Below are 288,358 nucleotides of genomic sequence, written 5' to 3' on the forward strand. Positions count from 1 at the left end.
TGTTAAAATTCCGATGAAAGATTAAATGAGAAACCGGCAGACTAGTATGATCTGTGTATCAAGTAAACACGTAAGGGATGGTGGCTTTCAGGATTTTAAAATAAACACATGGTGGAGGGAGAAAGCATTAAGGACAGAAAAGAACAATGGGAAACTGAGGACTGGAGGTGGGGAGGGGGTGGGATGGTGGGAAGGGAACTTCAAAGAACACCAGAAGCCAGAGCAAACGCCACTCTGAAGAGCAAAGCCGGAATCCTATGGATGGGGGCGGGGAGGAGCCAAGCGCTCTGCGCACGCGCAATGAGGCCAAGGTGCCGGCCGCCGCGGAAGAGAAGCCACCTAGAGACGCCGCGCGGCTTGGGTGCTGCTGCGCGTGCGCGGGCGGCCCTGAGCCTGGCTCTTCGTGGTGGTGGCTTCCTCCGCCGAGGCCGGCCTTAGATTTGGGGCTCGCGCTCTCTTCGTTCGCTTGCCGGCGGGTTCGCTCCCCTTCTCGCGCCCCGGGACGGCGAGGCTGGGGAAGGGGTTGAAAGGGGCTGTTGATCGCCTCCTTTAACTTGTGCGTGGGGCGGCCATGTCGGCCGGCGAGGTGGAGCGCCTGGTGGAGCTGAGCAGCGGGACCGGAGGGGATGAGGAGGAAGAGTGGCTGTATGGCGGTACGGAACTTCCTGTCTGTCTCCCGGGTTCTCTCTGGCCTTCCTCCCGGCGTCGCCGGTCCGGGCGTCCGGGGCCTCTCGTCCTAGCTCTAGCCGGCCTGAGTTAGGCCGAGCGCGGCCTGGTCCCCCTGGCCCTCGCCCGGACCCGCAGCCGCTCACCGCGCGGTGGACGCGGGCCAAGGAGGCCGGGCAGCCCCGCTTCGCCCTCCTCCCCACCGTCCCGGCCTCCTCGCTTCTGCGCTCTTTATTCATGCCCTTTCTGTCGATCCTGAGCTGCTTCGGGGTGTCTCTTGCTCGGTGGTTGTTGGGTGCCCTTTCTCGTCCCTTTCTTTCAGAAACAGTCATTCTGTAATTACAGCTAAATAAAGTTAATGCTATAAAACTAACGTCTTGTTTCTTGATGGTCAGTTTGTATGGAATGCACCTGCAAGGGTACCTCCTTGTCTGAAAGTCGTGCTTTAAAAATATTAATTGAGAGGCAGATGGAATACACTATGTCCATAAAGAGAACCCTGAATTGTCTCCTGTATTAAGGTGAAGCTTTTTTTTTTGTTAAAAACAGAGATTGTTCTATAGTCCACGCCATAGTTGTACCCCGTGACTCTTCCCGTAGGCTTGTTTTCAGTCATGCATTTCTGTTTGCCTAACTTGAATGCATCATGTACTTTGCTTTTGTAGGGGACATGTTCTATGTCTGGCTTTAAGTCGTAATCCCCCTTGTTTGTTAGACCAGATTTGAAAGTATTTTGTTCTTGCCTAGACCATAAGTTCTTGACTGTGTTAGAATATTATATAAAGGTGCACGTTGGAATCTAGGCAACCTTTTAGTGATGTAACTTTGATAAACTTGTGAAATTGTTTCTTTAATGCAAAGAGTCAGCATCAGTATTACCCTTGACATGTGACATGTATGGGGTTTCTCCTACCAAATGTGTAAATCCTCATTACCTCTTTAATTAAGCTTATATAGTAGTGAAGTCTTGATTTTTTTTTTTTCGTAATGGGTGTATCTTGTCTATAAAGTGATCTAACTTTGGCTATGCTTGTAGGCCCCTGGGACGTGCATGTGCACAGTGATTTGACAAAGGATCTAGGTTAGTGCTTGTTCCCTTCAGATTTTTATAATACTGTTGCTTTTAGCCTGATTTCTTCATTTACTTTATTTTATTATTTTATTTGGTAGATGAAAATGAAGTTGAAAGGCCAGAAGAAGAAAATGCCAGGTTGGTGAACTTTCCTGTTGATGTTTTATGTAGATTATGATTCTAGCAAGTTGTCAACTGTTTCGTTATAGTTTTTTGCTTAATTACATTTTGACCAAAATTTGGAGGACTCTTTCTATTTCAGGACCAATTAATTTTGTGTTGGTGTCTAGTAGCTTATAAGACAGTTTTTGGAGTTAGGTGTTTGTCACCTTTCCACCATTGAGTAACTACTGAGCTTAGTAGTGGAGTATATAATATAGTTGGTCTTTGGGTATTTGATTGTTTTGGTTCCCCCCCCCCCCCAGACAAGGTTTATCTGTGTAGTCTGTGTAGCCCTGACTTTGGAACTCATTTGTAGACCAGGCTGGCCTTGAACTCGGAGATCTGTCTGCCTCTGTCTCTTGAGTGCTGGTATTAAAAGCGTGCGCCACCACACCTGACTGAATGCTGCCGAATTACTGAGAAAAAAATAGTAGCTGAAAATTATTGCTTTGATAATTTATTACTTGTTTTATCTTTTGCTTTTGTTGTAATTTCTTTTTTATGAGATGGCCCTTACTGTGTGGCCCAGAAATCCCTTTGTAAACAAAGCTGTTTGCAGACAAGGCTGGCCTTGAACCCATAGACATAGTATGCCTAATTGCCTCCTGAGTGTTAGGATTAAAGTCACTATGCCTGGCTTGGCTGTAATTTTAGTTCTTTTTATTTTTTTAAATTCATAATGGAACTAATTTTGGAAGGGAATCATGCTTTCTTCTATATCATGGACACAATAGATGCTTTTTTAAATATAAGTTGATTTCTTTTGTTATATAAAACTTTGTATTTTATGGAGTGTGTCTAGGGAACCAAACATTCACACAAAAATTCAGTATAACTCATGCATATAAGTACATGTCTAAATTGGCTTTACTTTCTGGTCAGAGGACCGTCTGGAATAATGAGGGGAGGATTTTTTGTTTGTTTTTAATTAATGTGCATTTGGTGTTTTGCCTGCATGAGTGCGTCAGGTACCCTGGAACTGGAGTTAGAGACAGTTATGAGCTGCCATGCGTGGGTGCTGGGAATTGAACCTAGGTCCTCTGGGAAGAACAGCCAGTTCTCTTAAGGGCTGAGCCATCTCTCCAGGCTGGGAAGGAGTGTTTTAAACAGAGCAATCAAGGGCTGGAGAAGTGTCTCGGTGCAATGCATGCGTCATAAGCTTGTGAACACGAATGAGTCTGTCCTAGGAGAGATTTAGATAGCAGAATCTCCCATACTCACTGTCCATCCTCTCTATATGGTGAGCACCAGGTTCAATGAGAGACTGTCTCAAAAAAGAAGAGAAACAAATTGATGATTTTGGGCCGCCACATGGCATGTACAGGTGCAATCACAAACTCATACACACATGGGTCACACACACAAAGAATATTTTTGTTTTCGAAGTGGAGGGAATAATACTTCCTACCTAGCAGGATAATCCAAAAGGTAGAACAGGGACAGTAAGGGTGTGGAGAAACCAGACCATTTAAATATTGCTGATGCTACTGTACAGTGGTGTGCCCTGTAGCCTCCACATGGTTAAACCGTTATCACAAGTTCAGCAGTTCTGCTCACTTTAACTTAGAGAAGTGAAAACATATGTGAACGTGAGAACTGGAACATCAGTGTTCTTAGCATTAATCATAGCTAGTCAGAAAAATGGAAGTAACACACCTATCCACCAACATACAAATTAGAAATTCTATGCAATGTACTCTTATGAGGATATTTCATGGTGGAAGGAAATAAAGTGCTGACTTGCTACAACATGAGTGAACACATTAAGAATATGTTATAGGAAAGAAACAGCTTCAAAGGACATGTATGATTCAGTATATAGAGTATCCAGAACAAGCAAATCCATAGAGACAGAAAGATCGACATTGTGGGATAGGAGAAAATGGGGTGACTGGTGACACAGATTTCTTTTAGGAGTCTATAACACATTCTAGGATTTGATAACGTAAAGGTTACACTGGACAAAATACACCCCTGTAAGTGTAGTCTTTAAGTGAGCGGATGTGAGTTATGTCTTAACGAAGTCTCCAAAATGAACATTGTCAGAAATCCATTCTTTTGCATCCAAAAAATAAAAAGAGCTAAAGCCCACAAGGCGGCTGCACGGAAACGAGGAGCGGAAAGTAGAAATGGCACCGGCAGAGCCGGGATAAGCAGTGTCTTCCATATACGCCCTTCTCCTCCACGCTTTGCTGTGTTATCTGAGACTGAATCATACATGTTTGGAGTTTTGTATTAAATTTACTTTCTTAAAACATTGGTAGGGATGTATAGTTTTTAAAAATGATTAAATGGTCTGGTGGTAGTGGCTTAGACCTTTAATCCCAGCACTCAGGTGGCGGTGACAGGTGGATATCTGTGAGTTAGAGGCCAGCCTGTACAGAATGAGTTGCAGGACAGCCAGAGCTACACAGCAAACTCCTGTCTGGAACCCCCCTCCAAAATTTTTTTTTTTGCATATGCATTTCATTAAGTGTCAGGAAGCTGATTACAGGGTAGAATTATAATCAAATACACATTTTTATGGGCTAATCTTTCTATCAGTTTTATTATTTAACTACAATTCTAAGTTCACTTTAATCGGTGTTTGTTTGTTTTTAATTTTATGTGTATTGGTGTTTTCCATGCATTTATGTCCATGTACCATGTTTATGTCTGGTGCAAGATAAAAGATGTTGGTTCCCCTGGGGCTGCCGTTCAGATGGTTGTGAGCTGCCACGTGGGTGTTAAAACTCAAACCTAGGCCCTGGGAAGGCAATACATCTCTGAACCACTGAGCCATCTCTCCTTCCTCGAAGTTCACTTTCTCGTTGAACTTTCTTGAATTCTCTGGGACACAGCGTGAAAGTTCATTGGCGTTTATCCCGTTCTGCCTTCTTTGAGTACTATTGTCTTTATGTGTTGTTAATTTCATTTGAAGAGCTTTGTGTGTCTCATCCCATGGAAGGGCATTTGTCTTTAAATTTTTACTTTTTCAGAAAAATATTATAATTTTAGCATTATTTAGAATTATGTTTTAATTGTGATAAGGAGTTGAAAGTTCTAAAGAATTATGTCTAGCGGAGAAAGGGGTTCAGGCAAAGCTGGGAGGCAGCTCGGTACATCCTGGCACTAACCTCCTAGGTCCCTGCTGTTGAATTTGCCCATTTTTCTTATGCCTGGTTCATTGCTGATGCCCCTGTCCTTGAGCATTGCATTACACTGATTCCAGCGCTGTCGTGCATGTGGCCAGGTCTTAGCTGAGCACAGTGTACTGCCCCATGAAATGGAAAGCACGCTGAGGGTCCGGTCCCCCATGCTCGTGCAAACAAGTGAACAAAACTTGTTTCTGGCTCTCTAGAGTTTATTTATGCAAATCACTAGATTAAGAATTATAGTAGAATATTTATCCTGAGCCCTGTGTTAGGACAGGAAACGCTGACATTTTCAGTTTCTTTCCTAATTTGCTTAATTTAGGTATTGTTGTTTTAAATTGTCTCTAAGGAGTATTAGAGGAGTGAAGTTTAGGGGCGATAGGCATGACAATGAAAAAAACATTGAATTTGTCAAAATCTAAGCATTTTACTTTGTAAAATAGTTAAAGCCTACTGTTAAGAAACAGTTGTGGAAGTATTATTTTTAGTTAGTTGAGTCTCATGGCAATGTGAATCTTCTTGTTAAATGACACAATTTTTGTTGTAAAACGACAGGTCAAATTCGCCTTCTAAAAGTGATTAGTTTTAGAGTTCATCAAAATTGGCCCTAGAGCAAACTAGAGGGTAGTCTTCCATGAAGATAATTTTTTTACTCTTGAAATTTTGTTTTCAATAGAATAAAAGGAGGTGGAAATTTCTTTCAACAACAAAAAAAAGAAATAAAAAAAAGAAATGGGGATGTGATGTGGGATTTCCCTCTATATGCTGTGAATATAATTTATTATAATTTGTTAATAAAGAAGCTGCTTTTGCCTGTGGAAGAACAAAATAAAAAAAAAAAGACCTATTTGATAAGGTGTGGAACAGCAAAACAGGAGGAAGCATGTGTGCTAACTGAGCACTGAAAGAATTATGATCCTATCATATAGGATTTCATGGGCACCAGGGAGAAGTGAAACTGTATTGTGTAGTCTTTGACTATTTTATAGTCCTTGCGCACAGCAGATACTTAATAAAGGTCCACAAGGTAAAAGTGATAAATGCGCAGTGTTAACTTAAACTGTGTCCAACCATCAAATTGTATGTCATTAAGAAATTGTTGGGTAGAGAGTAGTGGTGGGGACCTTTAATCCCAGCATTTAGGAGGCAGAGGTAAGCTGATCTCTTGTGTTTGAGACCAGCTTGGTGGTCTACATGGTGAGTTCAAGGAGTCTCTCCAAAAATCAAGAAAGCCCCACTCTTGCTTCCATCTGAATACTTGTTCTATGCACACTAACAGGAAAACCAGACAGATTTACAGGTCTTGTGTTCATCGTCCAGTTGGAGATAATAGCTTTAGCAAATCTTCTCAGAGAAACTGTAGTGTGAGCTGTGCTTGAAGCAGCAGCATCCAACCTGTCCGCTGCTTCTTTTTGTTGCAGTGCTAATCCTCCAGCTGGAATTGAAGAGGAAGCTGCTGAAAATGGCGTGTCAAAACCGGTAACATACATATCAGGCTTTGAAATCCAGTTACTCTGATGTTTAAAATCTTTGAAAGAACTTTATTTACAAATAAAACCAACATTTAGCATAACCTTCAGCACCCTGATTGACTTGACCCCATCTTTTGTCAACTACTCCATCTGATATCAAAAGAATATGTAGAGTTAGTGAGGAGAAAAACTACGTGGAGGACACTTCAGGGGACACAGCAGGAGGAAAGGCTTGCTGTTCATTGTTTTCAAATTACTAAAGAGGTGTAGATCACAGATGTGTAAGCCTGACTTGCAAAGCAAATGATGAGTCCGCAATCTGAACAGTCTCTTAGAGTTTCTTAGGAATGTTCTCTAGGCTATACTCCTGCCTCTGTGGCTATTGAAATGGTACTTGCTGCCCTCTGAGGGTTGTACATTTTAATTCTGAATGCAGAAGGAAACTTGTAGGTTTTTTTTTTTTTTTTCCAAACTTAAACTTATAACCAGGAAAGCGTTTGCCTAGGTGATAAGATTGTCTACTACTTTGTAATTAAAATATAACAACCTTTTAGAGCCATACTAACACCATGGTAAGCAGATCCATTTTATTTGAAAAGATACATAATGCTGCATACAATCATTTGCATATAGTCTCTTCCTGTTGTAGTTGATGACCTTACAAAATGAATCTAAGGAAATGTAGTTTCTATAAGATAGAATTATTTAAAAATAAGTGCTTGAGAAATTCTTATGAGTAAAACATTTATGAGATTCAATGTCAGTATTAAAAATTACCAAATAGTTAACAGCATTGAAAATATGAAGCTTGTATTCTCTGAAAGAGGGCAATAAAAGTTCTATTTATCTTTTTTTGGGGGGTGGGGGAAGTGGGGGGAGTTTTGAGACAGGGTTTCTCTGTAGCTTTGAAGCCTGTTCTGGAACTTGCTCTGTAGACCAGGCTGGCCTCGAACTCAGAGATCTGTCTGCCTCTGCCTCCCAAGTGCTGGAGTTAAAGGTGTGTGCCACCACCGCCTGGCCTATTTATCTTTCATAAAGTCAATTATTGTAGACCATCAGAGTTGGGATAACAATTTTATAAGCTTATAATTTTTATTCTAAAACAATTTCAAAAAATACAGAATAATAATTTTTTATTCGTTAATATTAAATGCTGAGTTGGATTATTGAATGGATTTTGTAATTGTTTTGTTGGTCTAGAAAGTGACTGAGACAGAAGATGATAGTGACAGTGACAGTGACGATGATGAGGATGATGTTCATGTCACTATAGGAGACATTAAAACTGGAGCACCACAGTATGGGTAAGTTATTTTTACCTTATTTGGCAGGGGGTCATTTGTGCCATGGTTTGCATGTGTAGGGCTTAGGACTCCCTGTAAGTCACTTCTGTGTTTCCCACTCAGGTGGTTGGGGCTTGGCTACAAGTGCCTTTACTCTTCTGAACCACCTTGGCAGCCCTAAATTATACTTGAGTGAATGCTGCCTTGTGAAGATATCATGCTTAGCTCGCCAGTGGTTGATTCTATTGATACTATGTTTTCCGTCTTATCTTGATACAAAAGAACTTGTTACAGTTTACAGGTGGTTAATTACTTTCTGCCTACTGTTAATTCTATCCGTGGAAACAGCCATATCTGATTGCTGCATTTAAAACATTTTTGCTAGAGAATTGGCTAGAATTAGTTCTTTGTTAAAAATGGAACACCTAAATTGTCATTTGCATTTTTGTCATTCTTTCATTTTATTATACAAAACCTTAGTTTAGGTCTTTAATTTTTTATCTAATACAAACTAATGTATTTTTCTTGACCTTTTAGACCAGTGTGTTGGTAGCAAGATTTATGTTCCATGAGCTGGAACAAGTTAATGGATTATTGCCAACTCAGTGAACATGAAGGGATCTTAAGGGATTGAAAGAAAGCACATTAAAATGGATTGTGGTTTTGTTATCATGGTAGAATTAAGTGTTTGGGGTTTTTTTTTTTTAATTAGCTGTATGGCTACTGAAACTTAGTTTTTCCTTATCTTTAGGAGTTTGTTTTTAAGGTGATCATTCATCATTTTGAATGGGATGAAGTGGAATCTCAGTGCTGTCCCTGATGGCCAGCATGTTTGTTGGCTATAAGGACTGTTGATTGTTCACTGTTTCATTGTTCCGTGTATGGGTTAGGTTGTATGGGTTTTTGGTATTTGTTTGCTTTGAGTTCTTTATATATTCTGTACATTAATTCTCTGCCAGATGTGTTGTAGACTGTCTCCACTGAGCTGTGTTTAAAAGAGTTTGAATTTCATGTAATTCCAATTGAGAACTTGGTAGTGCCTCTTAGTGCCACTTGTTTTCCATAGCATAGCTGTTTGAGAATTTTAAGTTTTATAGTAAGGTCTTTGACCAGATTGATAGACTTTTATTCAGGGTGAGGTATAAAGATTTAGTTTACTCTTCTATAGGTATACATTCAGTTTCTTTAACATTGTTTGTTGTAGTGTTGAAGTCTTTGTTGAAGCTCAGGTGACTATAGTTGTGTGAGATTATTCCTGAATCCTCTGCTCCATTGATTTAATGCCTGTTTTTGTTATGACTCTGTAGTATTACTGTCGGGTATGGTGATTTTCCTGGCTGTGTAGTATTGCCATTGGGTATGGTGATGCTCCTGGCTCTGTAACATTACCATCGGTTATGGTGATGTTCTTGGCACTGTAGTATTTCCGTCAGGTATGGTGATGTCTTTGGCATTGTTCTTGTTTGGAATTGCAGTGAGATCCTTCATGCTTCCCTATGAATTTTAGAGTTTTTCTTCTTTGGTGAAGAATGTCACTTATTTGGAAGGGATTGTATTAATTCAAATCTATAGGTTGCTGTCGGAAATATTGCCATTTCACGATGAAATTTTTATTGAAAAGGTCTTTCACGTCTTTCTTAGTTTTTCTTTTTTCTTTATTTGTTATTTGATTTGGATTGATTTCCTGATTTCTTTAGGGGTGATACTTATTTTTAAAAAATTAATATTCATTTTGTTCCCTGACATCTTCACATATATATAGTATTTTCTGGCTACTGAATTTTCTGGTACATCATGGAAGGTTGTCCACAAGTATAATCATATTATTTGCTAATGGAGATAGTTTGGCTTCCTCCTTCCACTTTCTATCCCTTTTTTGAAGCAAAACTTTAAGTCCTATAATGTGTAAGCACAAGTATGTTTGATTCCTGACTTTAGTGGAATAATCCCATACGATGTCGGCTGTGTGTTTTATGTCATGCTGCTTTGCTGTGTTAAGATACTTTCTTCATATTTCTAAAATCTTAAGGTTTTTTTGGACTTCATCAAAGATAAAACATATAAACAATACCTATTTAATTTGGCTGTGGTAGATCTTGAACTCAACCTTTTTTGTACATGCTAGGCAAGTACTCCTTCACCACAGCCGACAGAGTTATTGGGCAGAATAAAAGTAGGATTCATCATAGGTCTGGTTAGCTTAAATTCTAAGGAAAACGAGCCAAATTAAGTAGCATGAATATGATATGAAACATAAATCTTTGAAAGTCTTGAGTATGATCTGAAAGCTTACTAATGTCTTTCTGTTCAATACAAATCATTCTTCCCTGGTCCCCAGAATCCCTTTTTCTTTAGCCTTCAACAGTGTTGAAAACCATTTCAGTTAGCACTAATTCTTGATTTTTATTTTTCTAATCATTAAAAAATGGTATTCTTTTGTTGTTGTTTTTGGTTTCTGTTTTTTTTTTTTTTTTTTTTGAGACAAGGGACTCCCTGTGTAGTTCTGGCTGTCCTGGAACTCTTTGTAGACCATGCTCAAACTCACAGAGATCCCCTGAGTGGATGGATACCTTTACCCCAGTGCTGGTGCTAAAGGTGTGCACCACTGTGCCCAGCACTAAACTCATTTTTAAAGAAAATTATATAAAGTTCATAGCAGCTAAGGTGACTTGCCCAAATTTACACAACTAGTTGTGTGTGACCTAGTTTGGTTTAACCAGTTATTTGCCACATAAATATATGTATTCCTGTAGTCACAGCCCAGACAAAGATGTGGAGTACTGCAGGTGTCCTGGAGGTTGTTCCTCCTCCCCTTTAATTACTAACCTCCCATTAACACTGTTCACCTCTCCCTTCTTACAGTCACCTTTCTTCTAAGTAAATTCATTTTTATGAATGAAATACTCCATGTGTATTTTAAAGAGGTTTGATTGGTGATATAAAATTTGAGAAAGCCTAAAGTGGGGTCGTGGGATTTGGCAATGTGTCAAGGAAGGAGCTTTCAGGGCTGCAGGATTTTGAGATGTTAAGGAACTGGGAGATAACAGCAAAGGGGTTTCTTATGATTTTTGCTACAGTGGCATATTGAGAGTAGCTGGGAGGCTTTTGGGATGGAAAGATGACATTTAAAAAGACATTTGAGATGGTAAAAATGGCAGGCCTTATTTAAATTAGTTCTTGGGACTGGAGAGGTGGCTTAGCATTTGTTGCAGAGGATGTGGGTTCAATTCCCAGCACTGAGAACAATCCATAACTTCAGTTCAGGGAATCCAGTGCTCTCTTCTGACTTCTTTGGGCATCAAGCACTCTTGTGATGTACATACATGTAGGTAAAATAGTCATACACATAAAATAATCTAAAAAAATTCTTTATCCTGTATTAACTAAATAAACTTTATTTGTGAGTGCCAATTCATTCACTCACTATGTGGGTTTATAACACATTGATATCTTCCTATTTTGTTATTGTGTGTTTTTGAGGTTATTTTTTATTCTACTTTTAGGAGTTATGGAACAGCGCCAGTAAATCTTAATATCAAGGCAGGGGGAAGAGTGTATGGAAATACAGGTAAACTTTGTCTTTGCAGCTGCATCAGTGTGAAGATATGGCATACTATCTCAAATAGATTCTGAATAGAATGTCTCAGTTCTTTTCATGAGTAATATTTGACTGCCATCTGACACACATAAGCAGACTCTTTCTGAAAGACAACTCGGACAGCAGGCATTCGGCCTGTTGTGGCTGTGCTACTTTGCTTGTTTTAGAACCCTTTAAGAGAAACTTTTCTTTGCTCACAAATTATATAAACAGCATTTTAACACATGGCCCATAGCAGCTCCATTCATGTAGTAGTCTTTTGTTTTTGTTTCTTGAGACAGAATCTCATGTAGCCCAGGCTATCCTTAACCTATCTGTGTACCCACAGTTTGCCTTGAACTCCTAGTCCTCCTGTCTTCATTTCCCAAGTGCAGAGATGTTCGGCATGTGCTGCCGTGCTAGGCCGTGACCTTGTCATCCTGTTCATTCTGAGTTTCATCACAAAGTCTGACTTTATGCAGTTTTATCAGTGGTCAGGATGGATGGTAAAGGGACATTTTTGTTTCTTTGTTTTCTAGCTTTTTGATAATGTAGCTTCTTTGCCATTTTTTATTTCTGTAAACTAGGAACCAAAGTCAAAGGGGTAGACCTTGATGCACCTGGCAGCATTAATGGAGTGCCACTCTTAGAAGTAGATTTGGATTCTTTTGAAGATAAACCATGGCGGAAACCTGGTAAGATTATTTGGGATTACATTAATTAATTAATTATTTTTTTAGTTGTAAAATGATCAAAAAATATTTTTGAACAGTAATAGAAAATACTGCCTTTTACAGTGTCTTTTTATTGTCCTAAGCAAATAATGAATACTAAGTACTTGAATTATTAAATCTCATTAGTCACTGGAATTAACATAGATGTGGACTCATACATTATTTATTATAATGCCATTTCTAAATGAAATCGTTTTGATCAAAATGTTTTTCAGTCTTTGCTTCATTGTGGTAATTTTGAGAGCTAGTGAAAGTTCAAAGGGTGCTAAGACTAGTGTCATAAAGACATACATGTATGTTATATGAGTAATTCTCTTAACATTATTAATAATGATGGATTTCATTGTGACCATTTTCACATTGGTCTTTCAAGCATGTCCACTACTTCCCTTGACTCCCTCCAGTTCCCACTAATACCTTTCCTCTTCAAAGTTTGTTACCCTCTATTTTCCGTATCTTTAGATTTACATTTTTGTACCACACTGTAGTTTTGATGCTGCCATAGTTTTAAATTTACAATTTTGTATCACACTATAGTTTTGTGCCCTAAAAGTATATTTTATCTTTAGGTGCTGATCTTTCTGATTATTTTAATTACGGCTTTAATGAAGATACTTGGAAAGCTTACTGTGAGAAACAAAAGAGGATCCGAATGGGACTTGAAGTTATACCAGTTACTTCAGCAGCAAATAAGATCACGGTAATGGTAGATCTTCCAGAGTTACCCTGCCTCTTTTACTGTCCCAATATGACTCCGTAAATATTTGAGTCACTTTCCCCCTAAAAAGGCAATTAAATGCTGTATGACAGTTTAACTTTTTTGTTGTGTTGACCATGTTTGTTTATTTCCCCTTGCTTCCCTTTCAGTTCCATGTTAATGATTATTATATGTTCTTAGTTCAAATCGCAGACGAGCCACTGCTAGTTTGTCTTTTATGTGGCCTATCAATTAAAGATTGTGTGGTATCTTAATGGGGAATATGTCATTTAACATAGGCCGAAGACTGTACTGTGGAAGTCACACCAGGTGCAGAGAGCCAAGATGACAGAGTCAATCTTTTTAAGGTGAATTTTAGTAAATTATCCTTGGTTGCTCTCATTTTTGTTCTCCAGTCTGCTCCATACCACTGTTCAAGGGAGAAAATTAAAGTGGAAATGGCTACCTTTTTTCCAAACCTTCAGCTTCCTGGTGACTTACACATGTGTTGATTGTTGTTTACTTTTGCAAGCATGTGAATTTATAGCCTTTTATACTAACAATGCCAAGCAAAACTTCTTTACTGTATGTTGTGACCTAAGGATAGTACATATTTGTAGAATATGAAGGTCATGGCCGCAGGTTCAGCGCTTATTGTGCATCTTACTCTTATCCTTAGCAAAATTGAAAATTTTTGTTTTCCTAGTTCTTAAAGAAGTTTATTCTCTGACACGGAAGTCATTGATGATTAATAGCTCATAGTTAAGTTGTTTTCAAGAATTTCCAATGTTCTCTGACATCCTCTTAAAATTCGAACAGAGCTTCTGAGTTTTAAAATACTGAGAAGGCATAGGTTCACGTGAGTGACAAGGCTGATAGGATCGTGTGACATCAGATCTGACTTCTGGTTTCTCCAAATGGGTCCAAAGAATACTACATTTCCGTTGCTGCTCTTCCTGAGATTTGGCTGGCAGTCTCCTCCTCTTAGCTTTAATTCCTATGTCTGATGGCACTGGGATTCGTTTGGGTTATATACCTCAGGGACCTTTTGTGGTCTGGATATAGAACGCTGTGCCCTTTTGGGGGACACCAAAATGCTGCCTTATGCAATGCATGTGCTGTATCTGCAGATATAGCTGCTGTCTGGACACAGTTCTGTATAGAGACTTTAATTTGCATCCTAACAGGTAAGAATTTGGTTCTTGTTCTGTTGTTAATATTTTGAAAGTGCTTGGTAATATTTATTTTAAATGGTCATCAACTTTTTAGATGTCTGCTCTGTCACTGAATATTTTATTGGTAGATAATTAGAGCAAATGCATAGATAAGTTTATTAATGAGCTGGTTCATTTCATTGTTTTCTTTTCCCCATAAGAGGAATGAGAACTATCATTATAAACCATCAACTTGTACATAGTTTTTTTTTTAATCTCAGATTTGTAAATAGTGAACTTAATAAGAAACTACTAGGGCAGTTGTAGATATATTTTACATATAGGCTGTCAAATTTTTAGTTCCTTTTGATTGTTTGAGAGGAAGTCATTTTTTTTTTCTGTTTCTGATTGATTCAATCATTCTAAATGAATTTTATGCTTATTGTCCAGTGGTTTTCTTGTCTTAATCACGTGTTTAAATGCTAGTAAATCTATTAGAAATCCTGATTTAGGGATGATTAGTTTCAGTGATTTTAATTAGTCAGACACCCCTCTCTCTTTGGTCATATTGTGGTCTGTAGGAAATGGTGGAAATAAAGCCATGTAAAAAGACCTTTATTTAAGCCATTGTGCACATTCTGGTGAGTAGTCGGCAGCCATTAGAAAGCTCTAGAGCAGTAGATATTTTGCAGATCAGTATTTAGGAAAGAAATGACAGCTGAGTGAACTGTAAGAGAGGTAAAAGGTCAGATGGGGGTTGATGTATTAAGTAGTATAGGTGTGAAATGAGCATGGTTGCCCTCAGTGGTGATTGGGCCAAGGGATAGACTGCTGGAGAGTCACAGTTTAAGTTCTCTTCCTGTCTACCACAAAGGAAGTCAAAGTCAAGTGAGGAACATCCCAGCAGCCTTTTGAAGGCATCATTCCCTTTTATGTTACAGAAGTTTTGCCAACAACTGTGGCAGAAAGCAACCTCTAGATACCTTTATCATCAGTGGTTATCAACATTTTCTGTTTGGGAAGTAATAACCTTTTATGCTGGGCGGTGGTGGCGCACGCCTTTAATCCCAGCACTCGGGAGGTAGAGGCAGGCGGATCTCTGGGAGTTCGAGGCCAGCCTGGTCTACCAGAGCTAGTTCTGGGACAGGCACCAAAGCTACAGAGAAACCCTATCTCGAAAAAACCAAAAAATAAAAAATAAAAATAACCTTTTATATATCTTGATGTGAATAGGTTTTATTGGCTCTCTTGTTTTATTTTGTGTTGAAAATGAGTCTAGGTGTGTAATGTAGGATGTCCTTGAATTTCTTGCTAGGTAGAGCACTCTGGCTTTAAGTATATAAACCTTGTGTTCTGCCCCAAAGTGCTATAGGATTACAGGCATGTGCGACTATATCTGTCTGGCTTTGTTGTTTTGCTTTATTTTTTTCCCTGTGACAACTAAAAGATGAATCTTTAGGTATAAAAACCACTTAGTTAAGTGCAAAAATCTGGTAATTATATAATCTGGTACAAGGAGTAGGAGAAAGTGACCATTAGGAAAAAAAATCAACCACAATCTCTCCTTTCCTTTTCTCTTACTTTTCTTTCATTTTATGATTGATTTTATTTTCTGTTGAGATCGGGTTTCCCTGAATAGCTCAAGCTAACCTCACACTGGCCGTCTTCTTGCTTCAGGCTTCAAAATGCCCGGAGTACTGATGCGTGTCACCATGTGTAGTTTGTAACATTTTCTTAAAAATAGTTTTCTAACCATGTCATACAACGTGAACTTACGTATATATGGGAACTTGGCCTGCTTCCTTTTAGTTTTCAAACACCTGGGCTTCATATCTGAAAACCTTTTTTTGTATTATTTTTTTCTGCTTTTCTTTTTATCTCTTACTGATGCACTTCACTGTAGGCGGAGGCTGCTTGTTTGTTTCCTGCCTGCCCAGACCCAAAATGATCACACAGAAACTATATTAGTTAAAACACTGCTTGGCCTATTAGCTTATGCATATTCCTAGCTAACTCTTACATCTTAAATCAACCCATCTCTATTCATCTGTACATCACCATGAGATTGTGGCCTACTGGCAAGGTTCCAACAGGTTCTGGTGAGCGTTTTTCTCCTTTGGCAACTACATGTTGTCTTTTTGACTTTGCTTACTCTCTTTTTACATCTCTGTAAAAAGATTTTCTGCCTGGATTTACTCTGTTAAGCCATTGGCTGAAAGCAGCTTCTTTATTAACCAGTGGCAATAAAACATATTAATAGCATACCAAGGGGAATCCTACATCACTGCAGTAATCCTGTATTCTCGGGTTTTGCCCTAATTTTCCATCTCATCTTTTTAGGAGGTTTCTTTTTGATAGTTATTTTTCTACTTAGATTTATGTTTTTGCTGTTAAATTTTTAAATTCCAAGAAGGTTTTCATCTTACTTTGTTTTTCAGTCTTTTTTCCAACCCCATCTTTCAGAGGATTTGAATAGTAGACTTACTTATAATGTTTTTTTTTCCTGCTGTTTTCTTTTTCTACATAGTCTCTTTCCTTTCTGTTAATTTTTTAGCTTTGTTGTTTTCAGCTTCTGACTTAGACTTTTCTCAGATGTTATTTGATTGTTTTATTCTTTTTAGTCATTCAGTAAAAGTTGACCCTACAGTCTTTTGGAAGCTCTGTCAATGTAGATGGAGCAGCGGCCCACTTCCCGCCGCCCGGGAGCCCTCCCGGCCACCGGCTAGCTTTACCCAAAATAATTACATGGAAACTGTATTCTTTTAAACACTGCTTGACCCATTAGCTCTAGCCTCTTACTGGCTAATTCTCACATCTTGATTAACCCATTTCTAATAATCTGTGTAGCACCACGAGGTGGTGGCTTACTAGGAAGGATCTTAACCTGTGTCCATCTTGGAGAGGAGAGCTATAGCGTCTGCCTCACTTCCCTTCTTCCCAGCATTCTGTTCTGTCTACTCCACCCACATATGTTCTGACCTATCAGGCCAAGCAGTTTCTTTATTAACTAACCAATGAAAGCAACACAAATTTCATTTGATGATAGAAGGCACTCCCACATCACTTCAATGTGATGAAAACTTAGCAACTGTAGGCTTTTCCATAGGATTGCAGATTTGTTTATGTGCTGTTATCTTTACGATGTTTTTCTATATTATTGTTGTTGTTTTTTCTTTTTGTGGGAATCTGATTTTTAAAAACACTTCAGTGTGACAAGAGGAATTTGCAGCTCCTCCAGATGTCCAGGAGTTCCTCTGCCTCTGCCGTGATTTCAGTGTATTTTGCTTTCTCTTCACTGAGAATTCAGCTTAGTCTACTCAGTTAATTTTCTCATCTGCTTCTAAAGTACCAGGCTTTGTAACATTTACAATTTTCAGTTGTTGTGGGATGAGATGTGATTGTTTACAGTTTTCAGCTGCTCCTTTTTCACCCTAGTATTATTTGGAAATTGATAATTTGTATTTTTTTGTTAATTAGAATTTTAAATATTTACTAATTTGTGTTATTAAGTATTGCTTATAATATTAAACTTTTATAAATAATGCTATTTTCCAAAAAACTCCAGGATTTTTGTTATAGTGACAGCATAATAATTTGAATATTTAGCTACTTAAAAAAACCTTGTATTTGTGTGTATGTGTGTGTGTGAGAAAGAGAGTAAATATACCCGCACACATGTGGGAGATCAAAGGACAAAATGCTTCTCTCTTTCCATCATGTGGGACCAGAGAAGTAAACTCGCCTCATAAGGCTTGGCAACAGGAGCTTTTTTCACATCTTGCCAACCCTTAGCTTCTCAAGTTTATAAATTGTGGTTAAGATGTGTAAGATCTGTTGTGAACTTGGTTTCAATAATTCAAGTGTATATCGTGCACTTATTTCTTAAAATGCTAGGTTATGTGAAGCAATAATTTTATGTTCTGGTAGGATAGATTTTTGAGTTTGTCATCCTGAGTACATCTGAAGACACAGTGGGCAGTTAGAATTCAAGGGGAGAAGGAAGCCTGCTAAGGTAGTGAAGGTTTTCAGGATTGTTTAATAAGTGTGTTTTGAAGAAATTAAGTGTTATAATTAGGAACATAACTAGTTTTTAATGTGTTTACTCTCTGTCTTCTGTCTTTACTCTTCCTGTTGTAGAGATGCACACATGCATATGCATGTAGTTTAAATCCTACCATCCAGTTTTATCAAACTGTTTTAGGCTGGTTGGAGAAAGAAAGTGAATAGACATGGACTCTAACCTTCTGTAATGGAAAGCTTGTTATTCAGTGAATAATGATGCCAACAATTAAATATGGTACATTCTATGTTATTTGAAAGTGTGAAGAACTGAAATTAAAGCAGAGTCTCAAAACCAATTAAATAAATTTAATAAAATGTTTTTGGCTCATCCACATCCTGTTTTCCAGACACTTTGGATACAGAGTTTATATGTAGTCAGTGTCTTCAAAAGGTCTTGTTACAGTGACGATTGGCAGATAGTATCTATTCATACAGCAATATATTCAGATAATGATGCTATTAAGAAATTTTAGGAGGAAAATAGAAAATCACAGGAGAGGACTGGAAGTGGGGAAGGAAGGCTACTCCTACTATAGGGATAGTTTGGTTACTTATGGTTACTGGAATGAATACACACTAAGATCCCTTGTACATGCCTGAAACTGGGTAGTACTATACCCTATATACTCTGTCTGCTTCTCCACATGCATATACATATGAAATTTGACTTCCAAATTAGTCACAGTAAGTGCTTAATAATAATAATACAGAGCAATACACTAATAGAAATTATTTCAGTGTGCCCAAAATAATTATTATACTATAGGTCACAGCAACCTTGGCATATGATGACTTTTCTGTTGAGAGGAAGTACTTGAATCTCTTTGTTGGCATTACTATTTTATGCTTTAGGATCATTTGTTGTTGTTGTTTTGTTTTGTTTTTGTTTTCTGAGACAGGTTTCTCTGTGTAGTTCTTTTTGGTGCCTGTCCTGGTACTAGCTCTTCTAGATCAGGCTAACCTCGAACTCACAGAGATCTGCCTGACTCTATCTCCGGAGTGCTGAGTTTAAAAGCATGCACCACCACTGCCCAGCAAATGTGTAATCCCTGGCCTCAAACTCAGATCCTCCTGCCTCTGCCACTTTAGCATATTCTACCAGCACCACCAGAACCTGCAGGAACAGTTTTCAAGTTAAGTAAGGGTTAGCCAAACATCAACACTTTGCTACCATCTCAGTTTTAGTATCCTAAGTGGCTGACTGATTGAATAATAGCATGCTGATGTATGGATGTGGATGCATTGACAAAGGGATGAATTCATGACCCAGGTGAGATGGAATTGGGAAGGTACAGGCTCTGTGTGGCTTAACATATCAGCTGCCAGTTTGGGGAATTTTCCACTTGAGTTATTTTAGTCTGTTTTTGACCCATAATTGAAAGTACAGAGAAATGACATAGGTGGTGATTGTAAGTACTGCTCTACTTGAATTAGAGGAATTCATGAGACAATATGGGGAAAGGCTATTCCAAACACAGTAGTTAATTCAGAAACCCTGACAAGAGGTGAGGAGATTACATATCTAAAAGGACAAGACAAAGGCTATCTTGACTAGGAGTGGTAAAATGAGTGGAGGAAGAATAGGAAAGCAAGTTCAGAGGGATGTAGTGCCCGTACTGGACAGGCCGTGTTAAGATGTTTGTTTTATTCTGGTTGCACCGGGAAGCAATTGGCGAATCTTGAGCAGAGGAGAGACATGAGTTTGGTGTACATATGTGGTAAGATTGCTTTGCCTCTATGCAGAGGTCAGAGCAGATGTGGAGAGCGTATTTATCACAGTAGCTGATGTGCACTGATGGACTTGGCTGGGGAGCTGTCCTGTCAGCTGATGGGTTTTGGTGACATTAAAATGGTAAAGCTGACATCTTGTATGTTAACATGAGTTAGAGAGTACCTGTAGTGATCCCATTTTATTAATATGAGGAAAATATGGAGAGTGTCAGATTAGGGGAAGTTGATAGTTTATGCCACAATAATTGTGAGGTGTCAGTTTGACATGCCAAGAAATTGAATACAAATTGCTGGTATTTATGGAGACATTGGGACCTTAACCAGTCCTTTAGGCAGAATAATGTGTCTCTTTTGCATCTTTTACTGCATTTTTTATTTCTTTAAAATGTGTGAGTGTGTGTGTGTGTGTGTGTGTGTGGCTTGTTTGGCTGTGTGTCCACACGCATGCCGTGGTGCATTTGTGCGGGCAGAGGACAGCTTTCAGGAATTGGTTTTTCCTTTCATGTGGGTTCTAGGCTTGGAAATCAGCACCTTGTGCTCTGAACCACCTCACTTTCCTTAGACCCTGTTTTTTTCCATAGCATTTGCTGTATTGGGCTCACAGTTTTTGTTTTCTCTGGGGTTAAGAGTTTTTCTTCCAGTAGTCTGAGCTTTGGGTACAGAATAATAGATAGTTACTGAATGTTTGGTAATTGAGTTACTTCCCCTGTCACCACATTCTGGCATTGTTTTTCCCAGGTGTGTATTAAGTCTATTTCAGTCCTTATTGTCTTTCTTGCATTAGTGATAGTCTTGATATCCCATTAGGGTCTGTACGTTTTAAATGAGTTTGCTTTTAGTCAGCTGTAGAGCTCATTTTCAAGTGAACTTGGTGTCAAGGCCTAATTATAGGTCTGTACCAACTGGGTAAAACTGATCACTACTTAATAGAGATCTGACTTTTTAAGTTAATATTTAGCTTTATTTCATTAAAAATTTATTTAGTAATAATTTTTAATATCTTGACTTACATTAGTTCACCCTTTTCATTACTTTCTTCAACCCTTCCACATATCCCTCTTGCTCTCAAATTCATGGGCTCTGTTTTTTTTTAAACAATACTTTAAAAATATATTACATATAAACATATATTCCTAAATATAACTCACTTAGTCCATATTGTTCCTTGTTTGTATATGATTTCAGGACTGATCATTTGATATTAGATAACCAATTAGGGGCTCTTCTTTAGAGAAGATCATTTCTCCACTCTCAGCTTTACAGCCCTTTTGTGTTAGGAAGCCCATTGATGTGGTCATTGTCTAGGCAGGGATTTCTAGGAGACATGGTCTCACAGCAAACTTCCTGTTCCTCTAATTCTTAAAGATCTTTCTGCCCCTCTCTTGCCTTCAAAGATTCTTGTGCCCTAGGTACAGAAGGGGAAAGTTTAAGGCTTTCCTTGAACTTGGAAACATGGAGTTATAACCAAGTATGTCCTGGACTCATTTACTTTTGTTCATGAGCAATTTGTGAATCTCCATGAGTTACAGTTTATTGGGGTTTCTCAGTGACAAACTGTAAGTTTTTGTGATAGGAACATTTTGATCCTTAAATCCATCTTCGATGCATTTCACCTAATGCTGATAGATAGGTCCCTTTTAGTAAATATCCAGGCATGATTCATTCTTCATGTTTAACATCCTCAGGGCAGATGTTATAGACTTAAAAAGTGTCTCGTGCTTGAGTGTCTGTTAAATTAAGCAAAATCGTAAGCCCATTTTTCTTTTTGAAGGTACAGCAAGGGAGAACTGGAAATTCAGAGAAAGAAGCAGCACTTCCATCTACAAAAGCTGAGTTTACTTCTCCGCCATCATTGTTCAAGACGGGCCTGCCACCAAGCAGGTTAGTAGACACTTATGGTCCCAGCATTAGGATCTTGTTGTTGGGTTTGTGCTGTAAAACTCTGTTAAATATGAAGTCTCCCAGTTTCCTTCCAGTACAAACTGGAACACTCTACTTTTAGTTTGAATTATTATAAAATTTTTCAGGGTGCTATTCCATCTTAAAAAACAAAACACCTGAGTCTGCAAGAAATAAAGCATGGTATAGTTACATTAATCTTCCATGCAGAAGTGGTGACTGCTCATGCTCTTTACTGTGTATATTATTATTAAATAAGGATTTATTGGACTTCCTAGGTAAGATCTATGACTTAAAGGGATTTTTGTAAAAGAAATCATAGAAATTTCATCCATAAAAGTCTCTTGGCATTCTTTGCTTTCATATAACACCCAATTTTGTGTTTATAAAATACTAGATAGAAGTAGTAATTATGCAGAAAAAAATGTCCTTTTTATTCAAATGTGACATGCGAAATGAGTCTTTTTGACTTCACTATAAGGAAAATAACAAAGAATTAATGAAGACCAGTGAAAGTTGAGGATGCCAGCAATTTAGTTTTGGATTAGATTGTGATATCAGCTCTGGCCCTGAAATCAACTCAGCCATTACAGATTCTCTGCCTGACTATTTACCTTTTTATTTTTGCTTGTTTAAATTTTTGTTCTTATTATCTCCTTTTATCTGTTCTGCAGTTTATTACTATTCTGAGAAATTAGAATTTATAGTGCACTGTCGGGGAAAAGACCATAGAGAAGCTTAAGGCTCGTCTCAAACTGAAATGGTCTTTTATTTGTTTTGATTTTGTTTGTTTAAGGCAGAGTCTTATTATGTAACCCTGGCTGGCCCTGAATTTGCTGTGTAGATCAGACTGGAATCAGAATCACAGAGGTCTGCCTGTCTCTGCCTCCCAGATGCTGGTATTAACAGCATGTGCTACCATGACCAGCTAAAGTAAAGATTCTTGAAGCTTTAATGCAAAATGAAGCATTTAAAAGTAAGCCAAGATTTTCATGGATTGTTCTAGAAATATCTCAAATGTCATAATTTGAACTAAATGAAATTTCATAAACATTTGATTCAGTAATTAATTATAGAAGCTAACAAGAATTGATCCTTTAATAGGTAGTATTTTGGATTTGGTATTTTTATAAAAAGTCAGCTATGTTTTGTTGAGTTTCTGTGTGCTCTGCTTTGAGTTTTCTTAAGAGATTGGGATCTTGCCTTAGATTTCTGGGGTTTAAATTCTGACTCAGCAGTTTACTAGTTGAGCGTCCTTGGGCGGACTCTCTAATTTTGTTAGGCCTGGATTTCCTAACTGATAAAATGTAGTAATGGTATTTCCATTGCAGTCTAGCTGCATGTGTCAAATGATTAAGTTCTGTCGGTGTTGTGGAACAGTGTTTGTCACATGAAAACATTCTCTAAATACTTTACTGTCACAATGAACTCTTTCAGAGTCATGAGGTCTTTGTCTCCTTTTGCTTCCCCTCCTTTGTGGGGAGCATGTTGAATTGTATCACATCTTGTGGTGATATAAGAACTTTGCTGTGTGTTTTCCTCTGTTGAAATGAATGGAGAGCCACAGTCAGATTTTTAACAGGCCAATCTGATTGAGGTTTTCAAGTCTCAATTTAGCTGCTTTAGTAAGAGCAGCTTACAGTGTGAACAGTGATATAAAAGGGGATAAGGTGTAAGAGATCGCAACTAATATCTAGGCAAGAGATAATGATATCCTGGACTAAGATAATGATGAGTAGTCGGAATACTAAGCTACTGTGTCGACCCCAAAAACCTGCAATGGTATGTCTGGTTGATCAGTTGTAGACTATAGAGAAAAGTTATTCTGAGTGAATTTTTGTCTTGCTCAACACAAATGTCATGATGGGGTTGTCATTTAAGAGATGGGATGGATTACAAGAGGAATTGCTTTTGGAGAGAGAAGTCATCCAATTGCAGGAATAGAAGTTGAGGTGCCACCTCAGTATGAAATTTAAAATTAAAATTGGGAAGTTGAATATGTTACTATGGAATGAGGAAGAGTATTGACTGGAGAAAGAAACTTGAGACTGTTGAAATGGTATCTAAAGATAAGCTGTGAAATTTAATTAGACCATCAAAAAGTATTGATCAAGAAGCGATAAGAGCCCAGAGCCTTGAGATACTAAAAGAAATGAATGGAAATCAATAATAAAAAGGAACCAATAAAGAGGCCTCAGATGGAAGTTAGTGTATGGAGTCATCAACTGTCAAACATTAATGATAAATTTGGTCAAGAAGATGAAGACCAGATTTCTATTAGATTTTCAGGTGTGATAGTCATTGGTGATCCTGACCAAGATCATGTACAAGGTGAATTGAAAAGACTTTTAAATGACTTCTATAGACACGAGAGATCTTCCTTTAATCCCAGTATTTGGGAGGCAGAGGCAGGTGGATTTCTGTGAGTTCAAGGCCAGCCTGGTCTATATAAGTGAGCTCCAGAACAACCAGAACTATATAGAAAGATGCTGTCTCAAAAACAAAACAGAGAAATAAGACGAATTGAAAAGTAAAATACGAACAGTTTTAAAGACTATTTTTTCTTGTCTGTGGGGCCAGAACCAGGGAAAGGGAGAAGTGTGAGGCCAGAGTTTTTCAAGGCAAAAGAAATTGCAGCATTTATATACTTGAGAGTTAGTCAACTAAATATTAATGATCAATAAGTAAGGAAGAGGACATTTGTGGGGCAGTGTTCTTAGTTAAGCCAATGGACCAGGGTATGCCATACATGGGCAGTAACAACTCCGTAACTGGAGAGAGTATAGGGTACAAATGGTTTTCAATCTCACTTCAGTTTCTTTGCTAAGAGTATCATGTAGGTTAGTAAAAGTAGAAACGGGGACCCTTGTAGGAGATTGCAGCAATAAATAAATAAATAAACAAATAAAAATAATGATAGGCAGGCAGGTGGATAATGAGAACAGTGGGACATTCTCTTCAGATTGCTAAGGAGTGGGGTGTTAATGGTTGAAAAGAGAAACCTAAAGTAGTCTCTTTTTGGAGTAAGTGAGTAAACTTTTGTGGGAAAAAAGACTAGGCTCACTTGGCGGTAGCTGGAGGAAACAGAGTACGAAGGCTTTCTTCAAAATTGGAGAAGCAATGTTTTATATGTTGACGCAAATGAGTTAGTAAAATGAAAAGTTGATGGCATAAAGAGAGAAGCTCTATCTTTCCTGTTTGTTAGGTTAATGCCGTGGTCTAAAATGTGCCAAGTCAAGTATGCTTTAGATGTGTTCAAGAAGAGCAGTTAAAGTTGTATTTCACAGGAGCAGAGATTATGCCAGGTAACTAAGGGATACAGGAGCCCAAGGGTTATAATAGTAACGACTGTGGATCTAAGTAGAGATGAAGACATTGGAAGATATACATAAAGAGAGATGGATTGAAATAGATGGTAAGGGACATAAAAAATGCATGAAGGAAGGATAGGAAAATTAGCAGACCTATCACTACTTAAGAAAGTATGAGTAATTGCCCTTGCAACTGATAGAAACATACTTAGTATGCTTTTATCATCAGTTTTGAATATAAAGGACAGTGCTCATTCCTCAGTAGGAACATTTGTTTTCTGAATTTATCTTCAGATAATCAAAACAGACTTTATAATCATTGTAAATTATTTCCCTAAAAATAATTTATGTGTGTATGTGTGTGTGTGTGTGTGGGGGGGTTATTTTATATGTATGGAAATTGGATAAAATCTTTGGAAATAAATTTTTTTTTGTCAGCTCTGAGACATAAAACAGATATTTAAGAGTAGATGTTGACAGAGGATTCTGTCCTACCCGGTCCCACAGTGCAGTCACAAAGAAACACACAGAGGTCTACATTAATCATAAACTGGTTGACCTATTAGCTTAGGCTTCTTATTAATTAATTTTTGCATCCTAAATTAGCCCTTAATTCTTGTCTGTGTTAGCCATGTGGCTTGGTACCTTTTATCAGTACGGCATTCTCATCTTGCTTCTTCTGTGTCTGGGTTATGACTGCAGACTGACTTTTCCCTCTTCCCAGAATTCCCCTTTTCTCGTGGCCCTGCCTCTTTCCTGCTTGGTCACCCCACCTATATTTCCTGCCTGGCTATTGGCCAATCAGCGTTTTATTAAAATACAAGTGGCAAATCTTTACAAAGTACAAGACCATTGTCCCTCAGCAAGTAGTGATCTGTGATACTGCCCTAAGCACTAGATCTCTTTTAGATTGTCTTATTAATGTGTAAGTAGATGTTAGCAAAGAACTTCTTAAATTTGATATTAGTAGAAAAGGTGAGTTTGTAACTTCTGTACTGTCCAGCAAGTTTGCATACTTAAGGAAAGTTCTACATTTACAATATCTGAATGCTTGTTTGATATTTTTGTTTTCATATTATTTTCTTTTGAAGTACATATCTACAGGAAAGTGATATGAATGTACATCTTGATAAGATTTTCTAAATGCAATATATTGTTGTAAACAAGCAAGGAGATTGGAAAACAGATCTTTGCTATTTCTTCCTTTGTTGTTTTCATTTTGTACTGTTTTGACGATTATTTAAACTTACAGGTTGCAAGTAAATCAGGGAGAACTTCACCTACACAGTTCACTAGGTCCTAACATGTTGTTTTTCTTGTTAAAAATACTTTTCTCTCTCAATCATTTGGGTACTAATTGGGATGGTAACCAATGGATGCATTGTTTTCTTAATCTCTAAACACTTCACCTTGTATTTCTTAGGAACATGGATGGGCATTTTATTCTATAAGTATGAATAGGGCAGTTATCAAAGTCAGGAAAATTAATGCTAAATCAATCCTTTATCTTATACCCAGATCATCAATTTTACTAGTTATTGCTAGTTGTTAGTTATCTCAGTGTTGCCCTTTACGGAATTCCTTTTCTTCTTGACCTTGGACTCAATCCAGGGTCATTCATTTGAGCTCTCTCTTTAGGTGTTTATCATCTAGAGCAGCTTCTCAGCCTTCTGTTGTATTCTAGATGAGTGCAATCCAGTTGTTTTAGAGTTGATTCCTCAATCTGGCTTTGCCAATTCTTCCTCATTAGATGGGCCTGGGCTTGAGACTCTTGTGTAAGTGACACTGTGTTCTCTTCTTCAGTACGCCAGCCTCCAGATAAAGAATCCCAGTTTGCCCCACTTGTTTTTTTTTTTTTTTATTAATGATGGCAAATCTGGTTAGTTACTTATGGCTTTACCTTTCTGGTTTTGCATCAAGTTCCTGTTTCCCCTTTTGCATTTAAGAATTAATTTTTGCATTGGGGATGTAGCTCAGTTTTCTTTCTTTTTTTTAATATTTCAATGTATTTATTATTTATTTATTTTTATTATTAAATTTTTTTAAATTAAAATTTCCGCCTCCTCCCCGCCTCCCTTTTTCCTCCCCCTCCCCCCACTCCCCAAGCCACACTCCTCTCCCCCCTCCCTCTCCAGTCCAAAGAGCAGTCAGGGTTCCCTGCCCTGTGGGCAGTCCAAGGTCCTCCCTGTTCCATCCAGGTCTAGGAAGGTGAGCATTCAAACCGGCTAGGCTCCCACAAAGCCAGTACATGCAGTAGGGTCAAAACTCAGTGCCATTGTCCTTGGCTTCTCAGTAGCCCTCATTGTCCACCATATTCAGTGAGTCCGGTTTTATCCCATGCATTTTCAGTCCCAGTCCAGCTGGCCTTGGTGATCTCCTAATAGATCAGCCCCACCGTCTCAGTGGGTGGGTGCCTCCCTTACGGTCTTGACTTCCTTGCTCATGTTCTCCCTCCTGTTCCTCATTTGGACCTAGGGAGCTCAGTCCATTGCTCCAATGTGGGTCTCTGTCTCTGTCTCCATCCATCGCCAGATGAAGGTTCTATGGTGATATGCAAGATATTCGTTAGTATGGCTATAGGATCGGGCCATTTCAGGCTCTCTCTCTTCAGCTGCCCAAGGACCTAGTTGGGTACATCTCTCTGAACCCCTGGGAGCCCCTCTAGAGTCAAGGCTCTTGCCAACCCTAAAATGGCTCCCTTAATTAAGATATATACTTCCCTGCTCCCATATCCATCCTTCCATTATCCCAACCACCCCATTCCCCCAAGTTCTCCCCATCCTCCCCTTCTCACTTTTCTCTCCCCATCTCCCCTTTCCCCCATCCCATCCCATCCCCCAGGTCCCAAATTTTTGCCCAGCACTCTTGACTACTTCCAATATCCAATGGGATAACTATATGTTTTTCTTTGGGTTCACCTTCTTATTTAGCTTCTCTAGGATCGCTAATTACAGGCTCACTGTCCTATATTTATGGTTAAAAACCAATTATGAGTGAGTACATCCCATGTTCATCTTTTTGGGTCTGGGTTACCTCACTCAGGATAATATTTTCTATTTTCATCCATTTGCATGCAAAATTCAATAAGTCATTGTTTTTCACCGCTGAGTAGTACTATAATGTGTATATATTCCACACTTTCTTCATTCATTCTTCATTGGAAGGGCATCTAGGTTGTTTCTAGGTTCTGGCTATTACAAATATGCCGCTATGAACATAGTTGAACAAATACTTTTGTAGTATGATAGGGCATCTCTTGGGTATATTCCCAAGAGTGGTATTGCTGGGTCCTGGGGTAGGTTGATCCTGAATTGCCTGAGAAACCGCCACACTGCTTTCCATAGTGGTTGCACAAGTTTGCATTCCCACCAGCAATGGATGAGGGTACCCCTTACTCCACATCCTCTCCAGCAAAGGCTATCATTGGTGGTTTTGATTTTAGCCATTCTGACAGGTGTAAGATGGTATCTCAAAGTTGTTTTGATTTGCATTTCCCTGATTGCTAAGGAGGTTGAGCATGACCTTAAGTGTCTTTTGTCCATTTGAACTTCCTCTGTTGAGAATTCTCTGTTCAGTTCTGTTCAGTGAGTTACTTGTGGCTATACCTTTCTGGTTTTGCATCAATTCCTGTTTCCCCTTTTGCATTTAAGAATTAATTTTTGCATTGGGGATGTTGCTCAGTTTTAGAAAAATGTTTTGCCCTTAGCGTGTACAGTCCCAAAGTCTGACGTAACATGTACAAGGCCCTCTGTCTGATTCCTAGCATCATTTAAATAATAATAATAATTTTGCGGAGAAACTGATTATAAGTGTTCTAACTTCCCAAGAACTTTAGCATCTGCTGGTTTCTTAAATAACTGAGTTGCTACTATAATGTCTATAAAACAGTGATTAACATCTAAAATTTTGTTTAAATTATCTTTTTAATGTGTATGGGTGTTCTGCATGCATTTAAGTCTGTGCACCAAATGTGTGCATGGTACCCACAGAAGTGGGTTGGATCATTTGAAACAGACAAGGTTGTGGGCTGCTTTGTGGGTGCGAAGACTCAAACCTAGGTCCTCTAGAAGAGCTCTCAGTGCTCTTAACCACTAAGCCATCTATTCATTCTTATTTGCTTTTATGAGTGTTTTGTCTGCGTGTGCCACATGTATATCTAGTTCCTGAGGAGGCAAGAAGAGGGTGCTGGATCCCCTGGAGTGGAGTTAAAGGTGTTAGTGAGCCACCATATGTGGGTGCTAAGAACCAAACTTGGGTTATCTGAAAGGAGCAATAAGTACTCTTAACGTTGAGGTATCTCCAACTCCTGCTTTTCAATTTTTTGAAACAAGATTTTACTATGTAGCTTAGGCTAGCTCTAAACTCACAGTCCTTCCACCTCACCCTCTCTAGTACAGGCATTACCAACATTGCCTCACTAAATACATTAATCTTAGGTATAAAAGAACGTGAGGGGTGCTTATAAGTTTGATTTATTTGTATTTATGGTGTGTGAATTTTATGTGTGATTTATATATTTATATATTTGATGTGATAAATTTTCCAAATTTGGTTTGGTAGAGTCTCTTCAAAATTGTTTTTGACTATGTATGTGTGTGTGTGTGTGTGTGTGTGTGTGTGTATGTGTGTATGTATGAGCTCTACTTTTTGGTGTTAGCAGAGTATTTCAAGCTCATCTTGTACTTCTGATCTCTTCTCAAGACATCCCCTCTTAGGAGGAAATACTAGTTTAAAAGCAAGATCAGGCTGATAGCTGTGCTCATTGTACTGGGGTGTCATTTCTTTTCAGGGCCTTTTTAGCACTTAACAGCTAGGAGGAAAGATAGCAATTTTAATATGAAAGTGTCACTTGCATGCTTTTAAATAAAGTTTTAGTCATGAAATCATGTTTCTTTGACATCCAGTTTGACACCACAGAGTGCGTTCTTTCTCCGTACTAGTCCATATTATGTCTCTCTTTCTCGTGGTGATAATCTGGCTCCCAACAGCTTCAGTATATTACTCATTTGATTCATAATCAAATACAGTCCTAATAGATTTGGAATTTCTGCTTAGCCATTAAGACACACACAATTAGAATAGAGTTCAGGATTTGTTAGCAGTTCTTTCTGTTCTGTTCTAGACTGAGGATGAGTGGTGAAAACATCTATTCACGTGCTATAGTCTTATTGGTTCTTTTAACCTGCTCACTGTTAGCATTTCTTTTCCTTTCTGACTACGAAAGAATTTCTTTTCATACATGTAGGATATGGAACAAAAAGCCATGGTCAGGGAGGGCTTTCCAGTGGTGTCTGTGGAGTTGTCGCTCTAGGTTCACTTCAATTCGTTTGTAGTTCATTTTTCCTGGGTACTTGTTTCCAGAAGTAGACTTAGAAACGTGTATTTTTAGTAGCTTTGAAAGAACATTGATCTTTCACGGGATTGGCAAGAATAGAAATAGCTGTCCTTATTTTTGTGACAGGTTCTTTTCTGTGGTGATCTTCCTGTCTCAGCCTTCCGAGCGTCATTGTGCCTAGTTAAACTTCGTGTGGAGCATGTCACTGGGGATTAAACAGCTGGAAATTTAAATGGAAAGAGTTAATCTTTGAAATGAAATTCTAGTTTATCATAGGTTTTAAGAAACAAATCAGAGCTCTACTGTTACCTGGTTGTCCTGACAGCTATGTGTTATTGAAGAGCAAAGAGGAAACATTCTGAGTTTTGATTGAGAGTTTGTGAAATGGCAGAGATTGTTATTCATTCATAAAGGCACAGGAATTTGTTTCTTGATAATTATTTGGGCATAGCCTTGATTCTTTTTTCGTTTCTCCATCTTGACACCAGACTATGTTGAAAAGTTTTTGTAACAGTGTTCTAGAGTTGATCAGATAACATCTAAATTAAATAACATCTAGATTAAAATGCCTCCAGGCATTGGTTCTACAGCAAGCACTTTATGACGTAAAAGAATGGTACTGTAGGAACATATCAGAGCACCTGAGAAAAAGCATGCCAGGAAAAAGATAAACAGAACGAGGGGGGCTAGAGACAACAGTATGTAAGAAAAAACACAGAAAATTTATCTCACCAGAAACAGCACCTCTTCTCAGTCTCAGACAAGTACTGCCTCCAGAAAAGCCAGTTCAAGCGTTGGGAAGTGGCAGGATCGATATGGGAGGGCCGAGTCACCTGATCTAAGGTAAGGCTGATTTAAACATTGGCTACTTCCTCATCTTTAGATCATTGGTATTATTTTGTCTCAGTATATAATAAGGTAACTAGTTTTGAGACTATACCATATTTTCCCCCAATGATGCTTTTTCAGATTGCAATTGAGGCATTTACTGAGAGCCAGCATGTGTCTTCCTCATCCTTTTGGCCTTTTATATTATGTAATTGTTACATTGAACCACACTAATGGGTGTTCTCAATTTATTTTTCTCTCCCCCTTGTTGCATGTTAATTCTTTGCTCTTTTACATCTTTTTATGATATTCTCAGCTATTTTTCACTGCTTATACATGAAGTGTAACTTTCTGAACTCGCTTTGGGACTTGCAAAATTTGACTCCACAGAATCTTTCTAATTCTGTCCAGCTACAGTGTAAAGGCCTGCTCTTCTTGTAAGGTGGTCTACCAACTGCCCTTGTTAACAGGTTGACTCATGATCCCACCATCCATAGAATTTTGATTCATGTTCTAAATTTTGTATTTACAATGTGTACAGCCATAGACACATACTACAATTTCTCTAAGTCTGTGAAATGGGAATAACTTCATTCCTGAAGGATACAGTGAGCTGAGCACTGCTGTCCATAGAATGTATTGCCTATGATAGTACGAGAAATGATTATTTTAGTGTATGACTCAGATGTATTGGCCTGAATAATTTTAACATACCCTTTGAGATTTAAATAATTACAACCAAACAAGGACTAATTTTGTTGTTTGGCTTTGTTTTGTGTTGTTGAAGAATTTTATGCTTCCTATATGAATTTTATGTTTCCTATGTGTAAATCATGTACTAATGATCTTGTGGTGGTTTGATTTTAATCACTTTTGTTTAAAAGCTTTTAGATATGCAAATTAGGGCAGATGCTTTTGTAGCATTTTGCAAAAAGCAAGGGGGGCAACACTATCAAAGGAAAGTTTGATTTTCATAGTTTTTTTCCCCTGTAGAAGCTTAATTATATATTCTTAGTGAATTGTAAAAATCTCTAGTCAGTTTGAGGTTTGCCTTTAGAAAAGAATAAGTATTCATGTCAAAAAAGTAGGCATTCATGTCAAAGACAGTATTTTGACTTTTTATAAAAATACCCTAATTATTGGTATAGTTATAACCAATAAGGTAAAAATTTTCAGAACAATTTTATGTGTGTGATTTTTGGTGGGTTAAGAATAAAAACAGGGTGGGGTGCTGAAGAGATGGCTCAGAGATAAAAAGCACTTACTGCTCTTGCAGGCTTAATTTCCAGCACACACTGTGGTGATTCACAATCACTGTCACTTCAGTTCTAGGCAATTGATGCCTTCTTCTGAACTCTATGGGCACCAGGCGTGCATGTACTGCATAGACATGTGTGCACACAAACACATTAAATAAATAAAGCCCATGCCCATCAAAATACATAGTAGATTAAAAGAAGAGTGATAAAATAACTTATTTCAATAGTCTTCAGTGACAAATTTTAATTATACTTAAATGACAGGAAAGTTTTACCTGTGGAATTAAGAGAAATTTGAAATTATTTTAAGTAAAGTTAGTTCTGATATGTGGAGTCAAATAGAATGTTTTTCATATTGTTAGCAATGAAATGTAATTCAGAATTTTAATACTTGTATTAGTGATACTTATATAATAATTTGATGTAGTGCATAATAATTGAATTTATATTTATCCTGGTCAGCAAAATTACCTCCCAAATTGATTTAGAGGCTTGATTCTGGGTTGGCTGGAAGATTCAAATCAAATGCTAGTTTACAGTGGAGTTTTGTGATAGAATGATAGATGTAGTTGTACTGAGAGCTGACATCGGGTAACATTTATAGCCTCACTTAGTCTTTTATGTAATGTTCATTTAATTTATAATTTATGGCTTTGAGTGCCAGCCACTTTCAGAAGGGTATTGTGTGTCTTCATTTGCAAGCTGTATGGTAGATATTTTACATTAGACATCCTACACAATACTTTCTCTACATTCTTCCATTGTTTGTGCTCTTCACACCGTCTAAAATATCCTCATTCCCATTCGTGCATTTAAGTTGTCTTGTTTGTCGGTTCATTCTTTCCTACAGCAGCTCAAGAGAGGTTACAGCTATGTGTTTAGATATATGACTTGATTGAGACAACTGGCTACATTTGCCTTTTATTCGGTCATATGGAAATTCAAACATTGGGGTTGGAGAGATGGTTCAGTGGTTAAGCTCACTTGTTGGTCTTGGACAGGATGTGGGTTCAGTTCACAGCTCCCATTGGAGGCTCACAACTGTCTAACTCTGGTTTCAGGGCATCATACCCCATCTTCTGCCTTTACGGGCACCACACACATGGTGAACAGATAAGCATGCAGGAAAAGCATCTGTACATATAAAATAAATAAATCTATTGTTTTAATATAAGAAAAGCTTAGATGCTATTTTTTTCTGAGAGAACAAATCTTTGAAATGTCTGCTGCTTAGTTTTTATTAGGAACTCTTATGAAAAAAACCCTCAGACTATAAATATAAAGCTAGATGGTGTTCTGGATTTTCTTTGTAGAGATGACTCATTTGTAAACTTGATTTCACACAGTGGTGTCATCTGCATTTTACTCACATGTATTATCTCCTTGGGTTTGGATCCTTAGAAAGAGAGATGTGCTAGTTAAGAACGTTTGCTCTTCCTTAGATGAAACTTTACCATTGTTGGGCTCGCCTGATTTTATTAAGCCTCACACTGTTGTGTTTTACACAGCATTTAAGAGTGGATCTGTGAAATATACTTTTTTTTTTTTTTTTTTTTTTTTTGGTTTTTCGAGGCAGGGTTTCTCTGTAGCTTTGGTGCCTGTCCCGGAACTAGCTCTTGTAGACCAGGCTGGCCTCGAACTCAGAGATCCGCCTGCCTCTGCCTCCCAAGTGCTGGGATTAAAGGCGTGCGCCACCACCGCCCGGCTGTGAAATATACTTTTGCTTTTGTCATACAGATAAGCACATTTTGTCTGGTTTTGGTACTTTTTAAAGCATATGGTTGTAATTCATTTCTGAGTGCCAGTCAGTTTGGGGGATCTAAGTGGTATTTGTTGGGTTTTGTCATTATACTTTTTATAAGGAAATTATGTTTGCTTTTAATATTGTATTTTTTTTTTTGTAAGCATCATTTTACAAAACTCTGTTTTTTTCTAACGTAATATATATGTTCTGGATTTTTTAGGCAAAACACATTTCTTGTGTGTTTTATTACCAATAAAATTTAAAAATTACTGCAATCTATCATACTTTCTTCCAAAAAGAATTCATTGAGTATAGGTTTGCTCTGTATTCTCATATATAAAAATGCAAATAATGGTTGTTGTATCATAAGTTATAAGTTATAAATATAATTAAAGTACTCAGTTAATACAAGTTCTAGAATTACCAACAAGCCATCTGCAGACTAATGCTTTTTATCATACACACTAGATAGCTGTGCACTAGGATTCCTTTGCGCTTCCTGTTAAGTGGTTAGCTTAGACATAAAATGATGACAGAGATTGCAAATTGCTTCTGTCTGTATCTTAGTTTGACCTCTAATTGTCATTGAGAAATTCCAGTTTTATCTTTATTAGCTGCCCTTTATTCTTTCTGGTACATCATAATCATCAAAATAAGACATTTTAATTTGATTTCAGAGATGATTTCATAGTTGTAGGATATCTGCAAGATGGAAACTCTTATGAACAAGAGTCTACTTAAGCTGTGGATAAACTCAGATATCCAGAGTGGTTAGTTTCTGTCTCTGCTTTTCACCATATAGTTGAGTCTAATATGAAGTGTTGTGGTAATAGCAGTAGCTGACTCGGCATTGCTGAGCAGGTTTGGAGCTAGGTGAGCCTAGACGCACTATGCTGACATCTGCGTTCCGGCAGCTCTGTTGTAGTGCAGCACTGCTGAGGATTTTCATGGAGAGTTGGTAGAGAACTAGCATAACTTGAGGTCCTGGGTTTAATCCTTAAGATGGTGGAGTGGGAAAGTTGATGGGGACACAGTCAGGGATTAATGTGATTCACCCATAATGTGGCTCAGAACTAATGGAATTTTTAATTATTCCATTGTGTTACATGTTACTTATGTTTACTTTGCTACATCTATGAATATGTCATAATCCACTTGTGAACAAAATGTCAAATTCATTATAATAAAAGTGAATTAGTTGGTGTATGTGGGTTTTTTTGTTTTGTTTTTTACAAAAACCTGGGCCAAGAGGTCTTAGGGAACGGAGGCAACTGCAGTGTTTTGTACCTCTGTTGGGGTGTGTTCTGAAAATTGACTTCTCAACTGCAGTGTTTGTACCTCCGTTGGGGTGTTCTGAAAACTGACTTTCTCCCGCTGTTTTGCTTTTATAAACATGGTGTTTACTATCTTGAATTTGATTATTCCACTTAAAGCTGAGAAAACTATTTTGCTCTTCATTTAGGTAAAGTTGAAGAGCTGCATGCTTCCTTCCTAATATTCCTGGAGTTCTTAAAACTGAAAATTCTGGTGATCCATGCTAAGAGACAGTTTGTTAGCAGTCATCCCACAACAAAGTTAATCTTGTATTGAGGCTTGCTTTCCAGTGGACGCCTTTATTGAGTCAGGAAACTCGCAGTCCAAACAAACAGAGTGCTTTGGATGGAAATACTCTTCAGAACTGGGAGAGGGACCAATTCTGTGGTGGGGAATAGTAAGAAAGGAAGTAGATTTTGATATTGTAATTTTGGTGGTTGTAAACGGTGAGGAAATAAGCACCACATCTTACAGTATGTAGGAGTCCAAGGGCAGAGGGCACATACTTTAATAGGAAGCGGTGATCTGCATAGTTTTGTATTATTTTAAGGTACAAATTGGGGTACAAATTGGAGGACTTTTTGCTTCTCTTGTGTTTGGATTTTTCTCCTATATGTAAAAGTCTGGGTATTTCCCCAATTATAGTGGAGGATATTAAGTTCTATGAATCTCAGGGGCTCAGTGGTTATAAGAACTTGCTGCTCTTGCAAATGATTGGTGTTTGATTCCCAGCACCTCACATCCTGTGGCTGTGAGCTGCCTGTAACTACAGAACTCCAACTCCCCGGAATCTAACACTTTTATTCTGGCCTGTGTGGGTACCTGCACAGAACTGAATAAAAATGAAAATAAATGTTGAAACAGAATGTCTCTACGATTTTTGCACTGCTCTTGCTCATTGCTTTTATGGGGATGCTAGGAAGTCAGTGATTCACATACAGTTAGAAAGGCTTGAATGTTGTTTTGTTGTCTTAGAAGTGCAGGAGTAAGTCAGCACAACGTGGTCATTACTGACACTGATTTGTATCTGAGCTTTTTACTAGAGGGCCGAGGCTGGTGTAGAAGACAGTGAAGGATCCTGACTTATATGTGGATGACATCCCTGATATCCTTGTGTACTTCAATGATGGGCTCTCCTTATTCTCAGGGCTGTAAAATAATAGTTACTGGAAACAAATTTGCTAATGCATTATTTCCAGAAAAGCCCTCATGTTTTCAAAGGTGAATTCCTTACCTTGTTGGAAAGAAGCACATGTAGTTCATGAGGTTAGAAGGTTTCAGATATGAAAATTAGTTTTACCATCCAGTTATTATGTCAATTAATTGTAGTCTGCACTTTGTTGTTTTGTATTTGTTTCTTTCACCTTTGATAGATTTCTTTTAAGGATTTTTTCTTCTGTGAAGTTTAGAGTGTGAATTGTTAGTACTGAAAAGCAAAACATTTCTTTCATCCACTTTTCATAGCCTGTTTCTGCAAGTGATTTCCTCTTTCTTGTTCAGCATATACGCTCTTAAAAGTCCTTCCTCAACTACATAATAGCTTTTATTAAAAAAGAAAAATTAGCCTACTGAGTGTCTCTTTTAGGTTTGTAATATGATTTCTGGTAAATAATTTATCCTTACCTCTCAAATTTGAGAAGGATCATACATAGCAATGACAGGTAAGCCAGGCTTCTGAGTGCTTAGAGTGTTAGCCTAAAGGAGAGTCACCAGAAGGGAAAACATGGTTTCATTTTTTTTCTTTTAAGGTCTCAAAGCCTGGACTATAGCACTATGGAGAATGATGTATGTGATGTGTTTGTGTGTGAAAATGACCATGATCTCTTTTCTAGCCCTTCTGGAGAACCCCAAGGGTTTGAGGAATAGAATTACTTGTGGAATTGCAGTGCTTCACACATTTTATTTCAGCTGGTCTAGCATTTACTATCTGATTCTATTCCACAAAGATAAATTTGTTTGCAAACTACTTTAGTAAAATGATATTTTTTTTAAATATCAAATTGCAAAGTAGTGAGAAGAATCTACTACAGAGAAATTCTTTCAATAAATTTTAAAAGTACATCATAAAGGCTGTTTATTTGTTAATATTTCTATTATTCTTCATTCATCTAACTAGATGAAACTAAATTGCTTCAACTCTTGTGTTTCAGGAGATTGCCTGGTGCAATTGATGTCATTGGTCAAACAATAACCATCAGCCGAGTAGAAGGAAGACGGCGGGCAAACGAAAACAGCAATATACAGGTTTTGTATTTAAAATCATCAATGCAATGTATGTATGTAGACCCCTGAAGTGCTAGTCAGTGTTAGTTGCTTTCATTGTTATGAAGGGATTTTATATGCAAAACCTTCAGCGTTATTTGTACTTATTAGAAAAGCTTTTCATTTAGAATTTATAACCTCTCAGTTCCTGTGAGTGAAATTTTCCTTTGCTTGTTATGAACAATACCATATAATCTCATTGAAAAGAAAATGAAGGGGAAAGAATCTAGAGCTCTACCACCTAGCTGTTTATTAACAAAGTATATTAAATACGCTTCTTTTTTTTTTTTAAGCATTTTTAAAGGTAATTTTTGTAAACATAGAAGACAGTTCTTCTTACCATTAAAATGTTACGATTTCTTGAGATGGTTTCCAATTTTACTAGATTATGAGTAGAATACTCAGAAAATTATTGTGCTTAAATGTAGAAAAAAATTAACAAAAATTAACATATTTAAATGGTATGTTTTAGTAAGAATTCAGGAGTGTAAATATATATTGCATTAGCTTGTTTTGCTATTAACCTCATTGCGTATCAGAATTTGTGGAGGTCACCTTCCTGCATTGCTTTAGTAAGTTTGGATTTTCTTGTTCTTAGCTATTCACACAGTCAACACTGCATTCTTTTTCAGTGGGAACTTTTGCTCTTAACAGATGCTCACATGAAAAGTTATTTACATTCATAGCTGCTTATTTTCCACCTGTTAATAAATGCTTAACACTTTCAATATGGAGAGATTAGGTCCTCATATGCCTGCCTACTTGCATGTGAATTTCTTAGGGCATAATCTATACTGACTGTAACTAACTCCAGCACTTGAACTTTGCCTGAGATTAAAGTGTGGTATTTGCTGTATTGTGTTTATGAAGTGTTTGTTTATAACCTGAAATGCTTTGTTAATTCTTACTGAAAACATTTTTGGTAGTCTAGTTTTTAATCCTAGGCTTTGAGTATGAACATTTTAAAAAGTAGGTGTATGAGCTTGTACTCAGATATGTACATATAACACACATGGTTTAGAAATATTATCCCCCCCATGTGCCTTTTATTTCCCTTTTTAGAATGAATGGAGTGAACTGACCAAACTCTGCTCAACATTTACTTAGTGTGCTGATGAATTATGCTTTACTTTTAGGTCCTTTCTGACAGATCTGCTACTGAAGTGGACAACAATTTCAGCAAACCACCTCCATTTTTCCCGCCAGGGGCTCCTCCTACTCACCTTCCACCGCCTCCATTTCTTCCACCTCCTCCAACTGTCAGCACGGCTCCTCCTCTGATCCCACCTCCAGGTAGGAAGCGGGGAGAGGCCTTTCATTAGGACCTAGTGTTCCTTTACTTTGATCTGGGAAGTGGAAATCTGCATCCGGAAACACTACTTTGATTGATTGTTCTACATTCAAAGTAACATTTTATCTTTAGTAGATTCACACTGAATCTTGTTATTTATTCTTATATTTATTATTTACTATATCTTGTTATTTTAGCATAGCAGAGATAATACTTTAAAGTAGAAAAGGATAAACAGATTTTTATAGTATTTTTATAGTATTGACCTTGACTATAAAAATAGCCACAAACTGAAGATGCTATTAGTGTGATTTGTATTGAAAAAGGTTTTAAACTTTCTCTTAGAATTAAATAGGTCCAAAAAATGATATATTGTGAGATTGGAATTAGTCTAGTGATCAGAATCTGTGTGATGGGTTCCATTTAGGAGATAACCACTGAGTCTTGGGTGTTTAATGTTTATTTCTTGACACAACACAGAAATTCAATGTTACGTTTTTAACTACTTTGAAGTTAGAGATTCAGAGCACTAGTAATACAAGAAAAAGTCTCCAAAGCTCACCCAGTGGACTTCTTACCTTCCTTCAGCAAGTTTTCAGTGCTTCTCGCCTTAACCAGCTTTTCGGGACACCAGCAGCTTGATTGACTTTTAAATTACAGTCTTCCCTAGGAGAATGCCAGTAGTAAAGTAGAAACTGTTTTCAGGTCCCTTGGATTACAAGGAAGCATGCCTTAGGATTTGCCTTCTCTTTTTACTCAGTACGTGTGGCTCCTACTTACTCTTGTACCGTGACTGAGCCGCCTGCTATAAGGTGTCTGTTGTGCTTAGTCCAGAGCCAGCCTGCTTCTTCCCCGGTGCTTATCCCTACCTGCAGATGTCAGCTCTCCATCTGCCCTGTGTTCTTAACACCTTACAGTCCTTTACTCTCACTTCAACTTTGAAATAAGATGAGGAAATATTACGAGAAATGGTCTGAGACAAATCTGTTATTTTGGACTAGAGGCCAATGCAGTAGGACAGATGTTCTCTCCAAGGTAGTGTTTCTAAGCAGACGGAGCACAGTCCAGCTTAGACTAGGCCTGTGACTCTTGAGTCTTGGTTGAGAATTAACCAGATGAAAGGGACTTAGGTGATTCATAATGATAATGTGCTTCTTAAATGAAACCCTATTCTCGAGAAGAATAAAAGGGGATAAGATGCAAAATAATGAAGTTTTGAATATGCTCAACTTTACTAGTACTAAAGTTCGTTATTAATACTAAAATTCTTTACAAGTATTGAAGTTTGCTTTTGAAAATTTAAAAATCTTTAAAAATTTTTATTTTAATCAATAAATTTTTTTATTGTTTTTATTGAGTTATATGTATTTTTCTGCTCCCTCCCTTCCTCTTTTCTTCTAACCTCTTCCATGATCCCCACACTCCCAATTTATGTAGATCTTGTCTTTTTCTACTTCCCATATAGATTAGATCCATGTATGTCTCTCTTAGGGTCTTCTTTGTTGTAATCAACAAATACTGTATTTGTTTATGATGCTCAGTGGTTTTTTTTTTTTTAATTCATTTATTTTAATGTGTGTTGGTATTTTGCTTGCAAGTATGTCCGTGTGAGGGTGTTGGATCCCCGGGAACTGGAATTACAGACAGTTGTGAGTTGCCATGTGGGTGCTGGGAATTGAACCCAGGTCCTGTGGAAGAACAGTCAGTGCTTGAACTATCTCCCCAGCTCCACAATGTGTTTTGATTTATGTATTTTCATTATGGAATAATTTTAAGCTTATTAACATGCCTTCATTTTACGTAGTCACCATATTTTATGGTAAAACTACTTAAAATCTATCCTTTAAAGGTTTTGAATTTACTTATATATATGTTCACGTGTGTCTGTGTGTGGGTACATGTACATATGTTCATGTGTTTGTAGAGGCCAGAGGTACAGATCCCTCTGCAGCTGTACATGCTGCTGTGAACTGCCTGATATGGGTCCTGGGAACTGACTTCAGGTCCTCTTAACAGCTGAACCACCACTCTAGCCTCAGAATCTTTTCTTTAAGCTATTTTGAAATAAACAGTTGTAACTAACGGTGGACTTTGCTGTAGAGTAAATGTATAAGACTGAAACTCTGCACCCTAGCAAACAGCATTTCCCATTTCTAACTCTCATCCCAGCTTCTGTTCATTTCTGTTCTGCTCTGCAGTTTTCTGAGTTTGTGTTAGATTTCACATGTGAGTTCATCCATTCAGTGTTAGACTCCTTGTATCTGTTTTGATTCACTTAGCATAATGTTTTCCAGATGCATGTATGTTTTTGCATGTGACTGAGAAAAATTTAAAACAATGTTACTTACTAATAGTGCAGTATCCTCATATGGCTAACATTTTTATATGTATGTTTAAAACACATTGACCAAGACAGCAGAAGGGAAGGTATGAAGTAGTGAAGAGGACTTAGGGTTACAGAATACTAGGAGACTGTAGGATATTGGTGATAGGTAATGGAAGTTTTTCATTTTAGCAGATGGTAAAATTACACTAATTTCTTTGCCATTTTACGCTTATTTATATTAACAGTAGTATGAAACAATGGCTCGCTGGGTTAGGCACTTGTTACCAAGCCTGAGGATCTGAATTTGATTCTAGGATCCACATGTAAAAGGAGAGGATTGACTTCTTGACATCTAGTTGACTCCCTACTTCTACCACCCCTCCTTCATACAAAATAAATCAAATGAAAGCAAAATAGATAATTTTTAAAAAATATTTATTTATTTTGTATGCAGTGTTTTACCTGCATGCATGCCTACATGACAGATCTCATTCTAGCTGGCTGTGAGCTACTATGTGGTTGCTGGGAATTGAACTCAGGACCTCTGGAAGAACGGCCAGCTCTTAACCTCTGAGCCATCTCTCCAACCCCAAAATATGTAATTTTTATGAAGGTAACAAGTCTTTGAATAATGTTCAGGTTATCTGTGACATTGTACTATATAGTACGATTTTCCTATAGATTAGTCGAATTATAAACTTAATGCTCAGTTTCCTGCTTTCCCTCCTTACTTAAGTAGTATGCCACCACGGCATGTTTGCTACCTGGAGTTCCAGTCCGTCCCATCTGAATTGGTCCTGTTTTTACTCTTGTGTGTGCTTTTCCCACATATATAAGTCTGTGTCTCCCACAGTGTGAGTCTTGTGTATACACTTGGCATTCCCTGAGTATGTTAGCTGATAGAACTAGCCAGTCACATGTTATGTTTCCCATGCACCACATGTGACTTTCAGGTTGCCAGGTAGTGCATTCACTCAGTTTTGCACAGCTGAACTGTGTGGATTTGTAGGCACTCACCAGCTAAGTGAGAGCAGGATGTTCAGGTGCCGTTTGCTGTAGAACTACCTACCCTGTGGTTCTACAGTCACTGGGATTGAAGCCACTGTAGAATCTCATGAGCCTTGTAAAAGAAAGCTGGGTCGGAATCTCATGAGCCTTGTAAAAGAAAGCTGGGTCGGCTAGAGTCTCTTCAGGTACTGCCTCTTGAAAGGTACTTTATTTTTCTTAAACACCCATTTTTAAAAAAATTTATTTTTGGAAACATAAAGGAGGAAAATACTTTTGAGACTTTCTTTAAATTTATTTTAATGGTAACTTTTCATAAAACTAATTCTCTCTAAATATTATACAGATATAGTAATATCCATATTTTTGGATGTTAATAGCTTTTTCTTATTAAGAAAATAAAATGATGGGGATGAAGAGATGGTTCAGAGGTTAAAAGCATTGACCGCTCTTCCAGAATTCTGAATTCAATTCCCAGCAACCACATGGTGGCTTACAACCATCTATAATGAAATCTGATGCCCTCTTCTGGTGTACAGGCAAACATGCAGACAGAACACAGTATACATAATAAGTAAGTAAATAAATAGATAAATGATCTTTAAAAAAACAGAAAGAAAATGATACTACATGTTTAGATTTGCTTGGAATAGACCTAACTTATAAGACCAATCTGGCCTTGAACTCACAGAGATCTGCCAGCCTCTGCTTTCCAAGTGCTGGTATTAAAAGGCGTGCACCACTACCATTTGACCTACCTTACACCTTTTATCACAGCCTAAGTAAATTCATAGATATCTCCTGGTTTGGAAGTTGAAATTTGTGGTCAACTCTGAAGGTTTATAAGAATACTCACGTAATGAGTGTTCTTAAATAGTTCTTAAAATTATGACCTGATAGGTATGGAGAGATGGTTCAGCCTCTAAATGCTTGCTGCTTTTGCAAAAGACCTGGGTTCAGTTCCCAGCACCCTCATGGTAGCACACATCCATCCGTGGCTCCAGCTCCAAAGGATCTGATGCTCTCTTCAGACATCCAAGAGTACTGGGCGTGCATGTGTCACATTTATTTAGATGAAACACCCACATACATAAATAACATCTAAAAAAATTTTTTAAATGTAAGTTAACCAGAAACAGCTCTTTCCCAAGACACTGTCAGCTAGTTGATAGGAGATATATTGTCTTCTCTTTCCCTCAAACATCCATCTGCAGACATGTGTGAACCAAATCTCCTCAGGGATACAGAGGGACAGAATATTTTTGGCTATCATAGAATGAAGAAGAGGCTACTTCAGACATAGATGGAGAGACTTCTGGAAATGCTAAAATACTTAATATAACCACAGTAGTAGTGGTAATTTGACAACAAACAGTAATTAGTCATGATTTCTGTAATTTACAATCTTCTCACTGTCTAATGAATCAGAAAATTCTATAATATGCTTCAGGAAAACTTTAGTAGGGGGTCTGTGCTTTTCAGAGTAATAATCGAACCACTAAACCAGTTATCTAGTACATTGAATGCTTCCTTTCTAAGGTACTGCTTTGAGTATAGTCCATCTGTAAACTCATTTGTTTTAGAATGACACCTGAAATGGATACTAGTGAGTTTTTAAAATTTAAGTGATTAACTTGAAAATAATAGAACTGCACAATGCCATACAGGTTTCTGGTCTGTTCTCTTTACTAAGCAAGTTTCAGTGGATCTGTACCTGCTAAGAAGGCTCCGTCACAGGACTGTGCACATGCACTATTGAATATAGCATCTTAGAATTTTTCCTCCCCTTTAGGGTGATGGGCATAGATACTTCTGAGTACAGAGGTCAGGGAACCTGTAAAGAGCAGAATTAGATATTCTTTAATCCTTTCAGTTACTGGGTTTGCATTATCTTACGTTTAGCTGGATGCATTAGTTTTGAAATAATTGAAAATTAGAGTAAAATACTGTAAAATTAGTAGGATTGGTGTTTTAGGCTAGCTTATTTTGTATGTCAATGATTGTTGTCAAATGTTTGTATTCATTATTTTAACCATTTGTGACTGTTATTTATTTTGTTGCATCACATCTCTAAACCTTTTCGTCATCCATCCCCACCGTGTTTTGCCTAGTCAAGACTCACTACATCAATTCCCAGGTGTTGGTCTCTGTTCTTCTTGTCTCTGCATTTTATTTTTCTAGGTTGCTTATAGAGGAGTGATCATATTTGTCCATTGGTGTTTGGCTTATTTTGTGTCTAAAAAAGAATTTGATGATATTGAACTAATTTTAGGGAAAGCTTATAATTTAGACTTTTGAATGTTAATTTGCTTTGCTGTTACATTCTGTTTTATATGTTAATTTTATAGCTATTAAAAGCTTAAGATGAGTTTTTCATGTCCCTTTTTGTATGGATACTGAAACCATAATGCTGTCTGTTGTGTTGGGGTGGGAGTCACCAGCCTTCACACAGTGTGCTCCTGTGGAGGCGAGAGGTCCACTCCCGTGTCTTTCTCTATTGCTCTCTGCCTTCTTTGGTGAGGCAGGATTTCTCAGCTCTTACTGCACCTGGAACTTGACTGCTCAGCTAGGCTGGCTGGCCAGGTAGTCTTGGTCTGCCTGTCTGCTGTGCTTCCCCGCAGATTTGGATCACAGGTGCACTCCTTTATCCTGCCCTTTTACATGACTGTAGTCTCAGGTATGATGCTTCCATAACAAGCACTTGTGCCGTCTACCATGCCGTTAAAAAGAAAAGCCCATGTTGACCTCAGACTTAATAGCAGTTCTCCTACCTCTGCATACCCAAGTGTTAAGATTATAGGTATGAGCCCCACGTTTAATTTTTTTTTTTTTTTTTTTTTTTTTAAGATAGGATCTGTGTAGCAAACCTCAAACTTCTGTTCTTGTCTCCACCTTCATGGTGCTAGGTTTATAGTCATTTGTAACCATGTCCAGTTTATGGAATTCTGGGATCAAACCCAGGGTTTTTTGCAAGGAACTGTACTGAGTAAGCTAAGTCCTCAGTGTGCCATTATCATTGCAGTTTGTAGAGCTGAAGTGTGCTTTCATATCTGCCTGTTTCCTCCGTTCGTCCAGTAATTTTAGTATGTTAGATCTGATAAAATCAACTTAAGTTTTCTCTAAAACATTGGCATTTCTATCAAATATGTTTTAATTGGAGATGAAATTTTATTTTCTGTAGGAATTAAATTTTATAAATTAGATTGAGTGATACTAAAAAATATAAAATGTTATGCTTTTGATAGTGTTTTAGATAAGAAATATGCTGGAACTCGGTTGATTTAAATTTTGTGATCATTGACTGTAAATCATACATTTACAATGACTTTCTTCTTTCTTTTGCAATTTGTAAAACAGCACTTTATAGTATTCTGCAATGTTCTGAGTATGTGTCTGTGCTCATTTGCTTAATTTGTAAAGCTTTTCTGTTAAGTGCTATTTTTAAAAATACACATTTCTGACTTTGGCTTACAGTAAAAATAGCTTATGCCAGGCTTTTCTAGACTTATATTATAGCACTAATAGGGTTTGGAATTTAGTGAAAAACAGAATTCACATAATTCTGCCCTTTTTCCCCTTTGTTTTGAACTTATTAGAGAAAAGATAGGTAGGTACTATTGTGTTTCTATTACTACGTTACAAATTATCTAGAATGTAGTAGCTTAAAAATCATATTGTTACTGTCTGGGTTAGGAATCTAGGAGTAGGAAAAGTTCTCTGCCTGAACCTTTCTCTCAGTCTTCACAGTCATTTCTAAGGATTTAACTGAGGAAGGTTAGTCTCTAAACTCACTCGATAAAAGTCAGCTTTCTTGTTTTAAAAGATTTATTTATTTTTATTTTATGTGTATGTGACATGCATACTTGGTTACCTCTTGAGGTCAGAATAGAGTGTCAGATCCCCTGGAAGGGGAATTATAGTGTTTCTGCATATCCCTGTGGTGAGTGCAGGGAGCTAAACCCAAAGAGTAGCCGCAGGAAGTCCTCTGTTTCCATCCCTTTTTTCTTTTTCTAGGCTGTGGGCTGAAAGGACTTGAGGTCCTCACTGGCTGTGGTTTTCCCGACATCTGAGGTAGCCATTGGAAGACTGCCAGCAAAGCAGAAATCACTGTCTTTTGTAGCCCAGTCTTGGAAATGGCCTTACTATTTTTGCTGGTTTTGTCTTGCATATGCCATACAATAGCTGTGATGTCCTGCTCACTTAAAAGATGATTCAAATACCAGAAGTACGCAAAGGCATTTGTACCAGGACGAAGGAATTATAGAACCGTTTCAGAAGCTCCCTAGCGTGATTCTACAAATCACTGATGAAAATAAGTTTATTTAAAGATAATTTTTGGTGTTCTGTTTTGCTTTGTTTTTTATGTGTCTTGAATATTTTACAGAAATTCCTGGTACAGGTAACTTTTTGTTGTTTTTTAAATATTTATCAGGAATACAGCCTTTCTGTTTCTTTGCCTCAGTCCCCAGGTGGGATTTTAGCCTCCCCCACTTTTTTTTCCCCCTTGAGAAAAAAGTTTCTGTATGTAGCCCTGGTTGTCCTGGAACTAGTTTTGTAGACCAGTCTGACCTCGAACTCACAAAGATCCTCTTACGTCTGTTGGGATTAAAAGCGTGCACCACCCCCATTACATTTAGGAATAATCATGACATACAGAAAAGGTAAACAGTCTGTCTGTCTGTCTGTCTGTCTGTCTGTCTGTCTGTCTGTCTGTTTCTGTTCATCCTCCCAGCCCCTCTGAGTGTCTAACAGTAGTATATATTGTTGCTGTGTTTTAGTCTTAGGAAAATAATGCCTTAGCTTTATAAAAATTTAAAGTTGGTTTTACTTTTCAACTGTATTACCGAGTCTCTTAAAGATAAGGTTAGAAGTGTGGGTTATAATCCAGTGTTCTTAGTGTGATCCCAGGCTAACAACTTCATCTCCTGAGGATTTCTTGGCAATACAGATATGTTTTTATATTATGTTAGACATTTTGAATGAGAATCTCTAGAATGTCCCAGCAGTCTGTGCTCACAAACTCTAGGTGGTTCTGATGCAGGGAAGTGCGTGAATGTGAATGGATACTTTGCTGAAGCTTATATTATCACTAGGGAAGGCTTTCCAGACAAATAATCATGTTTTTTTTTTTTTTTTTGATTTTTCGAGACAGGGTTTCTCTGTAGTTTCGAACTCACAGAGATCCGCCTGCCTCTGCCTCCCGAGTGCTGGGATTAAAGGCGTGCGCCACCACCGCCCGGCAAATAATCATGTTTGTAGATAAATAAAATAAGGCCAGAAGTGGTGGTACAGGCCTTTAACCACAGAGCTCGGAAGGCAGATGCAGGTAGATGTCTATGAGTTCAAGGCCAGAATGTTTATCTAGAGAGTTTTAGACTAGCCAAGGCTACATAATGAGACCTTGTCTCAGAACAAAACAAAAACATACATACGTACATGCAATTATACATACATATACAAACATGTATACACATACATACATAAAAGAAGCAAAGCCCTTGATTTGTATGTTTGAGTCTATTGGAGTTGTCCAAGGAAGGAAAAAGTGGATTTGGGGAATGAATTTTCCTTACATTCTTGGTTTGTTTTGTTTCTTTAATAAGTGTTAAATATTGGAGATTTTTAAGTGAAAATGGTTTTCCGTTATATCACTTGCTAAACTTCCTTAGTTGTTTGAAAATGTTTCTGGGAAGTGTCAAGGAATTGGTTGTATGTTTCATCAGCTTCATAGTCCTTTCCGTGACCAAGTGTTTACACTGAAGTAGAGTCTTATGAAGTAAGTCTCACTGGAAGAGCCCTTTCTAGCGTGAAGTTTTCTGTTGTACGGTCACCAACTGGAAAGACAACTGTATCTGATGTTTTTTCTTTTACTCTATTCTTAGTTGATTTTGATATTACTATAATAAGATTAAAGCTAAAGACAGATAATTGTTTTAGGATATCTAACGCTGTAATAAAACACTATGAGCAAAAACAGCTTTGGGAGGAAGGGTTTTATTTTTATTTAACTTACTCTCCCACATCATAGTCTATCATCAAAGGAACTCAAGGCAGGAACAAGGAGGCAGGAACTGAAGCAAAGTTTTTGCTGCTTACTGGCTTCTTCCTCCTGGTTTGCTCAGCTTGCTTTCTTTTACAAGTCAGGGTGTCAGGGTTGGGCCCACCCATAGTAAGCTGCGTCCTCCCACATCAATCATTCTTTAAGAAAATGTTGGACAGACTTGCCTATGGAAAAGTCTTATGGAGACATTTTCTCAGTTGATAGTCCCTTTTCCCAAGTGACACCAGCTTGTATCAAATTGACCCAAAACTAACCAACAGAGTAATTTTATTGCTCTTAGAGGAATTAACTTGATCATATGCCTTCTGTATTTGTTTTCAGTTTACATACTTTTGAGGACTAAGTTTTGAAGGCCCCGACTAGTAATTGTGCCATTTTTGCGCTAATTCTCATTTTAATAAGTGTAGCTGAGTAGTGCTTGTTATTCATAAACGCACTTAGATCGCATTACTAGAATGAAAGTATCACAGAGTGGGAACTGATCTAGTAGTAGTCTTATACATTAAAAACATTATTAAATGTGAAACAGTCGGTAGTATATATAAAAACATACTGTTCCTGCCTGCCTGCCTTCCCTCATTTAGCTTTGCAGTTGAGATTCTTGGTTAGAGCTATCTGCTAGACATCAGTGGATATGAGAGGCATCAGACTAAAACCTTGGGAAAGCTGAAAATGGGATTGCCTGTGTTAGTTTGGTAGGTTGGGAATGCCATGGCTGCCTTACGTACTTTTTCACTCTTGCTGGTTTTATAGCCTTTTATTTCATGGGATTAAATCAGGTACTTGGGTCTGTGTTTTAAGGCCAAATGCTGTCTTAAGTTCTTATTCATGACAGCCTTCTTCCAGTAAAACATGTCGATCAGAACATTCACAGTCAGCCTGCTGCAGATTTCCATGCTCATGAAACACCTGAAAGTGCTTCCGTTTACTTGTGTGCAGTTAGTAGTGGATCTGTCCCCTCCTTTGGCTAATTTTGATACAATTTTAAAGATAAGATTTAATAAACTGTTAGAACAATTGAATTTATTGATAATATAAAACTTTTAATGAAAAAGCTGAATTTTTTTCTTGCTTGTGACCCATTTTTTTTTAACTAAAGGTAGTTCCAGTTTTCATGTTACACATTGGCTTTCATGTATTTCTTAAATTTAAAATTAGGATTTACTTTTAGTTGCTTAGTACTTAACAGGGACATTTCACCAGTATAAATTTAGAATGTTCATGTATAGTTTATTTCTTAGAGGCTATATGTTACAAAGAATTGAGTGACACTCCAGTATTGCTTTGCTAACACCTGTAGAAGGCAATTATGTGTTTTTGTTCATGTGGGTGTGGGTGTATGCATGTGTTCATATGTATGTTTCTTATGCCTTCCTTTCCGCTTCTTCAAATCAAAGAGTATTGACTATTGACTCCTGGCAACAGCAGCAAAGCAGTCTTCACACTTGAGTGGCCCACACTGGCCTCACCGTAATCTTTACCTACATGCAGTATTTACATTAAAGTGTTAAACTAACAAAATTGGTTTCTGATGACCAAATTTAGTGAGTTTTTCCACATTACGGAGTTTGATATTTTGTGTGCTTTTTAAGTGATGTGCCATTTAACTTCATTTGTGATTCCAGCTAGTGGGGCAATCTTGTTATGAAGTTGGTAGACTGGTTTTTCATCAGGGAAGTTGGATGCTGTACTTGAATCGTTGGTCTGCAAGAAAACAGAGCGCTTTTCTTGAGTGCTAAGCCAGGGTGCCGAGACAGGGGTTTTATTTCAAAGTTGTTTTGGTGATGGCATAAAAACATACCAGGTTCTGAAATCCAGTTACTATATTAAATTTCATCACTTGTTTTTTAGGTATTCCAATAACTGTACCACCTCCAGGTAAAACTTTTTTCATGTTTTCTCCATCATTGTTAATGAACATGAAATTTCAAGCTTATCGTTACAGGAGGGACGGTGTTGATGCGGTTAGAATGTGCACTAGGCCCCTGGGATTCAAGGTCCTATTTTCAGCTCTGCCTTTGCTTCGCTCCAGCTTTAAGACGTTTAGTTTTCTTAAGCCTATCCTACCCATTTCTGTAGAAATAGATGTTCTCGCCTTATCAATTTATGAGGAAAACAATAGAAGATATAAAATAAAATCACTCTTTGAAATGCTTTTTAGACCAATGATTTTGTTGTGTGTAAAAGTGACTCAGAGAAAAGAAAAATAATTTATCTTGACTTTATCACGACTTCTAATTGTTTACCCATTGTCATAATTCATTGTCATGAGAAAATATTTTCTGAACTACAAAGCAATTGTATGGCTTAATAACTAGTCAAGTACTTGTTCTTAGAGGTGTTCAGTTGGGCATTGCAGTGGTGTAGTCAGTAGGAGTGTTTCTGTAGCCAGTGCTGTCTTTATATATTTGTCAATGGTTTTTTATCGTGTAATGGTGACGCCAGTAGAAAGTATATTTACTTAGTTCAGTGTTAAAAACCAAGGGCTGTGAGGAAAATGACTAGTGCTGATGCTGAGAAGAGCAGGTCTAATTCCAGATGACCTGGAGCAGCAGAAGGGGAGTTCAGAGTGCGCAGCTTAGTGTGCGTGCTCAGCTAGGAATACCGTCACTGGCTGAGACAGGGCTGGCCAGGGCAAGTCTTAAGGGATTGTTTTGTCTTTTTAGTGTGAAATATAGTATGACTGTGAACCTGTGTCATGTGAGACATGGACTTGAGGACTACTGTGGTAGCTGCTAACCCTGGGCCTGCTTGATGGTGGTAGAAGAGTTACAGATGCTAAAACTGGACAGACTGACAAGCATAATGAACTTGAAATAGTTGGAAGCAGAGCTAAAGACTGAGTAAATGAAGTTTTGAGAAGAACGAGCACTGGAATTTCTGTCCCAGAGGACACTGGAAAGGAACCTTAGTGGAAAGTAGCCAGGAAGTAGAAGACAATGGGGGTAGCAGTGGACTGATCTCCGTCAGTACGTGAACCACAGGGCAAAGGATTGAAACTGTTAAATTTGATGCATGTCCTAATATTGGAGGTTGTTATCCTGGGGGGAAATAGGTATCAGAAGTTGTGAAACTGTGAGTCTTTGGCTATGACACTGTTATGATCTGGCTGTAGAAATCTAGAGGAGACTGCTGCTGAGGACCCTTTAGCTGTGCTATTCTATGGGATTTCATTTAGCTGTGCGAGTGAATGAGAGTGCTGGCCTCACAATACAAAGTTGCAAATGATTTGCCTCAAGACCAATTCAAAAATTCCATTATGTGCCTTGCTTTGTAAAGTAGTTCATTGGGGTTGTGTTATTTAAAATATTTCATGGCAGATGTTTTTGCTATGAACACATATATTTACTGGTTAGGCTTTGCTTATAAATTATCCACTTTAAAGAAATTTCTATAAATCTGAAACTCAGGCTATTTTTAAATGACGTCAGTGCTATTTTATTTGTGTTTCTTCAAAACATAATCTGATGGCAAAACTACTACTGTTTTTTTTTTATGTGGAAAAGGTAAGGCATTGAGACTAACTTTCTTATACGCACAAAATGGGCTGTGTGTGGTGCTGAAAATAAGACCAGGTGTCCTGACAATTTGTGCTCTGTGTGTTAGATCAGACTGTTAATTAACAACGTTATTGCGCTAAAAAACTGTTTATAAGTTTCAGCTCTATTTTTTCCTGTTCATAATCATGTAGAGAAGCACGTTTGTGTCCCCAGAAAATCTTAGTGATATTCAGCAACTGTGTTTCACTCTTGACATTGCATATGCATCCTGTTAATTATCTTATCTCCTGGTTGAATGTTTCAGGTTTCCCTCCTCCACCAGGTGCTCCACCTCCATCTCTTATACCAACAATAGAAAGGTAAAGCAGTGCGGGATGATCATTGACAGCCTTACAGCAGAACCTCACACATGGGTCTTTTCTAATACTTTCTGATGTTAATTTTTATAGACACAGCACCTGCCTGTTGATTCATAAGTTTAATCTGTATTAAGTACTTTTATGTAACTATAGCCTGTTACCAAAACAGGGCAAAGAAAATCTTCAAGAAATAAAAATAGTTTGTTAGAAATCTTTAATACTGAGTTTGTATCTGCTGGAAAGGGAAATGAACCTTAATAAGAATAAAATGCTATTTTCTTCCTGCTGCGCTGCTGCATCTCCACCTCCACACAGAAGGACCAGATCCATCCTCTAAAGCAGTGGCTTTATTTTCTCCCATCTTATATTTAATCTTCTTAGTCTCCTATATTGAAGAGTTGGTGGTAGTATGTGTTTAAACAATCAGTGTTGCTAGCTTACAGTCTCTAGACTCAGTTCCGAAGATTAGAACAGCACATGTTCTGGCAGGCGGAACTCACTAGGAAACAGGAGCTATTCCAGTACTTGAATCAAAGTGAAGATACTCTAAAAACTAGTAGTCAAATTATATAAAAGCAGAGGACAGTTGGGCTCATGAGTGGCATCAAGCCATCCCAGTGGTTTCAAAGTGCCACTCCAGAAAGCAAATTGTGAAAGGTGAGGATTTGCTTTTCTTTTTTTTCCTTTTTTAAATAATTTAATTTTATTTTATGTACATTGGTGTGAGGGTGTCAGATCCTCTGGAACTGGAGTTACACACTGTTGTGAGCTGCCATGTGGGTGCTGGGAATTAAACGTGGGTCCTTGTAATAGCAGCCAGTGCTCTTAACAGCTGAGCCATCTCTCCAACCCCAGGATTTGGTTAAGCTCTTATTGAACACATACTTGTTTCTCAATCAAAATGTCCATTTAAAATACTATCGATTGGCTTATAACCAACTTATAGGCATTAAAACTAATTTTTTTAAGATTAAGTTTTAAACCTCAAACATTCTGTTAACCTCAAACTTTCCCTCTATCTTACTGAGAAAGCTGAAATTGATTGTATGAGTCATGCTAAGTAATACCAAGTGACTTCTGGGTCTTGATGTTTTGAGGTGAAAAAGTCTATGTTGTCATATTAAGAAATATCAAGACTCTGCAGCAGATTGTTTTAAGGTTAAATTTTGTTGTTTAACTGTCTTCGTTTTATTGAATATTAAGATTGAGTACTTATTTGCATCAGATATAAAGACACTTCTTTCCTCCACAGTGGTCATTCCTCTGGTTATGACAGCCGTTCTGCACGGGCGTTTCCATACGGCAATGGTAAGTTACTCACCACTCAGATCCCCTGGCAATCAGTAAAGTACATATTGGTAAAGAAATGGAAACATGTTTACACAGTAAGAAGTATTAGTTGAAGGAGTTAAGTCTGTATATATGCCAGATTACTCTTGAGCACAGGTTGCAGATACGAAAACAGCATGAATTGCACCCCGCATTTCCATCTGTGCTCTTGAGTGACTGGATGCATTTTCATTGAGCAGAAGTATTTTTAAGGAGGTTGGCTTTTGTTTTTGTTTTCTTTCTGAGTAGTCGGTCTTGGTAGTGGACTTAAAATAATTAGCCAGGTTGTAGACAGTATGCTGCCACCCAGGCCTTACTGCATTCTCAGAGCACTGGAGAGCTCTAGAACTTGGTGAATGGTAAATGGACATTGAGTTCAATGTAAAGTCACAGGCTACTATAGCCTTTGCAACTAGTCTTTGACTTGTCTTTAGCTGTAAAAGCTCTAAATGGTATCTTCTAGAGAAGACTGCTCTATACTGAAAGTTTTTTGGTTAGTGCAGCCAGCATTCATTGGCTCTCTTGGCCTTGTAGACAGCTTGCTGCAGTTTCTGTCTGTACCCCGCATTAAACTTTGTTGAGATCAATCTTTAGCATCACAACCCTGTTTTTGTTGTCTTCAAATTGATTTTTACTTTCTTACCTTGCCCAGTTTTCGTTGAATTGAAGAGAGTTAGGATTTCACTGTTGCTTGGTACATGGGTTGCTCTATCATGTAAGATTGACACAAACTTTCAATTTATTTTTTAAAAAAAGCAGCATTGTTTGAAGCTCAGTAAAACCAAATGTACCTCTATGTAGTGTTATGGAGTATGAATGTTTGCCACAAGGCTATGAGACTTCTGTTAATTTTATGCAGTTTTAAAGTTGCTAGATTTACATTTGAAAATGCCTCCTTCTGCCTATTTATTGTGAGGAAATTATGAACTTTCAGGGTGCCAAGAAAGGATAGTTATTCGGCCTTCTTGGACTGGGTAACAAGTAGAAGCTGTTAGACATGTAGATGGGTGGGAAAACAAAGCCGGACACAGTTCTTAGGTGAAGCACCCTCCCAAAGGCAGATAGGAAGAGAAAATCATACTCTTTATCTTGTATCGCTTGTGTAGCACAAAAGAAACAGGCGTAGAAGAGTCTGGCTTATATGGCACCTGTAACAAAGACAATAAATGAGAGACCCCAAACTGCCCAATGTCCATCAGTCCTGCAAGCTTCAGACAACATCAGAGAAGATAGGGTGGAATGTCGTAAAGCAGTGTCTGTCTTCCATATATGACAGCCCTTATACTCGTACATGAACTCAGCAACTGTTGTGCCTGAAATGACCTTAGGATATGCATGTAGCCAGTAATGGTGGCTCAGAGAGGGAGAGGCATTTTTTTCTGTGGCATTTGTAGCCATTGGTGAATTGTCCACTTACTTGCCTATGGCATATCAATAATCCCCATCCATGCTCCTGTAAGTGACCCTTTAATTAGGGTTCACCCACTAACAGACTGACTTCCATGATGAATACTTGGCCAGCATGGATGAGGACCTGGTGTGGATTCCCCTCTGTATGCTATGAATATGTTTTATTGCCATTGGATAATAAAGAAACTGCTTTCGGCCAGTGGCTTAACAGAGTATAGCCAGTCTGGAAAAGATATACAGAGAGGGTAGGCAGAGTCAGAGAGACGCCATGTAGCCGCCAGAGGAGAAAGACGTGATCCACCCGCTGGAACCTTGCCGGTAAACCATGAGCCTTGTGGTTTAAAATACGAAATAATAAAAATAGGTTAATTTAACAGCTAGCTAGAAATATACTTAAACTATTGACCAAACAGTATTGCAAATAATATAATTTCTGTGTGATTATTTTGGGTATGGGTGGCGGGGAACGAACGAGCAGCCTCAGTCAACAAGGACCTGGGTTCAATCCCTACTACTGAAAAAATAATGAAATAAAGTCATTAATTAATAAAGGAGCTAGTGGTAGATCTCCAAACTAATAGTCTCCAGTAATCAGTTTTCATTCTTTCTAGTAAAGAGAACAAGAGATATATACCTGAACTTTTGTGGATTTGATTTCTGGCCTGTGGGCAAATGCAAGGGGACAGAGAGCTTTTTTTAGCTATGTGGCTTCTTGGTTGCCTGTACCTTGGCGTCATCCTGACCAGTGTTTCAGAATAGCATGTTGTGATCGGTCTCTCCTATGGAAGTAATCCAGAGGTGGACATTATGATGCCTATTCTCTTTCCTCCATTTAAGGTAGGAGAAATTTTAATGACTTTCAAAGACATTTCTGTGCTAGAATCTATGTCCTGAGGCTACGCTTCTGGACCTTTAACAAGCTCTTACAGGGTGTGTCAGGTCAGGGTAGTGCATGACTGTGTTTTTCTAGTCACACTGTTTGGAATCTTGCTTTGCCCTCTCTATAGTCATAAGCCCTTCGGAGGTCTTCAGAACTTAAACTGACAAAAGTAAAGCATTCCCCTAAGGCTGTGGGATTACCTTGAAGCTCCTTGCCCTGTTCTTTACCAAGTGTCCCAATGTTAGCTCTCATTTTTATAATCACCACCATCTCCAGCAGGTTACAAGTGCCTTCCCTTTTCTCTACCCCTGAAGCAGTAAGAATTGTTGAAGCATAGGCTCTATGGTTTGCCTTGGGTTCAGCTTATTTTAGGTAACCTTAGATGAGTTAAACCTAAATCTTTTCCTTATGTAAACGAAGCTGGAAGTCAGATTTAGCATGATACTGCTAATATGTAAGCATTCCATAAGTACCGCTCATTGAGTTCCTTTGTTTGGTTTTACCTTTTTTTTTTCAATGGCATTGGGTGTTTTTTGTCACTCTGTCCCCTATATGTTTGCTTCAGTACAGATTAAACACTAGACCATATCTGAAAGTCCTTTTTGAGATTACTGACCTAGCCTGTAGAACATTTTTATATATTTCTGTTGTTAGGAAGCAAGCGCCTCCTCCATACTTTCTACCTTGCTCAGCTCTCCTCCCAGAGACAAGCCTTTAATTAGAAAGCCAACTGTAAAACTTAGTAAAGGAGAGGAAGAGGTTTCCTTAGCCACACGATGAAGCTTTACAGTAAAGACAACAAATAGACTTCTTTGCGGTTCTCTTTTAACTCTATTTTTTTACTTTAGAATTTATAATTCATCCTCATACCCCTGAACAACATAACTTTTCTAGATGTGATTTGAAGACTCCTTATGAAGTGAGACTTAGTTCAAAAGTCTTAATATTACAGGAATACTAAGAGACAAATGTTTCTTATCTTTTTTTTTTTATTTTGGCTCACAGATTTAGAGGTTCCCATCCATAACTTAGACAAATTCATGACTCTTAATTAAGACTTGTATGAATTGTGTAATGAACCAAACAGTTAGCCTGATGACGAGGACAGAGATAAGTGAAAGTAGAAGACGTGTATGACCCACAGTCCTCCTGGAGAACATGCTTCTTGTGACCTAAAACTGCAAATAGGCCCAATTTCTCTTCTTAAAAATGTGTGAACTTTATTTTGTGAGTATGGGTGTTTTGCCTGCAAGTTTGTCTGTACCATGAGCATCCTTGGTGCCTGTGTAAACCAGAAGAGGAATCAGATTCCCAGGCACTGGAGTGTAGATGGTTGGGAATTGCCATGCAGTTGCTGAGAATCAAACTTGGGTCCACTGCTCTTATCCCTTCAACTTCAGGAAACCATCCCTCTGCCCCACCCCCGCCCCACCCCCGCAATCCTTTCCCATGTGTTTTTATGTCATGTGCTCACACTTTTACAAAAGACTTATGTATATGGATGCTTATATGTATGTCTACGTGCCATGTGCATACAGTGCACCCATGGATATCAGAAGGGGGCATCTTGGAACTGGAGTTATAGTTATGAGCTACCATATGGGTGCTGGGAACTGAACCCAGGTCCTCTGGAAAGAGCAGCCAGTGCTCTTAACCACTAAACCATCTCTCCAGCCCCCAGAATATATAGATTTTTAAAAGTAAAAAATCAACAAACTCTGTCTTGTAACTGATGAAATCAGTGTTATTTTAAATTATGATTATGGAGATGCTTGATGTATTGCTGCTTCCATCCCATTCCATGATTTCCTGAATCAACTATGGTTTACTTGTTTTGTTTTTTGCTGTTGTTTATTCCCATTTTTGTGATGGTTATTTAATAATATTTAAATGATGCATGAACTCTCTTCTTAATCAATGCAGAGATGATAATATGTTTTAGTTTTTCTCGTGTAACTTACTGAGGTTCATCATTTTATTCTTAAAAGGAATATATAGTTTATTTGCTCAACTATTTTCATTTTAGGTCTCCTTTCTAAAATAATTTTCCTTCATTGTCTTGGATAATAGGGTTTGCTTTGCTTTATTTTTTGTTGTTTATAAAAGTCTTTGTTTTATTGTTAAAGTGTGTTTTTTGTTGTTCTTGTTTTTTGTAGATGTAGGTATTGAACCCATTGCTTTGGGCATGCTGTAGGCAGGTGTTCACTCAGAGTCTTTAAAACATAATTCTTTATTTCATTTTCTCCTTAATAGTTCAATGATGTTCTAGTGTCTTCTGGTTTCAGCTTTGATATTGGGGAATTTCTTGCCCAGTGAATAGTGTCAGACTAAGTGCTATAACCTTCGATCTTAATGTGTTTTTTCCTTTAGTTGCCTTCCCCCATCTTACCAGTTCCGCTCCCTCATGGCCTAGCCTTGTGGACACCACCAAGCAGTGGGACTATTATGCACGAAGAGAGAAAGACCGAGATCGAGACCGAGAGAGAGACAGAGACCGAGAGAGAGACAGAGACCGGGACAGAGAAAGAGAGCGCACCCGAGAGAGGGAGCGAGAGCGGGATCACAGCCCCACCCCTAGTGTTTTCAACAGGTGTGCTGCATGTGAGGGTGTTGGACACACTTCATTTATACTTTGCACTTTGATTTGTTGTGAGGAAGTGAATTCCAGTTCATTGGGGAAAGAGTGCTCAAGGTGTGGGTAGAAAAGCCCCTTGAAATCATACTCATTTCTTTCTTGAGGCTTCCCATTACTGTAAGCAGTGTGGAGATTGAGGTAACAGTGGAGCCTTGCTAGCTGCTGCAGATGTGGAGATGGAAGAGCCATCCTAGCTGCTGCAGATGATGTGGCTGTGGTGTCATTTAAAATTTTTTATTCTCTTAAAAAATTACTTTTTTAAAAAACATCTGTTAACTTTCTTCTTTTTCCTTTCTATGCAGTTGACTTTTAAAAATTCGTTCTTTGATTCATGTGATTGGCATTTTGAGCCTTGTTCTAAGCCAGAAACAGTGGTATATCCTGAAGATACATAAATATTCATACATCGTTTTTACAGATTAAACTTAATACTGCTGTTAAGCTGATTAGGACTGGTTTTCTTAGTGTAAGAGTATATGACAAAGAATGGGAAAAGTCAGTTTCCTCATGACTTACAGATAGTGCATATTTAATACAATTTTATTGGTCAAATAGATAAAGAGTGGCAAGGTATGTACATATAAGTGGAACATACACTATTAGCCATAGCAGTTAAGTGCATGATTCTGCTTAAGTCCAAGGGCAGTCGTTTTCAGGAAGCTGACTGGTTTCTGCTACATAGCACATCTATAAAATATGTGTGCCATAGTTAAGGAGCTTAGTGCAGAAATGTGTAGGAAGACTATTCTTGCATCACACACACATGTTCAGGGTCTACTGAATTGCTAAACTGGAAAACATTGGTTAAACCATGTTTTCATCTAGTTCTGCTTAAATAGGAATAAAAGCTTAAGGCCAGAAAGGCAAAAGGTAGAGGAAATCTGTGTTCCGAATTGTCCTAGGAAAAACCCAGGGACTATACATGGGAAGTAAAAGCTATTTGTTTCTAAAGACTGACAAGTGTTCTAAAACAAAATGTTTATCGTATGTGTTGCATTACAAATTACAGGGTCATTGTTTTGAAAATGAGAGACCAGTTTTCACATCTGTTTTTAAGGTAGTTTAATTGTAGACCAGAAAGAAGGCTGGGTGCTATAGGCTGTTTGACATGTGCTCTAATGAGTTCCAGGCCTGGAAGAACCTTTGCACTGCAGCACCTATCAGAAAGGGGTGGAGGAGGTGCTGTTTTCACTCGGAAACTCGCTCCCATCATATGACTGCCTGTGGAACCTAAAGGCCCCAAGGCCAGCAAGAATTGGCTTTAGGGCAAAGGGGCAAAGGAGGGCTACACATGACAAAACTGTGAAATAACTGGCCTTCATTACTCTTATGTAGCCGCATTGAGTCGTTCAGAGAAACCTCATTTGTTGATGAATTAATTGTAATGTTCATTTGTCTGTGCTCCTTTGGTTTGCCTTGGAGAGAGATTATTAGAGGCCCAGTAGCCTTGGTAGAAAGGTCGCCTCCTGAAAAATTAGGTACTAAAGTCATTGAAGAATTTCATTTACTATGCTGTGTGTGCACACACACATGCTCATCCCATAGTGCCTCTTGAGAGGACAGAGGACAACTTGGAGTCATTTCAATTATTCTAAAGTATGGAACCTGGGGATCAAACTTAAGCTGTCAGGCTTAGCAGCAAGTGCCTTTACCCACTGAGCCATCTTCTTAGGCCCCCAAATTCCATTTATTAATTGCCTACTCTTGATAAATATTATTGTCGGTTTTATAGAAACTTTGAAAAAGATTGTCAGTTATAAATAAGAAAACTGAGGTGTCAGGAATGAGCATTAGAAGTGGCAAAGGCAGAATGTGCTGGGCACTCATGGATATCCTGGCACTCTGCACTGCCTATCAATGACATGCTTCTTGGGGAAACACATACGGGGTGTGCCCATACATGTACATATGGATATGTGTACATTAAGACATGTTTTTATAAAAATGTTTTAAAATCTTCATGTGTGTTAATCTGCACAGGATGAAATCTACGCTATTTCTTGTAAAAATCAAACACTTGAAAAAATTTGATCTTTTTGCCTTCTCCTGTGGAAGCCATTGTGAACCATACATTCTTAGAATCTTTACCACATGGCCTGTGTTTTGCAAATTAGATTTTCTGTAGATATCTCAGATACATAAATACATTTAATTATAAAATGGGAGTAAAAAGAAAAACCTGCTGATTAAAATTTAAATCAACTGCAGGTCTCATTCTTTTTTTTTCCCCAGAAGAAACATTCTAATATGAAACCTGCCATTAAAACTATGATAGCACAGAGCAGATAGAACAAATGGCCTTTTTTATTTTTTCTTTTTTTTCGAGACAGGGTTTCTTTTTCTAATAGTCCTAGCTGTCCTGTAAAAATAACTCTGTAGACCAGCTGGCCTTGAACTCACAGAGATCCACCTGTCTCTGCCTTCCCAAGTGCTGGGATTTAAGGTGTGTGCCACTGCCGCCTGACTCAAATGACCATTTTTCTAGTGTGTTGTTTTAAGTGAGATGTGTTTCTGATTTGCTGCTCAGTCTAAGAAATATTTGTTTTCCAACATGAGAAGTTAGCATTCAGGCCTCTGTTAGGCTTGGAAGCTCTTCCTTTTGCAGTCAACTCAGTTAGTAGTCCTGACATCGTTTCTACTCCATTGCAGTGATGAGGAGCGGTACAGATACAGGGAGTATGCAGAAAGAGGCTATGAGCGCCATAGAGCTAGTCGGGAAAAAGAAGAGCGACACAGAGAGCGACGTCACAGAGAGAAAGAGGAAACCAGACACAAGTCCTCTCGCAGGTTTGTTCTTCAGTAGTGACCTACTTTGGTCTGGGGGTGGGGAAGGGCATGGGCACGGTTGTCTCTTTAAGAGATGAAAATATTTTCAATAGCCCAGTGATAGATGAGACTGTTCCTAGCTGACAGGCCAGTGGCAGTCTGTGATAGTTCCTTCTTTCTGGGTGTCAACAGCAATTTTTAAATCTAACAAGGTTGCATTTCTTTTACTATCACTCAGACAAAATTAAAATAAGATATCTTGGTGGTTTTTCCTTTGTTTTATATTATTTCTTTGATAGAGAGGAATTTGGGCATATGAGTCAGTCTTTCTTTATAATTAATATTAAAGTAATGTTTAGTTCACAGAAAAAAATTGGGGCCTGCAGTTCTAAAACAATATTAAAATTGATTTCAATGTTCATTGTATCTGAACATTTCATCTTACAAAATAGTATTTCCTGTTTCAAGTTATTATGCTTCAGTTTCTAATTCATAAAGACTTTCAGAACAAAGTAATGGGCTAGGAGTCTGGTATAGTGTGGGGGTGAAGATAACTCCATAACAATTGGTGTAAAATCTCATATGACTCTCCAAAATATGTACATCAGAAAACAAATAGGTTTAACCTAAATCCAGGCTTGTTTAGACCAGATTGACTTTGTTACTTAAGCTTTGTTAAACACAATTCCTTTTCTTGTAGTAACAGTAGACGTCGCCATGAAAGTGAAGAAGGGGACAGTCACAGGAGACACAAGCACAAAAAATCTAAAAGAAGCAAAGAAGGAAAAGAGGCTGGCAGTGAGCCCGTCCCTGAACAGGAGAGTGCTGAAGCTGCCCCTGCTGAGTAGGCTCCACCTTTTGTGTTTGTCAGTCCCAGAAATAGATGCTATAAATTTCCTTATTTTTCTGGATAATGTTTAAGAAATATACCTTTAATCTTGTTCTGTTAGAATGAAACGTTAATTTTTTCTTTTCCAAAATAAAAATGTGCATTTTTGTGTTAAGTTAAAAATCTTTGTCTTGTAATATTTAAAGAATAAAAGACAGAAATGACTTTATATCCAAGGAAGTCATGTGAATGAGTCAGCAGGGGATTTAGAGCTAAGGTTGGCTGTGTGTACGCAGTATGTAGGTCAAGGAACCGCCTTGACTAGCTTTCTAGTTACTGGCATACTGTTGCAGAAGAGGTGCTGCAAAAACCGCTCTTCATCTTACTACTCCTGCATCTCAAGAACTTGGGTGCATTCTTCATATCAGTTTTTGAAAGCAGGTTTTCGGTCTTTTAAAATTTGGGTCCTTGGTAACTAAATGGGCCATTTTATAGCTAAAGTCATAGATGGTAGGAGGCATTTGGGTGGCCCGTGTGATGTAACTTGTGTACTTTCCAACAGGCACATGTAGAGACGGTTGTGACCAGCACAGCACTGGACCACTTCATGGCCATCTGTTTGAGCCAGCGTCAAGGTGGTTTGGCTGCTGTCGACATGTTTTCCAGGGTTCTTGGTAGAGTAGCATGTAGGGTGTTTTTTATACCATTACCGTGTTAATACTAAAAATAAGCTCAATGACAGTAGTGTTAGGTCAGTTATTTCTTAGTAAAACCAAAAATCCAAGCTTAAAATACGGACTTAGCCCAGGAGGGAATGCAGAACAGCAGTGGTGGTGGCTAGGGCTTGGTGTGTGGAAGAATAACTTAGAGCCACAGGGAGGAGGACAGCTCTCATTTAGAAAAGATTTATTTCTCATTTCAAATTCTCTGCCATTAAATTTAAATGCCTGCAATGTGCTCTCTTTTTGAACTCCACATATATCATATTTTTAATTGATTTGAATTGTGTCATAGAAACCATTTTAGATTTTTATTGAATAGAAAAATATAAACTTGAGGTTTGGAGTGATGAGATCCTCCGTACTAAATAAAAACATCAGTTTTTATTTTTGAAAACGTTCTCCGAGGTTTAACTTGTTTTCATAATATCATACTTTTCCTGGCATTTTTTTATAATATATTCTTTAAATATAAAAATTGACAAGATAAATACAGTTTTTCGCAGTCTATCTGTGATCTTTTTTCTGTTATCTAAGATCCATCATTGATTTCATAAAAAAGTACCAGGCCAAGAAGCAATAGTGAGAGTAATTCTTCCTTTAAGTTCTTTGAGTGTCCTTGCCAAGCAAGCGTGTATCATTCCCGATGTACTCCTACCGTTGACAGCGAGAAGAATGTCACCACATCTGAAAGAGAAACAGGATCATGGTCGAAATACTTTGTGCTTGAAGTTACTCATAGTGGACTCGGGTGGTCCTACTGTTTGTTTGCCGGTATTTGTCCATTTTAATTCTAATTAGATCTTTCCCTTCTTCACTTAAATTCTCCAGGCTCCATTCCACTTGCATTAGAGGATATAGTAGTGCAGGGAATTGCAATATGGGACCAAGGCCAGCTGTAAATTTTTACTTTGAATTTTTTGAGATAGGGTTTCTCTGTGTAACAACCATGGTTGACCTGGAACTCGCTTTGTAGACTACGCTGGCCTCGAATTCTCAGAAATCTGTCTGCCTCTGCTTCCCAAGTGCCCAGCATAATTTTCAATTTCTTAAATCTAACTGGCATAGTAATGTTTTAATTTCTTACTCTTCAAGAGCATATAGTAAATACTAATAGTAAATTTAGTAAATAATGTGCTTTCTTTCAAGTGAGGCCAAGTTTTTACATGTAGAAAACAAAATACTTTGAATATTATTTTTGCTAAATAATTATTACCTGATCCTTCCATCGTTGTATGCTGGTGTTCCTTCCACAATGGATTTGATAAAAAAGGGTTTGTTCCCATTGTATTCTTCATAACCTCCTACAATGCAGAAGCCCAGACTTCCTGCTGTGTTCCTCCTTAGGGTCACATCTTTGCAGTTATATAAGTACCTGAAATAGGATATAATTCGTGTATACAGTTGAGCTTATCAGTTGTAACTTCATCTCTCATTCATTTTTTGAACATTTTTAATAAGTGAAATAGTAACTGCATATGTCTCCCTCAGAAATGACAGTAATTTTTCATGTGCTTAGCCAGCTTTTGTATTTGATCTCTTTTCCATAGCTGAATACCCTTTCAACAAAAATACTTCGTCATTGTGTCTCTGCTGAGGAAGATGGCTATGTATTGGCCAAGAACACCATAATGCATGGATTTATATGAGCCATAAGTATGCCTCGATACTTCTAATGATAAGCCAAAGTGGAGCATACTGAGGGAATATAATTTTTATATACTTGTGGGTTTACATAATTCCTAAGGCAAACTTTCTTTGAATTAGTTATTTGCAATGAAATAATCACAATGAAAATAATTTTAACTTATGCTAATGAACCTCATTAAGTTTAGACCTTCTCTTGACCCTTGGAAAGTACTGGTTTATTCTCACATAAACAAAGAAGACTGTAGACATAAAATGAGCAGAAAGTGAGGCAGAAACGGTTGAACAGTTGTGGTAGGAGTAAAATCAACAAGGCATAAACTGAAGTGGAAATTACAAAGTGAGCTGAATCAGGAAAGACTGTAGCTGGCCTGAGAATCAGTAGAATCTCAACTAGGATAGTTGTGGCTGTTAGAGCCAAGTACAAACTGCTGTGTGAGTAGAGAGGTGTGTCTACCAGATGTCTATGGTCTAGGAACTGCTTTGACTGGAAGATAGCATTTTTATGTTGGTAGAAATGAAGATGTTTTGTTTATAGACTGTACCTTAAAATACTCATTTGCTTTTTGATAATCAATAAAAATGATCTTGTGAAATGTTAAGCAATGAAGTTTGGTCATTATACTGGTTTCTGGCCTACCTCATCATTTAACAACCGTGATGGCTATTTTTGGTTGCAACTTGACTGTATCTGGAATAAACTCAAGTGGCTGGGTCTATCCTTCAGGAATTTTTTTCCCTTAATTAAATCATTTTTTTTTGAGAGAGGGTTTCTCTGTATAATATCTTTGGCTGGAACTTCCTCTGTAGACCAGACTGGCCTTATGCTCACAGAGATCCTCCTGTTTCTGCCTTCCAAGTGTTTGGAAAAAAGGTGTGCACCACCACTGCCCTGCGTGGAAAGACTCACTTTTAATCCATCTTTTGAGGTGGGAAGATCTACCTTTATTTTGGGCCGCACCTTCTGCTGCAGCCTGTATAAAGGACATGGAGGAGGGAGGCTTGCTCTCTTTGCCTACTTGCTCTTGCTCTCTCTTGCTGGCACGTCCATTCCTTCACTGGCACTAGAGCCCAATTATTTGGGATTCTAGCCTATACTGAAGACCAGCTGAGATACCCAACCTCAGGACTGAGCAACTGCTGTCTTCTTGGGCCCTCTATTGGTAGACAGCCTTTGTTGGAGTCATTTTAGTGGGGCCATTCCACTAAATCTATATATATATCACTTCTGTTCACCTAGAGAACCCTGACGAATAGAACCTTTTTCATGCTGTTGCTTTCATTTGAAATAAAACAAGCCCATTTTTGTTTTGTATGCATTAGCATCATGTACAACATTTTCTTTTATTGAAATAACAAAGTATAAATGAATTTTATTTAGTGAAAACACTTTAAGTACTTGTTTCCCAGTAAGCCTCTGTCAGTAGCACATGCATCCTGTAAGAACAGTGGTCTTCTAGACATCACACTGTTAAGTTCCTGTTCATTTGATGGCTTAGGAAAAGCATCACACATTCCCAGCTTGGTGGGCAGTGGGTCTCAATCTTCCTAATGTTGTGACCCCTTTAATACAGTTCCTCATGTTGTGGTGACCCTCAGCCATAAAATCATTTTCATTGCTACTTCATAATTGTGATTTTGCTACTATTGTTAATCGTAGTGCCAATGTTTTTGGAGATAGAGGTTTGTTGTGGGGTTGTGACCTATAGGTTGAGAATCACTGTTGGTAGGTATGTGCCCAGTTTTGGGTTTTTTGTTTTTTTGGGTTTTTTTTTTTTTTGTTGTTTTGTTTTGTTTTTGGTAGAAAAATAGTAATTAGGTGATTCCAAAAGTGTAATCACATCTTCTGGTCATAACTCTTTAAAACACATAAACAGATATATAGAGCTCTAGAACTAATGCATCTCATTCTTTGGACCATTGTGTTTTGTTTTTTCAGTAAGTATTCTGTGGGCCTTATTTGAATGTCCAAATATTTTGTTGATCATCTATAAATACAACTATCTAAAATTATTAAAGTTTTCAACCTAATATTAAATTACAAGTGTGATTGTTTTCTTAGACTCTTCATAGTGCAGAAGGCATCAGCTTTGGTTCCGTTTTTAGATGTTTGAGTCTATACCATGCACTTGGCATTGGGGAATATCACTGAATATGCAAAATCCTTGTCCTCCTGGAGCTCGAAGGTACCCATATGCTAGCCTTTTACTTTCCATTAAACTGTGTTGAGTATTTGCCTTTGTGTAGCAGCAAGAGCTCACTATGTTAAAATCTTTCAGCGCCAGGCTAGATAATTGGAACTGAAGACCTTTTTTCTTCTTTGCATTACTTCATTCCCCACTGGGAAACCTGGTAGCTGGTTTTGATCAGTGACCTTTGAGATTAAGTGACATTAGCCTTTGGATGTAAGTGTGAGCTTTTTTCCTACTCTGAGCTCATTCTCTCAATTTAGGCTTAACTGAGAAAGATTTGGCATAAGGAATGGCAAGGGCTTTGGTCATTTTTCCCAGTGAGGTTATGGTTAGGCTCACAGAGAACTTAACTCCAGTGAATGAATTGAGCATGAGAAGTCTTGAGCTGTTCAAGACACAAAGGATTGGAGCTGGAGTGATGATGGCTCTGCAGTTAGGATCACTGGCTGCTCCTCCAGAGGACACAAGTTCAGTTCCTAGCACCCACATGATGGCTCCCAACTGTCCGTAACTCCAGTTCCAGGGGATACAAATAACACTCTTCTGACCTCCGTAGACACCAGGCATGCATGTGGTACACATATCTATACGGCAGACAAAACACTTGTGATATGAAAGAAAATGGCTCAAAGGGAGTGGCACTATTCGAAGGTGTGGCTTTGTTGGAGATGTGGCACTGTGAGGATGGGCTTTGAGGTTTATTTTGCTCAAGCTTCCCTCTGTGTGACTTTCTGTTGCCTGCAAAATGTAGCACTCTCAGCTCCAGTGCATCTGCCTGCACACAGCCATGTTCCCTGTCATGATAATAATGAACTCTCTGCAACTGTAAGTTAGACACCCCAATTAAATGTTTTCTTTAGAAGAATTGCTGTGGTCATGGTGTCTCTTCACAGCAATAGAAAACCCTAAGACAACACTTAATACACATAAATCTTTTAAATTTTCTGTAAACCTTCCTTCTATACCAATTTACTCAATAAAGCATTTGAAACACTGCTTTGTGTGGTTTTAAGTCAGAGGGATACTAAGACAAAGATGGCATTGTCTCTTAAAAAGCCAAAAACAAAAGCTTAGCTTCACAATGTAAAATGAATCCATCCATCAAGCTGGGTTGAATTGTAAAGTTTTTTTCCCCCATGGTGTTAAATTCATGGATCATGAATTTGTTAACCATACTTTGGATTATTGCATTATCTTAGCCAAAGAGAATTAACAATTTTGAATACTTTGATCTTAATTTGGAGGTCCTTCCACTCCTCCAGCCAATAGCCGCTGAGATACCAGCCCATTGGGGCGTGGTCTCTCTCCCTTTAAAAAAGCGGCCACTTCCCTCCTCCCTCTCTCTTACTTCCTGCTCCGCTTCCAGCGACTAGACTCCCTTCCTGATTGTGCAGAGGGCTGTTGTCTGGGATGGTGATCTGTAAGTTTTTTACCCTTAAAATAATTAACCATTATATTAATCATAATTCCAAACTAGCGTGGGATTGTTTGTGACTTACGCCTTTGCCTTCATCTTGACCTATGACTTTTTTAAAAACAGTTTTCATCATTGTTTTTAAATTGGAATCACAAATACACCAAGTACACTAAGTCTGTAAATTAATATTTTTATAGAAGAAAAACGATAGCTGAGTTTGAGAGAAAAAATTAATAGATGAAACTTTGTGTACAGAAAATTGACCATGTAATCAGTTTTCATCCTTTTTATAAATTTTTTAGCCCTGTCTAGATTTTTAACTTTTTGCCCTAACTTACTTGTAAACATTACGAATCTCACCTCTGGGTATAATGTAGAGCTGCTTTATGTGGCTAACTTCTGGGTCAGGTCGGCTTTGCGCCTGCATTAGGCCCTGTGTTGACTGTTGTTCCTGCCTGCACTGTCCTGCTGCTCTGTGCTTGTGCCATGAATGAAGTGTCTCTTTGGGTACTTTGCTACCTAGGCAAGGAGCCTATTCAACCCGTGGGATTAAAGAACAAAACAAAAAACATCTGCTCAAATGGGGCTCTTAGTAAACGGTCCGCTGAGTGTTTATGGTAGCTTTAGTTTTTACTTTCGTAATAATAGATTCCTTTATCGTGGTATCGTCTTGTCCTCTAGATTCTGAAGTCTATGAGAGGCTTTTCCTAGCACATAAGGGACTCATTATTTTATTAGTCTGTTCCAGACCTTCAGAAATATGAGACATTTTTTAATTTCTTTTGAAAGGTCCACCATTATGGTAAACATTAAAATGCATCATTTTGTATATTAAATATAGGTAGGTGTTTAATAAATTTTTAAAAATAACTTTATTCGTGAAATGATGTGACCATTTTGCCTTTGACTAATGGAATTTCACACTTATACAGGAAAAGTGGTAAGGGAAATTACTAGAAATCGTAGCCTCCCTAAAGTGGCAAGCAGCATTAAAGCTTCTCCAGAACTGTTTTATGATAGGAAAAAAAACAAAAAAACAAAAAAACAAGACAAATTACTAAAGCTAAATATAGGCTTAGCATTCTCAGGGATGCTTCCAACTTAATCATCGTGATTAAAATCACAGACTAAGTCAAGAACGGACTCAGCTTGTGTCTCTGCCATGTAGCGTGAGCACATCATCTGACTGCTCTGAGCCTTAGTTTCCTGAGTCAAGAGCCTGTGATTCTCATGTGCATTGAAGTGTGCAGAGACCAAGTGAAGCTCTCAGAAGGGGCCCTGGCCCTGGCTCTTGCTTAGGGCTCATAAGCATCAGTTGCTCTGTGGCTGCTGTTAGACTGCCTGGCTTAGATGGACTAGCACAGGAGACCTGTCTCATGACGGAAGTCTCGGAAGTCCATAGCTAGGAAAAATATTGATGCCTGTTTCCTTACAATTCGTTATTGACAGTCCTGGTTAAAATATGTTAGGGACTTTAGGAGAGGAAAGGGTTAAATTCTTAGCAAGTGCGTTAATGCCTATTTCTATCATGCTGGTCCAGATGAGAGCATGCTTTGAAAGACTTCCAGATGTGAAACGTTGGCCCTGAGAGCCAACAAAGTGAAATGTCGTCAGTGTTCTCCACGTCTCCTCCTGTTGAGGGCAGCTGATAGTTTGTATAGCTGGCAGTCTGGAGCAGGGCTCTCCACAGCGCACTACTGATAACACGCTGCTATCTGCGTCTTTATCACCCTTGCTCTTTGCCATTGCCCAAGTCTGACACCCACGAGTTCCACACAGGCCATGCCAGCCTGTGAATGAAGTAAGTGAAGAACCAACAAACCCACGGTGGAGGCTGCTCTAGCCTCCCCAGCAGCTAAGTGAGTGAGAATTCCTTTTCACTCACGTGCCTATTCTGTGTTGCTCTGCATCTCTGACACGCCTCTTCCCTGGGGGAGGACCTTCGGTAACTGGCGAGATTGCATATTAGGACAAATATTTGTCCTCAAGCTTTTTTGAGTAAAAGGTAAAATGTATTTGTAATGTTTCTGTGCATGTATTTTAAAGGGTTATTTGTAATCTTATTATAACAATTCAAGAAAAATGAATTTTGCCAAGGTGTGGTTGGGAATCGCTTACTCTACATCACTTACTCAAATGACTAGAGACGTAAGACAAGGCTGTTGTGTTGGTGAGGAGAAAATCTAGGTTTCTTGAGGCTCTGAGCTCTCAAGATTATAGGTGTGAGTGGATCCCCACCCTGCACCCCATGCAAACTGAAGCCATACCACCTCAAAGTACCATAGTGCCTAGGACAGGAGCAAGACGGACTGAGGCCTGAAAAATGCCAGTGTAGTTAAGTTATACTAACTTTGTATATCGTATCAAATTTCAATCTTGCAGAATAAAGTTCCCTTTGTGCACTAAAGTTCACTACCAAATCGACTAGGAAACCTGGAAGCAGAAAAGCAGTCCATCTTAAGCAAAATTAAGAGTTACCACGGATGAAGCAGAGCTGCCAAAGGGCAAAGGGCATCAGAGGAAATTTGGCTGAGAGGACGCGATAGTGGGAGAAGAACCACAAAACCATGTGGAAGGCCTGCTCTAACCACATCGGAAGTGGGCAGGCGGGTTTCCTCAGGTTCAGCTTGATGGAGAAGCCAGGCCCCTGCAAAGCAATGAGAACTCAAGCAGATACCCGTGTGGGAAGGAGGAGCCTGAGGATGACAGGGTGTTGTGGGCAGCCTGCCAGGCTGACCTCAGTTGGTTTATGAAAATACACAAACCGTGTACCAAACAGATCTAGGACCTAGAATATGGCTCTGATCCTGTCTGTTATCAGCTTTAACAGACAGCTGCTCTGAGAAAATTATCTCACTTGAAGATTTTTGAACCAACCGAGTTAATGCTACACAAGAAAGCAGGTGGGGAGAGGAGGCAGAAAAGAAATAAATAAAGCCACTCATTAGAAAAAATGTTACACAAATGAATGTAGAATATAGAATTCTGTAGAAGATGAAATTGATAGTTAATTGTAGCGCTATGATTTAAAACACCTATGCAGCAATTGCTCTATGCAATGAGCAAGAGCTCAATGCAGAGGAGAAGATTTCTAAGATGGTGCCAGGCATGGCAACACATGACTATAATCCCAATACTTGGAAGGCAGAGATGGCCATTGTAAGTTTGAGGCCAGCCTCGGCTGCATACCAAGGCCTGTTTCAAAAAGAGTGGAGGATAGAGGGAGCCTGGAAGGAGAAAAGAAAACTGAGAAAAGGGTAGTATGTAGAACGTAGGGGTGAAAACCGAATGAATGTCGTCCCAAAGGAACAGCCATGTGACTGAACACTGGGGAGAGGGAGAGCTCATGAAAACAAGCGAAGAAAGCAAGGAAACAGATGAAACACTCAGGGAAAATGATAGCAGGTATCATGAGGCCCTGAAGAGCTGAAACAGCAGGACAGTTCTCTCGGACATTAAGCGAAAGGTCAGGGCTCGTGTGGAGGGAAGGGAATGAGATAGCATTGTTTTCACGCAGCTCGACCCTGACTATCCAGGCGCCACCCCAGGGAACAAAATGACACAATAGTGTGATAGCCACCCAACCTGCCACCTGGCTTCACAAATGTGCAGTTTGACCTGTCTGCACCGGCAGTGGACATTGATGACGCAGTATTGTGATGTCCAAAATCAATTCTTGCATTTCTTTTTACGTTTTATAAAACTTTGGGACATAAGAGCTCACAGGCCACCATTGTGTTTGAGTGAGTACATTGATATCTAGGCCTGGGGCATCGAACTACAGCCAAGCCCACAGGCTTTCATTCATGAATGGTCTAGTGGTCTAGGCTGCCTTTATGCTACAACAGCAGAGTGAAGAGTTGCCAAGGCCCCATGCCCTCTATATACATATACTCAATATAACAGTTTCCTACTTAGGTTCAGTTGTAAAGTATCTGAATGGTCTCAATTCTCAGTGTTCTACCTTCTAGGGATTTTGAAAGACCTACCGATTTAAAAAGTAATGTATCAACTTGTGGAGACTCCAAAGAAAACTGTTACAGTTTGTGTTTGAGGCTGCTAAATCAATACAAGCTATCTCTACCCTACAGAAAATGTTTCAAAACCAAATAGTCTGCCTGCCTTCGCTACTTCATCCTACTCCAGCAGATCCAGCATCAGTGACACCATTTTCAACTCAAGCTGCACATTTAGAGGCAACAATCTAAAGGCCAGTGGATTTTTGCTCTCGTCCAGGGAAGCAAACATCAAATTTATCTATCCTTTGGATAGTCACAGTTCACGTGCCTAGCCATTTTGGGGGGCTCTCTTCAAATCCTCTGAAGTCATTGGCTCAGGTAATTTTATGGTTCATTGCAAGGATCCAGTTGTACCTCCGTAAAATGGCAGTCCTGTTGCTTCCTAAAGAACTTGCCAGGAGAATCACAGGAGAAAGATGCTCTGAGGAAAATCCCTAAGTACTAGATCCTTGACTATGAAGCCACAGTGCTCTGCTGTTTATATAGTCAGAGCCTCTCGCAGCCTGAGTGAGGCCACAGCCAGTGTGCAGCTCCCGGTCATCTCTGTGCAAGGATGAAACCTGACCTGAGCAGGGCTCAGCTTGTGAGTATGGACACAGACTAAGTTGCTGTCAGTCAGCTGAACTCCCTGTTACACGAGCCACCCGGTAACTCTGCAAACTCTATCTAGACTTTTACACCCACCCTAAGATTTCTATATGGATTTTCATTGGCCAAAAGCAGACAGAATTGATTCAAACAGCCCCACAGACAAAACTGGGTCTTAACAAGATGTTCGTGCCCATGAATCAGCCCAAGACAGTGAAAGAGTGGTTTGAGAAATAGCATCCATAGGGGTATCACATTTGGGACTCACTGTGGTAATTCCAGCCACATGACCCAGGATGGGGACCAGTCACCAGGCGGGGTCACGTTGTGGTTGGAGTCCAGGGCTTCTGGGCTGCAGTCTTCCTGGGGCTCCTGCTCCTTGACTTCCAAGACTTTGAGGACCACTGAGGAGGAGGTGCTCTTCAATATGGCAACGGCCTCTGTCCGGCTGACCTCTGCGAGCTCAATCCCATTCACATTCAATAAAATGTCACCTGAGGCCAGAGAAGCAGAAGCATCCTCAGTGAGTGCAAACGGGGCTTCTGCTTCACACGTGAAAGGGCAGAGTCTGACGGGGCGTGTGGGCCGGGTGAGGAGAGGTGTGTGTCACTCGAGCTCAGAGCCACCTGAGGCTGACTCTCACCCTAGCAAATGGTCAACAGAGCAGGCGGGAATGTCTTGCTGGGAGTCTCTACCTATCAGTGTTCATCTGTCTCCCTACGTGAGCTAGCTTTGTGGCTTCTTAGCCAAAGACAGTCTACATTTTTACTCTTAATTTCCTGTTTTCTTGAGCACACAGTGAGAGCAGTTGACACAGAATCCAGGGCCTTCGCAGGACCCTGGCGTGCGGAATGCTACCAACAAACAGGGGCTGAAAAGGTGTTAGTGTCTGGCCCAGCAGCCCTCAGCAGATGAAGAATAGACCTGGACCTGAGCTTTTGCAGAGATGAAAAGTGGGTACCGTTTCTAGTCCCTGCATCTCTGTTTTGTGCAGAGCCAGCAGTAGCTAAGTTCCAGCTTTGTGCCAATGCCCCTATATGTCACATGCCCCGTATGTCACAGGCTACTTGTTCTCCCATTAAGTCACTTCTCGTCAGGCCTCATAATTCTCCACCCAGGTGCCTGCTGAACAGCAAGAGATATATTAAAAGGTATCTTCCCATCTTTGCTATTTATTTCCTGTTTACCTTTTATACATCATCTTTTTTTCATACAGAATAATTAAAGACAGGAGTAAAATGACAAGTGATGATGGCCTCGGATGCTTGATGACTCAAAAAGAAGCATCCTTTGATCGTCTGACTAAACCCTGTACCATGTCACTCCCCACCCCACCCCCAGCTCATCAGGCAGAGTGACTGTACTTGAGAAACTTTTTTTTTTGGTCTTAAATATGAGCTCTTAAAAAGCACAATTCCTTGACCTAGGCAACCTCTCCGTGTGCTTGAACAGTGTCGTTAAGAACACATCCCTGCAGAGGTAAACTGGATACCTCCCTTCATGCAGAGAAGCTCAGAACGGGAGCGGCTAACAGAGGCTCCCTTCTCACCAGGTCCCTCCAATGGTATTTAGTTATACTATAGAACCAACATCTATCAACTAGTGTATCCCATTTAGCCCACAAAATGCACAATTCACAAATCAGTTTCAATAAAGGCAAAGAACCAGTCAGAATGTATGGAACGAAATCATGCCTTAGAAGGAACTTGGCTCATGGGTATAGTCCATGGCCTGTCCAGCCCAGAAAGTCTAGGGAGTCTAGCTTTCCCTGCAAAGATGCCTCACACCCACGCACATGCACGAAGAGGAGTGGGCCTGGACTACATCATGCTCATCCTAGTCAAAGAGGCACAGCCATCATGGCCAGTTCTCTCTCACATGGTCCCGTTGACTCTGAGAGAGCAGTTAGCTAACCCAGAAAGCTGCTAACTCCTCCCCAGGCTCTACCACCCCAGCACCTCCATCCTCTTCATTTTGTACCTGTTTTTATTCTTCCATCTCTGCTTATGACTCCTCCGGGCTCAACACTGATGACATAGATAGGCAAGTCCCATTCCCCGTGTGATGCTCCCCCTCCAACGGTCATGCCGAGAGATTCGCTGGGGTCTTTTCGGACACTTACAACCTTCTCATGACAAGTGGCTGCAGGATGGAGGGGCTGAAGGCACAGACACAAAGAACATGGCACATGCACTCACAAGGCATTTCCACAGACACACACTTTTCAGTGCATCAATAAGGTGGTGGTGCCTGGTGTCATAGAGAACACGCAAAGAGAACCATCATGGAACAGAGTTAGAGAGCGCATCACAGATTCCAAATGTTTGCTCAGAAAAATTTACATTTCAAAACAGAACATAAACATAGAAAGGGAACAGCCTGGTGACTGTGGCAGAAATCTGGAGCTTACAAAGTAAACTCTATCCCAAATCTCTCAAGGGAATCATCTGCTTTTGACAGTGGTAGGTCAGCTTCATTATTCATGAATATCAGTACATTTTTTCATATTTAAATTTTATCTATTTACTTATTGTGTGTATGTAGGTTTGGGGGGCACATGCTGTAGCATGCATGTGGAGGTCAGAGAATGACTTACAGAAGTTGGTTCTCTTGCTCCACTTTATGGATCTCAGGAATCAAACACAATCTGTCAGGCTTGACAGCAAATGCCCTTTGAGCCATCTTGGTAGCCCAGCAAGCTTTTCTGTTTTAAAACAAATGGACCTGGGGTGACGACTTGGCCAGAGGACTTGCTGCACAAGCCCGAGGATCACTGTTCAGATCTGCAACGCTCATTCAAAAGCCAGGCGTATAAAAATGGTGGCTCATGTGTAATCCAGAGTCCAGGGATCCACAGAGCAAGATGGAAGGACATAGCCAAGCTCTGCTTCATCGAGAGACCCAACCTCAGAACATATGGTAGAGAACAGCCAAGGAAGATACCCAGTGCCATGCTGTGGCCTCTGCATGCACACACACACATGTGCACATGCTCTTACATATTTGTAAATACACACACACATGCTCATGCATACCCGCAAACCATGCACACATGCAGAAATTTGCTCTGTTTTTATCCATCTTTCCTATTTTTGGTGTTTCCAAACAGTCTTGGCAGTGTTGAGCTAGACAGTCAGCTGGACCGAGGGGCTGAACACCAGGATGGCACATGGCCGTGTCTGTGATGGCCTTCTGCCTTCCCTACCCGGGGGAGGGGGGGAGGCGTGTGACGGTAGTGATGGAGAAACCCAGACTTCTCAGTCAATTCTTCACACTGAGTTGCCCAGCTTGGAGCAGGAGGAGGAAAGCAGACGTAACCCTGTCTGTCTTCTCTCCTCGCTCCCGACTTGTATTGTTCCCTAATGAAACCTGACTTGTGAAACATAGTTCAAGCTGATTAAACACTATGGGCAACTAAGAAGCTGTGTGGAATATTTATATTTTAGGATGTTCACCTAGGGTTTAAAACATCAAACATTTTAGACGTCTATAAAGCATTAGGGCCTACCCATGTGCCCGATAGCTTGATATAAAACCACCTCCGGGATATGGGTACCGTGTCTCTGGGACACTTCTCTAGTCGTGTTCCCCTTCTTCTTCCACACAGGTCACCCCAGGACTAAAGATGGTGCCCATTAATGCGTAACTCTTCAACTGGATAGCTTTTCTGTTCCCACGAGTCCTTGCTTTCTTTCTGTGGTATTTCTTGGAAGCATTTAAGCTTCTCCTATTTTCAAACGCCATGTTGTTTTTCTAAGCCGGCTTGAAATACAAATCATTAAACGGCCATGCCCATTACTTTCCTGGTGGTCGGGACATTTCAGAAGGCAGTAGAAGTATGATTGGAAAGAACTGGCTTCCCAGTGTTTCCAGGAATTCAGACACGTGACACAGGGCCATAGCAAAGATCCAATCAGACTGTCCTGGCTGTTCTGTGGCTCACAGTAGGCAGGAATTATAAAGCCTCATTGTGGTACAGGCCTGTTAGTAGTTTAATGGATGAAAATATAATACATTCTACTTAATCCAACTGAATTCCTTAAGTAGATACAAGCATTATGTAAGATTTTTAAAAATCTCACATATAGCCGGGCGGTGGTGGCGCACACCTTTAATCCCAGCACTCGGGAGGCAGAGGCAGGCGGATCTCTGTGAGTTCGAGACCAGCCTGGTCTACAAGAGCTAGTTCCAGGACAGGCTCCAAAACCACAGAGAAACCCTGTCTCGAAAAACCAAAAAAAAAAAAAAAAAAATCTCACATATAGCTTGATATTAGTGAATACTCTCAGAATAACCTTAAAATACTAACTATGTTTATTTGGAAGAAGGTACCAGGGAGTTTATCCATAAAATTTGCTAGCAGGGTGTGCTTGGTCTGTCTAGATTGCTTCCCATAAACATGGGACTTAAGGTCTTGTGGAGATGTGAATGGCTGGAGAGCTAGCATAATGGTGATCTAAGACTCCCTGATTATAAAGCAGAGATTATTTTCTGCAAATATTGCTCAAAAAACTCAACTTATGACCCTGATGTGGAAGGAAAAGGCATTCATTCATCCTATCCTCTCTGTTTCAGAAATAGGCTACATATAAGGGTGTTTGGTTTTTTATTTTTTAAACATTGATTTCTTTTTCTATACATGTGGGTGTTTCACATCATGTGTGAGCATTGCCCTCAGAGACAAGAGAGCATTGGATCCCCTGGATCTAGGGTTCCAGATAGTTGTGAGCTGTCTTGTAGGTGCTGGGAACAACTGATGGGGTGGAGGTGGGGTGTCCCCTGCAAGAACAGCAAGTGTTCTCAACTACTGAGCCATCTCTCCAGCCCTATTTATTTTTAGTAACAAGTAACAAAATGGCATCAGCTATCAGGAAAGTGGCTGCTACAAGGTGAGCATCCTCATGACAGGATGCTAAACCAAGGTCATAGGATTCTTAATCTGGACCGGACAGTGTTTGTGTTGATTAGACAACCATCTAAATGAAGTCTAATGCATCTAATAGAGGTCACACACAAGCACAAACTGGGCTGAATCGCCTCGCTTGAAGGGAGGCTGCAAAGAGGAAGGTGGAAGGAAGGATTATACTCACAGATACATTCTGCTGGGTCCACAGAGATGGCTCAGTAGGTAAAGGAGATTTCTACCAAACCTGATGATGTTAGTTTAAGCCCTGCGACCAATGTGGTGGCAGGAGAGAACAAATTGCCATGTTATCCTCTGACCTCTACACATGTACCAAAGCACATGTATATCTACATACATATCCACCTAGACCCATACAATGAATGAAAAATAACTTTTTTTAATTTCTGGATTTGAATGCCATAAGACTAGACGTATAGTCCTGACTTGTCCAGTGCTGCTCTCCCGAATGTCCCAAGGGCTTCAAGTATTATAAATATCTCCCTAGTCCCTTGTATAAACACAAAAATATTAAAAATAGCAGGGAAATTGTCATTGTTTCCAGGCAGGTTGGGAAACCCAAAAACCAGAAACCAAGCAAAGCCCTTGTTGCATTTCAAAGTGGATGGAAAGCAGTCCTTACGTAGAAGGAGCCTTGGTTAAAAGTGTGTCGTGCATTTGGCTTAGTCTGGGAATCAGGTTCCTCTGGAAGAGTTGCAAGCTGGGACTTAACACACCCCCAGCACCTTCCCACTCCTGCTGGGATGGGAGACACCTGTTACCTCCCAAGTATGGAGACGGGACTTTGGCTTTTTAGTTTCATCAGTAGAACTTCTTGGAATGACAAAGTCCAGAGATAGCCCTTAGAGACATTAAAGTATACAACTTCTCCAAGAAATAGCCCTTTGCAGGAGCTGCAGACACGCCTGCCTGGGCCTCACCTTAGAAGCTGTGTTCCTCTCCCCTGGGCCTGGGGACCACCGGCCATTGTTGATCTGGCCAGCTTCTTGAAAGATGTCTGGACTAGGCTGTCGAACCTGGCGGGACACGACGAGGTGAACACGTCTTTCACTGGCCTGGACAAGAGGACATGAAATTAGCCACGTCACAGACCTGACTGTAGGTCCTTACATGGGTACCACGTTAATTTTTACTTAAAGTGTCGAGCATTTCTTTTCTTGTGCAACGCTAGAGACTGAATCCAGGACCTCTGAGCATGCTAGATAAGTGCTCCGCCACTGAGGGCCACCCCAACCCCTCTACAGTGGTATATTTTAAAACATTTATTTTATTTTTAGTTATATGTAGATATGCATGTATGTCTGTGGGTATGTACATGTAAGTGCAGGTGTTCTCTGAGGCCAGAAAAGGGTATTTCCTTGAAGCTGTGTACAGGTGTTTATGGGTCACAGGGTGTGGGTTGCTAGGAACTGAACTCAGGTCCTGTCCAAGAATAGCATGCACATTTAATCACCAAGCCATCTCTCCAGCCCCTACTCTAGATTCTTCGTGTCAGTACCCAGCTTCTACTTTGGCAAAAGCATAAACTATTCTCTTTAACTCGAAACCAGGAACTAAACATCACTTCAAGGCAAAAACCTAAGAAAGGTCTGACCCATGCAAGTCTTTGAAGAGACACCATTTTATCTCACTAATGTATTCTTAGAGACGAGCTTGGCAGCAGAAACGTGTGACCGAAAGCCTTTCTGAACAGAACAAGGTGCAGGGTGTGATGCAGCCCACATCAGTTCTAGCTTATTGGTCGGTGGTAAAGAGAAGCAGGGTGAGAGGCAGCAACCCCAACACTGCAGAAATGGAAATACTGTGTCAGCCTTAGAGAGTCAGGCATTGAACCTTCAGAATACAGGGATCACAGCCGAACTAAAACCATTACACCTTGACCCTTTCAACGTGACTGTCACTAAGTATGATCCTTACACACACTGGTACTTAGGCAGAAGATTCAGAATAGCAAATGTATTGCTTACTGGAAAGGTTCATTCCACATAGCAAGTTACTAATTAGCTTTCTCCCACAGGTTGGGTTCCTTTATCCCTGATTGCGGATGTCAGACCCCAGGCATACCAGTCCTTGAGGTTTCAGATCTGCAGGCCAGACACCAAGACACCCTAGGCCTGAGGAACTCATAGGAACAGGATTGATTACCAAAACTGAAATGACAAATCCTTCCATTACTTTAGTGAAAACTGGCGATGGAAGAGGTATGGTTCAATTCGGTTAGGAAGGTACCAGGGTGAAACAAGGTTTGGGAAGCAGGAAGATGGGAAAATGTAAGGTCTGACAGTTTGCCTTGTCATTTCTTCTGGCTATTGCCTACTCAGCACGGAAACCTGATGTACCTGTCTTCCTCCTACGTGAGCATGGGTGTGGGGCCATGGAGAGGGCAGGTCACAAAAGAAGGGCCAGGCAGTCCCTGCTTGTCTCCATTAGCTCAGACACTGGGAATCAAGATGCTTGCTTTTCGCTGGCTGTGGTTTGAATTGTGTACCCCTCATAAGTGGAAATACTAACCCCCGAGGTGATGGTATTAGCAGGTGAGCCTTTGACTCAGTCCCCGTGAGTTCCTTCCAGCACGTGAGGATACAAGATACCACACAGAAGAAAGTCATTTAGGGGTGGTTTAGTGGATAGAGGACCTGATGCACAAGCATGAGGACCTGAGTTCAGATCCCCAGAGCCCATGTGAGGTGGGAGAGACAGCAAAGGTCTGTAATCCTGGTGCTCTTGTGATGAGATGCAAGGCAGAGACAGGAGAAGCGGGCTGGCACATGGAGCAGCAAATGAGAAACTTTCCAGCAGGATGGAAGGTAAGGACCAGCACTCTAGTTTCCTCTGATCAGCACACACTCATATACATGAATGCATGCATGCATGCACATGTACATACATACATCACACACAGAGATTTAAATGGGAGGGGGCATCCAGATACTGAACCTGCCCATATCTTGGTAGTCGGAATTGTAAGAAATGCATTTCTGCTCATATTAGTAAGGTGCTCTGTTTAGGGGCTTTGTTTCCACAGCAGTCCACAGAGACCAAAGCATCACTTCTCTCACCTTCCTTTCCAGAGCACATAACTCCCTCTCCCCATCAGGAACGAGGGTTTTAAGTACCATGAACTCTGCCAGTGCAGTTGGTTCCTCACAGTTGGCCAGCACTGACCAGATCAGACCTTCCTTACACTGATATCTCTATCCAAAGGCTCTCTTGAAACTTGGGGGTCATCAGGTAAGTGGTTATAAATTAGGCTAACTTTTAATACAGTTGTTGGGATGTGGTAAGAGTATTATAAACATCACAATGGGTGGTGAGCTAGGTGAGCTAGGTTCCTTCCATATCCATGATAGAAAATGCTACCAAATGGCTCTACAGAGGAAGCTTGAATTTAGCCTGTTTCCTTTATGCACAGCCCTAACCATCCCGGTCAGTGCTTATGTGCACTTCCTTTGCTAGCCTATGAAGATTCCCCAGGGTCCCTCACCACATCTGAAGCGTACATCAGAACAGAATGTACACACACACACACACACACACAAACGCACAGAGCGCCCAGGAAGCATATCATGAAAAAAGCAGAGAACACAGGATTATGGCATCACCAACTGTGTTCGGTTCCTGAGAGTGTTGCAATAACTGTGTCTCTTCCTCTGGACTGCAAGCCTCACTCAAAGGTTATCGTCAAGAACTCTCTGAAGCAATCATGGGAAGATAAGTAGCAATGAACATTCAGGTCAAAACCTCAATCACAGAACTTGAGTTTGCTCTCGTATCTTTGGGGAAACTCCAGTGTTGAGAAGGCACTTGGCAGGGCTTTTTTTTGCTCTGGGCTGGAATTATGTCCTGTCCGTCTTGAACAGTGAGCAGCACACACTCTGAGTAACACCTTAGGAAATGTGGATGTTGTGGAGTTATGCATGGCTCATCTCGACGGGCAAAACCCGAACTGCCAAGGAGCAACCTGCACAAGCCATTTCCTTCCCATTTGTGAGCACACATTTCTCACTGGGCTCTCAAAGGCTGGCTCAAGAATGAAGCCTTGGCAGGACCAATACCAATAAATAACACTGGTATCAATTTACTTGCAAATAAATCCTCCGCAAGACTGGCTCTGTGGCTCTCACCAGCCACCTCGTGAATTGTTCTCAGGGAGACGATTTGGTGAGCGTTCCTTCACAGCCCTGGAGATATTAGGTAGGCTAATGTGTTGGTCTTGGCACCAACCCTTGAGCAGCTGGAGTCAGACTTGAGGAACGGTCCCGGGCACTAGAGTCTTTATTTCCACTGGTGGGACTGTGATACACGAAAGGGGAGGCAAGGCAGAGGCACAGAAAGGAGGAAGGCAAGAGTGATTCCTGGCTCTGTGCCCACATATATGCAGGAGACGGGCTCATCAGAAATGAGAAATGGTGACAAAGGGAGCCAGTGCTAACTATAGGCAGTTGATAGAGAACTTGTCCATGGCCGTGTGAGCTTCTCACCCAGCCAAGGGCTTCCCTATTTGTAAGGAAAAGTCAAATTGAATAAGGTATTGGCACTGTGTGTGTGTGTGTACACATACATGGATATACATATCTATACACATATATGGATATGTATCTCCAAATATATTATATATAATGTATAAGTATAATATATTGCATATGCATATATCTATTATATGCTTAAATAATTTTTTGAGTCAGAGTTTCACTGTTGCAGTCCTCAAGTGCATAGAGGTCCATGGCCTCTGCATGGGTGCTGGCATCGAAGGTATGACCCAAGTGAGAAATAGCTCACATGGCTTTATCTGCTGTGTTTCTTGTTCCTCCTCTGGTGTGCTGCACAGTGTTCTGTACAAACACATGAGATGGGGGAGCGCTGAATTGACTGTTGGAGATCACAATTGTACTCTGTGGAGCAGGCAGCCCCTGGCACAGTCTAGGTCCCCAGGAGATGCGTATTAGAAAGGGCGGTGCCTTGACATAGTCAGGTGAGAGCTGGAATGGGGACCTACAGAATCAGCTGTGGGGACAGCTGCCTTGTACTGAGCCTTCCGCTCACTCATAAGGGGTTTTCTTGACCATCTCCCCCTTAAGGCAGAGTCTTTTAGGGAGAAGAAAGTGAGTGATGATGCAAATACAGTTGGTGACTTATGCAGGGTCATATAGATGGCAATGACAAAGTCAAAACAAGAATTTGGTTCCCTAGTCCCTGAATCTGCTGATGGTTGAGTCAACAGACAAAGCCACTCCTCTGCCTCAGCCTCAACTTCTCTTCAGGGAGCTGGAGGCTGCTACTCCCAGGATGATTTCTCTTTCACCATAAAGGAATAAGCACGCGGGGGGATACCACACTGGAGAAAGGGCAGTGGGGTCTCCAGGACCAGTAACACTGGTGGGTGCAGCGGCACTGAAGATTCAACATGACTCCTCGTCGTGAAGATTACCTTGAAGCGCTTCACAGCTTTCCAAGTCCACTTTCTCAAGAAAATAGGGAACTCAGAGCCCTAGTTAGCAATCTTCCAGGCCTTGGGAATTGAGCTTAAGGAGATTTAAGTTTAGTCTATGTGCAGTAAATTGACTCCAGGACCCTGGGAAGACAATTTATGTAAGCAGGGGTTGGATTCCATATGAGCTAAGCTGATCCGTACACACACACAGAGACCTAGCAGGTCTTATTTCACTGGCAGTTCTTATTGGCTCCCAGGGACCTGAATGTTTAAATTCTCACAAAATTCTGCCTTTTTCTTTCCAGGTACGAAGCACAACTCGTGAGCTGAAGCCTGCATTTAGAGTAAACGTAGGTAACATGAGCCGGGCACTGTTTACTTTTTGGCTCTGTCTGAAACCCTATCACATTCTTTTTAAAAGTTTGAACAGGGTGACTTTCAGCCCTTTGATGAAATAACTGTATGTTTAAATATTATTTCATCCAAGGAACAAAAAAAAAAATCACACATAAGGCAATATTCCTGAATGTCCTCTTTCTCCAACCTCTGTAAACTGATTTGATTCTTTTCAGTTTCTGGGGTTACAAAGGGAGAGAGAGAGAGAGAGAGAGAGAGAGAGAGAGAGAGAGAGAGAGAGGAGAAGGAAGGAGGGAGTAAGGGAGAGAAGGAAGGAGGGAGGGAGGGAGACAGAGCAAGAGAAGAGCATGGAGGGTTACTCAATCTGAAAGTCACAATTCTCTTTGTTGACCGTACATATTTGAACTCCTGAATAAACATAACTCACTAATCTGGAAATGCATGTGGATGGGAATTCCTCAAAGTAAGCATTTCGCTCAGAATTTCCGGTTCCTGTGGCGATAACGGGGTGGAAAATGCTGATCCTCTGGGATACAGATGTTGAGACATCTTTTTTTTCTCCCTCTTTGATCTGGCATCTCCTTGTTGTGTTATCTCAAGTACGACATCAGATAGCTCCAAAAAGTTTGTTTTCCGTCTAGTTCTTCTAGTGAAGATGCTCAAAGAGCTTGAGAGATTAACAATGGTGGAAACCCACGTTGTCCTTGCTAAGCTGCTAAGAAGTCCATTGCTCCATGTAGGAGGTGTCTTTCTCTTTAAGGCTTTCCTTCTTAACCGGCCTCGACTCTCCATGTGTCTTAGCACTGGGACCTTGTCTATCCAGGTGCAGCTGAGAACACTGAGGTTAGGGGCTCAACATACGTAAAGCTGGTCCAATTTAAACCAGTTGTGGTCTCTGCAATAACTCTCCCCTGAAGTAACGTAGGAAGAAGAAAAAAAAAGAGTGTGTTTTAAGTTTGATGGGAGTGAACATGACCAAGAGGACATGTTGTCTGGGAATTCCTTTGTGAGGCAAATGTGATTCATCGAGGAGACACACATGGGCAACATCGCCAACGGCCGGGGCCGGGTGGAAATTTGAGTCTCAGTCTTGGAAGGGGACTTAGTTTAACCCCTGCAGCCTGGTGTGTGTTACAAGTATCACGTAACTAAAATGTACTTTTCAGAGACAGCAAGCTATTGCTCAGCTTTCTTTTTTTTTTAACAGCATCTATTTTTTTTTTTACATTTCTTTTCTAACTAGCTTTCCCCTAGCCTTTCTGAAAAATAAGTTTCCTTTCTGCTTATAAAGCAAATTGGCTTTGTTTACTAAGCAAAGGGATTTTTTTTAAAAAAAGGAATTCCCACTATTAGGCAAGATTTTACTTCATACATTTACTTTCTCAGGAAAAACATGTTCTTCTGTTATTAATCTTCAAGAGTAAAATGCCATGTGTAATCAAGATTTTTCCAAAGAGCGCAACAGTTTTTCTTTTGCCTATTGTGAAAGTGCAGTTGGCAAGGAGCTCCAGAATGGGAGTTGCACTGGGTGACCTGCAGAGGGCGCTAACAAATGTAACACAAAAAAGTATTGACCATCCCTTAGGGTCTAGATTTTAAAAATGAAAAAAAAAATTAAGCTGAGATAGCATTTCTCTGAAGAAAAGAAAGGGCCGTCTCTCCTGTGCCTGTTTCATCTGGTCTTTTTCTAGTCTAGCGCTGCCTTTTTGGTTGTACAAAATCAGGGACAAGAAATATTCAAGCTCCAAGAAGCAAGCAACTGTGGACACCTTGTTACCACTGCACTGGGTATTGCTTGGTACACAGAGGCTGCTCAACCAATGATAACTGAGCAAAGTCAGAGGGATAAAAAGTAGAGGTTACATCATAGGTTCAATGAGCGTGTAAAACAAGTGTCGATCTGGTTCGGTGGCAAATGGCTTGACCAAAAAAATCCCTCAGAGACAGAATTAATGAGCAAATAGTATTATATATATCTATCTGTTTGCAATTTGACTGATCTATTATAGTTAAATATTTACATACATTAAACACTTATTCACTGAGTGTTTAACCTTGCTAAGCATTGCTCTAGGTACTTTTAGAATATAATATGCTACTATGCTCTTCTAGACTGGCAAAGCAGAACTTGAGGACAGAGGTAGGGAGAGAGAAGGAGAGCGAGTACACACACTGTAAGACTATCAGTCAAGGTCATGACCCGAGGTACACCGCTGGTGTCAGCTGAGTTCTCACTTGGGCAGTAGCCCTTCCTTGACTTCCTGAGAGAGAGGCTCGCATGGTTCACATGGTGAGGTGCCGAGTGTTCTACTCACGCGGGAGTTTCTGACTGGGATCTTAGGGTGACTTCTGACCCACCTGAATCAGATGAGCTGCACTTTCCGGACTGCCGAACCGAAGGTCATGTCCGTTGATGGCCAGCACACGGTCATTCTCCTCTAGCTGGCCGTGTCGGTCGGCGACACCGCCATTTAGCACGTTGAAGATAAATACGCCAGGCTCGTCCACCCTGCGCACCAGCTTAATGCCAAGCTGCTCCTCAGGGCTGCTTTTGTTGAGAATTACGTGGAAGCTGTCGTCCCGAGGTCCATAGGACTCCAGTGCCTGTCCATTGCTTCTGCTACGGAACTTCTGCTCGCGCAGCACTGTGAGCCGCAGCACCTGGCAGGGCTGCCGCAGGAGCCGCAGGGCGTAGTTATGAGGGACATTGCTGATGTCCATTCCATTGACCTGGGGGTGGAGCCAGGTGATAGTGAGTGGACCTACCATAAGCCTTCTGAAAAGGACCAGGCCAGCATGAGTTTGATCCTCAGCATCACAAAAATCAAATGAATACAAGTCCGATCCACAGAGGAACCAGGCTATTGTCCCCTAGCCTGTTTGACTGTCTCCTTTAATCTTGTGTTCTAATAGCCTGATTTCCCACAGTAACTTTCCACCTCTGGGACTCAGCACTGCTTTCCTTCACCACTGTCCTTGCATAGGCCCGTTTGTCTGGTTGCAAAATCCTGGCATTTATTTCTGTTGCCTGCCAATTTTAGTTTTTTTAGTTGATACAAGAAGAAAAAAATTTTGAAAGGAAGGACACTCAAATGACTTTTTGTTTGTTTTTCTTTAATTTTCTAGACAAGATTTCTCTGCATAACAGCTCTGGCTGTCCTGGAGCTCCCTGTGTAGACCAGGCTGGCCTTGAACTCATAGAGATCTGACTGCCTCTGCCTCCCAAGTGCTGAGATTAAATGTGGCACCACCACTGGCTGGCTCAAACAATTACATTCTTTTTTTTTTAAAAAATATTTATTTATTTTTTATGTATACAATATTCTGTCTGTGTGTATGCCTGCATTACAGATGGTTGTGAGCCACCATGTGGTTGCTGGGAATTGAACTCAGGACCTTTGGAAGAGCAGGCAATGCTCTTAACCTCTGAGCCATCTCTCCAGCCCCCAAACAGTTACATTCTTTTTTTTTTTTTTTTTTGGTTTTTCGAGACAGGGTTTCTCTGTGGTTTTGGAGCCTGTCCTAGAACTAGCTCTTGTAGACCAGGCTGGTCTCGAACTCACAGAGATCCGCCTGCCTCTGCCTCCCGAGTGCTGGGATTAAAGGCGTGCGCCACCACCGCCCGGCTAAACAGTTACATTCTTAAAGTGAGCTGCATGCAGATCACAGGCCTGACCACTGATCTGTACCCCAACACCAGATAATGATATCCAACACTATTTAGATCAAAATGAGTCGATGTTTCCTTTCCAAAAACCTTCAACATAATTTTTCTTACTGAGTTATCTGTACTTTCACCTTCAATTATTCCATATTGTGTGTGTGTGTGTGTGTGTGTGTGTGAGAGAGAGAGAGAGAGAGAGAGAGAGAGAGAGAGAGAGAGAGAGAGAGAATATGTGCTTAACTGTGTGAGTGTGTTTGTAAGTTTCATATTGTAGTATCTGTGAGTGCTGCCTGGGCGTATGTGAGTGTGTGTGCATGTCAGAACATCTGGATGAGTGTGCCTGACAAAGTGTTAATGTCTTTGTATGTTATGATATCAGTGTTAATGTGCCTGAGTGTGTGCCAAGTGTGTTTTCACATTGTATTATCTGAGTGAGTCTATCTGAATGTGTGTGTGTGTGCTTGTTACAGTATCTGTGTTAGTAGGCCTGAATGTGTGTGTTGTTGACTCAGTATCTGTGAGTGGGTCTGAGTGTGTGAGAGTGTGTTGTATGATATGGTATCTGTGATTATGCCTAGGTGTGTGTGTTGTATGATGTGGTATCTGTGATTATACCTGGGTATGTGTGAGTGTGTTGTATGGTGTGGTATCTGTGATTATATCTGAGTGTGTATGTTGTATGATACAGTATCTGTGATTATGTGTGTGTGTTGTATGATACAGTATCTGTGATTATGTGTGTGTGTTGTATGATACAGTATCAATCCTCTGCAGATGTGAGTGTGGCAGTGTGTGTAGGAATGTCAGGAACTAGGGGGACGTCTACAAGGTCTTCTGCTAATGCTCTAATTATAAAGGGGTTCAGGGGCTTCAATAATTTCAGACAACTAATGCACAAGGACTTTCCTAGGCTATTTTCTGAAAGGGTGATCACTCTAAGCACTCCTTAAATATCCTGAAGCTGGGCCTCGCACTGGGGCCTCACTGATGATCCAATCCACAGGGCGGCTGCTGCATCTGATTTTCTGGCTCTAATTACCCTGACCCCACAGGCCCAGCCAGGAGGCTACAGCCCCAGTGTTTGTCACCGTTCTGGAAGAAAACAGTTCCCAGGAGTCCTGCACTCTGCTTAGATTTTGGGAGTTTGCTAACATTGCTTGTTCTTGAAGCCAATTGTTAGAGGTACTTTGGAATGGGCTTTGAAAGGGCCTTATTTGAGGTCAACCATGGCCTCCTGCTACAGTTTAGAGAAAGATGAAGCTCCCTCGGTTAAGTTGAGGTACCCCCTTGTCCAAACACAAGGGAGCACTCCCCTGAAGGTGGCACAGCCTGATATCCCATTAACCCAGGCCAAGGGAAGACATGGTCACCTGGTAAAAGGTCCCTGGCATTTCTTTTATCTTCTAGTTGCTTCCAGCTGAGGGCCAAAGAATGGATTATTCTTATGCAGCCCTCCCAGGCACAGTAGTCTCCGTTGGAACAGAGAGCAAGCCCTTCTGTAACTGGGGTCCCAGCATTTGTGGCCCACTTGAGTGATGGGCCCTGCCTGGCGTAAAACCCCAGAGACCAATGGGAATGTCAACATTTCTGCGGTAACCGTTTTCAATTATTTCTCCTCTTATCCCAATTAGTTTGCCAAACAAACAGTTCATGCTGGGACAGGAGTTGTCCCTCTGCTGCCTGCAAAGGGTGGGCTGGGGCTGTTATCTGAGTATCAGATAAGAAGTAGATGAGAAGGGAGGCTGTGCTAGTCCCCCTTTGGCTCACATTTGGCATCTGTCTAATAAACAACAGCTCTCCCCCCTTCCTTTCTGTCCAAAAAATTCCTCTGCAAAGTCTCCCTTTCAACTGTGCCTTGGAGACAGTGTGCCCATGCCAGGTCATTCCACTCCTGAGTCCTGGGGAATGCCTCTGGGTCATAAGACCAGATTAGAGGTGACTATTGAGGTACAAATTTTCTGTAAGAGGGTATCTGAACACAATTAGATCAAATACAACAGTTGCCAATTAATCTGCTTTCTAATTTAAGAAAAAAAAATGCTCCAGTCTTATTTTATACTAATGCTGCTTTTAAAAGGAGAGGCTACAGAAGGAGCAAGAAGAGAAAGGAAGGAAACAGTAAGTGGAGAAAGAAAAGAGGGTAGATGAAAACAGCAGATGGGGACAGAAGACAGAAAATGATACAGTAACAAAGAGAACTGTTACATATCGGGTTTCTCGCAACACAACTCTGGAAAGCGAGTCTTTGTATCATTATATCCACTCCCCTTGTCCTCTCCCTATCCACTTACCCACCCTTCTACCCACCCATTCATCCACCTGTTTACCCACCCACCCATTCATTCATCCAATTATCCACCCATCCAATTATCTGTCTACCGACCTAGCTACCCATCCATTACCTGCTCTGAAGGATTCCACCTCTTCATCCACCTGTCCACTTACCCACCCATCCTTCGGCCCGTCCGTCTATCCTTCCACCTATCCATCCAACCGTTATTTACTTCCAAGGGTTTAGACTATGTGCCTTTGGCAGCCTACAGCTCATGGTCTTGTAGCTTATAGTTACACGACCATGCCTGACGGGCACCTTGAGAATGATGTCTCCTGGCAGCAGCCGTCCATCTCTGGCAATCACTCCGTCACGGTAGATATGCTGAACAATGATGTGAACCAGCGGGGTTTCGCTGCCCCCCACCAGCCTAATGGAGAGGCTTTCACTGGGGTCCACTCTATTGATTTTGATGCTTGTAATCTCCCCATCTGGAATCAGGTGGTACAACCTTGGGAAGGCTGGAACGGACACAAACAGGGTTTGTTTCAGACCTTCTTGCCAAACTGAACTGCTCGCCGTTCCTCGTGCACCTTTCCCACGTTCCTGCCTCGGTGCCAGCATACATTTCTCTGCCGGAATATTTTCATCCTGGGCAGAAACCCAATTTTTTCTTCAAGGCAAAGCATGGAATAATCCCTTCCAATTAAACTTTACCCTGATCCCTCTGGTCCTTGCTGTCTCTAAACACATGATCCCGTTAAGGCTGACAACTCCTCGTGGCATTCAGCCTTCTACGATTGCTAACTATGCCAATCTCCCACATCAGCAACCAGACTGAGAATCTAGCAACCAGCTTTGCTATCGGGCTGCATGTGGCTGTCTTAACCTGGCCATCCCGATGTCAATAACATCTGGTTGACTGCTTCAATTAATGTTTAAACTACTTTGATCACTCAGCAGAGGCAGTGATTTCTGGCTGCTTCATGGATCTCTGCATAGACCTCTCTGTCCACGGGCGCCTCCGGCTGATGCTTACTGCTAGAATAGGAGTGAACGAATGAACAGATGTCTACAGGGAATGAAGTGCAATTCCATGACTCTCTTATCGAGGAACAGAACCAGAATCTGCTCTTCTGTCCTTGGAAGATCTCAGAGACTATGCTTTTCAGGCCTAAGGAATCTTCAGCCCTCTGGCAGGCACTGTTGTCAATAGCAGACAGTCAGAAGACCTAGTTTATAGTCACAAAGAGGCCAACATCATAGTCTTATGGCCACCTCCGGGAGGATTGTCCCTCATCTGCCGGGATCACTGAACTCAGTGCTAGAGAGAAATCAAAGACTATGTGAGCTGGTGTTTCCTAACTTCAGCATTTGATCCAAGAGTCAGCTTTCCCCAGAACACATTTCTTGATCCTTCCTGACTGTGCCAGACAGAGAGTAGTTGTTTGGGTCCCTACACAGCCCCACAGTGATAGGCAGTCCTTTATTCACGTGTGTGTGTGTGTGTGTGTGTGTGTGTGTGTGTGTGTGGATGCACAGAGAGGAAGCTGTGAAGCAAGGAACACTCATGGCCTCATTAGTTTCCCAGGTGTTTACAGCCAGGTCAAAGTTTACAGGCCCAGGCCCTTAGGACCAAGAGCGCAGAAGCACTGACTTGCACTGTTTTTCACTTTGGTTGGAATGTAAGTGTCTAGAGGGGACACTGACTGCGGAGAATACGTCACACCTCGCCTGGCTGGGAAATGGCTCCTTTGTGTAGCTTGAAGCTCAGTTAGCATGCAGAAGGCAGGGACAGTAAGTGTCCAATGCCTGCTGACAGCTGTCGTCACCCTTTAGCTTGTCACCTGGACAGAGAGACTATGAGCCTGGTTCTGTATAAAGCTACTTTTCAGGACTATTTTCAAAGCCTAGAACCATAGTTCATTTGCCTAAATAAACTCAACTCTTTGTGAAAATTAAACAGGGAAAGAAGTTACTTGCAGTTATTATACGGCATAATCAACGAGGTAATGCAGTGGCTAGAGGAAGCCCGGGACACTGTGAATGTGGGTTCTGAACTCCAGGTTTAATTAATGGCAGTGAATGTCTTCTGCGAGACCGTGAGTAGCAGCCTCAGCCTGTCCGCTCCTAATGCTAACAGTACATGAGTTACTGGGTTTGGTGCGTGTTTACATTGCTATTAAGTGGGCTTTAAGCTTCTGTCAGAACATGTCTGGGTATCAACGGAATGGAAAGTTTTTGAAAAATCATTGTAAGCAAAGGAAGTTTTGGAAATAACCATCAAAGCTCTCGATTCTCCCTCTTTCCCCTTTCTCCTTTACAACAGACACAAACATTGTTCTCTTAAACAACTGGAGATATCTGATTCCATGATTAGAAAGGGCATGCCCGACGCCACCCTCTTAAGTGTTGTTCCTTAGAGCCAGGCCAATGAGATCCTCATGACCTTGCAGGGTTAAAAGGATTTTTTAAACTGTCAAAATTGTCCTCATATAGACAAAAGAATTTGACCAAAGTTCTGTTTTTGTCTGAAGACTAAAGGATTTAAAAACATTCTTTTCTGTGCACTGAACTAAGAAATGGGAACACATATTTTCAGTCCTCCTACTGACCCTGTGAAGGTGGCGTCTCATTCCTGTTTCCAGGTAAAGAATTAGGTTGGCAATAGGAAGGAGATGGAGTGTCCAGGTTGGTCAGCAGCTGAGAGGCACGAGAAGCCACACAGGCATATGAGGGTAGAGCACGGAGGGCGTGTGGGGAGAGCACAGAGGGTGCGTGGGGAGAGCATGGGGGGCGCGTGGGGAGAGCACAGAGGATGCGTGGGGAGAGCATGGGGGGCACGTGGGGAGAACATGGGGGCCCTGTGGGGGAGAGCATGGGGAGCGCATGGGGAGGCATAGAGGGCACGTGGAGAGAGCACAGAGGGTGCGTGGGGAGAGCATGGGGAGCGCATGGGGAGGCATAGAGGGCGCGTGGGGAGAACATGGAAGTGTTGTGGGGAGAACATGGAGGACACGTGGGGAGGCATGGAGGGCGCACAGGGAGAGGATAGCATAGGAGTCCTAGATACTGCCCATGAATTTTCCAAGGGCAGAGTAAATAAAGTGCCTGGGGCTTTAACTTTCAACTCCAAAGAGTGTTTTGGAAGGTTTCAAAAGAGCCAGAACTTGAAGTTAAAATCCCGATTATCCTGATGTATGTGTGTGTGTGTGTGTGTTGTGTGGGTTGTGTGGGTTGTTTAGCTGTGTGACTTCGGACTTCTTACCTAACCTCTTTGGATCATTTTCCTTACCTGTAAACTAGGAATGACAATCCTTATGTCTTCTCAGCATTCTTTTTTTTTTTAAAAAAAAAAAGATTTATTTATTTATCCATCTATTTATTTATATGTATACAGTGTTCTGTCTGCATGTATGCCTGCACTCCAGAAGATGGCACCAGACCTCACTGTAGAGGGTTGTGAGCCACATGTGGTTGCCAGGAATTGAACTCAGGGCCTCTGGAAGAGCAGTCAGTGCTCTTAACCTCTGAGCCATCTCTCCAGCCCCTTATCTCAGCATTCTGTATGACTCAGAGCTCTGACTGTCACTGAAGAGCTGCTCTTGTTTTTTAATGCTGTTATTTACTGTGCAGTTAATAAGAAGCAGATGCAGTGCATGTCTGCAAGCCTGGTAGTGTCAAGAGGCTCACTGCGAGTTTGGGATCAGCCTGATCATCACAGGAAGTTCTAGACTAACCAAGACTTCAAAAAAATTATTTTCTGAGACAGACCCTGTCTCAAAAACTGTTAATTTAACCTAGAAGCTTCAATATGAAATGAACAGAAAGATGGAAATCAATATCTCCTCAGCTCCACTTACGCTGGGGATAACGTAAATCATACATGAACTAAGATACGATAGCTTTCTGTGGCTTCACAGGTCAACAAGGGTGTTTGGAAAAAGCTGAGTAAATCTCTGTGTGCCTCAGTATACTTTGCTAAAAACAGGGCTGAGGACAGTGAACCTTCCTGGAATCCACCAGTGACCTGGAGATGTGCCCTGGTCACAGGCTTCTTGTGAAGACTTCTCAATGAGAAAAGGCATGAAGTACATTTGGAGTGTCTCATGTGCAGGCGTGGTAAGAACGCTTGTCTATCAGTCTGTAAAGGTGCTTTTCAAGGTCAGTGGCTCAAGGCCCTTGCTGACCTGAGTTCCAGCTTCAGGGCCCACACTGGGAAAGGAGACTACAAGTCCTCCCGAGCTGTCCTCTGACCTCCACGTGCATTGTGACGCATGAGCACATGTGTATGTGGGCATGCGCAGCCACCTTCACCCGCACACAATAAATAAGAGAATGAAGAAAATTAAGGCCATAAATCAAAACAAAGGAGCCAACTTGTTGCCTATTGGTTTGTACAGAACTCGCGGTATCCACGGCCTTTTCCATTTCAGCCGAAGACTGTGTGCGGTGAGAATGATTTAAAAGAAAATTTCACTTTTTAACTATGGTAATTATCTTCATATGCGTTAAGTTATCACCTGAAGTCCAGGGAGCAGATGCATTTTTCCTCATCCGCGTAGAAAGATGACAAAGAAGATGAGGGTTTCAGCCCTTACACAGGTGGAGAGGCCGATCAAGGTTAAAAACCAAGGCTTGGGAAGAGAGGGGTCACAGAGGGTGGGTGGTGGTCAGACTGTTAGCATCCCTGAAGTGACTCTGGAAACCCAGCCTGTGGCCAGCCTGGGGGAGGGGTGGGGATTCCTTTTACCTTCAGGGATAGTGGTGTTCTCAGAGTTCTCCCTGCCCTGGTCCGTGTGGTTGGCAACCGCACTCCCGCTCTTTGTCCTCCGAAGAACACTCAGAGCTCTGTTGATCTTTTTAAAAGATCGGCTTCTCATGGTGGAGCGCTCAAAGGGCCGTGCTAAGGAGAGATGTAACGGAAAAGGGAGTCAGAGGTTTACAGCCATCATCCCTTAGCCAAGTGTGCAGCTCTGGGCCTGGAATCCCAGCACTCAGGAGGTCAGACAGGAAGCCCAGGAGGTCAAAGTCAGCATAGAGTGAGACTTTGCCTCAATACAAACAGAAAAGTGACTACGGTAAAAAAAAAAAAAAAAAAGAAACCTCTTATGTATTAAAGAGATGAAACGGGATAATACGCTATTAAAACAGTGATTGCCTCTTAGTGATAAGAGTTTATTTACCCATACTTCTAAATTCTCTTGTAATAAGAAAGCGTATCTCACTTATGCAAAATCTTTTCTCCCAGGCAGGAACCGTAAGTCATCAGACCTCACCTCAACCACCTTCACCAAGTCAGATTACACGGCCATAAAAATCTGAGCACTCACAGTTCCTCTTCACTTTGGAGAACTGGACATGGAGTGGCTGCCAAAACTACCAGAACCATTTCCCTTTTAAAAAAAAAACATTTCCAGAACTTTCCACCACGAGTATTCTACAGAGGGCAATCCCAGGGAAAACCAAGAGCCTGTTCCCGGACACCCACCCGTCTGACTCACCCCTGGTTCGGTTGCACCGGCCAGAGTCCGAGAGGTTGGCTACCGCCTCACCCTCCTCCACTGCGGACACGTAGGCAGGGTTGTCGGTCATTAAAGAGATGGTGGCAGCGGCCGAAACCTCTGACGAGAGAGGCACTGCTGTGAGGCTGGCACAGCCATCGGGGCAGCCATCTTGTGAGCGCCTTTTCCGGTCCTTGGTCAGGCCATAGTGGGAGGCACCTTTGCAGCTGGAGCAAACCCAAATGGGGCAGGTTAGTTAGGACTCCAAATACACACATCTGCCCCTGTATAGCCCAGCCTTCCCCTTTTACATATACGAATTCAGTATGTACTTGATGACTTGAGATAGTGATTAAAACTGCCTATTGCGTTCTCCTAGCACAGTCTCCACATTGGCTGCTGAGCAGTAGGAAATCGAATCTACCTGACTATGGTACGGGGATGGAGGGCTCTAACGTTTGGACTTGGCAATGGCTCTTACTGGCGTCTATTTTGACTATGAACGCCCTTCATCACATTCCTACTCCTTTCTTTTGGTTTTGATCCCACAGTGTTGGACATAAATATACGAGGTCACTCCCAGAGCCCGTATTTAGCTGACCATAGAAACAGAACTGCCCTTGCCGTAAAGCCACAGGCTTACTCAAAACTGCTATTCTCTAGGGGTGGGCGTGGTGGCTTCCATTCCTGTCTCATTCCTAGGTCTGTTAGTGTTTCCCCTGCTCTTCAGAGGGACCAACACCAGGGGTTGTCACACACTGGAAAATGTCACGTGCCACACATTAGGAAATAAAAATACCTTTGATTTTTTTTTTAATAACAACAGAAACTCCTTCTGACTGTTTTCTTCTTTCTATCCACCTTATTCATTATTTCATCTCACCAAGAACCAAACTTTGAAAGTAGACCACGCATTGGTACAATAGGGAAAGGAGGAATGCCAGGGCTCAGAAGACCAATGTGAGAACCAATTTAGAGTCTTATTTTTCATGAACACATTTCATTGCCAGTGGGCTAGTCAGGTCCGTTCACTGACGAAGGCTTTGGTCAGGAACTGCTGGAGAGGGCAGCCAGACGACACAGCTGCTGTCCTAACAGAAATCACACTAATGAGATCCTTCAAGCAGCCATGGTGTGCTGATTCTATTCTTCTCAGTTTATTACACAAACCCCATATCTGCGGTTCTCAGCTTATGGCTCCCAACCCCTTTGGGGGTGAATGACTCTCACAGGGGTCTTCTGAGACCCTCAGAAAACACAGATATTTACATTTTGACTCATAATTTCCATTAATATTCATGTAGCAAAATTACAATGATGAAGTAGCAATGACGATAACTACATTGGTTAGAGGACAACATGAGGAGCTGTGTTAAAGGGCTGCGACATTAGGAAGCCTGAGAACCACTGCAGTATATGATTCAAGTCTTTTATTTTCTATTTATTTGCTTATTTTTCTTTTATAACATTTGCAACCTTACTTGAATGATGCTTTGTGTCCTTGAAAGGACACAGACGCCACTGTGCATCTGCAGTTAGCAGGCTTCATTCGTTTCTCTTACTTTTCCATGTCTGCGATCAGGATGTACTGAGGATTCCGAGCAGTATCCGCTGCCAGGCAGCAGCTGTGGTGTAGGTACCACTGCCTGGGCATGGCTGCCACCATTGTTGCATCCCTCCCACTGTGCTGGGTTCACGCTTTTCTTTACTCCACTGAGTGTGGTTGCACGCAAACGTCTTACAACAGAATTCACCACGGACATACTGCTATACCCATCCACCCACTCTTCAGTTCTCAGCAGAGGAGCATTTTCCTGCAGTAGATGGGATTAACACAGAGACCCCCAAGTGGACGATGCGCAGTGAGAAACTTTGGAACACTCAGTCCTAGATGGGATGTCTTCCTCAAATCTCCCCCCTCAGGGCTGAGGGATCTATGCAGATGAGGAGGTGGGAAGAGTGTTAAGAGGTGGTGGATGCTCCAAAGAAACAGTGTCTTCCAGACACAACAGGACTCAGATGCATGCACACTCAGAGAGATTGAGACACCACACACATGACTTGCACAGGCTCAAACCAGATAAATCCCAGCACTAAGAAGGGAAGTGGGAGCAGAGTCCCACTACTAACCCAGAAGGTACCTCAATGATACCTGCTGGAAAGGGGGAAATTAGTTTTCTCCAATGGAGTGCCACTAGCTATATCAATTATTCTTCCAGACAGTCCCCATGTCCCAGAGTAGTTACCCATCACAAACAAACCCCATGATTCTGTGTGCTTTTAATTTTGTTATTTTTTTCTCTTATTGGGTTTTTTGTTTTAATTTTCTTTTCCTTTTTTTTTTCTTTTTTTGAGGGAAAGAGAGAGAACACAAAGTTGTATTGGGACAGAAGTGGGGACAATCTGGGAGGAGTTAGGGAAAGAATATGACTAAATATATTGATGCAGAGGCCATTATACTTCAGCATTGGAATTAAAAGTTACTGAATATAAAAAAAACAGCAGAGGAGTTCCAGTTTTGTTTTAATGAAGCAGACATCCATCCCTAGAAGAATGTCTACAATGTTGTTATTTTCTTTCAAGGGAAAAAGCAAATGGTTTATTTTGATTTATTTCATGGTTATGAGTGTTTTGCTTACATGTATGTGCATGAACTATGTGGATGAATGGTGATGGCAGAGGCCAGAAGAGGGCATCAAATCCCTGTAACTGGAGTTACAGATGGTTGTGAACCACCATGTTGGTGCTGGGTACCGAACCCAAGTCCTCTGGAAGAGCAGCCAGTGTGTGTATGTGTGTGTGTGTGTTGAGACAGGGTTTCTCTGTGTAACAGCCCTAGCTGTCCTGGAACTAGCTCTGTAGACCAGGCTGGTCTCGAACTCAAAGAGATCTGCCTGCTTCTGCCTCCCAAGTGCTGGGTTTAACGCCAAGCACCACCATTGCCCAGTTTCAGCCAGTGCTCCTAACTGCTAAACCCTCTTTCTAGCCCCAAAAGGCTCCATCTCAGAGCTGGAAAGATGGTTTGATGGTTAAGAGCACATCCTCTTCTTGCAGAGGGTCCTCATTCAGCTCCCAGCACCCATGTCATGTGGCTCACACAACCTTCTGTAACTCAAGAGCTGGAGAGATCTGGCTCCTCTGCCTCCATGAGTATTCCTCCTTTTCTCATGTGTGTGTGTGTGCGCGCGCGCGCACAGGAACACACACACACACGCACACACACACACACACACTTTAGAAATAAAGGAAATGTTTAAGAGAATGTTTTCTTTCATTAGAAAGACACTCCCAAAGAGAAGAAAAGCAGTACCGCATTTGTCATGGAAAAGGATCGCCGCCCGTTTCACACCAAGCAATGCAGCCCAGGTCAGAGGGAGTAGAGCATTTTAAAGCCAATAGAGCCTGCTATGAGTAACCTAGTCATGCTTAAGGGTGTCTGGGTAATTTAACTGGAGACACATTTTAAGATTCCCTTTTCTTGTTAGTAAATACAATATAATGCTTTTAATAACCAGTGGCATTTTAAATGTGATGACATGTGGTGTTACTCTCGGTAGAAGGGGCCTGTGATTACACAACTTCACACCCTCATTTGCTAGAAGATGGACAGGCCGGTACAAGCTGGAACTTATGCTTTTGAGTTGCCCCCAGAACTACTCCTGGGAAGCCTTAGCATCCCTTTTGAATTGGTGAGGTACTTTTTTTTTCATCCTCATTAGTTACTTTGGCTTGAAATTAATCTGCTTCAGAAGAGTAAAGTGGTTGATATGGGGAATTTAAAAATTGGAAGAAATACTGTGTGATGGAAAAAACCCGAGCCAGCACACGTTGGAGAGCGCCAAAGCTGTAATCCGAGAGTGGAACACTTCTCTGGAGGTCAGCAGCATTTGGTCAGCAGTGCACGGAATGGAAGTTCATGACTGGCTATGGATTTGGAGACAGCATCTCTTTGTGGTGCTTGACCAAGCAGTGCCCTTGACCATGTGCTCAGCCAGAGCAGGGAAAGCATTTCCCTAGAATACGGGTGCCTGGATTGGCACAAGCTATGGCTTTCTTCGAGGGACATAACCTGTCCCATTGAGAAAGCTGAATCTCATCCCTGTGCCTTAAGAGAACTGGAGAGGAGAAATTACGAGACCATAACCATTAAGACACCACTGCTTCTCAGATTCCTGGGACTCTAAGTACATTTTTTTTCCTTTTTTCTTTTCTTTTTTCTTTTTTTTTTTTTTTGAATCCAGAAGAGGGAAACGGCATTAAATGAATGACGAGACTCCTCCTTGGCACTCGGTTCTCAGCTGTAGTTACAATAGCTGGGGAGAGTGCAGAATCTACAGGGAGACATTCGGACTCATGAGCTCTGGATAAAAACCAGGGTAACAACTCACCCTTCTGTCATGTCGGCTTTCTCCATCTTCTCGGCTTAGCCTGAATCTGTAGCCGAGTGATGGGTGAAAGCAGTGGCTGTACTTACTAATTATCGCTTCTGCGGTGACTGATACTGGGGGCTCTTGATTTACGGGCACAGTCGAGCGAAGGAGAAGGAAAAGAGCTGATTGATGGTAGCCAGGACAGGAAGATAGGCTGCACCCTGGCTGCGTTCAAAGCCAGCAGGATTTATGCTCCCTTCGGTTACCTGAGTCCTAAGTACTCTCAGGTGCTGATGGCCATGGACTTGAAGGATGAGCATAAGGAACACAGAAAACCATTTCTTCAACGCAAGCCACAAACTCTGGATAGGCTGTCTGCCCAAACAAGCATCCTGGAATCATCTTTCTTGGTACTGATGAAGTCTGGGTCCTGAGCTCCTCCACTGAAACCAGCAGCCAGCGACAGATCAGTCTGCTTCTGAGGGCACCAGCACCAGGTGCCCTGGAATTTGGGGTTGAGGGGGTTGAATGTGTGAAGAGGAAATGAACCCTCTTCCTACAAAAGTCTCGAGTCTGTGGTATGAGTTGCTAATGGGAACTGGAACCAGGATCTGGATGGAGCCCAGACATGGTTCACAAAGGTCCTAAGGGGGACCTCCATAGAGCTCAGCCTGCCGGGTGGCGGTGGTCCTAGCTCATTTGTAGGGAGGGGCTTCCTGCTGTCTGTGAACCAGCCCACTTATGATAGCCTGCAAGCTGCCCACAAGAAAGCAAGCCCCTACCCTCACAACATTATCGGTACAACGCAACCCTCCCTGAGGCGATCTCCCTCCTCTCAGTGGCTTCTGATACACACTGGACTCAGCTCCTCAGTCGGAATTCATTAATTGTCCAGTCTCCTCTCACTGTAACCCGGGGACTGAACTCACAGGTTGGTGAAGCAAGGAAATGGGGAAATGAGTCAGGTAAGCCAGGCAGGAAGCGTGGAGAGCGGTGTTGATTCTAGTATGGGCTTTTAGCTGAGAAGGCTAGCCCATGAGAAGGCTAGCCCAGTGTTGTCAGGAGCAAGCAATCTGGACACTAAAACCCACATTTTAATGTGAATTTTTTTTTTTTTTTTTTTACATTTGTGCTTTAAAACACTGCGTGGTCCAAACAAAACACAAACACACACGAAGCACACATCTACCTCAAAGAGAAGCACATTCCAACCACTGGTAATAAGAAAACCTGCCAGTATGGGAGAATTGGGCCTGTTTCTTTCTTCTCAGTTCTCTAGGAAGCAATATGAAGCCGGCGTGGTGGGGTGCATACCTTTAATCCCAGCACTCGGGAGACAGAGACAGTGGATCTCTGAATTAGAGGCCAGTCTGGTCTACAGGATAGCCAGGGCTACACAGAGAAACCCTGTCTCTTGAAAAACCAAAATCAAAGAAGAAGCAATTTGACTCTGGTGTTCTGCTTTCTGCTACTTGTATGAAGTGTGAGGTGCACGTGAACACAGCGGCAAGATGGGGGCTCAAGAGGGCTTCCCTTTCACTCACCTGTCCCAGGCCACTTTTCTGACCAAGTTAGAGGTTGAGAGTGAATTCTCAACTGTTCCCTTTTTTCAAAAGAACTGATAGTTTGCTTGAAACCGGAACTTAACTGGAAAGGCGACATCTAGTCCTATGAGATATACCTGTTCTTTCTCCCATGCCAAGGGAGCCAACGGCGGAGACTCCAGCGAGCAGCGAGTTTCCTGCCAACAGCTGGCTCTGAGGCCTTTGATGGCGTCTGAACCAGACTGTGAGTTCCTCAATGTTCTTCCCTCACATAGCCTGGCCTCCAGCCCAGAGCTTCCCTGAGCTCTGGACTCAGCTATCAGACGCTCCACATCCTCACTTTGACATCTAATACACATCCTCAACACAACATCCACACATCCTGATCTCCCTGCCAAGCCAGTTCTTACATCTTTCCCATTGTGTTAAAGAGCTCCTATATCCATCACATCTGTTCAGGCCAAAAACCTCAGCCTCAGCCTCCATTCCTTCTTTCCTTTGGCATCCCAGGTACAATCTAACAACAACAACAATGACAACGACAACGACAACAACACTTTATCCAGAAACCAGCAGATGCTCATCCTGCTCCACCTTATCAGTGGGTTACTGCCCTAACCTCCTAACTGTTCTATGCTCCATCCTTGTTCTTCCCCAATTATTCTCAACACGAACATCTGCTATGGTTTTAACATGGCTTGGATATATCCCCCAAGGGTTTGTGTGTTGAAATTTAATTTTCCTGTGCCTTTAGGATTATGGAATGTTAATCTAAGCATGGTGTTTGGAGACTGGGGATCTTTGGGAAGCGATTAGGATTAAACAAGGCCATCAGGATGGGGATCCCTGTGATGCTGCTGGCCTTAGCAGAAAGACAAGAGTCTTTCCTATCCTTGCCACATGATGCCCTGTGCTTCCCATGGCACCATGCAGTCCCAGCACAGGGGCTGGACCTCACTGCCTTCATATTAGAGTTCTGAATCCCTAACAGATCATGAAAAATAGTTTTATATAATAACTGTTGAGATGGTGACCTTCACACAGAAACATTTACCTGAATAGTTATTCGGTTAAGGTAAATACTTTTAAAATTTATTACAATTCTTCATCTATGGGAGAGGACATTCCAGCACAGGTGTGTGGAGGGCCGAGGACAACTTGTAGAAATTGGCTCTCTCCGTCCCTGTGCGGGTCCTGGGAGCCAAACTCAGGTCATCAGGCTTGGAGGCAAGTGCCTTTACCTGCTGAGCTGTCTGCCAGCACATGAAACAATGCTTTAAGACCTAAATACAATATCCAAATAATTAACTAAGGAATTTAAGTTCCAAATGCAATGATAGTTTCTATACTGGACAACCATGGTAAGGACGGATGCACATATGTGATAGCACGCTATAACCAGGTATGGTGGCACACCCTTGATATGATCAGGTGTGGTATCACATGCTTTCAATTCCAGCATTTAGGATGGTGCAGGAGGACTTGAGTCAAAGTCGACCCGGGCTACATAGGAAGACTGTCTCATAAAAACAACAGCAAAAAGAACAAACAGAAATGAGAGTATTTCACAGTACTATGGAATTAACTAGTTGAGCACTACAATTAAGCCAATAAAATGAACCAGTAGCCATGCAGCATCCCTCTCTTGGATAGAGACAGTGCCGCTCTTTAGGATGGAGACGCAGCATCTCTCTCCAGGATGGAGATGCAGTGTCCTCCTCTCAGATGGAGATGCAGCGTCCCTCTCCAGGATGGAGATGCCTTCCTCTCTTCTCTTGGGACCTGGAAAGAGCCAGCTCATGGATTCCCATGTCTTTCATGGCTGGTGGCAGAGACAGCAGTTGGACTTCCGCTAACTGGTTTGCTCTGGGCAACCACAGGGCTGTAAGTAAACCTCTCTTGAACCCAACCGAGTAACAGTCATCCTTTCCGCATTGCACTACAGAAACCCCAGGTTGGGAACTGCAGGATGTGCCCACACGGCCTTGGCAATATTTAGTTACCCGTGGTTGGCTGTGATATGGGGCCCCTTTCCCTCAGTAAGCTCATCACGTCCTTCTTCAGTCCCACGTATTCCAAAACCAAAATGACGAGGAAAGGAGAAAAGAAGGAATAGATTTTCAACTGGCCTTTATTTTCCTCGCATACTTCATTATACAACTTTGACCGTTTTATTGCTTTGTTTTGTTTGGGGGTGGGGGTGGAAGGTTTTTGCTACAGTGTAACCCAGCTTTGGCAAGCTAGGCTTGACTTTATAATCCTCCTGCCTTAATCCCTTGCGATCTGGGGTTATATACCCATGTCTCACACTCAGCTTAGAATGCATTTTAAATCATGCCTGTACTTAACACCAGTGAAGGCTTCTGACCACATACCTTCTTTTGATGCTGGTACAGTGGGGGCTTTATAGAATAGTACTAAAATACTTCTTCCCATTCAATGAATTCCCCGAGGGCCATGTAAGAAACATGGGGAGGTGAAAAAAACTAGGCTTTCAGGTTGAAAACACCTAGGTGGGAATCATATCTGCAACCCTACCATTCTGCAAATCTAGACAAGTTCCCCAGTCAATCCCCCTGACTCATTTCCCATAAGTCAAATGATATTTATTTACTGTGAGGTTTAAATATTCATGTGCAGTGCCCAGCACTGCCTGGAATTCAGTAGCAAGGTGACAAGCAGTAACTAGTCTAATTAATATACCTCAATGTGCATGGTCAGACACTGGATGCAGAGAAAAATATTGTACAATGTGTAACTAGGGGCTGACTTGGAAACAGGAAAACCATCATGCCTTGTTATTGGAGTGATGCAGGTAGAGACTAGCGTTGGGAGAGCTCAGAGAAGGAGCGCACTCTGCTTAGGGGCATCAGGGAATGCTTTTCAGAAGAGGTGAGTTGGGGTTGGAGAATGGCTCAGCGGTTAAGAGTACCGGCTGTTCTTCCAGAGGAGCTGGGTTCTTCCAGAGGACCAAGCACACACATGGCAGCTTTCAACCATCTGTGATTACAGTTCCAGGGGATCTGACACCCTCACACAGACATACATGAAGACATGTTAACTATCAGAAGAGGGGAGTCCAGAGAAATGAACAATATCAGCTAACAGCCAAGATAGAGACACTACATTCAAAGGCCCCAAGGACAAGCGCATGGTGAGTGTTAGAAACGGTGGATTCCATACACTATACATGTGTCCTGTTTCATGCTGATGGGGAAAGAACAGGGTGAAAGTGAGATCCAGACAAGGAGGTAAAACCTGGGACACATGACTACCGGCCCCACTCCTGGGCTCTGGCAAGGCTGTCATCCTCTTGGGGCTGGGACAGTAGCACAGAGAAGTCTGATGCTCAGACTGAAGAGGGAGGAGGCAGGAGGAATGAAGCTGATAGTGCTCAGCTCCAAGTTTCCTCTTCAGGCTCTCTAGACCATCAGCCGAAACAGGGTTGCCGCTGCCAACACCAGTCAGCTAGCCACTTCATGTATTAGAGTTAGCATTCAAAATGCCCCCCCCCCCACCGCCTTCCCTCCCTCCACTTCTTTCTTGTCCTTGATCTATGATTCTTTCTCTTTCTTCTCTATCTCTCCCTCTTTCCCTCCCCCTCCCTTTCTCTCTCTCCCTCACTTTCTTTTTGTTTTTGTTTTTTGTTTTGTTTTTGTTTTTTGAGCTAGATCCTCACCATGTACGGCAGGTTAATCTGGAACTTGTAACCCTCAGCATCCTATGTGCTAGGCTTACACGGTCGTGCCACTGTATTTAGTGTTTCCCTTTTAAAAGACCATTCCTTCTCTCCCAGAGAGTATGGCTTGCAAGAGAGCACACTCACGCTCATCTTGAGCACACCAAGCCCTCGGCACAGCGCACAAAGTGCAGGCAGACAGCACATCGTACTGCCGTAGGCTGTGCTAACACAGCTTAGGTCTGAGAGTAGCTATTTTTTCCTCCCTCCTCTTATTAGATGTTTTCTATTTATGCTTCTGATTGTGCTTACTGAGACATGGTTTTAATACTTGCAAGCTGTCTTAATCCTCTTTTGGGGGTGGATGGAGAAGACAGGCTATATATTTTAAATAAATGACAATATTTCGTGTCTTTAATGTAAAGCAGTAGAAATCTCCATTGTTTGAGATAAAAATAAATGGATCATGCAGGATCTTCCAAACGCTCCCACTGGGACTCCTGAGCCCACCCTGGAGTTGGATCCAGCCCTGCCAGTTCGTTCTCCTCATGCTGCTCGGAAGAGACTCAATAGCAGTGGCGTAGTTTCTATTAAGGGGACTGCTCTAGCGCCCAGACTTCCTGGTCCCGAACACAAGGCTCCTACCTAGGAACTTTCTGAGCTCTGATTGGATAGTTATTGGCTATATTTTATTTCCTAATACCTGTACCTTCTCAAACAATTCCTCTTTGACCTAAGGACATTAGGTAAAATTACTCTTAACATTCTTTTGATTTCCCTTCTAGGTTAAAACCCATGCTCCTTGGGGTGGAATGGCAGGCTCATTTACCTAGAACTAAGTAGCCAGTAACAAAGTACCAGAAACGATACCAATAATAAACATGAGTGTTTCTGTGTAGTCTTGGGTGAAGGCAGAATAAGTTAATAAGTCAAAGAGGTCACCCAGGGAGCAAGTGCACCCTCTGGTAGTCAGGATAGAGCCAGAGTGTGAATTTGAACCAAGGTGGATCTCATCCTAAAGAGACAACAGACTTCCTATCTCCCTGCCAGGTTACACACTGCTACCCTCATCCTCATTACTTCCTCTCTTTCTGCCTGCAAACCTCCAGGGGGAAATGTCCCCAGGACTCCAACCACCCGCTTCACTTGTTAATGAACACCAGAGAGGAAAAATTCCAAACAAGCAGAGAAACCATGCGAGATGGGAGGTTGGGTTCCAGCTGCCTGAGGCTCTGGGGTAGATGGGTCATGTCAGGAGAGGCATTCAGACCTCAGGATAGAGTTTGCACAGGCAATGGATAGTCCAATGCCAGTAGGCACGCATGACTCAGTTTACCCAAGATGCTGTGCACGCCTGAGATACAACTGGTCAGACTCTGAACAGGGTCAGCTTCTATCTGAGGGTGGGGTGAGATGGGGAGAAAGTCTAGAGAGGAAATGCGTCTCTTTTCCCTTCAGATTGATGGTGCTCCTCTGCTTCTATTGTTTTCCTATTAATTTACAGAGTTAGCATCTATAGGAAGCTGGTTCTGTGTTTTGATCCTTCAAATCTCATTTCACAATGCAGGATCGACAGTTAGGGCCGTGCATGCAGACAGTTTACTTGCTATGTACTGTGGACCAGGCATGTTGTGGAACACTTCCATGTGCACTGACTCATCCAATCCTCAAAGCAACCCTAAGAGGAAAATATCGCTATACCCAGCTTGCCAGTGAGAAATGAAAGTAGGGAGACTAATAACCCTCCCAGGCACAGAGAGCTAGGAACTGGAGGGGATGGCGGAATTCTCTTTGAGCTGTGCCCATTAGGGTTGTAAGATGCCTCCATGGCTGCTGACTGGTAATTAAGAGGTGCTTGGGATACGGGAAGCAGAAGCAGAGGAAATACAAGGAAAATTAGAAGCAGGCGATTGCGACTACCCTATTCTTCACGACCGTATCATCCTCTGCAGCTACTGCATGGCTCTCGTGAAGAACTCAGGCAGTGTGACCTTCCAAGCGTGGCCTGTTCTAATCAAGCCTGTGCCTTCAGGCCTGGAGCTGAGAGATGTGAGCCACAAACATCACACTGCCTGTGTCCTTGTCTCTGCCCTGTCATCTGGGCCTTTTGCCAGCAGAGTGCACATCCTAGGTCCCAGAATGCCCTTGGGCTTCCTGCTTCACTGTCATTCTTCATCCCCAGAAATAACCTAATTATCTCTGGGAATAGTTTTGGCTTCTGCCTCCTAGAAGAAGTTTAAAAGTATCGTATCTGGGCTTCTGGGCACTTTTGGGAGGATTATTTATTCTGCCTGTAGAGGGAGCTTGTGAGTTCTGGACTTTAGCGTTTGCTGTTGAAATCAGGCTTTACTAAGAGAGGAAGCCCTGCAAGAAGCCCACACTGCTGGCGTTCCCCATTTGTTCCTGTTCATGCCAGTGGTTATGACAGTCATTAGATTGTGTGTTTCTTTATTAGCAGGCATAGATTGGGGCTTAGCTTATTCAACATTGTCCTAACCGGGTGATGTTACCCCCACTTTACAGGTATAGACAATGAGGTTCAACTTGGCAGCAAGAGCTGAAAGTCTGACACAGCTTTGGGATTCTGATGTTAGTTTAAATCCTCTTCATATCTGTCTTATGACAATGTCAACAATGTCACTGTTCTGGAGGTGGCTTACCAGTTCTGAGCACACTTTCTACTCAACCTATTGAGTTCCCATTATAACCTAGCAGGTTATGTAGATTTGGAAACAATGCATAGCTTAACTCTCCCATGGTCACAGTTAACCTCTAGTGACCAGCAATCCCTGTTTGCCTGGGACTAACCTGGCTCTGAGATGCAGAATTAAAACTGCTCAGTCCCAGGCACACCTGATAAACTGGTCACCTCATCGGTGGCAGACAGTGTGACAGCAGAGGTGTGGTTCCCAATAGGACACACTTACTAGGGACACTAGTGCATCTCACCCCATTTCCTATGTTTTGGCCCAAATAGTTAATGAAAGCTTCTTGGGGGATGGGGTGGGGGTTTCATGGTTTCAGATGCCTCCGTGTGTATCCTGTGTATCCTGGCTCACGTGCTGTCCGGGATGCCCCTCCTCCCAGCAGCTGCTCCTTCGTAGCAACCCTGCAGGTTAAATTGTATGCAATCCCAGGGCCTCCCAGATCCCAGATCCTTGAAGAATCACCTCACTGTTTAGGTTAGACAAAGCCTAGCTGATAGCCAGGAGAGTCTGATAAATACGAGCACTGCTCCCTGGGGTGCCTCGGAAGAATTCCAAAGCCCAAACCAGATGTGCGATTGACAGAAGTTGATGAGGGATGGTTGAGGGTTTGGGCACAGTCCACATGCCAGGTCAATTCTTCATAGAGATGTCAGGGTAGTTTATCCATCCTACGACTCTCTGGCCCCTTTGAGGTCATCAACTTCTCTTCCTGGACATTTTGGGGGAGGGGGGCTGGTGATTCTCAAGCTACAGACAACGGGGGTTTTTTGTCAACTGTGTAGGTATTCCAGTGTACATGACGGGGTGGTGAAGGAGGCCAGTTTTAGGCCCAACTTTCGGTCCCCACCATTTTTGATGCCATTGAGAATTATTCTTACTTGAAAGCACTTGGCAATGAGCTCAGCTTGGTGGCGTTGGTCTGTGATAGCAGCTACTCAGGAGGATCACAGGTTCTACTTATCTAGAGTGAGTTCAACATGGCTTGGTCAACAGAGTGAAACTCTGTCTCAAAGAAAAAGTAATAAAACACACAGAGGGCTGGAGATGCGACTCAGTGGAAAGTGAGCACATAACATGCACAGGAGCCTGGGTTAACTTTGCACACTGTTGCATGCATGCATGCATGCACGCACACACACATGCATGCACACACAGAGACACATAAATAGCACATTTTGGAGAACTGGGCTATAGAGCAGTTGCTTTTCACTTTCGAGTTGGTGGGAAATGGCTTTTGGGGTAACAGGAATCAAGGCAGCCTGACCACTGTGGTTTTCTGACTGACTTTCCAAATTGCCTGGGCACCCAGATGCCGGCAAGTGTCTTTTTTTGGTCTTGGTGTTCTTTGTGAAGTTCACTTAACGCCAGGGGCTGTGCAGAGGGATTACAGCTCCATGTGGAGAGGGACATGGGAGAAGGTGGCATGGCACTCAAGTGGAAATTATTTCCAGATGACATTTCAAAACTGTCCCTCTATTCCTCCACATCCATCATGTGGCATTTCTTGGGTAACTATGACAATGCTCATCCGTCTAAGCCCTTTCCAGGCTGGACATCACAGACTTTCCAAAGCACATGACTCGACACGTGGGTATTGAGAAATTGTGTTCTTCCTCCCGTTTGCCAGTGTGTCACAGGAAACCATTTGGCTCTTTGGTGTTAACATCTTTTTTGCACGAATCATAAAAAATAATCCCATTTTTCTGACCAGTTTCTATGTTTGCTCAATGAACTTCCTCTTCTTTTTGGACAACAGTCAGCTTTTTGCAAATCGCATTTCGTGACCTCAAAATTACATTTTGCAAATGTGGAGCAGAGTGTAGATGCGTCTCCCGGTCGCGGGGCTGCGAACTCTGTGTTGAGCCCCTGGGCTCTCTTTTCGGAGTCATTTCTTAGCTATGGCTCTGCTTGAGTGCATTCACTGAGCACAGTTGCTGTACCAGACCAGGCCTCTTGCCGTCCGATGCATTAGCAGCTGTCTCTCCTTGTGTCACCCATTTTGGCTGCATGCTTGTGCCCAAACTGGCCTCTTCCCCTGTGGCTACCGCTCAAACAAATACTGTTTAAGTCAAAGCTCGCTTCTAATCTCACTTGGAAGCTTCATGCTATAGTATAGGATTGTAGGTAACATTCAAGACTTTCAGAGGATGCCTGAAATCACAGAGAGGACCAAAGCCTGTATTATCCCAAACACAGAGGCGTGTGTGTGTGTGTTATGTGTGTGTGAGTATGTGTGTGCGTACACGTGAGAGAGAGTTTAATATACAAAGCTGGTACAGTAACAGACTACAAGATAGTGTAATGAAAGCTATGTGACAACGATTCCCAAAGCATTTCACTGTACCACTCTCTCTACCACAAATAGGGGACTATGGAGTCTGCACCCTCGCTGAACTCATTCATTCATCCATTCGTTTCACAGACATTTAGGTGGCAACTGTAGTCAACTAACTGTCAGTCAGAAGGTTGGGCCCTCCTCACACAGCCCTTGTTGTAGCTGGCAACTTCACACAGAAAGAAAACAGGCATGCCAACAAGGCCAACGTGAGCTGTGTGGCCATCCCTCCATATCTTCAGGTTTCACTTTTGTGCACTCAACCAACCATGAATAGGATACATTTGTTTTTAACTCCAGAACATTCTAACTGCAATGGAAATGCTAACCCTTGAGCTTGCCTCATGCGGAACACTATGCTGCACCCACTGTAAGGAAGAACAGCGTGCCGTGATGTATTCTCCTCTTCAGAGACAGCAGCTCCCTGGCACCGTGTCCATACCTCACAGGGCTTTTGTGACTTTCAGTTTATATATAAAACCTTGGTTATGGTATACAGTCACCAAAGACCTCCTCACACAGAATCAGCCCCTATTTTCTGATTTAACCTCAAAAGTAACTGACAGGGGCTGGAAACATGGCTCAGTAGCTTAAACAGGTGTCATGCAATCATAAAGTGTCTGACTATGATTGCCAGACGGTAGGCCAGTGCCAGGTGGGTGTGGCAAGAGCCCTGGAATTCCAGCATGGGATTTTTCTTTGATGGTGGCTGGGGAGGATACTCAGTTCCCTTATTCACCTCAGAACTATCTAAGGTTAAAGTCTGGGGAACCTGTATGTGCTGATCCATACAGGAAAGAAAATAAGTTTTTTTTTCCCCTTTGGCTATGGGATCATTTCAATTTGACAAAATTTCTTTCCCCGCCTTTTTGCTGAATCAGGCTGTTTCGTTTAACACAACAGTTACTTCTTAAAGGTTTATTTACTTAGATGATAACCAGGCAAACAGCGCACCAAAGGGGTGGCCAATCTGATCAACTATTCGTGAAACATTTAAGAAGAGATTTACTTTTGTTATTTTTAGTGTGTGTGTGTGTGTGTGTGTGTGTGTGTGCTTGCACGCACGCAAGTTGAGTGCAGATGCTCTCAGACACCAGAGGCAGCTGATCTCTTGGAATTGGAGTTAAAAGTGCTTGTAAGTCAACTAATATGGGTGCTGGGAACAGAACTGGGGTCCACCGCAAGAGCAACAAGTACTCTTAACCCTTGAGTCATTTCCAGCCTCTATTTCTTGAACTTGAACTCTGTATCTCAAGGGCTAAGTTGAAAAAGTCATCTTAACAAACATAATGATATTTCTGGACTTAAATCACATTAAAGGGTTTTTGATTATCTTGAATGACTAAGCTTTTGGAATCCATGGAATCTGCAGCCTGAGAGGGAAGCCTGACATCTGTGAGGGAGTGACAGCCAGCATGGGAAGCAGTGGGCTCTCAACTCTCTGCAAGCATATGGTGAAGTGTGTTGTGGGAATATTGTAGCAATTAGCGGTAGTTAGAACCTTAATTGTAATTACCTCTGTGAAAACTATTTGCCCTAATCCTGTTCAAAAACTGCACGTAAAATTGAAATAACTTATAATTCAAAATAGCTTCTACTTTCTCATTATCTTAATGTCTTCATTTATTTCCCAGTGCACACACAGCTAAAATCCTTGAAGGAGTAAATGTCATAAATCCCTTACATGTCCAGCACAAGTTCTCAAAGGAAGTGGAATGGTGCTAAATTGTGTGTTCAGGTAATAAATGGATTAAGAAATGGAATAAAGGGAATGGTGACCTCAGGGTCACCACCCAGCTGAATTTCCAACTGTTGAAAGGAAGGAAAGGAAAGCTTAGAGCTAGGTGTGGTGGGGAACACCTTTAATCCCAGCATTGGGAAGGCAGAAACTGGCAGATCTCTGAGTTTGAGGCCAGCCTGGTTTCGGGATCCAGTTTCACTAGAGCCAAGTTTATCCAGGGAAGGGCAGAAAGGTGGTGAAGATTTAATTGAACAAGGGGGTTATGCTCCAGTTCCGGTAAGCAGCAAAACTTGGCAGCTTTGGCCACGTGGTTCTGGAGTTAAGGATAGAAGAAAGGGGCTATGGAATTTCCCCAAAGACTAAAAAAGCTACTGAGGCCAGGCATGTTTCAGGGGTGTCCCTGAATGGAGGCCTAGAGAGGCCATTGTGTGAAGCCTTGGAGAACCCAAGATGTTCAAGATGCCAGAATCATGGAATACCTGCTAAGGAGAACTGCTAACAGGGAACGAAACCAGCGAGAAGGAGAGGGAGAGGGAGAGAGATTGAGATTTGTTGTAGTCAATAAAGTTGAAAGGAGTTAGAGATCTGAAGACTGTTTTTGACATCAGACATGGAGATGCAGTTAGGAGTTTGCCCAGTCTTGCTTTGGTCCAGTATTTCCTCATTATCCTCCCTGTCCTTCATTTTGAATAGTATGGGATCTGCTTTTTTAAAAAAATTATTATGTTTACAACGCTCTGCCTCAATGTGTCTCTCCAGACCAGATGTTGGCATCAGATTTTATTACAGGTGGTGTAAGCCACCATGTGGTTGCTGGGAATTGAACTCAGGACCTCTGGAAGAACAATCAGTGCTCTTAACTGCTGAGCTATCCTTCTAGCCCCATGATCTTGTTATGGTTCCCATCACCCAGTGCTTTGGCAAAATGTCTAGCTGTCCCAAACACTGGCACTTCCGGGTTCCAGGGGCATGCACCATCAAGTGCTCAGGCAATTTACATAGCCACCCGGGGCCCTCAAGCCCTAAGTGATGTACATGCAGCATGGTCATGTGATCTAGTGATCTACACATGCGCAGCTACAGCATGTCAACTAGGCAGCCTTTAAAAGCTGGACAAGCCCGCTCCACGCTCTCTCTTTCCAGCCCTCTCCTGAAGAGTTAACTACTCTTCACCCCTCTCTCTCTATCTCTCTCTATCTCTCCCTGCATCAACTTCCTCAGGCCTGAGCACATGTCTCTCTCTCTTAATAAACTCTTAAGTGGGTTTTGTTGTGTGTTTCGTGATTCATTCTCACTTGTGCCCGGTAAGATCTGCTTTTTAATTTTGATTTTTTTTTTGTTTACAGGTGATTACAGTTAAGAGATTGCATGAATCTCAGAAGAGACTTTGAACTTTATAACATCGTTGAGATTATGGTATACTATAGGGACTTTTGAAGTTGTAGTAAATGCATTTTGCATTATGATATTGTGACAAGCTTGTGGGGGCCAGGGAGCAGAATGTGGTAGATTGAATAAAACTGACCCCCATAATCTCCTAGGGAGTGGCAGTATTTGGAGGTTGGCGTTGTGGAAGGAGGTGTGGCCTTGTTGGAGGAAGTGTGGTGCTCTGGGGTTGGGGTTGAGGTCTTTTTTGCTTAAGCTTTGTTCAGTGTCACAGTCGACTTTCTGTTGCCAGGAGGGGGTAGGACTCTCAGCTACTACTCCAGCACCCTATTTGCCTGCCATACTCCCCACCACCAAGACAATGGATGGAACCTCTGAAACTGTAAGTGAGCCACCCCAATTAAATGCTTTCTTTATAAGAGTTGCTGTGGTCACGGTGTCTCTTTGACACTACAGTGAAGCTGAATAGCATTAGTATAGCCAGAGAGAAGCACGGCTTCCTATGAGGAAACTTGGTGCTAGCATCCTTTAGATACTGTAAATTTTTATGAAGGTGTTAGTCATTTCATATATTGTGAATTGTTCATTATAACATAAAGGCAGAAGATTAACTGTGGAGATTTCCAACTAAAGAATCAGACTCTTGACGAAGATTAAGGAAAGGATCATGACAAACAGGGCATGCCACATTGGTTATTCTGAATGTGGCTGTGCTAAGCTGCATGTGTTCCAAATGCACACACCTTATATAAAGTCAGACAGTACGGCAGTAGATCAGATTGCGGCTTTCCAACCTCACTCTTGAACCTGGAAGACTGACCTAGGTCCTTATGGAAAAAAAGCAGCATCCAGGAGCTCCCAGACACGTAAAGCAATCAGCAACCCTTTTGACTTTGCTGATCGTCTTAAAGTACTCAATGAGGACTCCACTCAAATCCTCCCCATCCTCCCGCTTGCCTTCAGTGATAGAGGATCTAGATAATTACAAGAGAGGATTTGGCTAATTACAGCGTTGAGAACTGACATCCAGAAGACAGCCTTCTTTTCCGTGGACTTAATTACAATCTGGCTGGTCGGCCTTACTCTTAAATTGACCATCAATTGGATTACATAAAACTGACATTTTGGATAAGGGTCTTTGTTCCATCAGAAAACCAAGAGGTTGTGACTCACCACTGATCTTTTGTGACTAGCCTTCTGAAAAAGATACAGTTTAATAAATAGTCCTGCGGCTTAAAGTGTGTCTGTGTGTGTCTGTGTATGTTCTAAAATAACATTCAATAGACTTTGCCATCTCTGTGGTCATTGTTAAGGTTTGAATATGAAATGTCCCCATGGGCTGATATGTTAAGGCATTATTTTGGGAGGTGGCAGACCCTTGAGGGTATGGGACTTTGTTGAAAGAAGTGAGACATTGGCATACCTTTGAAGTTTTTACTTGTTTCTAGTCCCTTCCTTGCTCTTTGGTTCCTGTCCACCAGAACCTTCTATCATGCACATCCAGGGACACGACATTCTGCTCAAGTACATGGGGCCAAACAGCCAAGGGCTGAGCTGCGGTGGAGCAAAATGAAATGTTCCTCTTTCCAAGTGTTCTCACAGGTATTTTGGGCACAACAGCACAGACGTAACTAATATAGGCATCATCTTATTGGCACTTGAAGAACTGCTGATGGAGAGTGGAGACTTTCTGTCCTGGACATAATTACAGAGCCACACTCTGAAGTGGCATTGGTTCCTAGGGAAGCATACATGGTATCTCCCAAGTCTATAATCATTTCGAAATCTGAAGACCAGGCTGGTGCTGGTCTCCATTTTAGAGATCAAGGTCACGTAGCTGGAAGGATTTTTTCCTGGGAGGTTCAGTTCTAACACCATTAGCGAATGACAGATAAGAAACAGTTCTCTATGACTTTAAACCTACACTCTACGAGTCGATGTTACTTCCAGGACCGAGTCAACTCTTAGAAAGCTAATAGCACTTCTGAGGAGTCATTAAGATCAAGTCCAAGTACACAGTGGGTTCTGTACACGTGGGCCCATCAGAGATGCCGTGGGGACTGTCATCCAGCCAGGGTTTTTCTCCAAATACAGGTCAAGAGGAAGGGGTCCTTTATTTGCAAATCAGTTTCACCCCTGCCAAAGGAGGCTTATTTCTAATGAGCGCAGGATCTGAAGGCAGACTCATAAGCAGGGAGTCACAGGGCATACATATGGGGCTTCTGCATGACTGGAAACTTCCAGAAGGCGTTTGTATACTGAGAAAACAGTTTACCCTTCTTTTCTTTGAAGCCCCAGCCCTTCACATAACTCACACAATCTCACTCCGCTTTCTTGGCCTCAGACCTCCCAAAGCCACCCAGCGTACCCTATGATCCCTCTTCCAACAGATTTTCCCAGCTCCATAAAAATCTTGTCATTATCCAGACTTAAAGAGCTGACAAATCTAGAGGACCCGAGTCTAAGACACACCACTTTGTGAATTTTTCCCTTTGTCCTTTAATGTTTCAGTCTATCTCAGCTTATCTGCCCACACAGATAAAAGATGCTGGCGTTCTGGCTGCAATATCAGCTCTATTGTGACTTCAGAAGATCCCAGAAAGATTTGTCTCTTGTCCACAAAGCTCACTGGCCATAGTCCACCATGTGGTGAGAATTATCAGCCAGGCTGACAGACAGTCAGAGCCCCAAACTGCTATTTTAGGGGCTCAAAACTGCTTGCCCTCCCTGAGGACTGGACCATAGAAGGTTCTTCTTGGACGGAATCATGGCAGGCTGCGCTGCTGAGCTGCCTGAGATGCTGCTGGGGGGAGGGCTGAGAGATGCTGTGGTGTGGGGGAGGCAGCAGTACCACAGGATCTGAGAATGCAGTCCTTTGTGAGCTCACATCCACATTCTGGAAATACCACCTGAGCAGCGCCAGTCTGTGCCCTGTCATTTGATAGAAGAAGCAATTTCCAAATTGCATGCTGCAAATTGCCAGTACCCATCTAATTCGTGTTTAATCAAAATAATCACTCGGCAATTGGCATTCCATTTTGTAAAAGGCAAGCTGACTGGAAGGCACCTCAAGGGGCATGATAACAGTTGATTCCTGTTAGGCGGGGCAACGTTTCTGGGCGTTTGATGGCAGGCAGACAATCTGCCTTTGCCAGACTTTGAACTTTGATCCTTTCCCAGCCCCTCACGGTGGTGCCATCCTGTCTCATGATGCAAGGAAGCAGCAATGGGCCCCAGATCCCAAGCATCCGTATGACCTCGAAGGGGAACAACGCCATGCTGTGAGGCTGAGCAGTCAATCGGCTGCAGTGAGTGCCACCCACCTAGAATGTGTGCACACTCAACAGGGTCATGAGGATAGAAACCCAGCATAAATTGTAGCATGCTATTTTCAGAGTGGGGAAAGAGAGACAAACTCCAATATAGCCCAGGTTGAATGCAAGCTTCTGATGTAACCAAGGACGACTTTGAATTTCTGATCTCTCTGCCTTTCAAGTCCCGGGATTATAAGTGTGTGCCACGGCACTTGGATTATGGAGTGCTAGTGGCCGAAGCCAGGGAGCTACATGCTACACACGCTCTCTACCAAGTGAGCTGTATCCCCAGGCCATGGGAATGCTATGTTTTGAAGTATTTTTAAGAAAGTAAAAAAAAAAATTCTGAATAATGCACATCAAAATTTCTTCTACTCACTGGTACAATGAGCAAACCAGAAGCTCAGTCATGAGACGATGCACTGCTCACTGCACACGATCCTGAGTATTAATTTTCTTGTTTATGTCAGAAATTGTGTTTAGGGAACTTGTAAGTGGTGATATAAAAGGAATCATGGTTACTCCATCAGCGAGCATAACATTTACTTAGGAACTATTTCTATAATCCCGAACTCTTGCATCTGAATTACCAACCAATTAAGCCATCAACCCCTGGTGTGAAGTAAAGAAGCCAACAGCTGTGCAGTATAACATCCGAGCGACGGCTCTGGGAAGAGATGTTAAAGTCCAGCAAGAACTGTTTGGTCAAGAAGCTGGTAAAGATAGCATGGACCAGCCCCAATGTTGAAGCTGCTGTGGTGGGCAGCACAGTCCTCTTGCTACACAGGATGCCTGCCCTGCTCCAGGCATCCAAAGAGACCGCCTCGATGCAGAGAGACTGTGGGAAATGCCTTTCCCCTGTTTATCAGGCAACAAAATTTTTACTGCCTTTCCAGCTTCAAAACCCAGTTCAAAGACCATCTTCCAAGGGGTTTTTATTCTAAGCCCCAAGGCAAAAGTATAGGGGACCCTCTTTATCTGTGGTTGAGCTAAGCAGATTCAGAAACTACTCAGGAAGCAGCTGTATCTGGACTGAATGTGTGGAGACTTTCTCCCTGCTCTGTCGTCATTCCCTAGTTAGTACACTGTAAAACCATTCACACGGTATTTACGTTGCATTAGATAAGACCAGCAATCTAGAGATGGTTTTTACAGTAGCATGGGGGAAGATGTGTATAGGAGGTGTGGAAACACTATGCCATTTCATAGAAGTATCCTAGGCATGCTCAGGCTTTCTTATCCTCTGTATGTATGTGTGTGTATGTTCCCATCTGTGTGTGTATATATGTGTGTCTGAGTTTATTGAGTGTGTGTGTTCATGTGTTATGTCTCTGTGTATGTCTGTGTATATATGTGTGCCTGAGTATATTTGTGTGTGTGTGTGTGTGTGTGCATATGTATATCTCTCTGTGCATATATCTAGGGGTCTCTCTGTGTGTCTGTTTGTGTATATATGTGTGTGTCTGAGTATATATATGTGTCTGAGTATATTTGTGTGTGTGTGTGTGCATGTGTATATCTCTGCGTGTATATAGCTTTTTTTTTTTTTTTTTTTGGTTTTTTGAGACAGGGTTTCTCTGTGGTTTTGGAGCCTGTCCTGGAACTAGCTCTTGTAGACCAGGCTGGTCTCGAACTCACAGAGATCCGCCTGTCTCTGCCTCCCGAGTGCTGGGATTAAAGGCGTGCGCCACCACCGCCCGGCTCTGCGTGTATATAGCAATATGTCTGTGTGTGTTTGTTTGTGTAATATGTGTCTGAGTATATTTGTGTATGTGTGTGTGCGTGTGTATGTATATGTCTCTGTGTGTATACATTTCTGTGTGTGTGCTCGTGTGCGTGCGCTAGAACCAATCTCAAGAAGATATGGCTTTGATCCTAGTACTGGGGACGTAGAGCCAGGTAGATCTCTGTGAGTTCAAGGTCAGCTTTGCTATATAGTTTCAAGCCAACCAAAGTCACATGGTAATATCCTATCTTTTTTTTTTATTATTATTATTATTATTTTTTTTTTTTTTTTGGTTTTTTCGAGACAGGGTTTCCCTGTGGTTTTGGAGCCTGTCCTGGAACTAGCTCTTGTAGACCAGGCTGGTCTCCAACTCACAGAGATCCGCCTGCCTCTGCCTCCCGAGTGCTGGGATTAAAGGCGTGCGCCACCACCGCCCGGCTGGTAATATCCTATCTTATAAACAAAAAAAAAATGAAAACAAAACAAAACAATACCAGCAATTAAGACCAAATCAATGAAACCACTCAACCAACGAATAGCTCAACCCAAACTGTGTTTAGAGCCGTCAAACTCATCTCTGAGGATTAAAACACTGAGCTCTATATGGTCAGCACTAACTTTCCAGATCTGTGAATCCCATCAAGACAGCCTATAATTCCAAATATAAGAATTTTTGGTGGAAGGCTTTATATCTATATGTTCAGAGAACTTGCTAATTCGCAGGTTGTAAAGTTATAATTATGTTGGATTTTCTAACTCAGCTATTCTTTAATTATGCTCGTCTGTGCTAGAGATATGCCTACTTACATGTGCTCTTCCAGCTTGCGGTGGGGCTCATTAACTGGTAACTACAGATTCTTCCTGAGGAACGGATTAAGAGGATGTAGTATATTTACATAAGTAGAACATATATGAAATACTAATCAGCCATAAAAAAGGAGTTTGACATTGGTAGCAATATGGATAGAACCAAGAGATTATGTTAAGCGAAATAAGCCAAACAGAAACAAACAAAAAACAAACGCACATGGTCACGGTCAATAAGTTAGCTTTGTGGAAGAAGGGAATGAAATAATATTATTAGAGATTAGGAAAGGCAGAGGGGTATAAAGGTTAGAAAGAAGTTCAGAAAATGGTAACAGAACACAGAATTGAGGAATCATTTTTGGTCCTTCCAAAATACTTAGAAAGCAGGAGTAGCCTGGACTACAACTGCTAAGAGCAGATAATTGATCAAAGCTGGTCTAACCTGAATGAAGACAGGGATGAATATGTGGAACATGGTATCACCTCGATGGTCAAGACATCCGTAGTAAATGAGTATGTTCCAAGATGGATACTGACTGCCCCAGATTCATCAGAGGCGGATCATGTACCGCCTTCCCTCAGTATCCTGGAGGAGGTCCGTGCAGGACCTCCAGGAATGCACAGGTCTCTTATATAAAATGCCCCAAATTTGCATATAACCTGTATATATCCTTCTACATATGTTAATTTGGGTGGGTCTGGATTACTTCTAATTTATAACACAATCTAAGTACCAACAGTTAGATTACACTGTTCACGGTGACAAGGGAAAAAGTCATATATGTGACATTCAAAAGTGGTTTTGTTCTCAAGTTCTTGTAGTATTTGAATCTGTAGATTAAAAATCTATGCACATGGAAGCCTACAACTGGATGTCTCATTGACAGGAAAAGGTTGCCTATAAAATCAGCTAGACTTGAAAAAAGAAGGACCCTGACAGTGAGCAACAGCCACCATACTGACTGAATCCCAAGAACCAGTCATGTCTGGATTTACAGTGTGTGAATCAATCCTTTGTTGGCTTAATTGTACCTGAAAATTTAGGTACTGACTAAGCTCCCCCCCTGCCCCGGGCACAGATACACAGACAGACAGACAGACAGACACATGTACATACATACATACACAGACATACAACATATAGACACTGACAGACAGGGAGGGAGAGAGACAAACAGACATATACATACGCATACAGACACAGACGGATAGACACACACATACAAAAACATAACAGAAGAAAACCAGAAACACCAAAACTGGAGACAGCAATCCGTTCACACCACTTAGGATATACAGGAACTGGGCATGTCAAGGCTACCAGGCCTCACGAAACAGAACGGAAGCTGACCAGCATGGGTCAGGAAGAGAAAATTCTTCCATGCCCATCTCTGCTCCCTGGTCCAAAGACCTAGTGGCACCACTCTCGCTAAAGCCCAGGAAAACACGATGCCAACCATTAGGTCTACTCTACTACGAGCCTCGTGTTCACATACTTCCACTCTGTGTAGAGTCATGATGCCCAGGAAATGAACCAAAAATCAAGAGCGAAGGAAGTGCCAACGGCACTGCATCCTGGGAAGGGCTTGTCCCTGTTGGCAAGGGCAGACGCAGGGAGTCTGGGGACAAAGCAAACATGACACTAACAAGTAGCATCATGTATAGGGGGATGGTAGCATGAGAGAAGCCAACTCCTATGGCAGAACCTCACCAGAGAGAACTTTCCCTACAAAGGGGCTCAGTAGCTGTGGCTCAGAGACAAGGGTATGATGTCCAGCTAAGGAGAGGGACACACATCATCCAAAGGACAAGTCTCAGACTGGCTTCTTCTCATCCATGCATGGATAAAGAGAGCATAGCTGGCCTGAGACCTGTGGATACAGACAGCACCTGGAGAAAGCAGCATATACTTTTCAGACTTTCATACGCATGCTTCAAAGAAAGGCGAAGAGTAAAGTTTGCTATGTTTCACAGAACAGACGGTTATCATCAAAACAGGGCCTACCTTGGCTACAATTATGTAAAAATGTTCGTCTTCACCCACAAACTAACAACTAACAGCTGTTGTTGTAGATATCTGGGTAAAAATATTCCTTAAAATTGTCTTTAAATAATGGGTTAAGTATACAGAAGGAAGGGCTGGAGAAATGACTTGGCCGTTAGCAGCACTTCTTGTTCTTGCAGGGGACCTGGCTTCGGTTCCTAGCACATACTCGGTGCGTTATAGTCGTATCTAACTCCAGTTCCAGGGTTTCTGACACCCTCTTCTGATCCCCCTTGGACACTAGGAAGGCACACAATACACAGACATACATGTATGCAAAACAGAGACATTAAATAAATGAATCTAAAATAACTTTTAAAAATTACAGAATCATTAGTGAAATTAAAAGAACATAATTGTAATGTGTAATTAAAGAATTGATATTGTTGACATATTATAAAGAGTATACGAAGTCACCCCAAAAGAGCCACTAAAAATGACAAATACTGACAAAAAGGACATGGAAAATAAAACCAAAGCGCAACCTTGTTCAGCTCACTTGTAACCAAAGCAGTGTGACACTGGAATTAATGACACTGGAATTAATGATACCTTTCACGTATGGAGTTGGCAATGGTCTTATCCATTCACCACTGAGACACTTCTTATAAAACTCATAACAGTGGCACGGAGTTTGGGAAGAAACTTAGCATGTTTATTTGATAAAAATTTTTAAATTTTCTATTTGAATCAGCAATTCTACTTTAAAAAAAATGGACATTTGTAGAGAGGCCCATTATCAAAAATACCAAGGATAGTGTAAACCTAAAAGTTGCAGCCAGGCCTCTAAATGAATGCTGCTGTGTGTAGGGAATAGCCCCATCAATTCTACAGTCACGTCTCTAAACAAACGCTGCCGTATCCAGGGAATAGCCCAGTCAATTATGTGCCCTGAAAGACGAGTACTGCTGCACCTCGCTAAAACCAGGCACATATCTTCCTGCTTTATTTGCACGACAGAGTTTCTCTGTATAGCTTTGGTTGTTCTGGAACTTGCTTTGTAGGCTAGCCTGGAACTCAGAGACCTGCTTGCTTTTGCTTCCCGAGAGCTGGGATTAAGGTCCATCTTTTGTTAAAGTGTTTTGGAGTAAAGTTATATAGAATCTGGAATGTGTTTTAAAATGTTCTAGCTGAAAGGCAGGTTGAGAGGTGCAACAAAAATTATAAAGTGATGATAGTTACTAGAATTGGAAAATGTATCCACTGGGGTTCTTTATAAGATTCTCTACACACTTGTGTTTTAAAAATCAATACTAAGAAGTTAAAGTCATGGTTACAAACAGCATAAAATGATATCACAATGCATAGTAGTAAGAACTGTAAGGGCACAAAGTGTCACACATGCCTTTATATTCACAAATATTGTTGCTATTTTAGAAATTCTAAAGGAAAGCATGACACAGTGGCATGTGCCTCTAATCTTAGCACTTGGCAGATAGAGTTAGAAGGTCAGGGATTTAGAGTCGCCCTCAGCTACATAGCAAGTTCAAGGCCACCCTGGACTCCATGAGTCTCTCTCAAAATCCCCCAAAATAAAGAATAAAATTAAACATATTGAGAAGATATGCTACCTGCCCCTGTTCTGCCTATCCCATTTCCCTTAAGTAAACCACCTAATTCTTCAGGAGCATGGGTCTTAAAGTGTAAAAATTGTTTTTAGACAATCTTTACTGTTCCTAATAATGTCAAGGTCCTGCGATTCAGCCTGGCTCAGCCACGCTCATCCTTGTCACCGCAGCTCCCCAGAGGAGGCACACTAAGACAGTGCTTAGGACAATATTTAGTTTTCAGTATAAATTATTTTAGCTGACAACTAGCTGTTAGGTTCTGACTGCCCTGATGCTTCTGTACCCTGTAAGCATCTCAGCGTAGGGAGAAGGGAAAAGGAGGGCTGTGAACACATACCGTCCTGTAAACTGAACAGGATCCAGCGTGTGACTGAGAAACCCCACACTGGCCATACGTCTGGACTAAGCCTCGACTTCTGCACTTCATTTTTCTTGACGTTAGGCCATAATTATCACTCAGAGTTCTGAGGGGTCTTAGGGCCCTGAGATCTTAGGGTGTTGTTGCTCTTGGTCCTTAGCACAATACCCTAGTGTTCTATTTCTCTCCAGGGACTTTTAGGGGACAGACACAATGTGACTGCCTCAGTTTCTCTTTTTGATGGAAAGAGGTCAGTATAAGTCAGAAACTGCCATCCTAAGGGGACTATTTACTAATCCAGTGAGAGTCAAATAAAGATGACAGTACATCTTAACGTAACTGTAATTCAATGGCTTGTGTGCTAAAGGAAGGGGTGGGCTGAAGACACAGCGGGCATCGAGATATCCAGTCTCTGTCAGCAAAGCACCTGTTGACACTAAGATCTCTAGCTCCAAAAGCTTTAAGGGCCAAAGGACACCTCCAGAGTGGAAGACTTGCAGCCGAGCTACTTTTAAACAAAATAGTCACATTCCACGAAGAGTAGCAGAGGAAGCTTTTCCCTGATGGAGCGGTCCTTCCAGGTCCCACACTTTGCAAAGCCCATAGGAAATTCTACTCATGCCAGCTGGAAAAGAATGTTCCCAGTAGGAACACTTGGAGAGGAAGTTCCAACCACAGGAGACAGACTAAACAACTGAATTCCCGAAAGCGTTTGACTCACACGTGTGTGCACGTGACATCCCACTTTCCTGGTGTCAGAGTTCCGAGGGACCGCAGGGTGCTGGTGAACAGAACTGGCGGCCTGGTTATCCCTCTGCCAGATACTTCCTCCTCCTCACTTTGGGGCCAAAAGTCCCAGCAGGGGAGCTAGGACCCTGCTGTTTTCCTGAGCCCACACAATGTCACCTGGGACATTACCTCCAAAAGAAACCCTTGATTAAGCCCATGCCATTAAGCACCTGTGCTTTCTAGCTACAAGAGACTGTTCAAGCTGCTTGGACAGACAGTGTGGTGATGTTTACTGGCAGGCTAATGGCCTTTTAGCCAGCACATGGGGGCTGGGCTGGGGACTTCTAAGGATAGCTGTTGGCCCTCTCGGTGGCCATGGAAACGGGGCTAGAGTGCAAATGCTGTTGAAAGGGAAGAAAAAGCCCCGTAGGAAGCGTGGAGAGGAATCGGATTTGCTGGAATGCTTGCTAAAATAGAAGCCTAGGCCCCACTTTCCTCTTAGGAGTTAGAATCCTAAAGACAGTGGTTCTCAATGAAGGCAATAGTCGCCCCCCAAAAAAAGGACAGTGTCACAACCTGGACGGGTAATGGATGGGGCCAGTGGTGCTATTTGCCATCCACAATGAACAGGTGCAGAAGAGCATTGGGACCAAAATGTCAATCGGACTGAGATTGACTTCTCTGTGAGAGGAGGAGTCTCGAATCTGTGGGGCTATTTGTGAGTGTGTATGTATATTCCTGTGTGTGCATATGGAGACCCAAAGTTGACATGAGGGTCTTGATCAATTTCTACTGATTTATTGAGGCAGGACCCTCTCACAAGTGAACCCAGAGCACACAAAATAGACGAGTCATAACTAGCCAACTTACCCTGGCAATCCTGTCTCTACCTCCCAAGCACTGGGTACCGAGGCTGCCATGCCTGTCTAGCTTTTACACAGGCCCTTGGGATTCGAACTCTGGTACTCATAATTGTGCTGCAGTGCTATATCCACTGAGCCATCTCCCTAGTATTTGTGCTTTTAACAAGTTCCACGGACACTGGGTTGAGAACCCTGCGCATGTCTTGGCATCCGGGAGACATAGGTGGGCAGATGTGCCAAAGCGCCATTACTAAAGACAGTCCCAGCCTCCTTCCCAAAGACGCCATAGAGGTCTTTCAGAACGAGACTGCAGATGCGTGAGCCACCCAGAGCAGAAAGGCCAGAGGTCAGAAATATCACCCTCTGCTAATAATGCTGCCAGAACCAGGGCAGCCTTGTTGCTATGACCTGGAAGAATTTAGGGCCTCCTCCCAAGGGGACCACGTTTCTACACAGGGCTTTGTCTTCAACGGTGAGTATCATAAGCTGATAACACATAGGAAGTGGGGGGAGTTGCAGGCACAAATTTCCACTCCATGGTGTGACAGGGCTAGCAGAAACAGCTCCATATCTGCTAGGGGCTCAGGAACAGCAAGGCAAGAGCTTCTATAGCCCTGTTCTCTCTCCCTCTCACCAGCCATATGAGGCTGGATGTTTGGCGGCCTCTGTGTCCTTGCTTGTCCCCTGACAGCACCTGTCTAACTCAACACTGTTGAGGGAATGTCCGAGAAAGGCCTTTGAAAGGATTGCCATGGAAAGAACCAATCCCTGCGGTGGTGGGTGGTGGGGACCGGAAGCAGGAACGTGAGCAAATGAGATTGTTTCCCTGTTGTTATGAGGCTGATGGGGGATGCTTGTCATTTTCTTGAGATAGCTAGAAATCCTCACAGCTAGAAGAAATAGAAAAAGACAAAGAATAAACTTCTCTTTATGCACTGGAATGTAAGATTTAGAGGGTTTTGTTTGCCTTTTTTTTGTACACAAATTTTGGGTTGCTTTTTTTGCTGACTCCTCTTGCTATTTTTGCGAATTCTACTGTAATCACAGTCTTCCTCCTGAAATGCTATCTTTCTAAGACATTAAACTTTACATGCTAGTGTTGCCACAGTGATAAATACTGAGCAAACTATTTCAGTCTTTTTATTTATAGGAATTCAGGAGGCACTGAGATAGCCAAACAAATAGACTTACTATACTGTCTTGAACTCGAAAATTACTTTTTATTTTATCCTTTTATTATACTAATGAATACTTTACAACACTCTGCTGTGTTCCCAGAGATGAGTGTTAGCATCACTTGTGAGAGCTATTACAGTCTCTTGCTATTGGTTGGAATGAGATGTGAGGGGATGTAAACCAGGTACGGGAGTTGAATTTCTTTAGATCGTTGGTTTTGGATCCTTGAATCAGCTCCCCAAGGCCAGAGTTACCTACAAACCCAGTCCTTCCTATCCAATCCTCCCTCTGTCACTTTGCAGCCTCTCTCTGACCTCTGACCCTCTTCCTTGTTAGTCTAGCACATTCACTTATTGTCTGCCTCAGCTCATGGAACAAGTCTCATGTGCCGTAGGGCGGGGACTACCTGGGTTCAGCCTTCGGTGTCACAGCACCTGATAATTGTTGCCAAGGGCACCATCGCTTCATTCTACAGATGGGAGAGCGCCAACACTAGAGCGTTGTACTCGGTGAGGGTTGACATTCCTGAGGTTTTTAGAGCCTCGCCACCTGCAAGCTCCATGGGTTAATTACTTTGTCTTCATTCTTGTCTTTAACAAGCATTTTCCGTGCTCTGCTGACACCTTGCCACTGTTGGCTTGAGCAGTTGTGCCATAGAACAGTGTCATACTCATGAAGAATTGGCTGCCCATGGTCAAGTACAAGTCAAACAGGCATCCACTGAAAAGCCCACAGGAAGGAGAATCCCAGAACATCTCCCTGTGACCGAAGACACTTACCATTCACACAGATGCCACATCTCATTCCAAAGAGGACTCTGATACAAAGGCCACAGCGCGTACCCCCCAAAGAACAGCGGAGAATCTAAAGGTACTGAATAGAACAGTACCTAAGCCACATGCAATTCCTACAACAAAGCTTGCATCGTGCTCTCCAACCTTTATCCTAGAACACAATGTTCTGTATAGAGGCAAATTATAAAAATGTGTTTGGCAGTCCAGATGTACCAGCTCTGGATCAGATCTCAAGGCTGTTCTATTCCCGGTCTGGGGCTCCCATTCCCATGCATATGTTTTATAAAGAGATTTACAAACGCCTTAGCGACTGGCTTCCTTAAGCGAGTGCTCTCAGTGCCTCTGCAGAGCCACATGGAGGATGTGCATGCTCACGACAAACCATTCCTTTGGGTCTCTGTCATCAGTCGGCCCTAATCCTCTTCATTCTGTACCTAATGAGGCATTGCCTTGGCTGAACAACAACAAGGAAGCTGGGAAAGACTACATTCATTAAATGATGATACAGACACCAGCATCCGTGTGGAATTTCTGTTCCAGCTACAGGATCTTAGTATGGAGAAGATATTAAACGATATGTTTATTTATTAACGTGCTGTTAATAGTCATCATTTTCTAACCACTCAGGCACATTCACCTTTTAGTTTATGACTTTACTGAACACGAGACATGCATGTAGGTGAAGACTTTTCTCTCACCTTGACTCTAGTGTGATGAGTGGAGCGGGGAAACTGAGGCTCATGCCAAAGTCGATTTGTCTTTAAAACTAAAGGTAGTTTATTTTTTTTTTTAAGACAGACCCTCTGCTGGTTTTTATGGAGCACTGGTTTGAAGGAGAATGCACCTCCTGTTCCCCTGTCCCTGCTCAAATTTGAATACCTAGTCACCAGGGAATAGCACTGTTTGAAAAGATCGAGAGGCATGGCTTTGTTGGAGGAAGGGTGTCACTGGGGCTGGGCTTTGAGAAGGCTTTTAGTAGCCCAGATGAGGCCCAGAGGCTCTCTCCTGTTGCTTGTGATCTGGATGTAGAACTCTCAGTTCCTTCTCTGGCACCCTGTCTGCCTGCACACCGCCATGCTTCCCACCATGATGACAATGGACTAAACCTCTGAAACTGTCAGCCAGACCAATTAAATACTTTCCTTATAAAAATTGCTATGCCAAGCGCTGGGCTGAGTTCCAGGAGTCCAGTTGAAGAAAGTGAGGAGGGACTGAATGAGCAAGGGGGGGAGGGTCAAAATCATGATGGGGAACCAACAGAGACAGCTGACCTGAGCTAGTGGGAGCCTGCATGGGACCAACCTAGGTCCTCTGCATGTGGGCAACAGTTGTGTAGCTTGGTCTGTTAGTGGGACCTGGACCTGTCCCTGGTGCATGAGATGACTTTTTGGAACCTTTTCCCCAGGCTGGGATGCCTTGCTCAGCCTTGATGCAGGGGGAAGAATTGGTCCTGCCTCAACTTGATATACCATGCTTTGTTGACTCCCATGGTAAACCTATGCCTTTTTGAATGGAGGAGGAGTGGATGGGGAGAGGTAGACAGGAGGTGGGGGGAGGGAACAGGAAGAGAGGACGGAGGGGAAACTATGGTTGGTATGTAAAATAAATAAAAACATTCATTTAAAAAAAGAGTTTCTGGGATCATGGTGTCTCTTCACAGCAACAGAACACTGACCAAGACATAGAATAAGAACTTGAATGAATTATGAACCAATTACTAGCATTCCTATGATTTGAAATGGCAGACAGCACCCTTGATGTCTAAATATGAGATTGCCTCAGGTTCATGAGTTCTTAACTGGCTGGGTTCTGCCATCTGAGGGCAAGAGAGAAAGGCGCTACTGTGCTCCTCTCAACTTCTCTACACAACGTTGGAAAACACTGGTGTTATTATTTCTCTTATCCTAAGCAAAGATAAAGCCTTGCAAAGAGCAGGCTCACTGATTTTGTTCCTTTAGCATCATCTCCTTGCAGGCTAGCCTAATTGTGTATGAATCACTGTGCCCTTGGTGCCCCTGGTGTCCACTCAGGTGGGCAGCACCGGGCATGTTTCCCCCCGGCTATCTCTCTACCTGTTTCTGGTCTCCATTCTAAATTCCACCAGAGTCAACCCACCATACCCTGTAATCCAGCCAAGGAAGGGAATGTGTGTGATTGGTAGCAGAGAAAATAACTTCCAGTGACTATCACTCTGCCTTTGTAAATACCAGGTCTGCCCCATCAGCTTCTCCTTCCTAGCAGGTGGTGTAGGGAGGCTGGGACCAGGGTAAACTAGACCTGGGTAACCCAGACAAGGACTCAATGTCCTAAAGCTGGGCAGTTTACCTCCTGACAGTGGCTGCTTTTCTTAATCATTCGCATTTTAAATATGAAATAGAAGAGCCAACATATATAAAGAAATTTGTTTAACAAGCCAATCTTCCACTTGCTGAATTCTTACATCTTATTTTAAAAAGATCACTAAAAATAATTTCCAAGCATAAAACCCAAACCACCTTGGGAAAGCAGCCTGTTAGGCACTGGAGTTACAAAGCTGTCCATGGGAGGGGTTGCTTGTACAGACTGGAGAGTCCTCATGTGATAGGGTCAAACATTTGTCTGGAGTAAGAGCATTGAGTTCTAAAGATAAATGGCAAGACCATAGTCTGTGACTTCAGGATGCCCTAGTGGGCAGGTGGAGGCATCTAACAAGTTAGTATACCATTAGCAACTGGGTCAAGCTCAGCAAAGTGCTCTCAAAATCATACTGACTTGGCAAGGCTGCTTTGGATAGAATTATTTCTCCGAGCAAGGGTAAAAATATCATAGCCAAACTATGTGCATGATGGAAAGTTCTTTGCTTCGAGAGACTTAGTAGCTTCTCTGAAGCCGATCTGATTAGCACATTCCATTGCTCTTTCTTTGCAAAAGAAATGTATAGTTCATGTTTCTTGTTTCATTGCAGTTTTGAAGTGTTTATAATCAAGTGCAAAGAGCAGGTACCTCTCCAGACATGTGTCAGAAGCCCTCAAGATCAACGAATGGTTTGGCAAGCTAGAAGCAAGAGGAGCAAGAAGCCAGGACAATAGCCTATAGCAATGACATTCTGCAGAGGAAACACAGGGGTTGAGACAAAACATCACTTTAGGAACAGCTCAAGACATAGTAAACGCTCTCTGAGTCATAAGCATAATAGGCCAGGCAGCTTGAAAGAACGATTTACAAGTAGAAGGGACAAATACTGAAAAAAAAAAAATTACCCCCTCCCAAAAGATACACTCTTTAAAAGTACTTGCAAGGGGAGTCAGGAGATTTATGAACTCATGTAGATAAGTTTGGACTAAAATCTAGGTAAAGGAATATTTGGCAAATATGAGGACATATAAATCAGCTGGACCAGATGACACAGGGCCTCAGGGAATGAAGGAATTTGACTAATACGCTTACTGAACAATGGTGCAATAAAAATGAATAATCATTTCTGAAAAATTACCTTGCACCCAGGGGGACGTCCGAAAATTGGAGAAAGCCCAACAACATGTGATATTGATACAGAAAGCAAACAAAATGAAAGAGTAGATAGGAAAAAAAAAACACAACAACTGATGTATGTGACAGTCGGTTTAAAAATGGAGCGATGGATACTAGGTAAGGGAAATTCTAAAGGAAGGACAAACAAAAGACGCTGCATTTCAGTGGGCTCACACCTCCAGACACCTAGGAGACTGTCTTGGACATCATAACACTATGCCTGGCATTGTTAGGATTGTAAGGAGTGGGGAGGAAACTGGCTAGCTCTGCAGCATCTCAGCAAAGATTTCGCTGCCATTATGAGCCCACAGATTCAAAGCTGGCGGAAAAACTGATGAAAAAATGGTATTGAGCCTAGTTGTTCTAAGGTTTCTCAGAGTGGACTCTCCAACCTGCCGTCATGCTGATCTGAGCCAAAAGGCTGACCTGGAGTGTCAAAATTTATGGATGACAATCAGGTGGGGGAATATCCCCAAAGACATGAGACAGGAAGAGGGAGAAAGGAACAAACCTGGTACATATGGACAGGGTGTGATTCAAAAGGAACAGATATGAACGAGCATTGGGGTGGGGGTACGGGACTATGAATTCCCACCAATCAGGGATGAGGTGGGAGGCGGCCTTTAGTATCCATGCCTCTATTAAAATCTATGTTTAGAGTACATCATCCGGAGTGATGTTTAACCAGCAGAAAAAGATCCTCCTCCTTTCTAGAATAATCTACAAAGGTGAAAACAAGCGGAAGTGGCAGGAGCTAACATTCGGGACCCACCAGTGTCAGCTCTAACTTGTTACCATGGAAAGGTGGGATGCAGGAATCATCACGCCTACATACTTTACAGATGTGGACTTAGGAATCTAATTGGCCAAAAGGCCTGTGCGTCCATTCATCTTGACATTAGCTGTTTCTGACCCCTCCCATTCTTCCTTCTGGCCTCCGCTCAAATGCTCCCTTTTCTTCAAGGCCTTCTTAAGGAAGGCCCCTCTCCTTGTCCTGTTTCTTTCTCCTGAGGCTGTGTGCTTGTTCTTTACTGATGCATAATCCCTGGAGCCCAGGGCATGCTTGACATTTCACAAGTATTTAATAATACTTTTTGTTAAATTGTACTCTTCCTAGGAGTGAGTGTTTTCTTTTTTACCAAGTGTAAACTCTTCATTCATCTAAATGGAGGGCACCTAGGTTGGGAAACCATGCTTAGAAAACACCACCCAAGAGAGGATCAGAACTCACAAGAAAAACAATAGGAAGCATCTTGCTGGATTTATTCTCTACAACATTCATTGGCATCCACTCACTAAGGAAAAGTCCATTTTTTAATTGATATCAATCGACATTCCTTGCTTTTGTTGAATGACTAGCAAATGTTAAAGAAAATGATCATGTCGGGCATGGTGGATGGTGGTGCACGCCTTTAGTCCCAGCACTCAGGAGGCAGAGGCAGGTGGATCTCAGTGAGTTTCAGGCCAGTCTGGACAACAAAGTGAGTTCCAAGACAGCCAGGTCTGTTATGCAGAGAAACCCTGTCTTGAAAACCCAAAAGAAGGAAGGAGGGAGGGAGAGAGGGAGAGAGGGAGGGAGGGAGGGAGGGAGGGAGGGAGGGAGGGAAGGAAGGAAGGAAGGAAAGAAAGAAAGAAAGAAAATGCCTATAAATGCTACAAAGTATGAAGGAAAATGAAGTAGGAGTCCTATTGGTCCCCAGCCCTGGTCTGACAGCCTTTCTGGGGAAGAAAGAAGTGTGACAGAGACTGTCAACAAGCCACCTGGAAAGTGGACAGTCACCCTTGAACTTTCTTTACAGGACAGCTAGCAACTGAGAGACTTAAACAAACAACAAAGCCGGTTATCTTGTGATGGAAGAGAACACGCTGTTCTCCCTAGCTCTCTTCACCTCTCCAGTCCTATTTTAAGACCCAGACACCATTTCTCAAGGCTCCCCAGCAGATGGTGAATGTCCAGGGGCTTTTCATGGGGAGTCAGCATCTCTCGCAGAGTTCAGAATCCTTTTGTGATGTCTAGAGGAATTCTGATTTCTTGATCACTAGAACCCCAGGAGACCAACGGGGACTCTCAGGGAAGACCCTCAACTCAGAAAGAAAGACAACACAACACTGATGACGGCTTTCCTTCTCTAAAAGAAAATAGCTCTCAGGGAGTGAAAGAAGGAAGTTGGTTTGTAAATTTGTAAAGGAGGGAACACAAACAGCATCAATGGATGGTGCCCGTATGCAGGCAGTGAGACAGCATGGCATGGTCTCAGCGATGAATGATGCCCATATGCAGACAGTGGGGCAGCATGGCATTGCCTCATCGATGGAGATGCCCGTGTGCAGACAGTGGGGCAGCAGGGCATTGCCTCATCAATGGAGATGCCCTGCACAGGCAGTTGGGGAGCACATCATGGCCTCAATCCTCACATCCTCATCAGTACACCAGCCATGACAACTCATAGAAGTTGAGGCTGTTGTTCAAGGACATATGCCTAAAACATGGCAGACCCTAGTCTGCCTGACTTCAGTTTATGAGTGATCATTCTAGAATTCCCCAAAGCCACTGCAAAGCTACCAACAGGGTTTGTGGCACAAAGACAAACTTCTAGCCCCTGCTAGTGGTGACCAGAAAATTTCATTTCATTCATTTATTCAGTTATCTATGTGTATGTATGTGTGTGTATGTGTGTGTGCAAGTGCACATAGGTGTGGAGACTTCAAGTGTCATTCTCCAGGAACCATTTATCTTGATTTTTGAAACAGGGTTTCTCACCAAGACCTGATACTAATGAATTAGGTAAGACTGGCTGCCTGAAAAAATTCCAGGGATTCTCCTGCCCTCTACCTTCCTAGAACCAGATTATAAAAATAAATAACAGGATGCCTGGCTTCTCACCTGGGCACTAGGGCTTGAACTCAAGTCTTCACACCTGACCCCACCAGATGCTCTCACAAAAACTGTGGTGACGTCTTCTAAGAGTGAAGGACTATTCCAAAGCACATTCAATAGAGGCTAAATGACTTTAACTTATCATCAATTTAGCTCATAAAACCAAAATTATTTGTGGCTGACCACTTTAACCAATGTCTTTGAGACTAGGCAAGATAAAAGATGTGGGAAATTATGGAGGAACGTGGGAAGGGGAAGGAGCCTCTCACTTTATAGTTGGGTTGAAGTCTTTTGCTAGCTGAGAATCTCAGAACATAGAGACAATAATAATTTTCTATATTGATATTTTTAGATAGTAATATTAAAATGGAAATAAAACCAGGCTTATGCCTTGAGCATGTTGTCTTTCTTCTTCAAGTTTTCATGGAATCTCAAAAATAAGACTGTTTTGAAATATTAATTTAAGATGTGTTGCATTTGTTTACGCTTTGGACGCTTGTTTAATGATGCAAAGATGTACTGTATTCTTTTATGCTGTATTTGTTTAACTCTGTGAAGCTGTGTTCCTGTGACTGCCTAAAACACCTGATTTGTCCAATAAAGAGATGAATGGCCAATATCAAAGGAGGAGAAAGGATAGGCAGAGCTCGCAGGCAGAGACTATAAATAGGAGGAGGAATCTGGGAGGAAAAGATCAAGGAGCGAGAGGAGGAGGAAGATGTCAAGGGCCAGCTACACAGCAAACTACAGAGTAAGAAATAAAGAAAGGTATATAGAAATAGGGAAAGATAAAAACCTAGAGGCAAAAGATAGATGGGTTGATTTGAAAAAAAAAAAAACTGGCAAGAAATAAGCCAAACTGAGACCGGACATTCATAAGTGAAAATTAAGCCTCTACGTGTGATTTATTTGGAAGCTGGGTGGTGGGCCCCCAAACAGCAAAGGGCCAGGAGAGTGAAAATAGCCAGCATCATAAGACTGCTCATTAGTGAAGACCCCTAGTCCGTGGTGTCCCTGTGGTCAGAAGACACACATGTGCACACAAGCTCACACACAATAAACCTGTCCCATATACCCTAGTCCGTGGTGTCCCTGTCATCAGGAGACACACACGTGCACACACTCACACACAATAATCCTGTCCCATATACCCTAGTCCGTAGTGTCCCTGTCGTCAGGAGACACACATGTGCACACACTCACACACAATAATCCTGTCCCATATACCCTGAAGCCCTTTTGTGATTTTGTTTAAATTTCACAGTGACCTTTTGAAGATAATAACTCTAGAACCCAAAATACCACCTATATGACTATCGTAAAAGCAATGCAGTGTGACCCTCATGAGAAGCACGTACCCACACATCTGTATGTCTTAGTTTCTCCCTGAGAGCCTAGTAACCCCCTGCTGCTTAAACCCATGCTAAAAAATTATTTAGCAAACTTCAGCTTGGCTTCATTAACGCCTAATTGTGAAATCTCCTCTTGCTGTAAAGTCAAGGATCTGGCTTGACCCGAGTTTACATTCCTTAACGGGAGGAAAACTCCATAGGCCACGGCAAACAGCAGCGTGGAGCCATGCCCCTGCCCCTGCTCCTGCCCCGACCGGGAGAGCATCTTGACGCTGCTCTCTTGACTACTTCAGCACCACTTTAACAGGCCAGAGAAACTACCTGAACATTCCACCCAGAATAATGTAATCTAGAAATCCCTCCTTCAGAATCCATCTTCATCTTTCCACCTGGCCTGAACTGGTGTGACTTACAGGCCCGGGGTAACTTGAAGACACGTGTCAGCAATGCTTTTGTCCTGGAGACAATGGAAGGGGCAATGCAAAAGTAGATCTACCGCTCTAGTCCTTGCCGGGCTGTCTGCAGACGCTTCTTAAACCTCACTCACTCTCTGCGCTTCGGTGCTGAAAAGAAAGTTTTCTGCCTTTGCTGCAAAGGTCAACCGAGGCCACTAATGTTTGCAGGCTGCAGGTGCCCGAGTGCTTCCTGTACACTGTGTTGGAGTCTTGACCCCACTGTCGTTAAGAGGGAACCTAGCGAGGCTCAGTAATCCGCTGGAGGTCACATAGCTATTGAGTGTTCAGTCAGTGTTTGAACTCATGTCTAAGTGGCTTCGGAGGCCGCATTTTATTCTTTGCTTTTTCAAAATGCTTTTTATTAGCTTGTGGTAATTATATTTAATAAAGAGTGGGTTTCACTAGGACATTTTCATACATATCATAACGCCACCCTCATTTGTTACCTCTCTTGGTCCCCCCACCCCAGTCTTGCTAATCTCCTTCCTCTTCCAAAGTAGCCCACTTCTTTCATGTCTCTGTGTGTGTGTCGTTGTCGTCTGTGCATCTGTATGTTTCTGTGTGTGTTCCTATGTATATGTGTGCCTGTGTGTGTGTGTCTGTGTGTCTCTGTATGTGTATCTGTGTGTGCATGTGTGAGACCTAGTGAATTTCATCAGGGGTGTTTACATGGGGCATGGAGGTACATGGGTACCTCAGCAGTGGCTTTACTACTAAAGAGGCCACATTTTTAAGGATAAATTATAGCTTGTAGTTTGCTGACCTTTGTATATGAAATCCTTAGAATCCCATAAAGATCTTAGAATGCTTCATTCAAATCCATAGCTTTATTACCATCAAATGGCCCCAGGTCGCATTTGTACAAAATTGAACAGGGAAATTCCATGATGCCATTTCCCGAGCATGCCCAAGAGGTCTGACTCCATCAGAGGATACTCAGTTCCTCATGGGTGATATGCAAGGTCATGTGTGTCATAGCTATGGTATTTTGTCACCCAATGCTGTTAGCCAAAAATGCCAACAACTAATTTTATTGCACCTGAGGGCATGTCACACAATAACGAATATATTGATTGTAGCGAAATGTTATGACTTATCAGGGTCCCATAGCCTGTAACTGAGGGGACTGAGTCATTAGGGTCAACTGTGATGCCTCAGTTTCTCCATTTATAAAACAAGTTGTTGGATCACCTTCAAGATCTCCTGAGGCTCTAAATAGCTACAGTGCTGGGCCACAGGTGTCACCAGACTCCACCAGCCTAGGAATGTGCTGAGCTGTGTCCTCTTCTCCTGAGTGAGGGAGGGGAACATGGATAGGGAAGAGGAAGTAGGTGCTGTGGTGTCGTGGTAACAAGAAGGGAACTGAGTAGCTGAGGAGTGACCCCTAAGGAGGAAGGGAGCAGGTGTGGTCCAGGACCCATTGGTGAGTCAGTAGTTAGGCAAATGTGGCCTTTGTCTGCTGAGACAGCTCAGGCCTCTCCAGAGACTTCACTCGGGATGGCAGTAACCCTGTCTCAGCTCCAGTGAAGCAGGGAAAGAGGGGCCATGTCACCAATCCCTCTTCTCTGATCTGTTTACCCATGTTCCCTGGGGACAAAGCTGTGTTCGGAATTAAATCAGACTCTGTCTATTGGGAAATATTCTGTTATTTTATAAATCACCAAGAAAAGCAGGGCCACATTTCTTTGTATGCAATCTATTTCAGAGATAATAAAATGGTTTAGGGGTTATATATTCTTGCAAGACTAGCAAAATCCACAACATATGGGCTTCCTCCATATCAGGCATTGTATTAAATACTTCATATTTTATTCAGCGCTCACAACAACCTGTGAGATAGGTGTTGTTACCTTCCTTTTGTTTATGAGGAAAGCTCAGCAGGGCCAAGTAACTTGCCCCCAATTGCCCTTTGTAAGGGAGTCAGCAAGCCTGACTCCAGAGTAGGCCTGGTAGCCTCTCACCAGGTCTTCTTGTGAGGACCACTATAGTGTAGGGGTAACAAGAGGGTTCCTCCCTGTCACGAAGTCCCGGTTTCTTCCTTTCTCATTGTTTTGGGTAGAATGACTTAGAGAAGGGAGAGGCTCGAGAAAGGTGTCCAGGACCTCAGAAGAGTGTGCAGGAGTGTGTAAGACTGAAACGAGAAATGGGCTTGAAGGGAGCACCAAGCTCACTTTGCTGAAGGAATGCAAGAGAACAAGAAACCTAGAGCCAGGAGGAAAGTAACCGGCACTGGAGCAGGATCACTATGTGCTTGAGCGTGACCCAGGGTTCCGGGGACATGTGCATTCCTGAAAGAACTCTAGCCAGCCTTAGCAGTCTGATGGCCTTCTTTGTTAAACACTTCAGTCTCAGCATGCCTGGCCCTGCTGGGCCACTCTGGATGACACAAAGCAGTGTGGGCCATGGAGAGCTCCAGGGGAGAGAGGCCACTGAGAAAGACAGTCCCTGTCCTCTCTACAAAAGGGGACGATGACTAAGAAAAAGGGTGCCTGCTGTTCTGGCCTGAAGTTTTATTTGGCCTTCAAAATCGGGCCATTTCCTGCCCGTTCCTTCCAAGACCCACCCCAGATTGTCAGGGAGAAACTGTCCTCTGTTAGCTTTGAGAATGTTGTGTTCTTATGCCAAGAAGTCCAAAAAGCTTATTTCTCAAGCATCAGTCGCCAAAGTGTGCAGAACTGGAGGTGGAGGGAGGGGGCTGCACTAAAACTCTAAAGGCAACTTCTTTGTCTTTTAAAATGATTTTGTCCGTGTTCCATGTATATATTAACGTAGTAAACATGTGCAAAATTTATAGATACTTATGGTATGACAATACATATAAACTATGCACAGATGATATATATTACTAGTTATATGATATATATCTATGATAATATTTATGGATATATATATGCATATGTCCATGGAGCTATACTTAATTCTGTATAGAAATAACTATACATTACAGGCCTATGGATATATTCCTTATTGATGTAAGTCAGTGATTTAAAACTTGGTAAATATTATACTGGGGAAAAGGTATTTCCCTTTTTGTGCTCCTTAAGGTCCCTCCAAATGTCACCAAAAACCTGGATTCAGATAAAATGGTAAATAAATTCACAGGGACTTTAGCATGCAATGCTTTGGGTCTTAAGATTTCTTCTACTTGGGTAATAAATTACAATCTACATTAGTCTAGCATTTGTACTTTGACAAAGCTATATTCCTCCAAATTCACTTTATCAACACGTTCTGTCGAGGCAGCATGAGTGAGAAAGAGGAGGAAGACAACTATGGTAACAAGCTGCAACCAACCCGTCAGAAGGAAAACAACGAAATGGTAGAGACAGTTGGAGCCGATGGTTATAGAGACAGTTGGAGCCGATGGTTATAGAGACAGTTGGAGCCGATGGTTATAGAGACAGTTGGAGCCGATGGTTATAGAGACAGTTGGAGCTGATGTTTATAGAGACAGTTGGAGCTGATGTTTATAGAGACAGTTGGAGCTGATGTTTATAGAGACAGTTGGAGCCGATGGTTATAGAGACAGTTGGAGCTGATGGTTATAGAGACAGTTGGAGCTGATGTTTATAGAGACAGTTGGAGCCGATGGTTATAGAGACAGTTGGAGCTGATGTTTATAGAGACAGTTGGAGCCGATGGTTATAGAGACAGTTGGAGCTGACGGTTATTCGCTCTTAAGGAATTAGTTATTTGTCTTGTTGTGATGTTAATGTTGTGGTCACATTTCTTAAGAATTTACCCTTTTCTTGGGAGTGGTGGCACATGGCCACAATCCAAGAACTCAGGTAGTTGAGGCAGGAGGACCACAAGTCCAAGGCTAACTTGGGTTATGTAAGTGATATACTTTCTTAAAAAAAATAAAATCAGCACCAAAAAAGGAAAAAGTCAAACTAAACAAAACCACTTTTAAAAGATGAACTGGTGAGATATTGACAGATAAAAATGATAATCATATCTACGATTTGATTCCAAATAATTCAAGGGCATTAAAGATGAAAGAAACACGACCGTGGAATGATAACTGCTGACGACGGATGTAAGAGACCCGACGTCCTTTATTCCCTTCTCCCCTTTCGTTGTCCAAAATTTTCCACTGTAGCGAGTTAGAATGAAGATGAAAGAAAATGAAACAAACCTGAACCAATAGGGATATTAAAGAAATCCTAGCTTTGCCTGACATAGTCATGCAACTAGAAAGATAGACACGACTGGCAAGCCCTTGAGCAGTGTCTTGAAACTGCAGGGTTTGGATGGAGTAGAGGTTTTTCAAGGAAGAACATTTGAAACCAGCGAAGAGTTAGGAAACAGAATTGTTCCGTAGCTGCCAAAAGAGAACTTGTGGATTATCAAGGAGCAAAAGAAAAAAAATAAATAAAAAACTAAAAGCCATGGAACAAGGTTGCCATGCTCTGTGAACATCAAAGAATCATCGTTCCATTACAAAGAAGCATTCAGTGAGCCTAGCATAAAATGGGTTAGGAACACACAGCTTCCATTTCGTTCCAAACACACAAGCCTAAAAGTTAAGGGAAAACGTGGAAGCATGTACTGAAGGCTGGGTACAGGGTACAGTGGGAGGCTGTGGTTCTCCCCGCCCTGCCCCAACTGAAAGCCTTTGAAGACATTCATGAGCCCAAAGAAGTCCTGGAAATTGATCTTCACCTTTGCTGGGACAGGACTTCTCCACCTCAGTTCATTTTATCTGCAAATGTTATCTCCTTCCTTTTGGTTCCCATCAAAACTTGACCTCAGCTGCTCAAAACATACAGCAAGAAAAATCTGGAGACATTCTTTTTTTCTTTCAAGATTATTAAAAAAAAAAAACAAATTCTTTGAGAGTCAGTTTGGACAACATTTGCTGGCAAGTCCATAGAGCTGAGCCATTTCGTGTGGACCTCAGACGTGTGTGTGTGAGGGTTGTTAACACAGTGAGAATGAGGGAGAAAGGGTGTTGGAAGTCATTGCTCTTGTCCCTGTCCCTTCTCTTCTTTCTGGAAGAATCCAAGAACAGCGATCCACACCCGTGCGGCTCTCTAGTCACACGAAGACCCACAGACGATTCCCCCTCCCCGCTTTCTAGCGTCCACAAGCCAACAGCTGAGGTCAATGAGGGAGGAAAAAAGAAACACTGTGGTTACTGTCCTAGGACCTTGACCCAGAAAAGGAAGAGCAAGTAGCTGGACCACCTAGAGTGACAGACAAAAAGAAGACAAACTGACCTCTCATTTCCAAGCCCCAAATGTCCAACTGTATTTGACTGACTGCCCCAGCGTGCAATGTCTCTGGTGCAGACAGTCAGTGTGATTCGTCAGCGGTGTGCTTGGCAAACTGATCAGAAAAAGCTCTTCTAGGGAGGTGCTGGGTGTTTGGTCTCCTGAGTCCTAAGATACTTGGTGGGTGATCTGGGTCCCCGTGCCCTTGGCTTGTGGTCTGGACCCAGTGTGCACGAAGGATGCATACAACACTTCCACCCCTCCTGCTTTTCTTTGCAGTTTCTTCAGAAGGCCTTGGCCCTCTGTAGCCCTAAAGAATTCAAGCTGCAAATTTAGAATCTCTTATCCTAGCTTCTTTAGTACACAGCTCTGATGGAAAGAGACTGCATCTGTGCAGACAACTCTCTCACAGGGACCAGGGACTAGAGTGTGACTTCTCTCTCCAGGAATGGCTACTATGCATAGTGACTCCACTCACAAATCAAAACTCTTTGTCTAAGTTCAAGAGAGGTGGTACATCCTGGCTTTCTGAGAAGTCACAGAGCTAAGCCATAGCATTAATTTCATGAACATGGGTTCTTCTAGTGACCACGCTGAGCAGCCCTGTTGAGAACTCCCTACAATGGACAGACGATGGGCTCTAAAAAGCACAGTCTCAGCTTGTACTGCACACTTGCTTGAAGACTGCTCAGCTTGCCCCTTTGGCACGAGCAGGTCACAAGAGCCACCCAAAAGTGGCAGCAAGTCGCATTCCCCAAAGTTGATAGGGACTAGGAACTTTGAAGGTGGAAGAAACACAAAGTCTTTCAGTTCTTAGTACATGTTCTTGAAGGTTTGCTGCGGGCAATGAGGTGCACGCTGTACCCCAAACACCAATGCTTTTCCCTGGAGTTTTTTGCTGAACTAAATACTGAGTTTAAATGGAAGAAATGTCACAAATACCACAGTAGGCCACTGAGCAGGTAACGACTATACCTTCAGTTCTTCAAGTACAGAGCTGTGTTCTGGAACTTAGCTGGGATTATTTGTGAGCAAGATCAGAATTAATTTGTTAGTACAGCTTCCCTCAGTCACAAACGGACCACAACGGGAAGCAACCTTTCAGTTTGACTTATGCCTTCAGGCACAATTCCACTTAACATGCATTCTATAGTTGGCCATGGAACTCACCAAGGACTTTTGCTTTTTTACTTAAGTGACTTCTATTTTAAACATTTCCTACCATGTTCCTGGAAGCATGGGAGTTGGGACAGTCCTGGACTGAATTTTGATTTGTTTACTAATTAGCTCCAGTGTCCCAGATAGGTCCCCAGTGGGCAGAACTTGGTGCTAGTGGGTAGGGAACTCAAGGGACACTTTGCATCTGGAAGCACTGGGGATACAAGGCTTCATCTATGTATCAGAGCCTGGATGAGAGGGGAGGGAAACCGGCAAACCCCCATGGTTCTCTCTCTGAGGTCCTGGGGGCCATGGTAGACAGGACATGGAGTTCTTCACCTTAAGGACATACACTCGCCTCCTGCCACCTCTGCTCAGGGCATTAAACTAGCAGAGAAGTCTCACACATGGTTCGGAATGAAACTGTTAAAGTTTGGGTAATAACTAGTGCTATTTGGTATTTGGGAAAGCTCTCTCCACCCTTCACTGTGCCTAATTCCTACCTATACTTCAAGGTCTAGCTCACACCCCAAAGTTCTCTGGCAACAAGAAGTAGACAAGTTTCACCTTCTTCGTAATGGGAGACTACTAACAAGTTCTGACCAATGAGTTTAGAAATGCTGTCCTAGACACTCGATAGCATCTCGCTTTCTGAAGCGCTTCAGAGTGACCTGCATGTGTCCACTCAGATCATCCAAGAGAGACTTTGCCTCCGAGCTCTATACTTACAGGAAGGCTCATTTTTATTTGAACTAAAATGAAAATCCTTCCTTCAACAAGGCAATAGGACTGAAAGTAACTGGAGGGGCTCTTCTACAACATCTAAAGGAGGCCAAAGGGTAGGCCCCCAAAGTAACTCCACTCAGCAATGTGTGTGAAGGTGATCTCATTTAGATAATATGCCTTAGGACTGAAAATGAATTAGGCTAAAGGTCTCGAGATAAGATCATGCTGGACTATCCAACTGGGCCTAAACATGGTGACAATACCCTTACGAGAGGAGGAGGTGCTGGGATGCCACTCTATGGCTTCCTAGCATGTTCAAGGTTCTAGGTTTGGTACCCAGCACTGTAGGAAAATGATATGAGGAGGAGGGAAAGAGACATAAACAGAATTGGAAAGGACACAGAAGAGAAGGTCATATATAGACAGAGAGAGAGAGAGAAACTGGAGTCCCAAAGCCACAGCAAAAGGATTCTTAGAGCCAGTGGACTGAGGAAGGAGTACGTGAAGGGTTTCCCCACTATGTCAAAGTGGACGTGCACTTATCCTCTCATTTCAAGTATCTGGACTCCAAAACATTGAAAGAATAGGTATCTAGATACCTAGTTTGTGGACATTTGTCACCGCAGCTGTAGAAAACTAACACAGTGGCTGCAGGGAAACAGGTGTGGGGGGGTAGGCAGAAAGGATGCTGTGGCCCCTCATTCCAGAGACCTCAACCTCAGGCACCTCTGGGAGAGGGCAAGGAGACTTCGCACAACTCCAATGAGCGCTACCACTGTATATTTTTTAAGAAAGGCTTTTGCAATGTCATAGCCTCCCCTGGGGCTCTCATAGTTGAAGTTAAAGTCAAACACTTTTCTCTGAGTTTTCTGATCTCAGGTGCACTAGCGGTACATGTCAGTTAAGTAGCCCAGACCCTCCCGACACACAGCCTCTTATAGAATGAATGCCTTGCCTTCAAGTGTCTTGTTCTAGTTGTCAACATTTACTACATAGCTACTGTCTGACAAACTGGTTAATCCGACGAAGAACAAAAGCAACACGGGTTGTTTCCACCCATCTGTGAGTGGAGTCATGACTGAAGTCAGACCAGGTCGGCTTTTCCAACCAGAACTCTGTAAACCCCGACTTAGATTTCTTGTTCTCTGTCCTGGCCCCAGAAGAACACACCTGTCACACCAGTGCTCAGGGCACTGAGGCAGGGGAATAAAAGTTCCGGGTTAGCCTAGGACACAGAAAGATCCCATCCCTGAAAGAAAAATCATCCCTTCTGTAGCTTCTTGTCCGGTTAGCAAGGAGGAGTTTGTAAATACTGGGGGCTGAGCAAAACATCTCCTGTGACGGGCAGAAACTACCCGCTCTAGCCTGTAATCCTTCCAACAAAGGAGCCAGAAACATACTTAAAGTTAGAGGGTCATTTCCTTCTATGAAATAGGCACGAGGCATGTAGAAAAATATGTTTATGTTTTAGAAGTATACTGCAAAATATTTAGGGTGAAATCTTATGACAACTACATTTACTCAAGACAATTTTAAACATGTGTGCACATACATATGTGTGTGTATATATAACTTTATATGTGTACGTATGTATATATGTATATATATATTTTTTGAGGCAGGGTCTTGCTATATAGTTAAACAGCCTTGGATATCCTGGAGCTTGCTAAACTATTAATCTTGAGATTATGTATGGGAGTATGGGCACCAATGGCATTTATTTCCATGCTTAAAAATTATCAAAAGTCAAAATAAAAATTTACACTTTTAATGCATAGGTTATCTTTTTTCCTTACTGACACCCCACCTGTCTTCAGGCATTGGCTCTGACGGTCTCAATAAAAGGACTAGTAGTCTCCAGAAACCCCCTATGCGAGTGCACATCTCTGCATGCAAGCTCTGATCTTAATTGCTCTCAGTTCTATTTATGGAAAGGGAAAGAAGTCTCATCTATCAAGAAAAGACTGAACGCGCACACAGACACACACAGTTTTAGCACAGAAGTGGGGGCTGCCTTGCTGGGGAGGCACCACACCCATTAAGATGGTATTTCCTGTTAAGTCACAGAGCACTAAGCATGCTGCCTTAACTGCCACAGGGCACTGTATTCAAACACACGATGTATATGCAGAATTACTGCTGGACACATAATAGACCAGCTGGGAAAGTAACTCAGAAGCCACCTCCATCCACCCAACACACACACACACACACACACACACAGAGAGAGAGAGAGAGAGAGAGAGAGAGAGAGAGAGAGAGAGAGAGATGCAGGCACCGAGAGGGGACTCACAGTTCCGAGTACAGGAAGTGCAGGTTGCCCACATTGTCAATGTAGTTAGCAGGGCTCAGCCAGGGCAGGACCAGAAGCAGAAGCGCCTTCATTTTCTGAGCAGCCTGCCGCCTTCCTCCTGACCACCTCAGTCAGCCCAGCGCAGCCCCTTTAAACAAGTCTGTTCATCTCCCCACAGTCAGAAGATGATAGTGCATCTGCCTTGGAGTCTGGAGATTAAGGCACACTATAAATCATGAGCCAGTAAGAGGATTAGCTCTGGGCATCTCCAATAAGGTGATGGGAGATCGGAGAAACCCACCATGGTTGGCAAGAGGGCTTAGGCTGAAGGCAGCAGGCTGATGCCTGGGAGAGGGATGGGCCCCTCCTGCAGGATTCGGACTGGCTCCTGGGAAGCAGCTGGTGCGTTTACATCACTGGCGAGGAGCAGCCAGGCTGGGAGTGAAGCCGCGTTAGGAGAGGGCACGGGCATGGCACATTCAACTCCACGTGTGAATGAGCGAATAATTAAAAGCCATCCTGCAGCCTGCTGCGGAGAGACACTCAGAAATTAGCATCTCTGGAGCCTCTCTGCTTCGTGATGCCACCTCAAGGAGGTGCCGAAAGCAGAGCCGCCCTCCTGAGCATGGATGCACGTTCAGAACACGAATTTGCGACACTTTACCCTTCACTCTCCTGACACAGGGGACCACAGGGATGCTGTGCTGGTCGCCAGGAGACCAGGCTCTTTGAAAATATTAATGAGCCCCTAATAGACAGCAGTGCTGTGTAAGCAGGGTCTTGGATTGCGGGGGAGAGAGTCACCCTCTTTCCTCCCCGAACTAAGCGCTGGCATTCAGTTGCAGTGTCTGAGCCTCAGTTATGGAAATAAAGTTAATATCCATGGTTTCTCATAGGATTTGACTCCATGACTTCTTTCAGCTTAAAGCTGAATAAGAATCAGGTGCCCGAGCTCTGGTCAGTCAAGATGCTCCCAAGACTCCATATTCAAGAAGAGTTAACTCGTCTCACCAACTCCAAGTCTTCAGAGAGATGGCTCAAAGGGACAGTTCCATTTAGAATTCACAGGCTGCACACCTGTGAGGAAGAGGAGTTCAGGAGTGTCTACAGAGGGACAGGAACTGCAATCAGCTGCATAGTGACCGAGAGTTTGACATCAGAGCTGGGCACGGAGGCGAGGCAGGGCCAGGAACGTTTAATGCACACTGAACTTGCATAGCCGAGATCAGACACGTGCAATCCTGATAAAGCCTGACACAGTCATTGCTAATTTTGTTGAGGCCCAAACTTGAATTCCCTGGCAGTGAAGACTGGTATGCAGGAGTGAGTCAGAGCTAGTGAACAGCAGTAAAGAGGAAGTTGGGTTTGGTATTAGTGCTGAGGAAACAAGCCTGAAATTTGCATCCTAGCTCTGCCTCACGCTGGGTATCCCAGGTATGTGGCTTACCCTCTCTGAATTTCCGTTTCCTCCTCTGTAAGAAAACATCAGCAATAACAGCATTTAACTCGTAGTGTTGTTATGAAGCCAAAACAAAATTATGTCTACATCACTGAGTAGTTACTAATGACTCTTAGCAATAGTGACTGAGCCTAGCTGGTGGGTTTCTTTTCCTTCCTATATTGATAAAGATGATATGCTGTTATCTTTTCCTGAATGTGGTTTTAGCAAGTTCTGGGACAAGCTCTTCTGAGAGGCGCAGACCCTGAGTATAGACCCTCAAATGAACAGCATGCCATGGACTTCACAGTGGTGCGAATGGACAGGCAGTGTGCTACTGACATTTAATATGTGTGCTAGGAACAATGAACGGCACCCATTCATTTGTCTCCTTGCATTTTCAGGGTGATAAAATAAATGATTAAGTGAATGACACTGCAGCATGAAATTGAAGGCGTCTGACCTGTTGCATGTTAAGGAGGCCACTATCCCAGCCACTGCTGGCTGCCTGCCCACCAGATATCTGTCACGGCAGTAATGCTCTTCACCTCTCCAGCAGATGGCTGGTCTCGGATCACAATTCAAGTCAATAAGGTATGAACAAAACTCACTGACAGAGACATTCCAGAACGTTCTTTAAAGGAAACACTCTCGGCTCCCTTCCTGCCTGAAACTTCTGCGTGATACCGTGGTGAATGGCCATTTTGAGCGCATGGAGTGACAAGCTTGAGGGTGGACACTAAACTGAAAAACAGAAGGAAGTCTGGGTTCCTGATGGCATCAGCGTGACGTCATCTCAGTCCTAGTCTTGCCGCCTGAGACTTTGTGTTCCATGAGAAAAATAAAACTTCCAGGCTCTTAATTCTATACCACTTAATGTCCTCTGGCTTACCAGATGTAATCCTAATTAGTATAATTCCCTTGGGTCTAAAAGCTTTCAATTTGGAATAACCATGCATTGTTCCTCTGCTTCCTTGATAGTAAACAGCCCTAACCCTAAGCCTTGCCCTGGGGTTTTGCCGGCTGTCCCCCCTCCCCCCCCAAGGCCACCTCAGCTATTCACTACCATTTCTCAGTTTCTTATTGCTTTTCTCTTTGCTAAACAGAGGTGAGGTGAGGGCCAAATTGGATTCAGGATTAGAAAGTCACTATAAGGTTTGGCATGGTGGTGTAGAACTTTAATCCTAGACCCAGAGAAGCAGAGGCAGGTAGATCTCTGTGAGTTCAAGGCCAGCCTGGCCTAGATAAGCAAGTTCCAGGACAGCCAGAGTTGCAAGGTGAGATCCTGCCTCAAAAGAGTAAAACCCAATCAAAATCAAATCAAGTCTAGTCACTGTAGGAATGTGTGCCAGTGTGTATGCCCAACTGACCTGAAGTGACCAGTTAAAAAAAGCAAGGACGACTAACAAGAATGGTTACAGGTTCCTAGTGATGCCCCGGATTCCTTCTCCCTACAGTGAAATCCTGCCTAGACTGTGAACAACCAGCCAAGCCTGGATTGTACTGAAAGCAACAGAAAAGGGTCCCTGACAGAAGTCAAGGTCAACAGAGGGCCCAGGACAGAGCTTTGAAGAAGGTACTCCTAGGACACTGGCCAGACTCAATCAAGATACTCCTCCCTGAGAACCTGCAGTCAAGTGGGGCTGGAGCCAATTCAATCACGTTCTCATTCCAGCTTCTTTCAAAACACTGAACAATGATCTCTTTTCCCTTGCCAGTAGGTCCGTTGGGAAGGCCAGTTCTAACCTACCACTTTTAAAGAGTAAGAGAAACCGGGCTGGAGAGATGACTCATCTACTATAGGCTAAGGCTCACAGCCAAAATATCAAAAGAATAAGAGACACAGAAGGCAGAGTACTTGCCTAGGAAGCAACTCAGTGTTTTCTGCTTTTCTCCTTCACCCTTCTGAGGTTATTTCCTCAGAAGCAGAAATTGGCTTCTTTCACTAGGACTTAGGTCATTATGGCCCTTTATAAATGTCATTCATGCAGAAGAGGTTGTCGCACAGTGAAGATGAGGTGTTGACTTGCTCGGAAGCCAGGGGTACAAGCTGGTGTCTACTCACACTCACAATGACAGGCGATGAGGAGGGAGACTTCCCAGCCAGGCCCTTTGCAGCAGTCCCATGACGCCTCTTAGCATTATACTTTGATTGGGAAGGCTGCCATCCAACTCAATCAGCCTGGTCCCCCTACCGGACTCTCTGAGCACATACATGTGACATAATCTAAAAGCATACAAGAGGGCAGAAGTCAACAGCACCCATCAGATCCCACACACTGGGTCTCTGGCTCCCAACACCCCCAGAGTACTCTAATCTGAGGCAAGTGTCAGTGATGGGCCACTAGCTCGGAGCCACAGTTCATCCTGCATGTTTTACCAAAGCCTTCCCCCAGGCTCAGGCTCTGAAGGTCACTATATGTACATGGCCAGAATCCCAGAGATCACAGCATCTGTTAACAGATACGATGCAGCTGTACCCCAGATGCATGGCTACCATGTGCTAAAGATATGAAATTCAGTGAAACAGAAGGACTAAGTCCATGAGCTCTACTCTCTGATATATCAGTTTGCAACAGATCTTGTACAAGGTAGATTTAAGAGTTTGCAGCACCAAAACTTTGGTATGAGAACTGCATGTTAAATACCTTCATTAGTCCACGCCACAATGCATCAATATTTAAGGCATGAAGTGTACACCATAAATGTGTTCTTGGAGACAGGGTATCGGGTAGCCCATGCTAGCCTTGAATTCTCTATATTGTTAAGGACAACCTTGAACTCCTAATCCTCCTGTTTCTGCCCCGCAGTTTCTGGGATAATAGGTGTACACCATTACCCTTGGTTTACATGGTGCTGGGAATCAAACCCAAGGTTTTGTGCATGGTAGTTAAGTACTCTACCAACTGAATTACATCCCCAGCTCAGTTATTTTTGTCAAGTTAAAAAAATATTTATATGTATATCTGTTGAATAAAGTAACAGCACAGAATGGGGCAGTGGTGATGCACGCCTTTTATTCCAGCACTCGGGAGGAAAACAGGAGGACCTCTGAGTTTGAGGTCAGCCTGGGCTACAGAGTGAGTTCCTGGACTGCCAGGGGTATACAGAGAAACCCTGTCTTAAAACAAAAAACAAAAAACAAAAAACCCAGAATCTGTAGCAGGTGGAGGTGTATGCCTGCAATCCCTTTATCAGGAGATGGAGGCAGGAGGATCAAGAATTCAAAGTCATCCTCAGCTACATATAAAGGTACAGGCCAGTTTATTCCTCCTGAGGCCTTATCTCAAAATAATGAGATCAAAAGAGCAAAATGTCTTCACAAAAGCTCTTCCCAGCATATATCCACAGGACAATGTTCCCCATAGTCAGTCACAACCCTCGAGGCCCCATGCAAAGAGACCCTGATCTCCTGGTCACCTGAGTCTTCCCAGTTTAATAGCCACCTGAAGAAATAGCTATTGGGTCCTCTTACTGTCCCTTCTAAGGGGAGGAAAAGGTGGTCTACTGACCAGTAATGGTGAAGGCCTTGAAGGGTCAGAAGGCAAGTCTAAGGTTAGCTCCAAATTCTTAGTCTTTGCCAGCAAACGCTAGGGCTGACAATGGAGGGCATCCGTGTATATATTAAGCCTCTGATGACTAATGTGTATTTTGGGAAAGGCTGGTGCCAACCTACTTAGGCAGCACTGGTGTCAGGGAGGAGGTGCAAGGGCAGGTGTTGAAGCCCATACTTTCTTGAGGTGGGGGTTTCCTCCCCAGAGAGCCTCAGCCTGAAGAGATGACTGGATTTCTGTCAGTCTGGGGTTCCTCCCTCACAGTTCTTTCCCAAGTGCAAATTATTACCAATTGTGTGATTGCCAACACTTTCCCTCAGCTTCCTTGAGATGTTCTGGTCACGGGGTAGCGTGGGCAGGAGATGAATGAAAGTTCTGTTGGGGCAGCTAAGTATGGATTCTTGTCATTGTAGCCCCCCAGGTTGCCACAGTCTACTCCAATGATGCTGTTCCTCCGTCAGGAAGGAAGCATCTAGAAGCTGAAAAGGGCAAGGTGTGGAAGCCTCCCCTATAGCCCAAAGGAATTCATCCTAGAAGCCCCATGGTGTTGGCTGCGTGATTTCTAACCCTTAAGAGAACACTGAGATAACAAATGTGAGTTGTGAGGAGTCAGAAAGCTTGTTATCACTGTTAGAGCAGCAACAGGGAACTAATACATATCAAGGAGAAGAAAAGATGGCGATAGGGCAGGAACAGGACGCTGGTACACGTGCAGAGGAATTTCCCCCAGGACCCTTTCTTTCTCTTTAGGTCTCCTGTAAATCCTACCCACTGTGTCCTCTGGTCTTGGCACAGTTGGACCAGAACCTGCCTTACCTTTGACCTTGGGTTTACTTTCCTCTCCACAATGCCTCTGACACCTGGCCAAAATTATCAGCAAAGGTCACCAACAGGCTCCCCACTGTCTCCTTTGGCCACGCCTTCTTTTGGGAAACTATGGAGGTGGGTCTCCATGTCTGAAACTATAATTTACTGCAAACCTACATTAGAAACACCTGCTTGGGCATCTTGAGTCCACTGGCATAATTAGCATGGCAAGCATGTGCTAAGAATGTAAGGGCTCAGGCCCTTGTATGATAAAAACGTTCATGTTAGAGAATCTACTTATGTCTCATAAGACAAAGCAGCAGATTCATGACCTAAGGTGTGTGCCCTTTAAGAAAATTACATGCACCTGCCTCTTGCCCCGACTATGACAGGAACCAAGATAAATACAAGCCTGCAAATTTCCTCTTACAGAATAATTGTGGTATTATTGTTCACCCTTGATTAAACACCTTAAGTGTGCTGAGAAGAGTTCCTCGCGGGGAACAGGCCCAGAGCCACCAATGAGGCCACCCACACAGGAATGTCCAGACACGCAACAGTGAGAAGGGACAAACTGAGAAGCAGGTGGGGGAACAGAGAATGCCAGTCACCAGCAAGAAGCACATCTCATTTCTGCCACCGTTGTGTGTACCTTGGCCAAAAGAGAAGAAATAGAAACAGTCACTCAGAGGGTGTTCTGGTTAACTTTATGTCAGCTTGACACAAGCTACAGTCATCTGGGGAGAGAACCTCAGTCAGGAAAATTCCTCCATCAGATGGCCAGTAAGCAAGTCTGGGGGACATTTTCTGGATTATTGACTGATGCAGGAGGGCCCAGCCCACTGTGGGTGGTGTCAGCTTGTTTCTGAATGCCCAAGAAAGAAAACTGAGCAAGCCAGGGAATATGCCAGTAAACAGTGTTCCTCCATAACCTCTGCTTCAGTTCTTGCCTCGAATTCCTGCCTCGGCTTCCTTTAGTGATGGGCAGTGATTGGGATGTGTCAATCAAATAAACTTTTCTCCCGGAGTTGCTTTTGGTCATGGTGTTTATCACAACAATAGAAAGAAAAATAGAATGAAGGGCGATAGTGTTCTGAATTTCTCATTTAAGGACGTCATTTACTTATTTGAAATAACTTGTCATTGTAAAACCCAGTGCTATATATGATTAACATAAGCCAATAAAATTAAAAATAAGTAAATGAATAAATGTACTCCTACACGAATTAAAGAGATGATTTGTTTACAGATGTATTTATTTGGGCTCAGTTTCAGAAGTTTCTGTCCATCCTGGTGAGAGAGGCAGCCAGGAAAAAGAGAGAGATATGCCCTCAAAGGTATGCCTTCGCTTGATAAGCTATTTCTTCCAGTTAAGTCCCATCTCATGACGCTTCTGCCATGTCCCCAGATAGCACCATCTAGCCAAGAACCAAGCATTTGAAAACATGATCCAGTGGTAATAACTTATATCTAAACCCTAACATTTAGACCACCATTTTTCAAAACTATAAATACATAAGGGCATGCACACAACACAATCCGATTTAGTGATATTTGCCCACACTGATTCACAGCCATCAACATCTAGACCATGTCTTATTGACACAGACACAAAGAAAGAAAATGGGCATCCTGTCGAGTGCCAGGGGCGCCAGGGCATTGGGAGTGCCGGGCACTAGGGAGAAAGGAGAAGGGTGGGTCCCTACCTTGTCTGGAAATGATGCTGGAGATCGCAGCGCTGCAGCACCTCAGTGCAGTGCTCTGGGAATGGGCAGGTGACCAGCAGCTTGTTAAGAAGCTTGTTGACCAGGATGCTGGACTTCTTGCAGTGCTGCAGAACCACAGGCTTGCGATCCACAGGGCAAAAGTCTTTCTCCACCAGGAAGTTGGTGAGACACAGGGTGCAGTAGGTGTGTCCGCACGGCGTGTCCAGAGGGTCCAGCAATGCTTGCAGGCAGATGTGGCAGATGAGGTCATCATCGACGTCTTCCGTGTAGGTGTAGAAGTGGTTTTCCTCGGCAGAGTGGTGCTGGCCACACACGACGCACAGGGGTTCAGGGCTGGGATCGGGGTCATCAGCTAGGTCTGGTTGGTTCATGGCTGAGCAAGGAGCAAAAACGTAGTGTTTCCTCAGGAGCAGGTCAAGAGAGTCTAAGAGCCACCCAAGAGAGAAACCTACAAGAGAAGAAGGCAGTTTGTGTTCACAGCACAGCCTGAGAGGACCAGAGCTTGTGTCAGGGGACACAGGGGACAGTGCTAAGTGGGAACTCAGAAGGCTAGGCCTGAGATCTACTCTAAAATGCTTGGGCAATTCTCTTTGCCTTATTGGACCTCCATTTCATTTTGCAGGGATAATGCAGACCTACAAGACCCTCATGTTGAGACATTAATAACACTTGGGTCCCGTCTGCTGGTGAAATGTGTAAATCACAAGAAGAAATATAATTTGCTAATAAAATCAAATAGACCTCTTATCAGATTCTTTGTCAGACCAGAGCAATAAATATTAATTAAAGAACAAACAAAGACTGAAGACTCTTTGCCCTCTTTCTTCAAAGTTCAGACAGAGCAGAACACCAGAGCCTACAATAAGTCAGCTAAGCTGTCGTGTCTTCTGCATTTTCATGATGGTTATGACCTGGATTGTTTTCTGTCCTCGTTGCCATCCTCAGTTGTGAGTTGTCACTAGTTAAGTGGCCTCTGAGTTTAACCTACCGTTACTGTGTGTGGATGCTTTCAGCCAGGAAAGGGTTAACAATAGCCTATCTTATAGGGCTGCTGTGGGGATTACAGAAGGTCAGTAAAGATCCTGGATTTTTAGTGGGCATATGCAGAGTACGAATTAACCACTAGTGGGTTCTCAGGTGGTTCGGACTTTGTCTTTAGCTCTGGTGGCCTAGAAACTGAAGCTTCAGTACTTACAAGGGAGTCTTCCTGCTTTGTCATACATAACAGAAGCCTTTGATCCAATTCTACATTAAAATATTTCCCCAGAAGAACACCATGGCACTATGTCTTTTCCTTTCACACAGAAAGGGTCCTCAAAGAACTTTTTTTTTTTCTTAACGTTTGGTTTTACAATTTGGATGTTTCTTAGACAATCAATAAATACTTTCAGTTACCAACTCTAGACCAGGCTGTGAATTGAGGGAGAGACCTCAAAAACACACGTGAAGAAGGCAATTTGGGGGAGTCCCCAGTCCAGAGAGGAGGAGGTGGGCATTCACAGAACATGGCAGAGACCAGGTAACCATTGCCGGCCAGGACTCTGCCACTGTTCATGCCAAGGGAGCATCTGGCTTCCGCTCACCTCCAACCCAACCCTTCAGAAACAAGCACAGACTTGCAGCTTTCAGAGGGCCATGAAGACCTGTGACCTAGACAGGGGGTTGGGGGGGGGGAGGCTGTGGAAGGAGCATGGCGGTCACGCACTGTGCTGCGTTGTTCTTCTTTTCCAAACATTGATCTTGTTTGTCCAAACACAGCCTTATCTCGGAAAGAAAATACATGTCTTCCAACTTTCTCCGAGTCAGCTTTGGTATTTACATTTCCGAACTCATCTCGGATGCCTGGACGAACAGTGGAACAGTCGGGACAAGGGTCTGAAGTGAAATGCCTGTATTGCCAGAGACCTTGGGAAACACAGCAGTTTACTTCTCTCTTACTGAGCCCACAGAAGGCAAAAGGGAGCGGATTCAGGAGGGGGCGAGTTCCTGTCAGAGCACAAGGAGGCATATATGGCTGCTGTGTCTTCCAGAGGTGCTGAGTCAAGGCACTGGAAGCTCATAGGAAATGCTTGCAGGGAGACCAGAAACAATTAAAAAGAAATCTGAGAATGGAAATGGGCCACCCAAAACGTTTTGAAGGGAGAGAGGTTCTTACTGAAGGGAGAGGGGTTCCAAAGGGTAAACTGAGGCTCTAATCTTTGGAGATTCTCCTAGAGTTCTGTCATACACTCCCGCATGCTCCAGTCCTATCCTTTCTCGTTCTGCTGTACGAGACAGTCTAACAGGAGATCAGACTCCCGCTCGGGAACCATTGAAAAAGCAGTTTCTCATTGGCGCACCGTCCTCCTTCAGTGATGTGGTGTAGACTGATGTGGGGTTTGGAAAGTGTGTTCTGGGAGGAGTCATGTGCCTCACTCAGGATCTTCCAGGGACTGAAGGTGGGAGAAGACCAGAAGGGACCCTGGCTCATTTGCTGTGGTCCAGGCAAACACCTCCCAAAAGTCCACGTGGTACAGGCTTGGTCTCCATGGTGCTGCTGCTGGGAGGTGAGGGTGTGGAGTCTTGAGAGGCGGGGCATAGGGCAGGTCATATGGCTATTGGGATGTGACGTTAACATTTTTTATTATAAAATATTACCCATGAGGAAGTTTTAAGCAAGTGTATAATGTACTCTGAACACAATCTACTGCTCTTTCTCTTTAGACTTCCTTCCCTCCCACGAGTCCCCTTGTGCCCAGTTCTCTATGTTGACTCGCTCACGGTGTCTACACAGCAGGAGCAAAGGAGGATGCTGACTGAGACCTTTCATTATCATAACGTGAAGCTGATGAATGCGTGACCTCTGCCCTCCCTTGCCTGGATTGCGCTGGCACATCACATTCTTTATACGCATTCTGCGCTAAGAATTTGCGTCAGAAAACAAACAAGAAGACCCTGTAGGTCAGTAGACTAGAGAAAACCCCATTCACAAATAGATTCCTAAGATTCTGCGTTAAGAGGAAATGGTTTGTGTGTGTGTGTGTGTGTGTTTGTGTGTGTGTGTGTATGTGTGACAGAGTCTCACTATATATGAGACCAGGGTGCTTTCAAACTCAGACTGCCTGCCTCTGCCTCCTGAGTGCTGGATTAAAGCCATGCACCACCGTGCCTATCGGGATGGATGTTTTTATAACTTTGCTTCTTAACAATTTACTGAGAATTTCCCACGTGCTAGGCACTGCGCTGAGGACATTATTAGATTGTGTCATTTTCATCCTCACAACACCTCATGACATCTTTTAATTAAACAGACCAGGAAACTGGAGTATGGCACGTAAGTGACAGGCCAGTCAGCCACACCTGGGAGGAAACTAGGCAGGCAGGGTGGCCAGTCTCTATCTTCCCACCCCTTTGTTCCAGGGCATCTTTCTCCACTGTAAAAGAGCCAGGACTCCAATACTGTAGCACTTAATATAAAAGACCTAGGAAATCAGAAGAATTTAAATCTCTTTATGTCTCATGATAAGCAGAGCTGCCAAAGTTCGGAGGAGACAGAGTCCTCGCCTCTAAGGGGACCTGGAGTGTCCTGGGGACAGAATTAGCCCAAGAAGGTTAGCAAGTCTCTCAGACTTCAGCTCAAACTCCAATGCTTCCCTGATCTTCACCTCCCCTGCTTCCTCCCTCCCCTCTCTTACCTCCAACCTCTTTCCCTTTTCTCGCAACCCCACCCCCTTCTCCTTCCCCCTTAGAGTAATGAACCCACTGGCTCCTGGCCAGATGGTAAACCAATTTCTTAATGTAATGTTAATGTAAACACCACTTACATATATTTTTGTGAATTTACGTTAGACTAAATAAAGTCCACATAAATAAAAACGGGCCTGGGAGAGGGTTGGCTGAACAAGCCATTTGGGCTCTACAGCAACGGACCAGGTGGGCTTTGGAAGATAAGATTCCTTCTCTTTACCTGGCAATTCTTTTCTTATTCTATCTTATGAGCATATACTATATCCTGTTTTTAGATGTGCATGTGCCTGGCTGCTGATGTGAGAAGACAGGATCAGGAAGCATTTATCCTAATAGATAAATGCTTTTTTCTCAAAAAATGTAAGGTTCAGGGCCCAGGCGGGTAGACAGTATTTGTTTAAATAAGCTCAGCATGGTAGGTCAGTCCTTCTGGTCATGGCCGGGGTGGGGAGATGGCAGGGAGATGTGGGATGTGGCTTTCCTACGCTTCAGAGTGAGAAAGAAAACACAAAGCAGAAGTCATACTCTCTTGGTCTCCCACACTTTCTTTTCTTCCTTGGTCTCCCCCCTTCTTTTTTCATTTAGAGCAGGATAGAAGAATTCACGACTTTCAGACATCTGGGATCTACCAGGAAGAAGAGTCTCAATGAGGGACTGATCATCTTCTTTGGGTCATCCTTGGAACTCTTCTGTGGGGGATTTTCTTAATAGATATGGAAAAGCCCAGGCCAGCGCGGGTGACACCACTCCCTAGGCAAGGGAGTCCTGCACTGTATAAGGGTAGAAGAACCTAGCAGAGTGTAAGCAAGTCAGCAAACAAGCATGCCTTCATTTTTCTCTGGTCTTGAAGGTGGATGTGATATGACAGTTTCTCTCAAGTTCCTGCCACGGTGACTTCTCTTGAATAATGGACCATAACTTGGAATTGTCAGCTTACAACAAACGCCTTCCTCCTCCAGTTAGCTTTCTGTCGGGGTATTTTATCAGAGCAGTAGAGATGAAACTAGAATGCGAGGCCACTAGAGCAAGATGGCCCTGGTGGGCTCCGGCACCCTGAAAGCTCACAGGAAGCGAATGGATAAACGCGTCACTAGCCATCACCGAGCATTTGTATGCTACTGGAAGAACAATTTCACCCTAAATCACCTCTGAAATTGTTTCCTGAGTCCCGATTTCTAACAGGAGGAGATTCCATATCAGCAAAGGAATCCCAGCGGGCACAGAGAGCTCAGGTGTGGAGTTCTTGCCCAGCACTGTAAAACTAAACAAATAAGGAAATCAGTGAGAGAATTAAGATGGTCCCTCCATTGTCGGAATGGCAGCTATGTCTCGCATCGGTATCCTCTCAAAGGTGACGCACGGATACTGCATTGAAAGGAACTTTTGAGAGTGGTCCTTCTATAAAATAGATCACCCCCCCCCCCGGGATATCAGAGGAAATGTTTATATACTGAGTGAGAATTTGTCTCCTGATAGCTCTGCCCACTCTGGGGTACGCAGAATTGCCCTGGAGAACTTAACAGAATATGACTAGATCCTTAGTGCTTTAGTATTTGAAGATATGACCTTCTCTGAACTGAACTGGATCCATCCAGTTTCTAGTCTCTATGAGGCTGAGCAACTCTTCTCAGCAAGCACCCCAATCTGTTAGTGTGTCTCCTACACTGGAAAGGGTAAGTTCCAAGACCCTAGGATGGAGGGAAGCGAGTATCTGGGCTGGTGAGTATCCTAGGCTGTTGATTCTCAACCAGTCTAGGATGTTTCCTCGATGCTGGTGGGTGGGTGGGTGGGTGGCCGCCCAGGAGATGCTGCCCTGAGCACTGGTGGGAATCACTGGCTATGGAGGGGAGAAAAGAAAGGGATGAGAGAGACAGAAGAAGAAGACAAAGAGAGAAGAAGAAATGGACAGTGAGAGAGAGGGAGAGAGCCATCCTTGTGTGAGGGTTCTAAATTCTGGCTTCAAGCAACCACAGGCTGGGGTTGGGAAAGGCATCTATACTAAATATGTAATTTTTCCCTGTTATTATTATCCTTTAAAACTCCAGCAGAACAACACACACTGCATTAGATAACGTAAGTAATTTAGGAAAGATTTAGGGCACACAGGAGGACATATGGTTATTAAATGCAAATAATGCACCGTTTTATAGTAGCAACTCTATGTCTGTGGGCAGGAAGGGAGTTCTGGAAGCATCCAAACTGCAGAGGGACAGCACTCATAGGTAGACAGATGGATTGAGAGATAAGATCTGGGGCTTTAAGGAGATGCATGAAGCTTTTAGAAGCATAAACAAGGTCTGTGGACATGACTGAGAAGACGAAAAGCTATTTAGTGTCTTTATATAAACAGAAGAAGTCTTTCAGCGGCTAGATAGTCTGGTATTAGAGCCCACAGTATTCTGTTAGTTCCTAGAACAGACGGTATTTGGGACATTTTGGGCTCCTGTTTCATTAATTTCATTTTTAACTATATGAACCACACACAATGCAAGAAGACAAAAATGGAAACCAATTAAACACACAATCAGTGATATTTTTCCCACCCAAATCACAAATGTTAATATCCGCTGAAATTCCCCAGCATGTGAAAAGGTTGAAGTGATAGGCAGAGAGAAGCTCATGGAAGAGCGAGCGACAGGAAGAAATAGAACCCTTCCGCTCCAGCCACCACCTCCACCCCAAACAAGAGTACTTGGAAAGGAAAGCATCTGGGGAGGCCTGCTTCTCATCCTAGATTGCCATGGTTGTTCCAAAGTTGGGGAAGAGGCAATGGCTGGAAGCCTCGCCTACAGAAAGCTCCTCACCATCATAGTGTGTTGAGAAAGCCCATCAAATCTAGCCCTACAAAACACACTGATCCTGCTGGTGCTGTGCTGAGCCGTGCCATAGCCCGAGAGGAAAGGAAGGAACTGCGATAATAAATAAGCGTAGCTTCCCAAGCTGCCTTAAAATTAGTTCTGACCCTTTATCCAACAGAGGCTGTTGCCTCCCTTTCAAGTTTTCAAAAGAGCACTGAGTACTTAGCTTCACTGTCACCATGGCAACACCTAGGTCTTCCATAGAGGCTTAACTGAAGAATGAAGACCCACTCCGAGTGTGGACAGGGCTATTCCATGGCTGGCGCCCTGGACTGGCTACAAAGGGAAGAGGAGGGGCTGAGCCAAGCACTGGCATTTATCTCTCACTGCTTCCTGACTGTGGGTGCAGTGTGGCCAGTGCCTCACACTTCGGCCTTCCCCGGCATGATGGTCTAGATTCCTTCAAACCGTGAGTGGTGTGTGTGTGTGTGAGAGAGAGAGAGAGAGAGAGAGTCTTTCCTTGTTTTGCCTTTCTCAGGCACTTTGTCACCACAATGGGGAGACTAATATAAAGACTATTAAAGTCACATTACTGAACGTCTTTTGGTTTTGCTTTTCTTTTTTGGCTCCTTACATTTCACACTCCAAGGCAAGTGCCTTACGTGCTTCGCCTATAATCAAGGCCTTATCACTACTTTTCTTAGAAGTCTGAGTAGGGAAAGTGGGGTGTCACCACTGTGGCTTAGACCCAGCCCTGGGATTAATAACCTTGGTGAGTCTTCGTGTTTTCCTTGCATCAGTCCTGGTAGCCAGCCAAGTGCAATGAAGAAACTGTGGCCTTGGCCAATGCCTCAGAGGTGCGCCGCTAAGCTGTAAGCTCTACACCCATTACAGCTCCACCTCACTTTGTGCTTGGTAGAGACACCAGGTGCGCGACTTGCCGAGGGTTCACAAGAGGGGCACCTTGCTTCAGCAAAGGGAAAGGAAATGCAGAGCTGGCCGAGAGGAGAGGACAAGGCATCTGGGTCCTGCAGAAGCTTTGCTGCCTGAGTTCATGAGACTGCAGCCAAGCAATGAGCCCTTCTTGTTATCGAGGACATTGCCCAGATGTGGCAAACCGCAGGAGGCTCTGCCCTCCTGGAGGGGTGTTCATGACACGATATGGGGGAAGGACAGTGGTAGGGATCTTACTATTTAGCCCAAGCTGACCGTGACCATGCCCTCCTCCTGCCTTACTCTCCGGAGTGCTGAGATTCTAAGTATTTACCGCCACACTGGGCCTTGCTTTGGAATGATGAGTGACAGTTGTTCAAACATCTTTTTATCCCTCAACCAATCCTAAGGTTCACAAGTATTTTAAATGTATACACACTAGGCCTATACTAAATGATCACTCAGGTAATTTAGTGCCAAGAAATGGAGCCTGGGGAGAAGGGCTTGGAGAGGTAGTGCAGCTGGTGAAGTGCTTGCCTTAAAAGCCACAGGAACCTAAATTCAAACCCCAGATTCTACCTCCCTCCAAGTTCCTCCCCCACAAAAACAACTGAGCAAACAAAAAGCCATTGCCTTATGGCAGAAGCTTTAATCTCAGCACCAAGGAGCAGACAGATCTCTGAGCCAACCTAACTTTGGGGAAACTCTAGGTCAAATGAGAGCCCCTGTCTCAAAAAAAAAACAAGGTGGATGGTTGTTGTAAGGATGCCACTTGTTCGTTCCTGGCTGCCCAGACCATGAAATAATCACACAAAACTGTATTAATTAAACACTGCTTGGTCTATTAGCTTATGCATATTTCTAGCTCACTCTTATTACTTAAAATTAACCCATTTCTACTATTTTATATTTTATCACGAGGTTTGTGGCCTACCAGCAAGGTTCCCACTGGCAGCTTGTGTCTTTCTCCTCTGGTGGCTCCATGGCATCTCTCGATTCCACCTTCTTTCTCCCAGCATTCAGTTTGGTCCTCCACCACCTGCCCCCCAGCTCTACTCTGCCCTATCACAGGCCAAGCTAGCTTCTTTGTTCATTAACCAATAAAAGCAACGCATATACAACATATACAGAAGCACTTCCCACACCAGATGGTACCTAAGGAATGACATTCCCAAGGTTGTCCTCTGTCCTCCACATATGCGTACGGACACCCACACATACACCCAAGGTTCCCCTCTGTCCTCCATAGACACATATGTGCACCCATGCACACCAAAGGTTGTCCTTTGCCCTCCACATATGCGTGTGTACAGCCATACATGCTTGCATATCTCCCATGAACTCAAACACACATGGAATAGAAGCTGAGCCTGGTCTGGAGGTGTAGGCTCTGGACTCTGATGATGTGCTTTCCTGGGATCTAGGTTCAGTGCCCACCATCACAACACAACAGGAGGAAAAAACAAAAATGTAAGACACCTGAGGGGTAGAGGTTTCGTTGGTGATGCTATAAACCTTTGGGTGGATCACTGTCAGGCAACACAGGGACTTAGTATTCCAAACTGGCCACTGGGTCCACACCCCCGCCAAAGCCAGGACACTCATTCCCAAGCAGACGCTTAGCCATGGAGAAGCCCAGTGGACCAGTGCCAATAACTGCTTCCCACAGTGGCCCTGGCCACCTGCTCGCTTTCTAAAGAAATTTGCCCAGCAGGCACATTTGTCTCAATAGTGCCCTGGTCCTGGCTGACCCTCTTAAAGTGGATTATTTGGGGAAAGCAATTCCCAAAGTCAAGATAAGCCCTCTCTCTCTTTATCAATCTTACTTATGCCTTGAATTTCTGATATATTCAGTGAGCACTGAAGGTTCTGATAACGTGTGATCTTATTAAGTAGTGATTATGAACTAAGATACATTTTTCCTTGGCTTACAGACTTATCTATAAGCAGGACAAATCTGGTGCTTCAGTGACCTAAATACAGAGTCACATATGGGATAAAAAAAGTTTTTAAATGATGAGCCAGGGTTGGAGGAGGAATCTGGGGAGGGATATGCACTTCATCTTGGGAGACTGAGGCAGGTACTGGCAGCCTGCTATGATGCAAGGGTTATGGTTAGCTCTGCCTCTGTGTAACTTCCCCAAGGTCTCAAAGAGGGAGCAAGAGGCTCGTTAAAGAAATCTGTGAATGGAATTCACCTGCACACTGTTTCAAACACGAGGAAGAACAGAAGGAAGCTATAGAGGGTCTCCACTGAGGTCAGAATCTGCCAGGAAATTACAGACCCAAATAAGAGACGGCCGAATACATCTGGAGTCAATAACGGGGAACACAGATCTTCAGAGAGTGGGAAAGATGAGGGAAGTGGTTGAGTGAAGGGAATCTCCCGTGGTTAGCCAATTACAAATGAGGCCAGGGATGGCTTTTCACAGCCTTCCAGAAACGAGCTTTATCTCCCTTGACAGGAGACCTCAGCACTCTTGCCCTGGATGTCACGGTGCACCTGCCATCCTTGGGTCTGTCTGTAAGTGCTCTGTCTCAGAAAAGATGCCCTCCCACTCCTAGTCTAGAAACACCAACTCCTGCAAAGAACACCCAATTAAAGCAGAGGCGTTCATATGAGCAAGGGCTCTATTGCTGCAAAATATCCCTGAATCCTGGAAAGAGCTAACATTAGGGAAGAGTGGGAAAGAAACAGCCTGCAAGCTGGTGTCTGACCCCTCAAAGCTGACCATGTCAGGAAGGGGCCTTAAAACAAACAAACAAACAAACAAAAACAAAAAAAAAAACAGTTATCCAAGTTTTAGGAAGTATATGATGGGCTGGAGAGATGGCTCAGCCATTAAAGGCTAGGCTCACAACCAAAAATATAAAGGAGTACATGAGGAAATATATTTGAATTCTAAATATTTTCCAACAATTTCCATTCTACAGATGTATGCTGACTGCCCACAGTCCATGATTGGCATTTGCCTTGAAGTCTGTGGGGAATCCCAGAGCGACTCCAATGCCATCTTCATGGATTTCAAGTTTAGTTAGGAGAATAGGGGTTAGATAGTGGTAGATAAATGGCAGAAACAAGAAGTTGCAACTGAAGCATTGCAGAAGGAACAAGAGAACCACAGAGGGAGGCCCAGGAAATGAACAGTTGCCAGGATGGCTCACAAAAGGTGACTGGGGGCTAAGGGCTGTAGCTCAGATGACAGAGTGTTTGTGTAACATACACAAGTCCTTGGGTTCCATCTTCAGCACCACACATTGGGCATCGGTGGTACATGCCTTAATCTCAGTCCTCAGGAAATGGGGAGAGAAGTTCAAGGTCACCCTCAGCTATTCTGGGAGGTCAAAGCCATCTGAGTGATATGAGGTCCTGTCTTTAAAAAAAATTAATGAGAAAAACCCATAACCCAAAGTGAATAGGATTTTGACAAATGAGAGGAAATTCCGAGAGGGGATTTGGCCTGGCCAAACACATCCATCAAGGACAAGAATGTACACAAGGCTTGGTGACTCTGTGGTTTTAAAACATTTTTTAAATGTTTTTTAGAAGTCATAGATTTTCTTTTTTGAGTCAAGGCCTCACTATATGTAGTCCAGCTGGCTTTCACACTTACAGAGTGACTCAGGCTATCCTGACACCCAGGACCCTCCCTCAGCCTCCCAGGTGTTGGACGTTGGTGTGAGCACTGACGAGAAATGACAAGATTTGGGGTTGGGCAAGGATCTTAGTGAGGAAATGCTTCAACATACCCATGGATGACGTGCTAGTTACTTTTCCAAATACTTCCAGTGATAGAGGCCTGGGTGGTTTTCAAAGATCCAAGTTCTTTCTTGGTACTTTGGCCATTGGCTCGTGCTTGGTCTTCCGTGTTCAGCATATGTCACAGCACTCCTTCAAAACATGACACCTGTCCCCCAAATTTAAAACAACACTGGTCCTCCCTTATCTTGTTTCTGGTCCTTCCAACTGTCTTCATGCGTAGCATCTTCTAGGACAGTTTCTAACTTGTTAAGGTCTCTTCAAGCAATAGCACTTAGAAACAGACATTGATCTGCTTATCCTGGGTAGGGGGATCAAGATTCAGTGGGATGATAACCTCCCGGAGTATGACCTGACCCATCTTCCATTGCAATCTATGCTGGCTTCTACTGCTTTCTTTCTGTAGCTATGCCGCAGTGTTGATGGAAGAATGCATTGGAGCACAAACCCCTCCCCACCCTGTCTTGAATGTAGGAATAAAGGAGGGCAGTAGTGAATGCTGCCAACACTAACTCCTCCTTGCCTAAACTTCACTCAGTGTGTCTACATCAGGGGTTCTCAACCTGTTGGTCACGACCCCTTTGGTAGTAGAACAACTCTTTCAGGGGGTCACATACCAGATATTTGTTATGATTCATAACAGTGGCAGAATTCTAGTTATGAAGTAGCAATGAAATAATTTTATGGTTGGGGGGGGGTCACCACAACATGAGGAACTGTATTAAAGGGTCATAGCATAAGGAAGGTTGAAAACCGCTGCTCTATACAAAGATTTCTCCAGAAACAGATGGAAATGGTGGAGAATATGAACATCAGCTGCCGAGTGAGTGCAGTGGCTAAAATGATACTCCTGCCCCCCACGAAGGCATGTCTATGTTTAATCCCAGAACTTGGAAGCTGACATACTTGGGAAATTTGCCTTTGAAAGTGTCATCAAGTATTGGACCTTGAGATGAGATCATATTGATTACCTGAGTAATCTATAAATCTAGGCTTAGAAGACAAGACTCCGCATGAGGACTTAGCCACATGCCAAGTGACCTCTGGTCCCACAGAAGCTGGAAGAGGCAGAGGAAGGTTCTCTCTCACCTAGATCCTTCACAGACAGACTGTGGCCCTGCTGATGCCTTGATTTCAAACTTCTACACACTCTAGAATTGAAGGAATAAACAGAATTGTGTAAAGCCTCCGAGCTTATGGTCATCAGCTCTGCCAGGCGTAAGACACTAACCCAGGAGAATGTGTGTTCCTAGAGGTGGATCCCACAGGAACGGGGTAAATATTCCCAGTGACCCACCCCAACCCTTCTCCACATGGCCAAGTGACAGGGCAAACATTTTGAGATGGTGACCACTGAGACTCCTGTATACTTAGGGATAGCAATCCTTCCCCAGTGTAAAAAATCTAATGATTTCTTTAGCTCACTAATAAGTTAAAATGCAGATGTCCTTAGAGGTGACTGTAAAACCACTTTACACGGGCCTCCAGGGGCCACAGATGGCATGGCTGAGCGTGTGCACCCCGTGGAAGATGTCATACAAGTATGACCACACTACTTAACGAGGAGCTTGAAAACACACGGTGACTCATGTGTCAATGGGAGGACGCATGAGCCTAAGCATGCAGCGTTCTATTCAAGGGGCCACGTGACTAACAGACTTTAGTCACCAGCAAGTTATACAAATCATCTCAACAGATAGCAATGGCATATTTAAACCTCCCATCATGCAGATGCTGTTGCCACGCTGTGTGCCAAGAAGCTATTAAAGGGATTCCTAGAGAGCTTCCCCTCCGCTGCTGGCCAAGTCTCATGTCCCTGTGACCAACGCACCAAACACAAGAAGCAAATCCGAGTCACGAGGAAACAATGGTGGTATTTAAGTGGACATGTTCCAAACTAAAATCCTGGATGTGAAAAAAAATAACAAGAAAACCTTCCTGGTTACTTGGGATGGAACTCTGAAGAGTACTAGTCAACCCACAAACAATGACAGGGAACAAGGTTCCCTGGGCAGGGAGGAGGAATTGATTCTTTGAGAGGAGTAGTGGAAGAAGCAAAGAGGGGTAAAACCTGCGTATCTCCAGTTTGGGAGTCAGCTCACCCGCCCTTTCTGAGGTGGGAACACCTTTGCTCCTTTCTGTTTGACATGAAATTTTAACCTGCTGTTACTGCTTTCAATACGCAATTTCCTACAGGTTAGGGGAGATGCTGGTACCAGACATGTGTTTCTCTCATGCGATCCTTAAAACAATTGTTCACTGTGTATTTTCATGTTACATGTGGATGTATTTCAGCTGAAGAAACACAAACTTTGGCCACCTATTCATCCATCATCAACCATCTATCTGTCTGTCTACCCATCCACACACTCTATCCATTCATCGTTCATAATAAATCTACTTATCCATTATCCATCCATCCACACATCTATTCGCTTTCCGCCCATCCATCTGTCCATCAACCCAACCATCAAGCGTTCCAGATGTTAAATATACCAAACAGTGGTCACTTTCAGTGACAATACACTCAGCACCCCACTAGGATACCTGTTGTGGTTTTGGAAACAACGGTTCATAGAACTGCTTTCTCCCCCTTGAAGTATGTGTCTGTGCTGGTAAGCCATAGACCACTGTGGTAAACAATATCCTTGTGCCATACATAGGACACAGAGTAAGGAGGGAATGACAGAGGTGGGAAGTTAGAGGAGACAGCCAACATTCTATGACCCTGATCTCGGCCCCCTGTAAGGCTCTGTACTTAGCAACTTTTATGGTTTTTATATCAATCCCTATTCTTTGGAGACGGTACCTGGCTGGAATCTAATTCACCCAGGAAGAATGACTTGCAGTCTCCTTCAAAGAGTTTTAAAAGGCTCCTGATTGTTTGGAGATACTGTCAGAGGACAGTCAACTTACCACCCACATAAAAGTGAGTCTGGCATGCTGGCATATAAATATCAAGAATAGTTCCATGCTACCAGGAAGTCCAGAGATACCAAGGTCGGGAGGAGCCTGCTGAGAGCCTCCGTAGCTCCAAGCCACGCAGATCTTCTTGACTCTACCTTAGGTGTGCAGGATTCTAATTACAAGAGAGAACATGCTGAGGACTGCAGCCATGGGTGCACGCTGCAGGAAGATGCTTGGATCTCATCTTGTCCACCAGATTCCTACACCTGCTGGTCTGTAAAAGACCAGGAATCACCCTGGAAGCTACTCTACCCCAGAAAGCCAAGACAACAGCATGGTCTTGGTTCAACAGACTTTCTTCTAAGCCTATAGGGGTCTTTCCAGGAAATGTTCTGTCCAGTCAGTGGCTGTTTCCATTATTATGTTCAGACGGAAGCATGAGCTAAGACTTCCGACAGTAGTTAATGCAACACGTGTGTCCTGGAATACTACAGCACTTTAACAGAGCACCTAGCATGTGTCAGGGACTTCACACATGACCAATGCTACTGTTCATCACAAGCAGGAAAAGTGATGGGCAAGGAGCGTGAGGTTCTTTCTTAAAGTCCCCTTCAGCAAGTTGTAGTATGTTCAAGGTTAGAATCCATAGTCCTCAGCTCAGTGGACCCTTGCTCTTGAATGGCAGAAATGTATGTTATGCTTTAGGAAGAGGGTAAGGCCAGAAGCTCCCAGGGGGGTTGGGAACACATATACTCTGGCACAATGATTCAAGGTCATAGAAGGGCACAACTTCTACTTAAGGGGGTGATCCTATTCAAAGAACTCATGAGTCTCCCCTGCCCAGAATGGTACACGTTGCAAATTATCTGTCCCCTCTCACACTGGCCTGGCCAAGTGCTTATGAAGTCCCAGGTGGAGAATGTTTATCTACAAGATTAGAGGGGACCAAGTACCCCAAGTCACTTAGGGTGGTGAGGATGGGTGGTAGCCTGACCGAAAGCAGACCAAGTTCCCTGCCAAATCAGATTCCAGCAAATGACAATGAGATCTCTCCCGAGAACCTACAAGGAACTTGCACTTTGTGGATGCCTCAGAGAGCCTTGAGCTGGGGAAAGGAAGAAACAGCGACCACCCCAGAATTGGCTTTGTCAAGGGGGCTGGTGGATACACACTGTTTGGCCCAGTGAATGACAGCTCATTCATTCTCTTCCCTCCGGACTGTTGTGTTTCTCCAAACTGTTAAGATGGGGTTAATTACTGACAATTAATTACAGTAATAAGAGCAGGATTCCCAACAATTGCAGCCACAGGAGAGCTACGGAGCTCACACAAGTCCTGTAAGCTCCCGGGGAATTTCTCCAGCAGAGGCAGACGTGGCTTAGATTAGCCTATGGCTCAGAATCAGGCGTGGCTTACTCCAAGCTCTGCCTATGCTCAGAACCACATTCTAGCACATGGTGCTTATCTCTCATTCTCCTGAGGAAGAAACGGAGGTTCAGAGAAATTCAGTAAGTTGTTCAAGGATGTACAATTTCCCATCACACCTTGCAAACACCTGGACCAATGGAATTGTCACCGGGACTTCTTGGGGAACACACATGTAAATTATCCGACAATGTGCCCCCATACTGGACATTCTGACTCTGGTTCCTGTCTTTTTTCCCCTTGTATTAGGGGCAATAATATATATATAGCATCATTTTTCTAAACAGTCAAACTATGATGAAATGATTTGATTAATCTTAAGTCCATTATTGTAAAATTAACCGATCAATCAGGTGAACCAGCAGGGGTGAAAAACGTGTAGAGGTTTGAGATATCAGAGACGAATTTATACCTAGAAAATCCAGGGGGGCAATCCGTCCTCACTCGCCTCACAAACCTGAATCCACTGAGAACATTTGTAAGGTGTACGCAGCAGTCGCCTTGCAAACACGTGAGCTTAAAGGACAACACAGGCACAAAGGTCAGAGAGAGAAGAAAACATGAGCTTCCCAGCAGTCAGAGGGAAGCTGGCAGCGAGAACAAGCCGATGCTTAGCAGGAAGAAGCAACTTACTTGTTTCAGTTTATACTCTTGGAGAATAGACATACTCTCTTAATTTCTAGAGAGCATATTTCCTAAAAGATTATTCCCTTACAAACGCATCTGATAGCTTAACTCCCGGGAAAGCGACTAATGGAGGACTACGAAATGAAGGTCCCACTCAGTCCTCTCCTGGAGTTTCCCGGCTAATTCTGTAACGAGCTGGATCAGGAAATGGCCCCTCTGCTCTCGTTAATAACAGTATCTGGTGGAGCGGGGCTCCTGGGGCTGTCCCGAGCCAGTCAGGTGATCTGAATTAAAAATCAAAAATGGATCCTTGAGATAAAACCACTTTAAAAGTCATGTCCTAGCAGAGCAACCACCTCTCCATACTCTATTAAAAGCAGGATGCTAACAACAAGAGAGTTTCAACAACTTAAAACCCAGACCCGGCGTTAACATTCTTGTGGCCTTGGAGGAGTAATCTTTACTTTAACCAAAGGTCAGCAGGCAGCCTATCTGGCCTGAAGGTAAACAGTTCTAATCCAGACGGCTGACTGTTTTCCACAAGCAAAGGAAACTGAAGGTTTTTTTTTTTTTTAAACTTAAGAAAATAAAAACGTGCTTATAATAGGGAACCAGAATTTACTGGCTTCAGGACTTGTAAGCGACACACACACACACACACAACTAGAAAAGTATTACAGAAGCATGTGTTTGGAATACAAGGGGGGAAAAATAAAGACAGTCTGAATTTTGTGTCCCCAGCCCCCCTCCCCCCAAAAACAGGCTGAACTGGTCTTCACATTTGTACTAAGTTTCAAAAACGATCTCACTTCTTTTTCCTCTGGGGTTTCAAAAAGAATCAGATAACTTCACCGACAAGCAGAGGCTAGATCAATAATCAGAAAATAAAAATGATTAAATTATCTGTCCAGGACAATGCTACAAGCCAGAGGAAGATCTACACAGACATCCTCTACTCTTGAGAGTGTTACTCTGACGCAGCCCGTTCAGGGAGGGTTTTTCATTCAAATTCCTTGTTCAGACCCCCCCCCCCCCCCTTGTAAGGGTCAGTGGTCTAAGGGCCAAGAGAGGAGAATGGAGTTCCTGCTCACCTGTTCAGAGGTGTTTGGGGCTTTCAAAGCTGCAGCAGCCAGCCAGTTTCCATCCCTTGTGGTAGAAGCTTCTAGGGCCGCCTGAGCTGTGACCAGTCTCAACTTCGGTGTACAGGTGGCTGGAGGAAGGAGGAGGTCATTGGTTGGCTCAGAGCAGGAAATGTGTGACATCAGGGAAGTCTGGCTAAGACCTGAGGGACTAAAACATCCCAGGAGGCCCCGCCCCCACCCCTGTCAATTACCTGAATACCTGGGAGCAGGTAGGTGGCGTCTCTCAGAGGACAAATGAATCAGTTAGAGCAATTTGCTGGATGGAATTTACTTTCCTTTCTGAGCGCATAGCACGTGCCCAGCCCCGTGTACAGATCTGAAGGCATATGCCGGATCGTTTCCCGGGCAGACCTCGTACGCCTGATTGTTTCCAGGGCCCTCCCAAGCCCACACAGCTGCCAACATCAGAATTAAAAGGGAAGTTTTTGTTTGCTTTTGTTTTTGTGGGTGCAAAAAGGGGAAAAGTTTGTGAAGATTTGCCGTATCTGGGATTTGTCCCCCAAATGCCTTTCTGAATCGCATCCCTTTGAGTGCCTAGTGTTTTCCTGTTGCACTATTATAACAAACTGAAGGTAACATTACAAGTGTGCTTCAAAAAAATCTAAACCTGATGCCGGTCGCTGTCCTTTTCTGTCCCCCCCCCTCACCGCCCCCAGCACTGTCATTGCATATTCTAGGCGTTGGTAAAACTTCAGTCATTCCCACCTCAGTCTACTTGTCACATGGTGGTTACAGTTCACCACCGTAGACCTGCAATTATGAGCGCTTTAAATGATTCAGATTAAAATGATAGTGCCTTACTAAGGGGATGTTGTCCGCTGGGAGAGCCACGGAGGAGGAGTCAGGTTTATTTTGGTCCCAAGCTTGGTGTGTGACCCTGGACAAGTCATGGCTGCTTCAGCCTTTCCAGCAGGAAAGAGAAGCTAATGGCACGACTCAGCTGGCACCTGAGTGGCAACTATGAGGAATCCTGCCTGCCTGTTAAGGCCTGTGGCATCTGTGCCCAGCGCGGTGAACAACCCCCATCAGCCTGCTGAATTGCTGTGTGTGCCTGCGGCTCGGCCAGCCTCCCTCCCCAAGGTATTCACTCCCCGGAATGTGCTACCTGGGAATACTGGGGAGTTCTCTCTCCTGGGCTGGTCCAGGCACACTTTGTCCCTTCAATAAAACACCCGCTGAAAATCCTTCCCACTTCTGATCGTATCCGTGGGCTTCCCCTGTTCTAATACCACACTGCTTAGCAGGGGCTGGGCTGGGCTGGGCTGGGCTGGGGGGGGGACAAGGTTGGAGGAAGAAAAAGAAAATAGACACCCCATCCCCCCCTGAGTGTCCACATTGGTAGTTCCTCCGTCACTTAGTACCCTGGAAGGCAAAGGGGAGAAGGAAGACAAAATCTAGATCAGGAGGCAACTTCAAAAGACTGGCTCACCCCAGACAGGCCTCTCCCACCTGGGACCCAAGTAACTCTTTCAGCAGCGTGGGAAGCTTAAGAAAACAAAAACAACAACAACAACAAAAAACCCACAAAACAACCCTTTACGACTTTATCCAATAGAAACTAAGTGGAGTGCGGCTCCCCTGTACTAGTAAAAGCAAAACAAAGAAACAGGGGGAATAGAGGAAGACAGCCAAACCCGAGGGGGGAGGGAGGAGTATTATCCCACCTAGGACAAAGACTTCTCTTTCCTGAGACAGGGTGTCCCCGGGGACAGGAGGAGACAGGACTAGCCGGATTGAATCAGACAGAAGGCCACGCCCCTCGCTGAGTCCCGCCCTCTGTGTGCTGTCAGTCACGCCTCACCTTGCCCGAGGGACTGGCTCCGAGTTGGTGAGGCAATTAGAGTTCTTGGCACTGGGCCCCTGGGTCGAGGTGAAATATATTTGCATAAAATGTACAATAAAACTTACACGCCTAGAACTTCGCTGAAGGCCTCTAGACTGTGGGAATTTTTCTTGCTGTAGTCACAAACACACAGCCCCTTACCCCACACATATGTGGCCTGGTGAAAGAAAGAAGAAAGGAGAGAAGGGACAAAGAAAAAGTGAATAAGTCAGGCGGTGGTGGCGCACGCCTTTAATTACAGCATTCGAGAGGCAGGTGGATCTCTGTGAGTTCAAGACCAGCCTGCTCTACAGAGTGATTTTTCAGGACAGCCGAAGGTATACATAGAGACTCAGTCTCAAAAAACAAAAACAAAGACAAAAGAAAGAAAGAAAGAAAGAAAGAAAGAAAGAAAGAAAGAAAGAAAGAAAGAAAGAAAAGAAAAGAAAAAAGAAAGAAAAAGTTAAACTGGGAATGGCGCTAAGGCCCAGGTGCTGGGTGAAGAAGAGAAACTCCTGGCTATTTCATAATGTCAGCCAAGCCAAATGAGGGGCTTTTCTAGGCGGCTGCATTTAGCACATCCTTTAAAGGCTAAAAGCAAGCTCAGTAGGAACACCATTGTCCCATCCAGGCTGCTGTAGAGTTTGAGCCAAGCCTTAGGGTCTAAGGGACCAGAGAAAAAGCGGAACTGATACCACCGGAGCAAACACTGAGTGAGCACTTGCCAGGGTTACTTACCATCCCAAACACTCAGGTGAGCTCCCAGTGCTGTTTCCACGGAGAATCAGGGAACTTGGCTCATGCAGCAAGGGACAGAATCAGAGCTGTTTGTAACCAGGGCCTTTTCTACGCCATGAAATGAAATTAGGGAGATTCTTCATTGTACGTTCACTGGGTGAGGTCCTAAATGTCAGCTTAGTTATCTCTCTTTCCCTCTCCCTCCCCATCTCCCTCTAGACAGGGTCTCCAGCCCAGGCTGATCTCAAACTCCCTATACACATGAGGATGGCATTGACCTTGGACCCTTCTGCCTCCATCTCCTGAGTGCTGGGGCTATGGGTGTGACCCTCTACACTTGGCTTTATGTAGTGCTGGGGTTTGAACCCAGAGCTTCCTGAATGAGAGACAAGCATTATATAGCTGAGGTATGTCCCCAGGCCTGCCCACCCCCACACATTCTGAGACAGGGCCTCACATAGCCCTGGCTGACATCCTCCTGCCTTCACTTCGAAAGTGCTGGGATTTCCAGCCATGCACCACCACGCCAGGCTGACCTCAGCTTCTTCCCTATGCATTATTCTGAAGGAAGAGACTGGAGAAGCAAGAGCATGGACTAAGGGCTTCAGCTGCAACTTAACAACCTGGCTGAGACACAAAGCATACAAGCGTAAGATGGATCTTCTTATGTGTGCATATACAGATGGATATATACATTTATGAAAGGCACAGAGAAACCATACTACTGGGGGTGTTCTTGATCTTTTGGAGACCTAACAAGTCAAACCCAAGAATGAAGGAGAGCTTGAAGGGCCCCTTGAGAATGACAAATGATTCCCCATGGCATCTTCCATGGTCATTTCCAGCAACAATCTCTTTGAAAACCTAATAAGATCCGCACACAGCTGGATGAAATGAGATAATGTCCAAGTAAGTTGCACCTTGCACTACTGCCAAGATGAGGGGTTTAGAGTGAGCAAACAGACACACACTGCTTCTCCCCCTTCCCCGCCCTTCTCACTGGCTTTGCTGAAAGGCTAAAGTACACCGGAGCTCGAAGGCCGTCCTGGATCATATAGGCGGTCACAGACTGTACCAGGATTTTTCTTATGGACCACCAACTAGCTCCCAAATCATGATGCAGAGACTTCTTATTAGTTTTGAATACTTGACCTAGCCTAGCTCTTTTCTGGCTAGATCTTTTAACTTAAATTAACTTGGTTATATACCTTCTGCCTCGGGGCTTATTACCTTTCTTTCTTCTGTGTATCTTACTTTCACTGCTTCTCGAGTCTAGCTGCTGTGGCTGCCGTGTTCTCCCCTCCTCCTTCTTTCATTCCTCCTTTCTTTCTTTTTTTTTTTTTTTTTTTTTTTTTTTTGGTTTGGTTTTTCGAGACAGGGTTTCTCTGTGGCTTTGGAGCCTGTCCTGGAACTAGCTCTTGTAGACCAGGCTGGTCTCGAACTCACAGGCCTGCCTCTGCCTCCTGAGTGCTGGGATTAAAGGCGTGTGCCACCACCGCCCGGCTCTTTTTTTTTTTTTTTTTTTTTTTTTTGAGCCTAGAATTCTTCTGTTTTTTCTCTCTACCCGAGATTCCCACCTATCTTTTATCTAGCTACTGGATGTTCAGCTTTTTATTCAACTAATCAGGTGCCTTAGACAAGTGAGGTGAAACAGATGCAACCCATCTATGAAATCAAACAAATGCAGCATAAACAAAAGCAACACACTTTTACTCAGTTAAAGCAATAGTCTGCAGCATAAACAAAAGCAACACACTTTTACTCAGTTAAAGCAATAGTCTGCAGCATAAACAAAAACAACACACTTTTACTCAGTTAAAGCAATAGTCTGCAGCAAAAACAAATGTGGCGCATCTTTGCCTAGTTAATATTCTATAACAACAAACTGCCACCATGTTCAAGAGTTCGGCTGCGCTGGTTTGCTAAGGCTTGGATGGGCTTGTTGACTGTGGCGTTCCCTCATTGGAGGAGGGACGCGGGGAAACCCAGCCACTCCTCCTAGCCAGTTGTATGCAGTTCTGCCCTAATTGCAGGTGACATCAGGGAGGTACTAGAAGTCCATAGGCTGGGAAGGTCTAGGGAGAGAGACCCCCATCTATCGGTCCATTGGGAAGTCCTCATCCATGCTGGCACACCTTCTAGTGTAACAGAGTGAAGTTTGATGGACTCATTTTGCCATTGGGACCTCAGGAGGAGGGGCAGGCTTTGTTTACAAATCCCTAAGGGAAGAAACTATAACAATGACTTGGAATATATCAACCCTACCTCCAGGTACACTGGCAGTTGATGTTAACCCTCCTGCCTCCAAGAACAAATCATTTTGAGCAAACACGAGGAAGGGCTGGCTGGTATTGCTGGGGCTATTGGGAAAAGCTTCATGTCAAAAGGCACACGAATTGGACCTGGAAAGAAAGATGGTAACAAAGACAGCTCACGGGGGTGGAGGCAGGACATGGGCTGTGTGGTGAGGACATGTGGAAGGACAGCAGTACAAAGAGATGGTCACCAAGGACCCACTGGATGGATGCGCTGGGGCCAGATCAGGAAGGAAGGCTGGCTGGTGGGTGGAAGGCGACTCTTCAAGAATGGCCGTGTTCTCAAGTGTTGGGCTACTACTTTATGGCTTCCTTCTCTCTGGGAGCCGGCCTCTTCTGCTGCTGTGACCAGATCCTGGAAAGTTTATTTTCTACAAAAGCAGGTGGGAAGCATTAGGAAGCTCACAGAACTCGAGGCTGGGCCTATGCTTGTTCCTTGGTCAGCTCACGGGGGCTTTGTGATTCAGTTGAACTCTTATCTGTCTTGACAGCAATGTATGCGGGGACCGGGACGGGGGGGGGGGGTCTGTTCTCCAAACACTTTACTTCTTGATCCCCACAATGAAGGTTGGTGTCCTCAAGGCTTCCTCATGGCAATGAACCTAGGGCTAAAGCATTCCTTCTGATTCAGAGGAATTACTTTGTCCCTGTTTGCACCCTTATCCCCCCGCCCAGCACATTTGTGGGGTTTTCTAAGACGGCAGAATGCCACAATAGGGAACAGATTTCATCTGATTTTAATAAAATCATCTTTAGAGAAAGCCTCAGCTACATAATTTCTAAAGGTATTCTGCATTATGAGATGAAATTGCTGTATATACATTACATCACATCGGCCTCGGAAGATTTTTAAAGCTAGCTCAGCTCCAACTCTTTCGTTAGCTAAGTCCCAGTGCTTAGCATGATGTGGGTAAGCAGATCTTCACAGGGCAATTCTGGGGAACAGCAGTAGAAATTGAGGTCCTCAAGTGGCATCCCACCTCACTCCCGCTCAGCCAGGTGCTGTCTGCTTTGCACGAGGTACCCCGTCCACATCACCGGAAATACTCATCTTGCAGTTCACTTGGTTTTGCAGGGAGATGGAAGGTCTCAGGGAAGTTATAATTATATCGATTATTTATGAGGACACACATTTTATAAAGGTTCACTATTCAAACTGTGGCCAGTACACATTTATTTAGCAAAAGGAAGACAACGACCATGTTATTGCTTTCTCTGCCACTGTCACAAGCATAAAGCTTATAATAACCATATCTCCATGTTTGCATTAACCTCTCTTCGAGCATCTTTTAGTGGTGCTTGCTGCTTGGTCATGGCTGTTTCTTTCTTGGTTACTTCATGCTTTGTTGTTGTTCTTGCTTTGAGACATATTGAGTCCGTATTGGTCTGGAACTCCCATTCCTTCAGGTTCAGCCACCCACCTGCTGGGATTATAGGCATAAATCACTATGCTTCTTTATTCTTCAACTGGCCCAACTCCATGTGTCAAAAGTTGCAAAAGATTTCTTTCTCTAGCTTTGACTTCCCTCTGAGGACCCATTTGGTATCCTTGACTGGACTATAATGACAGCGGCACTTGGCCCCCATTCCCCTATTAGAATCATCCATTCTCAGGCTTACCCCTTGGATGTCCTTATCAGCCTGTCCATGTACCACATCTTAGTTCTTTCTATGCCCAGAGCAACAGTCGCCCAACCCCATGTTCCAGGAGAGCGTTGTCCTTCGTGGCCTTCTACCACAGGGGAGAATTTCCTAAAGCACACGCCAATCCGCTATATTCCGTCTTTTTCTCACTTGCCCCTGAGAGACTTGATCTGGTTCCCCGGAACGAGCGGTAGGTAGCCTCACTTCTGCTCTCCCTCGATCTTGGAGGGATCCCATGTTCTCCTGGGTTGCCCTATACCCCAAGTTTTTTCTGTTTATGAATCTGCCATACCCAAGTCTGCCTAGCTGGGTGCCTTCTAGTATTGCCTTCCCAGGTCTAGATGTATTCTCTGATTTCATTTTTATTATTTCAAAAGTGACACATTAGTTTCCATAATGACTTATTTTTTTCTTATTTTTCTGAACACTCGTGGATAAGAGGGCCATTGTTCAATGAAGTGACCCTAATACATGCCCAAACCTGATTGTTTGCGGTTCCCATAGCAACCCATCTCTCTTTTATTTAGGTTCTTGTCAGTGCTTGCCATCCTGACTGTTCACTTGCCTCTGTCTGCATTGACATAATGCACCTATGTCACTGTGCGGAGCCCTGGAAGAATTCCACATACTAACTGTAGTTGACCAAACCAAGCGTGAGTGGAAAGTAACTTGTCTAACACGTCCAGCTGGTTGTAGGCAGAGTCACGGCTCCACTGCAGGCTACCGGAGTATCATTGTGGGGAACCCTGGGGTGGTTCTCTTTCCATGGAACCTGTCTTTGACTTCTCCAAGCAGATACTCGTGTGTGCTCTCTGCAAGCTCTGCTTCAGCACATTGTGCTTGTAGTGCTTAAAGTGTCCCTCCAAAGCTGACAAGGTAAGGAACGAGACCTTTCTGATAAGTCAGGGCTTGACCCACATCCTGAAAGGGGCATCGGGAACCTTCAGTTCATTACACTTGAAAGGTTGAACGAGGCCAGGAAAGAGACGAAAGGAGTGCACATTGTTAAGCTGAATCTGGAGTCAATCCTTCCTTTCCCCATAAGCTGTGGGGAGTTACCTGTTTCATTTAATTTCCACGACAATAGACAACAGTCTAAGCATTCAGTATCCATCTCCACCATTTATGTAACGCTTTTATTGAATGCTTTCAATATGGTAGTCTGTGTGTAAGAGAAGGGTTCCCAACTGTTAGGTCTTTACAATCAAAGGGGAATCAGAGTTAAAGCAAAATGCAAGGTAGAAATTGTCCCGAAGAAGAATACTATAGATGTGGTTAGTTACCCAGGAGAAAGAGGCGATCTTGTGCTAATTTAAAGGCTCCAAGTTCTATACCATTAAACAGCAGAGTTAGCCTCCGAGTGCAGTCAATGTAGTACCTGTCACAACCTCAGACCCCAGCAATCTTACCTTGGCTCAGATCGCGTGTGTTACCAGATGACCTAAACTGCTTACAGCACTGATGTGAGAAGCGGGTGCTCTGAGCACATAGAAGGACCGGTCATGTTTCAATTATAGCCTCTGCCTCATGGCCACAGTCAGGGCTGGTTGGCACCCAGGCAAGAATTTGGGGGAAAATCTGGCTTCTGCCAATGACAGTAACATCTGTAGACAATGAGATGAACTTCAGTTCCTTTAAGGTAGTGTTGGCAGCTTAGTAGGCCTTTTTAAAAAAAAGATCCTACTTCAAACATGAGCTTTTAAAGTGTTGTATAACTCGCAATTCTCCTGAATGTGTTTGTGCATATTCAGTCCTCAGTGAAAAAGACCAAATTGTCGTTCACCTTACCTCAGCCCTCTGTGGACTTGCTGGCTTGGTGCTCCCAAGGGAATGACTCTTTCTAGACTTATGAGACCAAATTCTTTAAGCTTTTTCCCAAGGGAGTTTAAAATTCATAATCGTTAGTGCCACCAAGTGACGTAAGGACACACACACAAATGTTCTGCTGGGGGAATATAGTAGAACGGGCAAGAGCTAGGGGACTTGTACTAACCGTCAGGTGGGGTTTGTAAAGTCCCAGAGGAGCCAAATTCCTAGGTGGAGAAGCTTTTTCCTTCCAAGTGAACTTTCACTTCTTCCCACAAAGGGCAGGTCCTCTAGAGCAGAGATCACAGCCCAGCAGCTGTCCCCTGCACCTTCCAAGTCAGACTAAGAGAGAAAGTCACCATGACAACCACTCACCATCACTGGAGAGGAGCCTTGGTCAGATTCCAAGAAACAGGGTCTCCAAAACAGGGAAACTCACTTGACTTCTCTCGAATCCTGAGTGTGGAGACACTCCCTTTTAATTTGCTCAGGGAATTTGGGTCAAGCGTCTGACCTCCTAGGGCCTTCTTGGAGTTGAATTCCCCGTGGGCACCTTGTCACTAATCCACAGTGAGGCAGCTGGAAGAGGCAGCGGGAGCCAACAAGACTGGGCTTCCTGGTAAACCACAAGACACAGTGCCTTGGAGTGTCAGGTATGGAGTTGGGTGATGCGGAGGGAGGACCTGTCCATGTCCACTTCTGGTGACTCTGGCCCTCTGTGCAGCCACCTGCTCTCCATATGAAGACTGAGCCTCCCTCCAGAGTTCAGCTGAGGAATGAACACGTTCCCGCTGCTGTCCTTTGTCCATTATAAGAGTCCGGGGCGCCACTGTGAAACTGCTCGGAAGCCTCCCATTCCCAAGTAGTCCAATTAATCCTTGGTTGGAAATGTTGACTTCAGCTGTCATCCAGGAGCCAAATGACAGGTGAGATCAGGACCTCCTTCTTCTTGGGATATGGGAATGTTGGAGTGTGTGCTGTATTCAAATCTGCGTAGCTCATCCTGTGAGTTGCATGGAAGGTTAAGAGCTGGGTCTATGTTATTAACCAGTCTGAGAGCTTAGAGGCCCCGGTTCGCAATGTTCCCTGTTCATGATGTCTTAATTTGAGGCTTTAACAGTATCAGTATCCGCCATCAGCCCAGGCTGGTCAGACTGGTTTTTCTAGTAACTGAGTCCCCCCTAAGATAACCAGGTCTCCTTCTCACTCACTTTCTCTTAGTTGTTCAAGGAGATGGACTGGAAGTATAGCCTTGGTGATATTTGGGGGCTGGATTGGGGACAGAGTGGACAGCAGCTGTGCAAAAGGATGCCTCATCCTTGTGTGTGCCCTGAGGGCTAGTGTACTGTCGCCTACCTGGAGATGTATGGAGAAGACCTGTGATGCTAGTTTACCTTCCATTTGTCTCAAAGGATGTCTTCTCTAGGGCCCCACATGTCTAGCGTCACCAACATGTCAGTCCCAAGCTGCCAGTCACCCTGAAGTCACACTCTCCCAACTGGTTACCAGGATTTCTACCTGCCCCCGTATCTCCTGTGCAAATTATCCACTTTGTAGAACCAATAGCCACCTATCCTCAAATCTCAGATGACTGACATCTCCTCTCCTGTCAGCCCCACTGACATCCTCTGCTGAATGGGCAAATCATCAGAAAAAGTTTGTGCACATCTTTAGACAAGAAACAAATGCCAAAGGCAAGCTGGGTCACTGAAGACAGTTCACAAAAGGGACTATTTCCAAAGTGACATTCAGGATACAGAATAACGCCAGAGAGAGTGCCCAGCTAGGTGATAGCAGCAGTGTACCCCAGGAGTGGGGTGAGTACAGTTGTTGCTGTGCATTTGAATACAAATCAATGCCAGTTAGCAGGACTGTGTTGTAGGCAGAGTAGCTATAAGCCCATAGGACTGGGCTGCACCTGGACGGTCTTCCCTTGGAAACGATCACACGAGATTTCATAGAAAAGCAACATAGTTCCTCCGTAAGAAGTCTTAGGAATCTACAGTATGATGGTAAGAATGAGATGTGGAAAAATAGAAGTGAGGACCCATTGGTGCATACCCAAAGCTGCGGGTCTGAAGTTACCTTCTATGGTGAGAGTCTTGGAGACAAAGGGAGCAAAAGTGCACTGCCACGTGTGATTTGACACTCTCAGAATCAACCAGCTGGTCCTGCACTGGAAATGTTGGCTCTAACATTAGTCCTATGGGTAACAGGTGCCTAAAGAGATTAAATACGCAAAGGCTTGATTAGGAAGGGTGACATGGGATAGGGGCTCAGAAGGCTGGGAGAGCCGTCAGACTGTTACCCAAAGCCAATGCCAGCGAAAGAGAAACAGGGAAGGCTAGTGAAAGTGTGCTTGGGACAAAAGGCTGTCATATCTTTCTGGGACAGGTCATATTTCTCTATTTTAAGACAAAATAAGCAAACGTGAAATCCAAGGAAGCTGGCAAAGGAAGTGCGGAACTAAGAGTACTTTTAAGGCTAGAGAAGGCCATGAAAAGAAGCAAAATTGGCCCTAGGTCTGGTGGAGCTTCCATCAGCTCTCAAGTCCCCAATTCTTTTCTGTCAGGAGACTTTCCAGGCTTCAACACAGGCACAGAAGTGGATCTCCCTGTGGGGTTTCCGCATCCACCCCTTCTTGTGCACACTTCCTTCTCTGGAGTGACCCTCCTATCTACCTGTCTAGGCAAAGCAAGCCAAGTGACTTTAGCTAGATTTCCTTGGAGTCAGGTAACTTCTCCATCCTCATCCAAGAATCCAGAGGGAAAGAATTACACCCTAGAAACCCAGGGAGATGTAACAGTTGCTTGCTGGGTCATGGGCCTTAGACATTTAGGCTGTCTATATTGTGAAATTTTCCGAAGTCAAACAGAGGCCAGGGGCACGGACTTGAGATGCCTCTAGTGAGCCCATGTGGTTTGAGGCTCGTGCTCCTGCCTCCTTGAGGTCCACAAAGCGCTTTCTAGTTTCAAGGGCCACTCACATTTGTTTATGCCCTGTTCCCCCCCTCCATCTTATTTTGCACCACTGGGAACCCTCAGTGGAGACTCCAAGGGTGTGGTCTTGCTCTTGCTACATTCTCCTTTCTTCATTCCCAGTCAACTTTCAGAGCTGTTCCTCCCTTCATCTGTCAACTTCTGACCTCTCAGACTGAGAAAGACAGACACTGTTGCTTCAAGTCACTGACACTTCAAACTAAGTAATTGCGGAAAGAAACCAGAAAGCTATTTACAGATGTCACGGGAAAATGTCACAGTTGAAGGCATAATAAATAGACGAGGGAAATTTAATATAATCCTGAGATGCTTTGCTACACAGCTATGATTGACTGGCCAAGGATGCCACTTTCCTCCAAGCAAAGCCGGATGTGCTCCCGATCTGGCAAGCTCCCTGAGTGATCTTTGGAACACTGTGGGACTGCTAGAGGCTTTTGTATTCTTGCCCTTATGGAATTTACCCTTTGGCAACCATGCTATAAAGATACCAGCCCCATTGAGGGGTGCAAGAGAGACCTCACCAAGAGAACTGAGGCTCTAGTTACTGGCCAGAACTGACTCTCAGGCATGAGGAAAGCCATACTGGGTTTCTCACTTAAAGGCAGCCTCCTGAGTAGCCACAGCCAAAACTCACAGGAGGGTGCCTTAGCCAACCCACAATTGTGGCAAATAATATTTAGTGGTTGTTTTCAACCACTAAAGTTAGTTATAAAGCAGCAGTGTGTTATTATTATAGGAGCTCGGTGATTTGAATTCAATCTATACTTTTCTAGTTTTCTGTGTATAATGAGGGTTGTCTTCTACTTCTTTTTTAGAAACCCAGGAAAATACATTTCTGACACGGTCACAAATGGTCCCTGTGTGCTCCACACGGTGAAGCTCACGATTCCGATGATGTCAACCAGAGACACAGCATCTTCTTCCAACTCTTCAGTATCCTCTTCCGGGGACGACAGGGCTTGGCCACTGGGAGTTTAGCATGTCTCAACAAAACAGCACCTGATGGGCTGTTGTCTCATTTTCTTGGAACTTGCATGTGTCACAGATGTGCACTGTGGTACTTTAGATTTAGCTAGTCACCTTTGCCGATATCCCCTATTTCCCCTCAGAGACAGTTCTGCAAAGAGGAGAGCATCTTCCCAGAGAATGGAGGATGGGGCTCCTTGGCTAAGGGCACAGTGGTTGTGACTGTATCCCTGATGGTAACGGCAATTAACATTTCTTTTTTGAAAACTTACGAGTATGTTGACCATGGTGGGAGTACTTTGACTGATTTTGTTAGTTCTTTATTATTTCCACAAGGAAACTGAGGCACACTTGGATTTGCTGACTGTTTCAAGCTTATGTAGTAAACTGGCAAAGCCTCATCTCTTAGCAGTCACCTGGCTCTAGGTGTGGCTTGTTGTGTAGTTAGAATAAAAATTACCCAACGAGAAATAGTCCATAAATTACAATCACCAAAAATTTATATACAATTTGCATTTATTATGAATCAAAAAGCAAACACGACTGAGAGTATAATATATTCTTGGTTGCATCAGTTATTATAGAAAGTGATAAAACTTATATAGTTATAATAAAAGTTATAATATAAAAAAGTTATAATAAAAATAGCATTTGAAAATCTTGGCTGTAAGGAGGCTTATACTGTTTTGAAGATACTTTCACGGTGAAATAACCATGAAACAAGACAGGCTGTAATAATTTTTTTAAGAGTAGAGGAATTCAGAACCCTCATCCCTGCAGGAAGGCTGCGTGTTGTATTTCAGGCCTCTCTCTTAGAGAGAAATCCCAGCTTTCACTTTTAGAAGTCTCTGTACTCAAAGATAGTTCACTAGGCCAGGATAACCTGTGTTGGCAACCAGAGGAGTCCCCAGAAAAGAAAATTTACTTTGGGGTTTAAGATGATCAAAACTGATTACTTCTCAAGAGGCTTAGAAACCCAGCGCTGTAAACACAGCTAGGGAAACACTTGAATGTGAGTTCATAAAAACCCAGCAAAGGATCAACCCTTTTCCCCTGGCAGGGTACCACACTCTGTGCAGGAGTTCATAGGAAGGCAGCAGATATTTTTAGGCAAGTTTGTTGATGGAAGAAAAAAAAGACTATAAAGAAACATGCTTACCCACCTCTTCCGGGAGTGCACTGTAAATAACTCGCCTGTTTTGTTGGGGTAAAGGCGAAAGGATTATTCTCACGTGAGCTGCTGAGCTGTGACTCAGGGATGTTATACAAACAAACCTATAAAGATTGAAGTCTTCTCAAAAGTTAGAGGGCTAATAGAAGCATTTTTAATTTGTTTTAGATTTGTTTACTTTATGTGTGTGGGTGCTTTGCTTGCACGTATGTGTACCACATGTGTGCGCAGTTCCTATGGAGGTCAGAAGAGGGCACTGGATTACTTTGAACGGGGGTTATGGATGATTGTGAACTACCACATGGGTGTTGAGAACTGAACCCGGTACCCCTGCAAAAGCAACGAGAGTTAACCGCTGAACCATCCCTCCAGCCCCTAGAATTAGTTTTGATTTGCTGATGAAGAGCCAACAACAGAAGCTAAATGGATTTCCGTTACTAGGAGACACTCTTCAGTGAGCAAGCCTCCTATTCTCCCAGGAGAATAGCATCCATTGTATAGATTTTATATGTTAACAATAATTATCAGATAAAGGGATTAGAAATGTTAATATTTACTTCTCATTGTTTGTTGGTGTTTTGAACATTTTCAAAATAACATTTGTTGTTTTTCTAATAAAAAGATCCTGCTCCTTCTCAGAAGCAATTGGCCCGCTTAATTTTCTTCTCGAAAGACATGCAAATATCATTTAAATAAATTTTCCTGGATTATTTTGTCCGTCAAGTAAATCATTGTGTTTAACTCATTTTAAAACAACTTTCCCTTCCGGGGTAGTCTTATAATTTATTTTTATTCCTTTGGATCTACAAAGGAATATTCGTCAAGGATAATGGTGTTTTGATGCAGGATTTGAGCTTTGGAAAAAGGCCCATCTGAAGAGGAAAGAAATCAAGTCTTAAGAACGTATTTCTCAGCTGTCTCCCTCGGTTGCTCATTAGTAAGAAACACACAAAGTACTTTCTGAGATAATAACGGCTCAGAAAAACCTCGTTCTTCATTCTTCGCCCTCACAAGGCTCTGTTATTGCAGGTGGTCTTCTACTCAGAAAACAAAGACAGAAGCAACCATTGAATTAGCCTGTTTACACGTGTGAGCCATTGAGTGCCCAGTGTACCCTTTTATGTAAAGGGAAGCCTGCCCGACTTTGCTAGCCCCAGATGCACGTAGCATCCTGCATCTCTATAAAGACACACGGCACATTGTTCAGCTACTTACCAACGGATGGGCCTCCCTTACCCCGCATTTTGTATACTATGAATAATGATCCCACAGATAATCATAAAAGGTTTGAAAGAACGTATTTTTCGATTCTGTTGAGCATAAATCTAGGAGTGGAATAGCTGAGTCATATGGCAATTCTCTGTTTACCTTTTGATGAAGACCAGGCTAGTTTTCAAAGTGGTGGAGCCTTTTTATAAGCCTACCAACTATGCATGAAGGCTCTAATTTATCCATTCTCTTTCTAACTTCTGTTATTGCCTGCGCTAGCTCATATAGCCATCCAAAGACTGTAACAAAACCAGAGTCAGCTGGTGCTCTCACGAATTAAAAAAAAAGATACTTAAAATCATGGTCACAGAATGTAACAGGAGCTATGGTATTCTTACTGTCCTAAAAAGATCAAGGGAGATGTGGTGGCACACACCCTTAATCCCAGCACTTGGAGGCAGAGGGAGTGGCTGTCTCTATACCAGAATGTGGACAGACCTCCCATGCTTGTGGAATAACAGGCTTCATGTTCCAAAAATGGCTATGCCTCAAACGGCATTCTACGACACAATGTGTTTGCCTTAAAAATCCCAATACAATTTTTCACAGAAATTAAAAATTATTCTTGAATTTCATGTAGAAATACAAATGACAGAAGATATTCAGAACAAAACTAAATATTATGCATCATCAAAACAATTTTTTCTTTAAAAAAAAAAGCCTGCTGAAGGTATCACCATCCCAGATCTCAAGTTATACAATAATCAATACAAAGACTGGGGTTACAGTGCAATAATAAATACAAAAACTATACTGGCATAAACACAGGGTCATTTGCTTTCTGATCTACCTGGTGAGCTCTAGGACAACCAGGGCTGCACAGTGACACTCTGCCTTTAAAGGGGGAAAAAGAGAGTGCTGGAGAAATGGCTCAACAGTTAAGAACACTTACTGCTCTTCCACAGGACCTGGGTTCCTCTGGTGGGTGACATGGTGGCTTACAATTGCCTGTAACACCAGTTCCAGGGGATGTAGCATCCTTTTCTGGTTTCTTCCAACACTAGGCATGCACATGGTGCACTTACATACATGCTGGCAAAACACTCACAGAATTAAAAATAAATAAATCTTAAAAAAAAGATTAAGGACTAGTGTCAATCCCAAAGATGGGAGGAGAAAGACCACTGACTCAAATTATCATGACCAAATAAATTTAAGCAAGCTTTATTTATGTACGTGGGTTGCTTCCCCCTGAGGCAGGGTTTGAAAGGTAAGCATTGGGTGTGAGGAGCACAAGACTGTGATAGCTCAGAGGCGGGGGCTTCCAAATGGGGGGGATTTGGTGGACAAAATAGGCAGGGTTACAGGACCAGCGCGGAAGTACAAGTTAGTCATAACAACCTCCTGAAACAAAGGCCTGATTGCAAGGTGGTTGTAACAAGGTAGTCATAACAAGATAGGGGTGCAAGATAGTTATTAACTTTTTGAAACAAAGACACGATTGCCATTTCTAGAATAGTCAGTACAGAACCATTTGTAGTTAAGGTTACAGGTGGGGCATAGCACAATCTTTGGAAACAGAGGTTTAATCATAAACAGGAATGAACTGAGTTTGTCTTTACTATAATGGTTTTGAAGCCGAAGATGGAGGCAGGCTGTTGCTTCTTTAGGGGGATAAAGAGTACTTTCCGTGTAAGGATGAAGACCTGAATTTGAATTCCCAGCACTCACGTAAAAGGTGCGCAAGACCATGCAAACTTGTAACCCTAGCACTAAGGGGAGGGGCCAAGAGAGATGGGCAGGGCTCAGGAACTTGAATACCAGTCAGCCATTCCAGCTAAGCTGTGAGCTTTGGGTTCAGAGAAAGACCCTGTTTTAAGAGAATAAGGCAGAGAATGATAGAATAAGACAGCCAATGATCACTTCTGATCTCCTGTATGGGCACACACACACACACACACACACGCACACACACATGCACACACATACAAAAGTTAAGTTCGCATTTGCACAGTCTATTTGCAAATAAACATGCAGAGACTTCATTCGTTTTTAGAAGCTGTTTTATTTAGTACTGTCAGCAGCGGAGTTGAGTTCTTGGGCAACGATGGTGCTGACCTGCTGTCGCTGAGTCCCCCATCCACACTGATACAAGCGAAACTCCCTTTGGATCTGGGGGAAAGGTACTGTGACTGCATCTGCAGCTGGAGGCTGTGTGCTGTGGGGCCTGGAGAGAGGAAGCAGTCACTTAGAGCCTCTGCCCTTAGCTGGTAAACTACGTTGTCCATTTGTTAGGACTTGGTAAGCGGTCACTGACCTTTTCTTCTAGACCAGTGATTATCAAAGTGAGGGTGCCAGACCTGCAGATACATCGTTTGTGAACAGAGTAGAAAAGCAAATCCATGAGCATCCCTCCTCCTCCCAGCACTCACCTGGGGTGGAATCTGGCCATCTGTGTCCAGGTGACTCAGGCACAGGCTAATGTCTAAGAACCTCTGTCCTAGAGCAAACACAACCAAGACCTAAGTTCGCAGAAAAACTCTGGGTCAGACCCAGTACAAGGCAATAGGAACACTCAGTTTGAGAATTCAAAGCAGAGAAAGACAAAGTTGTTCCCTGCCTTAGATTCCAAGTGAAGTTAGCAGAAGAGCAAATTGATGGTGGCTTGCAGTGCAGGGCAGCCAGGTTGTTTAAGGCTGAGAAAGCATCCCCCCTGCCCCGGAGTGCTTTGGCAGCTTGTGCCAACCAAAGTTAAATGCCGGAGGCTGTTGTTTAGGTTTTCACTCCTCCAAACAAGTTAGACCACACCACACCAGCTGTGCTGGATTGGATGTAGGTGGAAGGTAGGTAGGCAGGAAATACGTGAGGATAAATGCTTGCCCCTCATTGGATCCCATATAAAATATGGCCTTATGGTTTTGCCTTTTCAAGCCTCTGTAAAATGTGCCTTGTCGCCATTTCCTGGCAACCCCAGCAATTCTCAGGTTTAACAAGTTTCCGAAGCATCCAGACTCCCCACAGCAACCCCCAGATAGCAAGTTCATTTGTTATTCCTGTACTCTCAAGACATCCCCACAGCATGGCTTTCCAAACATGGCTGGTCACCAGCCCCACCTCTGTTTCTCTGCAGTCCCTTGTTGGCCAGCAGTGTCCCACAGAGCACTCTGACATCACAGAGGGGCCAGGTGATCTTCCAGCCTCCCCTCTCACTTCCTACATTGGGATCCACATTTTAAGAAGGTCCCTAGATGACTTGGATGTGTGTGTGAAAATCCCACAAGTTCTAGGTCCTGGGAATGACTCAGCTCTCCGAACCTGTGTGACCCCCCTCAGCCTGCAGAAAAGTTTGACATCTCCCAGAATGTAGTTTGTTTTTTTATCTGTTTGCTCCCAACACCGCACTGCGAGATTCTCTAGAGTTTGCAGGGATCTGGTCCTACTTGCTGCCTTTCAGATAACAGGTCAGCCAATGTACACGTGACAGAGCAGGGGTGGATGAATACGCTCCCCATGTAGACAACCTGTGGTCCCTTTACCTAAGGACTCGCATCCCACTTTACCTACTGACTTGTCTAGTCAGTTCTCCAATTCCTTCAAGCCCACAGAGAGTTAAAGAGACTGGGAAGGGGCAGGGGCAAAGGAAGGCATACAGATTCCACTTTGGAAGCATTCTGATGGCATTCTGAGTTCTCATTACATTTCTATTTATGAGATCCTACCTCAAAAGGCAGAGACACTGCCTGACATGCACACTGGGTTGCTGGCTAAGCCCCCAGTCTGACACTGATCTAAGGCGGGAGGGCTTTGGGTCTTAGCCTTTGGGCTCCAGGTCCCAGTCTCCTGAGTCTCCTGATTCTTGAGTGAGGATGTTGGAGTAAGCAACCCCCATATCCCATAGTCTCCATGAGTGTGTGTGTAGGCCAGACACCAATGCTGGATACCTACCTCACTCTATATATTTTTTGAGACACGGCTTCTTAGCTCCCTCATTTGGCTGGACTGGATGGCCAACAATCCCAGGAATCCTCCTGTCTCTGCCTTCCCAGCTTTATAAACGCAGGCATGAGCCACAGCACCTCCAGCTTTACATCTTTTGGCAGATTTACTGTGTGTGTACGAGTGTTTGACCTGCATGTGTGAGTGTGTGCGTACCATAGATATTTGGTAACCCGCGGAGGTCAGAAGAGCACGCCAGATTCTCCAAGACTGGAATTAGGGATGGTTGTGAGTCACCACGTGGGTGCTGGGAACTGAACTCTGGTCCTCTGCAAGAGCAACAAGCTCTCTAAAGCCCTGCACCTGGCTCTTTTTATGTGGGTTCTGGGGATCTGAAATCAGGTCCTCACGCTTATGTGGCAAGCATTTTACCAGCTGAGCCATCTCCCCAGCCCACTATAAGTCTTCTTAAGGATAAAAATTCTAATTTTTATTGGCATGCAGACTACATTGGAAATTAAGGTTTTATTTTAACAGGCCTCTGGAGGTTAATAATACTTTCTCATAATCTGTTTTACAGGCAAGTTCCACTAAGATACATGGTTCTCCTGTTTCCCTAGAGATGTTTATAAACATCATTTATTACATATTTAGTGTCTTGAGACAAAGAAGCAATTGAACCAAACCTGACTTGGAAAGATGCGGGTGTGCAGTACCCCAAGAGAAGTGGATTTTGATCAAGAAAGTTGGCGTTTGCTCACGATCTAATTCTGCTTGAGCAATTAAGCCCTCTAGAAAACCCACTAACTCGTCAGAAAGAGTGCGTGGACAAGAAAATGCTGACAGCTTTGAAACCACTAACCTTGCATGCTAATGCCCGGGTGTTGGTGAGTGAACACTACAGCCACTGTTGTCATTCACTGGACCTCTCAGCACTCATGAAGTATGTGTGAGCTGCCCCACACAGGGAGACCACAGTTCCCGTTGTTCCTCAGCATCCCTACCCCCAGCCAGCAGGTCCTCCTCCCAGCCTGCAAAGGACCATTATCTCCTATTCTGACATTTGAAGATGAACTCTCAATGCCAGGAAGGAAGTTTTTCAAATAGGTTTAAGGAACCAAATCCTCTTATTACAACAGGATACAGTAAAGAAAACAAGGGGGAAATTCATGAGAGCCGAGAGGATGAAAAGCATAAACAGAAAAATACTTCGGAGAAAAGCAAAACACCCACAGAATGCAGCGCCGTTACGTGTGTTTACTGACAAAATGCTGGAGGGGCAAGGGTGTGGGGGGGAGGCTGACCCACATGTCAGAAACTGTTCACTGTCCTCCGTGTCACGGGGTTTTAGCATCTGCCCCGGGTAACTGGGAGATGCTAGCATTTTCTTTCATAATTTCATTTCTCTCATAAGCAAAATATTATTCTTTGGGAAGAAAGTTTTTAACTTGGTGTTGTGCAGAATTGCACAAGAAAGATGGAGACAGAGTGCCCTTTCATTACGCAGAGATGGCTGGAGGCTGAGAATGTTGCAAAATAGGGGACTAATCACATCATTCAGGCTTCAGGGTCCTAGATGGATCACTTAGATGCCTTTATGTGGCTAGAAGGGGTGTGTGCGAACTCTTTCTGCTCCAGATGGCACAATGCTTGGCTCCATGCAATAGAGCTTTGACTCCACATAGTATCAAACAGCATGGATGAAGAGGGAATGAGAATAATTCTTAGAAAAACACACATGTTTCTCATATTTTTGGTCAAGATTATGGGGCTTCAGTGTAGGAAGAAGGCTATCATAGGATAAAATATGATTTTTGCCAACTCTCAATTGAAGCTACTTGGGTGTTTGGTTTTTTTTTTTTTTTTTTTTTTTTTTTTTTTGGTTTTTCGAGACAGGGTTTCTCTGTGGTTTTGGTTCCTGTCCTGGAACTAGCTCTTGTAGACCAGACTGGTCTCGAACTCACAGAGATCCGCCTGCCTCTGCCTCCCGAGTGCTGGGATTAAAGGCGTGCGCCACCACCGCCCGGCTTGGGTGTTTGGTTTTTGTTACAGCTTCTAGGGAGTCACAGTTATCAAGGATTTGTGACTTGGTGCTGCACGGTTTTTGTGGAGGTTGCCACTCCTCAAAGAAATGGGACTTTCTGATGCCTGAGTTCTGTGTAAGCTAAGTTCCCACTGCCATTGTTCTGCTCGCCCCCGAGAACCAGGCCTGCTCCTCTTCCTTGAGCTGCTCCAGGCTCGCTCCTGCTCCCGTTTCTCTCCTCCTACATGCTCAGGTTTCCTTGTGTGGCGTGGTTCTGTGACGGCTTTGTGCCCCAGAGTCACTCTCTGATTCCTCTAATTTCCACAATAGTCTCTATAGTGACAACTTCTCAGCATCCCTTGCTGTCTGCTTCCAGGCTGAAGGAGCACATGGCAGAACACTCTTGCTCCAACCAGCACGGCATGGGTCCCTCACCTTGATCTCTTCCAGCATTTGACCTTGCAGATCACCCACTCTCTGGAAAACTGTAAGTGTACAGGAGGCACAAACTAGTACATAATCAGTTATGTTAAATAGTCCAGCATTTTTGGAATTAATATAAAGTAAATATGACTAAACCCAGAAAGTATATATAAATGAACTTTTATATATTTTTTTAAAGATTTTTATTTTTTAATTATGGGTAGATATGCGTCTGTGTCTGGGTATGTATATGTGAATGCAGGTACCTTTGGAGGCCAGAAGAGGGCACCAGATTCCCAGAGCTGGATTTATAGGTGGTTGTAAGCCGCCTGATGGGAGTGCTGGAAACTGAATGAAGGCCATCTGCAAAAACAGAACACACCCGTAACTGCTGAACCATCTTTACAGTCCCAACATCCTGTTTTTAAAATATTTATAGGAAGCCAGGCGGTGGTGGCACACGCCTTTAATCCCAGCACTTGGGAGGCAGAGGCAGGCGGATCTCTGTGAGTTTGAGACCAGCCTGGTCTACAAGAGCTAGTTCCAGGACAGGCTCCAAAACCACAGAGAAACCCTGTCTCGAAAAACAAAAAACAAAACAAAACAAAACAAAAATAAATAAATAAATAAATAAAATAAAAAAAAAAATAAAATATTTATAGGAAAATCTGATTCAAATTAATGAAACTGCTAAACATTGTAGCAGCCATCCCCCCTTTTTTTCAGAGTAAGGAATAAATTTAATTTAATTTTTAAAATATATATATTTTAAATATATAAATATATATATTTAAGGTATGTATTTTTAAAGATTTTAGGCAATCTGTATGTAAAAATCTATCCAAAATGGAATTATTGGTCTACATGTAAAAGAAAAAGCTATGGAACTCTTGGGAGAAAAATAGAAGAGAAAATCTTTATGATAATGAAATAGACAATGGTTTCTTAGCTAGGACACAAAAGAGACACACGCACATAAAATAAATTTGCCTTTATTTTAAAAATGTGCTCCAGAGGACACCACCAAGAAAATAAAAAGTACCCAGGAAGCTTCAGGTACCATCACCAAGCCTTGTTTTTCAGGTTGGTTTAAATTCTGCCATAACTTTCTTCCCTGTGGAACTTTTCTGTGATTTCTAGTCAGTACCAAACATCTCTGAACATCAAATGATATAATCTTTCTTTAATGTCGCCTACTTAATTTTGTTATAATGTTTACAAGTTTGGCATTCTTTCTATGTGTGTGTGTGTGTGTGTGTGTGTGTGTGTGAGAGAGAGAGAGAGAGAGAGAGAGAGAGAAAGAGAGAGAGAGAGAGAGAGAGGTCTGTTTCTGGGGGGATTGCCTCAGGTCTCTGTGTTTGCATGGTAAGTACTGAGCCGCACCCCAACTCTAGCTAAAAAATTTTCTTTATTTTTCTAACACATTTTTAAATTTTTATTTATATTAAAGGTCAAAATTAACTTCAATAACTGTTGACAGCTTAACATCTGTGACCAATGTTAATGGCATTTTTAAATAGCACATTACCTTAGCGTTACTTTAAAGAAATTATTATGTTAGGAAAATGTATTTGAACTTTTTAATGCTTCATTAAAATATTTAACTTAATATGCATTGTTCTGATTTCTTACTGAAGAGGTCAAATTTCCTGTCAGATCCATTTCTTGCTCACTAGTTTGTATTTTTGCACAATAACTAAAGGCAAAAAATGTTAGCTGCCATACTGTATAAAGAGGTCACAGGACTGTGCCCTATAGCATTTAAATAGCATACAGAAACTCATTATCACTTACTTTTCTTTTTGCAAAATAAATATCTTAGAAAAAAAAGGCCAACAAGACAGCGAGATGACTCATTTGGTAAAGGTCTTTGCTGCCAAGATGGATGACCTAAGTTTAATTCCTGATGATGAAAATAATGAGTTCCTATACACATGCGTGCACACACACAATCACACAACACACACATAAATATAAAAAAACCCCTCAATGTCCAATTTAGTCCAACTTCAGAAAGTCCCCATAGCCTTTCACAAACTCAACACTGTTTATGATTCCAAGTGACCTGATGGTTAAGGTAATGTCTAGACTGTAAGTCCCTACAAAAATCAAAATGCAAATTGTATGCTTTCACCACACAATGACACATATGGGATGGGTTTATGGTGAGGAAATACCAAATCAAAACAAGACAGGAACCCATCAGGACAAATTCCAAATCCTGTAGCTTCATGTCCTCTGTCAAAGGGCATAGATGTCCCTACCCCTCAAGCCTGACTGCCTGCAACATATATCTCTCTCTTAGTCTGGTTCCACTGCCCGCATGAAACTCTCCGTGGCTGATGTCTCACAGTTCTGGCATTTCCAGCATCTTAAGGCTTTCACTGTAACCCTCAAAGATTCATGAAATGATCTCTCACAGCTTTGCAGAGGTTGCCAACCCCATGTTGCCTGGCCAAAGCATCTCTCTGAAGCTTTGAAAGAAGAATCCAGGGCCTTCTCTCTTGCATCATTCATGCATTTAAAGTTAGCACAATGTGAGGGACACTGCCAACCTTGGCGTCCATCTTGAGATGGACCCTGGCCCATCACCTTAGCAGCAACGTTTTTATTCAGTTGCTTCCTAGCAGCAGAGAAGTCTGGATGCTTTCTCTCACCAACTGGAAGCTTACCTACATATATAAAATGTATCCATACAGTGGAATATTATTCACCGATAACAATGAATGAATGGACATATTTTACAACACAGATATCCTTTAAAAACACTATGTATGCTATATGTATCCTAAATGGTATATGTCATGTGATTTCCTTTAAATACACATCCAGAAATATATTTCTATAAAGATATAAAACATGTTAGTTATTTTTATTAATAGACTTGGGAGGCCATGGAGGAAGATGGCTCTAAGTTTTCCTGTGAGGGTGGTGACATGTTCTCACAGTGTTGTTGGCTAAGCAGCTCCTACACGCACACTGAGATGTATGATCTAAAGGGGCTGTCACACAGTATGGGAAATAAATTCAACAAGGTCCAGTACACCCACGAACCAGTTAACTGAAAAGTGAGCGTTCACTATCTGCAGACTAGAATTTGTTTTATCAGTCACCAATTTGCTAAATGTTTGGTGAACGTGCTGAGCCAGGAACTACTGAACACGAGGTGTTGAGCATACCTGTGCTTTGAAAAGATTGTATGGCCTCAGCGGGGAGAGCAGAAGGAAGGGCACCTGAAGCCATGTGGACAGCTGGCTAAGTCGGGAGCTGGCCAAGACAGAAATCCCCATTCAGTTAAACATCAATTCTTAACATTCTTCTTGCCATAAGCAGGCAAGAAAGGGGGCAGGGGTCTGTCTTCTGTCCAAAGACAGCACCCGATTTCTCAGGGGCCTCAGAAGGAGGTTTATGACGGCAGAAAACAAAGACTTAAGTATGATGTTTACTTTTGACATCCGATGAGAACCCTCCCACGTGCCCATCTTCACCAGGGGCTGCAAGTGCACTGGAACGGAAGCTGAAAGAACGGGAAGTAGTTGAGCCTTTGCTCCTCAGGTGTCTTTGAGAGAGAGTGGCTGGTGATGGGATCCAAGGCCAGCACAGCATATGGGAACTCCTGTCCCCTTCAGCTTCAGGGACGTGGCTTCCAACAGGGCCATGGCTAGACATTTTAAGCTGTTCCTGGTCTTTGTTTCACAGACTATGGTGTTTTAGAGAAACAACAACAACAAAAGTTTAGTGAGTAGGGTAGGCTTGTCTCAAAGGTGTGGTGGACCAGTGTGGGGTTTTCTGGTTACTAAGGAGTTTCCCGTCCTCTTTTCTATCTTGCCGTATCCCTGAGGGTTCTGAGTCTCCCAGAATGCACTTGTCATATTTCCTAAATAAGTGGCTACTCATCATTATGATCAAGGCCCAATCACATGTTGGCAACCCAATTCTAACAGAATTAAGTGACAATATTGGTACTTAGACTCTCAAATTATTTCCAGGAGAATTCCCGCTGGTAAGCCATTGCTTTGAATGGATTCCCTCCTCTAGAAGAGGAAAATAACCCAAAATATAACTCTGAAAAACAGGAGGATGTAGGGTAGAACCAAAGCATTGTTAAATGAGCATGCAGGTGTGAAGCCAATTTCTTCTTTAAATGGCTGTTTGGTTAGTTTTGAGTCAGAATTGTGGACTAGGGAGCCATGTCTATTCACAGCAGACTTTAGGATACGAGCCTCCACAGCCATACAGCCATGGTGGAGTGACCGGGTCTTCTTCTTCTTCTTCTTCTTCTTCTTCTTCTTCTTCTTCTTCTTCTTCTTCTTCTTCTTCTTCTTCTTCTTCTTCTTCTTCTTCTTCTTCTTCTTCTTCTTCTTCTTCTTCTTCTTCTTCTTCTTCTTCTTCTTCTTCTTCTTCTTCTTCTTCTTCTTCTTCTTCTTCTTCTTCTTCTTCTTCTTCTTCTTCTTCTTCCTCTCCCTCTCCCTCTCCCTCTCCCTCTCCCTCTCCCTCTCCCTCTCCCTCTCCCTCTCCCTCTCCCTCTCCCTCTCCCTCTCCCTCTCCCTCTCCCTCTCCCTCTCCCTCTCCCTCTCCCTCCTCCCTCCCCCTCCCCCTCCCCCTCCCCCCTCCCCCTCCCCCTCCCCTCCCCCTCCCCCTCCCCCTCCTCCTCCTCCTCCTTCTTCTTCCTCTTCTGGGAAGCCATGTTTAGTGGGAGCCCTTAGCTTTGGGCAAAGTGGACCCAGGACTTAAATAGTCACATCCCCTCTCCTCCCTGGGTAAACTGTCTTTAAGATGCAGCCACAAGAGAAAACCCTTGGTATTCTCTTACAAACCTCCAGACTGACAGTGTGTTTCATCAGCATTTCTTCAAGCTTCCAAGGGGCAGTGAACGTGAGATTCACTAAAAATTAAATATGCAGCCTTTAGGGTAGAAGATTGGGGGTAATGTCAGCCTCCAGACTCTCCCTGCATGCCAAGAACAAGAACAAGGACAAGGGAGGTGTTGCTTACCCAACCCATGAGGAAGCTAATTGAAATGACATCAGGACCCTAAGCCCCCTTCTTTCTGTACCCAGTCATCACTTCCTGCTTCCAGGAACTGGAAACAGCAGGGAACTGTCCCTGGAATCATGGCTGTGGTGTCCTCATAACCAAGAAGCAGACTGAATCTGGACTCACTCTAAATGAACAGAGCTTCCACATGGAGAGCTCCCTGTGGTTTTCTCTGCCTCCTCCGGAGCTTGCCTTTCTCAAATGTCCCAGGCAATGTCAAAGCTTGGCTTTGCTCCAATATCTTGAGAGAAGGTGAGTTATGGCAGAGGCAGTCTATCTTCCAAATGGTTTGCAAACGGCTTGTCTGCACCACAAGCCGCTGCCTTGCCCAAAGTGCTCTAAACCAACAGCCAAGCCATTTGTCTCGTGGGTGAAGCAACAGCATTGAACTGAGGGAAGGGAGAGACTCGGAGCCGGAGCGTGGGAAAAAGACACCCATCTCAGGCTTGCTCAGTGTTTGGATGGTGGCATGGTTAGCCTGTACCTCTTCTCAGCAGATACCATCTGTAAAACGCTTTGATCTGCATGTAGCCATTCTTATGCATCATAGGTATACCTTGGTTTGTGTTAAGTTTAATTTTCTGGTTAATGGGAATCAGCCGCCACTGATGTAATAAGCCAATTAAACCGAATCAATAAATTCAAGTTTATTCTGAGCACAATCCCTAGGTGGCCCCAGGGGAAGTTGAGGAATAAGGTGGGGGCTTTTTGCAGCGCACAATGCCTGTCTGCGCTCTATGCGCTACCATACAGTTCCCGAGCTTCAGGCAAGGGGCTGGAGGTTGAAACACACAAACACACACACACAGAGAGACAGAGACAGAGCCATGGACCTCTAGTCACTGGTAAGAAGCCCCCTTATTCAATAGCATCATGGAGGCTTATATACCCAACAGTAAAGTGGGCCAACACTTGAAAACTTGATCCTCTGATCCTCAAGGCCAAGGCAACACATGCTCGTGAAGCAGAACTGGTAAACAACTTTGACATAGCCTTTAGTAACTCAAATCAGAAGGAAAGTAAAGATCACTAGCAGGGAAGAGCAGCTGGAGGCCAGGACTCCACATGGTCCCAACAGCTTTTAATGCCTCAGGGGTGCAGCCACTGATGACTGGCTTTCTGGGTGGGGGTAGAGTCTGGACTGAGGCAACTCCAGGGGAGGGGCTTGGAGTGGAGATCCCAGCCGAACAATTTGATTTTTAAACTAGACATATATGATTTAGAAAATATTCATCCTCTTTATTTTAATCCGGATGCCAGGTTAATCAATTCTTTCCTCAGGGTCGCTATTGTTGTTTGAAGGCCTTGATCCTTGACATCATGAAACCCATAATTACTGCATCTTTAACAGAGACCCACATTGGAGCACCGGACTGAAATCTCAAGGTCCAAATCAGGAGCAGGAGAGAGAGCATGAGCAAGGAACTCAGGACCACAAGGGGGGCACCCACACACTGAGACAATGGGGATTTTCTATCGGGAACTCACCAAGGCCAGCTGGTCTGGGTCTAAAAAAGCATGGAATAAAACCGAACTCGCTGAACATAATGGACAATGAGGACTACTGAGAACTCGAGAACAGTGGCAGGGGGTTTTTGATCCTACTGCACGTACTGGCTTTGTGGGAGCCTAGGCAGTTTGGATGCTCACCTTACTAGACCGGGATGGAGGTGGGTGGTCCTTGGACTTCCTACAGGGCAGGGAACCCTGATTGCTCTTAGGGCTGACGAGGGAAGGGGACTGGGTTGGGGGAGGGGGAGGGAAATGGGACGTGGTGGTGGGGAGGAGGCAGAAATCTTTAATAAATAAATAAATTAATTAATTTTAAAAAAAGTACTTAAAAATGTTTAAATAAAGTCTGCCAGAGAATACCAGAGATGGCAGAGCAGAGAAGGAGCTGTTCTGAGCGTGTGCCTGTACTGAGAAAGAAACCAAAGATCCTGGGTCTTGTGGTCCTTATCCATCAATTGTGTTCTCGCCTGAACGGGAGGTAGGAACGCCCCTCCTCGCCTCAGGTTTTACACTGGCCGTAGTTTTCTTGACCAGGCACTCCGATGCCCAAAATACAGGTCATTGTTCTGTGGGCTGCACCAGGGAAGCTGCGTGGAGGTCATTGGTGTTTGTCAGTCCGACAGAGGTAGGTTGAGTTTCTTTCTGTAAACAGGACTCGGGAGATGAGTTTGTGGCTTTTCCTGAAATAGTATTTAGCCAAAGAAAGCTCAGCTCTTTTCCTGACTCTGAAATAAAGGTCATTAAAAACCAATCAGAGGAGGACTTCACATAAGAGCCCCATCCATCTTCACATAAGAGCATCCATCTTCCCCCATTGGAGCCAAATGGGGCCCCTGTGGGAGCAGATCCCCACAGTTAGTACAGGAGAGGAGTTTACAGGCTTGGCCACGAGGTAGTTTTGGGACTTTGGGGAGATTGCATAAGCTCCTCACGGTGCAGTTTCTCCGTGATTAGAAAGGTTCTGCACTGACATATATGCTAGCGACGTCACAAGGGACTGGAGAGAATTCATAGCATAGTATTTGGGAAGCACCAGAACTCTATCAGAAACTGTGAACAATATGCTTTGTTATTGTTATTACTAACTCCATGGCACCATTGCAAATCAAGTCACTAGGGCACCAAGTAGCCTGTAGCCCACGTCTGCTGTGGCAACACAGAAGAAAGCAGGAATTAGACAAGCATCAGCCTCGAACACGCTTCTCAACAACTCAAAACGAATGACATTTATGCCCTGGCAATGCTGAAGCATGCACAGGCAGCCTGCATATGGCGCTTCTGTTGAACTTGTCCATTTTAGGTGTCATGGTCTAAGTTGATGAGGACAACTGACCAGGTCTCTTCCTCAAGAGGGCACCAGATCTCATTACAGATGATTGTGGCCATCATGGAGTTGCTGGGGATTGAACTCAAGACCTTTGGAAGAACAGGTAGTGCTCTTAACTGCTGAGCCATCTCTCCAGCTCAGCTGGATCGTTATTTCAGTCACTCTTACCGTACCCTCAGTGGAGCGGACTGAGATAAATCCACACTGGTTTGTTTGCTCAGCTCAGTGTTCCATCCCTCCTCTAACATTGTCTCTGTTGATTGTTCCTTCTCTGTCATCTGATCCTACTGTGACTTCAGTCACAAGGCAGCATTGGCCACTCAGCCTGCCACCTTCCATGTATAAGGAGCTGGGCCCAGGACTCAGTTGCGGAGGTCCACAGCCCAGTCATGAAGATCAGCCTGGAGGGCAGCTCGTTTCACTGAAACAGGCAAATCCCTTCCCCTAGGGAGGGCTCCTCTGCTTTTTGAGAGCCAACAATTATGGTGTTTCCAGTCACAGGAGGTAAGAATGGGGGAGAAAGACACCAGGACATTACAGAGCAGAGCAATAACCAGATGTGGAGGGGACAGCAGCATCATGGGAACCAGAACTATCTCTCTTGATGTCCCCAATTTTGTGAGCCTGCAAAGTCCCTCTTTCTTAAGTTTACATTAACTTAGCTCAATTCAGCACAAAGTTTAAAAGGGTGCATTGTTATGAAAAATATAAATTTCCATTTATATGGATGTTCTTTTTGTCAACTATCTTACATGAACTTAAACTTGCTATTAGGGGGTCTACTAAGTATTATTTTATTTATTTATTTTTTTTGGTTTTTCGAGACAGGGTTTCTCTGTAGCTTTGGAGCCTGTCCTGGAACTAGCTCTTGTAGACCAGGCTGGTCTCGAACTCACAGAGATCCACCTGCCTCTGCCTCCCGAGTGCTGGGATTAAAGGCGTGTGCCACCACCGCCCGGCTAGTACTGATATATTAATAGCTCAACATAATTACAAAGGGAAATAACTCACACCTGATAAGTATTATTTACTTTATGTAATGGTCGACTAGGAACTAAGAACATGATTAGGTCACTATTTACCCAACTCAGAAAGCCTCCTTGGTACAAAACATCAAAAATCACTCCGAAGATCGAAAGGAACAAGTCCTAGTGCCAAGCTTTGCCTGTGCTGGGTTCGCTCTGGGTTGTAGTATAGAGGAGACTGTGTCTATGTAATTCAAGTTTATATTTTCCCCATCTGTTTTACATGTACGTGCATCTACATGAGAGTACTTCTTGTCCTGAATGCAGCTGGGAAGACATTGAAAGATGTAAATATTTATTGAGAGTGCATAAAATAACAGTGTGGGCTTATTCCGCCGGTGATGGGGGGGGGTGCTGAGAAGCGTTGAGTCCAACTGGGTTTGTGGCTGATTCCTGTGTAACCTTGGGCAGGTCAACAGCTCTGTGTTCTAGTGCTGGGAGATGGTTGCCTTTATTGTTCTTCATGCCCAAAGCCATAACCGCAGAGAACCATGGCTGCTACTCAGAGCGGAAGTCACAGACAGGTCTCACAGTGGCTATAATCTATTACCTTTTTTGCTTTTTAAATGGAGGAGAGTTGGAGGTGAGGGACTCTGTCTTTGCTTGGTTTAGGGAGACTGTAGTTTAAATGTCGCAGAAAGTTAAGCACGTAATTGTTTGTACATGCCCTCGTGGTAGGAAAACATGGCCCAAACAGAGCAGAAAACATCTTGGCAGTCCCATGATGGTCAGGAAATGGAATGCTATCTCTGGCCCTGGTAAGATCTTCCTGTCCGTTAGAAGTTAGATCGAGGGGCGCATTAAGTCTTTCCACCTTCAAGTGTCTGTTGCTACGGCTTTAAGTAGGAATAGTAACGACCATATTTAGGGGTGTCCAAAACAGTTACACAAAATGCCCATCATACAGAGGCAGCCTGACAGACATTGAGTTTTTTGTGCCCTTCCGTTTAACCACTTGGACAGTAATTGTACAATAAGACAGAAAGGAAGGTTGCCTCCATATCTTACTATCCAGAGCCAACACTCATTGCCTTTAGCCCTCCCATGATGACATAAGCACACGGAGACTCTACTGACATTCCTTGCAGGTCTGTCTCTTTCCACCAAGAAACCACAATAGACAAGGTCTCTGTTCCCAGTCTGTTCAGAGTGAAGATGCTGGGGTCTTCTCTCCCACACCGAACAGCATACTGATTAGAAGAGAACAGCTCACACGGACGGGATCTTAGAATACAGAGGGGGGACTCCCGGTCCTGGAGTCACACGCAACCTCGCTAGGCATGGAGACAGGACTGCCACAGCTCAAAAAAAAACTTAGGTTTTTACATTGCTTTGGTAATCTCTTTCCAACGTCTAACAATGATCTGATCCATTGAGACAATTGGTGGGGGTCGTTATTTGAAAGCAGTTCGTTTGCGTCATAGTGATAATGGTACAACTTTCACTGAGTGTCTCAGGTTGAGGAGAAGAAAAGAGATCTGCCTCAGAAGCAAGATAATAGTCATGATGATAGTTGCTTAGCCACAGGGCTTGCACTGCGCACATCTTTCTACACATCATTTGCATTTTCCCAACCCAGTGAAGTTGCAGTGTAGCATCCCTGTCCTTACGACACCGCATCACTATTACCCTGTTTCGTCACTTCTCAGAGGCCAATGGGCACAATGCACACCCTGATTCTGTGTGTCACCCAGAAAGAAAACAGAACACCGCCAATTAAATTGCAGCACACCAACAATTATAAAAGCAAACAAAACACTCAGTTTCAGAGATGCTAAGTTGTGACATAATGACTATCTTGGAAGTATTGAAACACGGACTTTCTCTTTTGCAGATGAGAATGTTTAAAGGCTGGTTGTTGATGCAGTCTGGGCCACTGTGGGACCTTCTGACTATAGCCCAGATGGACTCCACTCAAGCAGAACTAGCAATGGAAGTGAGACAGAAACTTCCACCATGTGGCCCGGAAGTAGGCACCGAAGAAGAGATGCTTCATCATGGATAACGGCAATGCCCTGGTAGTGTCTTTAACAAAGATGCAATCACCTGTTTTCCAAGGGAAATCTAAGCAACAATCATGTCTTTCTGATGCATTGCAAGAATACAATGGAGGTACCACCGATCATTATTATTTGTGGACTCCATCGTTGGGAATTTTCTTGCTAGATAAAATTTCATTATAATCGCAAGTCAACACCCGCTGATGCTTTTGTGTGCGTTTGTAGACATACACTGCACAGTGAACGGGGGCCGATGCGCCTGTTCCCAGCTAAGGCTGAATGATGCCTTGTTTGCATTTTTGTTCCAGCTCTCGTACTGCAAACAAGTGCCCTTCACTGTTGTCAAGTGCTGTATTTCCCTTAAGCTTCGAAGAGCTGGCCAGTGGCCTGAGCCTGAGAAGGATGCGTGTTGTGGAGGAAAATGCTTGTGTTAGGTAAAGTCTCACTCGCCTGAGCTGGACATGAATTTAGTGTTAAAGAATCAGCAATATGTATTAAATCAGGTCTCTTTAACCAGAAACACACAGGAGACAAAGCTGTGTATGATCACTTGGTGAAAATGTGGCCACAGACTTCCAGAGGAATCTAACTTAATTCCCGCTAGTAGGAACCGACTGCTTTGAGGTGTTAGCACATTCTATTGTCAGCCTGTCTGCCTTTCCTGTCTCATGACTGCAAAGCCTGTGGAGAAGTCAAGTCAGAAGAACAAGCAAAAGATTGTGGGCTCAGCAGGTAAGGGAGTCTGCTACATAAGAACAGGGACACGGTCAAATCCCCAGGACCCACTAACCTCTGGGCTGAAGGGATGGCTGGAGCTTTGTGGATGTGCACTGTGTTTTTAAAAGGGAGGTCAGAGGTAATGCAGTAGGGCCTCTTGCTGCCTCTGTATGAGGAACTCAAACGTGCAAATACCTCTCTCTCCCTCCCTCCTTCTCTCTCTCTCTCTCTCTCTCTCACACACACACACACTCATACATACACTGAGGAGAGAAAGTAGCAAGGTTTGGTAACACATACCTATAATCCTAGGACTCTGGAGGCTGAGCCAGGAAGATAGCAAATTTAAAGCCATAAGCATATGAGCCTATCCAATAGATAAAACCATGCCAATTGACTAGATCTTGAAGAAGACACTGCACAGTGGTGTGATGACATCGCTGGAATGCGTGCTTGTGACATCCTTTTGTCACCATTTCTTGTTATAAGCACTTCTTTCAAGATTTACATGGCTAAAAGCAGATGGACAAGAAGGAAGAAAATTACCCGAAACGCAGAAGAGCCGGATGGGTGGCAATGGAAACCTTTCTTTTGCCGTGCCTTTGTGGCTGCGAGGCAAACTAGCTTGGTTACAGAAGTAAGGGGCATCCCATGGGTCACAGAGCCTGCTGAGAAGTCAGTGGGAAAAAAAAAGAGAGAAGCAGCACAGATTGAGTCCAGGGCCTCATTGCTCTCCCGCAGAAGCTGAAGCATCGGCAAGCCCAGCAGCCCACACACATCCCTCCCTAGAGCACAGGGTCACAGGTGCTCTGTTGCCAGCCTGGACGTGATGTTAGCGATAAAGAGCCAGCAGTTAGCATCACCCTGGAAAACACATCAGGGCAAGGGGAGCTGTTGTCAATTGTTCAAGCAGCTATCGAGACTGCACTGTTGGAAAAACACCTGCCTCTGCTTTGCGAGGTGTTTGGCTTCCTGGGGGTGGGGATGGGGGGGCAGTCACTGATTTCCCACAAAGCTATGCATTGGGCAGTTCTCACAAGAGGTTTGGAAAAGAAGTGGGGTTTCAGGTTTGACTCACACAAGCGACATTTGGGCAGGCTTTGTTCTCCACACTCTGGTCGGCTCTCCTTCCGGGCCCTGCTTCCACTCCGGCTGTGACAGTGGTGCAGAATGAAAAGGTATTAGGAGCCTGACTGCTGTAATTGGGGCCTGCACCTGCAGAGCCCAAGCCTGGGAGGAGGCCCAGCGCCTGCTGCTCTGGGTGCTTGTGTTTATGGGTGTGCATTTTATGTCCTCAGTGAACCCAGAGATACTGCACAGTTTGTTTGGTGCATGAATATGCTGGAGGGGATCCAAGTTGTTCAGGCACTTTCTCTATTCTGAGAAAGTGGGGTCCAACCCCTTTACTCTCTTAGAAGGAGGATTTGTTTTTTAAAGCCATGAAAACATACCCAGTGTATATGAGCCAAATGATTCCTAGTCCCAAGAGGGGACTTAGCAGATAAACGGTGCCCCTCAGAGAGTGAGCAGACACCACAGCCAGGCTTTCTCCCACCAATAAGCTGATGAATGTTTATTTATTTTTTATTTGAGCTTGCCTTTAGTAACATTATCCAGGCAGTGGTGAGGACCAATGCCCACAACCTCTGCATCCAGCCCTGGAAGAGAGAGAGGGAGGGAGGAAAACTCTCACAGGAGCCAAATGATGATGCTCTACCCTTGACCTAACACCCAAGGATCTAAATTTACTGTTAAAATGCTTCGGTTTCTCCTGTCCTTGTCATCTCTCCTTGGTTCCCTAGCAACCGCCTATCTGCTTTCTGTAACTATAGATTGCGTACACCCTCTGCAATTTTACGTAAGTGGAATTTCCATGTGGGTTCTACCCCTTAACATGATAATTTTAGGATTCATTCTAATTGTGTGTCAACTGCTCTTTCTTTTTATAACTAGTACTACATTATAAGAACATAGCTCAGATTGTTTATTTACTTACTTCTGGCGGTGGAGAAGCCAATCTCAACCTTGGGTGTGGTTTCTCAGGTGACAACCACCTTGTTTTTAGAGATGGGTTCTTTCACTGGCTTGGAAATACCCCGTTCAGCTAGGCTGACTGGCTAAATGAACCTCACGGACCCATCAAGCTGCATCCCCAACACTAAGCATGGACTACTATGTTGAGTACCACAGGAACCCATCAGACTTTGCCTCCCCATCACTAAGCACACACTGCCATGCAGGCCACCTTTTACATGGATTCCATGGGTTGAATTCAGATCCTTATATAGAAGCCCTTCATTGATGAAGCCTTCTCCTCAGCCCTGTTCACCTCTTTTTTGCTGTTTGTTTGTTCCTGGTGGCACTATGGCTTTGATGTTTTTGAGACAGAATCTTGCTATGTAATCCAGGCTGACCTCCTCTGCCTCAGTCTCCCCCGTGTGTTTGAACTATTGGCATGTGTGGTTCATCTCCAGTTCATCATTCACCTCTTAATGGCTGTCTAGTCATACATTTCTCAGTAAGATTAAACACCCGACAGGGAGGAAAGGCTTATTTATTTAGGCTCACAGATTCAGAGACTTCAGCTCATCACGGTATGAGAAGCAGGGAGCAGCAGATGTGTTTACATCATGGTAGCCAGGGAAATTCCATTCCTGCTTTTGTGTGATAGGTCACAGTCAAAACAGAAGCATGCTGGAAAATATGCCATAAAATTACCTCCAGGCAATGTATATAAAGTATGAATGCAAATTAAATGCATTTTGCGTTTAGACTTGGCTCTCACCTTCACAAGCTTAGTACTTCTGGTCCTGAAGATCTCAAATAAGGAGTAGCCAACCTTCTCTGAATCTGGGAGATCTTTATACGTCCTGCTGTTGTATATAGTATTTAAAGAATTACCCTGAATGGTAAGATATTACCTGAAAAATTTTCATGATGTTTTTCAACACCAACCGGAACATGAGGTTATTCAGTTTATGGGTTCAGGACTTTCTGGTTGTGGAGATCATGTTCTCCGCGCCCTTTTGTGTCTTATATGATGAAGGCAGGCATCAAAGTCAAGACAGAGCCAAACCACTTCCACTTTTTAGAGCTCTTGGAATATTAAAAATGAAAGACATTTCACAATCAACATATTTATATGTGTTTTTTTATGTTATGTGTTTTAATATATATGTGAAAGAAATCAGGGATTTCAAATACACATTAAAAATCTGGCATGTAACATTGGAGATGATGTTATGATCTTAAGCTCAAGTCTGTGGTAGAGTTTGGAACAAAAGTTCACCTTGTGATAGGCAGTGCCATCTAGGTGCCTTTCTCACGTAGCCTGTAGAAACCTAAATTTAGGTCTAGCCTGAGTCCCCTTAACACTTTGACTTGGGGGAATCAGCTGAATGCTACAAGGATAACGATGGCCGAGAGGTTCTCGGCTTCCTGTATGTGTGCAGACTCCTTGTCCAAATGACAAGAATGGAAAAGCCTTGTGCCTTTTGGCAGAACACTGTGCTCCATAAGCCTGCAAGCTGGGGATCCATTGCCTCTTTTCTGCTGAGTGTGGGGTTAAAAAAAGACATCCTGGCTATGAGAGGGCTCCTCTACTGGAGGAGTTCCCACGTCTCTCCCTCCCTGCCCCTGGGAGCTCTTACCTCTGTGAGGGCTTGCTCTCCTCTGCCCGTGTATCTAGGGAGATGTTCCTTCATGTGGTGTGACTTTGTCCTTCAGAAGGCACTGACATTGCTGGAGACATTATTGCTCATCACAACTTCGGAGATGTTAGTGAGCCTGGAGTGTTGTGGCTGAGGGTGTGGCTGGACGTCTTGCAATAAACTCATGGCTGGGAATAACTCAGCTCCAAACCCCAGGATGGCAAAGGCAGAAACCTTGATGATGTATCAGTAGTGACCCACAATGGACAGAATGTGACTGATACCGGAGCTGGAAGGGTCCATATCCTTAATCAAACTATAACCAAGGTGGAGCCATAGATTATGGGTCCCAAGGCTTGCTATCACCAGAGGACTGGTCATCCAAGTCCTCTCTCCCTCTTCTCGTCCCTTTCCCTCTCATCCCTGTCTCTCTGGTGGTTTGATTTAGGCTCATGCATTTGAACTCTTGGTCCTCAGCTGGCAGTGCTATTTTGGGGTGATTATAGAACCTTTAGGCCCCGGAGTCTTGTTTGAGGAAGTATGCCACAAAGGACAGGTTTTGAGAACTCATGTTTCACTGTCAACTCTTCTTCCTTCACCTGGTCCAGTTTGCCCAGCAACCACGAAACCCTGGGTTTCAACCCCAGCACTGTATCCGCTTGGTTTGCTGGTACATCCAAAAACCAGGTGGAGGCCGGAGAATGAGTTCAAGGTTGTTTGCATGCAGCTGGCTAGTGAGTTCAAGATCGGCTTGGGCTACATGAGACCCTGTCTTCAAAAACCAAAAACAAAGACCCAGTGTTAGCTGGGACTCTCAGCAAATGCTCAAATGTTCTTGGCTGCCTCACTCCAGGATGGTGACGTGGGAGCCTCTCTGCAATGGGTTAATTGGACACCCTGAGGGCCCAGTGCTAGAGGACCAAGCAGAGTCTGGAGACTCCTGCTGGAGGGAGCTCTGGGCGCTTCTGGAAAGACCTTGCTACAAGCTCAGAGAACCAGTTCTGCGAGGTTGGCTCCTAAGGCTCATTGGGTCAAAGGGACAGAGAGGTGTGGTGACCGGGTGGAGGAAGCCACACTGACAGTTTTCAAGAGAGGGAGGGGCAGATAATGCCTGGGCCTGGCTCTCAGACAGCTGCTCCACTCTTGTCAACAGGAGGTGACTGTGTCCACAGAGCCCCAGGAAGCTGAAGGATAAGCCAGGCCAGAAGAACTTGGCCAGGCAGCATCCATGCAAACCAGAAGGACAGACTTTTGGATTAATTCTGATTTGCTTGCTATGTTCCTCCCTCTCGCCCTGGGCATAAGCGCTTTTGGAAGCCCGCATACTGCACATCTGGGGTACAGGATGGCAGTAACACACTGAGAATGCTCGGGGGAGATGCTTTTCAGCAGGGGAATTCTTGAGAGGCAATTAGACCACCAAGATATATCTAGGGAACAATCTAGAAGGCAAGCAACATTTTCCTGGCCTGTGGATACCAGACTAGCAGTGTGGGTAGATCCGTTTTGTACAGAGAGTGACTGAGGAGATTTAGTAATTTCTCAAGTCAGGTGGACTAGTCTTGGTATTAAGGTATCAGCACATTGTGGAATATTATTTTAAGATGTATTATATTTGTTTATGCTGTGGACCATTGTTTAATGATGCAAAGATGTGTTGCATTTGTTTAACTCTGTGAAGTTGTGCTAGTTTGCCTGTCTGAAACACCTGATTGGCCTAATAAAGAGCTGAATGGCCAATAGCGAGGCAGGAGAAAGGATAGGCGGGGCTGGTGGGCAGAGAGAATAAAGAGGAGGAGAAATCTGGGAAGAAGAGCTCAAGGAAGGAGAAAAAGAGGAGAGGAAGGAGGCTGCTGGGGACCAGCCACCCAGGCACACAAATAGCTATAGAGTAAAAAGGGAAGAAAAGATATACAGAAATAGAGAAAGGTAAAAGCCCAGAGGCAAAAGGAAGATGGGATAAATTTCAGTTAAGAAAAGCTGGCTAGACACAAGCCAAGAGACTCAATGTGATTTATGGAGTTGAAGTAAGAAAACCAACTACATCAGCAGACACAAACTTTGGTGTTTCCCCATGGAGCTATTCCAGAAAGTGAAGGTAGTGTTTCCTATTGCCATCAAATACTCAAGGACTATAGAAGGTGCCTTTTAGTAGCAGGACTGACCTGCACTGAGGCCCATCACAAGGAGCCTTTACCGTCTTTATGTATAGGCAGATTAAAAAGAAAGATTTGGAGAAGGACAAAGACCAAGTGACAGCAATTCTGTCAGCCTTTCTCTGAGATCTGGCGTCATTGGGAGGTGCTGGGCTGCCCTGCTTTATTTTTGTCTTGTGCACAGTGACCACTGGGCTATGGCTGGATGAAGAATGCCCTCATCCCTTACTAGGGACAGCAGAGAGAGCGCGTATCATTTTTGTATCTCTGGTGCTTATTGGAGTACTTCAGTAGAGGTGTTCTAAAAGGGGCGTTTGTATGATGAGTATATCACACTCCTGGCTACTTCCGCTACTGTTTCTGCGGAGACCGACAGAGTGGATGTCTACTCCAAGTTCGGGAAAGAAAGCCTTCCATCTATAAAGGGCTGACTTTATCCCTTCTTCTCTGAAAATGAGCATGACGTCACTGGAAATGTTTTCCCTTTGCTCTGGTTGCCAGGACGCTCAATGAAATCTGATACCCGACACGATGATCAGGGGGACCCTTACGTTTGTGCTCACTTCTTATTTCCTCTGCCCTTGTCATCTCTCTTCTTACAGAGCCTGTTCCCCATTCAAAGTCTGGTTTGTGTTTGCCATCATTTCACGGAGGAATTCACAGTTCTGGGTTCCACCAGGCACATAGCAGTAAACTACCAGAGTGGATCTGGATAGGGCTTGGCGAAACCAGAGGCAAACTGAGGCTAAGTCTTCCCTGAGTCTGCTAGTAAAATCACACGGTCTCCTGACCCATGCCAGTCTCTGTCCTTCATTCCTGATGTATTCATAACATATATAACTTCCTATAGCTATTCTGTGGAAGTATGTGTGTGTGTGCTCCCGCAGGTGCACATGGGGTGCAGTATGTTTGCACATGCATGATCCTCTCCAGTAGAGTTTATGCTGTTTATGTTGGGATGCCATGCATGTGTCTCCCTCTGCTTCTCCATGGGAAAGAACTAGTTTTGTTCCGGCATCATTTGCCTGGTTCATCATAGTACCAGCAATAGGTAAAGGGGAAGGTATGTGTATGTACATGTGTGTTTGTTTGTATGTGGGGTGCACCTGTGGAGGTATGCAGAGGTCAGCCTCGAGTGGTGTTTTTGAGGCAGGGCTTCTCACTGGCCTATTTGGCAAGTCTGGTTGGCCTGCAAGCACTGGGAATCCTGTCTCTGCCTCCCAGGTGCTGAGATTGATGGAGGAAGGTCATTGGCTAATAAAGAAACTGCCTTGAACCATTTGATTGACCAGCCTTTAGGTGGGTGGAGTAAACAGAACAGAATGCTGGGAGGAAGAGGAAGTGAGCTCAGATGCCATTTCCTCTCCTCTCTGGGGCAGACGCCATGCCATGCCGCTGTGCTCCAGGGCAGATGCCATGAAGCTCTGACCCAGGATGGACGTAGGCTAGAATCTTCCCAGTAAGCGCACCTTGGGGTACTACACACATTATTAGAAATGGGCTAGTCTATGTGCGAGAGTTAGCCGAGAAGAGGCTAGATATAATGGGCCAAGCAGTATTTAAAAGAATACAGTTTGTGTGTTGTTATTTCGGGGCATAAGCTAGCCAGGCGACCAGGAGCTGGGGCGGCAGGAACACAGCCCGAAGCTCCCCACTACATGAAGATGACAAGTGTGTGCCCACGTTTGTCTCCTGACCAGGCATTCAGAAAGGAGGGACAGCAGGCTCTTCAGGCTCCATTGCCACCTTCCTTCTGTTCCAGGGCTAGATGTTAGGCAGACATTTCCCCTGTCACATGCTGTGACCTTAAATTTAGACTCAGCCGCATGTTGGGTCTATATCTATGATTTCTGATGGAGAGCTAGCCTGCCAGGGTGTGGATTTTTAAAATCCTCCTCTCTGCCACCCTCTGGCTCACCAGTTCCCTGTTAAGAACTGAAAACGTAAAATGTCTCTGTAGCATGCATGCTTGTGTGTTCACACCTGCCCTGAATAATCACTAATGTGTGTGTCTCTTTGTTTTTGTTTCTTCAATATAATGGTGATCCTACTTATTTAAGGAGGTGACCTCACGTGACTCATTGTCAAGCTTGTGAGCTCTTTGTGACTTAGCAGAGTCTATATTACTAACTATTGAGAGCATTATCAAGCCCCAGCTAAGACTTCTTTCCCTGTGTATTTTTTTTTTATTTTTGCATACTTTTAATTCTGGAACAAAACAAAACAAAACAAACAAACAAACACAATACACAATACCCAACCCTGCTATTCTGTGGGAGGGGATTTTCCTGCCTTAAGGCACAAGACAGGGTAAGAGATCCTCTAGCATGAGCAGAGAGCCAGGTAGGTCAGGGCCAGTCAAGCCTGCTGGGGGAGCACAGGAAAACTATACAGAGGACATGGTCTTCCCAGGGCAACTCTAATCTACTTCTTCCATGTGGGAGGCATCTTCATCACCCTCAAGTGGGGGGATCTCATTAGGAACAGCAGCACTGGGCTCCTCTGCTGTCACCTCATCTTCATCAATGCCCAGGCCTAGTTTGATCATGCAGTAGATGCGGTTGGAGTGGGTCTGGGGATCCTCAAGTGAGAAGCCAGAGGAGAGCAGAGCAGTTTCAAATAGCAGCACCACCAGGTCCTTAACGGCTTTGTCATTCTTGTCAGTCTCAGCCTTCTGCCTCAGGGTCTCCACAATGGGGTGGTCAGGGTTGATCTCTAGGTGCTTTTTGGCCATCATGTAACCCATTGTAGAGTTGTCTCGAAGTGCCTGGGCCTTCATGATCCTCTCCATATTGGCTGTCCAGCCATAGGTGCTTGTCACGATGCAGCAGGGTGAAGACACAAGCCTATTGGAGATTGTCACCTTCTCAACCTTTTTATCCAAAATCTCCTTCATGAGCTTGCAGAGATTCTCAAACTTTGCCTTGCTCTCCTCCATCTTCTTCTCTTCCTCATCCTCTGGCAGCTGCCTCCATGAAAGCCTTTGTGCCAGACTTAGCAATGGTTCCCAAGTTATTGATGAGGTCAGCCTTGGTCATGCCAATGCCTGTGTCCACCAAAGTCAGCGTGCGCTCCTGAGGGTTGGGGATGATGTCAATTTTCAGCTCTTTACCACTGTCCAACTTGGAAGGGTCTGTCAGGCTCTCATAGCGAATCTTGTCCAAGGCATCAGAAGCATTGGAGATCAGCTCTCGAAGGAAAATTTCCTTGTTCGAATAGAAAGTATTGATGATTAAGGACATGAGCTGAGCAATTTCTGCCTGGAAGGCAAAGGTCTCCACCTCTTCCTCGCCATGGTGCCCTTCCTCAGGCATCTTGACAGAAAAGCCAAGTAGTACCACAGAGCAGGGTGGGCACAGAGCGCGTCCGACCCGCACACCAAGCCTAGGCTGCGCGAGGGTGACTCAAGAGACTTCCCTGTGTATTTTTATTTGAGCAGAGAAGAGCCTTAACATACACCAAAGTACGGGAATTTATGGCTTTATCGGTCTTGTGGAAAATTTCTCAACAAATTCTGGGCCTTTCCCCCCGTCCCGTCTCTCTTCATCTCTCCCTCTTTCTCTTTTTGAGGCAGGGTTTTATAGAGTCCAGGATGCCCTCAATCTCCTAACGCAAGATGGACTTGGTGATGACCTTGAACTCCTGCCCACAGATGTGCATACCACCTGTGGCTAGGACCTTTCTTTCCCATATTTCTTTCATAATTGTTTTTGTCATTTTTGTCCTCAAATTATTAGTTCATATTTTTAGGGAAATAAAACATGAACCTATATTTTAAAATTATGATAAATGGGCATTAAATGAAATTTGATATCTTAGCCCCTTTTGTTTTGCACTGCTGGGAACTGAACTCAAATGTTTTACTAACAGTATGCAACACTATGCATATTAGTCCCAACCCCACCCATCTTAGGCATTATTAAATGCACACACACATTGCTGTGCACCATCACTACTGTCTCCACGACTCTTTATCATGCATGAAATTCTGGACCTATTGAAACTAGTTCCTATTTCCCCCGCCAACTCTGGCAACCATCATCTGTCCGTCTCTTTACGACCTCTCTAGCACTTCACCCAAGTGGAGCATCTCTATGTACCCTTTGTAACTGCTTTATTAACATGATGTCCTGTTTCACTCCTGTAGCATATGTCAGAACTTCCTTCCCTTGACTTGCATCCCACAGGATGTCGCACATTTTGCTTATTCATTCACCTCCCAGTGGATGGGTGGGTTCCTTCACATTCTGCCAATAGTGAGCAATGCTGTTCCGTACATAGATTTACAAACATCAGCTCGAGTTCTTGCTTTCAGTTGCAAGCATGTGATAGTTAATTCACACTGTCAGCTAGACTGGATGTGGAATCACCTAGAGCAGAGGTTCTCAACCTTCCCGATGCTGCGACCCTTTAATACAGTTTTTCATGTTGTGGTGACCCCCCAATCATAAAATTATTTAATTGCTGCATCATAACTGTAATTTTGCTGTGGTTATGAGTAGTCATAATGTAAATATTTTTGAGATAGAGGTTTGCCACAGGGTTCACAACCCACAGAATGAGAACCGTCAACCTAGAGGGTTAGTGGGTTTTTAAACATTTGATCAACTATTCCGTTTTCTAAAATAGCTGTACTATTCTCCATTCCCATCAACAGTGAACGTGGGGTTTGATTTCTCTGCATCCTCAGTAGCACTTAAGTTTTTATTGCTTGTTTGTTTGATTTTAGTTTGAGGGACATAGGGTGCTATTCCACTGTGGTTCTATTTGCATTTTCCTAATAATTTGTGACATTCATATTATTTCATGTGCTTCTTGGCCATTCATATATCTTCTCTGCAGGAGTATTTAATCAAGTGCTTTGCTCGTTTTGAATCGGTTTGCTTGTGTTGAGTTATAGGAGTTCTTTATATAGTCTAGAATCTATCATTGCTTAATTTGCACATATTTCTCTCTTTTGTGAGGAAATGACAAACATGGACGTGAACTTTGCATTCCGGACCTGACTGGGAAGTGCCAGTGTGACTTTATAGTTTCCAATACATGTAGATCATCCTCAAACTATTAAATATATACGCAAAGAGGATACACACAGAGTCAAAAGCCAGGGCTATGCAGCTCTTCTCACCATTTTATTCTAACCCAAGACACCTAAGGCCTTTCCCCACCACCTAGAGGGCTTTCCAGTGTTCCTGCCATTCCTGCCCAAAGAGTCCCATGTTTCAATAGACCTGGGTTTCTCAACCTGTGGGACATGACCTCTTGGGGGTCACATATCAGATATCCTTTATATCAGATATTTACATTACGATTCATAACAGTAGCAAAATTACAGTTATGAAGAAGTAGCAATGAAATAATTTTATGGCTGGGGCTGCGGTCACCACAGCATGAGAACTGTATTAAGGAGTCACACATTAGAAAGGCTGAGAACCACTGATTTATACTCGACTCCAGAGGTTATTGATGTGGGGGAATATGAGCACAGACAGTTTTTTTTTTTTTTGACATCATGTGTGATTCTACCTGGTGGAGGCAGGGGTCACCTTATAGTCACACACTGCAGCTGGGTTCCAGCTGGATGAAGTCTCTAGAGTAGCTTAGGAAACCTTTCCTTCACTTTCCTGAGCCCTGTCTTCCAGACACAAACACCACTCGCTCTGTTCACTGTTCAAATGTCAGGCCTTGTAAAGCACAGAGCCTAAGCCCGAAGGCAGCCTGAGGGGCAGCGGGTGTCGGGGAGTGGTCTCCAGGGAGAACACCCTGGCAGGGTAGAATTATTAGCGTTAGTGACCTCTGCGTCCTGATTTGGACAGGCTCTTTAGCTTCCTCCTGCTGTTGACTTGAGCCAGGATGCTTTTGCTCACCTTTAAGGTGCTGAGTCAGGCTCACAGAATGCCGGGTTGTTGTTTCCCTGCAGTCAATGAGAAGATGAGCCTGCAGCTGAGAAGGCAAGACAGGAAGGACACAAACACAGGGTCTTGGGAAGTTCTAGGATGTCACCATGCTGGGCCTAGTTCCTGAACAGGCAGGGCATGTCCACAGCAGCTGAGACCCCTGCGCATTTTCTTATTTTTAAGGAAGCAAAGAGGCATGCAATAAAATCTGCAGCAGAAACATTGGTGAGTCTGACTTTTCCCAACAGAACTTGCCAAACCTTTCAAAGATTCTGTGTGCACAGTATTGCTCGTAACTGAATATCGGCTAATGGAAGGGCCATGGCATGAACACATTAACAGCTGACACTAGATAAAACCTTTAATCCGAAAACTGTACAATTGTTTAAGCAAGGATTTCTCCTGCTCTCTCTTTGGCAGTATCACCAGGAGCAGCAGCCTCTTGGTTGGCATTTACTGAGTGCTCACTCTCTGCCAATTCTTATGTAAATTACCTGACCTGAATGTAATATTTCATTCAGCTCTCACCGTAATCTTAAGAGGGCCACTCCCGCTGTGCAGGATAAGGAACTCAGCATTAGAAGTGAAGTCACTCCTGTATAGTGACCCAGTGAGAAGACAGAGTTTATTTGGCTTACACACATCTGAAGGTAAAGTCCATTGAGGGACCCTAAGGCAGGAACTGAAGCAGAAGCCACAGAGGAACAAGGCTTACTGGCTTTATCTCCACGGCTTGCTCAGCTCACCTTCCTAGACCTGGATGGAGTGGGGAGGACCTTGGACTTCCCACAGGGCAGGGAACCCTGACTGCTCTTCGGACTGGAGGGGGGCAGGGGAGAGGAGGGGGGGAAGTGGGTGGGGTGAGGGAAAAGGGAGGTGGGGAGGAGGCGAAAAGTTTTAATAAAAAAAAAAAAGAAAGTAAAAAAAAAAAAAACCCAAAAAACCACACAATTCAGGACCATCTTCCCAGAGTGTCTTCTCATTGGATCATTTATCAAGAACATGGACTGCAGACTTTGCTACAGGCCATTTTGGTGGAGACATTTTCTCTCTGAAGTTTCCTCTTTCCAAACGACTCTCTAGCTTGAGTCTAGAGCCAAAAAAACCTTAACCAAAACACCAAGTTAAACACTAAAACACGGCACGTCTAGGAGTGTGCTATTCCAAATCTGGCTTTTCCTATCAGCTGTCTTGAGCTCTTCTGTGAGCTGCTGATAGCTTTACTGGGTCAAACTTCTGTTTCAGCGAATGCTTTGGGAAAAGAAGAGGGACTCCAGCCCTTCATCAGCAACTCAAGGTGGCTCAAGGCTGAAGTGACCTCAGATTCAGTCCAAGAATGGAGCTTTGAGAGGAGAATTCTGAGGGCTTGTGTGAAAACTCCAAGGGAACAAGACAAGAGTCTTGTGATCTCCGTTTCTTGAAAACACAGAAATGATCTAGCGATGCACTTTCGTGTTCCTCCCAGGTGCTGCGGATAAGAGTGAGTTCACTTCAGATTGTTCATTACAGCTGGTTGTTGTTATTTGTTTATACGCTTTTATGGAATAACATGTTTTTGCCACATGCAGCTTGTGTGCAACGCATGGCTTGTCCTTGTGATTGGACACTTTACTCGTGTGACTCCTCTTAACCCTGAGTATAAATTGCCTACTGCTCTGAATAAAGTTGGCTAGCGCATGAGACTTTAGTCTGCCTCATTTAACGGCCCCACTCTCCCAGGTCCCACCGCCCGCTAGAGCAGTGAACAATGGCACATAAGAACCATCTGCACTCTCCTTACTCCCAGGGGACACTGCAGGGTGCTGTGACTTCTGCGTATATCCAAGAAAGCCACGGCTAATGGCTGCTTTGTCCTTTTGACTACGGGAACCTGTCTGTTAGCAGCTTCTTTTGGTATGTAGCCCATGGAATGACTGACACTAAGTTTCTATTCTGAGAAGGAAAAAATAGCACATGTGTTCACAGCCCAAGGTCTAATCTTCACTTTTCTATATGCGTCCTCATCTTTACTTCTAATTGTGAGCCCTTCTGTGCCATGGCCTTTATCCAGGTCAACTGGCTGCTGGCGAAAGAAAAGTAAGTCAGTTAATTAAGGGACAAATAAGGTCTTCCCACAGGATCCAAATTGTCTGCGTAAAAATGAGACTTGAGATGTCAGGGCAATCGCTCCTCCAGTCACCTTGGATTCTGTTGATGCAGCCTTTGGCATTTTCTCCTGAAGACACATCAGCCTTAAATTTAAGCCTGAGGCTGCTCAGTCTTATGTTCTCATGGAGACTGAAGACAGATTTACTAGAACTTCTGTGACTTTGGGGGTGTTATGATTCAGTCACAGCGTGGCTGATTCAGCCACAGCACGGGCGACACTTCCGGGTTATAGGGCCATGCACATGTGAGGACAAGCCCTCAGGCAGAAGTGCCTAATGGCCCCGGGGATATTAAAAGACCCTGCTTGAACCCACATGCGGCATGGTTGCATGACGTACGTCAGATGCAATTGTGTGAGCCCTTGTGCGCATGCATGAGCTCCGTCATAGCTCTGTGCATATGTGCTAGGCTGTCCTTAAAAGCTGGACATGCCATCTTCAGCCCCCCCTCCACGCTGACCTTTACCAGCCCTACCCCCGCAATAAACTTCTAAGTGTGTTTGATATTTCCTTCTCACTCGCACCAGGTAATTTCAGGGGGTAGTTGGAAAGAGGCTGGAATTCAGTTCAGATGGCATTGTGCTTTTCTTTCCTAGTGACTTAGAGTTTGATGCAGGATCCAGGTATGCCCAACCTTATGGGATAAAATGATAAAACAAATATATTGGGCAGGAACTCACATCACCATGGAGGCTTTCAAGTTCCTCATCTGCCTCCCAGCTTTTCACTGCCAGGAGAAAATGATAATAATTTTGAAGACCATTCGGAGTTTTGGGGTTTTCCCAGAAAGGTAAGGTAAACGGTTTTCTTTCTCATTCCACTCTTGTGATTTTCCTGATGAGTTCTGACTGATTTGGTTCCAAGAGTTGAGTCCATTCTGGGATTGACCATACACACACAAACACACACACGTACACAAACACACCAAAACAAAGCTTTCTTGCATGGTCATGTAACCAAAGCAGCTGACTGCTTTCAAGTGGAAACAGAGAGAAGCCATGGATGAGAAACAGGACATGTTAATTTAGCCTTACAAATGTGCCCTTTCGAACGCCAGCATTACTCACTCTTGGCGTTGACCACATGAGGCCTGAGTCTGCTCAAACACCATGGCTCTGAACTGTCCTTTCCATTAGGGGAGGGCTTTCCAGCTAGTGACATGCTCCAGCTCTGCAGAGATGTCCAGATGTAACCCAAATCCTAACAGTCACAGGAAAGCAAACAGCTTCGCCGTAGGAGAAGTGGTGTATTCTTAATGGTCTCAGCAAAGAGCATGCCCAGATAAACATGGGGGAATCTTAGATTTGGTGCATGTTAGGGGAGGGGGTTAAGCTGGGAAGTGTAAAAGTACAGGGAAACCATTTCTGTCTTCTAGCTGAGATGAGGTTGGAGCTGAGCCAGCCTTCTCTCGGGCTGTTTTCCTCTCAAGAAATGTTCCAGTTGTGGTAGGACGTAGAAAATGGCTTCTTTGAAGGCCACAACCTAACGTCTCTGCTTCTTCCTTCTCTGCTGTGTCTATCTTGATTCACCCACATTTAGTATAAATGGGGGAGGCCGTGGGGAGTTCAGGGCTCCTCCCGTGGTTTCTATACTGTCTCTATGCCAACGACTTCCACCTTTGAGTCTCTGCCCCAGAGTTTGCTGTGCTTTGGTGAATTTCAGCTAGGTTCTCAGGTCTCACAGCCACTTTGAGCTACACTCAAAGCCAACTCTCGCCTTTTCCTCCCCAACCTTCTTCCTGTACTCCCATCTCAGTCTGTGGCTCTTCTGTCCATTTCATGTTCCGTCCTGGAAGCCACCCTTAACTAATCCTCATTCTCTGACCACCACTTTTATTGTCATATCTAAGAACTATTGTATCCCCAGGCTCTGCCTTATTCCTACTGTAGGAGTCAGCCACGATAAGCTAAATATGAACAGATCATGCAAAGGAAGTTCTTTACTTCCAACCGTTATCACCTGCCAGAGTAGGACTCAGCCATCGATAAGTTTAATGGAGGCCTGAGTCTCAGTAGTTTACCCTTCCTGGTTGCTTCAGGTAAACTAAGATTACCTGAGCACCACCCAAGAACAGAACATCCAAAGGAAATGCCTCACATTCCAACTGCTGTAGATAGGATCACCTGCCAGCACACACTCACCAGGACACCCCGAGACAAATGTCAGCCAATAAGGGATCCTGGACCTCAGAAACCCCTCACCCCCACCTTTACTACTATAAAAACCCAAGTCTAACTGAGCTCGGCGCTCTGTTTATTCCAATACGTTGGACATGCAGAGAGACCGAGTTTGCAAACTTGCATAAAATAAAGTCTCTTTGCTTTTACATACGGGACTCGGTCTCCTTGTTGGCTTTTGGGGGACTTTGCAGATTTGGGCATAACACTACCATGCAACTGGCTGTGCTGCCGTCCACCTCGCTGGAGGTCTGTACGGAGTTTGCTGATGGGGTCTTTCTTCCTCCAGACCACTCCTGCATCTACATTTCCAAAGACTTTCTACAGCGAAATTCAGAATATGCTGTGAGGCTCTCCACAGGCCTCGGGGTAAGTTATGTGGCCTTTCATTTGAGACCAGGGACATTTGTGCCCCACCCCATCACCTCTCTCATTTCCCCCATAATATTTAATGTGACTTGGGGTATGTATTCTTTGCGTGTGTGGACAGGTACTCATGTGTGTGGTTCACAGTTAGGTCACACTCAGGTGTTGTTCTAGACTGGCTGGCCAAGAGGTCCCGAGATCTACCCATGTTCACCTTCCCAGAACTGGCATTACAGGGGTGTGCCACCATGCTCAGCAATTTTGTGGGGGGTGCTGGCGATGGAACTCAGGTCCTCATGCCTGCATGGCGGGCACTTTTCTGATTGGGTAATCTGGTGCGTGTATATTCTGCATCTGTTTGCTTAATATTGGATTTCTAGTTTAGCTTCCCATACTCACGTGTACAGCACAGATAGGTTTCATTCATGAAGGCACGAGGAGGGTCTATTGTGTCCAGGTACATAAAACAAGTCCAGATATTTTAATGCAGAAAAGAGCCATTGAATAAGAGAGGTAGTGTTTCTTCTGAATTTAGGACACGTAAGGAATTGGGGTTTATTTCTTAATTTTAAAATTATTGTTATTGTTACTGTGGTTGAAGGTGGGGGTGCCACTCACAACACAGTGTGGCGTGGCTTTTAGGTTATTTTGCACAGTTGGTTCTCTGCTGCCTCTCTGTGAGCTCCAGGACTTGAAGGACAAGCATCCTTTACCCGCTCAGCTATCTTCCAGCCTGAGTTTCTTAAACATGTGGAGAACGGAGCTTAATGTTCTCCTTCAGATGCAGACAGATGTAGACTTCCCAGGCAGACCAGATAGCTGGCAAGCCACTGTGGTCTTGGACTCCGCAAGCACCCCATCCCCCAAGCACCCATTTTCTCAGTGTCTCTGTTTCCTAGCCCAGGGAAGGGTAATGGTGAGCTCCAGGGATGCCATCCTCATGCATGTCTGACTTTCCATGTTAGATTTTGTAATTTGTTCCTCATGGAGACAGCAGGGAAGAGAGAATATTGTACTGGTGTAAAAAATTTTGGTGACCCGCTTCGGAAAGCAAAATACCATTTAACTTTAGAACATCAATTTAAGGGTGCGTTCCAAGTTCTAATAACCAACATATTCACCTAAAGTTGCTCAGAACTATACAGAGAGTTCATCTGTTTTCCATTTTATATGAATTTGGTGACTCACCACCCCAGCCACACCCTTTCTTCCTCGCCTCCTGAATCCTGGTTAGCTTGTGTTAGACAAGGCTGCAATAGCGACTAGATAATTTATTCACATGGGGATTGTATTTATTAGCATTGAGGCAGAACCAGGAAACAATTTCCTGTCTATATTAGGAAGAGACTTCCTTTCTACTGGGAAAGAACTATGCAAATTGTATGGAACCCTTTTTTTGGCCTTCCCCAACCTCCTATGCTGTTCCCCTGGACGGGAACAGTAACAGCAACCTGACTGATGAGGTTGGGAGTCAGGGACCAAACTGATAAGACAGCAGCCCTGTCTCACCTTGCTTCCTTTTTTCCTGTCCCTCGTTGATGAGAGCCTTAGTCAGATGCCTGTGGGTCTCATGGCTCATGAGTCACCACTATCTGTTTGGCTCCTCAGAAAGTCAGTGTACCATTTAAGGTTCCGGGCCAGTTCTTTATTTGGTTCCCAACAGAACTCCCTCTTTACGTTTCAGGAATTAATATTGTACTTTAAAGCTCTCGCTCTCGCTCTCTCTCTCTTTTTAAATTGAGCCACAGGCTGGAACTCACTACTAGATTGGTGTTTTCCCTGCCTCAGTCAACCAAGCCTGGGACCGCAGGTCTCTGTGACCAGGCCCTGCTTAAAGTGTTTCTTTCATAACCAACTTTGCATTTACTTGTGGATAATATGTTTGTAAAACAAATCTCACACTGGAATCACAAAGATGTAGGTCAGTGTTTGCCATATCTGTAAAAAAGAAATACTAGTGTTTTCCACATTTTAGATTTTTCAAGGAGACTTGGGCAGACTCCCCAAGGAATTTTATTCAATCGTTTCAGCAGAAGACAACTCTGTCAAAAGTAGAGCCATGCGCCCTGCCTCGGTGTCTGGGCTCTTTTGTTCTTTTCTTGGTAATCACTCTAATAGCTTCATGGTATTTTGTTCTCCAAATTCTATTTCATTCTTGCCACTGAAGAAAAACAGGTCTGGAAGGATTGGGTCGTTTCTAAGAATCTCGGGGAGTCTTGAAGCTGACAGAGGAAGCAAACACACTGCTCCCATCCCTCCCTTCTCTTTTCCAAATTGTTTGCAGAGCCCAGAGCTTCCTCCTGGGAAGTTCAAGTGCACATTACAGCTTCCAGCCAAACAGCCTTTTCCATTATTTCTGCACTTACAGGGTCCCACCTGATTCTCTCCTGTATAGGATTCAGGTGCAGAGACTGGTCTAAAAGTGGGGGGGAGATAAAATAAATTGAGTTATTGCATTTAGAAAAAACAGTTTTATCTGTAGTAGCCTCAACTTTAAATCAGGGTAGAAGCAACGAGTAAATTTAAGTTTTCCCAATAAGCTCCAAATTGTAGAGAATTTGAGCAGGTCTAGGGATGCAGGTGATGCCATTGTCCTTCACATTTTTTTCTTTTTTCTTTCTTTCTTTAAGTTAAAGGCATTTTTTCTTTGAAGTGAACTGATCTCTCTCTGGACTCTGTGCAAGGTCGTGAGACTAAACCTGGCCCATCCCTGGACAGGCACAGTGACGAAACTCACTCTGGGCTCCATTAGGCAGGGGCTACAGCTTCCATGTTTTTGTTTCCAGCCCTGGCAACATGATTGGCATTTCCTAAAAGCAATAAAAACGGCAACAATAAACATCCCAAGTGAAAGGAACAGTGTGAGGGACGCCATGAAAGTCTTAGAAGAAGAAATTCATGGTGTTCTATCAGACTTTGGACAACAACAAGATGTAACAAAAACAAAAACCAAGACACCATAATGACAATTATCTCTATTTTTAGTGCACGAAAACCTTTAACCTCTGAATTTGAGAAGTCCTGGTCAATCGCACCCCTTAGTTGATCAGATCAGTTCAAAACCACATTGCAATGAAAAGCAATTGGAAAACAGAGGGGAGTTTCATTTTACATGTTTTCTAAACTGGTCCAGGCAGCTGGGTCCCATTTTGTGTTTGTTTGTTCAAACAGGTTCTCAGTGTTCCAAAGCAGCTCCAGCTGCGTGTCCCAATTGTACTTCAGAACCTGTGCGTCTTTTGGGGTGGGGGTTTGGGGACACTTTTGGAGAATGAATGCTGAAATCTCCCTCTTTTGTTGTGTTTATGTATTTAAGTTTTGCATCCATACTATTCTTTACCTGAGGGTTCACCTGGGGAAACCACAACTGAGCATGTGCTCCTGGCACACTGTGCTGTCGTGACTAGGACAGGCACGCCAGCATCCCCCAAACGACTCTCAGATGGGCCAGCCTCTCTCCCAACACCACTTGTGTACAGCAGGAGCTACACAAATGTCCCTTAATACTGGGAGAGTATTGTTTTGTTTTTTAAAAAATTACAGAACCAATGCTGGGCATGCTGACACACACCGTAATTTCAATCGTCGAGATTATAGTGCTTGGTAGATCGAAGCAGAGTGAGTTTGTGTGTGTGTGTGTGTGTGTGTGTGTGTAAGCTTTCCATGAGAAGCCTCAGATTACTATGTAAGAAGGTTCCAAAAAGCAAAAAGAAATGATTGTACTTAATCCTTTAGGTCCCAATAACACACACATGCACACACACAAAGAGAGAGGATAGACAGACAGACACACACACGGAACAGACACAGATACACACAGAAAGAGAAAGAGAGAATGAGAAAACACACACTTATTCTCTGTGTTTATCTCTGCTCCTATCATTGGCTCTCTATGCCACAATTATTAAAGCTTGCATTCATCGAGCATTGACTAAATAAATTGCTCTAAAATGAAGTAACCTAGAAGCATGACTTACTGCCTGTCTCTCAAGTGTTGGGAGCCTCAGGATGGGTGCCTGACCTTACTAAGCAGTTCCAACTTGGGGAACCTCATGAAGTTGTAGCGAGGCAGGAGGGAGCTGTTGCCACTTCAAGGACTGCCCAGAGTAAGAGCCTCCGCTGTCCAGGTGGCTCACTCCCAGGCGGACATGCTGGACGTCTTGGTTCTTCTTCATTAGGTCATTCCAGTGTCACCTCGGTAGGGAGTCCAACCTCCCCATAAGGAGTGAGTCAAGAGAACTAGAGAAAGGTGCAGTGTTCCTTTTGATGTAGTCTTAGGAATCACGTGCTGTTTCTTTTCTCCTGTTCTATTGGTTGCTCGGGCTAACTATGGTTCAGCATCTGAGGGAAAAACACAAATCCCAGAAAATGAACATGACTTGTCTGCCACTTGAAGCTACATTTTGGGGTCTACTTCCTGACTTCCTGCATCTAAGCCAGTCTTACAACTTGCTTTGACAATAGAAATTGGTGGGAAAGATATTATGGGGATCCTAAACCGAGACCTTGGGGAGATTTGCCCTTTCTGGGGTCATCCTGTTGGAATGCAGCTGCCATGTGCACAAGTCTGGAGTAGCTGCCTGGTGGACGCAAATCAAATTAGAGAGATGCATGTCTGTTAGAACACAGTTCAGTTCTGTAAAAATCACGGTTGACGTTAGTAATGATTCTTTGAAAGCACTTCTTGTAATGTTTCTTCTTCCCTTTAAATAAACAAACATGCTGGGGACTGGAGAAGTTTGAGTCCCTAATCAACAGCTAGAAGACCTTGTCTTAGTGTTTTGGCTTCCTGAAGCTGAGGGCAGTCAGCCAGCGAGCCAGGAAGCCCTACTTCTTTGAGAAACTACACAGCAGCTACGGCTACTTGCTGCGAAGGCACAACTGTGCCTCCAGAAGGCACTGGCTCAGCCATGAGTGTTTCAAACCATTTGTTCCAGACGTTTGGCCACTACAAACTTCAGTGAACTCTTCATGCACCTGTTGCTGTTCCTTCCCACCACCCAGGGGCAGCACCTTCTTCCTACAGAAGCCCTGGGACTGGTGCGAAGGCGGTCCTTCATTTGCATGAGGGGCTGTGACGTCGTTCTGTACCAAGAAAAGCAATCTTTCATTTGCATAAAGTCTGCCAGGATCAGTGCAAGGATCCTCACTACACACTCTCTCTTGCTAGGACTCGTCCTCCTGCACCGCCCCTTATGTAACGAAAGTAAAGGAATACAAGGGTTCTCATCAGTGGTCTTTCTCGCCTCCGTAGGCTCAGCTGGTAACATGAAAACAGGACAGCAAAAATGGCAGCAGCAGAGAGGGGAGAGGGCAGCTGAGAGTTCTAAGCGTGGATGAAATAGAAACCACAGGAGCAGAGATAACGGAGACAGCCAGGGCTGGGAAGAGCTGAAGATGAGACATTGTGGGTCCTGGTTGCTGGAAGGAACCCAGCAAATGGCCAAGGACAGGGAGGAAAAGGCTATCCCCATTGTCACTGCCCAGAAACATGTCCATGAGCTCAGCCAACCACACTGAGCAGAGATAAAAACCTCAAAGATGAGCCCAATTCGAACTGCATGCAAAACCATGAAGCAATGAATGATCGCTGATAAAATGCGTGTGAGTGATGGCGGATTCTTACACGGCGGCAGAGAGCTAATGCTCTATGACAAACAGGGTCAGTTTTGCTCTTTTTAATCTTAATGCACCATCGGCTATCCTTTATGTAAGCATGTACATCTCTCCTTCGAGTTTGAAAAAAAAATGTTCCAAGATGGAAATTTCATAGTGGGCAAATGCTGTAAGTACTTAGCATATTTGCTCTTACTTGACGTTTAAATTCTGTCTGAAATTAATGCTAATGCATGCAATGCTTTATGAATTTTTCCACCCATTGCTCTCATTTATGAGGGTAGAATAGACTAGTCAAAGGAATTAGAGATTTTAAGTGTGTGTGTGTGTGCACATGCACGTTTATGTCAGGGCACATGCATGGCGATCAGAGGACACTTTATAGGAGATAGTTCTTTCCTTCACCATGCGGGTCTGGGCATCGAACTCAGATTGTTAGACATGGTGGCAGGTGTACCCACTGGACCAGCTCACCAATTCTAAGTATTCTATTAGCTCATTTATGACCTCTTTTAAGATTTCCCTGAATTCGAAGCCAGGCAGTTAAAACAGCTGAGACGCGGTAAAGGAGAGCTTTCATGATACCCGCATGAGAAACTGGATGCGAGACCCGGTGAGTCTGTGATAGGGCAGTTAAAGCTTGGAGGAGGCTGCTGCCGCCACAGAACCTGGAGAACTTTCTCCATATCTGGAAGCCTTTTTAGAAATAAATTTAGTGGACAAAACTGATGAATGCAAGTACTAAAACAGTATGAAAATACCCAAGGGGAGCTTTCCAGTAAGAAGGCCCAGCTAGCCTCTGCCTCTGTGTGACCCTGAGAAAAGGCTGAACAAAAAATTAAAGATGGTAACAAAGGAAGGAAAGAGAGGAAGGGCTTTGAGAATTCATGGGGTGGTGCGTGACAGGACATCTGTGAACCTTGGGACCACGATTGCATCCGGCTGCAAAGAAGGAGGTGGAACACAGCTCCAGCCCTGAGGTTCACTGGTGAGTGAAAGGGAGGCAGAAGCCCCAACTCATGAGCCAGTCCTCCCAGTGTAAAGAGGGGCAGTCCCATCCTGAGGATAAACCCTAGTCCTCATGAGTCCCCAGCTGAGGGCTTTCAGGAGACAGTGGTCCTCTGGAGCGGTCAGCGAAGGAGAGGAATCCTATTGGTTCTCTTGGAAGGATTTCAGAGGCAGGACCAGATGCCATCTTGAGAGAGGAACCTATTGTTAAAAACTGGTGTGCCCTCAGACCTGAGAATAGGGAATAACCTCAAAGTGGAAGGTTCAAATTTAACCTGCTCAGATGGGAGACAGTTCTGGAAGGCAGGTGTGGAGAGCTGGTGGGCCAGATGCAGACAAGTCAGGGAGCTCACGCAGCAGGAGGCCCTGCTCAGGCAGGGAGCTTCACTGCTAGTGGTGGAAGCAGACCTTGTCGGCTGAGAATAATGCTGGGGTTTGGTAGCTAAGGTCAGTAGGTGGGCCAACCACTGGAACTGTATGCCTGGCGTTCACTGCTGTAGAACCCGGATGTAGGCTATTTAACAAGGGAGCAGTCTTCTTGGCACCCACAGGTGCACAATTAAATACTGAAATTGCAAAATTTTTCCCTACATTTTATTTTATGTGTATAGATGCTTTTCCTGCATGTATGTCTGTGCACAAGGGTTCCTGTGCACATTGACCAGAAGAGGGTGTTGGATCCTCTCCAACTGGAGTTACAGACAATTGTGAGCCACCGTGAGGTGCTGGGGATTGAATCTGAGTTCTCTGCAAGAGCAGCCAGTACTCTAACTGCTTAGCTGTCTCTCCAGCCCCATATAGCTTGTTTCTTATTCCCTTTGTATATTCATTTAACTCCTTTTTTACAGTTTTGGCCATCCTTGGGCAATCTTTATTTTTTTTCTTACTCTACTTTCTTCTTTTGTTTTTCCCTTTGCTATACTTTTAGTAGTATTTTGAATGAACCTTAATTTCTAAAATAAAATCATATTTTGGGAGTGAGTTGATATTCTATTAAAATGTTTTCTCTTGTTGCTTAGTAACTAGCTGGGCATGCCAGGGCTCCGCTGTTGATGTCATGAGGGTGGTGGTCATCTTCATTACAGCCCACAGACTGCAGTATCCAGGAAGTTCTCGCTCTAAGTGCCGTGTCTGCCTGGCAGTGTTGACTATGGCTTGGCTATTCACACCTACTTCAGGGGCTGGAAAGACAGTTCCCAACCCCCATTCCCAGGCAAGAGAGTGACCAAGCCCTGTCCTACAGGAAAAAAATCCTGCCAATCTGTTAGCTTGCTCCAAGATCAGGTCACATTACCTCTCCAATCCCAGCTTACCCTGGAAAACTCCATTCCCAAGAAATGCGATTTAAACCCTGTCTTCCTTAGGACCACCAGTGTCCTGAGCACGTCCTGTGACCAGCCAGTCTTCTGCTTCTGCCATCATGCCCACCCTGTCGTTACGGAATCATCTCCTTGAATTATAAGCCAGATTAGACCCCTCTTTCCTTAATTTGTTTCTTGCTAGTTCCTTGGTCACAGTGATGAGAAAAGTCACTAAGAAATCCATGTCTGTAGCATGAATTCTAATTGGTCTTAATAATAAAAACCCGGAGTCAGATATTAGGGGATGAAAGCTGAAAGATCAGAGGAGCAGAGCAGGCAGCCCCTAATTCTTACCCCTACAAAATCCTCAAAACCAAGGGGGCAAGATCCTGTTTCTATGACTCCTCAGACTGAATGCAATGTCTTGAGCTCCTGTCTCCTCCCGCCTTATATTCCTCTCCCCACCCAGCCATATCCCTTCCTGTTTCCACCTCCTTACTGTTGGGATTAAAGGTGTGTGACTCCCAAGAACTGGGATTAAAAGTGTGATCCATCACTGTCTGGCTATTTCTGTTTGAGACTGGATCAATTGAGTGTAGCCCAGGTTGGCCTTGTGCTCACAGAGATCTGTCTGCCTCTATCTCTTGAGTACTGGGATTAAGGGTGTGCGTCACCACCGCCTGGCCTCTGTCCTGGCCTCTGTCCACACTCTGATCCTCAGTCAAGATTTATTTGTTAGAGTGCAAACAAAATATCACCACAGAAGTCCATTTAATTTCTCCCAGGCAAATATTAAATTGTATCCCTCTAAGTTTTGTTTTGTTTCTGTCCTCTTCCTGGCACCTTCTAAGGCCAAATGGCCATCATTTTACTGTTTTCCTTTGGCCTGTTCCCACCTGTTTTTCTTAACTTGTGGTTTGTTGTTGTTGTTTTTTATAGTAGGAGAATTAAACCCATGTTAAGCATGTTCTGTATCACTGAGCCACACTTAAAAACATAAAAATAGAGTCACTAAATCTCCATATTTGCTTCACGAATTTCTCAAACCAGGTTTGTAGGTAACAATAATCATCTATAATAGCTTCCTTTGCTCAAAGTGACTGCAATCCAGTACTTAGAAAAGTTCAAGATGATACTGCATGGAGACAAGAGGAATGTGAACCTATTGTTGGAACTTTCCAGAAAGTATTTAGTTAGTAACCAGCCCTTCACACTCTAAACTGGATATGCATCTTTGGTTTCTTCTATCTCTTCTCAAATTGCCTGTGAGGTCAAGGATGTGATGTTGGCCAGAGTCATGTTGAAACCTCCAAGCATCTTTCAGATAGCAATCATATTTGAAGGTCGTAGATGTGCACAACAGCCTTTTATTGCTTACAAAATGAAAAAATCCTATTTTTAATTAAAGAGGAATTCTAGCTCATTATTTATAAATAAAATAGATGGAAGAAGGGAAATTTTTAAAACTGACCAAATCCTTCATACAATGATCACAACTATTGATATTTGTGTGACTACTATTTCATATACTTTTCAGTGTATGTATATACAAATGTGTAATTTTGTCTTTAGGAGTGCAACATCTGAAAAGATATGAAGGCAAGTCCATATTCTAGGAAGAAGAGATGGAGGATCACTAATATGTTTGTAGGTCTGGGATGTGCTCCAGAGCATGGCCTTCCTTGTGGAACCCCATCCGTGTGGGCTTCTGGCCCTACCACCTTCAGGTTGTGGGTGCTTTTCCTCACAACTGGCATCTATGAGATCCCAGATGTCTCCTTCTCAATTCTGTGAGGAGAAAAGGTCTTCTTGGAAGAGCTGGGAGAAACCCCCACCCTCTGGAATGGCTCTATGTCCTTGGAACTAAGGAGGGGTAAAAACGGTGAGTGTGGGGTTCCAGCAATGCCTTTGAACCACTGGAAATGCTAACTTCCTCCCAATAGGCCCTACTTTAAGAAAAGTTATTTTATATGTATGGGTATTTTGCTTGCATGTTTCTCTATGTAACATGTGCATGTCTGATGCCCAAAGAGGCCAGAAAAAGGCTTTAGATCCCCTAGAACTGGCATCATAGATGACTATTAGCTACCTTGTGAATGTTGGGAATCGAACCTAGGTTCTGTGGAAGAGCACCCAGTGCTCTTAACCACTGAGCCATCTCTCCAGCCTCTAGGCCCACTTCTTTTAAGTTCCACCACCTCCTGATAGTGGTACAGGCTGAGGACCAAGCTGCATATGAATCTTTAAGAGACATTTGGGGTCTATATTACACCAGTGCCTCATCTCTCATTTTTCTACAATTCAACACCGGGAAGCTGTACAGGCACAGGAGTGACTCATTCTAGTACTCTGAGGATAAGGGAAGGCATCAATAAAACTGATTTTCATCACTTTGTTCCCCATCAGGCCAGAATCATTCCTGAGGTATTTCCTTTAAGCCTTGTCTTTTTTTTTTTTTTTTTTTTTTTTTTTTTGGTTTTTCGAGACAGGGTTTCCCTGTGGTTTTGGAGCCTGTCCTGGTACTAGCTCTTGTAGACCAGTCTGGTCTCGAACTCACAGAGATCTGCCTGCTTCTGCCTCCCAAGTGCTGGGATTAAAGGCGTGTGCCACCACCGCCCGGCTTAAGCCTTGTCTTTTTCATCTTTAAACTAGGAATAATTTTATCTTTTTCACAGGGTTGTAGGGATGATAAAGAGAAACACATATAGCATATATAATTTCATATAGCAGTGTGAAAAAGACCAAACATTAGATGTCCTGGCTACTGTCTGCAAGTCCCCAAGAGGGGATACTCTAAGGGTATCAGTCTTGTGGGGTTCCTGGACCTCGTCCTTAGTTTTCAAAGTCTAGGCTTTTGATAGTTCATTTAGCTCATTGTTACAACTCATTAGAGACTAAAGTACAAGCCAACAAAGTAGTCTATAAACATTACATGTGACACGCAATTGCCAAGTCTGCAGGGGAAATAAGTTATAGTGAGATGGTTTCTGGGTGAACTGCCAAGGCAGGAATTGGATGGGATCTTGTAGTAGGAGACTGCTCTTTAGTTTCCCAACTGCTCAGACCCAAATAATCACACAGAAACTATATTAATTACAACATTGTTTGTCCAATGACTCTAGCATATTCCTAGCTAGTTATTACATCTTGAATTAACCCATTTATATCAATCTGTGTTGTGCCATGAGGCTGTGGCCTACTGGTAAGGTTCTTAAGGTTCTGGCATGTCCTCCTTTGTCAGCTACATGACGTTTCTCTCATTCTGCCTACTTTCTCTCTATAGCTCTGTTCAGATTTCCCACCTGGTTTTACTCTGCTAAGCCACTGGCCAAACTAGCTTCTTTACTAATCAATGGTAATAAAACATATTCACAGCATACAGAGGGGAATCCCACATCATCTCCCCTTTTCTGTCTAATTAAAAAGGAGAGTTTTAATTTTAACATAGTAAAATTACATAAAAAATAGTTATCAAGCAAGAATTATGGTTATAATATTTAGTCCATTTATATTTGGCAAATTAAGGAAAAAACTCTATCATCTATTCTATCTTCATGAATCTAAATTTTTATATCTAGTTTATCTTTTATCATAACTATGGAAAACTATAACTATAACTATTTGCCTTCAATGATTGACAGAGACATCTTGCTGCCTGGACAGTCACCCAAAATTCTGCTGTAACATTAGGGCATCCATTTTCAGCCTACAGGTCCACAGTATCTGACAGACTTTTCCATGAAGCAGGAAATTTGAAAGACTGTTTAGCCAATATTGGCAGTTTATCAGTAACTTTCTTCTGTATCCTGCAGAATGTCTGCCAGACTCATGAAGCAGAAACCCTAAAGGTCTGACTCACCTTCTTTAGGGAAGTTCAGCAATCATTTTTCTGTGGGTCCTGCAAGTCTAGTTTATACAGCATACTGTCAAGCAGTCCAGGCAAGAGAAGTTTCTTGCCCAAATGGTTAACAATCTCCATAAGGAGCCTCTTCAATGTCCATCACCCTCTCTGAAGTAACTGGTGCTGCCAGAAGCAGACATGTCTCACTGTTGAGAAAAGTCTAAGTTCTTAAAACCTTTTAAATGCCATGTTCTGTAGGACTTTGAAATGCTGACAATTATCAATCTAAATGAAATATATCTTTGTATATCTAGAAAACCTAGCTAACATGACAAATTTGACTATTATAAATGACTACTTAGTAATCTGTAATTTTTACTTATATATTACATTTTTAAATGAGCTGTATAAACACAATACCTTAAACAGGAGCAAAAATATATATACACAGTATAACAAAATCAACCTTAAATATATATCAATGGACCAAGATTCATACCAATGCTAAGTAGTCATCCCTATATCATATCCCTCTTTAAGTGAAAACAACATTTATAAACAATATTTGGGAATTTTGGAGTAGTTCTCTCCAGACTGATTCCTGCTTTTTGTTGGACAAAGTATTTTGGAGGATTACGAAGACCTTTCAGAGGGTTTTGGTCCATCAAACCACACTAGTCTGAAAGGAATCCACAGGTTCTCATTCTCTGTGGAAACAAAAGCAGAACCTCTTTTCCAAAGCAACATATTCTTAGAGCCAAATTTTGAATTCAAGATACCTTTAAAATATATATGTTGGTTTAGCTTAGCAGCCCATACAATGAAATGTCTCTGTACTTTGCACATTCACAGTCAAAGAATTCAAAGAAAACACAATAATATACATAATCCAAACTCTTAGTGTATTTTTCTTTACTTCTTCATGACTGTCTGTCATAGATTAAAGACTATTTACTGTTTTACTTTTTTTTACTATCTGTTTCTTTAAACACTTTTACTTTTTTTAAAAAATAATTTACTTCTTTTTGTAATTATTTTTTCTTCCAAGTCTATGTACATCTATCCAACACTGTGACCCATTTAGAGATCTTTTTCATCTAAATCTGTGTTTATTGTGTATCTGTAATGTTTTTTGACCAGAAGTGCTTTTTTTTTTTAAAAAAAAAATGTTAAGTGAGCATGGTAGGACCAACTCCATGGCCCTGCCTGTTGGCTCTACCAAGTCCAACATGGCAGAGGCATGTTCACTGCCTCTGCGAGCCATGCACATCACCCCAGCTCCAAGGTTGCAGCAGGTCTACATCACTATTAAGCAGTTTGTAACATGCTGCTCACAGCCTCCTGAAAGAGCCAGAGCTGTTCATGCAACTATCGCAAACCAGGAAGCCCTCCCCTAAAGAAGCTTTGCAGCCTTTGCTGCCAGTGCTGAGTCAGGAAGACCTCTCTTAAAGACCCTTGCTTGCTGCCAGCAATAGAGCCCATCAGAAAAAAATTGCAGCTACCAAGAAGCTGTGCTAAACTCTGTTCTTTTGTGTCTAGAATTCCTTTCCAAGCCCTCTCAGAGTTTATGTAGGTGGAGTTGTCTTACACTGGTGCCATTTTGTTGATGGTGTTGAATGATATTATTTCATGTGACGACAGCTCACGGCTACCAGAGTTGTAGGGACAGTGTTGCTGTATCGAGAGCAGTCTAGAAGTATTGGGTCGCTGCAGCTTTTATCTCTTCAATGTCCCCCCTCTGGCTACCATGGTGGCTCAGCCGTGAGTATGAGCATTTCTCCTGAAAGGGCAGCCATGCTTCGATTGACACCATCTCAGGTAGGAGTGTGTGGCACTGAAAGTGAACAGGTGTCAATACAAGGCAGCACGCTGTAGTTTGCATAAACAGAAGTCAAGAAAAGACTGCATTCAACAGGGCTTGTAAATGAGCTGGAGCTGAGGAGATGGCTCAGTTGGTAACGGGCTTGACAGACAAGCACACGGCCCCAAGCTTGGCTCTTTAGCATCCACTATCAGGCAGGCAGTACATGCCTTTAATCTCAGCATTAGGAAGAAAGAAGCAGGAGATTCCCTAGATCTTGCAGGTCAGTTAGTCTGGCTAAATCAGAGAACATGCAGTGAAAGCCCCTGTCTCAAAATAGAAAGTGGAGAAAGGACTGAAGGTCTACTGCTATACCACCCTGAAAGTACTGAACCTTGTCTTGTCTCGTCTCAGAAACTAAGCAGGGTCCAGCCTGTTTAGTATCTGGGGGGGAGAAAGGCTTGAAGGAGATAACCGACAGCAACCTCTGGCTTCCACTTGAATGCACAGGGATGCGTGCGTACACACACACAAACACACATGCATAAAAACACACACACACAGAATCATATCTCAGCCCCTTTCAAAGAAGCTGTCTCCAAGTCTCTGTGCTTAGAGCGCAGGGCAAGCTGCTGCCTTCCCTCTGCTCAGGTTCTCCTAACAATCTCAGCCTCCCGGGGTGGTTACAGGGAATGGGTAAGTGAATGCGCGTACAGTTTTGTGAACAGTACCTGGCACATACCTTGTGTTGTGCTTGCTGTTATCATTAGCAAACTGGTATTTTAAACTTCTGTGCCTGTTTATAATGTCACTTGTTCAATCTGCTGTGTCAGACTGTTTCCATTGTAGACAGAACACAATATGGTTAACTATTCTTTTCTTGGGCGTCTGTTGTGAGTCTTTGGTATTATAAATAAGTTTTATACAATATGATAGTGCCTGTCTCATTATAGACTTTGTCTAGATACATTTTGTGGTTTTTCTTTCAGGCAAATCTTGACTGTGGGATCCTGTTATTAAGTTCTTAGGGGGATATTAGAGATTATAAAACGTGCTGAACACCAATGCATGGCTCAGAGACTCCCCTGCTCCATGGTTTCACAAACCCTTTTTCATCTCTTCCATAAAGCATAAGCCCTCACGAGGGTGGGAAGTGGGAAAGTCAGTAGGCTCTTGTAAACAAGCTCATGACCTTGAGGCAAGTTGTGAGCTCTTTGGATCTCCATTTTTTCATTCAGAAAGTAGTGGTTATCACTGTGGGCTCCTTCAGACTCAGGAGTCTTAGTGTCTACACTCTGCCAGACTCAGAAAGGCATCCGAGCAGAGAAAGCATCCCATGAATCCTTGTTGATTGAAATGGGGCCAAGGTGACAAGATGCATTTTTAAATAGCTGGTAGGTTAGTACCGGAACACAGTGTTTCCCATGAAAGAGTAGAGGAGAACGAGACACAAATAGAAACCCATCAGGAAGCCTAAGCAACAGGGAAAGCTCCCCGCAAATAGAAACTGACCAGATTATCATAGGAGGACTATCAGGAAATTGCACAATTTATAGGAATGAGATTAAAAACACTAATGGAATGAGACATTCCACTTTCAAGAGACGAAGCAGGAAGCCAGGCCCAGTTGTGGCTCACGAGAAATTGCATTGGAAGCAGACAGTTCTAAACATCCTTTCTCCGCAAAAGGTCTGCCTCGCTGGGAGATTTTAGACGAGGGTAGAAGGTTATCACTCCCAGCGCAGGCAGAATGTGCTGTGTCTCCATCTCCACGTTCTCTAGTTGGCCTTGCTTTGTCCTCTAATTATCTTCGGATGGCTTGCAATACTTCTAAACTCCTTCATTCCTGCAGAGAAAAGGAAGGGGTCTCTGGTTGAGATGACACATCCGAGTCTCCCACTGATGCCACACAATAACTTCTGAGCGTAAGCATCCTGCTCCTCCCAGGATGCAGAATGGAGCCGCACTGCACGGGGAGTGACACGGAACAAAGGAAGCAAGCCAGTGGGAGAAGGACCACAACCGAGATGTGGACCCGAGTGCACCGGAAAACAGGAGATTGCCGCTCTGATGCTGGTCTTAACTCCACTCCTCCAACTTCTGAATAGGAACTCAAGCCAGGTCTATGGAAGCGTAGCCACGGAACCTGTCTCCCAGCCTTTTTTGCCACAAAATGTGACTATAAGCCGGTGGAAACTGAATGGTAGTTGAAGTTCTTGTTGACTCTGAGGAGAAAGGATTTGTCTTCAGTTTAAAGCCGGAACTGTGGGTGTCAGATGACAGAGTAGCTCTGAGACATATTGTATACTGAATTCTGTCTCCAAATTCATATAGGGAAGTCCTAACTCCCACTGTGACTGTCTTTAGAGATGGTGTCAGTGAGGTGTTTATGGTTAAGTGAGGTTGTGAGGGTAGGAGTATCACTCAGTAGGTTTGGTGATTTTCTTTTTAAAGGTAGGATTTCACTATGTAGCCCTATTGGCATAGAATTCACTATGTAAATGGGTCTGCCCTCAAACTCCCGGAGTTCTACCTGCCTCTGCTTCCCGAGAGAGCACTGAGTTTAAAGCCATGTGTCGCCAGGCTCAGTTTCCAGGGAACTTTTGAAGGAGAGGAGCAGGTACCAGCAATGTGCACAGAGCAAACTCCATATTGGGACATGGTAAGATGATGGCCTGCAAGGCAGGAAAAGAGACCTCACCAGAAATTGACTCTGGGCACCTGGTTCCAGCCAGAACCACAAGAGAATAAACATCAGATGTTTAATCCAAGCCAGTGCAGCAGCCGGAGACAGGCATGAACCAGAGTCAGGCATCAAGTGAAAGGATTATAAAACAAAAAGTCTGGGTTCATGGTGGATGGGAAATTGCCTGCCTCGAACATCTATGTGAGAGCTTCTAATAATCTTTGTTATTTTGGAGTCTTTACTGAAGCTGGGGCAGTTTTTCTTTCCTTCTATAAAGTTTTTATTTATTTTTAATGTATTAGATTCAGTTACATAAGGTCATATTCATGCAAGTATATAAATATTTGTCAACTTGATTGATTAAGAAAGACCGAGTGCGTTAGTGAGGTACACTTGGGGTTTATCTACAGTGGTTCTTATAAGGGAAGTTTAACTAAAGAGAGAAAGCCCACCCTGAAGGGGCTGCTGTCATAGACTGAATTAAAAGGAAAAAAAGAGAAAATGAGGCGAGACCAGCAATTCTTTCCCTGGGCCTTTCTGTCATGATGAACAAGATCCTCCATAAGCCATGAGCCAAAGCAAATTCCTCTTTCTTAGGTGGCTTTTGCTGGATATTTTGTCACAGCCATGAGAAAAGTAGCTAATGTAATGACGCTGTTTAATTGCACTGTACTGTGCTAGCTAGTAACTCAATCATGGTGAAGTGAGCTATTTTTAAAGAAATCCTTTTTATTCAAGTAGCCTAACTAAAATCCATAACTGGGTATCAGTTGCATAATCACTAATCTGAACCAAGATTTTCTCCAGGAAATCCACACTGTCTGAGCTGGAGCACCCACCAATGATGCTCTGGTACTTTTGCTGCAGTTACTGATTTCATCACTGTCCACTGGCTAGAGAGGAAGGTTGTACTGTGGATTCAGAATGTCTACCTGGAGCTAAGCCCCATGTGCTGGAGGTCTGGTAGTCAGTCTGTGGCTCCATTGGAAGGTAGTGGAACCTCTAAGAGGTTGGGCCTGTCAGAGGGAAGTGAGATCACTGGGGTGTCTTTGATGGTGATATTAGAGCCCAAGTCTCCCACCTCTCTCTCTCTTCTCTCTCTGTCTCTCTGTCTCTCTTTCTCTCTCTCTGCTCTCTCTCTCTTTCTCTGTCTCTCTGCTCTCTCTCTCTCTGTTTCTCTCTCTCTCTCTGCTCTCTCTCTCTGCTCTCTCTCTCTCTCTCTCTCTCTCTCTCTCTCTCTCTCTCTCTCTCTCTCTCTGTGTGTGTCTCTGCTGTCTCTCTCTGCTTCTTGGACACAGTGAGGCAAGCACCTGTCTCCCACCACATCCTCTCCGGATGACATTCAGCTTTGTCACAAGTTGCCTTACCCAAGTGACCTCAGAATAAAAGTTCTGATAACCCCCCTCCCCAACTTCAGGGTGCCTGCCTCAGGTAGCTTATCACCGCGTCAGAAAAGCTGACACAGACGCCTAGGCCATAGCGCTGTGCCTCAGACTTGATACCTCAAACCCCCTTACAGAAGTAAGCTGAGGGGTGAAATGATGATGACAGCTCTTACAGAAAGCCCCAGAAAGAGGGGAAAGTGAACCCGAAAGGCATCTATATGGTGCTTAAATTCATTATATTTGTTGATGTCTTTGATCAAGAACTCGGGTTTGAGTGTCTTTCTCTCTTCACGTAGATGATAGAAACAGATGTTACAATTTTTCATTAAACTTTTCCTAAAAGCAACAAAGCTCTTACTTTTGAAATAACTTTTTGAAGTTGATAGAAGGGATATGCTGAAATCAGTTACGTTTAAGTGTATGGAAACCTTCCCACCCCCTTGGCAGATTGTGTGCTATTTATACAATGCACATGTGCGTATGAGCAGTGCACCATGCACTCCGTGCTCTCTCTGTCTTCCACCTCTCAGAAGCCCTCTTTAGGCCCCGGGTTACCTCTGTCTTTGTTTATTTCCCTTGACAGTCGCTATTTCTCTGCATCTGGCACAGCCCCTTTCCTTCCAGTTTATATTAACCAGTCTGCCTGTTAGAGATACAGGCAGACCCTCCCCCCGCGCCCCCTGACTGTTGAGAGTGCTCTTAAAATGGATGGCAGTGTCTTTGCTAAGCATTTTGAGGATTTGCAACATCAAATATAAACGTTCCATTTGTCAGTCCTGGAGTGTGGGAACCTGACCTTGGTTCATCTTTCCCCCTCCATCTGAGAGAAGTCCTTTTCTTCATCTGGAACTCTAGGCTCCGTGACTGAGCATCTTTGGGGTACCAGCCATGGCGTCTGTCTCTTTGGCATGAGCTCCCAGTTCTCTTCGTGGGACATAGCCAGGGTCACAGCCTCCCTTATTCCTTATGAGCAGACCCCACTTGAAGGAGAAACGGACTCAGAGAAGGGCCTGCGTCTCTCACCTGCCCTTGATGTGACAGCGTGCGTGGTCAGATAACTGCCTAATAGAGCCATATGGATGACTAGGGAGACTGGGGATTGCTCTTGTTTTCCTGATAAAGGAGACAGAGGCACGAGGCATGATGCCTTCTGTCTCCTTTGTTGTCCCTGACATCCTGATATGGTGGTTGGCGCCATGGAAACCATCTTGCAAGAGCTGCACCCGACTCTTTTCCCACTGTTACACCAATCACACTTGTTTTACCCTAGTCCTTCTTTCACCGTTTCTCTGCTTGCTCTAATTTTCTTTTGGGGGCTTTCTTCCTGGAGTCTATTGGTCCTGTCCATGAGGAGCTCTAATCTATCCCAAGGGGTGCTGCTTTGGTGTCACCGTCACCCACCTCTGTCTTTTAGTATAGGAGCACATGTTGATGCTGATGCAATGAAGGTTTTAATCATTCAGAAGAACACACTCATTTTTTTCCCCTTGTCTGAAAAGGTCAAACTCTGTGTCTGTTTATGCATGTGGCTCACCTTCTCCATGGGTTCTTTGTAACATGCCCAAATCATAGTTATTTTGATGACTCTGTGATCCCTTTAGCATCTCTGGGCTAGTTCTGGTGGCTGTTTTATCTCTTAACAGTAGGTTTCCTCTCTCCTTGCTTTATCTGTGCCTCAAGTTCTAATTGAATGCCAAGCCTTGTGTTTGACGAACGATGTGGCTGAGACAACTGGTGTTTATGCACAGAAATGAACCTGTCAGATTCTCCAGCAGGCCCTTAGCGTGGAGGGGTTAAGCTAGGTGTGGGTTTTGCTGTTGTCAGCCTTCACTCAGTGGGAGGCATTACTCTTCCTGCTGTTCTCTCAGATCTCAGCTCCCCCCCTCCCATGCTTCTACCTCAGAACTTCCTTCCTACAGCAGGCACCTTGGCCTCTCAGTATGCCTACTCTTCCCCCCCCCCCCCATACCCCATCCAAAGCCCTAAACTCTTTCTCAGATGCTGTGCCTTCTTGGGAGGTAGATATTTCTCTATGCCTTCCCTACTCTATGCAGTAGAGTAAGGCTTTGGGCGTGTATAACATCTTGAGGCTCAGAGAGCCCTTGATCCCTTTTGTAGGGAGAGATGGCTTTTATTTCAGCCCATTCCCTGGAAGTGGTAAATCTTTGCCCAAGCTTCTTTATTGCTTACTCAGAGGGACACGGGTTTTCCTGCACAAACCCTTTCCGAAGCCTCACTCCTCCAGTACTGTGAGCTCTCAGCTGGGAGAGTAGGGAGCACTTTCCAGGTTTCCCAGCAGCCTCTGGCCCCTTCTTTCAACTGAGGCTACTAGGGGTTGATCTGGTCCCATGCCCTGCCATTAGGAACACCTGCAGGAAGGCACTAGGGAGTGGGAAGTCTCCTGTGTCTAGTTCCTGGTTTACTAGCCCACGCTAAGTCTTCAGGAATGTCCAACGGCTTCAGTTCCTTTCTTCTTGCTCACTCTTTGGCAGCCATCTTTTCTTTCTCTGCATTGCCAAAGCTAAAGCAGCCGGCGCTGTCTCATTTCTCTTGGGAGAGTCCTGATTCTTCCTGGAATTCAATTTCCTTGGTTGCCTTGAACCTCGGTTCTCTGATGGGCTCAAGAACAGAACTCATTTTGTGGATCACACAGTTTGCTTCCGTTGTCAATGTGAGAGCAGCGCACTTTGTGGTTTCTCATCCTAAGTACAAGAAGAACTTGCAGAAATCTTACCAGTTTTGAATCTAACATTGGTCCAAAGTCAAAGTGTGTGTGTGTGTGTGTGTGTGTGTGTGTGTATGTGTGTGCGTGCTGTGCTGAAGGACCAGAAATGATCTACAGGAAAGAAGAGGGGAAAGAGAGAAAGTCATGGAGTGGGGGCAAGAAAGGCAAATACCCAGTTTTCTCAAAATAGATACCCCCCTTTCTCTCACATACACCACAAAAGCTTCTAGAAAGGGCACTGTTTGTGGAGACAAAGAAGACAAGAATTGAGGAAGAAGTCCAAAGAGGAATAATAGGAGTGAATAAGAGCAAAGGATGATTATATATCCTTTATTTTATATACATATGTGTGTGTGTGTATGTGTGTGTGTGCAAATGTTATAAGGAAACCAGTTGTTTTCTACATTAAGCAAAAATAGTGATAGCCTTTAAAATTAGAGATATTCTATAAATTTAAAACTAAAATTTGTCTGGCATCTGACCACTTATTATCATCTTGATGCCTCCTGTGGTGGTTTGCATAAGAATGGCCCCCACAGGCTCATATGTTTGAATACTTGGTTCCCAGTTGGTGGAACTGTTCGGGAAGGATTAGGAGGTGTGGCCTTATTGGAAGAGGTGTGTCATTGGAGGGAGGGCTTTGAGGTTTCAGAAGAATAACACCATTCCCAGTAGGCTCTCTGCCTTCTACTTGTGGACCTAGCTGTGAGCTCTAAGCTCCTTCTGTCATCATGCCTTCACTCTGCTTTCATGGACTCTAACCCACTGAAGCCATAAGAGCAATCAAACATTTTCTTTGATAACTTAAATTGGTCACAACAACAGAAAAGTTACTAAGATGCCTCCAGTCCTGGTTGCATGGACCATCACACCTCATTCGATTTATCACAAACCATTCTGGGTAAAGTGCTGGCTTCTATCCACACCTTTATCATGATCTCTTCTGAACATTCAGCCAGAGAGATCTTTGAAAAGCATCAATCAGATCAGAACATTGCTTGGCTTACTTCCCAATAATCCCTCACCTGATATGAAAATCCAAATCCTTTGAATACCCTCTGTGGTCATCCATTATCTGCCATGTCCCCAGATCCCTCTGCTCATCTGGTTTGCTTACTATAGCCCACCTCTGAACCCCTCTATATTCACCCCACATCAGGTAACAGTGACTGTTCCTGATTTCTGGAACTCTCTTCCCTGGGTTGCCTACATGATTATCCCCTTCAGGTCTATGTCTGAATGACTCTTGTCAATCTACTTAAATTGCAGCCCACCCTCCCCACAATCCCTGTCCTGCTTGAGTTTGCCATATCACGTTTTACTGCCTTCTAAAATATCACAAAATATACTGATTTCAATAAAAACTTTTGATTATATCCAACCTTCCTCTCTGCCAGATTACAGATTGTGATCAGCAAAACTATAGTAGTAACCTCCTCCCCTCTCCCCTGTGGTGCTAGGTATGGAAGCCAGGGCTTTGCACACACTATACAAGCATTGTACCACTGAGCTCCATCTTCGGCCCATGGCTTTTAAGGACAGACTCTCTCTATGCAGCCTGGGTTAGCCTCGAATGTTCCATCCCGTCTCTGCCTCACAAATGCCGCAATCACAGATATGTCCTTTCAGCTGAGATCTTATTGGTTTTGTTACATGATTTATCTTAAGTACCAGAGCTACACCTGGAATATTGGAGTGTGCACACAAACCTTTTAAGATAATGAATCCACATTGACCTTAGTGTTTTTTTGTAGGTTGAGGCAATGAGAATTCGCATCTCTGGGGCAGTGGGAGCTAAATGCTGAAACTGTTTCATGAGGTCTACCCCCATAACAGGCAGAAACTAAGATGCCCAGGCCGAGAGGAGTCTTGTGCATTTTTGCAAATATGTATAGAAACAAAAGTATGTGTTGCATACTTTAGGGGTAGGTAAGAAGAAGGAGAATGTGGGAGGGAGATGAAGGGAAAGAAATAACAAAGGAAGAAAAGTGGAAGAGAGGAAAAGAAACTCAGGGGCTTCCAAAAACAAACTAAAATAATAAATGCAACATGGAATTGAGCTAATTCAAGCCTAACCGGTGGAGAGACATTTGAAAACACCCCTTCTAGAACTTTCACTAGCTCAGCTGCTCCTCCCCTCAGTGGCTTAGAACAGTTTATGTGGCTTCCCTCCTCAGGTCAGGGGGAGGGGTTTGGTCCAGGTGGGATAAATTATGCAGGGGCAAAGAATAAGAAACCGGCCCCTCTGTGCCTGCGGGAGGGGCCCCATGATGCCTTGGGCCAGGAGTGATTTATAGCTGAGTCTGCAGTGTATTGGGTTGTATTCCCAGAAAGCCTCCAGCTTCTGTCTTTAACATTAACCCTTTCTTTCCTTCCTTCTAATATTTCCACCAGTAAATTGTTTTCAGTCCGAGGACAAGCTGGTCTCACTTTCTGTCTGCTGCTCAGGAGTTGTGGGGCTTTTGGAATGTTTCTGTGGTTACGGACATAGAGAAAGCTATGAACGAGTGAAATAGAATAAATCTCAGAGCCACCAGGCACGGAATGGGAGGGACTTTGTCCCATGTGGTTCATATATTCTGCTGTTTTCCTGGAACTGAGCCTCACATTTCTCTGAGCAGGAGACACATGAGTATTTATTGGGAAACTCTCTGAATTGCAGGGGAAAAACATCGTGTTCCTAATGGCACCGGATAGACCCTTTGCTCATCCAGCTCAGTGGGTAATCTGTGCTTTGTGTTAGAGACAGGATTTAGTGCCTTTATCAAAAAGATGCTTTGGGGTAGGATGGAGAAAGGAAGCAAACCTGTGCTGTGCCGCCTGGAAGGGACTGGCCAGGGCTGGCTATCCCCTGTGTGTGAGCTGAAGGCAAGGCAGGGCTGAGAAAGAGAGATGAGGCCGGGTCTGCTGTGGGTTTGAAGTCGTGTGAAAGTAGCTGTGTGTTGGAAGCCTGGTCCTTAGTGTGGTTGTTACCAGGTGCCGGAACTTCAAAGGGGTGGGGTCTAGAAGGAAGTCCTCACTGGTCCTATCCTGGTATCTCTGTCCCTTCCTGTCTTTCTGGATGCCCTCTCTTTCTCATGTACTCTTGGTATAATGCCTCAGCAAAACAAAGTCTAAGCCAGCAACATGCCCTTTGACCTTGAGGACTGAGGCTAAACAAACCTCCTTTCTTTGAATTCCTGGTCTTAGGCACTTCATTATAGTGACAGAAAATGGATCAGTAGAGGGTCCATCGATAGAAACAGCCATGAAGGGCTTCCAGAGTATAAGGTAACTAAGGTTAGTTAGAATGGACTGTGAGTTTAAAGGTGAAGCTGGCAAGAGAAATTCTTGAGTGAGTGACAGGAAGGCCTTCAGCCTTTCTCTATCGTGGTGCTCTCAAAGCAAATCTTCCTGGGGTTTTAGGACGAATGGGCTGAAATGCAGGATTATATTCCCCCAGAAACTCAGGTGTCTTTCACAACGAAGTGGAAAAGTACTCTCTAGAAACACACCCAGAGGTTTCCCGGGTTTCTAAAACTTCCAAATAGGTTTTAAGTTATTTTGCTGATTTCTAAAACAAAATCAATTTATAGTCATGAATGCTCTTAGCTTGAATAATAAATAGTAAGCTTTCCACTTTCCTAGATAAATTTCCCTCAAGGTAGTGGCCTGGCTGAGATCCTGGCATCTGCAGCCAGGGAAGGGTTTCTGGGAAAGACAGCTGCTGGCAGCGGCTTTTCCCTGCCTTCATGGTTCTCCGGCCTTGTTCTCTGGCTAGGTTTGCTCCATGAACAACTTACAACAGCGGGAAAATGCTAAAGGTAGAGGAGTGAGAGATGACTCGCCTGTTCAAAAGTCGCTTACCCGTGCATTTGGTTATTCACCCAAAAAGCAGTCACCAAACACTGAACATGTCAGATTCTTCCATGTGACAGGCTGGATGAGGGTTTTCGGGCAGCCCTAACAAAACCTCACTGGGTGCTTCAACAACAGCAATGTATTGTCTCACAGCTGGAAAGCAATGTAGAAGTGTTGGCAAGGCAGCCTCCTGCTGAGGGATGAGAGGGCCTGTCTTTTATGCGTCTCCCAGCTTCTGGAGCTTGGCAGGCTGATGTGGGTGTTCCTTGATTTATAGAGATATTACCTGAGGGTCTGCCTCTATCTTCTCTCGATTTGTATTGCCTCCACATTTCCTTCTCAGTAAAGACACTAGACACAGCAGAATTAAGATTTACCTTTGCGGCTCCATTTGAACTTTATTGTCTCTGTTAAAACCCCGCAGAGGGCCCCCAAGTTATGATGCTTCCACTAAGATTTTCCACTTTATAATGATGCAAAAGCAAATTGCATTTAGTAGTCATGGAGATTTGAGGTCCAATCTTTCTCCCAGGCTAGTGATATGTGGTATGATACTTGTTCTTGATGATGGTCACAGTGGTGCGCATAGCCCCGTGGCAGCCCATGATCATGGGGAACAGACCAGCACCGTGCCCTGTGCCGCAGAGGTAGGATGCTCAGTAGGTTCAGTGTGTTAAGGTAGTTTTGACTGATGATATTTCAACTCGCAATGTACTTACACACCTAGCTCTTTGTAGGTCAAGGAACACCCATGGACCAACTACAGTCATGTTCTGAATTTTTAGGCATTAAGAATCAGAGTTATGACTAGAAGGCTCACCATTTAAGCTACCGTGTTAGTGATCTTCCTGCTGTTATGATAAGTTGACAAGCAATGTAAGGAGGGCATGAGTGCTTTTGCGTCAGACTTTCTGTGTACAGTTCATGGCGAGGCCGTCAGGGCAGCAGCAAACACAGTCAGTAGAGAGTGATGCTCTGCTGGAGTTCTCCCTCTTATTTAGCTCAGGACTCTGCCCATGCAAGGGTGCCACCCACAGTTAAGGTGGATCTCCTCACCTCTGGTGACCCAATCAAGCTACTCCTCACAGGCATGCTCAGAGATTTGTCTCCAAAGTAATTCTAGAGCCTATCAACTTGTCCCTGGATATGTGAGAGAAAGAGAAAAAAATTATAATGTAGTCTTGGCGGGCTTGGAATTCTCTATGTAGACCAGGCTGGCCTCATACTCACAGAGGTCTGCCTGCCTCTGACTTCCAAGTGCGGGCATTAAAGGCGTGCGCCCCGTGCCCAGTTCTTGCTGATGTCTGCTGGTTTGGTTACTTCCTTTTACCTTACAGCTATAGCAGCTGGGCCCATCTACACAAATCTGGAGCCCAACATCTTCAGACATGAGTTAGGAAGTAGAAATTCTATCTAGGTGGAACCTTTGTACCCAGGGTTCCCTGTAATAACATCCTCTGAAGACTGCACAAGCTGAGCGTAATGATGCACACCTTTAGTTCCAGTACTGCGGAAGCAGAGGCAGGTAGATCTCTATGGCAGGCAGATCAACCTGGTCTACATAGTGAGTTCCAGAAAACAACAATAACAACAACAACAAAGAAGCAAACAAAAACTTTTTAGAAAAGGCTGGCAAAAATCCTACTTTTAATTTGATTCAGAGAATTAAGGTGTCACACAAGGTCCCCATTTCACTTGTAGGATTGGGCAGACATGGTTTCAAGTACTCTAGCTAGCAAGGATCTTTTTTTGTTTGTTTGTTTTGTAGCCCACAAATTGTGATTGGAATATACTTCTCTCACCAACAAATTATTGTAAATATGGTCTGGGGTAGCCAAGACAATTTTAATAAAATTAATGTTATTTAACAAGTAAAGTATTTTAGCATAATAATTTTAAGTTTTCTTTTGCTAATGTTGAGCAGTTATTTCATATTCTATGAAACTGGGAGGTTGGGGAGTTTGGGAGGTGAAAGTCACCCCCTCCCCAAAGTCAAATCCCTACACTTTTATGTTGTACTTTGGAGGCCGCTGGGCTGGAGAGATGGCTCATTTAACTGAACAGCCCCATATGTCTTGCCTGATAAGTGTTATTCATGGGTCATCTCAATTTTGTTTTGTCTTGTTCTTTGAGACAGGATCTCACTAACTAGTTCTGGTTAACATGGAACTCACTATCTGGATCAGACTGGCTTGGAACATACAGAGATCCTCCTGCCTCTGCCTCTTTAGCGAGGGATCAGAAGGCATGAACTACCATGCCCTCTAGGTCCTCTCAGTTGTGCCTGTGGCCAGCGACACTGAGCTGAGCAGCAAGGACTGTCACTCCAGATGCACAGCTGTGGGGCTGTGGTGGACTTTGCAGTGAGGTCTCCTGACCCCAGTTAGTATCTCCCGCATCGAATCCTGTTTCCGACTCATCTTGTTCCATCCGTACATTGTATACACCCCTGGAACCTCCGCACTGTCTCTTGCCACTCTCGGTACAGTGCCATCGCATGACCTGGGGAACTCTTCAGCCTCATGCAGCTGCAAGCTCATCTATGAAGAAAGCACCTCTTCACCCTTTGCTGGCACAGCTCTTCTCCATTTCCTTCAGAACAGTCTAGAAATCCCTCAGCAGTTTTTCTTTGATTCCTAACAGATGTTGTTGGTGCTAGAGGCTGCTTGCTGGCACCAGCATCCGTTTATTTATTTATTTATTTATTTATTTATTTATTTATTTATTTATTTATTTTTTAAGAAACAGAATGTACATCTTAGTCAGGGGCACACGGTTCCTTGGCACAAAGGCATTTCCCAACCTCTGTCACGACTTGGTGTACTCACAGAGTTCATTCTGGCCAAAGTTCTGTGAGCAGGATCCACGCGTGCAAAGACCTTTCCTCCTTTCCATCTAGATGCCGCGCACACCCAGGAAACGTGATCTGAAGCCAGTGATGCAGACAACGCCAAGGAGATCCCTGTTGTGGTTTGAAGCTGCAAAGTCCCTCACAGGCACACAGTCTCCATACTTGCTCCTCCCTCCCTGGCCGGGCTATTTTAGGAAGCTGTTCAACTCTTAGTTAGAGGGGGAATCTTGCAAAAAGTAAGCTCAGCCCTTCGTTCCTGTCTTGCTCTTTACTTCCTAATCCGGCATGATATGAATGGCCCCTACTACACATTCACACTGCCATGAACCCATCGCTGTACCTTCCCTCACCTGATGGACAGGAATCTCTGGAACAGAGAGTTAGCACACCTCTTTCTTCTTTAAGTTGTTTCTGCTGGGTATTATGGTCATGGCCACACAAAAGCAGTCCGGCAATGGTAGAGCCAGGAGTTGGAGGGACCTCCAGGAGTTATGTGAGAGAGAAAACTCTAATTCAGTGTGGTGGTGCATGCTTGTAATGCCATCTCTTGAGACAGAAACAGAGGATCAGGAGTTCAAGGGCATCCTCTGCTACATAACAAGTTCTGGGCTAACCTGAGCTACATGAGACCCTGACTCAAACAAAAACTCTTGCTGGACCTATGATTTGATTTTGATGATTCTTGTCTCTCTGTTACATAGATCTGTGCTTTCTGAAAGAAGTTTTTGATTTTCTTTGGCTTCTTTCTAAGGTGTTCCTTAAATTTGCCTGCAGCACAGTAAACAGGGGTTTAAGTCAGACTGACCTAGCTTTGGCCTCCACTCCCACTACTTCTCAGCCGGGTGAGTCTGATCTTATCACTGCGACTCTCTGATTTCCTCGTCTACAAGTGCTGGAGACGACCATACGTGGACTGTCTCCCCACCATTATGAACTGCCTCTTTGCAGTTTTTAATTCCAGCTCTCTGCTTTTGGTTTGGAGGCAGGGTCTTAGTCTGTAACCCAAGCAGGCCTCGCTCTCCTCCTCCTAAACTCTGGGATCATAAAGATGTGAGCTACCGTGCCCGGTCTCTCTTGGTGATTTTCCTCATGCTATGGGGACCTCATGAGTCACTATAGGAAAATTCCAACCACAGAAACAACATGGTCACATCTGCTGCTTGGGCTTCCAAATCTGTGAGCTGGAAATGCTGACACATATCACCCCCCTCGCCTTTCCCGGTAACCTGTGCAGCCATTGCCCTCTGTAGAGTCAAGACTGTGATTCACCCTTTCACCCTCCTCCGGTCCAACTCGGCAGAAAGAGACTGTGAGAATTCTGAGTTCCCAGCTCATTCTTCACGCACTCGTAGATGCTTAAAGTTACAAGGTACTTGGTGTCCAATCTTCCTTATGAAATGATTCAGCCCTGGCGAAGATGTCCCCTCCATGACCCATTCTCACCAACAGGCACTTGGCCTCTCTGGAATGTTCCAATGTGGTCCCATGGTAGCCTGCTCTGGCTTTTGACGACACAGTCATTATAGAGTCCTTACCATATTTTTTACCTCATTTCTGGAAGACTCGTTACTGAGGCATTTTCACTCCCATCACAGGATAGGATAATTCAGGGCCGTGCTCGGCAGAGCCGAGGTAATGCATTAGCGACTTCTTTGTGTCATGTGTGGCGTTTGCTACAGTATCTCCTCTGCTGCTCTCTCCACGTGGTCACTGGCTGCCAAATGTTCTCAGTCAGGCACTTCCACCAGTAAACAACTTTTCTGCAAACATCTCTCAATATACACATTTTATTTATATACATATATGTGTACTTGATATACTCTGCTAACATACTATAAAATTAAAAGCAAAACAGATGTTAAGGATACAAACGTTGGATTGGAAGTTCTACTTTGTACATGGATCCCAGGGCGTGGAGCGGTGCTTCCCCCGGGTTCACAGCTCTGTCTTGGAAATCACTGGTCTCTGCATTGCCTTCCTCAGCACGATGGCAGCTTTTGTGAGATCAGAGATTGCTTTTTGCTCCCTGCTGTCCCGGAGTGTTTAGGATGGTGTCTGTCATACTGGGCATCCTAGGACATGCTTCTGGAATCAGGGTTATTCCCAAGCAGAGCTATCCTCTCCCAAACTAGCAATCCTATGTTGGTTTTGTTTGCTTGTTTTTTGTTGTTGTTGGGTTTTAGCACAGACTCCTCCCACCAGGTCTATTCACCTGTATCTCCTTAGCTGCTCCAAACCCAGTGCATACCAGAATGAGCTTGGCAATCGGTAACCAGGCAATATCTTCCTCCACAAAAGCATCATTTGATTTTTGCCCCTTGCTTGCTTCATCTGGCTAAACTGGCCAGAATCACATGCTCACTAGGAAGGCAGGTTTTCCTTAACTTGCTTTAATTTATTTATTATTGCTGGCTGTGCAGACCAGTCCAGCTTCGACCTTGTGATCCTCCCACTTCAGCCTTCTGAGTGCTTGGTGACAGGTGTGCCTTAACCACACCTGGCTCGATCCTCACTTTAAATTAAGACCCTTGTATTTCGGGTGACCACTGACTGCTGCTGGCCATCCCCACCCCCATGAGCTTGTATACTTGGTACCTTCTTCCCTTCTCAAATGTCTAATGCCTTCCCTGCTCACTCACACTGATGTATTTTGCCGAGGAAAACATACAAACGTGTGTGCGCCCACACACACACACCACAAAACAAAACAAAACAAAAACTAGAGAGAACTCCTGTCCATACATAGAACAGAATCTACCACACTTCCAGCACCCATAGTCCTGTGCATCACTGTCCCCTTACAGTAAGTGGCATTGCACTTGCTCTGATTAGCAGCCTCTCCAGTGGCACACTGTGTGCCCCAACGCTTGCACACAAAGTGCTGACACCAACCACTCATCCCCTTTGTCTGATACCAATAATGTTCTTTCCTCAGAGTGATTGCTGTCTGCATACATGTTTACCACACCCTTCAATTCCAGAACCCCATCATCAGCTGTGTTTCTTCCCGGGTGTGTCATGGACTTTCCAAACTGAACGTACCTGAAGTAAAAATTGATCCCCTCTAACGGTTGAAACACCCACTCTTCCCCTGTACTTCTCAGTAAAGGACACCAACTCCCACTTACTCATCCAGGGTAAAACTTAAGAGGAATTCTTGGTTTTGTTTGTTTCTTTGATACAGGGTTTCTTTTTTGGGGGGTGGAAAGGATTTATTTGGCTTACACTTCTAGACCCTAGTCCATTATTGGAGGAAGTCAGAACAGGAAGTCAAACAGGGTAGGAACCTGGAGGCAGGGGCTGCTGCAGAGGCTGCTGGCCGGCTTGCTCTCCATGGCTTGCTCTCTCTGTTTTCTTCCTTTCTTTTTCACTCTGCGTATCCTAAATTTATTATGAGAGAATGACACCTCTAGCATATGCAGTACCATGTGCCACTGTACCCTCTTTTTTCCTTCTTTGTTTTTATTGAGCAATACATTTTCTCCACTCCCTCCCTTACTCTCCCCTCCCCTTCTACCCTCTCCCATGATCCCCATGCTCCCAATTTACTCAGGAGATCTTATCTTTTTCTATTTCCCATGCAGATTAGATCTATGTATGTCTCTCTTAGAGTCCTCTTTGTTTCTAGGTTCTTGGGATTGTGATTTGTAGGCTGGTTTTCTTTGCTTTATGTTTAAAAACCACTTATGAGTGCGTACATATGATAATTGTCTTTCTGGGTCTGGGTTATCTCACTCAATATGATGTTTTCTAGATCCATCCATTTGCCCGAAAATTTCAAGATGCCATTATTATTTTTTTTTTTTTTGATACGGGGTTTATTTATGTAGTCCTGGCTGGCCCGGAACTTGCTATGTAGACCAGGCTGGCCTGAAGCTTGCAGCCATTCTTCTGCCTCCATCTCCCCAAGTTCTGGAGTTACAAGCATGTGGTACTTTACTCTACTCAGGAGGGATTTTAAATATAATATTTTTACTAATTCTTTGAGAAAGTCATATGTACATGTAATGTATTTTGGATGACACTCACCCTCTACCCTCCAACCCCCTCAGATCCACCCCTCATCCCTCACACCCTCCCAACTTCATGTCCTCTTGTGTGTGTGAAACCCACTAAGTTCAATTTGTGCTGCCCAAATACACATGGATATAGTGCCAAGTACAGGATCATGTTCAATTTACCAGGGGCCGCACCCTTAAAGAAAACTGATTCTCCCATCCCAGCATAAACTATTAGTAGGATCTCAGCTAGGTATGGGTAGCTTGTAAGCCATCGAGGGGAGATTCATGAGTTCTGTTTGCCCTTCACACCCAATGCATTGATTAAGTATCTATTTTCCCCCCAGTCTTAAAAAAAAAAAAAAGAAAACAAAAACCAAGGTGCAGGGTGTAGTGGCACACGTCTTTAATCACAGCATTTGAGAGGCAGAGACAGGTTCAAGGCCAGCCTGGTCTACATAGTGAGTTCCAGGACAGCCAGGGCTACATGGTGAGACTCTGTCAAAAAAAAAAAAAAAAAAAAAAAAAAAAAAAAAAAAAAAAAAGGAAGGAAGGAAGAAAGAAAGAAAGAAAGAAAGAAAATTCTCCCAGTTACAACAGCACCAGCTTCCATTGCCCTGCTTTCGTCCCTGTGCCTCTGAAACAGATTCTGTATTCCCTCCCATCACCTTACAGAATTCAGTAAGCTAACAGGCCCTATCCATTTATCAGAGGTCTTAGGTTATGACATGAACTTTGTTTTGCTTTGAGTGAGACCGGCAGTCAGAAAATGCTAGAAGTTGAGGGATACAACTGGATGCGTGGATTTTCACATCATGACGAGAAGGTACCTGGTCAAAAGCCTCTGAAAGACGTTGGTAGCTTAGGCCAAGATGGTTGCCCTCATTAGCTTGGGAGTGACAAGCACAAGACCCCTCTGTTCAGCACCCAGCACAGTGAGTGACGCTCACACAGCGGTGTTCACAGGCACGGAGCAGTGAGCGGACCCAGGAGAAGATAGGCCCTCTGCAGCCAGCTCTCTGTTTTTCTGGGACAGCTTGAGCAGGATTATTTCCAGTGGGCAGGCTCTGTTTTCTGGTTTTTCCTAATTGAACTTCCCTGGGGCCACATTCTGAAGCCGGCGTGGGTGTGTTGGCACAGGGGCCAATACAATCAAGTCTGATTGTGAAATGTGCTTTTAAATTACCTCTGCACACATGAAACGTGTTTCAAAAAATAAAAACCACATGTTTCTCCAAGGCAGGCTGCCCTAGGTAATCGTGACCTCAAGACCACAGGTGCATCTTGGAACACAGTCAGAACATTCTAGAAGCTAAAACAGGTCTCTGACTGTCAGAATCTATCTTTCTGTTCTTATTTTTTTTTTTTTAACAATACTGGGGCTTGATTCCAGGGTCTGCTACATTCTTAGCAGTTACTCTATCAGTGAGCTATATTCTTAGACCTCTGGTTCTAATTTGAGGAAAAACTCAGAAAAAAGCGGTGACTCGTATAACTAAAACCCTGACTCTTGGGTGGCTGAAGCAGGAAGATCAAGAGTTCAAGATTAGCCTGGGTCACATAGTGAGACCTTATCTCAAAAAATAAAGATGAATAAATTCAAAAATAAAAATAGCATTTAAAGAAGGTAATTAAAAATGATTCTCTCTATCGCTTGCTCTCTTTCTCCCTGTGTGTGTATGTGTGCATGCATGTGTGTGTGCGCACTGTGTAGGTGCATAGCATGTGTGGGTGTATCCTTGTGGAAGCCAGAGGTTGATGTAGGGTGTTTCTTCTGTCTCTCTTCACCTTCTATAGAGAGTGAGGATCTCTCTGGAAATCCAGAGCTTGTGGATTTGACCAGTCTTGTCAGCCATCTTGTTTGGGGGCTCCTGTGTCTGCCTGCTGTGCTGAGATTGAAGACAGGTGGTCATACCCACCTGGAATTTACATGGGTGCCCATTAACATTGGGCTCGAACTCCAGTCCGTTTGCTTATGAGGCAAACACTTTACTCAAAGGGCCATCGCCCTGGCCCCATCATTTATTTATTTTTAATAAAGGAAGATTTTGAGGCAGGTAGACTGAGTAGTGAAGTTACAGTCCTTCAACTCTCGGTGAAATTAGGTATTATTTGGCTTCTGAAGTGTTTAAAAGTCTTATTGAAATGAGATAATATGTCTAAAGTGAGTGGTAGTAGTGGCGCTCCGGGAACATTGGCTCTCTGGTCTGTTTACCAGACTGAGCGCTCCGGGACTGAAAGGACTCTTGCTATGACAAGGTCATACTTCTCACCTGGTGGCACCAGGCATGCAATATAAGTTTCATGGCCTTCCTCTACATAAAAATTTCAATATGATCATTCTTTTGATAAACCTTAAGCCATTCAACATCATATTTAATTTTTATTTGGGGAAAAATTAATGCATTTTATACACTAAAATATTTGTTTTCAGATTAAGGCAAAATAAAAACGTCCAAGAACCTAAAGCTCACTTTTCTTTCTGCTTTTTGAAGGCTTAATACCCTTTTACCTCCTAAATAAGATAGGTACCCCCAAACATGTTAGGTCTGGGGCCTGATGGGGGGGCTAAGTGATAAAAACCAGACTTTCACAAACCAGAATGGAGCATCTGGGAAGGGAAAGCCATGCACTCACTGTCTCGGGCAATGCCATGTTTTACAGATCTGCAAGCACTTTGGCTGGTTAGCGGAGCTCTCACGTCTTAGCTTCTTTTGTTTCCAAATCTACTATTTGAGTGAATGACAACTCCCCACCCTGACAGAGATGATTTTTATAAAAATCTTTTCCGCTGAATCCAGTGAGCTGGCAGTACAACTGTCAGAAACACAAGCTTGCTTTGATATTTTACAATGCGTGAGGCCGAATATCAATCTTTGTAGGACTTAGGCAAGTGTCTTGTGCATAGAAAAATATCTAAGTGGGATAGCATTAAGTGTTGTTGGCTTGATTCAAAATTACACCAAATTTGAAGCAACTGTTTTTCCTTGGTCAACTAGCTAGTCTATTGGGTTTTAGAAAGAATAAGAGGGCCCAAAATCAAAGTTGAGTTCTTCTCCAAGTAAAGCTATGTTTCAAATTAACCAGGTTCTAGTGGGAAGCAGTCCTGCTAGGGAGCTGGCATCTTTCTCTACCCTAGAGTGAGAAGATTATTGATACTAGGTAAGGTCCCAGAGACTTGAAAATTTGCCTTCAAACATGAGGAAATGATTAAAGTTGTTCTAATGAGGAACTATTGGCAGATACTTCACGCATATCCTATTCAAGGGAAAGTTCAGATGAGTATAGGTGCAGATGTGGGCATGGACACAGAGGTGGGCATGGGTACAGATACGGGCATGGACACAGAGGTAGACATGGATACAAGTGTAGGCCTGGGTACAGATGTGGACATGGGTACAGATGTGGGCATCTGTATAGTTGTGGACATGGATACAGATGTAGGCCTGGGTACAGTTGTGGACATGGATACAGATGTGGACATGGGTACAGTTATAGACATAGGTACAACACATAGCTATGTGTTGTAGGGAAAAAGCCTGCTTGTTCTTCCTGGCCACCCGGCTAGCTTAGCCCCTAAATAACCACACAGAAACTGTATTAATTAAAACACTGCTTGGCCCATTAGCTCTAACTTCTTATTGGATAACTTTTACATCTCAGTTTAACCCATTTCTATTAATCTAGGTATTGCCATGTGGCAGTGGCTTACCAGGAAAGATTTGGCATGTCTGTCTCTGGTGGCTCCATGGTGTCTCTCTCCTCTTCTACCTCTCTTCCTCCCAGCATTCAGTTCTGTCTTCCCTGCCTACCTAAGTTCTGCCCTATCAACTAGGCCAAGGTAGTTTCTTTATTCATTAACCAATAAAAGCAACACATAAACAGAAGGACCTCCTACACCAGATATGGGCATGTGTATAGTTATAGACATGGGTACTGATATGGACATGAGTACATATATGGGCATGGGTACAGGTGTAGACATGGGTACTGATATGGACATGAGTACATATATGGGCATGGGAACAGATGTAGACATGGGTACAGATATTTACATGGGAACAGATGTGGATACAAGTCCAGATGCAGGTATGGGTACAGATGTGGGCATGGGCACAGACAGCTCATGGCTAACCCTTTCTTTTCTGCCGAGACAGAGTATTCTATAGTTTTAGTGTACCTATGCTTACTTATCCATTTTCCTTTTGGTGGACCTTTGGGTTGCTTCCAGTTTTGAGACATTGGAAGTGAGGCTGTAGCTGCAGCCATAGGCTGCACAGTGGGGGTTCTAATAGTGCTGTGTTCTGCATGTTCACAGATGTTGGGGTCCTAAACACTGATCAGGGCTGTGATGGAAATAATCACGGTGAAATGAGGCTATCACATTAGAGTCCTGGCTTAATAGAACTATGCTTTTAATAATTGATCAGAGAGCTTGCCTTTTTTTTCCCCTTGTGCACATTTGTGTTCTCAACAGACTCAACAGGCTCATCTGTGAGCCAGGAAGATCCCCACCAGACTCTGTCCACACTGTACCCTGTTCTTAGCAGAATTGTGAGAAACCCATTTCTGATTATTAAATCTCCCAGTTGATGGTATTTTGTTATGGCATCTCTCTCACAATGTTATAGGTAGATTGGTTATAATGGATTATTGACACTACAGCAGTGGTTCTCAAACTTCCTAATGCTGTGACCCTTTAATACAGTTTCTCATGTTGTGGTGACCCCATAAAATTATTTTGTTACTACCTCATAACCGTAACTTTGCTACTATTATGAACTGGAAAGATGTGATATGTGACCCCCACAGGGGGTCGGGCCTTGGTTCTGCCTCAAAGCAATGTTCCAGACTTTGTTGAGTCCCCATAGGAAGCCTCACCCTTTCTGAGGAGTGGATGGGGGTGGAGTGGAGGAAAGGTGGGGAGAACAGGAGAAGGGGAAGGTGTGAGAACTGTAACTGGTATGTGAAATGAGAAAATATTGTTTTAAAATAAATAAATATGATTTATAAGTTTGTAAATTTTATTTAAACTTATAAAAGGCCTCCCTGACTCCAGTATTTATCAACTGATATACTTTTTAAAACGACATAGCCTTACTGCATGTTCTGGTTGTAGGACATAGAGAAATCAGGGTGGGATTGAGCTAGATGCTTTGTTTCTGCTAGTTGATGTTCATAGAACTGGAAGGTGCTATGCAGGCTGCATGGGAACAAAAGTCTTTTGTGGTGTTGCCTAGCCAAGTACCCTGCATGCTACAGTACTAACCTGCGTGGCAAGCTGTGCCCACTTGGGCAATAGTGGCAAGGTTGCCATGGGGGCAATCAAGCGCTTTGAGATTGCAGTGGAGGTTCTCTTCAAAAGGGAGGACCCATGTCATGTGCTGTATGCCTGATCAAAAGCCAATGACCCTGTCAGGGAATCCACTGCCATCGTTTTGCTGACTGAACACATTGCCTTCTGAATACTTAGTTTTGCACCCATAGAATAATGCCACTCTCTGCCTTGGGCAGAGAAGGTTTTATTTCCAGGGGCTAGTGGTCAATGCGGAGACTGATATCATGCCAAAGTGCTAAGAATAAGTGACCCTGAATACTCAGCCCTACGTGGGACATCTCTACTACTCTTTTCAAGGCCCAAAGAACATCTTGGAAGAGAGGATAGAGAGAGCGTAAGAGCCAGAGGATGAGGGAGAGTGGGGTGAGGTGTGGTCTCCAGGATATGAGACTATTGTGCTCAGACTCACAGCAGCTGTGGGTACCCACTCAAGAGCGAGGCCCATCAATGTTCTATCACTGACGTGGGGGAGGGGCTCAGGAGGCCTACCCCTCCCTATCCTAGAAGCTCCTGGCAATTGACAGGTTATCAGGGGAGGGGAAGTCATTTTCCTCCTAGCCACAGGTGACACAGGGCTCTCTCTCTCTCTCTCTCTCTCTCTCTCTCTCTCTCTCTCACACACACACACATACACCACACACACAAAGAGTCCATGATAAAACACAAATGAAGTGCCCATATTATCTGAACTTTTGAAAAGCTATCATCTTCATGCTTTTGAGAAGGCTTGAAAGAAAGGTAATTGGCATATGTTATTATAAGTATAGTAACCCTCTTTATATGTCCGTCTGCTTCCATGGAGTCAATGGACCACAAACAAAAATCTTTATGAAAAACCTCTGCATCTGATCTACACATGGACAGCAATATACGACAACTACTGGCAACGCTTACATTGTATTATGTAATGTAGAGATTGTGGGCTTTGTGCAAGCACTGTCCATTTCATGGGAGGCACCTGAGCATCCTTACCTTTGGCTATCCACCGGGCACTGGGGCACCAAGGAATGACTGGTTCTATGCTTTTGCCGGTAAATAACTAACTTATGAATTACACAATTCAAGGTAGCAAGGGTCGGGGTGGATCTGGATTCAGATCTGTGCTTGCAGAATGCAGAACAATACCCCAGATCTGTCTGTCATGCAAACTTCTCAGCTAAGGGAATGTGTAGGGAGGATGCGGTGGAAGAGGAGGAGGCTGACCAGTGACCACGACAGCCTGGGGTACGGAAGCCACGCTCTGGAGCCCAGTGCCAGAGGTGCCATCTCTTCTAGGTTCATGGCTATTTGCAGCTTGACTATCCCAACTCTAGAAAGGGAGCTAAAGAGAGGGACACTGAACTGAGCCTAAGAGGCAGCAAACAGCTCAAGGAGAGGAGCCACAACAGCAGGGAACCGGTGCCAAGAGCAACAGGAAGCTCAAAGCCACGCCCCTGCTCGATGAGCGAGCGCAGGCCTGGAGGCCCGGGTTATTTGCTCTAAAGGACCTTGTGCAGATGTTACATAAACAAAACCTCCACTGACTCCAGTTCTGTGTCTGGCCTAAAATAGCCCCGGGGCTAGACTCAACCTCTGTCATCCCTCGCGGTTCCCCATGTGTGCGAGCTACTGCCCTCGTTGAACCATGTGTGTGGACACACTGCAGCCTCCTCAAGGGACAACTTCCCCTAGGACCAAAGGCAAGGCTCCTTGGCTGCCCATGGCAGCTCGGACACAAGGCATCACTCTAAGACCTGGGATGGCTGCTGGCCAAGGGACACGTCTCCTTTCTCCAGGGAGGCAGGAAGTTGGGGGAGGAGTGGTTAAAATGTCCCCTCCCACGGCATCCCTCCCGTCTCTCTTCATCTTCTCCTTTCTGCCTCTCTCCCCTTCCAACCTTGCTCTTCCTTCTCTACTTCCTTCTCCTCACGTGTCTCCTTTACCTCCTCTTTTGAGTAAGGTACAGGGACCCACAAATCAAGCTTTCCAGGTTACAGCGGGAGATTTCCTTCTTGGGGTTTTTATTTGCAACTGATTTAAGACTGTGCTTGACTGACTTGGTGCTTGTACAAGTTTTCCAGGCCTTGCTTGGGTTTCGGCTCCTTCATTCTGTAGAAAGCCAGTCCTGTGTGAACATCTGGTGGCTTGAACATCTGTGTCCCAGCAAGGGGTCACTCCAACTTTGCCACTTCGGCGTGGGCCCCTGGAAACTGTTGATCATCTTTCCTCCTTGGCTGCTTGCCTTTCTCTAGACTCTTAACTGATAAAAACAATAAAGCAATATCTATGCGTCAATACTGATGCTGGATACGTACTATACGCTTGGTACTACAGAAAGCATTTGATGTGTTTTGTCTAACATGATCTTTGAGACCTAGATCACCAATATGCTCTTGAAGCCAGGCATTGCAATAATAATAATAATAATAATAATAATAGATACTGTTGCAATTATATTTTACCCCATAGTTGTACTTGGAAAGAGGTCTTTATGCTTCCCTGGGTTAGAGACTCCCAGATGCAGTCTTTAGCCCTAAGCTAAAGCTCTAGACCATGTAGATGAGGGAAGAAACAATGTGAAGCTGAAGAAGAAGCCTGTGAGAAGCCAACACTCAAACCAGGACAAGTACCAGGCTGCAGCAAGCCAGTAAAGAATCTTGTCACTTGGGGGCCCTTGGTTCTCTGAAGATTTTGGTTCAAATCTCAATGGGATATTTAGTCCAGGACCCTCAGGGAGATTGGCTCTAGGATGACATGTCTCTTCCCCCAGCCTAAGGAAATTTTGCCTTTAGTCTGAATCAAATGAGTAAAAGGGGAGGGGGTGCTTATGTGTTAGAACTTTTGGTACTGGTACCAGAGTACCTAAGGGAAACATTTAAATGGGAGAATTCTTTAGGCTCACGGTTTCAGAGGATTCAGTCCATGGCTACTTGGTTCTGTGTTTCTGGGCCTGGAGTGAAGCAGTGTGTCAGGGAGGTAGAAAGGTGGGACCAGAAAGCAGAAGTGAGGTGGGGGTTTGGGACAAGATACAGCCCTTAAGAGCACGCCCATTTGACCTACATCTTCCAGCCTGGGCCTAAGGCTTCCAGAACGCACCAGGATAGCACTACCAGCTGCGGTCTAAGCTTCAGTGCATGAACCTCTTTGGGGGCTCCTTCCCATTCACATCACGGCGTCCTACTTCGGAGGGTCCCGCGCTTTATACTCACTCGTTCCATCCATCGACCTGTCTATTCATCCATTCATCCCTAACAGTCCTGAAATATCCACTGTGTGTTAACACAGGACTCTGGGAAGGCATAAAGAATGCAGATATGGTCCTTGACTTCCAAGAGTTCAAATTCTAGAGCAGGAGACAAAACTAAAACTGCTGTGGGAAAGGCCGTGGAAGATGCACCTAGGAGCTCGGACAGCCCAAGTGCAGCCCTGCTTTGGTCTCTGTTCTAAGCCCAGGGGGTTATCTGTGTGTGCACCCGTGCTGTGGCAGAGGGACGGAACATGGGTGTTTGTGGTGGCTTCCCTGGAGAGATTGTTGGGCGCTCTAACTTCTCTGGAAACTCCATGTGCCCAGGACTTGGGCTCAGGTGCCTACCTAATACCACGCCTGGCCTCTCCCCGTGCCTTCTGCTCGTGTCTCTCCCCAGAGAGCAGGCATGATTTATCTGATGGGAGAGTCAGGAGTTCAGAAGAGGAAACCAGGACAGGGTGACTCAGCAGCTCTGGGCTGGGTCACTGCCTTCTGCCCTTCCCGAGTGTAGTTTACAGAAGATGGCTGTTGCCAAGGTGCTGACGGTAGTGCGCGAGCTCAGGAGGGGAAGAAGGGGGAGACAGTGCGAAGCCCATTTGGCTAATATAGTTAAGGCCGCTTTCAACAGCCTAGCTTTCATTAGCGTTTCCTGTTTTGATCTCCTTTTGCCTGATGCCTGTGGCAAGGAAGAATGTAATTGGACTCATGTGAACCGCAGCACAGACGATACTTTAGTGTGGTCCATAAGCGGATGACGGGCCCCGTACTCATCTCTCTGGCCTGACTGACAGGAATGTACAGCCCACGTGCTAAGCCCTGAATGGCAGACCTTGAGCTCTGTAGGAAGGGTTTCTTTGACCCCGCCCCCGACCTTTGCCGCTCCTTCTGACCCAGCTCCGAAGTGAGACCAAGAAAGCAGAATGAAAACGGCTGAATGGTTCTGTTCAAGCCTGTGTCGCTGCCACATGGTACTGAACTTCCTTTGGGCCATCCTGGAGCTTACCTCGTCTCTAGAGAAGACTCTCGGGTCCTCTCACGGCACCTTTGGTTTGTAGGGCTCCTATAGGAAATGTCCTCTGACTTGCCTTTCCGGAACATCGCTGGCCTCTTGCTTCTCAGGCATGTCAGTTTCCTGTGTCGTTGAACTTCGGGTTGTATTTGTTCCTAGATGTTGTAATTATTGTCCTGTACCTCCTAGGTCAGGATTGCTGCTTCTTTTTCTTCGGTGATGGATGACCGGGAAGCAGAGAGGCAAGGGACCATCCAGAAAGGATTACGAATCACAGAGAGCCCCCACCGAAACACTCCTAGTAGTCCCATTTCAGACATCGGGCTTGGCTCCTTTGTTCTATCAGCCAGTTCCTTAGTTTGACTAGATGATTCTCTAAAAACATATTTTAATATTTGTTTATTAGCATATACAAAACTAGGTTTCATCATAACTTTTTTAAAAAGTAGGTTTACATTATGCAGCAAGGTTTGAACTAACAGACATCGGCCTGCCTCTGCCTCCTGAGCGCTGGGGTAAAGGGCCTGTACCACCACGCCCAGCATCGTGAGGGCATTTTCTAATCATGTTTGCGGGCTTTGTTACCTCCTTCTCACCCATCATAACTCTGGCTCTCCCTGTACCCTCCCCCCCTCATAGCCTCCTTCTGCTTCCAGGTCTCATGTGCTTCCTCGGCCGTCCCCCACCACACACACACACACACACAAACACACACATGCACAGACAAATGTGCGCACAAGCGCTCAAGCGCCTATGACCTCCTTTCTGATTCCATCACCTTATCCACACTCAGCCACACTTACACACATACGCATTGACATTATAAGCTAGGATTTGTGTGAGAGAGAAAACATGGGATTTTTGTCTTTCTGCCTCTTTTTGAATACTTTCTGCCTCTTAAGTAATACTCTCCAGAACATTTTTCTTTTTTTCCTGTTGACTCAGAAAGCGGCAGAGTCAGTGGTAGCCCAGTAGAGGGCGCCATTTCAAACAAATCCCACAGTCGGCCAAGCAGGTGGTCCTGTATCTGCTTTGGAAACGCCATCTGTTCAAAAGCTGAGCCAGACCAAAACTTGTGGGCTCCCCAGAATTTTATATCCTGCTCCCATCCGCAGAGCTTAGTTTGGGTCCAGTGTGACAGTCTCCACAGTTTAAGGCTTTTGGATTCCTTAGCCAGGTCCTGGCCCCAGCACGGTGCAGGAGCTGGGCAATTCCACTGACTTTGTACTCACACACACCAACTAGAGTGATATTGAGTGCAGTCTCCAGAGAGAGGTCCTGGATCAAAGAATCCTGTGCCTCGGGTCTGGGGGACATTAGCAGTGACAGGCTCTGGAGACAGTGGCCAGCGAGGTGACACAATAAAGAAGAAACGTGGTGGCCCTAGAAGGGCTGGAGAAACGGCTGCGTGAGCGGGAGAGCCTGGGTCCTGACCCGCGCGGCAGCCAATCAGAAGGCCTAGTCAAGCCAACTTCGTCTGTAGTTCTAGCTCTGGGGAGGTGGAGACAGAAGGACCTTTGGGGACTTTTGGTCGGCCAGCCTCGTTGAACTCCAGGTTCAGTGAGAGACCTGTCTTGAAAAATAAGATGGAAAATGGTTGAGAAAGATGCTTGACATTGACCTCTGGGTCCCACATTTGCAAGAACACATGTACATGCACAATACCCCCATATACACATACACAGGTAATGGAGCCGGCACTTGCTGAATGCAACCAGCTCCCTGTGGCCCTTGTGCTGGGTCAAATTCTGAAGAGTCAAGGGTGTGCTGAAGACTCGCTGGATAGACCCTCCTGACCAAGACAGCTGTCGAGATGGGGGATGCCCCAAGCCAGAGCACTCAAAGTCTGTGTGGGTGAGCGGGCACGGGGTTCTCTGTGTGAATTTGTCTTAGAAAGCTCATTTTCAAAATTGATGGCAGGTCATGGAAGATACTTGAAAGAGACAAAAGATGCTGGAAATGCCAGAATCTTTAAGGATTTACTGCTGGCTTCAGGTTAAGATACAAGCAAACCTATGGTGACATAAGAGGGACTCAAGATGGTCTGTAAGAGACACCAGCAGGCATGTTAGTTTTCCAGAGCTGTTTTTTTTTTTTTAATCAAAAACCACAGACTGTGTAGCTTCCATAGCAGGCCTTGATTTTCTCACAATGCTGGTCTGGGTGATGAGACCACCACGTTGGCCATTCTCTTCTTTGGATGGCCACCCTTCCTCTGCCTCTTTATGGCTATCCCTCTGGGCCCACATACACCCTGGGATCTCTCTTTTCAAAAGGGTACCAGTAACATTAGATAACCCCAATTGAACACACACACACATGCATACACACATGCACGGCTTCATTTCAACTTACCTCTTTATCTACAATCCAGTTATATTCTGAGATACTAGGAGATGGGGCTTTCAGTGCATAAATCCAAAGAGAGATGGCATTGCTCAACACAAGAAATTGTGTGATTACCCTGAGAAATGCCACCTGTTACAACTGATAAAATTTTGAAACCTTGGGGTAGTTTTCACTGATAGTGAAATCCATTCCCAGTAGCTGGGGATTGAGAGACAGCTCTTTGGGATACAGCCATACAGGAACCTAGCTGCTATCTTTTAAAAAAGATTTTATTTTATTTTAATTGTGTGCACTCATGTTCACATGGTAGCACACACATTCATGCACACACGCACACATGCACACATGCATATGCAGGTGCTCACAGAGGTCAGAGTCATTATATCTCTGAACTGGAGTCGGGAACTGCCTGACATGGGTACTAGGGCCAGAACTAAGGTCCTCTGAGAAAAAAAACCAGTATGCCCTCTTAATTGATAGATCATCTCTCCAGTCCCAGGTGCCATCTTCAGCATGTGTTATACCCAAGGACACTGTGGATTGAGAACCAGGGAAAATGTAAAAGGCATGCAACCATTTCTTTACCCAACAGTGAAGCATCATACCCAAATGCATTGCAGTTGAAAAAGCTAGTTTTCTGGGTTCCGTTGCATGAACAGAACTTATGTACATAAGACTGGGAAAGGAATAGAGACTTGGTAAACAGTCAGTTTTTGTAGGCCAGTCTCAGTTCAAAATATGATCCAGTTATTCTGAGGAATTACTAACTATACCAGTGGTTCTCAATCTTCCTGATGCTGTGACCCTTTAATACAGTTCCTCATGTTGTGTTGAACACCAACCATAAAATTATTTCATTGCTATGTCATAACTGTAATCTTTGCTACTGTTATGAATTATAATACAAACGTCTGATTTGCAGAATCTCTAATATGCAACCCCCAAAGGGGATCACGATCCACAGGTTGAGAACTACTGCACTAAACAGCCAAGAAAACAAAGATAAAGAAATGCATCATGGATTCCTCCAAACCCCCAAAGTCATAATGAACCTTGATCTTGAGTAATTCTCTCCTACCGTATTCAAGTCACAGATTACATAGGAAAAGACAATTCCTGCGCTATATACCAGACTCCACAGACAATGCTATTTGGGGTCACCGTGGAGACAGAGACTGTTGGTCACACCCATGTGCTGCAGCTTACAGGTAGCGAAGCTGGCAAGAAAACAAAGAGGATGACGTGTGTAAGATGTGGATTTCAGGAAAACTACACCCGTGGCTACCAACATATAATAATCAGAAAAGAAGACTGAAGCACTTTAAAAGCCTGACCAAGCCAGTTGGCCCTGGGGACTGCAAGATGATAAAGCATTGAGACCATTGCCTCTCTTTTGATCTGGAAGTCATACTCAGCCTGTGAAGGCCCCTCTAGCAAGAGGGTCTAGAGACTCAAGCTTTCGATTGTGTCCTATTTGGAGCATGTCCTCCTTTTTTTCTCCTGCATAATCAAATGGAAGAGAACTAGAATGAGATCCTGAAATGAGCATTAGTAACCAGCAGAAAATGCAATGAGTAAGGAAACAGGATGCTGGGTTTGGATGGTTTTCCATAGGTTCAAGGTTCCTATAAAGGACACATGCGTCTTTGCTTTGGTTTATCTTATCTACTTTGAACTCACAAATATTTGGCTTCATCTCTAAATAACTCATCTAACACTTCCCAACCACAGGAAAGTAGTTATACAACAGCATAGCATAGAGGAGGCAGAAAGACAATTTTATAAACTGGCTTTTGATGATATGCTTTTTGAACAATCACTTTACTACAAGAAGACAATTTGTAGCCCTGCGATTATTGTCCCATCAGAAAACCTGTGTTGTGTTAACCTTGAACATTTTAAACTACAAATGCCTTATAGCAACCAAAGTTGGGTTATGGTGCATTTTCAAATTAAACAACATTTTTGCCTAAAACCAACTCTTTCACAGAAATTAGTCTTGATTTCCACAAAGTTATGAAAAATAAATAGAAGGAATCTTCTATTAAGATTTTAAAAGCAAGCGAATCACTTTAAGGATGCTCTCCAAATCCTCCGTCGTTTCCCTTCTCCGTTTTCATCAAATATGGGAACATTTAACCTCACAGGAAGAAGTGGGTGGATTTGGAAAGTGGCTGAGTTCTCTAATTTGAATCCATCCACATTAAATACAAGCTGCTGTTGTATTAACAAGTGCAGGGTAAACACAACTTATGCTGAGTGGAAGTGCATGAAAAGCTGGTTCTCCGTTGCTCGGAAACCAAGGGAGAGAAGGGTTTTCTGAGATTGGGAAGAACCAAGCCTGTCGTGTTTCACATCCTTGCTACTCCCAGCGTCCAGCCTCAGAGGGTCATCGGTTCTCCAGACCTCTGCACCACTAGGTCCAACAGACAGGGCTCTAACTGTCTTTCCCAGCTCTCATGCTGTAAATAAGGGTCTGTTCAAATGAGCTTTATTGAGTGGGGCATGGGGTTGATGGGTAAGCTCTAACTAAAGAGGTTCCCCATAGCCAGAGAGCCAGCTTGTCCAAGGCCATGCCCTTCTCTAACTTTGGATGCTCTCATGATGTCTAGCCTCTTTCCCTGCCTCGCATCATCGGGAAAACTTTGTCAGATCTTTCTGGCAATTTGACATAGCAATTCTGCCCCCTCTCCATCTCAGGGTGCTAGGTCATGGTAAGCACCTATACCCCAGCTGTTGTTCAGCTCCAGTGTCTGAAAAAGTTGCTTGTTATGATAGCCCATGCGTGTGGCTAAGTGTGGAGGGAGTCTTTGAGATCTTCTTTCTCCATCTCCCACACCCCACAGACTGTCTCCTTTCCCTTGCCCTCACTCTCCTGCTTCCAGGGCTGGTCATGGTCTGACCTGGTCATGCACATGCTGGCATGTTGAAAATCTGCCCCAAGCCCAGAGTCACTGTGAAGTCCCACTCAGGGACCCCCTGGAGATATACCCAAGCCAGCCTCACACCAGTAATCATAGGTCACAGGGAGGGAGTAGGCTGCTTGGTGGCACTTTCTCCTCACCAGCTCCCAGCAGGATTGTCTAGATATGGAGGTGGCTGTCTCCCCTTCTTCCCGATATGCCATCCATGGCATTCTCACACCTTTCCCATTCCTGCTCTCTGGACCTCAGCTGTCCTGAGGAATGAATGCTGGCCCTTGTTCTCACCTCCTGCCCTAGCATCTTCTACTGAATGGGCTCTTTCCTTGGGTTCTCTCACTCCCGCCTCCTCCAAAGAGAGTTCATGAGGAAAGTACAAAATCACTTCCATCTCGAAGCCTTCTGCAAGGGCTTCCTCCTGCAGATGTGCAATGCTTTTTACCAGAAAGCCCCTACTAGGGACAGCTCATGTCCCTACTCATTCTTAGTCCTTCTACATTAGATGCGGATTTCGTACACTGCAAGAAAGACCGCGGGATGTCTCATGCATGTCCTTCCAAGGAGCCAAGAGAAATTTATGGAGAAAAAAAAGCTAGTATTTACTGGGACTTACTCTATGTCAAACATCCTGCTGAGTGCTTTACATATTTATTTCATTTAATCCTCATAACACCCTTAAGAGGTTGGTATGAATGACTGTATTCAGCAAGTGAGGAAACACAGGCCTAGGGAGGTAAGTGATTTGGCTTGTACCTGTAAGTCAGCAGAGGCGAGCTCAGATGCACTTTCTGCTGTCTCCCTCCAGAGCTAGGTGTAGCGTCGAACACCACAGACCAGGCTCATGTTGGCAGAGACAGCAGGACAGGCTGCAAGAGTAGGCAGATGGGTGGGCCTCTCCCTGGAGTCAGGGGAGAGCAATGCTCTCTTTTCTCTCTTTAAAGGATTCGGCTAGAGCTCCAAATGGAACTGGGAAGGAGATCTGAACAGTTGAGTTGCTTGGCCTCATTTTGATCGTGCGCCTAATAATCTGTCATCATTTAAAGGCCATTTCCTCCGCACCTGCATCCAGAGTGCATCCAGAGGCTGAGGCCTTGAGGAGAAATCACAGAGTCCCTGTTCTGTTCCTTCTCAGCCACGTGTCCCACTTCCAACCATGCGCAGCATGTAGGTACCATGGCTCCCGCAGCCTGGGAGATGAAAACTAGGGGGAAGGGAGGCAACCACATCCAGCCTGTCAGCCTTCCTGACATGTCAGCATTGGGGACAACAAAGACAGAAATAACAAAAAGATAAGACTGTGGATTCAGGAGTAATTCATGTCATTTAATCTGGGAGAGACCTGAAGAAGGTCAGTTTTCCATGACTCTCCACATGGATGTTTTCCTACACCGTGGAAGAAATTCACAGGCATCAAATCTCATGCCCAGATGTTTAAAGCTGGATCTTGCTATGACAGTTTAGTGATAGGCAGGAATTTTCTTCTTTCCTATTGCTCCAGTGTTTGTCAGGGAAAGCATTTTATATAGGTAGACTGATTTATTTTAATAATTTAATATATGCATATATTTGGCTCTCTATTGGGTCATAAATCAAAGAGCCAAACCAGGGGGCAGGGGCATTTCAATTCCCTTTTGCCTATCTGGCATGCTGGGTGCCAGAACTTCGGCTTTATTCTCCCCAGATCCTGGGGTTTCTGAAGTCCCACTTATGACCCTGGCTTCTGTGTTTCAATAACCCACTTCTGGGAACCTGGGGACCTGCTTTTGCGTTCAAACATCTTTACAGTACCTATTTGCTTGTTCCAAATACAGGACCTGGAAAGAAAGTGAAGTTCAAATTGGTCCTTTAAGAATTCTGGCGGTGGGGTCTAGAATCCAGCAGACCTGGATGAAATCCTAACTCCCCCGCTTGTTAGCTGTTTGACCTTGAACAAATTAGTTCAGTTTCCTCTGAGCCTCAGTCTGTAAAATGGATATATGGGTATTGTCACATATGGGTCATGCTATTCTTGGGCTGAAATGGGAGTGTGTGTGCTGAGCCCTTCAGGACGGGGAGATGTCCTTTATAGGATCAGTTGGTGCTATTAGGAGAAAGGTCAGTATGTCACACCAAGCTCCCATCTAGCATCTTAGGGATATTATTAAGTGAAAGGAAGCCATGGCAAAGTCTACATGTTATCTAATCCCTTATATAAAATGCAGAGAACAGTCATTCCTATAGAGATGTATAGGACCAGCAACTGCCTGGGGTTGGAAGTTGGAGGGCTGGGGTTGACTACTAGTAAGCATGGCATTTATTTGGGAGCAATAAAAGCATTCTGGTAATAAGTAGTCATAAGGGTTGGAGAAATGTACGAATATACTAAAACCCCACAGAGCTGTATGCGTTAGAGGGTTGAATTTTATGTATGTGAATTTACATGTTTAAGAATTTTTAATAGAAAATGTGCTATGTAGCTAAAAGCTTGAACTCTGAAGCCAATTCATCTTGGAATCTCTTCCCTGTCTCCAGCTCTGCAAGAAGAGTGAAATGTCATCTTGCTGGAAGCCTCGGCTGCTTTCTAGGCAAATCATTTGTTCTGTGAAGACTACACAATAAATGTCAACCCCGGGCAGTTTTGGCATTTGTGGGAGCGTAACACGCAGCTCTCATCTGCCTGCATGAGGCTGCCGAGCAGCATGGATTTATGGACAGAAAGGACCAGTCATCGAGCTTCTCCAAGTCCAGGGTTTCTCTGTATCTTGTCTCATCTGGGAGATGGTCCAGGTGGTAAGTGAGATGCCTTCCAGCATCTGGGATAAAAAAGCAGGAGCTGGGAATGGAAAAGTTGATCAGATTAGCTGTGAATTTTTTGACGTATCATAGTCATTAGTTCAAAGCGAAAATGAGGACCCGGGTGTCCATGCATGCATGGCATGTGCCCGTGTCCGTGTGCCCATCGCTCATATCATGGAAAGATGAAGAAGGGACTTTGTTAAAGGGAAAATGGGGGACTTTGGGATGAGTCAGTGAGCATCCCAAGACTGGAATGTATTGATTCTGGAATTTCATTGAGTCCACCCAATGCTTCCAAAGTCTGATTGAAAAAAATACACAGTTCTCAGCCTCAACCTCGGGCAAGGCTGTCAGCACCACTTAGGGACAGTTTCAACAAGAGCAGGGCTACAAGATTTTCATGAAAAAATATTTCTTCACTGTTTTTGATGTCCATGTAGATTTGTGGCCTTTCGTTTTATTTTTTAAAATGGTTAAATATGTGTTTTCGAAAATCAAAGTCTTTTGTCTTGTTCTGGAATCTCTTCCAGATTTATGACTGGCCAGTGTTCTGTATGTCACACTGAGTTCTTTGGAGAATCTGGAGCTGGAAAAATGTCAAGTGAGGTGGGAGATTATAAAAAGGCAAGCCTTTTTTTTTTCATCACATTAAAACATCAAGAAATTTATCATATTCTTTACTGGAAAATGTGAGGTGCGTATGTGCGTACATGCACACATGCTCATGTTAGTGAAAGGGGCACATACGTGTGCCTGTGTGAGTCTATACTGAGATCAGAGAATAACCTCCAGCTTCATGCTTCAGCACCACCCACCAGGTTTTCTTTCTTTTTATTGGAGACAGTTTCTTCTGGCCTGGCACACACAAACTAGGCTAGACTGGCCCGCCAACAAGCCCCAGAATCCACTGTCTCCCTGTCCCAAGCACCGGGATCCTCAAGCTCAGCTTCTTACACATGTTTGGGCTCAAACCTGGGTCTTTATGCTTACACGCCAAACACTTTATTGACTGAGCCATCTCCCCAGCCCGGAAGCACTGTTTTAAAAACCCTCCTGGTAGCTAGGTGGATTATAGAGACTGAAAAAGCTTGGATACAGAAAGAAAAATCAAAGTGAGGTAACATAAGCTCTGCCCAGATCCACAGGGCTCCCCTCTGAGCTTGCTCTCATGGAGAATGTTCAGCAAGGCTCAGTGAAGACCGAAACGCTGTGTTGTGTGCCATTACAAAAGGACCAAACAGGGCACAGAAAATACTCGTGCAGGTGACCTGACAGTTATCCATGAAGCAAGTTGCTTCTACCATGTATCAACCATCTCCCATGTCAAGTCAAAAGCTAGGGATTTTGTCATCAAAGAGGCCTTTCTGACTGAGTCAATTTCACTGATGAAAGAAACAGGAAGTCTGTGGAGTAGAAATCACTGAGTCCAGAATCAAGCAAGGGTCTGTGTGAAATTTCAACCAATTCAGTTTGGTTTATGTTTTTAGCCAAAACAAATGAACAAACAAACAAACACTGGCTGTTGTACTTGCAGTCTGTTCTGATACCATGTTTCTAGAACCTTCTGTTGTGTGGTTTCTCTATGTTTAGAGGTGCTGTCCCATCTGCGGCAGGGTAGATCACTCTTCCTAATGCCTTCCTCTTGGCTGGTGGGCAGGCGAGAATAGCGAGGCTCACTCTTTCTCGAAGCCAGAACCTTAACGAATCAAGGCCTAGATCAGTAGTTCTCAGTCTTCCTAATACTGCGACCCTTAACACAGTTCTCGGGTTATGGTGACCCCAGCCCTAATTATTTTGTTGCTACTTCATAACTGTAACTTTGCTACTCCTATGAATTATAATGTAAGCATCTAATATACCTAAAAGGGTTGCGACCCCCAGGTTGAGAACCAAGGTTCTGGAATCCATTCCTTCAGTTGCCCAGCAACCAGCTTCCTTGCAGCAAGCTTCTATGCTTGCTGTTGTAGCTCAGAAGCTCAACCATTTCGCTACAGCCTCTCTAACGGCTGCCAGACTGGCCACCATTGCAGTCTTGCCCCTCCCAGCCCTCTCTTCCCTAGTGTAAAACCGTTTCTTCTCCAAAGAATGCTTTTTTTTTTTTTTTTTTTTTTTTTTTTGTGAAACTTCTACTGAGAAAGTTTTCGCCCTTGTTCCATTGCTCTAAGACTAGGTTTGATCTTCTGAAGATTTGTTAAGGTGAGTTTATAATTTAGGGTTCCTCTTTGAAAATAGATTTACTGTAGGAAACTCCCGACCTAGATCAGGACTGGATTTGGTTGTGAGTGAAAGAAAGCTAAAAATAGCAATGGTTTAGGTTTCATCATGGAAAAGCTGATTTCTTTCTCTCTCCTTCATAGAAGGCAAATGACTTCCAGCCTTCTAGAATCCAAGTTCTTCTCTGTCTTCCGCAAACTCTCTCCCTATAGCTTGCTCATCCCTGGCCAAGGGATGCATGAGATCCAGCTCTTGAATCCACATTTTCACACATAGGAAAGAAGAAAAACCAAAGACCTTGCCCTTCCCCGCTGTGGTCCCTTCCAAGATGTTCCACTTAGGAGTTCCTGTGTAGTTCACGTGTGACCCTGTCACACAGACACATCTGCAGCTAACCAGAGTGGGGAGTGTGGTCATGGGCTTTGGCAACATTTGTCCTGTAAAAACAAAAACAGAACAAACAAACAGAAAACAGAGATCCTGTTACCAAGGTGATAGAAGAGACTAGGGACAGCTGATATTGTACTCTGGCAGTGGAACCTCCAGAAATGGTTCTTTCTGCTCTGGGGACACCCCCACCTATGCTTCTCTAGCAGTATTGACAAAGCTTGTGTTCCTGCCATTCGGGAAATCTCACGGGTGTAGGTGACCGCCAGGTACTGAAGCCCCAGGGTTTTCTTTTAATTTCTTTAAATAGATCATTCTACTTAATGCGAGTGTGAAAAGCCAGTCATAGATATCTGAGAATTTGACCTGGCTTATATTCCATCTGAGAAACCTGTGCTGCAAGCATTTCCCGATGGCTGACACAGGGAGGCCTGCTGGATGGGAGATTGGACTCTGTCCTGAGACAGAGAGAGAACAAGTCATTCAGGGGTCTGAGGGGAGAGCCTCCTGACCAGAGTTCAGTTAGGGCCTCGAGGGAGGAGGGACTTAGCATTTTCCATCACAGAAGAAACCAGCATGACTAGGGAGTTCTGAGGGAGGGAGGGCAAGGAGCATGGTAGGCACATGGGAACAGAACAGTCATGAAGAGAGCACTGTGGGGAGGTCACAGTGAGGACCCAGCATAGAGCCCTTGAGTATCTATGGTTCCAGCATTTCCTACTGGAAGACTTGAATAAGTTGGTCTAGGCCTGGAGATACAGCTCATCACTGGAACACTTGCCCAGTGTGTTTGAGGTCCTAAACTTGATCTCCAGGTGGAGTTGGAGAAGAGAATTAAATTACTAAATCTCTCTGTGTCTGTGTCTCAATTTTCCAATCTCCAAATGGTTCTAGAACAGTATCTTTACAGCATGGTTGTCTGATTTCATGAGTTAACATGTATAAAGCACTTCAAATAGTGCCTAAAACATGATAAGCCCTCATACATGTCATTAAATGATGTGTCCAGCATTTTGCTGTGCTCATCTTTCCTCTTCAGAACCCTGTCTCCTTCACTCCCTCTCTCAGTACATCCCAGGGCTTTTCACAAGCTGTATGGCTGATTTTCTAATATCTTGTATTCAAACCTTAGCTCCTGTCATACCCTACTCTATACTTGAGTGAGTTAGATTAGATCTGAATCTGTATCAGAAAACTCTAAATGTAGCAGATTATAAATACAAATCTTATTTTTTTAAAGTAGAAACAGAAATACTGACGCCATGGCTATCGAAGACCCCATCCTTCCATCTCAGGTCACAAGATTGTTGCCCTAACTACTGAACCCTGCCACTATCCAACAAAAGAAGTCAATATATAAGTGAATAAAATAGGAAGGATTTGGGAAGTGACATTTCCTCACGGGCCAGTGTACCCACGAGTGTCATTTGATTCACCGATGGTAATCGCTGATGGCTGATCTAGAGAATGAACACTGTACTCCTTAAAGAGCTTGAAACGGAGCACGAGAAATATGGAAAGATTATTAATACTTTAATAGATAAATAGTAAGTTCCAGATAAGTGATTCAGATCACCCATGTTGACATTCTAACCAAACTCCCCTTCTTCCTCTGCCTTCTGCAAAAGCAGGTCTTTCTGTGTTGTCCTTGAATGCCCTCTCCCTGCCTCTCCTAGTGCTGGATAAGGGTGAACCACCATGATGGCTAAACGTCTCCAAGTTCAATACTGATAAAGCAATAATACTTTGGGGTGGTATTTGGAGATCTCATTGGCTGATTAATCTCATTTTTAGTACAGACGTAAGTCAAGAAGATAATCGAGACTGGCAGCAACCTACAGCATCAGGCCAAATCTTCTCCATCACTTGTTGTGTGTGTGTGTGTGTGTGTGTGTGTGTACAGAAGCCAGAGGAAGACATCAAGTGTCCTCCTTTACCACCCTTGTTCCCTTGAGACAGGGTCTCTCATTGAACCTGAAACTCACCATTTCAGCTAGCCTAACTGGTAAGAGAACTCCTAGAATCTGCCCGTCTCTGGGACCAGTGCTGGGGTTACAGGCGCATTCAACCCTGGTCAGCTTTTATGTGGACTTTCGGGATTCAAACTCAAGACCTTAGGATTATACAGAAAGTTTTTTTCCCACTGAACCATTTCTGTAGGCACCTGCATTTGTTTTTGTAAGTAAAGTTTCATTGGAAGAGAACCCCAGCTGCTGACTTCCACATTACCAGTCCACTTGGCATAGGCAGGTTATTTCAGCAGAGACGATGTGTAGCCAACAGAACCAAAAATATTTACTATCTGGCCCTTTGCAGAAAAGCTTGCTGATTCCTGAGATAGAGCATTTGCAATGTGTAGTTTACATGAGCACAGACTGTGGTGACAAACCCAAGACCAGCCTGTCACTTTCCACAAGTGGTGTTGGGCTATGACATCACCTCTCACAAACAGGTTTTCTTACTTCTAAAATAAGGCGAAGGCTGAATCACAAAGCTATTGTGACTCATTTTTAAGACAGAGTTTTGCTGTGTAGCTCAAGTTGGCATCTAATTCACAACCCTCCTGCCAAGTGCTGGATTACAGGGTATGAGCCGCCACATCTAGTTCCCATTATGATTATTCAATGAGACTATATAAAATTCTCAACACAGTGCTTGGCACACTAAGTTATTATTTTCTCTCTCCTATTGTTCTCTCTGCGTAGCAACTGATTGGAAAATAATACCGCATCCATTTGGACTTATCTACTGAGTAATTCCTGAGCAATAATAATAGCCTTTGCAGTTTAGATACTATCTAGGCAGGAAGAGTACCGCACATGAAAGAGTTCGAGATTCTTCCAAAGTGAGCTTTAAGCATGGTTGCCAATTTTGCATGCTGTTCAAGTTATTTACAAGGGACATAAAACCGAAGCAAACTGCTGAAAGAACAGCATCTATTGGTTCCCGTTAACCAAAAGTCACTGGGTTAAATCTTTGGTACATGGTGAGCCCAGACACGCAAACCACATCAGGAAGAGTCTGTTCTCCTCCTGGCAGAGTCTTCTGAAGGGGGTTTTCAAGTTCAGGTTTTTCCCCTTATGTGGCTGCACACTCTTGGCTTTGTAAAGAATCTTCACAATGTAGCCCTCTGGGCAAATCCTACCTGTGAACTGATTAATGTCTGTGGGTTTAAAAAAAATGTCTACATTTTTAGTGGATATTAAAAAAAAATATGGAGAACACTATCCAAAAAAAGGAATGGTGAATGGTAAAGTCAGTGATGGTGTTTATCTGTCCTTAAAGAAGAAGAAGTAGTAACAACAGTAGTAGTAGAAAAAAGAAGAGGAGGAGGAGGAAGAGGAAGAAGAGAGGGAGGAGGAGGAGGAAGAGGAAGAAGAAGAAGAGAGGGAGGAGGAGGAAGAGGAAGAAGAAGAAGAGAGGGAGGAGGAGGAGGAAGAGGAAGAAGAAGAAGAGAGGGAGGAGGAGGAGGAGGAGGAGGAGGAGGAGGTTGTTGAAGTTGTTTATCTACATAGAGCTCAGGTACAAATGGAGTAACCTGAAAGTTGCTTTGATGGAACCATGCTATTTCCTGTGCTGCCTTCTCAAATTTTGCTCATCTGTCTGTCTCAGACATCTGAGAGTGACCAAGGTCAGTGGCCTCCCCAAGTCTTTTGGTTTTTTTTTTTTTTTGGCTGCCCTGGAGTTTTTAACCTTAATGGGTGCATTGCTCATCTCTCCAAGTTCTACTTACTGCTAACTGAGAGCCTTTTTGATGGTTCTTTTTTCCTAAATGCTTCTTTTTTTTTCCTTTGGTCACTTTGAAGATTCTTGTAGTTTCTATCTCTTATCTGAGTTTGGGGATACTTAGATCTGTTGAAAAATTGTCTCCTGTGATGTTTGATCTATGGGAATCCTGGATCTCCCAGATTGAAGGCATCTCTCCAGTGTTTTCTCTATTCAGAACTTTGGGGACATCTGGGGATTGTTTGCCTGCTAATTCAATGTCTGAGGATTTCACCACATAGGAAGTGTAACAGTTTCCATGTTCCATGTTCATACCTGAGGACTTCATGTAGAAAGTGCAACTTTAGGGAAGCCTGGGATCTGTGCTTCCACGCTAACTTAATACCCGAGGACTTCACCGTGTAGGAAGTGCAGCTTTGAGCCTCCATGTTAGTGAGTGAGGTCCTAGGGGTCCAGCCCCCTCCCCCCACTCAGAGTTCCCTTCAAGCATGTAAGTTTCCTTATCACTTCCTTGAGATTTTGTTGTTGTTTTACGGAGAGTAGACCCAATTCCCTTCCCACTTTCACAGGGTAGCGAATCAGCTTTTCCATCTTTCCTGGACTCCTCCATTGCATCACAGAGAGTTTGGTTTCTGGGATCATCTAATAGCCCCAGGCAGCCCTAAACTTGGGTCTGCGGGTTATACTCTGGTCTTTAGTTTCATTTCATTTCAGTTCCTGGGATTTCCTCTTCATTCTTTTGAGCTCAGCTGGACATTTAAAGGGATGGTAGTTCTATTTTTATACTGCTTTTACGGTGTCTCCTAGCAGGAGGGTCTGGGTCATGCAGTCCACTATATTGTTCCACATGGAAATCCCATTAGACGAGCAATCCCACAAGAGATCATTTAAGCATCCTGGACATGCAGTCTAGCAAACACTGAATGAGGTGCTCGCAAATGTGGATAGAGCCAGATCCTGGGTGAGTGCCCAGGAGAGCACAGGCAAGCCTGGGACAGGTTTTAAGCATAAGGAGTCATACAGTGTGTGGTGTAAAGACAATGGGAAAAGCAACTTGATTACAAACGTATTTAGACTCACAGTTGCTAGCATCAAATTTGAATTCTTTTGTCTCCAAAACCAGCAACTCCGGGTTTGTCATTTAACCGGATCTTTCTCCATATGCAAACTGGGAGACAGGCGATGTATACAAATGACTGGCCATTGACACAGTGTGCTCTATGCCTGTCAGCCTTGGGGGAGAGTGGATTAGAGAAAGGACCAGGGATTGTGCCCTGTCTTTTGTACATGTCAGTCGAGGTGGAGTCAGAGAAAGGACCACGCCAGGTCTGTGTCTCCAAGGCCTTACACAAGATTAGGGTTAGGAGCACAACTGCCCATCAGGATAAACTTACCCCTTCTCATAACGAGAAAAGGGAAGATTGACCTGAAGGAAAAATGAGAAGCCTAAGGTTTCCACCTTCTCAACTGAGAATTTTGGCCCAGACTTCACAGAGAGGAAACCTGTAAAATCTAAGAAATGCTCTCTGAACTGAGGAATGGAACGGGGACAAATTAGAGTGTGTGTATGTTGGTCTATAATTGGGACCCCTCAGGAGGTCTTCAGGGTGGTGCCAGGGCCAGTGGAGGCCGAGTTGGGAGGGTCTGGGAAAAATGATCAAAATCCCTTGGCCTTCACTATGGTAGAGATGGCAATGGGAGGGAGACCAAGGTCTCTAACCATGGCCTTCTGAGAGCTACACACCACTGTGAGTCCTCCCTTCCGGAGAGGACAGTTTCAGAGTGCCAGGCACTTCCTCAGCAGCTTCCTGTGCCAGAATATCAGCTCTCAAAGGAGAACAAACAAACAAAACAACAACCACTGAGCTGATGTAAATGCAAAAATACAGATAGGCTTCTCTTACAGGCTGGAATAAGATTGTAAAATCTTGAACACATTTTTCCAGATACTTATAAAACGTGCCCACAAGAACGTTGCAAACAGTATTCCTGAACAGGTTGTTTGCCACCAAGAAGCAGGGCACGCTGATCAACAAAGTGCGCTGGGGCCTGCTTCCTCCTGGGAAGTGGTCTGGGCCCTGGGAAGTGTGTTTCTCACTCAACAAGTGCTTGCTCAGTGGCCTGAGAGGCAGGGAGGTGATAATGGCCAGCTCTCAGCAACCCTCCATTTAAGTTTTTGAAAGATTGCCAACATCGGTAGGGGCGATTATCTCTGAGCGTTGACGAAGATTGCTTAAGGTCCCACGGCCTTCGAGTTGAAAGCTCGCTACAGAATTAAGCTGGGATTTCCACAGCTCAGTTTTATTTTTCTCGCTGTATTCGGGCACAATGGGAAGTGACTCACGTACATTGTTATGATCTGTGCTTCCGCGTAAAAATAGGGACTCTTCTAGTTTAATTGGTTTTTCTTTGCAGGATGCCCCATGCTGTGGCATTTTTGAAGGCTGCCCATTATGCCACCTGCTAAGCTCAGCAGGCTGAAAGTAAAAACAGCACGTTTTGCCTAAATACAGGCAGATAAACTCTGAGACCTTTACCCAAGACTGAGTTTCCCCATAATGGAAAGTGCAAAAGCTGTCTCAGGAGACTAAAACCACAACCTTAGATATATTGCACCCTTAAGATTTTATGCTAAAAAAAATATTTGAAACTAGGTATGTTGCTTACAGCTGTAACCCACTTTGTACCCTGGGCTACAAAATGAGTTCCCAGTCTACCGGGCTACAGTGTGAGACCTGGTCTCAAAGCAGTTGTGCACTGTACTTCAAATTTTTAGTGCATTCCACACATTTGAATTCATTTTTTAAATGGAAGTCAATTTATTGACTGTGATAGACAAAAATAAATATAAACAATTTGACTCCTGAAGAAAGGTGGCAGAATAAAGGAAAAATAGAAGCTCTCCTCCATTGAGTCTGAAATATAAGTGAAAGGAAAGTCTGCCAGTCAAAGAGAAAAGGGAAGGAAAAGGAAATATGCAGAGTCACATATAGTGAAAGCGAAAGTCGAGGAACGAAGGGCAGAGTTCTAAAACAATACTTTTATTAATTAGTTGAGAATTTTATATAACATATTTTGATTACATTCATCTCTCTCCTCCAACTCCACCAACACTGTCTTCTTCCCTCTGCCCACTCCTGTTCTGTCAATGTGGAGATGAAAATGGTGACTAGGTGACAATGGACATGCTGGAACACGGGAATTTTATGAACACACAGTCTATTTGATCCTAGACCTGACTGATGTTAAATCATCATGGAAGGAATGTCCCCACAACAGCAAGTGAACACTATTAGTAATAAATGTGCAGAATTAGCATATTCGGGAGGGGCAGGAGAGACAGAGAAACACAAGTCTGAACGTTTTCCTCATTGTTCATAACCACAAGTCATTCAATACAGTGGAAAATTGAAACATCTTCCTAAACAAATAATGACCCAACCTCTCCACATTTTTCGTGATTTCTTTTCTTAACCTTATTCTCCCAAGAGGGAGATTTAAGGAAATAACATCTCTTGTGTTAAAGAGCATTGAATCAAAGGGCAACAACTCCTTGGATTTCCTAATATTAAATTCAAGCAACATTAAAACCATTATTTTATTTTGAAATAGCGTGAGCAAATACGCTCATGTTGTAGCAGAAACATCTCTGCTGGAGTCCGTTTCTCTTTCATGCTCTCATTAGCATATACATAATCCTCCCTCTCCTAAATTTTCTTGCATTGTCCCATTTAATTTTTACAACATATCCACAAACTAGGTGACATTGTCACCATTCTATAGACAAATGTCTGCTTCATTCTGAAATTCTGTTAAGAGGAGCAAAGGCTTTAGCAGCATGGAGAGCAAAGATTTTCAATATGCACATGATGAAGAAACTTGGCATGCAGATGAATAATGTCACTGAAAATGTAAGTGAGGGCAGGGGCCGAGCTTCCTAGTTCAATAGGCCGGGGACCCAGAAAACTGAAACCTACAGGCTCCTAGAAGTTAGGGGTGGCTGGGCTTTCCAAGCTCATCACAGGAGTGGCCAAGAGTCCACCCTGCAGGAGAGGACGGAGAACCAAGAACCTATACCAAACACACCCTCCAAAATCAGCATATTGCAAACAAGTTGACAAAGAAAAGGTTTGAAAACTCTCAGCAGGGACAGTCAGCTAAAGCCAGTGCCACTGCCAAAGGCACAGAGCCCCTCCAGAGTGTAGTGAACAATCCGGCTCACCACGACACTAAAACTCTCACCCGGGCTGGAGCTTTAGGATGCTAAGGAGGCCGGTGACACACGGAGCTAGATGGAGACCTCCAGATGAACGGAGCAGCCGTGGAAAAGGAAGCAAAGGCACTGTGCAAATACCAAAAAACTCCAGCTAAGATAATGTGAGTTCCCAACACTTTGCAGGCTTTGAGAGTCTGTTTAACCTGTTCTCACCCACTCCTGCCTCTCACCAGTGTGTTCCATCTTGACAAACTGTCCCTACTGCCTTTGCAATCATGTATCTGTTTTCCCTGATCTGGGACACTGGAGCCTGGAACCTCTCTCTGAAGGTGCCCTCTGAACCCTGACAATATCGCTGGGCTCAGGCACCATCTAAAATTGGGCCTCTGGCATTTTATAAAATAAGCAATAATGTTCTCAGAAATATAAACATGAGGAAGGAGAAAACGGTGTCTACTTTCTAAGTGTTATGTCCTGGATAGTCAACATTGAACTATGGGTAATAGGTGTTCAATGGGGGGTGGAGCTAAAAAAGGAGAAGAAAAGGATGAAGAAAGGGATGGGGGGAAAGGCAGGAAGGGAACGAAGAGATAGGGGAGAGAGAAGGAGGGGGGAAAGTCAGGAAGGAAAAGAAGAAAAAAGAAGGGAGGGGAGAGAGAAGGAGGGAGGAAGAAAGAATGGTAAGAAGGGAGGGTTGAATTTTATGGTCTCTCTCCTGACCCATCCACCTGGCTCTTTCTGCAAGCCAGTAGCATCCTCAGAGTACTGGCATACCTTTCCCGCCAGGTGGCAGGGAGACAGGAATGAGGCAGGAACTTGAGCCTCCTCCTGGAGCCATGGCGAAGAGGCTGCACTCTGTGGATGATGAAGTAGAAGGATAGAATTCTGCTTAAGCCAAAGGCAAGGTTCTAGCTGGCCTCGCAGACTTCTCCACGGCAGAGAAATGTTCACTGTGTTTAAGCAGTTGTATTTTGAGGTCTGTGAAATAGCAGCTTGTCTCTTGAGTAGTTCCAGTATCCAACATGTTGTAATAGAAGCCGTAGCTACCAGGATACCCAAACCAAAGCCATTTCTGTAGGGCACTCTGCTATTTTACAGTTGCCTAGTTCTGGGAGTTTGACTGGCTTGGTGGAGCTACTGAGTTGAATGACTACCAGTTCCAAGGGGACTTTGGGTCCTAGGTACAGTTAGACTTAAGGGTTAGGGCTTGGGGCTTTGGTCCTTCCTCCCATTCCTTGGCTCTGCTTTCTTTGTTTGGAGTTGACTCTTAGGCAGGCCCTTTCTATGAACAGAACCCTGAAAGTTCCTGGCCCCCATCACCCTCAGAGACAGCTATACTCATAGGGGGTGTGGTAGACAACTCCTTATTTCCAGGGCTCTTATAGGCTCTTCAGGACTGATGCCTATTGGCTTATCTGCCCATCCGGGAGCCAATCAGCTTCATATGCTCTGAAGTAGAAAGAATTTCCCAAAGAAAGTTCTAGGAGCTTTGCTTTGCTTTCGTTTTGTTTTTGAGACAGAGTCTCACTTGATACCCAGATTGGCCTGGAACGTACAATACAACTGGCCTTAACCTCGCCTTTTGCCTCAGCCTCGGGAGACTGCAGATGTAAGTCATCTTGCTGGCCTCTAGGTGTACTCACTGGAAAGAAAACGATAAATGCAACAGGTACCATCTAGAGGTGTGCCATCTTTCATTAAAAAATTCTTTTTTTGATTCAACAATATTCATTGAGTACAAAGAGTGTGCCTGGCTTGTCTTAGGTACTGGGGCTTCAGAATAAGGCAAAAGATAAAACTCATTGTCCTCTGTCCTTACCCACCCAGGCTACAGCAATGAAACACCAGAGATGGGAGGAGGGCCTCATAAACAGCAGAGGTTTCCTACTCAATGATGGGGCCCCCAGAGTTTAAGAACAAAGTGCTAGCCCATCAGTATCTGGTGTGGGAAGTCTTTCTGTATATGTATTGCTTTTATTGGTTGATGAATAAAGAAGCTGCCTTGGCCTGTAATAGGGAATAGGGTAGAACAGAGCTAGGCGTGGGCAGTGGGGGGGGGGGCGGCGTGGGAGACACACTAAACTGAATGCTGGGAGAAAGAAGGCAGAGTTGTAAGATGCCATGTAGCCGCTACCAGAGACAGACATGACATGCCAGTGAGCCACAGCCACTTATTGATACACAGATCAATGGAGATGGGTTAGTTTAGGAGGTAAGAGCTAGCCAATAAGAAACTAGAGCTAATAGGCCAAGCAGTTAGTTATTGAATTAATACAGTTTCTGTGTTGTTACTTCGGTTCTGGGCAGCCAGAAACAAACAAGCGGCCTCCGCCAACAATATCTGGTGAAGGTGAGACTTGCTTCCTGGTTCAAAAACAGGATCTTAGCTCTGTTTTCACACAGTGAAAAGGGCAAGGCAACTCTCTCTGTTTGGATTTCAGGGATTTTTGTTTTATTTGTTTTTACTTGTTTTTTGGTTTTTGTTTATTTGTTGAGGCAAGGTCTCACTATGGAGTCCAGGCTGGCCTCCAGCTCATAATCTCCCTGCCGTAGTTTCCCAAATCTGGAACTGTAGCTGCAAGCCCCCATTCTTAGCCAGGGACCTTTGTGCATGCTGTTGTCACCACAAGTCAGCCGTCTTGCTTTTAGATTTCTTTCACTGGCCTGGTTGAGTGAGCTAGGCTGGCTCAGAACCCTCCGAGTGGGCTGGCTGGCTGGCTGGCTGGCTGGTGAGCTTTGGGAATCCGTGCATTTCCCTGTCCCCGGGCTGGGATTATGAGCACGTGACACCACGCTCAACATTTCCACTGGTTCTCGTGGCCAAACTCAGGTCCTCGTGCTTGTGTGGCAAGGACTTTACTGACTAAGCTCCTGGGGACCCTTTTCCTAGGACACTACTAACCCCATTCGTGAGGGCCCCAGTCTCATGATATGATCAGTTCCCAATGGCCCCCACCTTTTCATACCATCACCTGGGGGAAAGGAATTCAGTGTATGAGTCTGAGAAACCCATGTTCAGGTCACTTCACTCTTCCAAAGACAGTTCTTTACCCAAACATGAAATGTTCAAAATAAACATTATTGTTTTATTTTTATTAAATGATGACTCTGGTACTTGAGCCTGCCTAAGAAACATATGTGTACCCGGCTGGGTGGTGGTGGTGCACACCTTTAATCCTAACAATCGGAAACAGAGGCAGGTGAGTTCAAGGCCAGCCTGGTTTACAGAGCAAGTTCCAGGACAGGCTCCCAAGCTACACAGAGCAATCCTATCTTGGGAAAAGAAAAAAAAAAAAAAACGAAAAGAAAAGAGAAAAGAGAAAAGAAAGAAGGAAGGAAAGGAGGGAATGAAGGAGGAGAGATAGAAAGAGAGGTGTATACCATCTTCTGGGATATTATAAAGTTATTGGGAGGCTCTAGAACAATCTTTTTTTTTTTAACAATTCTTATTTATTTATTTATTCAAGATTTCTGCCTCCTCCCGGTCACCGCCTCCCATTTCCCTCCCCCTCCCCCAATGAAGTCCCCCTCCCTCGTCAGCCCAAAGAGCAATCAGGGTTCCCTGCCCTGTGGGAAGTCCAAGGACCCCTCACCTCAATCCAGGTCTAGTAAGGTGAGCATCCAAACTGCCTAGGCTCCCACAAAGCCAGTACGTGCAATAGGATCAAAAACCCATTGCCATTGTTCATGAGTTCTCAGTAGTCCTCATTGTCCGCTATGTTCAGCAAGTCCGGTTTTATCCCATGCTTTTTCAGACCCAGACCAGCTGGCCTTGGTGAGTTCCCGATAGAACATCCCCATTGTCTCAGTGTGTGGGTGCACCCCTCGCAGTCCTGAGTTCCTTGCTCGTGCTCTCTCTCCTTCTGCTCCTGATTTGAACCTTGAGATTTCAGTCCGGTGCTCCACAACAATCTTTAGGCTCACAGGAAACAATTCTCACTTGTACATCGTGTGAGAGCATGCAATGCCTGGGTGCGGTTTGGTTGTGTGGCTGAGAGGCACTCACAAGGACATGAGGGAAAGCAGAGGTCACATCCTGAGGGATACCACATGCTGCTGTTGCATTCAGTCGAGAGAGACTCAATTATTGTCTGGCTGCTCATTGGAGCATGCAGCAGGCTTTAAAGACTGGAAGGACTTCTGGGCCCCAATTAGGCTTTTATAGGTCTAAGACATAAACTGCTCACGGCTAGCGTTGGTTCCAAGTGAGGGGGAAAAGCAGTGTAATTTGTCTCTGAAGAAATGCGGGGGCGTTTGCCACTGCATCCTGTTTTGCACACTGCCCCATGCCAGCCTGTAGTCTGGACAAATTCATCCTCAGCTGCGGTGGGACATAGGCTTGTCATTTTAGGGATGGACATGCTGGAGATAAGGTAGAGATTGTCACAGGAAATGAACCTCAGTGAAGCTATTCTCCAGCCCCCGTGCTCCGCAGCCCCGCCAAAGCTGCCTGCTTCAACAAAACTGATCGGGAGTCTGTATAAACCTCTGCCACGGACTCCGGTCATGTTTCAAGCAACACATCAATATTTGCTTTGTGCCTGTCCCCTCAGCTGCCCTGACTTGGCAAATACTGACCATCAGAAGGTTCTTATTTACTTGAGCAAACAAACAGCTGGAGAAGAAAGGACGGCACTGATCCCGTGGTGGCAGTGGCCGAAGGAACACCGGAGAGTAACGGGAACTGAAAGATCGGAACGATTTTCATCCTCTTCCAGTATCCATTGTGCTATGGGCTAACCTGCTTGGTCCTTGCCAAGAAATGGACTAGCTTGCTTGAGGGCAAGGACAATTTTTGTAACGATACCGTGACTCAACTCAGCGGCCCTCCCTCACGCTAGGGATTGAATCCAGGCCTCAGACATAGTAGACAAGTGTTCTATAGTACATCCCCAGACTAAATGTACATCCCTAAATCCTTGGCTCAACTCTTTAAACCAGTGGTTCTTAACCTTCCTAATGCTGTAACCTTTAAACACAGTTCTTCATGTTGTGCTGACCCCAACCATAAAATTATTTTCATTGCTACTTCACAACTATAATTTTGCTACTGTTATGAATCGTATGTAAATATCTAATATGTAGGATATCTGATGATATTCGACCCCAAGAAAGGGTCATAGACCTCAAAAGGGGTTGTGACCCACAGGTTGAGAATCACTTCTTTAAACTCTTACTCATTTTCTTTAAACACATGACCATGAGGGGCTTTCTCTGAGCCTCAGTTTTCCTCATCTGTGAAATGAGGTTAGTAACACACTGTTTTGAGGACTGAGAGAGGATAGAATAATTTACCCCACGCACAACATGCAGAACATGTAAGTGTTCACATGCGCACACAAACACAGTGTCACATTTGTAGAATCACGCTGTGTGTCTTTCTGTGACTGTAGCCCTTCTGGAGAAAGATGCCTGTGCCTGTAGAATCACGCTGTGTCCTGTGACTGTAGCCCTTCCAGAGAAAGATGCCCGTGCCTGTAGTGTCTCTACTCAACTCAGAAGTCACCCCAAGTGTCGGCTGACAAGACTGTTTGGAACCACTTTAAATCCAAACATAGACAGCTCTCCTTGATGGCCAATCTGTCCCCAGCCACAGAGAGGCCATTTAGATAACAAAGGCAAGTCTGAGATGCAGAATGGCTGATAGTGGCTCAGATGAGCAGATCAGGGTGAAATAAAAGCCCCCTGCTGCCCGTCAGTGTCAGGGACACCTTCATGTGAGACGTGGGCCTTGTCTATGCTTCCCATATAAGGCAGCGGCTGGTCCCTGAGGCAGTGGGGGGCGGGAGGGGAAGACCTTCTTTGGGTCTGCACTCTCACTTCACAGATGAAGACTCAGGCTGAGAGAGGTTGGCTTGCCCATGATCCCACTGCGAGGTGGAGAGTGCGCTCAGCTAGAAACCCAGGTCTTCTACCTCTGAGTCCCTCAGGATTCTCTCCAGTGTTGCTTAGGATCTAGTGAACCTGACTGGAACCTGAGATCAGTCAGTTCATACGAATCCCAGAGACAAGAAGCTCCTGGAAGCAGGAATTTCTCAAGAAAGAAAGAAGATGGATGCTTCTGGGTTTTTGTTTCAAGGGAAAGGGAACAGATTTCTAAACACAATTTTTTATATATGTTCATTAAAAAGTCAGAACTTTCTCGTTGGAAACCTTAGTGGAGGCTTCATAGAGAAGGCCTACTCTTCAGGGCTCTGCCTATCTATACATAAACTCTGGCCATGGGCATTGCCCATTCTTCTAAATCTAAATGTATCCCAAGTCTTGGGGCATACTGTAATTGAACCTAGTGATTGGTCTAGTCCAGTGATTCTCAATCTTCCCAATGTTGTGACCCTTTAATACAGTTCCTCATGTTGTGGTGACTCCCAAGCATAAAATTATTTTGGTTGCTACTTCATAGCTGGAATGAATTACTGTTATGAATTATAGTGCAAATATCTGATAGCTCTGAGGATCTTAGGTGACCCCTGTGAAAGAATTGTTCAACCCCAAAGGTTTTGACCCACAGCTTGAGAACTGCTGGTCTAGTGGCAACGGGGGCTATTCTGTAGGACCTGAGGTAATTGGTCAGTTCTTTGCAAGTCTCTTGTCCCAGGAACTGTTAGTGCTGTTTTTGTTTGTTTGCTTTGTTTTTAATGAAGGGAAAACTGGCCCCTCTCAACATGAAAGACAAGAGAGGGAGGCTCAGGCTGGTGAAAATATTAAGCTGTCAATTCCTCTGTGGCCCCACTGTGGGTCTCGTGTCTCATTCTTCTGCTTCTGTTTCCTAATTTTTACTTGAGAAACTCAGCAGGACTGTAAACTCAACTGACACCATATTGCTGCAATACTCGCAATTAAACTTCATACTTGAGTTTTAATTCTATCAGCCTTTGGTCATAATAAAAATTCTTTCCAGACAGCCGTGGAAATTTCTGATTCTCAGATCATGGCTTGAACAGGGAATTAAGGATTTGTTTTTCCTTCCTCAGCATGCTCCATCGCACTCCAGAGCATCCAACACCACGGGGCACTATAGTAGGACATGTGCTTCCCTTCAGATTCAACCCGGTTCCCAGAATGTGATTAAAATAGAGGCTCAGTGTCCACTTCCTGTGGGCAAAGAGTTTATCACTGCACTTAAGGCAGAAGCCGTGCACACACTCAAACCTAGCCTCATGTTTGAGGGTCTGTCTTCTAGCACCCTCCTGATTTCTATTCTCTGCCACAAAACATAGACAATCAGTATGTAAATTGAGGAAATTTAATATACAGAATCGCTAGCTACCAAAGGGCAGTTAGTTATCCAAACAAAGGGCATCTAAGCATAAGAAAAAGAAGCCCCTCCTCTATAGCAGAGGCTACAAAAGGAAGACCAAGAAGTCAAAGCAGGGCTCTTTCCCAGGCCGAGGTTTAGTCCTTACCGGGTGGCTGCACACACATACACATACACACATGTGCGCACACACACACGTTTTTCATGGTAAAGAACTTTGCCAGAGTGGGGCCCATCTTGTCTGCAGGACCATCTTGCTAGGTGGTGAGGAGCTCACTAGAAGGTGCAGGTAAGCTGGAGCAGATCTGAAGGAACTGCAGAGCTTGGTGGTGAAGGCATTCTCTGATGGTGCTGATGGATGAGCTGGAGAGCGAGTGGCCCACTGGGGACTCAGAAGACCCAGACTGACTTACAGGAAGCAACTGGAAGCCATGCTGGCTGGTTAGAGCTTGCTAGGGAAAGGTTTTTTTTTTTTGGATTTTTCGAGACAGGGTTTCTCCATAGCTTTTGGTTCCTGTCCTGGAACTAGCTCTTGTAGACCAGGCTGGACTCGAACTCACAGAGATCCACCTGCCTCTGCCTCCCGAGTGCTGGGATTAAAGGCATGCGCCACCACCGCCCGGCGCTAGGGAAAGTTTTAATTATCACTTTGGCACACTCTAAAATCACCTGCAGAGAGTAGTCACAGTGTGTGTGGGGGGGCTATCTACATTGGATTGGCCCTTGGGCGAGTCCGTGGATTGAGTGTCTTGATTAAGTTCACTGTTGTCATTCTGGGTGACACCATTCCCTAGCCAGAGGGTCATAAACTGTCTAAGAGTGGATAAACCCAGCCAACAAGTGAGCATGCATGCATTCATTGCTCTCTGCTCTTGACTGGGTATCATGTGACTAAAGTTCCTGCCGCCTTGATTTTCCTGCAGTGATGCCCTGAAACCTGGAAGAATGGGTTACAATAAGCCCTTTCTCCCCTGGGTTGCTTTTCATCAGGATATTTTATCCCAGCAATGGAGCTGGTCTAGAAAAAGTGGCCAGCTAGCTAGAGGAGAAACTTGCCACAGAGTGAGCTATCTGGCCCTCCTCCTGGCTGCTGGCAGCCGTACACACTGGAGCTCTGGAGATAAGTCTCTTCCTTGCCCATGACTTTCCTGCTTCATAAGACAAAGCCCCTTCTGCTGACCAAGTCTACCACTGAGGCAACTGCGATAGGAGAAGTGCTTGCAGGGCCCAGCTGTGCATTCCACAGCAGAGAGAGGGACAAGGACACATTTGTGTCTTTCAAATTCAGAAAGTTTATTCTAGAAATCTTTTATGTTGGTTAAAGAGCTGGTTGGTGTGGGATCCCCTCTGTATCCTGTGAATACCATTGGTTAATAAGGAAGCTGCTTTGGTCTGTGATAAGGCAGAGTAGAGCTAGGTGGAAAAACTAAACTGAATGCTGGGAGAAAGAAAGTGGAGTCAGAGAGAAGGCATGTAGCCGCCACAGGAGACAGTTGCCAGATGCCAGACAGAACCCGGTAGGCCACAACCTCATGGCAATACAGATTAATAGAAACGGGTTAATTTAAGATATAATAGCTAACTTTAGCAATACGCTTGAGTGATTGGTCAAGCAGTATTTTAATTAATACAGTTTCTGCGTGGTTGTTTTGTATCTGGAGAGCTGGGAAACGAATGAGCAGCCTCCACCAACAGCTGGTATCAGCATGGGAAACACTCAACCCCTTCCCCCCAGACACCCAACTTGATGCTCCATTTTCTCAGTTCTCCTCTGCCTCTCCACACAGTGGCCTTGAAATCTGCCATGTTAGCAGCACCCATGTAAAGATGCACATCCTTGCAGCAGAAAAATATCCTGGGTTATGTGAACTTTATGGAAGACAGTCATCACTGGCTCAACGAAGCTTGCTCTTATCGAGAAAGTCGGACTTGAGAGTCTGTTTTATTGGGTGTTGGAGTGGCCTGGAAATTCTTTGAGCAGCAAGAAGAGTTTCTGCTGAGATACTCAACAAAATTTAAGCCTCTACTGAATGATTCGGCCTGCTATAACAATCAAGTAGAACCCCAGATATCTGGACAGAGTTCAGAAATAAGCATCCCCAGTGTCCTCCCCAGGCTACTCAACTGGATGCTGTTCTGGGCACAGGATTCTCAGTTTAATAAATCTACATATATCACATGTGAAAACTACAGGGTTAGGCTGACGTGAGTGTGACTTCCCCACCCTCAGTCATACTGATCGAATCTAATCTCAGCTTCAGTTTTCCTGTCACTAAACAATTGGAATTTATAATTGCCTGTCACCTGGTGCTCAAAAATGCTTTTATTTTTGTTCTTTTTCTCAGCCACTGCTCAAGACCTAGTATTAAGTGGACTTGGGCTGTTCATTCGTTGGCCTGTGTCTTGCCACCTTGCCCAAGCTGGCCTTGAATGCCTGGTCTCAAGTGATCCTGTGACATCAGACTCTGGAGCAGCTGGGATTACAGATGCACACTACTGCATCCAGCTTGTGTGGGCTAGTGCTTTTAAAGAGCTTGAACTAGCAAATACCAGGCACAGAGGAAATAGCCACTGACAGTCACAAAAATGGCATTTCTCTTAATGCCTACACTGTGCCCACCTTACACCAGGCATGGGCATGGTTCACACCTTAATGTTCAACACTCTGCAGGAGATAGGCATAGTGTATGGTTCACTGCTGTGGGGATGAGGGAACCAAGGCTCAGAGAAGCTAAGGGTCCTCTCCAGACCGGACAGCTATCGAGGGACAGAACACAGAGTTAGAACCGTGGTTTCAATTCTTAGTATCTGAGTTCTTAGGCAGTAATCTGGGGGGGGGGGTACAGGAGGGTAAGAGATGGAATCCAACACCACATGTCATAAATTTTAGGGGGAAGGTCTTTGTTCAGAAAAGGGGAACCCCTTTCTTGCACAATTTGCAACCAAAGCATGATGAATCACGTTGGCTCCAGCCTGAGGTTTGATTCCCAGGAAAGGAGACAAACATCAGAGACCAGGGGACAGATATTGACTGGGCTTCCATTTTTCTCAGGGCTAACAACCTGGGAGGCATGTCACCTGTCAGTGTCGCTGGACCTGGTACTCCTGCGAGGTACCTAAGCCATGTGAATCTGTCAAATAAAGGAAACCTGAGCCAAGATATCCATAGAAATAACCTGAACAGCCTCGAAGCAAGGGCAAGGAGAGGCCAGTGACACACAAGTCCTTTATGTCTGCTGGCATGGCAGGGACAGTGACAGTGTTTTCTCCTAGAGAGCCAAAGACAAAAAAGGGGCAGCTGCCCGAGGCTCGAGGAAGAGGCGTGGCTTCCTCTCCTCTCAGCCTGGAGAGACAGCCTGGAGTGTGGTCTTTGACGGGTGCAAGGGGACTCCAAAGGTATATATTTGTATATCTCTCTATATAGATGTATAGATAGGAATATGAATGTATCATAATTCAACAGCCTCGAACCTAGCGTCCACTAGTTGACCAGCAGTTTGGCAAGGTTATCAAGACTGTTTCTCGCTCAATTTTATTTTGCCATCCTCCATATGTTAGTTATGCTCCAAGAGCACCACCCCTTGTCTTCATGGTACCAAGCGACTCCAACACCCCAGCCATCACACCTAGACACAACCATGTCAAGAGGAAGAGAAGGATACTTCCTACTTGTTCTGTTAGCTTTTCTCCAAAGGGTACTTTTCCCAGAAGTCTCCTCTCAGATTTTGATATCTTATTATTGAAAGTAGTTCTTTAGGCTCACATCTAAACCAGTTCTGGGGTAGGAGGTAGATAAAACCACAATAATTAATGAACCACCAGAACCCACCAGCCAGGAGAAAGTCAGAAAGGGACAGTTGTGAAGATGTTAGACAGATCCTATTTAAAAGAACAAGTGTACGTAACAACATCCTTTTTTTTTGTAATAGCTTTATTTGGGTATAATCGATGTATTAAAAATTTTCACAGATCTAAAATGTGTAATTCAGTGAGTTTTGACATAAGTATAAGTATCTATACTTCTGAAACCGTCATGACCATCACACTAATAAAAGTAGCTATGATCCAAAAACCCCTGCCTCATGTAACTGACTTCCTGTCCCGACAGGTCAGTCCACATCTCCTAGAGCTGTGTCAGTGAGAACAGAGGTGGTGTGTGTCTCTGCGTTCACTTGGGATTCGGCGCACTGACAGTCGGTTGCTTTTACGGCTTAGTGGTGTGCGGTTGCTTAACGGCACTGCTGTTCATTAGTCCATTCACCTGGACATTTGGCCTGATTCCAGTTTTGCGTTCTGCAATGAACAAACAACAAACTTGCATGCGCAGTGAAGTAGAACATGTCAGAGCATCATTTCATGTACAGAGCCTGTGACGCCCTAAGGTAGACTGCCAGCAGGGATGTCTGGGTTCACCGTGGGAACAGGTCTCACT

General features: G+C 43.6%; 2 protein-coding genes across 15 annotated transcripts; one reads left to right on the forward strand and one right to left on the reverse strand.

The window, feature by feature from the left end:
- Nucleotides 1-345: 345 nt before the first annotated feature.
- Fip1l1 (factor interacting with PAPOLA and CPSF1) lies at nucleotides 346-63,041 on the forward strand. 13 transcript variants are annotated; one of them, XM_057772823.1, is made up of 19 exons: nucleotides 346-653; nucleotides 1,703-1,747; nucleotides 1,837-1,876; nucleotides 6,456-6,513; nucleotides 7,707-7,810; nucleotides 11,293-11,357; nucleotides 11,954-12,061; nucleotides 12,670-12,800; nucleotides 13,097-13,165; nucleotides 21,516-21,625; nucleotides 31,025-31,132; nucleotides 37,585-37,678; nucleotides 38,833-38,989; nucleotides 50,231-50,257; nucleotides 52,184-52,238; nucleotides 53,491-53,546; nucleotides 58,228-58,447; nucleotides 61,142-61,279; nucleotides 61,959-63,041. In XM_057772823.1, exons 1-19 carry the CDS (start codon nucleotides 572-574, stop codon nucleotides 62,104-62,106), a joined length of 1,815 nt encoding a protein of 604 aa, XP_057628806.1. In that variant the 5' UTR covers nucleotides 346-571; the 3' UTR covers nucleotides 62,107-63,041. The 13 variants fall into 13 exon arrangements, with proteins under 13 accessions (XP_057628806.1, XP_057628808.1, XP_057628817.1 ...); XM_057772825.1 differs by having other exon boundaries at nucleotides 61,965-63,041; XM_057772834.1 differs by lacking the exon at nucleotides 58,228-58,447.
- Nucleotides 63,042-63,357: 316 nt separating this feature from the next.
- Nucleotides 63,358-168,446, reverse strand: Lnx1 (ligand of numb-protein X 1). 2 transcript variants are annotated; one of them, XM_057772821.1, is made up of 11 exons: nucleotides 168,345-168,446; nucleotides 151,057-151,525; nucleotides 94,822-95,048; nucleotides 94,071-94,223; nucleotides 89,636-89,838; nucleotides 85,740-86,111; nucleotides 78,514-78,648; nucleotides 74,650-74,827; nucleotides 72,938-73,163; nucleotides 64,023-64,181; nucleotides 63,358-63,493 (listed from the first exon to the last, which is right to left on the reverse strand). In XM_057772821.1, exons 2-11 carry the CDS (start codon nucleotides 151,446-151,448, stop codon nucleotides 63,358-63,360), a joined length of 2,181 nt encoding a protein of 726 aa, XP_057628804.1. In that variant the 5' UTR covers nucleotides 151,449-151,525; nucleotides 168,345-168,446. The 2 variants fall into 2 exon arrangements, with proteins under 2 accessions (XP_057628804.1, XP_057628805.1); XM_057772822.1 differs by lacking the exons at nucleotides 151,057-151,525; nucleotides 168,345-168,446 and adding an exon at nucleotides 143,552-143,868.
- Between the last annotated feature and the right edge of the window lie 119,912 nt (nucleotides 168,447-288,358).

Source organism: Chionomys nivalis, chromosome 6, assembly GCF_950005125.1.
Source record: "Chionomys nivalis chromosome 6, mChiNiv1.1, whole genome shotgun sequence".
In the NCBI taxonomy this organism is placed as follows: domain Eukaryota; kingdom Metazoa; phylum Chordata; class Mammalia; order Rodentia; family Cricetidae; genus Chionomys; species Chionomys nivalis.

What these genes read in the sequence shown, in the direction of transcription:
- Fip1l1 (XM_057772823.1), top strand. Translation starts at nt 572, where the DNA reads ATGTCGGCCGGCGAGGTGGAGCGCCTGGTGGAGCTGAGCAGCGGGACC. An exon ending in ACGAAAACAGCAATATACAG is followed by an intron (nt 37,679 to 38,832) that starts GTTTTGTATTTA and finishes CTTTACTTTTAG; the next exon opens with GTCCTTTCTGACAGATCTGC. An exon ending in CTTATACCAACAATAGAAAG is followed by an intron (nt 52,239 to 53,490) that starts GTAAAGCAGTGC and finishes TTTCCTCCACAG; the next exon opens with TGGTCATTCCTCTGGTTATG.
- Lnx1 (XM_057772821.1), bottom strand. Translation starts at nt 151,448, where the DNA reads ATGAACCAACCAGACCTAGCTGATGACCCCGATCCCAGCCCTGAACCC. An exon ending in GAACACCACTATCCCTGAAG is followed by an intron (nt 89,839 to 94,070) that starts GTAAAAGGAATC and finishes TGTCCGTTCCAG; the next exon opens with CCTTCCCAAGGTTGTACCAC. An exon ending in TACAACGATGGAAGGATCAG is followed by an intron (nt 63,494 to 64,022) that starts GTAATAATTATT and finishes TTTCTCTTTCAG; the next exon opens with ATGTGGTGACATTCTTCTCG.